At 49.1% G+C, this 288,358-nt stretch overlaps 1 protein-coding gene across 6 annotated transcripts; it reads right to left on the bottom strand.

The window, feature by feature from the left end:
- Positions 1-52,643: 52,643 nt before the first annotated feature.
- On the bottom strand, positions 52,644-242,090 carry Med27 (mediator complex subunit 27). 6 transcript variants are annotated; one of them, XM_070014885.1, is made up of 8 exons: positions 241,865-242,090; positions 238,938-239,082; positions 169,435-169,565; positions 112,438-112,531; positions 78,363-78,470; positions 69,762-69,803; positions 54,653-54,730; positions 52,644-53,059 (listed from the first exon to the last, which is right to left on the bottom strand). In XM_070014885.1, exons 1-8 carry the CDS (start codon positions 242,065-242,067, stop codon positions 52,925-52,927), a joined length of 936 nt encoding a protein of 311 aa, XP_069870986.1. In that variant the 5' UTR covers positions 242,068-242,090; the 3' UTR covers positions 52,644-52,924. The 6 variants fall into 6 exon arrangements, with proteins under 6 accessions (XP_069870986.1, XP_069870991.1, XP_069870990.1 ...); XM_070014890.1 differs by lacking the exon at positions 241,865-242,090 and adding an exon at positions 241,560-241,816; XM_070014889.1 differs by lacking the exon at positions 241,865-242,090 and adding an exon at positions 239,267-239,337.
- Between the last annotated feature and the right edge of the window lie 46,268 nt (positions 242,091-288,358).

The raw sequence follows: 288,358 nt of genomic DNA on the forward strand, positions 1-288,358 counted from the left end.
AGGAAGCTGAGATCTGAGGATTGAGGTTCGAAGCCAGCCCAGGCAGAAAAGTCTGTGAGACTCTTCCCTCCAATGAACCAGCAAAACTTGCTGGAAGTGGAAGTGGGACTCAAGTGGTAGAGCAGCAGCCTTGAGCAGAAAAAGCTGGAGGCCAGCGTCCAGGCCCTGGGTTCCAGTTCCAGTACTAGCAAAAAAGAAAAAAAAGGGGAGTGGGGAGAAGAAAAAGTGCATTGTGGATAAATCCATACTCTCCCCACTATTATCTCCTGGGCTGTGTTCCAGCTTCTCTTTTGAATGCAGACATCTTTGTATTCCCTTCTTATTTTAATAAATTCCATGTTTTGAGCAGTTTTCAAAGTATATTAGAAAGAGGGTGAAATGTGACCCCCGCATTCCCGAAAGCATACTAAGTAGAACCTGTTCTGCTGGGATGAATCCTGCCTCAGCTGGCTCTCAGGAGAGCTCGCTGGATGCAGCCATCTCTTCCCCCCAGGGGACCCAGTGCCCCCTTCCCTTGGATTTTTCTGCAGGGGCTGGTTTCAAACCACAATCCTCAGCTCTATCTCAGCCTTGTGAATAGCTAGGGGTATAGGTGTGAGCCATCAGATCTGGCATATATAATTAATAATGAAGAATTTTTTTTCTTAAAGGTTTTTGGTGGTTAACCAGAGATAAGAGTCTCATGGGCTTTTATGCCTGGGCTGGTTTCGAACTGTGATCTTCAGATCACAACTTCCTGAATCGCCACCAGCACCTGGCTAAAAAATGAGAATTAAAAAAACAACAAACAGGGCTGGGAAGGGGCTCAGTGGTAGAGCGCTTGCCTTGCAGGCATGAGGCCCTGGGTTCGATTCCTCAGCACCACATAAGCAAAAAGAAAAAAAAAGCCAGAAGTGACACTGTGGCTCAAGTGGTAGAGTGCTAGCCTTGAGCTGAAGAGCTGAGGGACAGTATCCAGGCCCAGAGTTCAGGCCCCATGACCGGACCCAAAAACTAAAAAGAGTCTCAGGGACTTTCCTGCCCAGGCTGGCTTTAAACCACGATCCTCAGATCTCAGCCTCCTGAGTAGCTAGGATGACAGGCTTGAGCCACTGGTGCTTGGCTGAAAAGGCTGCAGTTCAAGGCCCTGGGTTCTAGCCCCACTACTGGTACACACACACACACACACACACACACACACACACACACACACACACACACACACACACACACACACACACACACACACACACACACACACACACACACACACACACACACACACACACACACACTGGACAAAGCTGGCTGCTAGAGAGGCAGGTGGGCAGGAGGGCTCTGGGGGCTGAAGCTCCATGGATAGGGAGCCTGTGGCCCTTTAGTGCTCCGACTTCCTGGCTTCTGGCTCTTGTTCCAGGGCAATTACTCCTGGCTCTGGGTCCCCGCTGAGTGCCGTGGCTCTGAGCTTGGGGGGCGGCTGAGTAGTTTTGTCTCTGCCCGCATGCAGGTCTAAGACACCCGAATTATCTTCCTGTGAATTCGATTCTTAGAACTCAGACACCAAATTTAGTTTTTTTCCCCCTAGATTTAAATATTCATTTTGTTGATTGTATTCTTTAGATCAAAACTTGAAGTGGTCCGTCTCCTAGGAACGAGGGAAGCCCATGAATTATGAACTGGAAGTGCTCTCCAGGGGGGCCGTCATGGGAAGCAGTTAGCAGCTGTGGTGCCCGGGACCTGCTCAGCCAGCAAGAACTCCGAGCCCGGATGTAAAAGATGCTTTTGATTTATAGGATCTTCTTAAAAATTAACATTTGTTGCTTCTAAAAAATTGATCACCTGGTTTGTGCCAGACCTTGTGAAGCTTCACATTTAATTTTTTCGAAAGTCATCTTCATGGCATATTTTTTTTTTAATCAAAGAGAGCCCATAGGGCTTGGGGGAGGAATTGAGTAAGTTGGGATTTTTCAACCTGGCTTAAAGGACCAGAGACCAATGGGGATGGTGGCTCACGCCTGTCATCCTGTCTACTCAGGAGGCTGCAATCTGAGGATCATGACTTGAAGCCAGCTGGGCAGCAAAGTCCGTGAAACTCTTATCCTCAACCAGCAAAAAGCCAGAAGTAGAGCTGTGGCTCAAGTAGTAGAGCACCACCCTTGAGCATAAAGAAGGGCAGTGCTCAGGCCTGAGTTCCAGCCCACCCAAGACCACATTCCCAGGGACTATGTCCTGTGCACTCTGGGGTCCCCAGGCCGGCCAGCATTGGGTCTCTCCCTGCCCCCAATGTGCTAGCCCCCTTAGTGACGGCTTAGGGCATGTGAGCCTGACCCCGGGGTGCTGGAACAGCAGCGTGAGGGACAGACCCAGACCCTTCGGCCGTGGGGGGGGGGGGGGTGGAGAGGGCAGCAAGTCCACAAGGCCTTCCTGGAGGAGGTGACATCCAGAGGCAGGACAGAGTAGCAGCTGAGTCAAGAGAGGCAAGGAGAGCATTGTATACAAGCCTGGGGAGTGAGAAGCCAGGGAAGCTTCCATAAACAGGTGGACAAGAATGAGAGTCACTGGGGAAAAGGCTAGAGAGGTTAATTGAATAGTCTGACAGTTGGGGCTGGGAAGGTGGCTCGGTGGTAGAGCGCTTGCCTGGCATGCATGAGATCCTGGATTCGATTCCTCAGCACCACATAAGCAGAAAAGGCCGGAAGTGGCGCTGTGGCTCAAGTGATAGAGCTCTAACCTTGAGCTGGAGAGCTGAGGGACAGTGCCCAGGCCCAGAGTTTAGGCCCCACGACCACCACCACCAACAACAAAAAAGTCTGACCCTTGGCCCTTTATAACGCTCTCCCCCTCCTGCAGCCATGGGAAAGCATGGCCACCCCCCCCCCCCCACTTCACCGGTGTGGCCCAGGGTGGAGCGGCGCCAGGGCTGCCTGGCTCTGGGTGTCAGTGTCCTGTCGGCTCATGAGCGGTGGTGTCCTGCCTGGGTCGTGACTGCTGCTGCATGGCCTGTGGCATTGGGGACTCCCCCGAACTTCCACCTTCCCGGTGGGGTGCAGAGTGGAGCTTTGCAGAAGCCTTGGGGAACCCCCCCACTCCCTCCCCTCCCCCACGCTCAGCCTGGGGGCAGGGCTGTGGCTGCGTGGGAAGCAAGCCCTCCATGGATTGGGGACTCTGGGCATCCACGTGCCTCTCCGGCATCCGTGTGAATTCTCTATCCAAGGGCATCGGCAATGGAGCAGGGCCCCTGAGCAGGCCACGAGAGCCACACAAGCCACCAAGCCAAAGCTGAGCCCTAAACGCCTTTTTCTTTCCCCCTTGTCTTTTGGAGGCTAGCACTGGGGCTTGAACTAGTGCCTCCTGCCCTCGATTGGCTTTCTTTTTGCTCAAGGCTGGTGCTCTACCACTGGAGCCACAGCTCTACTTCTGGCTTTTGGTTGGTTCATTAGAGATAAGCGTCTTGCGGACTTTTCCTACAGAGGCTGGCTTCAAACCTGGGACCTCAGATCTCAGCCTCCGGAGTGGCTCAGATGACAGGCGTGACACACTGGTGGCTCCCACCACTGCCTTGGCACCAGCCTCCTGCTCTTGTCTACCCTGGGCCAGTAAGAGACAACTAGGGACCAGTTAGGAACCATCTTAAGGGAGAAAAAAAGCAAACAAACCTGTGCCCTTAACAAGCTATCCATTACAAGTACAGCACACATTTTCTTTTCTCTCCCCATCTCTGTAGCTCTCAAGAGCTCTGCCAACATTACAGGGCTAGAACATCCACAGACCAGAGTCTCCCTGAGCGAGCCAATGCCGGTAGTGCTTAGAAGGCCACACGAATGACCTGTAATTACCCCAAACCCTTCAGGATTAAGGAATGAGCAAAGACAGGAGAAATGGCTACCGAGGACACACCGCACCCCCAGAAAATGCCCACATAGGCCCCCAAAATCCACCCACAATGTCAGGCAGCAAAACTCACTGTTTTTGCTCTTAGGTGATTGAAAAGTCACTGTGGGTTGTTTTTGTTTGTTTATTGCTGTTGTTTCTTGTTTTAGCTTGAACTCGGGGTTTGGGCCTTGTCCCTTAGCTCTTTTTTTTTTTTTTTCTGTCTCTATCCTTGAGCCCTAACTCCACTTCTTTTTGGTAATTAATTGGAAGTAAGAGTCCCATGAACTTTCCTGACCAGACGGACTTCAATCCTTGGTCCTCAGATCTCAGCCTCCTGAGTAGCCAGGATTACAGGCGTGAGCCACTGGTACCCAGTCGCTGTATTTGGAGCTCACAGAGCCAGGGGATCCACAGTTAGCTTGGGGTACAGAGGCCTCTGTCTTGTGGGTGATGATAGGGATTGCCCGGGTTGCTTGGCAGGAAGTGAAGACAAATGTACGCTCAGTGGCTGAAGTGGAATAAAGGCCTCAGCAGCTGTTTTCCTGTTCCAGTGGTCCCTGTGGTTGTCCTGACGAGAACCCGGGTTAGGACCCTACTCAAGTCCGCATGTGGATGTGTGGATTATATTAAGGATGCTTTCTTGGGCCTGGGAAGGTGGCTCAGTGGTAGAGTGCTTGCCTTGCATGCATGAGGCCCTGGGTTCGATTCCTCAGGACCACCTAAGCAGAAAAGGCTGGAAGTGGCGCTATGGCTCAAGTGGTAGAGCGCTAGCCTTGAGTTGAAGAGCTGAGGAACAGCCCAGGCCCAGAGTTCAAGCCCCATGATCAACAACAAAAAACTGCTTTCTCCATAATCTAATGGAAGTTAACTTGTCTTGGTGCATGTAGGAGCTGGTCTGAGTTCTTCCTGCCCTGCCCTGTGCTTTGTGCACACACAATTCCTTCAGACTTATCACACACACAATTCCTCCAGACTTATCATCAGCCCTGGAGGAGGGGACATTCATCCCTGACAAGCAACTGCTCAGCCGTCTCTGGGTGAAGGGAACTCTGCATGCACCTGCGAACCTCAGAGCTGAGGAATTCACTTTGTGAAATCATGCCTATGGCTACTGTACGTGATCAGATTTGCCCAGTCCAGCCCTTCCTTTGTCCACTGCAGCCTGGCAGTCTCTTCATTCAGCTTGGGAGAGACGTCACCACCCCCCCCCAGCCTTCCTGCTTGTTCAGAACACTTGGCTCAGTCTCATTTCCTGTTCCCACCCTGAAAGAGCCTATTCCATTATCACAGGGACACCCCGAAGTTACTCACGTGAGCCAGGCCCAAGCCTGCTCACTCCGCTTCACCTGCTCCTGCCCAGGAAAGCACCACAAAGGCTCCAGTCCATGTTCCCACCTCCCCTGTCCACGTCCCCGCCTTCCCTGTCCATGTTCCCGCCTTCCCTGTCCATGTTCCCACCTCCCCTGTCCACGTCCCCGCTCCCCTGTCCACGTCCCCGCTCCCCTGTCCTGTGTCTGCCTCCTCCTCACTGTCTCCTGACTGACCCTGGGCCTGTGTGTGGCTGTGATGGGCATGGAATGGCTCCTTGAGTCTGTGGGTACAGCTAACTGTGTATTTTTATGATTTTTTTTTTTGTTTTGCCAGAGCCCGGGCACTGTCCCTGAGCTTCTTTTTGCTCAAGGCTAGCGCTCTACCACTTGAGTCACAGCGCCACTTCCAGCCTTTTCTGCTTAGGTGGTCCTGAGGAATCGAACCCAGGGCCTCATGCATGCAAGGCAAGCACTCTACCACTTGAGCCACCTTCCCAGCCTGTGTTTTTAAAATTCCTTCCCCTTCCTTTTCTTTTTCTTTTTCTCCCCTTTCCTTCTCTTTCTCTCCTCTTTCCTCCTTCTTCTCTTCCATTCTTTCCCCTTCCCTCCCCTTCCCTCCCCTTCCCTCCCCTTCCCTCGCTCCCTCCCTCCTTCCCTCCTCTCTCTGGACCCCAGGGCTGTTGGGCCTCTGAGCCCCGCACAGCATAGCACACTGTCTTTCCCATGACGGAGGCGGGCATCTCGGGATCCGCTGGTCTCCCCACATCTGGTAATAATAAAAGCAACATAGTGAAGCATCCTCATACTCGAGTGCCTATCCGCCCAGACCTCCAAGAGGCCGGGCCAGGAGTCTGCTGGGGTCGAGGGAGCCCTGGACAAAGCCCGATGTCTGAGGGTTCGAGTCCCACTTCTGGCTCTATAATGCCCCTCACCCCTCACTCTTCACTTGGGGGTGGGGGTGGGCAGGGCAGTGAGGCCAGCATCAGCACCCCCTTTTTGCCACGGTAACTGGGTGCCCTGTCCATGGTGCTGAACTGGGCTGACTGGCTCCCCTCCACCCACTTACCCAACCCCTTGTCCTGTGCTCCTGGACAAGGCCTCCCTCACCCAAGGCTGAGTGAACCAATGGTGGCCATAGGTGACTGAAAGAGGTAGACATGTGACCCAAGCGAACCAATCCAGTTCTCTGGACCCAGGAGGAGGGTTCTACATGGGCCTAGTGGGTGACCACATGTCTCCTAGGGTTTGGTGAGCACAGAAGGGGGGGCGGCCTCTCCCGGGAGGGATCTGAAGGCCTCTCTGAGCCTCCTCCTGCCCTTCGTCCCGTGAGACACCCCAATAGTACATGAGCCCTACCCTGCCCACACAGCGTCTTTCTCTGCACCCCACTGCGTCACCATCTTTTCTGCAGCTCTGTGGAGACCTCATCTTTACAGATGGTTCCATCTCCTGAGGTGAGTGGGGCGGTTGTCCCCAAGCCTGTAGGCCTCTGAGCGGCTGGGGTGAGGATGGGGCATGGTGGGGGGGGCGGTGGCTGCTTCTTGTCTACCCTAACTGATTGCTCTGAACTCAAGCTTGCTGAAACAGCATTCTAGAAGCCCTGTGTGTGTGTGGGGGGGGGCGGGTATGAGGTCCTGGGGGACTCTCAGAGGAGAGAGCTGGCCGCTCCCACATTCTTTGCCCTAGGCCCTGCCTGCTGTGTCACTGCAGTTACCAGGGCTCCCTGGGGACAGAGGGACAGAGGAGGAGGGACAGCAGGAGGTAGGATCCAGGTTCTGGGGTGGGCTTAGGAGATCTCCAGCCTGCTTGGAATGAGGTCTTCTTTGAGCAAACCTTCTAGAATGGTGAACGGTGAGCTGGGCCTCAGACCTGAGGAGCCACACTGCTTGTCCATGCGCCTCACGCCACACTGCAGGGGCCGGGACACCTCCCCCCAGCCCCTCCTCCACCCCCCTCCCCCACCCCCCTCCCCCCAGCCCCTCCTCCCCCACCCTCCCCCACCCCCCTCCCCCCAGCCCCTCCTCCCCCACCCTCCCCCACCCCCCTCCCCCCAGCCCCTCCTCCACCACCCTCCCCCACCCCCCTCCCCCCAGCCCCTCCTCCACCACCCTCCCCCACCCCCCTCCCCCCAGCCCCTCCTCCACCACCCTCCCCCACCCCCCTCCCCCCAGCCCCTCCTTCACCACCCTCCCCCACCCCCCTCCCCCCAGCCCCTCCTCCACCACCCTCCCCCACCCCCCTCCCCCCAGCCCCTCCTCCACCACCCTCCCCCACCACCCTCCCCCCAGCCCCTCCTCCACCACCCTTCCCCACCCCCCTCCCCCCAGCCCCTCCTCCACCCCCCTCCCCCACCCCCCTCCCCCCAGCCCCTCCTCCACCCCCCTCCCCCACCCCCCTCCCCCCAGCCCCTCCTCCACCCCCCTCCCCCACCCCCCTCCCCCCAGCCCCTCCTCCACCCCCCTCCCCCACCCCCCTCCCCCCAGCCCCTCCTCCACCCCCCTCCCCCACCCCCCTCCCCCCAGCCCCTCCTCCACCACCCTCCCCCACCCCCCTCCCCCCAGCCCCTCCTCCACCACCCTCCCCCACCCCCCTGGCCTTCCCATGATGCTTTGTGGAAGCAAATGCCTTTCAAAGGAGGATCAATGTGGGGAAAGGAATGTTTTCAAAAGTAACCTCTCTTCTAATTGATAGCCCATAAGCCTTTAAATCCAGAGAGCTTAACCCGCGTCCCTGCCAGACAGGCCCAGCTCTGACCTTGAGGGAGGATGACCTCTGACCCAGGGGAAAGGGTGACCTCCGTCTTTCCTGGGGTGTGAACTCTGGGCCTTGTGCTTGCCAGGAAGGCACCCTATCACCTGAGTGCACCCCTAGTCCTGGCTAGCCACTATTCATTTGTTGAGCACTTACCCTCTGTGAAGTACTCTGCCAGCTCTATAAGCTTATTCCCCCCACAGTAACTGTGGATGCAATGTTGCTCTGTGTGTGTGAGAAACCTTATGCATTGCCCAAGGTCACAGAGAGAAAGAGAGAGAGAGCGCGCGCACACTGGGTGTGAACGCCAGGTGTTAGATTCCCAGATGCAGCCCCTTGCCAAGGGCTGCTCCTGTGCCAGTTCTCTCTGCTCCCAGAGAACAGACCTCCAGGTTGGGGGTCTCTTGCCAATCCAGTAGAGGTGCCGTCCCTTTGAACCCCAAGCCAGCCCCCACCCTCTGCTGTCCTGGGCAAGGACGGAGTGCCCGCGATGCCCCGCAGAGTGGCAGGATGGCACCACCCCGGGGGGAGCCTGCAGCCTTGGGCCTCAGCCACGGGGTCAGTGCCAGCTCCACCACAGGCCTCGGTGGAAAATGCCAGCAAAACCCTGGCACCCCGCTGCAGGCCACCGCGCCAATGTTCTTGTGGGAGAGCCACCCAGTGCCTGGCTCTGCATTTCCTGCCAACCCTTGACCTCACGGTGTCTGCAGTCGGGCCCAGGAAGGAGAGTGAGGCCCTCTGGAGCCATGGGGGGGGGGGTACGGGGCGTGGACAGGGCGGAGGAGCAGGGCCCCCGAGGCCACAGGACCATCCCCACCACTTTTCCAATGAGGACCGGTCCAGCATCACCGTCCAGCATGGGACAGGCTAGGGACGTGGGCCCTGGGTGGCATCTGGTCCGGTGGCTTCCAGGGGACAGTGTGCAGGCGTGGAACCGCGGCCATCGCCCCGGAGAGGGGATCACGGACACTCAGAGCCGCGAGAGACACAGCTCATCCAAGACGGTCGTCTTTTTTTTTTTTTTTTTTTTTTTTTTTTTTGCTGGTTTTCTTTTCTCTTTGTCTTGTTTGCTCATTTATCTACCTTTGGGATGGTAAGGGGAGGCACAGAAATGGAGGGACAAAGGGTGAGCAAATGCAGCAGTGGTCTCACTGGACACTGTGTGAAAATGAACTCTACAACTTGTGGGTGGGGATGGGGTGGGGGGGAACTGGGGGAGAAAGGGAGAAAGGTATTCATCACCTGACTTAGATGACTATATCCCGTCTGTACATCACCTTTATTATTAACAATTTAAACAAGAGAAAAAAGAGAGAGAGTTCCAGACAAGAGATGGAGCTGGCACAGGCTCATGCCTGTCAGGAGGCTGAGGTCTGAGGATCACATTCAAAGCCAGCCCAGACAGAAAAGCCCCTTGAGACTCTTCTTTCCAATTAACCAGCAATAAGCCAAAAGTGAAGCTGTGGCTCGAGGGGCAGAGTTCCCAGCCCACTCCAGGACCACGAAGGCAGACTCAGAGGCCTGCCGGCTTCCCACGCCCAGCCCAGCCCAGTGGACCGTCCACACTGGACTGTCCACTCCCGGGGTGGACCTGTGGGTTGGCTGCGGAGAAACAGTGAAAATGGGACCCTGACACTGGGTCCCACTCCAGGGAGGGAGGTGCTATCTTTTTCTCTCTCCTCTCTCTCTCTCTCTCTCTCTCTCTCTCTCTCTCTCTCTCTCTCTTCCCACCAAAGACTCAAACTAGCCATTGACATTTTATGCCCACTGGCAGGTGCCCTATCACCTGAGCCATGCCTCCAAGCCTGGGAGGAATTTGCCCTTTATAGGGGCTTCTTATAGCCTCTCCCAAAGTCCAAGATTTCTGTGTGTGTGTGTGCGTGCATGTGTGTGCGCACATGCACACACACACACACATGCTGGTACTGGGCTTGAACTCAGGGCATTGTCCTTTAGCTCTACCACTTAAGCCACAACTCTACCTCCAGCGCTCCAGTGGTTCATTGGAGATAAGAGTCTCATGGACTTTCCTGCCTGGGCTGGCTTTGAACCATGATCCTCATATCTGAGCCTCCTGAGTGGCTAGAATTACAGACGTGAGCCATTGCACCCAGCTTAAGGACTGTCTTAAATGTGAGCAAAGTTGGATTTGCTTACGTCCAGTCTAACTCCTTTGCCAAACCAGATGCCCATGATGCGTGGCCCCAGGCAGCTGAGCAGCCCCTCTGCGGCCCTGTGATGCGCCGTCTACCTACCCCTTCTTTGCCTGGCTGGTTTGTCTAGTTGGGCTATTTGCAGTCTTGTGTCTGCACTGCCACCCCATGCCCTGCCCCCCTCCAAGGGTCACCATTTCCAACCAGCTAGTTTTCTGGACCCAGGAACACAAATTTGTGTGTGTGTGGTGTGTGTGTTTGTATGTGTGTGTGTGTGTGTGTGTGTGTGTATGAGATACTGAGGTTTTAACATTGGACTTTTGTTGGCCAGGCAGGCACTGTGCCACTTGAGCCATGCCCCAGGCCCAAGAGCAAAACTTCAGTGTGATCATTTTGCACCCTTGGAATGGGTCTGTCAGATGATTTTTTTTTTTTTTTTTTTGGCAATCGAATTCATTATTTATTTATTTATTTTTGTTGTCCGTGGGACTTCAACTCTGGGCCTGAGCACTGTCCCTCAGCTCTTCAGCTCAAGTCTTGTGCTCTACCACTCGAGTCACAGTGCCACTTCTGGCCTTTTCTGCTTATGTGGTACTGAGGAATCGAACCCAGGGCCTCATGCATGAAAGGCAAGCGCTCTACCACTGAGCCACCTTCCCAGCCCCTCCATGATATTCTTACCTCCAATTTGCCAGCAAATAGTCAGCTGTGGCTCAAGTGGTAGAACATGAGCTTTGAGCAAAGAAGTTAAGAGACAGTGCCTAGGCTCTGAGTTCAAGTCTAGTCCAGTATTGGCGCACACACACTCACAATCTTTTGAGAGACTGAAGCAGAGAGCAGAGCTCTGACGCCTGCCTCTACACCAAGTTGTAGAATAGAAAAGGGAAGAGAGGGAAACTGAAGCCAGGTTCTGGCTGCTCACGCCTGTCATCCTAGCTACTCAGGAGGCTGAGATCTGAGGATTGTGATTCAAAGCCAGCCTGGCAGGAAAGTTCAGGAGACTCTTATCTCCAATAAACTACCAAAAAGCTAGAAATGGAGCTGTGGCTAAAGTGGTAGAGCCCTAGTTGTAAGCAAAAGAAGCTCAGGACAGCTCTCAGGCCCTGAATTCAAGCCGAAGACCAGCACATTAAAAAGGGAAACTGAATTCCATCTAAGGGAGAATCAGGAACAATTGTGAGCCCCAGCGCTTGCTCTGTCTGGGTCTCTGTCCCTGCTCCAGCCCCACATAGGTCTCTCTCTTGCTTCTGAAAATGAGGCAGGCAGAGTGGAGCTTTGGGCTGGCATGGGCTGGGGGAGAAGGGGGGTTGCCAGCCCTGGGGAGGGAAAACAGGCGCCTGTGCCTTTAAGGCAGATTAGCGGCTCTCTCAAGTGCTGTCTTCCTTAAAAAGAGAGCTCATCAAGATTGCCATCAATAATAGATAACGCTCCGCAGCGGCAGGTTCCAGCCGGAGGCTGTTTTGATATTTTCTAGAGAATTTGTCAGCAGTGGTGTAGTCCGAGGAGGGTGGGGGAGGGGGCTGGGGGGACCGCCTCCATTAATTTGTCCTCATTTGCATTCTTGCTGTTAAATAATGCATCCATCCCTCTGTAATCTTTAGCCCTCCCTCCCCGTCCTGCCCTGGCCTGCTCAGCCCCTCCATGAGGGATGAGGTGGTGCTGGGCTGGTGACAGCTGGGGTGGGGGCAGGGCTGACCCCCCCAGACCCCAGCCCAGCCAAGCCTGTCCCCAGGATCCTCTAGAACCGGGGCTCCTGGCCTGGGCGCTATCCCTGAGCCTTTTCTGCACAAATCGAGTGCTCTACCACTTGAGCAACAGCTCCACTTCCAGCTTGTGCTGGGTCATTGGAGGTAAGAGTCTCACAGACTTTCCTGCCCAGGCTATCTTTGAACCGTGATCCTCAGATCTCAGCCTCCTGAGTAGCTGGGATGACAGGCGCGAGCCACCGGCTCCCAGCTAAGAGCTCTTGATTTCTATGGCTGTCAGGCTCCCCTCTGCCCGCCTGGCCCTAAGCAGGCTCGGGGCCATCTGTCACCAAACGCCCCTCAGAGAAGCTGCTAGGGTCACCTGCTTCCAGTGGAGAGTTAGTGACTCAACTAGAATCCTTGCCTACCTACAGTGGATTGCTACACAGCCAGTAAAAATAACGTGGGGAGTGCATTGTTATTGATGGAAAATAAATGCCCATGATGCGGGGCAGAGACCTAGAGTGGAGTCTGTCCCTGTCATATAAACTTGTATTCCGAAAGAATGTGTGGACCGAAGGCCGGCGTGGGGTGAAGGGCAGTGCGCACAGCTCCCATTCTTCTGTGCATCATCCACTTTCTCCGGAGCCGCATCTCTTGTATGGTTCCCAGGCAACAGATCTGCTCTAGGGGAGGACTGCCCAGAGCCAGCGGGAGCCAAGGCCTCCGGGCATCGCATCGGCCTCTGCGGTGCTGTGCTCTAATGCTGAAATCACCTAGGCAACCTCTCCTCTCCCCCCCCTTCTCCTCCCCTCTTTCCCTCCCCTCCTCCTCCCCTTCTCTTCTCTCCCCTCTCCTCTCCTCTCCTCTCCTCTGTTCTGTTCTCCTCCCCTTCCCTCCCCTCCTTTTTTTTTACTCAGGTCCTGGGCCTCAGCTCTTTTGCTCAGGGCTAGAACTTGACCACTTCAACCACAGCTCCACTTCTAGTCTTCTGCTGGTTTCATTGGAGATACGAGTCTCATGGACTTTCCTGCCCAGGCTGGCTTTGAACCTTGATCCTCAGATCTCAGCCTCCTGAGGCGCTAGGATGACCAGCGGGAGCCAGGGCACCTGGCGCCCCTCCCCCCATCTGGAAACTTTGTGTTTGTTCTGCGGTGCCCTTGGCTGGCAGGTGTGAATTTGGTGAATTTGCTCCTGCTTTGATCTCCTCTGTGTCTGCTCCCCTGGCCCCCCAGACCCGGTGACCCTCCCTGGTCCAGCCACAGAAAGGCCTGGCAGAGGACCCTGCCCCGGGCACCCGTGAACTGTGCTCATCTGGGCCACCATGTGCATGGTGTTCCGAGGTGGGTGTACGTGTTATGTGCATGAATCTCTGTGGGGTTTCCAGGAAGAGGAGGCCTCCAGCCCCGTCTGACTCTACAGCAGCTCTGAAGGGGCGCAGTGCCAGCCTGTGGCCACCAGAGGCGCTACACACAGGTGAAGTGCAGGCACGAGGAGGGCCAGTCTCAGGACCTCAGGTGTCTATGTGGCCACTCCCAGCCAGGCACTGACCCCTACAGTGCCCTGTAGCCGTCCCCTCCTCACCCCGTAAGCCAGGAGCCGCTCTGCCCATACCAGGGTCTCCCTTAAATATGCATGGCGTGTTTCTCTGGGGCGTCGCGCTGCTGCCTGTAGCTGGCTCGCTTCCCAGCTGGGCTGTGCCTCACACAGGGCGGTCATCCATGGTCAGTGACCTCGCTGGGTCTGGCCATCCTCCGTGGAGCTGCTGGAACCTTCCAGAGTGAGGCGTTCTGTGAACGCTGTTTCCACTTCTCCTAACAACCCAGGAGTGGAATTCCTGGGCCGGGGACAGCGGGGTACCTGGGTGTGTCATGGGTACCCCCACCCCCCTCAGTGGTCCCCCAGTCTCCCCCGACCCCTTGGAAGTGTTGAAGTTCCAGTTGCTCCACAACCTTGTCAACATTTGGTGCTGTCAGTCCTGTAAAAGTACCCTAGGCCGGGAGGCAGTGGCTCAGGCCTGTACTCCTAGCTACTCAGGAGGCGAGATCAAAAGACTGGTTCGAAGCCAGCCTGGGCAGGAAGTCTACAAGAAAAAGTCTACCAGAAAAAGATTAGATTCGAGGCGTGGCTCAAGTTTCAGAGTGTCAATCATGAGCAGAAAAGCTGAGTGAGAGCATGAGGCTCTGAGTTCAGGTCCACACACCGGCACACGCCCATGAGCTTGCACACTCACAGATCCAGAGAGGAGACCCCAAAGCAGAGCAGGGCTGTGTCTCTTGGGGGTCGCCGAGCTGAGGGCCTGGGGACCGTGGGTGTTCCCGGAGATGGGGAGTCGGAAGCCCAGCTGCGGTTCTCAGGAGCCCTGTGTCACCCCAGACGTGTGTGTGTTGGGGGGGAGGGGGTCTGTGGCCCAGAGACAGGACGGCAGGGAGGCCTGCCAGCGGTGGCCAGGGATGAGAAGGCCGCAGGGCCTGTGGGACGGTGCCTGCCAGTGAGGTCCGGCTGCTGCGGGGTGCGCGGTGGGCGGTGCTTGGCGGGCCGTGGGCGGTGCTCCGTGCTGGGTGCACAGGACCAAGAGAACAGAGCAGGAGACTCAGACCAAGGAGCCAGCACTGTGTTCCCTCCAGGAGCCGCCCTGCCCAAGACTCCACCTGCTGTGGTTCTGAAACTTCAGGAGAGACGAGGAGAGAGAGCAGAGACAGAGAGATGGGGAGACAGAGACAGAGACAGGCAGAAAGAGGGAGAGAGACAGAGGAGAGAAGAAAGGCAGTCTGAGCCAGGCAGAGAGAGGAAGACAGAGACAATCAGAGACAGAAGAGACAGACAGGGCTGGGAGGGTGGCTCAGTGGTAGAGCGCTTGCCTTGCATGCATGAGGCCCTGGGTTCAATTCCTTAGCACCACAGAAGCAGAAAAAGCCGGAAATGGTGCTGTGGCTCAAGCGGTAGAGCGCTCGCCTTGAGCTGAAGAGCCCAGGGACAGCGCCCAGGCCCAGAGTTCAAGCCCCAGGACTGGCAAAAACAAACAAAACCAAGAGAGACAGTGATAGAGATAGTCGGAAACAGAGACACAGATAGAGACAGAGGTAGTCAGGGAGGGAGGGGGAGGCTGGGGGAGCAGAGGCCCCTCTGGCTAATGAGAGGCAGGCAGAGAACAGGGAAAGGGCAGAGAAGACGCGAGGCCCGGATGAAACGCCACAGAGCCGCACTAATGGATGTACTAAGCGTTTCATTTTTCGCAGCTAATGAGGCTCCTCTGTGTGGGGAGGGGCGGAGGAGAAAGCACCGTGCTGAATGACTGAAGGCACTGGAGCTAATGAAGTCACCCGAGACCTGGAGTTCCTCGGGCCCGGCTGACACGCTCCGTGGCGATGCTATTTTAGTTCAGCGTGACGATGACCAAAGGAGAGAAAGCCAGCTGCTAATATGAGGGGCGGAGAGACAGGAATGGGGGTGGGGGTGGAACTTGGTGAGGTGGAGCGACACCCCAGATGGATGCTTCTGGGGACGGAGGGGGGACTCAGTTGTCTCGAGAGGTAGCCAGCACCACACATGGTACTCCCCAAACATACGGATGGCAAAATCCATCACCTGACATCCGCCCAGCCCCGTCATGTCTGAGACACCAATTCAGTACCCTGGGGCTGGGGTCTGCCCCCTCACACCTGGCTCTTCTTCCTCCCAGTGTGCCAGCCTTCCAGGGCCTTCCTCCTGCCTCAGGGCCTTTGCACCTGCTGCTTCCTCTCCAGAATGTTCTCTGTTGCCAACTCCTGAACAACCCGAAGGTTTCAGCTTTCTGACCAAATGTCCCTTCCTGAAGGCTTTCCCCAAGTCCCTGTGCCAAGATGGAGACTGAGATGCTGAATTTCTCCTAAGAAGACATGGCTACAAACCAGGTGTCCTTAAAGTTGCAGTCATGTCTCAGTCCTAGCAGGCGGCAGTTGGTGGGAATCTTCTGGGCCTCCCTCAGGGCTTCTGGAGGGCTCGGCCATCCCTTGCTGTCTCCGGACTTGAGCCACAGCAGCTCCATGTTTAGCTTTTTACTGGCTAGAGATGAGAGTCTCTCAGATTTGTCTGTCCATGCTTTGACTTTTTATTTTTGTCAGTTGTGGGGCTTGAACTCTGGGCCTGGGCGTTGTCCCTGCACTCTTCAGCTCAAGGCGAGGGCTCTACTGCTTGAGCCACAGCACCACTTCTGGTTTTCTGGTTCATTGGAGATAAGAGTCTCACGGGGTGCTGGGAAGGTGGCTCAGTGGTAGAGTGCTTGCCTTGAATGCCTGAGTCCCTGGGTTCGATTCTTCAGCACCTCATAAGCAAAAAGAAAAAAGCCAGAAGTGGCGCTGTGGCTCAAGTGGTAGAGTGCTAGCCTTGAGCTGAAGAGCTGAGGGACAGCGCCCAGGCCCAGAGTTCAGGGTCCACAACCAGAACCTCCCCCCCCCAAAAAAAAGAGTCTCACAGACTTTCCTGCCTGGCTGGCTTTGGGGGGGGGTCCGGTCATGGGGCCTGAACTCTGGGCCTGGGCGCTGTCCCTCAGTTCTTCAGCTCAAGGCTAGCACTCTACCACTTGAGCCACAGCGCCACTTCTGGCTTTTTTCTTTTTGCTTATGTGGTGCTGAGGAATCGAACCCAGGGCCTCATGCATGCAAGGCAAGTGCTCTACCATTGAGCCACCTTCCCAGCCCCTGCCTGGCTGGCTTTGAACCGCGATCCTCAGATTTCAGCCTCCTGAGTAGTTAGGATTACAGATGTGAGCCATGGCGTCCAGCACCATACTTTGACTTTGAACCTCAAACCTCAGCTCTCAGTCTCCTGGGTCGCTAGGATGACAGGTGTGAGCCACTAGTGCCTGCCTCAAAATATCTTTGGAACTCAGCCCATGAAGGTATAGCCCAATGTCTGCTGCTACTGTACCTGCCCCAGGGCCCAGGGCCTGTCCCAGGGCCCGGCACCCAGGGGTGGGGGGATGTGGGGGGAGGGGACACGACAGACCCTGCTGGGTGGGATAAGTGGGCGACTTCTTTGGCCCTGCACAGGTGGATGGGTTACGAGACCCAGCCTGGTGGCCTTCACCAGCCTCCGGCTGTGCTCTGACCACTGCTAGTCCCAGAATCCTTAGTGGGGCTGACTACTTACTGCCATGGCCCGTTCCCTGCCTCCCACCACGTGGGCTCTGATTGGCCCCTTCCCTGCTCCCCTCCCACCACACAGAGAAGGGGTTGATGGTCACACTCGAAGGCTGGGATCCTGGAGCCAGCAGAGGCTTACCGGGAGAGGAAATGAGGTGAAACCCTGCCATGCTGTGACACACACAGCCACTTGCTGACCCACTCCTATGGAGAGGGGGACAGGAAGGGAGGGGAGAAGAGGGGATAGGGGAGGGAGGGGGAGGGGTTCTGGATTCCAAACCCATGCTTGGGTCCTGCTCGGCTCCCTGTCAGCTGTGTGTCTCCGGCGCCACCACCTCACCTCTCTGGGCCTCTCTGTCCAGTGCAGGCGTCCAGGGAGGGTTGTGGTTTGGCACAATGGTGTCTTGGCTGCCCCCCCCCCCCCCCGCCTGCACTCACCTTCCAAGGAGGATGCATTCGCAGGACGCAGGGAGGGTGGGCTGGTGATGCACACCTGTAATCCTGGCTACTTCCAAGGCTGAGATCAGGAGGATCACAGCTCAAGACCAGCAGGGCAGGAAAGTCAGCCAGGCAGTGGTGCTTCCCTGTGTCTCTGGCTTGTTGTGGCCAGGGCTGACCGCACCCCTCCCAGGTGCTGTCCAGGGTGCTGAATCACCATGGCTGGCAGGGGCTCAGCCAACATCTGCCCGCCTCAGATCAAGAATCCTGGGCAGGGAGGGGGGGGGGGGAGCAGGGCAGGGACTGGAAGGGAGAAGAGACTCTGGGGAGGGGGGATTTTGTTTCCACATTATTGTCCTCGTTCTTCCATCCTGTGGAGCCGCCTCTCTCCCTTGCACTACTCTACTGGCCCTAGCCTCCAGGCAAAAGTCGAGCTAAGTCAGGTACAGTGGCCCATGCTTGTAATCCCAGATATTCAGGATGTTGAAATAGGGAGAATCAGGGTTCAAGGCTACAAGTTGACAAGTCCTCCTCTCAGCCATAAAAAGCCGGGCAGGATGGTGACACACCTGTCACCTTAGCTGCTTGAGAGGTATACAAATAGGAGGATCACAGTCCAGACAAGCCTGGGCATAAAAGCAAGACCCCCGTAGTGGAGTCTTTTTGTAGTAAAAATAACATAGAAAGACAGGGGAGCAGGGCTCAAGTGGTAAAGTACCTGCTTCACTTGTGCAAGGCCCTCAGTTCAAACCCCAGTACCTCCAAAAAAGGGGGGGCAAGCCAATCTCATGTCACCAAACCCACAATCTGAGCACTCTTCCCACTTGCTCGAATGTACCTTGAAGACCACTGCCCAGGAGCTGTTCCTTCCTGCCCCAGGCCCTTCGTACATGCCCTACCTTACCCTCAGACTCACCGTCCAAGCCCCTCCCCCAACCTTCTTCCTCCAGGAAGCCTCTGGGCCAATCCAGCCCAGGCTGCCTTCTTGCTCCTCTGACCTCGAGTTCAGCCAGTGGCGAGTCTTGAGTCTTCTCTCTGATCTCCCCTTCCCTCCACCTTCCAGCCTGCTTGTCCCCCTCCCTGCAGTGTGTGGCCCTCCCTGTGTGAGCACTGACACCCCCAGTGCCTTTCACGCCCTCAGTTCAGGGAACTCTGTGGTGGCGTGGCTTCTGTTTTGTCACTCTGATGATACCCGGAGGCTGGGGAGACCGAGTCGGTCACCTGCTCAAGGTGGCCCCGTCTCCAGCACCGGTCAGACCCTCTGACTCAGAGACCCCATCCTGCTGGAAGCTGCGTGGTTTCTGCGAGCACTTAGTGGCCACCTTCTACATATTCCACGCTGTGCGTGAACACTGCTGGCCTAGTCAGCCCATGACTGAAGCCTTTGAGAGAGAGTTAGATGACCGCTTCCAGTCTCTGCCCCGGCCTAGGGGCCCCTCCAGCAGCTGGCACCAGCTTCCAGACTTTCAGAAGGACCCTGAAGGGGGTTGAAAAATCGTACAAACTCCCCAAGAGATGGAGGAACATTTGGGGCTGGGGCCCTGGAGTTTTCAAAGATGAAGATGGTATCTTTTTTGGTGGCAATACCAGGATTTGAATTCAGGGCTTTGCCCTTGCTACACTGAGGCAATACTGCTGAGCCTGTAGTGGGGAGGGGCAGTGAGACCACGCAGTCCGAGGTGAAATGTAAAAGATTTTATTGAGCGAAAAGTACTGATGTGCCAGGACCGCAACTGGAGTTGGGATCCTAGGAAATGGCTCCAAGTGCTGGCCCATATGGGCTTTTAAGCATTTGGGGCTAGGGCGGGGAAAGGGGGAGACTGGGTGTTGGTTTTAGCCAATGATTGTTACAAGAAATGCACATCTTAAGTTTAAATTTCCCGCCAAGGTTTTGCTTGTGGGAAGCAGGGGAATAGAACAAAGGGTGGTGATGGCCCGCTGGGTTAGGGCTCCCATTGCTCAGAAAACAGCAGAAGCAGAGTTACAGAGTTATGGGATTATGGAGTTACAGAGTTACAATTACAGTTACTAGCTAAAGTAACTAGCTAAAGTAACTAGCTAAAGTAACGAGTTAGCAGGGAAGTCTTACCACAGCACACTTACATTTATATCTTAAAAATCATTCATTATCCATTTTACACAATGCAAGTCAAATATCATATTCCATCTTTACGTCCTCCACCATCAAGCCATACCTCCAGCCCTGTTTTTCACTGGTTACTGCTACTACTACCACTATTACTACCACCACTACTACTACCTGTTGTTATTTTGGGTCCTCATCTCCTGCCTAGGCCTGTGCCTGGACTCACAGTTCCACGGTCCCAGGCTTCCTGTCCTAGCTGGGATGGTAGGTGGGTGCCACCACACCAAACTTCTTCTGTTGAGATGGAGACAAACAAACTTGTCTGCCAGGGTGGGCCTGGAACTGTGACCTCCCCCACCCAGCCTCCTGGGCACCAGGGGGAAATAAATGAAAATCAATTCTCCCTTGGGGAGAATTGATTTTGTGTGTGTGTGTGTGTGTGTGTGTGTGTGTGTGTGTGTGTGTGTGTGTGTGCATGCACACACACAAAACTCCAGCCAGGGACACAAGGCTGCCTCCTCTGAACACCTGCTGGCAGCTCTGTCTCAAGGCTGGGGGTGGACAGTAGGGGGCTCTGTGGGGGGCCAGGCCATGCTTCTCCCCCCTCTCCCTAGGGCTCCCTTCTTCACCATGGTCTGGCTTTTCTCCCCTGGGCCAGCCTGGACTGTGATCCTCCCATGTGAGCTTCCCAGTAAAGCTGGGATGACAGGTATGGCCCACCAGGCTAGCTTTTTCTCTTGAGATGGGATCTGGTGGATTTTTTCTGTTCCTTTGGAAGATTGAGTTTGAACTGTGATCCTCTGGATCTCAGCGTCCTGATTAGCTAGGATTACTGGTGTGAGTCACCATGGCTGGCAGAATTGTGATCACTGTTTTAGCAGTTGCTCCCCATCCCTGCAGCAGAGGCAACGCCTCGTGGGCTTTCTGAGGACTTCTTGCTCTCAGTTGCTCCAAAGTGGATCCATTCCCTCTGTTCAACAAACCCTGGCTTCTGCCACATGCCAGATACCCTTTCAGTTGAGATCTTTAAACAAAGGCTTGGCCTGTGTGGGGCTTGTGACCTAGTAGAGTGTGAGAGGCAAATCCTGGCCTTGTCATTTTACTTGTTCTAAAACCTTGAGCAAAGTACTCACCACCTCTGGCCTTGGTTTTCCATCTTTAAGACGGAGACAACCTGACTGTATCAGCTACCTATTGCTACAATAATGCTGCGTGACAAACATTCCCCAAATCCCAGAGGCATGAGACAAACACTCATTTACTGTGCATCTGGAATCAGCTAGGAGGGGGCCTTGCCTGCTAGGCCTGGGCCCCTCCTCTGTCTGGAATGACAGGTGACCTGGCCCTGTTCCACGTGTCTTTCCTCGTTTATCATCAGTGACAGAGGTGTGAGACTGAGAGCCAGCCCAGCCCAGCAATGCAATGGACGCTCGCTGGCCATCAGCCACAGGAAGCCTCCTGGCAGACTCCAGGGTCACGTGAGGACAGATCGAGGAGTCCTCAGCTCAGCAAGAGAGGGCACTGCGTCCATAAAAACTGAGATTGTGGGTGGATGAGGACAGGGCTGGGGGTGGGGGACAAGGCCCCGGGCAGGGCTTGTGTGCAGTTGTGCCCCAGATACAGCTGCACAGAACCCATTCCAGTCCTTGGCTTAGTCCACCTGCTGGAGGCAGATGGTGGTCCCTGGAGAGCCCTGGATGGAGCTGCTACTCTGTCCCTAACAGCCCTCCTGGGACTGTTCAGCCTAGAGGAACAGCTCCAGGAATGTGCTGGAAAAATATTCTTGGTGTCAAAGCTTCTAGGAAGCCTCCTGTCTGGGAATGACTGAGGCAGGCAGAAAAGCGACTACTAAAAACCTTTTCTAACTTGCTTCTCCTGGACACACAGGAGAACTACATTTCCCAGCCTCCCTTGCAGTGGTCACTGAGTTCTGGCCTAGGGGATGTGGTGGGTGTGAGCTAAGCCCCTTCCAGGCCCCACCCCCTCGGCTTGCTTTTGTAAATAAAGATGTATTGGAACACGGTCCTGCCCGATCTTCTTGGCGTTGTCTTTGGTGACGTTCGGGCCATTGTGCTGGAAACATGGCTGATGCCACCTGGCCTGTGAAAGGTTGGACATTTCTTGTTTGGAGCTTTCTAGAAAGCTGACTGGCTCTTGCTCTGGGGGACGTGGCACCCCTGAATGGAGGGAACATGAGGTCCTGGCTGGCTGCGTGAAGCAGGGCTCCAGTTCCCAGAGGCCTGCCCAGGACTGTGGCGAGGGCCCGGGGAGACTCCTCTGGGTTGGGCGGCAGTGATCTGGCCCGCCCTGGTCAGGAAGCCTCCACGACTCCTTTGTCACCCTGTACATGGGTGGGAACCAGCCTGGATCTTCCCCGTCACCCAGAACTCATGACCTTGAAGCGGCCGTGTATGTGATGGCATGAGAGCGTAGTGGGGCCTTCCCCCCCCAGAGGAGGGGCAGGCAGGAAGGACACGGGAGGGGCTGGCAGCCCCGCCCCTGCCAGCCGCTCTGGTGCCAGCCTGCTGCCCTTATTAGAGAGGCGCCAGACTCCCAGGACATCAGGGTTAGCAACTTGAGCTCCACAGCCTGTCAGTTCCCAGCACAGCAATCTAGGTAAATCACTTAGCAATCTGCTACCTGAGAAATGTGTCCAGAGTGGCCGGTGTCCTGTGTCCAGGGTGGCCGGTGTCCTGGGGCTGCTGGGAACAGCAAAGGCCCAGCTCCATCCCGGAGCACCATCTCTACAGCTGCGTTGGGTGCTGGGTCCCAGCCCTGGCGTTGCTCTCAGAAGCTCAGCCTGGGTGGGAGACACCTGGATGGATGCTGACCGGTGCAGAAGAGATGAACTTGAACTTCTCTGATCTGCAATACATGTTCATTAATTAATTTTTTTTGTACCAGTCCTGGGGCTTGAACTCAGGGCCTGTCTACTGTCCCTTGGGTTTTTTCCCTTTTTTTTTTTTTACTTTTTCCTTTAAGGCTAAACCAATCACTGGAGCCACACCTCCATTTCTAGCTGTTTGCTGTTTCACTGGAGATGAATCTCACAAATGTTCCTGCCTGAGCTAGTTTTGAACTTTGATCCCCAGATGTCAGTAGCGAGAATGGCGGGTGTGAGCCACCGGTGTCCTGCTCTGTGTAGACCTTTTCTTAGAGATTCCCTTGAGCAGGGAGGGGGAGTCTCCTTGGTGTGACCTTGGGCGTCCAGTCTGCTGCCCGGGCTCTCTGAGGATGAAGGGGTCAGAGCAGTGGCGTTGGGGTTTTTGTTTTGGTGTCTATCCTGGGCTTGAACTCAGGGTGCTGACCCTGAGCTCCTTCGCAGAGCAGCAGCGTGGAGGCCCCTGTGGTTGGGAGGTTTTGTTGAGCTGTCTTGCCAGCAGGTAGCAGCAGCCAGGGAGGAGGGAGGAGGGAGGAGGGAGGGAGGAGGAGGGAGGAGGGAGGAGGGAGGAGGGAGGAGGGGGGAGGGAGGAGGGAGGAGAGAGGAGGGAGGAGGGAGGAGGGAGGAGGGAGGAGGGAGGAGGGAGGAGGGAGGAGGGCTCTGGCTCTCATCCACCTCAACTTGCCCTGAGGTTCCCTGCACCTCAAATTCATTAACAGCTGCAGCTCTGAGCATTGATTAAAAAGATGTCACCCTCCTCCCGCTTGGTTCTTTCCCAGAGCCGCGCTTTCAGTGTGCAGTCTGCCCTTCGGGCGAAGGCAGGGCGGGGTGCAGGCGTGGGCTCCCCTCCTCCCTGCCTGGGTCTCCCCTCCTCCTCCCCACTCTCTTCCCTTGCCCCCCCCCCACTCCTCCTCTACTGTCTGGTCTCGGGCCAGGACCGGATGCACCTGCAGTGCACATTGATTGCTGATTAAGGCCAGATTGATTGGTCCCAGCTCTCATTAGCATATAGTTAGCAGTGACCCCTCAGCTGGCCCGCGGCCTGCGCTGACCTGAGCGGATCTGGCTCCCCGCAGGTGGGCGCTCAGAACGGAAACTCCACCTCCACGTAGGGGCAGCCCGGCTTCCCTGCCAGGCTGGGCCCCTGCCCGTGGGGCCGAGGGCTCCCTCCTGCCTGGCCCAGGACCTTCATGGGTACAGCTAGAGACACAGAGATGCAGAGACTGGATGAATGTCTCCTGAGGGCTTTGGGGAGGGAGGAGAGGGCGTCCCCTATCTTTCTGTCCTGCCCCTCACCACCCCAGCCCTGCCCCTCACCCCGGCCCCACCCCCCCACCCGGGCCCTGCCCCACACCCTAGCCCTGCCCCCTACCCCAGCCCTGCCCCCCACCCCAGCCCCGCCCCTCCACCCCGTTCCCGCCCCCCCACCCCGGCCCCTGACCCCGGTCCTGCCCCTCCACCCCGGCCCCGCCCCCCCACCCCGGCCCCGCCGCCCTACACCCTAGCCCTGCCCCCCACCCTAGCCCTGCCCCTACCCCGGCCCTGCCCCCCACCCCGGCCCTTGACCACAGGGACTAAAAGCCAGCCACCTCTCAGTTAACTCATTGTCTTGCTATATGGAGAGAAAATGAAGAAGCCACATTTTGACAGGTTGGATCTTTTCAGTCATGGGGCTTGAACTCTGGACCTGGGCGCTGTCCTTCAGCTCATCAGCTCAAGGCGAGCGCTCTACCACTTGAGCCACTGCACCACTTCCAGTTTTCTAGTGGTTAATTGGAGATAAGAGTCTCAGACTTTCCTGCCAGGGCTGGCTTTGAACCGTGGTCCTAGGATCTCAGCTTTGTGAGTAGCTAGGATGACAGGCGTGAGCCACCGGCACCCGGCGACAGGTTGGATCTTGGGTGACGGCATGGTAGACTCCTGTCTCAAAGACCAGCAGCCAGAAAATATACTTCACACTGTTAGGAAACTGAGCCATGAAGACCAGGGAGGAAAGAAAGAGCAAAACAACACACTAAGCTGCAACAGAGAGCTGCATGGGCTGCCATGGTGACAGGAGAGAAGCCAGGAGCCAGGACAAGAATGTGGAGACGCAGGGCACGGCGCAACCGAACCTGAGGCTGATTCGGGCCTAAACAGGGTCAGGGCGGGTCACAGGAAGCTGGAGTCCCAGGCACTGGAGTGACAGGTTCAGTAACCTATCATCCAAGTCACCGCCCCTGCTTCCAGGGATTCAGACACACCCACCACACCTGGGAGGCCGGGGCTTCACCTTCCTCCACCGTGAAGACCAGATGCCAGACCCCCACCAACCGCTATGTGGCCAAGATGGTGCCGGCCAGACCTGATCTCTCCCTCCTTCACTCCTCAGTGCCCTTATGTACATGAAATCAAAAAGTTTACACCTTACCCTTCTGTGGGGGCAGCAGCAGGGACTTGGGATGTGTGTGCATGTGCACATGTATGTATGGATGTGTGTATATGTATGCATGTGTGTGTATGTATGTGTATGTGCCGTCCTGGCACTTGGATTCAGAGCTTGAGCACTATCCTTAGATTTTTCACTCAAGGTTGGTGTTCTATTGCTTGAGCCATAGCTTCACTTCCAGCTTTTTGGCAGTTGATTGGAGGTAAAGGTCTCTCAGATTCGTGTGGCCAGGCCGGCTTCCACCTGTGATCCTCAGCTCTCAGCCTTCGGAGTCGCCAGGATTGCAGGGGTGAGCCACCAGCACCCACCTGGGACTTTTTGTTGGATGAACATCTCCCACACAGAGTGCCAGAGGCCCCGGACCCTGCTTCATCCTCTGTGGCCCAGCACGAATACAGAAATAGAGGGCTGCGTGTGCCATGTCAAACCCCACAGGAAAACAATTTTAAAAGAGTACAAAACGTCAGTTTGCACACAGTGAAAAGAAACCATGGTCTGTCTTTTGGTGCAAACATTTCACATTACACCAAAGGCAGCAATGCCACCCGGGAACTGGAGAGGGCGCCACACCTGGGTGCTTGGAGTGGGAACCTCAGAGCCTCGCTCAGTCCTGCTCACCTTCCGCAAGCTCACCACCTCTCTTCATCCCTGAGGAGGGAGGGCCATCCACGGAGGAGCCCGAGGCAGGAGCGGCTGAGGAGGGCTGAGGAATGTTGGTGACCAATGTCCAGTCAGCAAATGGTACCCAGGAGGAGGAAGGCTGACTCGGACAGTGGTGCCCCGGCGTGGGGTTGGACTATGTTTGCTTACCGACGCAGGCATGGTGTTTACAACACAGAAAGGAGTGGCACGGGCCGCGCTGTGCAGTCTCTGAAGGCGCGGCTCAGCTCGGGGCCTGGGACAAGGCAATGCGGAGTCCTGGGGCAATGGATGATCTTTGGATTCAGGGGGAGCCGGAGGTGGTGCAGGGGCCCTGGAGCTTTGGTCTAGGCTTTTAGGAAATGGTATGATGGGACTGGGTGTGGTGGCTCATGCCTGTAATCCTGGAAAGCTGAGATCTGAAGGATTGGGGTTCAATGCCAGCCCAGGTAGACGAATCTGAGAGACTCTTATCTCCAATTATCCAGCAATAGGCCAAAATGGAGGTGTGGCTCAAGTGGTAGAGTGCCAGCCTTAAGCAAAGAAGCTAAGCAAGAGTTTAAGGTTCTGAGATCAAGTACCAGTACTGGCACACACACACACACACACACACACACACACACACACACACACACACACAGATATGATGGCGGCAAGGTACATGCCTACAACCCCAGCTACTTGATACTGAAGTCAGCCTAGACAAAGTTAGTAGAGGATCCTACTTGAAACACAAGCTAAGAACAAAAAAGGACTAGGGTTGTGGCAGAAGTGGTGGACTGCCTGCCCTCGCTTGTGCCAAGTCCTGAGTTTAAACCACACTTCTGACACACCAAACCAAACCGACCAGCCAGCCGGCCCGCCAGCCGGAAGATGGGGCAAAGTGAAGGCCACAGGGCCCACAGAGGAGGGACGTGTGGATGACACTGAGTCCACGGAGGAGCCTGGCAGGGAGAGGAGGCCTGGAGACGCAGCCTCCCGAGTATACGGCACACCCAAGCCGGGGGCCTGGCGGAGGAAGTGGCAAGGCCCCGTCCGGCCTGCAGCAAGGTAGACAGGAAACCACTGGGGTCTTAAAGGCATCAGGACTTGGATAGAAGGATGGGGCTGGTGGAGCTGTGAGGCCGGGAATACAGGAGCCAGCGGCTAAGCCGGCTGTGCCAGTCCGGGCGGGGGCGGTGCCTGCTGGCTGGCTCTGGAGACGTTCCCACCCTTGGAAACATCGGCGGATAAGCCGCTTCTCCAGCCCAGCGAATCAGTCCATGCAGGTCCCATCTGTCCGCTCCATCCACGACAGTCGGCTTCCAGGCCTTGGGCCAACAAAAAGCCCCAAGTCTCTTTGTCTGGCTGTGCGCAGCGGCGCGTCCTGGTGGCTGTTCTGCTCTGCCCCAGTGGAGGGGAGGCCTCTGGCTGCCCGGACCCGATGCCAGGAGCCTGGAGCTGGCCACCAGGGGACATTTCCCCAAGTTAGTCAAGATCAAAAGGGGCACTTTGGACAGCTTTAGTGCCAGGATTTGGCCTATCATGAGACTCTCAGGCCCCTCAAGTTCTCTCTCTCTCTGTATGTGTGCATATATTGGGTGCTGCCCCTTAGCTATTTTACTCAAAGCCATTGCTCTACCACTTAAACCGTAGCTCCACTTCCTGCTTTCGGATGGTTAATTGGACATAAGGGTCTCTCAGAATCCTCTGTCCCAGCCAGCTTGTAACTGTGATCCTCAGATCTCAGCCTCCTGAGTAGCCAGTGGCTCAGGTGTGAGCTCCTGGTGCCTGGCCCCCTTGAGTGTTTCAAGACCAATGCGGGCAGTGGCGGGGGTCGGGCGTGCGTGCGGGCAGTGGCAGGGGTCGGGCGTGCGTGGGGGCAGTGGCGGGGGTCGGGCGTGCGTGGGGCAGGCCTTCTCGCCAGGAGCCGTTCACTGCAGGTTGTCTCCTCTGCCTGGTGCTGGCGGCTGCTGGCCCGGGCGCTGCCCTGGGACTGCCCAAGGCTGAACAAGCTGCTGGAGGCCTGGTGGCTGGGGGTGGGGGTGGGGCGCTCTAGGCGGCTGGAGTTTGGCTTTGCCGGCTGTGACCTTCTGTGTAGCTGTGGTGCATGCAGGCATCCCCGGCTCCACAGGGAACCCCTTGGGGTGAGGAACTCCCCAGATACAAGAACTTGGCTCAGAGGAGGGGGGAGGGGCGCCCACAGGGAGCAGAGGAGCTGTTGGAGGGGTCCCCACATGGCAGAGGCCACCGCTGTCCATCAAAACAAGTATCACACCACGCCTTTGGGGGGACACTTAGGGCAAGGGAACTCTGAGAAGGATATCTAACTACTAAAGCAATGCGTTTAGGACGGGCGCTGGTGGCTTGAGCCTGTCATCCCAGCTACTCAGGAGGCTGAGATCTGAGGTTCAAGGTTGGAAGCCAGCCCAGGCAGGAAAGTCCATGAGATTTATTTCCAATCAACCACCATAAAGCTGGAAGTGGAGCTGTGGCTCAAATGGAAGAGCACTAGCCTTGAATGAAAAATCTAAAGGACAGCGCCCAGGCCCTGAGTTCAAGCCCCAGGACTCGCTAATAAACAAACAAGCAAATAATGGGTCAATGTTCCCATCCTGTCCCCCTGTTCCCAGTGTGGCTGAGTCGAGGGTCATTGTACTGTCTCTGTCACCCTTAGCCTCCGGCCACTCCAGCCTCCAATCCTAGGAAGCCTCCACATCCAACCCCCTCACCCCAGGGCCTTTGCACATAGCATTGCTCTACCCCAGGGCTCCTCCTTCCATCTCCCGCAGCTACTGCCCCTCACGGAGGGTGCTGCGCCCCAGGCCTGCCCCAGGCTCAGGCAGGGCGTTCAGTGCAGCCGCAGAGCTGGCAGGGCGGCCGAGGCCGGCGGGGACCTGGGCTGCAGGCACAGCTGGTGGTGACAGAGGCCAGGCTCTGGGGTGGGGACCTCTCAAGGGCCCTGGGCCTCCCCAGAGTCAGGAGGAGGAGGAGACGGTGTCCTTGTGTCCTGACCCGCAGGGCCCCCCAAAGCCCACCCTCGCCCCTCCTCAGACATGGAGGTGCTCACAGGCATGGACCCACCACACAGTCTCAAGCAGCAGACGCGGGCCTGGAGACTCAGTTTCCCCCTGTGTAAAGGGAGTAGCAGCCCTGGCTGCGGCAGTGGGAGACCTTTGTGAACCGCCAGGAGGCTCGTTATGGTCTGCGAGGCGAGCCTGGGAGGCCGAGCCCCTCCGGCGTAGTAGGACAGAACCCCATTCCTTCTTGCTGAAGAGAAGCAGCCGCCAGCGCTCCCCAATCCGGGGAGTGTTCATATAATGGAGGCCCAGGACGAGAGCGCATCTCGGGTAGAAGGTTCATGATACCCTCCCCTCCAAGCTCATCGCTAGGCTTCGTGTCACACGCCTGTCACAGGAGGCTGAGACTGAGAGGATCAAGGTTCTAGACCAGCCCAGGGAAGAAAAGTCCAAGGGACCCCATCTCCACAGAAAGGAGACTGGCAGTAGTGTCCACACCTGTGATCCCAGAGACCACGGAGAAGCTAAAAGGAGGAGGAGGGTCACGGCTCAGGAATACACCTGGCAGGCTGGAAGTAAGACCATCCTAAAATTAACCAGTAGAAACAGGATTAGAGGCATGCTCAGCTGTAATGGGCCATCCCAGCTGGTTTGAGGCCCAGGGTTCAATCCTCCAGTATCAAGAGACTGAGACAGAGCATCTAGATCTCTAGATACAAAGATGGATATTTGTGTGGATGCAAGGATAGATAATCTAGATAGGTCATCTATATACATAGATAATCTAGATAGAGGGATGGATAAGCTAGATGGAAAGAAGGATAATATAAACAGGTAATCTAGTTAGATAGGTAATCTAGATATTTTAAATACTTAGATGGATAATCTAGATAGATCAATAGATAATTTAGACACAGCTGATGAATAATCTAGGTATGTAAATAATGTAGGTGGATGGGTAGTTGGATGGATACGTAAATTGATAGATAGGCAATCTAGATAATAGATTAGATAAATAAAATAAAATGGCCAACATTGGTGCTTCAGCCACAGTGATATTTCAGGCGTGGTACTTGCTGCAGGAGGCTTCGAGGCTGGGGCTGCTCTGCCCACGCGTAAGCCAGTGGCTTTGGACAATGAATACAGGGGTGGGAGGAGGGAGATATGGGAGGAGCCAGCTTCTCCCCAAAATACTGCAGCTTCTCCACTCCCTGGCTCTGTGACCCTGGCCAAGCCTCTTGACCTCTCTGAGCTTCCTGCCATGGGCTGATTCCTGGCTCTGGGAAAGGCTGAGGATCTCAGGCCCTGTATTAGAACCGAAGCTCAGTGCAGGCTGCAGAAGCTCTGTGCACGGGGGGCCTGAACCCCTGTCTCCCAGCAGTGTGGGTGGACTGACATGGCCCCCAGGCCTGGGAGGGAGGGGTTTCTAGACAGCTGTCCTCCGGATTTTTTGAAGGACACTTGGACCCTTTCCCCATGGGCTGACTGCGCTGGACGGGTGAGCAAGGCCCAGTAAGGCCCAGGGACTGGTCCAGACCCCGCTGCCCCCGGTCACCTTTGCTGCCTCTGCCCAAGGCCTCCCGGAGGTCCTGGGCCTGGCCGGTGAGGACAGTACATCCAGGTGATGGGAATGGGTTGCTTTGGGTTGGGAGCCCTCTGCACACCCAGAAACCTAGGACTGTGGGAGGAGTGGAATTTTCCAAGCCCTGCAGGAGCCATGACCCTGGCCAATCTGTCACTCTGCAGGACACCCTTGCGCTGGCCCAACGGCGGCCTCTACACGGTCTTGGGCAGAGGCCCCGGTGCCAGCGGGGCTCCCCGGCCTCTGAGCTCCAGCCTCCCCACTCCGGCCTCCCTTCAGGGAAGTGGGTACGCCTGGCAGCCCCGACAAGGAGTAGGGGGCTCAGGGCCCCCCAAAGCCACCAGAACCCCGCAAGGCAGAGCCTGGCCTCGTGGCTGCAGGGGACGGGGAGGGGAGAAGCAGAGATGGAGAGAGAAACAGAGACACAGAGACAGATTCCGGAATAGAGACTGAGGGACACAGAGGCAGAGAGACAGAAACAGAGACTGACACAAAAAGAGACGAGACCAAGAGCCAGCTCGTGCTGCCCTGGCCAGGCTGAGGCTTTGTCCCCTGACGTTCACCATGTGCCACCATGACCCCGGGAAGACGCTTTCCCCGGGAAGCCTGGGCCTCCTCTCACTCCCTCAGCATCTCCCCTCCTCCCAGCCCTTCTTGGTGATTTGCTCCCTGACACTGATGACCGGGCAGGGAGGGGGCGGGCGGGATGAGGCCCAGATTCTCCCCTCCTCCCCAGCAGCCTATTACAAAGGTACCTCTCTCTGTGTGCCAGAGAGTTTGTGACCCAAGTTAGAACGGAGCCTGCGCTCCCCCCATTTACACACAGAAACGAGTTCAGAGCGAGCTCAACAACCCCAAGGAGCCATGGGTAATCAGGGGCAGAGCTGGGCCTGGAGCCCAGTGTGTGCTGGGAAATCCAGGGTTCCTCTGCCAGCCCAGGAGCCAGCTCCCACCAGTGGGTCTGCTGCCTGGAGCTCAGGGCTAGGAAGGATTTGGAAGTGGCACTGGGGCTCAGGGGAAGGAGCGGGATTGATTAGCAATGTCTGCCCAGGGTGCAGGCAGGGAGCATCAGTGTCCCTCCATGTCTTGCTATCCTGCCCAACTGACTGAGGTTTCCTTCCAGAATCAAGGGTCTGACAGCCAATCCACCCAACACCAAGAATAATGCCCCCTCCGCCCCAGCCTGTCTCCATATGATGGGGCTCAGGCTGAGAGAAGCAGAGGATGCTGGGATTTTAATAAGCTTTCCCAGAGACCCTCGAGGAGCTTGTCCACCTTATCCTGGGAGTTGTGGGAATGCACCGAGGCCTGACAGCAGGTGTCGGGACACTTTCCAGCGCCCTTGTCCCAAGAGCCACGTGGCCCGTCGCCTCAGGCCGGGGCGCCAGCGTCCCTGCCCTGTGGTGTCCATGAGAGTACTGCAGTCAGCCGTGGGAGGGACCGCGGCTCACCTTCAGAAACACCTTAAGAAAAAAAACCAAAGCTCGGGCTGGGAAGGTGGCTCAGTGGTAGAGCGCCTGCCTTGCATGCATGAGGCCCTAGGTTCGATTCCTCAGCACCACATAAGACAGAAAAAGCCGAAAATGGTGCTGTGGCTCAAGCGCTAGAGCACTAGCCTTGAGCTGAAGAGCTGAGGGACAGCGCCCAGCAGTGCCCAGGCCCAGGATGCAGGCTGGCATGGCACTGCCTCAGCCCTCAGCGATGGCCAGGTCAGAAGAGAGGCAGAGGCAGGGAGAGAACGCAGGCAAGGCCCAGCCCCGCCCCCGCCACCAGATTTACATTTTCTGTTATTCAAATACAACTGTGACTAACAAGACCTATAAGAATTTGGGGCCTGGTGCTGGTGGCTCACACCTGGAGGCCTGCTGTCCTCTGAGATCTGAGGATCAGGGTTCAAAGCCAGCCAGGGCAGACAACTGGGGAGACATCTCCAAAGCTGGAAGCAGGGTGTGGCTCCAGAGGTAGAGCAGCAGCTGTGAGCAAAAAACTCCAAGTGAGAGTGCAAGGCCTCCAGTTCAAGTCCCCTGCTTTGGACGCAACCCGTCTAGTCTAAACCCTTGTGGTTTGGGGGCAGGAGACCTGTAGTTAGTGACCTGGATTTCACCGAGGCCCTGAGCCCCGTGGGGAGCCCAGGGCTGGGGAGCCCCTTCCTGGCGCTGATGGGGTGGCTGGGCCGGCTGCCATCAGTCCCGGGGTGGGGGTGGGGGTGGGGGGCAGGTTGAGGGCAGCAGGTTAATCAGGCCTTGTTAGGCCTGAGCCGGTCGGCCTGGCCTGGGTGCATGGGGCACGGGGATGGGGGAGGGGACAGGGGTGTGTGTGGGGGGGAAGGTGGCATGCTGGACCGACAGGAACCAGGACCAGGAAGTGGGAGCTGGAGAGGGAGCGGAAGGACAGGAGGGGTGAAGGGGAGCACAGGGGACGGGTGGCGCGTGGGGAGGTGGGGGGACGGGGGCGCGGGGGGGGGCGGGGGCGCGGGGGTGACGGGGGCGCGGGGGGAAGGGGGGCGCGGGGGGGGGACGGGGGCGCGGGGGGGGGGACGGGGGCGCCAAGGGGACGGGGGCGCCGAGGGGACGGGGGCGCGGAGGGGACGGGAGCGCGGGGGAACGGGAGGGGACGGGGGCGCGGGGGGGGGGGGACGGGGGCGCGGGGGACGGGGGCGCAGGGGGGAAGGGGGCGCGGGGGAAGGGGGCGCGGGGGACGGGGGGCGCGGGGGACGGGGGGCGCGGGGGACGGGGGCGCGGGGGTACGGGGGCGCGGGGGGGCGGGGGTACGGGGGCGCGGGGGGGGCGGGGGCGCGGGGGGGCGGGGGGGACGGGGGCGCGGGGGCGCGGGGGGGATGGGGGCGCGGGGGGGACGGGGGCGCGGGGGGGCGGGGGGGACGGGAGCGCGGGGGGGGACGGGGGACGCGGGGGGGGACGGGGGCGCGGGGGGGAAGGGGGGCGCGGGGGTGACGGGAGCGCGGGGGTGACAGGGGGCGCGGGGGGGGGACGGGGGCGCGGGGGGAGGGACGGGGGCGCGGAGGGGACGGGGGCGCGGAGGGGACGGGGGCGCCGAGGGGACGGGGGCGCGGAGGGGACGGGGGCGCCGAGGGGACGGGGGCGCGGGGGGACGGGAGGGGACGGGGGCGCGGGGGGACGGGAGGGGACGGGGGCGCGGGGGGACGGGAGGGGACGGGGGCGCGGAGGGGGGACGGGGTCGCGGGGGAAGGGGGCGCGGGGGACGGGGGCGCGGGGGACGGGAGGGGACGGGGGCGCGGGGGGACGGGAGGGGACGGGGGCGCGGGGGGGACGGGGGCGCGGGGGACGGGGGCGCAGGAGGAAGGGGGCGCGGGGGACGGGGGCGCGGGGGACGGGGGCGCGGGGGGGACGGGAGGGGACGGGGGGAAGGACCCGCGGGGACGGGGGCGCGGGGGGGGGACGGGGAGGGACCCGCGGGGCGCGGGGGGGGGCGCGGGGGGGGACGGGGAGGGACCCGCGGGGACGGGGGTGCGGGAGGGGGACGGGGGTGCGGGGGGGCGCGGGGGGACGGACCTGCGGGGACGGGGGCGCGGGGGGGGGACGGGGAGGGACCCGCGGGGCGCGGGGGGGGCGCGGGGGGGGACGGGGAGGGACCCGCGGGGACGGGGGTGCGGGGGGGGACGGGGACGGACCCGCGGGGACGGGGGTGCGGGGGGGGCGCGGGGGGACGGACCCGCGGGGACGGGGGTGCGGGGGGCGGGGGGGCGCGGGGGGGGTCGGACCCGCGGGGAGGGGCGCGCGCGGTCTCACCTCTGCCCTGGGCCTGGGGAGGGCGGGTCGAGGGGCGGGAGGCGGTGATTGGAGGGGGAGGCGGTGACGTCACAGGGCCGGCCCCTGCCCTTGGTCCCGCTGGCGCCTGGCCGGAGGCCCCAGGCCGTGGCCGAGGCGGCGTCGCCGGTGACCCGCGTCAGGGCGACGGGAGCCGGTGCTGAGCGGAGGCCTGAGGACGGGGAGGATGGGGGCTCGGCGTTGGCCGGCGCACAAGGCCTCGGGTTCGAGCCCCAGCGCCGTAAATATAGGGGGATCAGAGCAAGGAGCGAAAAGCGGCTGGGCGCTTCGGGCGCAGCAGGGCTCCCGCGGGGATGGGGCCGGGTGTGTGAACCGGCCGCCCCCCCCCCCCCCCCCCCCCCCCCCCGCTGCCCGCTTCCCCAGTACCCTGGGAACGGTCCTTCCTGGAGTGTCGGCAGCCACACCACCACCACGTTACACACCCCACACCCCACACCCCACACCCCAGCACTGGGACAGTACTGGGACACACACGCACACACGTCAGTGCTGGGACACACACACAAGTACTGGGCACACATACACACACATCAGTGCTGGGACTTGAACTCAGGGCCTACGCACTGTCCCTTAGCATTTTTGCTCATGGCTGGTGCTCTACCGTCTGAGCCATAGTCCCACTTCAGGCTTTTTACTGTTTAACTAGAGATGAATGTCTGACAGACTTTCCTGCCTGGGCTGGCTACAAACCATGGTCCTCAGGTTTCAGCCTCCTGAGCAGCTGGGATTACAGGCGTGAGCCACCAGCACCCATCTTATACATGTTTTTAAATGTTGAAAACATTCATATAGAGCAAAGCATGGGAACTAAGAAAACCTTGATATATGTATTACTTTCGCAATTTGACAAAAATCTATACTATGAAGGAAAAAAAAAATCAATGTTCCAAGCCAAACAGAAATGTTGGAAAAAAGGAACAACCTAATTATTTGCAAAAATGCCTCCAGCTGTGCTGTAGTTGGAAAAGCCCACAAATGGCGGCCTCCTGCCCCCCTCAGGACTGGATGGACCCCTGGCCCACATAGACCCCCAAATGCAAATTCTTGGGGAGCCCCAGGTGATGTCATTTTAAAGCTGTGGTTGGCAGGGTGCCACGCATTACCCTGTAATCCCAGCTGTGTGGGAGACTGAGGTAGGATTGCTCACACCCAAGGTTGAAGACTAGTTTGGACAATATAGTGAGATGTTGACTTAAAACAAACATGAAAAACAGAAGAAGCCAAGGGGCAGTGGTTCACCCTATAATCCTAGGAACATGGGAGGCTGAAAATGGAGGGATTTGTTTGAAGCCAGTCTGCATCAGAAAAATGTGAGAGACCTGGTCTCAACCCATGGCTGGCACAGCAACAGAGCCCACGCATTCCACGCTTTGTGTGAGGCTGAGATTGGGAGCTTCGTGGGCCGGGCTGGCCCTGGCAGAAAGGTCCAGGGACGCTGGATGTCCTACAATGGTAGTGACAGAGGGAAGCCTGGCTAGGCGGATGGTGCTCAGGTGCCCATTTGAGAAACCTCACCCTAAAAATAACCCGTGAAAAACAGGGCTGGAGGTGCAGCTAGAGTTACCATGCCGCACACAAACAGAGGGCATCAAGTTCAAATTGCAGTACTGCCAAGAAATAAAAAATAAAAGAAAGCCAATGAGGGAGGGATGGAGGAGGGAAGGGAAAGGAAAGAGGAAGGAAAGGGAAAAGGAAAGGAAAGAAGTATGAAGGAAGAAAGAACTTGTTTTTATGTTTGCTTTAAATATGATAACATGCTGGGGTCAGGGTGATTTGATTTCCTAATTGACAGCTCTCAGATCCTTTTTGGATAAACAGGTTTTCTTTTTGATGCCAGTCCTAGGGTTTGAACTCAGGGCCAGAGCTCGACCACTTGAGCCACACTCCACTTCCGGCTTTTTTGGTGGTTAATTGGCAATAAGAGTCTCATGGACTTTCCTGCTTGGCCTGGCTTCAAACCATGATCCTTAGATACCAGTCTCCTGAGTAGCTGGGATTACAGGCATGAGCCACCAGGGCCTGGCTCTGGGTAAACTCTCAGGACCCTACAGCCATGTGCCCCTCAGCCGGTTTTCCTCTGGCAATGTAGTGGAAGCCTGAGATTGAAGATTGGTGAGGTCAGCCTGGCCACACCCCTCTCCAGCTAGGTCAGCAATGGCGGCTTGGCTCTGTCTGTAGTCAGCTGGGCGCCGCCCTCTAGCGCTGCTCCCCACCCCTGTGTTGTAACACTAGGCCGAAAGCCTTCTCCCAGGCAGTCTTTTCTTGCCTACTTTTGATCTTTATCATTCGTAGTGAGGCTGGGCTGGTTCCCAAAGAGGAGGGAGAGGCAGCAGAGACGCCTAGAGAGTGTCTGGGGCAGGGCGAAGAGCAGCAGAGAAGAGCTGAAGGTGAGGAACTGGGCCTGTCAGCACGGGAGTTACCAGGAGCTGCCAAGCCTCAAGGGCTGAGCATCTTGGAGCCCCAAGAGCCATAACACCAGGGGCTACAGGGAGCTGAGGGTTCTGCTGACTCAGGCTGGTACAGGAGGTGTCAGCTGCCGCCGCCGCCCATCTTCACCGCTGCTGTGGTGCGGGACGCTGCCCAGTACCGAGGCTGCCGCCGGTTAGAGCCAGGACCAGCCAGCTTGTGACCCCAGTTCCTACAGCTATGTGCTCCTGGCTTCTGAAGCCAGGAGCAGTAGGTTCCTTGCTCTCAGTGGTGGGAGCTGTAAGTCTGCCCGACCTCTGGCCTTGGGCACCCGAAGGCTTGGACTTTCTAGCACTGGGTGGATGAGGAGACTTCCCTTTGCCTAGCTGTGATTTCTATCCAGGCAGAGCAGAAAGCCCCCATCAGCTGCTGTGTAGCCGAGAGCGGGCTTGGAGAGCCCAGGTGCCAGGCTGTCCTTACGCTCTGCTGTTCTTGTTGGTCGCCCTGGGTCAGCCAGGGTTAGTGGGATGCAAGCAACAGAAAGTGACTCGGGCTCACTTCAGGACTCGGAAGAAAAGCCTGGGCCTGCCAGCCGCGGGCCTGGCTCCAGGTTCTGGAGTCTAGCATCAGCCGCACACGAGGCTCAGCGTCAATGTTGGTCCAAGTTGGGGAACATGAGCAACCCCTGGTTACCATGGCAACAGTGCCAGGGCTGCACATGGGCTGAGGACTTACCGGTGCTCTAGACAGGAAGTTACAAGGGAAGATGGCGGACTGTGGTGGTCCCGGGGTGTGGTGAGGTGCGCCCAGCTTACTGAGAGCGTAGAGGGCCTCAGGGTCCACTGGCTGGGATGACCCAGCCTTGAGTTCCCACTGGCTGCTTTTGATGATCCCAGCTCATCACGCTAAGTGACATTGGCCTCCATACACGGCGATGGCTCTCCAGCCAAGCCATCCATCATCGCAGGCACGCGGCCAGCCTCTTAAAGGCCACGTTATGAGGAGATGTCGATACCTGCATCTACATCTGCCTGTCGCCCTGGCCGCCACTCCTGAGCAAGCTGCTGAACCCAGACTTTGTCCCCTACCCCCCCCCCCACGTCCACTCCTCCGCCCGTCCTCCATGCTTTCTCCTCGCTGGCACTCAGGCCAGCTTTGGGAGCTAGTCACTGGTGGGTATTTTTCCTAATTTTCTGTATCAGGTTTAATTAACCCAAGGTATGCATGACCCCTGTCAAATCACATCAAAATCGGCCTCTCTCCTGCATGAGGATACACGTCGGCATACATTATTGATTCGTCTTCATTCAGACTAATCTATCAATGACTTTGCCTGGCTGGGGGACGGGGGGAGCTTAGAGGCTTCGGTGCAAACAGCATTTCAAAGCTGTGCTTCCAAGTGAAGTGAGAGCCTTCAAAGGCATTCAGCAGCCAGTATGGGGCTGGACCTGAATCCTGAAAGCTTTCCTCTTTTCTCTAGCCACAGCCTCACAGGGCCTACTCTGTGTCCTGTCTGGGTAGCAAGTTCCATCTGATCTCTACTTCTGGGGTCTATACAACTCAAGGCAGGGAGTAACAAAGATACAAACAGACACACAGACACAGATGGACAGGCAGACACACACACACACACACAGGACATGCAGAGATGAGTTAGTGAGGGCTGTGGTGCAGGTTCTGTAGAGAGAGTATTCCTGTAGTCATGGACTCCTCAGAATCATGCAGAGGTGTAAGGTTTAGGGGAATGAGAGAAGATGGCAGCAGCAGCTTTAAACTGATCAACTTGAGAATTAGCTGGAAAAAGATGAAGTATCTTGAAAGAATATTTCATACAAAGCAGTCTATCTATAAAAGGAATTGAATCCCAAATCACAAAGTATATGACAAAGAGAGTTTCAGGTGTGTGGTGTCACTGGTGAACCCTGCTGCGCTGTGAGGAAGGAATCACCCCATTTGTGTGCTGCCTTTCCAGAGGTTACAGAAAGCAGACACTCCCAGAGCATTTTATGAGGTCAGTATGACCAGATGAAGAAGACCACGGGTCTACTGTTCTTGCAAGAGCAGATGTGAAAATTTGTAGCAAAACATTAGCAAATCAAATGAAGCAACATTACAACCAGGTAGGGTTATTACAGGAATGCAAGGATGGTTTCATGTTCAGAAGCAATCAACCTAAAAGAGAAAAATGTGATTGTCTCCATTGATGCAGAAAAATGACTGGATAGAATTCAACACCATTCATGAAAAGATGACCTTAGGAAACCAGAAGTAGTGGGGGCTTTCTAAATGTGATAAGCAATATTGACTGGAGGTGTAGCTCAAGTGGTAGAGCAACCTGCCTAGTAAGTTAAAGGTCCTGGATTCAATTCCCCAGTACTGCTCCCACAAAAATGCATTTTCTCACAGTCCTAGAGGCTGAAGTCTGAGGTTCAAGGTGGGAGCAGGCTGGTGTCCTCTGATGCTTCTCTCCTGAGTTTGCAGAGACCCATATTCTCCCTGCATCCTTGCTGACCTATGTATTTATGTACCTGTCTACCCACCTGACTATCTATCTATCTATCTATCTATCTATCTATCTATCTATCTATCTATCTATCTATCTATCTATCTATCTATCTATCTATCTGTCATCTTCATCTATCTATGCATCTACTCTCTAGTCTCTCTGTATATTTATGTATCTATTATCTATGTATCTATCATATCTATGTGTCCATGTAGCTATATATGCATCTATACACTTATATATCTATGTATCTACTTATGTAAGTTTATACGTACATATGAATGTATGTATTTATTGATCTATCTATAGACATACCCCGTTTTTTTTAAATAAGTGAATCTGTAGCTGTGCCAGGAAGGATTTGAATCATGATAATGTTTGTGCTTATCTTTGGGTGCTGTGATACTGAGGAATTTTTATTTTTTCCCTGTGTTATTCTTTATCTCTTGCTTTTTTTAAAATCGTGAACATGTATTATTGATGCAGTGATTTTTCATGAAAACCTATTAAAAGAAATTTTCAAGCACATTTTATAGCCCTGGGAATTCACTGGCGAACGCCACGATGAGCAGTTCCAGCCTCTGTCCTGACTCCTTATTTGTACATAGTGTGGCGCTTCCAGCTGACTTCAGCAGAAAAGGAGTTCGTTCCAAGGATGTTGGGGTGACCAGAGACCTGAGGCCCAGGGTCCAGCTCAAAGTGTGAGGCCCTGAGGCTGGAGGGAAGGGCCCAGACTGACAGGTGCTTTGCTGAGGTCACACCTTTGCTCCTGGACACTGCCACTGTCACTGCCGTGCCCGGCACTGGGTGGTCATCCTGTGGGTGTGTAGGACTGAGGTTTGAACTCCAGGCCCGGAGCTTGTTAGATTGGCCCTCTGCCTCTTCAGTCACACTCCAACCCCTTCTATGCCTCCATTAGTTTTTAGTTATTGCCCAAATTTGCCCAGGGCTGACTTCACACCAAATTCCTTCTAATGCTACCTTCTGTGTAGCTGGGATCATGGGCGTGTGACTCCATACCTGGCATGTTGTTGATTGAGATGGGGTCGTGTTCACTTTTTACCTATAATGGCCTGGAACTTCCATCCTCCTGATTTTGCTTCCTGAGTGGCTGGAATTACAAGTGTGACCCACTGTGCTCAGCCCCTATTTTTTTTTTTTTTTTTTTTTTTGTCAGTCGTGGGGCTTGAACTCTGGGCTTGGGCACTGTCCCTGACCTCTTCAGCTCTACCACTGAAGCCACAGCACCACTTCTGGTTTTCTGGTGGTTTATTGGAGATAAGAGTCTCACAGACTTTCCTGCCTGGGTTGGCTCCAGGGGAAGCAGGGAGGAACCCCAGGGAGGCTTGAAAAGCCACCTCCCGACACCTCCCTACCCGTGGGCCGCTGCCCCCCTGAGCTGCTGGAATGGGAGCCAGCCAGGCTTTGTGTTCCCAGGCACTGCAGCCTTGCTCACTTGCCAATGTGTAAAAGAACTTTCTGGGGGAACAGCTGTGCCCTGGCCGGGGGCTGACTCAGGGTTCCCCAGGCCCTTCTCCCAGACTCCAGGCCTCCTCCCTCTCCCTCTTAGCCTTGCCCCTCCCCACTTTTCCTGCCTCGGTGTGTGTGTGTATGTGTGTGTGTGTGGTGTGTGTTGTGTGTGCCAGTACTGGGGCTTGAACTCAGGGTGGGCGCTGTTCCTTCATCTCTTTTGCTCAAGGCTGGTGCTTGAGCCGCCCCTCCACTTTTAGTGTTTTGGTGGTTAATTAAAGATAAGAGTCCCATGGACGTTCTTACCTGGGCTGGCTTTGAACCCCGATCTTCAGATCTCAGACTCTGGAGTAGCTAGGATTACAGATGTGAGCCACTGACATCTTTTTGGGGGGAGAGGGTGCAGTACTGGGATTTGAACTCAGGGACTTGTGCTTGCGAAGCAGCACTTGGCCACTTGGACCACACGCTTTGTGTGGTGCTTATTTTCAAGATAGAGTCTGGCTGTGTCTCTGGCCTGGAAGGTGCTGTGATTCTCCATCTGTGTTTCTCTTTCTCACCAGGATGATGGACGGGCCTGGGGCCACTGATTCTAGCCACTGATTGAGATGGGCTCCTCCTAGTTTTATTTCTGGGCTGGCCTTGAGCCACAGTCTCCCGATCTCTACCTCCCAAGTTAAATATCTAGAATTACAGGTATGCGCCACCTTGCCCAGCTCCTGTCTTTGGTTTTTGAGGCAGAGTCTCACTGTGCAGCCCAGGCTGGTTCCGGAGTTCAATCCTCCTGCCTCTGCTTCTTGAGTGCTGGGATCACAGGTGAGTGCCACCACGCTGGCTTGAACATTTTTTTTTTTAATTTTTTTAATTTTTATTTTTTTTTATTTCCGGTTGTGGGGCCTGAACTCTGGGCCTGGGCGCTGTCCCTCAGCTCTTCAGCTCAAGGCTAGAGCTCTACCACTTGAGTCACAGCTCCACTTCCGGCTTTTTTCATTTTGCTTATGTGGTGCTGAGGAATCGAACCCAGGGCCTCAGGCATGCAAGGCAAGCGCTCTACCACTGAGCCACCTTCCCAGCCCTTGAACACTTTTTTGTTGTTGTTGGTGGTGGTCATGGGGCCTGAACTCTGGGCCTGGGCACTATTCCTCAGCTTTTTAGCTCAAGGATAGCGCTCTACCACTTGAGCCACGGCACCACTTCCAGATTTTTCTGCTTATGTGGTGCTGAGGAATGGAACCCAGGGCCTCATGCATGCGAGGCAAGCACTCTACCACTGAGCCACCTTCCCAGCCCCTGGCTGAACACTTTTGATGGAGCTCTGGAACCTCCCATCAGTACCACCCATGTTTGGTCATGAAGGTGGAACTGGGGGAGGCCCTTCCAGCCCGTGATTTCATTCCTACAGCCTCCCTGGGAGATAACGGCAGGTTATTTAACTCATTTGCTGAATCTTAGCAAAGGGGGAGGGCATGCCCCTTTTTTGGGGGGGGTCCGGTCGTGGGCCTGAACTCTGGGCCTGGGCGCTGTCCCTCAGCTCTTCAGCTCAAGGCTAGTGCTCTACCACTTGAGTCAAAGTGCCACTTCTGGCTTTTTTTTTCCCTCTGCTTATGTGGTGCTGAGGAATTGAACCCAGGGCCTCATGCATGCAAGGCAAGTGCTCTACCACTGAGCCACCTTCCCAGCCCAGGGCATGCCCTTTTTGTCTTAACTAACAGAGAGCTCACCTGGCCAGCACCTTCCTGGGGGCCCAATCAGGGCTACCAGGGCCCCAGCCCCCTCCACCCCTGGCTCTGGCATCTTATGTGGAAAAGCGGGGAGTGGAGGTACGCAGGAAGAGCTTGGAATCTTTAGGAGAGGATGGCGGTGCCCAGGCTTGGCAGGGAAGCTGGGGTCACAGCCAGGCCTCCCCAGGAACCGTGGGGCATCTTGGGCTGGTGCTGTGGCTCCTGATCGTGTCAACTTGCTGGGGATCCCAAAGCCAGGTGGGGGTCCCCGACTGGTGGAGTCAGGAGTGGGCCCGGGTAGGGAGGCTGCTGAGGTTAGGGGGCGGAAGGAGGGCTGGGAGCCCTGTCCGGGTGTGCTCAGATCCAGGCCACGTCCACACTGGCGACTGCTCGCCATGGTCCGGGCCAGCGGCCAACGTGGCCGAGTTTCCCACACACCCTCTCCCATCTCCAGAGCAACCGGCATCCCATGGCGAGCAGCGGGCGTTCTGCGGCGGTGGGAAAGCCGGGGCAGGGAGAGGCCTTTGCTAGTGCCGCCCCTCCATCATGGACTTCCAGTCTCAGGAGCCACAGACTTTGGCCGATCGTAAGCGACGCGGTCCGTGCTGCTGTTACAACAGCACCAAAGGACTGTGGCACCTCTGGACTTGGGCTCTGGGAGGACGGCGCTGTGTGGGCGCTTGGCCTGCCCAGCCTGGGCAGCGTCCGTCAGCCTTGACCATCACCCCGCTGGCCCCCTGCCCGTCCCCGCGCACCGTCATCGGGCTGGAAGGCCAGATCAAGGGGACAGGCTTGGAACCCGGTCCGCAGGCCTGTCGTGAGGACTGGGGGTCATCTCTCTCCGAGGCTGAACCTCCAAACGGGCCAGACTCACGGCGTGTGAGGCGCTGGCATCCAGGGAGCCAAGAAAAGCAAGAGTCACGGTTCCCACGTTCACGGCTCCAGCTCAGCACGGGGGGGGGGGGCGCAGGGGACATTTGTGATGCTCACATGCCAGCTTCTTGCCTGGCACGTGTGTCCATGTCCCCTCCCAGCTCCCGGGGGACAGGGTTTGGCCCCCGCCTGAGTCAGGGCTGGCGGGAGGAGTCAGGCTGGGAGCAGAAGATCTTGGTATTTGGGTGCGATGGGGAAAGAAGAAGAGTTTGCAGCTAAAAGCCTGGCGAATGCTATTTAAAGGGGAGCAGTGGGAGGGCATGTGGGGGTAAAGTCTGCCCCGCGCCCCGTGAACCCCTTCAAATGGGCCTGGAAACCTTGCTGGGCGATGATCGGAGCACACTGGCCCGTGTCTCGGGAGCAGGGAGGGCGGGGCTCAGGGAATGTGTTCAGATGGGAACCGTGGTCCTGGGGTGACCCTGGGGGTGTGGGGGGGTCACCTGCGGGGGCTGATTTCCAGCTGTCTGGGGGGGCCGGCCGGGCGTGTCCCCCTCGGTGTGAGCAGAGGCCTGCAGCCGGGCGCTGCCCCGCCATGCTAGCGAGTGGACGGCGGTCATCGAGAGCCGCTGGGCGACAGAAGGCAGGGCCACTGGGAGAGGACAGGGCAGCGACCTCCTGGCAGAAGCCGGAAGTGCTGGGCCTGCTGTGGCTCCTCATCTCCTCCCGAGAGGGGCTGGCCCCGCCCACAGACGCAAGCATCCCACGGCCTAGGGCACTTCCCTCCTGCCAGGCCCTGGAGGCTCCCATGGGTCCCCTGGAACCCCCTTTTTCTGCCCTCTACTGTCTCCCCAGAGCCCGCAGGAGAGGGGGCTAGGCCGGACTCTGTCGAGTGTCTGTTCCTCTCCATGTTCCGTCCAGAGACATTTCTGACTAGAGGCCTCTGTCTGAGCCAGAGGTCTCTAGTTCTCACACTGCGACGGTTCCGAGTTTCTCACACCTGTGTGGGGACCCGCTCTCACTCTCCTGCACCCCAACACTGGAAGGGAGTTGGGGATGTCATACCCCTGCCACCCAGTGCCCGCCTGCCTCTCATTTATTACACCGAGGACAAGGCCCTCATCACGTGATCTGATGCAGGGCTCTCCAGCACCTGCCCCCTCTCCCCCCAACACCCAGGGGCTGCTCCTCTTCTCCTCCCCTACAGACACCCGCTGGGGCTTTCCGCCTGCTAAGGCCTGATCTGTCCTCACAGGACATACAGAGCCTGACAAGCCAGGCCCTGCCTCCACCCCGCCCCCTGCAGAGAAGCACTGGAGTCATTCAGGGGATTGTGGGCAGTGAGCTAAGCCGTGTTCTTACACACACACACACACACACACACACACACACTCACACACACACACACTCACACACACACACACACACACGCTACCACGTTCAAGAGTGACATATAGCTGGTGGCTCACACCTGTCATCCTAGCTATTCAGGAGGCTGAGATCTGAGGATCGCAGCTCAAAGCCAGCCCAAGCAGGAAAGTCCATGACACTCTTATCTCCAGTAAACTACTAGAAAACCAGAAGTGGCACTGTGGCTCAAGCGGTAAAGCACTAGACTTGAGCTGAAGAGCTGAGGGACAGCGCCCAGGCCCAGAGTTCAAGCCCCACGACTGACAAAAAAAAAAAAAAAGCCAGAAGCGGTGCTGTGACTCGGGTGGTACAGCGCTAGCTTTGAGCAAAAAGAAGCGTAAGGACAGCGCCCAGGTCCTGAGTTCAAGCCACTGGACTGCAAAACAAAAAATAGTGATATATATATATATATATATATATATATATGTATGTACGTTAATATATATCCACTCACACTTATGCATATACACACCACACACACGCATATCCATTCAGCGCTCATGGGGTACTTGGTTAATGTGGAGTGGTGTGGTGGGGATAGGAAGGCTGACTTTCCGTCTTCTGATTCCTCCACACTGACTTCCACAGTGCATTCCCGTCAGCAGCGTGCGAGCTTCCATTTCCTGGGCCTGGCCAGTGTTCGGGGGGCAGGAGGGGGTGTGGGGGGGTGGCGAAGGTGGGGGGGTGGTTTCATCAGTGGCTTCCATTCTGACTGGGGTGGGGTGAAATGCTTGTGTGGTGTCGACTTGCGTTTCCGTTATGGCTCAGGTGTTGACCTCACGTGTGTTAGCCGTTTGCTTTCATTGGGCTTTCTTCTCTTGCTGTTTAATGTTTTGGAGCTCCGGGCATGTTCTCAATTCGAATCCTCATCTGTTGAACAGCTGGCGGGGATCCCTCCTATTCTCTGGGTTGTCTTTGGTTCTGGAGACTGGTTCTTTCATCATGAAGATTATTTAATTTGACGTAGTCCCATTGTCTTTTTTTCTTTTTTCTTTTTGTCAGTCCCGGGGCTTGAACTCAGGGCCTGGGCACTGTCCCTGAGCTTCTTTTGCTCAAGGCTAGCACTCTACCACTTGAGCACAGTGCCACCTCCGGCTTTTTCTGTTCATGTGGTACTGAGGACTCGAACCCAGGGTTTCAAGCATGCTAGGCAAGCACTCTACCTCGAAGCCACCTTCCCAGCCTTCATTTATCAGTGTTTGCTTGCACCCTCTGAGTATCTGGAGTCCTACACAGAAGAATTCACCCGTGCCAATGAGCTCTGAGGGTCCCCACTGTTTCCTGCAGTAGACTGAGTTCTTACTTTTGAGTTCTTTGATTGAGGTGGAGCTGACTTTTGAACAAGGAGCGATCGAACCCACTTTAGCCTCCTGCAGGGAGAAACTCAGTTTCCCCAGCATCATTTGTTGAAGAAGCTGACTTTTCTTTAGTGTATATTTTTGACTCATTTGTCAACGATTAACTGGCTGTTACTGTGTGGTTTTATTCTAGCATCTTCCATACTGTTCCATTGGTCATCGGGTCTACTTTCGAGCTGGTACCACACTGTTTTATTACTATGGTTTTGTATTTTAACTTGAAGTTTGATATTCAGAAACCTCCACCGTTGCTCTTTTTACTTGCTTTTGCTGATCAGGTCTTTTATGCTTCTGTGTGAAGTTTCGGATTGATTTTCCTATTTCTGTGAAGAATGACACTGGGACTGTGATGGGTATTTGCTTTTGGCCATTTCCCTGCTATTAATGAGATGCACATTTGGTGGTGGCCACGTAGGTGCCATTTAAGATGAGGTCCTGTGGCCAGTGAGATTTGGATGATTCAAGTGACATCTGACAAGGACTCTGTGAGAGACTGAGGCCCCGAGCACCCCCCCTCCCCCCCCAGGACACACGGAACCCTGTCAGCTTGTTGTGGTAGAGTGCTAAGTGCTGGCTGACTTGTTATGCAGCCACAGAGAACAAATCCTGAGTTTGATTTCATTCAGGTCTTTCAAAGAAGGGAAATTCTTGAAGTTTGATGTAGAAAGAAAACAAAACAAGAAGCCCCAGGGCGTCCTTCCTCGTCTGAGCCTGGCGGACAGCATGGAAATCAAGGACGCTGTTTCTCACCTTCTGATTTCCCAAACATTCGCAGGACAGGAGGGTGGGTGGAGAGGTTCGTGAGGGATTGTGGGAAACTCCCCTGCAGGCTGCAGCGCAAGCCAGGGAGCCGGCTCACGCAGAGGAGGGGAACGAGGACCCGTTCGCTGGGAGTTGGTGCTTTAATCAGCAGGTCAATAGTGTGCCATGGGCAGGCATGGTGGAGTGGTGATTGGAGATAAAAAACACAGGTGGGGGCAGGAAGACCTGGGAGGAGAAAGGAGAAAGCCGGATCTGCTATCTGCCCCGCCCCAGCACCAGATGAGAAGGGGAGCCCAGAGCTGATAGCACAGGCCACGGCGCAGCCACTTTCTCTCCATGAGGCAGAAACGCACTCATGTCATTGCTTTCCTTGACTAAAGACGCATTCACTAACCTTCAGGAGGAACTGAAGTTCTGTGACTCTCAAAGGAGCTGGTGGGATTGGGGTGCTCCTGGCTGGGGAAGGCAGTTAGTGTGGCACAAGTAGTGGGGAGCTCCCAGCACTGGCTGGGCCTGGGGTGTAACAGGCAGAAGAATGAAACCAGGCACGGTGGTGCATGCCTGTAATCTCAGCTCTGGGGGGACTGAGACAGGAGGATCGCAGGTTCAAGGCCAGCCTGGGTTACATACGGAGGGTGAGGCCAGAGCCTGGGACTCAAATGGAGGGGATCCCCAGCCCCAAGCAAGCAGCCCCTTAGCTGATGCCCATGGCAGAGGTGCCAGCGTCGTCCCTGGGCAGTCCTGCCGCACTGGAAGTTGGTGAGCAAAATACACGTGTGCTGCGATTTTCAGCCACGAAGTTCAACACGCATGTACACACACACACACACACACACACACACACACACACACACACACACACACACACACACACACACCATTTTTATTTATTTTATTTAATTTTTTGGTCAGCCGTGGGGCTTGAACTCTGGGCCTGGGCGCTGTCCCTCAGCTCTTCAGCTCAAGGCGAGCGCTCTACCACTTGAGCTACAGCGCCACTTCCGGTTTTCTGGTGGTTTATTGGAGATAGGAGTCTCACGGTCTCTCCTGCCTGGGCTGGCTTTGAACCGTGATCCTCAGATCTCAGCCTCCTGAGTAGCTAGGATTACAGGCGTGAGCCACCAGCGCCCGGCCACACACCATTTTTAAATTTAGGAGTCTTTTAGATTTACTAAAAAATGGGGCAAAGATATTACCTAGACTTTCCATACAATATTGTGTCATTGTGTCTTGTAACGATCGTGATACATTTACTTTAGTTAAGATAGCTCAGGGTGTGGTTTTCAAGAAACATTTATTAAAAGCAAGATATTAGAAGGGCAAAAGTCAAATAAGAAAAATAAAAATTAAAAAAAGAACACCAGCAGAAAGAAATGAGAAGTGCCACATTGCTATTAACTAGACTGGTGACTGATGGAACTTCTGTTTCTTCCGGTGGCTGTTTTCTGCTCCAGGCCCCTTGCAGGGCCTAGGGCCCCGCTGGGTGGCGTCCTTGGTCCTCTCCACTCATCTGTGTCCTCCCTGGACCTGGGCACTTGGTGTGTTGTCCTGCAGGCATGCGCACATATTCTCCAGCCCAGATGGGGTACAGATGTGGCAGGAGGTTCCCGTGCATCCCCGGCCACTTAGGTAAGGTGCAGGCAAGCAAGGTGGTGTCGCTGTCAGTGACTGTCTCCCCGTCCACTTTCTCCAGCTGCAGGTAATGCAATGCCGACTGTGGCCAAAATCAGGGGCTCCAGGATAGGGGACTGGAGACAGCTTAGCCACCCAGCCCACACTGGACCTGGACAGCAGTCACGCGGGCTTCTTTTTTTTTTTTTGTTGGTTTTTTTTTTTTTTTTTTTTGGACAGTTATGGGGCCTGAACTCTGGGCGCTGTCCCTCAGCTCTTCAGCTCAAGGCTAGCGCTCTACCACTGAGCCACAGCACCACTTCTGGCTTTATTCTGCTTATGTGGTGCTGAGGAATCGAACCCAGGGCCTCATGCTTGCGAGGCAAGCACTCTACCACTGAGCCAAGTTCCTGGCCCTCACGCGGGCTTCTTGTGCCGGTATACTCCTACATCTCCGGATTATGGCTCCAGCTCTTTCAAGAAAGCTGGGACGTTCCTGCCTGCCTCCTCTTTTATGCTCCGGAGTTTTCTTGAACTTTGCAGGTTAGCAAATGAGTGGAAAGAAACAGGAACGAGAACAAATTAACTGTGGCCTTTTGGCGATCATTAATTTGACCAACTACCCTTTGGAAATGAAAGGCCACAGCCAAGTCAAATACCAAATGCTTCAGCCCAAGGCAGTGGTGCTAATCAAGGCAGGAAGTCCCAGTTTGCTGGAAGGAGGAGCGGGAGTGAGGCTGTGACCATCATCCTCAGGGCACGTCCTAACACCCCACTTTCTTTTGTACTGGTACTGGGCTTTGCACTCAGGGCTTCACACCCTTTCTCGGCTTTTTCATGTAAGCTTGGTGCTCTGCCACTTGAGCCACAGCTCCACCTCCAGCTTTTTTTTTTTTTTTTGCTGGTTCATGAAGATAAGAGTGTCATGGACTTCCCTGTGATCCTCAGGTCTCTGCCCCCTGAGCAGCGAGGCTGGCAGTACCAGCAGTGGTACGTGCGGTGCAATGTCATGTTCTGGACAATGGCTGACACCAAACTGGCTCATAATGATCTCCAGCTTCTGAGAACTACAGTCGGGATTTGCTCTGTCTTGCTTATTTACATGACCAAATTTTCTACAAAAAGGAAGATATGGGTCCCCTGCCCTGCCTCCAATTTCCCCTGAGACACAGCACGATGGGGCCGCCCCGCCTGGGAGAGGCAGGGTGCAGATGAAGGCCCAACTCACCGGCCCTGAGTAGCCAAATGCAGCCTGTGTGGCTGGGGCGGTCTGTCCTGGCTGGAGCTCCCAGCCCACCTGGCCGAGGCCCCTGGGCCGGTTCCCAGGCAATGAATGGAAGGAAGGCTCCGAGACCCAGCTCTGCCCGGGAGATGCCTGTGAACTTGAAGCCACTGCAATTTATTTTTATTTTTTAAAAATTTGTTGGTCGTGGGGCTTGAACTCTGGGCCTGGGCGCTGTCCCTCAGCTCTTCAGCTCAAGGCGAGTGCTCTACCACTTCTGGCTTTTTCTGCTTCTGTAGTACTGAGGAATCGAACCCAGGGCCTCATGCATGCAAGGCAGGCACTCTACCACTGAGCCATCTTCCCAGCCCCAACCTGCAATTTAAAATTGGACTGGATGGGGGTTTCTGGGTGCTGGGGGGGGGTGAGGACATGGGGGGAGGGGACGATGGCAGAGGCTGGGCCGTGTCCTTCCGGGTCCTGACGGCCGACCCCGCTCCGGAGGTGTCGACAGAGACCTGCTGGCTGGAGCCGTCCTTACTTTCCTCACCAGCGATGACCTTCAAAGCGTCCCGATTTAGCACCAGGCCCACTCCCTGACACCCGAAACGCCAGGGCGCGTGTGCACATTCACACCCAAAGATCAGCATCCTGTGCCGTCCGAGGTGTGAAGTGTGGAAACATCACTCGATAACCAAAAGGCCAGTTCCCCATTTAGTTCAGGAAAAAAAAAAAAATCCAGACAACCTTTCCCGGGCGCGCGGCCCCATCCTGTCAGCTCCTCACAGTGACAAGGCCCTGGCGAGCTGGAAGCCCGGGGTGCAGACCAGGCCACAGGAGCCGGCAGAGCCGCCCTCCACAGCCCTCCATGGCGCCCCTCCCCCGGTCCTCATCTGCAAACACGGGGGGGGGGGGCCCACACCCCCACATGGGTGCAGTCAGATGACACATGACAACACTTGGCAGGGTGCTGATGCCCAGCCCTGCAGCCCCCCCTGGGGCTGTGGATAGAAGACCCTTGGTCGGCCATGCCATGCTCTGAACAGACGCCACCCCCACAGGGCCAAGTTCCTTAGTGACAGGCACCAAAAAATGGCAACTGTCCAAAATCCACCCCCTTAGCACACTGATCCCTCCCCACCCCCACAGCCACAGCCACAGCCACAGCCACACACACACACACATCAGACTTTCACAGGCTGTCCTTAGGCACAAGCAGCCAGGGGTTTTGGTGAGCAAGCCTGGCACAATCTGCGACTTCACTTCCTCCCAGTGATGCCTTGAAGTCTCCTTACACTCCCCTCCCTTCTCTCCCCCTTTTTTTCTTTGCCAGTCCTAGGGCTTCAACTCTGGGCCTAGGCACTGTCCTTGAGCGTCTTTTGCTCAAGACTAGTGCTCTACCACTTGAGCCGTAGTGCCTTTTCTGGTGGTTTATTGGAGATAACAGTCTCCAAATTTCCCTGCCTGGGCTGACTTGGAACCACGATCTTCAGATCTCAGCCTCTGACTAGCCAGGATTACAGGCGTGAGCCACCCGCACCTGGCATCTTTACTCCCTTTTATTTTAATGTTTACTTATTTTTACTTTTGCCAGTCCTGGGGCTTGAACTCAGGTCTGGGCACTGTCCCTGAGCTGCTTTTGCTCAAGGCTACTCTACCACTTGAGCCACAGCACCACTTCCAGCTTTTTCTGTGTATGCGGTGCTGAGGAATGGAACCCAGGGCTTCCTGCATGCTAGGTGAGCACTCTACCACTGAGCCACATCCCCAGTCCTCACTCCCTTTTAAAATAGGGAACATTAGTCAGGTGCTGGTGGCTCCTGCCTGTAGCTCCTCAAGGATAGAGTACCAGCCTTAAGTGAAAAAGATAAGGCTCAGACCCTGGCTCTGAGTTCAAGCCTCAGTATTGGCACAAGAAAATAGAAAAAAAAAGGGAAATGTTAAAAGACAGAGAAAAACAGGCATCACGTGTCTCCATCGTGGGCAGCTCCTCTCTGTCTCAAGTCACGTCTGCGGGCCCCCCCTCCCTCCCCGGGGAGCCTCAGCCCCGCCCCTCCCCCAAGATGTCTAAGCCCCCCTCACTGTCAGCAGATGGCTGGAGGGCAGGTCTTGGCTGTCACGCAGGGTACTGAGCCCCCTCTCTCTACCTGTGCTATTCTGTCTGTGATGCCAAAGAAACCTGTTTCACAGGACTTTCCTAGCACGTTGTAGATGAGAACCAGGCGGCACGTGCATCAACAGAAGGCATCTTGAAAAATGACTCAGAAACATCTCCATTAATTCTATGTAGGAAGTGAGGCCTGCCGCGGCCCCTGCCTGCTGGCTCTCTCTCACCCCTGCCGGGGCCCCTCGCCCTCTGTGGGGTGGTGGCGGTAGAGCTTCAGCCCTGCTGGTCGTGTTGGACTCGCTGCATTGCGGGGAGTCCAGCGGCTGAGACCCCCCCCCCCCCCCCGGCAGTGCTCTCGAGCGCCGGCTGCCCGGCTGGTCCAGTGTGAGCGCGTCTGAAGTCACCTTGTGCTGGTGGCAGTCAAGAAGTGCTTGTCATTCTTGGCACGTGCTCCACTGTCACCCTTCCTCAGTGTGTCGTGTGAGCCACTGGCACCGTGCGTCAGCCTGCACGCCATTTAAATGTCTTTGCAAAGCTGCGTGGCCCTCACAGCAAATGTGAGCCCAGCCCCGCGGCCTCCGCCGGGCAGCTTGCAACGCAACCCACAGGCTCTCAGGGGAAGCCAAGAAAGGCGTGCACGTGTGCGCGCGCGCGCGCGGGGTGGTCAATGGGGCTGTGTCAGTCTGTGACCAGAAGTCGGGGCCAGGGTCCCTTACCACAGGCTGAACAAGACTTAGAACAGGAGAATCATCCACACCCCACCCTGAACGGAGGGCACAGTGCTCAAAGCAGGGTGGGCTGTAGTGACACTGGCAGTGGATGCTGTTCTCTTCTGGGCTCACTAATGACGGTGTGCACCTGTAGGTGAGGACCGACAGTGCAAAACAGGAAATGTCCCGCTCGGGGCAGGGGCTGGAGCCCGCCTCACCGCTTCCTGGTCTGTTGGTGGCCAGTGGACTCCCAGGGCTGAAGATGTCGGAGGCCATGTGGAGTAGCGTCCTGTGACCCCCCCACCCCTTTCACTGTGAAGGGGGTGGGCAGGACCAGGGAGGCACCCTGCCCACCCATCCTCACCACAGTGAGAACTGGGTGGATGGGAACGCCCCTCTTCCAGCCCTTCATAGAAGGCTGGTGGCTTTAGAAGCCGTTGGGGGTTGGGGGGAGGGGGAGGGGGAAGGTCTAGGCACCACTAGACCCAGCAGATGGGGCTGGAGGGGACTCAGCACACACCCAGGACCCTGACATGGCCAATAGCTGCTGTGGGCTCCTGGTTTAGTGCAGAGACCCCTGCGTGCCTTTTCCCTCAGAACAAGCCAGTCCTCCTGTGACCAACACCTCTGAAGCCTGGAGTCCCGCTCAGAGACGCCACCCTCCCCTCCCCGAGGGAAGGTGTCCTTAGGAAGAACGCTTCAAGCCCAGTCCCTGCTTGTATGGCCACGGAGCGGAGGGCAGGAGGTGAGGCTGTGGCCTGGGTAGAAAAGGTTTATTGCTTACAAAAATAAGTTACAAAAACAAACACATGAACACAAGGGGAATTTTAGCCACAGTGCACAACCATCCAATCCTTCCTTCCTTCCTTCCTTCCTTCCATCCTTCCTTTCCTCCCTCCCTCCCTCCCTCCCGCTCTGTCAAATGCCTGGTGCCGCTCCAGAGTGGAGAGCCAGAGCAGCAGCTGCAGACACCCGTGCGGGACTGGAGGTGCTGGCTGCGCATGCGTGCTGGGTGGGGGCGCGGGCTGGCTGGGCTGGTCACTGCCGGCAGGTGTCGTGAAAGGCTTCCAGGGTCCGGAAGTCCCTCCACGTGGGGGGAAGGCCGTCTTGCAGAAACTTCCCACAGCGCTGGCACGGGGCCTGGAACAGCTTTATGTAGCTCCTCAACCAGGTCTGAAGGGAAGCGTAGAGACATGAGAATGGGACAAGGGCACTTCCAAAATCGCCCCAAAGACAGTGCTCCCCACGACCCCCGAGCATCTCAAGAGGCTGCCGAGCCTACGTGGCTCCCCGACTTCCGCGGACGCGGCGGAGGTCATCTCCCAGAGCCTGTCCCAGGCCAGGCGGCGAGGCGCCCGCGCTCGGGCGGCTGGGGACGGCCGTGTCACCCACTAACCAAATAAGCAGCACTCGCTCGCTCGCCAGGGTCAGAGGGCAGCGCGCTGCGGATCATCCATAAGGATGAGGCTCGGGTAACTCAATTCTCAAAGTCAAGGAGGTTCGGTCGGCGGTGGCGGAGGGAGGGAGCCCGCGGGGCGCTGCGCGGTTCCGCGCCCTGCCGCCTTCACCCACGGCTCCGCCGCGAGCGGGGCGCGGCCCCCAGCGGGACCCCCCAGGGCGGGCCGGGGTGCGGCCACCAGCTCGGCCCAGGCCTTGGGTGCCAAGCAAACGTCCACCCTCTTCCAGCTCCGCAGGCAGGAGCAAACGGAGGCGACAGGGAGGAAACACCGCGGCGGCCTCCCCGGGCACGAGGCAGCACCCCCAGAACAGCTAAGCCACCCGCCTGGCGTGGCGTGGAGTGGCTGACTCTCCCAACACCACAGCCCATCACTGAGCTGGGCCTCCATCTTCTGAGAACCACTGGCCAAGCTCCTCTGAGGGCGGGCTGGCCAGGCGACTGCGCATGCGAGCAGGTGGGCAGGCGCGCCGGCGGGTGACTGCGCATGCGAGCAGGTGGGCAGGCGTGCCGGCGGGTGACTGCTCATGCGAGCAGGTGGGCAGGCGCGCCGGCGGGTGACTGCGCATGCGAGCAGGTGGGCCGGGGTACCGGCAGGTGACTGCGCATGCGGGCAGGCGTGCCGGGGTACCGGCAGGTGACTGCGCATGCGGGCAGGCGTGCCGGCGGGTGAGCCTGCAGCAGGGTTCCTCATGGCGGCCAGCTGGCTGCCTTCCTAGCACGAAGCTGAAAGCTTTGCTGCCAGTGGAGGATGGCGCCCGGTGACGCCACAGCAGGCAGCTGTCGGACCGAGGTCAGACGGCTAGCGGGCGTGTCCGGGAGGCCGCAGCACGCAGGGGCCGGGGCAGAGGTCCTGACGCAGAGCGCATGCCGATTTCCGCGGTGCAGACACCCCTGCTAGGTTCCGCTTCAAGCTACCCATGGCTGAGCAACCTGCGAACAGCTCCCAAGAGCTGGCAGGTGCCGGGCCGCGCACCACTGAACAGCGGCGCGATGCCCCCACCTTGCGCTCAATCTGGGAATCTAAAGAAACATCTTGGGGAACTGCAAGCCGTTTCTTCAATTGCAAGATGACTTCTAGCTCTACACGACACAGGATTCACGATGGCAAGCTCGGCTAAGTATCTGCTCAATGCCAGGAACTTCTGGAGGATCTCCATCTCTGAATTCTTCCCATCCCCCCCCCCCAACCCCAGGGAAGCCCCGAAGCTGGACGCACAGAGCTGCGCTGCCGACGTGCTCCCTGCCGACGTGCTCGCGTAATGCGCGCTGCAGCTTGGACGGGAGGCCTGGCTCCTGAAACCACTTACCATGAAGGATCTGACCACGACATCTGGCATCTGGGGCAGCTGGTAGTGCAGCAGGGCCGTGGTGGCATGGTCTGTCACCTGGGGATGAAGGACAGTGACAGTGATCCAGGAAAGCCAGCAGGAAGAACACATGTCACTGTCAACAGCTCTGCTGTGGGCCCCGCCCTGCTGCCCGTCTCCGAGGAAAGGACATCTGAAATCAAATCTCAAGTAGAAAAATTAGTAGAGTTGGGGCCAGGAGGGGAGGAGGCATGCAGTAGCTGGGAAGGACAGAGGCAAGTGGAGTGCGGGAACATTCCAGCAACTGACTACCGCTCCCTCCCTCCCTTCCTTGGCTGGAGCCCTGTGGGAGAGGAGGGAACGGAGGAGGGCACACCCCCAAGGGCTTCCAGGCCTGAGCAGGGGTGGATGTGTGTGTGTGTGTGTGTGCTGAAAAGGGTCTCCCACCTGTAATCCACCTCGGTGGTGGCCAGAACCATTCATTCTCCCAGCTGCAGAGTGGGTCCCCTCCTGCTTCTAACTCTCACTTCTGTCTCCTACTTTGTAGCTCCTGGCTTCATCAGGAGCTGGTCTTTCTATTTCACAGCTGCTACAATGGCCTCTCTGAGAAGCCCCCTCCAGAAGGACCACCCTGTGACCAGCCCCCTCCAGAAGGACCACCCTGTGACCAGCCCCCTCCAGAAGGACCACCCTGTGACCAGCCCCCTCCAGAAGGACCACCCTGTGACCAGCCCCCTCCAGAAGGACCAACCCATGACCAGCTCTTGGGAGCACCATCGTCTATCACTCTGGCAGGCCACACCTGACTCCATGGGAGATCAGCCTCCCTGAGGCTTGAGGGCAGCTAGGCGACAGTGGCCCTAGGCTCAAGCCAGTGCTGTCCCCTGCCTCAGATTTGCTAGATCCCTGCAGTTCTGAAATGTGATGACACGAGACCCATTGATGCCTGCCATCCATCAGCAAATTAATAGATTATACTAATTTGATAGCTGTGTTCAAACTAATGGTTTATTTGATTGCACTCATTAGGGATTCTTGGCATTACAAATGTGGTGGTTTAAAAACAAAATAGAACACTCCAGATAAAATCATTAACTTGAGGACAGGAATCTGCACAGGTCTGACTTGTTCAGACTTGTTGGTGTTCTAGCCCCTACCAGCCCGCAGCGTGACATGCTGAACAGGCCGCTGTGTGCGGGCTGCAGCTGCGTCAGAGGCTGTGTCACCCTGGAGGGCAGGCTCCACGGCCAGGGAAGCTGGTCCTGGCCCTAGCTGGATCCTCAGTTTCCCCTGGGCCAAATGGAGGCCGGAGTCATACCTACTGCTTCCTGAGGCTGCAATGGGATGGGCTGAAGGCAGGCCCTCCGTGCAGTTCTGGCTCTCCAGCCCAGCTGCCTGCCCCATCTGCTGGAAACCCCGTTACCACAGCTCTGCGGGGCGGGTGGTCAGGCTCAGCTGTGTCCGGAGGCCTAGCCTTGGTGTGTGTTTAGCTGAGAGCAACTCATCAAAGGTGCATGCGGGAGCATGGCGAGGCTCTCCTGCAGAGGCACCCACAGTGCACGGATCCCACACGGCTGAGGAATTCTTACTCGGGTGACTTTCAAGATAAACGGCACTTCTCTAAGCGCCAAGCGAGACTGCGTATATTTTAAGCATTTTGACAGATAGCTTTCTAAAATGAGCAATGAATTTCTTTTTTTTTTTTTTTTTAAACAGTAGTAATGCTAACTTTGCATCATGGCTGGTGTTGTGGGCTGGGGTGAGGAACAGGGGCTGCCACTTTTCAAATGCCCGCTGGGCAGCTGCGTGTTCAGTATCTGCTGTTTTTCAGTTTTGGCAAACCCTCATTCTTAAAACAGGCACCGCCCACCTGCACACCTGCCCTGGGAGGAGGATGGGAGGGGTCGGGCAGGTGCGGTCTAGAGGCCGGGGCGGGGATACATGGCGGACGTTGTAGCTGGTGCACGGGAAAGCGGACCTGGTATGTGCTGTCCAACACTAAGGAGGTGGCACTGGAGGCCCAGCCTGGGCGCCTGAGCTCTCCCAGTGACACTGGGCATGCATGTGTAGGGCGTCGTGTGCAGTCAGCATGGCACTTCACAGCAGTGCCTGGTCACCTAAGAATTCGCTTGTAATCTGCCTTGTTGGCCCTCAGGGTGGGCTGGACTCCAGCTAGCTTCTTTTTTTTTGTCTGTCATGGGGGGCTTGAACTCTGGGCCTAGACACTGTCCTTGAGCTCTTCAGCTCAAGGTCAACGCTCTACCACTTGAGCTACAGCGCCACTTCTGTTTTTTTGGTAGTGAACTGGAGATTTTCTTTTCTTTTTCTTGTTTTTTTTTTTTTGGGTCCGGTCGTGGGGCCTGAACTCTGGGCCTGGGCGCTGTCCCTCAGCTCTTCAGCTCAAGGCTAGCACTCTACCACTTGAGCTACAGCGCCACTTCCAGCTTTTTTTTTCTTTTTTGCTTATGTGGTGCTGAGGAATCGAACCCAGGGTCTCATGTATGCAAGGCAAGCGCTCTACCACTGAGCCACCTTCCCAGCCCCTCTCACAGATTTTCTTGCCTGGGCTGGCTTTGAACCATGATCCTCAGATCTCAGCCTCCTGAGTAGCTAGGATGACAGGCTTGAGCCACCAGCACCTGGCTTCAGCTAGCCTCTTCTTCGGGGCCTGCTAGCAACAATAAGAGAATGTGGTGAAGGACTCAGGGATGGGCTCAAGGCCCCAGCGGTGAGCATCAAGGCTGGAGCACCTTCCGGGCCTGATAGACAAGGGCAGACACCTGATTCTGGGGCACAAAACCAGGGAGTCTAAACCAGGCAGTTTGTCTTTCTCGTGAATTCAAACACATGGAAGCCCCAGGATTTCAACTGGGTGCTGGGAGTGGTGGGGTCTTCAGTGTTGTGAGAGGCTGGAAGATGCAGACAGTGGCTGGGAGCAGCGGTGGCGGTGCCCGCATCCTGGAAGATAGCTTCTTCCATCCAGGTACACACAGGGGCCCGGGGCAGCATCTGCCCAGCCTCCAGAGTGCTGAGCTCGGTCTCTGGAAAGCTGGAGAGTGTGCCAGGCACTGAGCAGAACTGTGAGCACGGGTGCCTAGGGTGGAACCGGCTTAGATAACTAGAAATTGTCCTCTGGAGCATCACCGTGCCAGGCCCCCCAATTTGGCACCCGGCTCTCAGCCGTCTCTAATTAGTCTTTCCATTGCCGAGCAATCTGGTCAGATCCGGCTCCCTTTCCACGGGGCTCGGTAGAAAGCATTTCCTTTACTTGGCAAATCCCTAGCACTGAGGTAATCATTTAGCTTCTCCAATTCTCCACCTCCAATCCCAGGAATCTTAACAGAAGACAACCAGCTAGCAGACGTGCTGATGGCTCTCCTTTCTTCTTACTTCCTCCACGGCTGGCTTTTGGACTGCCAGGCTAAATCCCAAGCATCAGGCAAGATGAGGCCATTGAGCACGGGAGACATTTACCTACAATGATCTTCCTTTTTTTTTGTCAAAGCATTCCACCTTCAATACTTTTTGTTTTATACCTTGCAACAACAAAGTTGCTTTATGCTCAGCATCTAAGATGTGGCAAAAACAGACCTGGGGCAAAGAAAGACTGCTATTAACTAATTGAGTGGCAGCCCAGGTTCGGGTGCCATTGTGCAGTAAGCTAATGAGGCTCTGCTGGGAGATGAAAGCAGCCCTCCCGGGCACAGGAGGCCAGGGAAGGGCACTAATGCTCCCGAGAGAGGGGCTACAGGCAGGGGCAGCCACTAGTCGAGTGCTGGTGGGAAACAAAGCTTGTAAAAAGATCAAAGTGGACAGGGAGTCCGTGGGGGTAATGGGAGGAGGTGATACAAGTAGGGGCACCGAGATGGGGGAGCAAAGGGGTTCATCTCACAGCGGAGGAGTGCTCAGGTGCCGGTCCAGCCCGGGATAGAGGGGGCATCAGTGCGGGCCGTAGCTCACATGAGGTGGCACCGCCTGCACCGTGGTGACAGAGCCCCGTGGCACAGGACCGCACCAAGCTGGCCATACCCAGGCTCCTGACCTTCAGCTCCGCACACTCCCAACCACTCAGGAAGGAGGGACCTTTCAGGAGACCTTGAAGCAGCTGCCAGTCAAGGCTGGAGAAGGAGCTGCCAGTCACAACAGTCTCCCCAGCGCAGATGGGCTCTGGAGCTATTTTCACTGCATCAGAAGTGAGAGCAGCGCTCTGTACCGGGCCACATGGCCCGGGGCTGGGGACCCTGGCTGAGGGTTACGCAGGCCGGAGGAGCCACAGAACCTGACAAAAGGCGCACGTCACCCAGGAGCCACTGAGGCTTACCTCACCAGCCACACCCACCTGGCGATGGAGGGCCAGGACGGCCACCTGCCCAAGCCAAGGAGATGCTGCAGGGTGGGGCGAGGCCCGCCGTGACCCCAGACCTGGGGTTCGGGACTCATCTGTCCCGGGAACAGCAGGGTCTCACCCCTTGGCCCTGCCCTGTTTTCCCTCGGTTGATGTGAAAGTGCACGCCCCCAGCCAATGCCTCATTTGAATGAATGCATTGAGCTCCTGCCAGGGCTTTGTGCACAGGGTCCCTGCTTGTGCGAGCCACACTGGGCTCCTCAGACCCCAGAGCTGTTGGCACCACTGTGTCAGAACTGTCTCCCAATGTCTAGAAGGCCCGTCTAGACGTGTTGTGCAAAAGCTCCCTGAGGCGGTTCTGATGTGCAGCCAGCTTGTTAGGAACCACAGACCACCGTGCTCCACTGCCTGCTTCCTACCACCAGGGGGCAGGACTGCAGCTGAGCTGGACCAAGGGCTCTAGCAATTGTGCGATGTTCTTCCTGGTGTAATATGTACTGGCTGTGTTATCTGCCACCACACTGTCCACGGGGCCCGCGGCCCCCGCAGTTAATCCAGGAGAGCTAGGCCCTGACTATTAAAATAATTCCCCCACAAGACCAACAGATAGCCAACGCTAAGTATCCAGTGTTTACCAGTTGCTTGTTTAAGAGAAGCCAGGTAGAGACCCAGCTTCTGGCTAGCTTCCTTGCAAGAGGAAGAGGAGGATGCCCTCAGGTGCCTTGAGGAGGACAAGGGTACTGGAATGGTGAGTGTGTGTGTGTGTGTTCAGTCCTGGGATCACTACCACTGGGAGACTTGGCCACATCACTGCCTCTGGCCCTCAGCGACGGGGGCGGGTGGGGGTGGCAGGACCAGGTCCCGCTGGACCTAAGTGCCACAGCCGCCCCTATCACACCAGTCGGCAGTGGAGGTAAATCTGGGACAAGCTCTACCCTCGGTTCTCTGGGATGAAACAAGGGCCTTCCATCCTCTAGAAAGGAGAGTCCAGGTGAGGGCAGAGGTGCCAGGCTCCTTGCTGTATAGCTGTGATGCTACCTTTATAAGGTCCTCCAGTGTGGGCTGAGAGGAAAGAACTTGGAGAGTCAGGCCCAGGAGCAAGGAGGGGTCCGCAGTGCACTGCTCTCCAGGATGGAAATCTGCATGGCTCGGCAGGGACACGCAGCCCGTGGGTGCTAGTTGTGTGCAGGAGTAAGCCCTTCCAGGGAGTCCACTGTGTTAAATATTTAAAGAGACAGCAATCCTTGCCAGCAACACTGGTCCAAGGATGCCTGGAAGAACATGTAACCAGCCCCAGGAGCCCTGGGTCCACGGAAAGAGGAGCCATTGTGATTTCAAAACCAGAACACTACGAAGTCAGTCCTGAAAGTGGTATTGGGGGTGTATGATGGGGAGTGATGCTAAGAAGCTTCTAAAATGGAGATCAAAGTAGAGGGAGGGGCAGACTAGTCTCTATCTACTTAATCTGCACTGGACTTATATGCCACAGGCTCAGCAGGTCTGGAGGCCTGAAGAGGAAGGCCTGCAACCCACAGGGAGTGGGGCTTACCCAGGCAAGATCGACCTTCTTCTGCTCGATGAGGAGGTCATGTACCAGCCTCTGCAGGATCATCCCTGTCCTAGGCCAGGCCATGAGCACGGGGGGCCATGCCGGCGGGTGGGAAAGGAGAGGGGAGATGGGCAATGTGCACCTCCCAAGGCCACCTTCTGTGTTGGAGAAGGACGAGCCAAGTGTGTGCAGCATTGAGCTTGGTCTCTAATGGAAGGCAGGGGTGGAGTCATCCCTGTCTGCTCTTCTCCCCTGTGCTGTTCCAAGCCTTGGGGCACAGCCTACCCCCTTGAAAGGGGTGGAGGGCCTCTTGCGTGCCCTCTCTGCAGGACCTCCAGACACCTCACTGAGAAAGTCAGACCTGTGCCCGTCCTGGGCTGCACTCTGAGCGTGAGGCCAGTCTGTAGTGTATCTCTTTCCTGGGCTGGGCTCTCCCAGTAGGACACAGAGTGAGGGAGACAAGGCAGGCAGGAATAGATTCAATTTTAGCTAGTGAGAGGGCGTGGCAGGAGAGGGTGGGAGGAGGCAGGCCTGGGGAGCAGGGAAAGCCCTCTAAGCCAGGGAACTCTCCAGGGTGCTGATCGCCCTTCCACTCGGGCTAAAGGCCTTGTGCAGGCAGGGTGGTGAGGAGATAAGCGTGAAGGGTCCTTGACATTTCTCAGGATTAGGGAATTAAGGCTCTTCATTTAGATAAAAAGAAAAAAGAGTTTTGGCTTTTGCTGCTGGTAACTTGCCAGATTCGGTTCCAGGAAAGTCCTAGCCAGAGGCACCTGCTTGAGTGACAAGCCAACCTACAGGAACGGAGAACAAAGCCTGCAAAGACATCGGGGCTCTGGGACCATAGACACCACAGACCTGCCTTGGAGGGAGCAGCTCACTTACACTTCCCACCGAGGACCCTGGCTCACCTCCTGGTATGGTCTTGTAGCTTTTATTTTACAGATGAGGAAAGCAAGGCAAGTTAGACCATGTAGGGAATAAGTGGTGGAGCTGAGTGTCTGGCTCTGGGCCTGTGCTGAAGTGGCCTCCTTTGGGGATAGTCACCATGGGGAGCATGGTGCCCATGGCCTACACCCTAGGTCTGTGCTCCAGAGCGATGGGCTGAGGGCTGGGAAGGGGAGGGGTGGGTCTTCCCAGAAGCAGTTGCTCTGCCCTGGTGTGTACCATGTCCTATGCAGCCCTTCAGGAAGAGACAGTTGTGGAAATGACAAATGGACAGCCTGGGATTCCTCTAATGGCAGGAAACCACAGGACCATTTCTCGGGCAACTTAACATGTGTGGAGACCGAGGTGGCCAGCCGGGCCTCTTGGGCCATTTTCTCTACACACTGGGTGGGCATGAGTCCTGGGGCACTGGCTATGCTGGCTGCAGCTCAGTGCCTTTGGAGAGAACAGACTAAGGTTTACACAATCGAGTCTTTAAGCCAGTCTTGTGTGTAGAGTACATGTGCATGCCGGCCCTGTAGGGACAATGGTGGGAGGGGCTTTTGGATGCTGGGTGGGCCCTTCCTTGCCACTCTGTGTCCATTCTGCCCAGAGAAGCTGCCACATAAGTATCCTTTCTACGTCCTCCCTGCAGGATGTCTGGGGACTGCTCACTCTCCTCCCGAGGCTGGTGCATGGCTGGCTTCTAGGCAGTAGAGGGGGCCACCGGCCTCCCTGGGGCTGCCCATCTGCCCTGGCACCGTGAAAGCCATCTCCTTTAGCTCCCTGGCACATGCATACGTGGCAGTGTCAGCAGGAAAATGACACCAGCTCTCCTCATTGGCAAACGTTCATCAGCAGGGGACCGGCCCAATTTGGGTTCCTCGGGGGAAGCATTCTGGGCACAGAGCACTGCATGTGTGCAGCGTAAGCTCTGGCTACGGTCTTGTGACCCCTTGGCCTCTCCAGGCCTCCAACTGGTGGAGGGGTTTTGCTAACATTTTTGAGGAGGGAGTTTTGGAAGGAAATGTGAAAGGCTGGCAGGAAGAGATTTACAGTGACCTGGTGATCACTTCCTGAGTCTCCTGGGTGGCATGAGATGCTCTAGCAAGCACATGAGCTCAGGCGGCCCGCAGAGAGCGCAACTCCAGGAGAAAGAGGGCTCTGGTCCTTTGGGACTCTGCTGTGTAGGGTCAGTTTCCTTTCAAGGACACAGGCAGTGGATCGGTGTGTGGTGCACGACCTGGGATTTGATTTAGGCAAGGTACTCGCGTGCTCTGCCTCATGGATGGGAACCGTGAGTCTGGGGCTGACAGCTTTGTCCAACAGGAGCCGTTAGGGGCCATTCAGCAGTTGTCTTCAGATAGGGCCCTGCACACTGACAGGAATGCAGGGGCGGTGGCACCCTGTGGGCAACCTACCCGTCTACAGCCACGTGGGGAGAGCCAACGCTGACAGGTTACCTCCCTCTGCAGTGGGCCAGGCGACGAGGTGTCCCCGTTCTGTCCACTCCCTCCACTTGGAGATGCTGTAGAGCGTGTACTGTCTGTCCCTCCGCACCTCTGCCTCCTTCTCCACCTGCCCACCTGGGGCTGTGCGTGCACCCGCCTCCCCCAGCCAGCCTGCCAGGGCTGAACGCAGGCGACAGCTGCACACTGGCGCTTACTCCTCCCAAGTTAATGGATGAAAATGCACTGCTTTGAAACGAGGGGGTTAAAGATCAAAACAGTGACTGCCCTGCAGAGTTTAAATGTCAGAAGAATAAGAACGCGCTTGAAACCTTTCCTGGCTCTTTGTGATTCTGCCCTTTCAGAGGGTCCCCCTATTTCTAAGTCCCATTCTCTGAATCCCCTCGGCTGGAGGCTTGCTGGCTATAAAAAGCCGCTTCGCCCTGGGATGGAGTGGAAGGCGCCCCCAGGGGAGAGTGGTAAATGACAGGCACCTGTTAGCAGCCAAGGACCCACAGCAAGCTATCCCCGGCGGCCCGCCGCCACAACCTCACACTTGGGTATGGGGTCTAATGAGCAAGACAGAAAAGGGCTTGCCTACAGTCAGCATCTGCAGACAAAAGGAAGGCCAAATCTCATTTCCTGCAGCCAGATTTGTTGCAGAACCTCAGGTGCTGTGGCTTTTACCCCAGGAGTTAGGCGTGGGCCCCAGCAGTTGATAGGGGCCTGCTTCCATGCTCCTGCCTTGACATTTTCAGAGGTAAAAAAGAGAGAGTGAGCTTGGTTTGGCTTTGCAAGGCACTGCCAAAGGACCTGCATAAACTGGATCCTTTCCAGGCTGTACTCCATACACGTAAGCCTTCTGTACAACTATTTAAGGATTAAAAATACTTCTGCCCGAGCTGACCTTGAACTTTGATTCTCAGATCTCAGCCTCCAGAATAACTAGGATTTTATGCATGAGCCATCAGCACCCAACTTCTTACTCTTTTCTTTTCTTTTTTTTGTCAGTTGTGGGGCTTGAACTCTAGGCCTGGGCACTGTCCCTGACCACTTCAGCTCAAGGCGAGTGCTCTACCACTTGAGCCACAGTGCCACTTCCGGCCTTTTCTGTGTATGTGGTGCTGAGGAATCGAACCCAGGGCCTCATGCATGTGAGGCAAGCACTCTACCACTGAGCCACCTGTCCAGCCCCATCTCTGTTGCTTCTTGGCACCAGAAAACAGGTCCCATACACAGTGACTGAAACCACAGAGCAAACATCAGCCAGGGAGTCCTCAGCGTTCCCTCCAGGGTAGCCAGGGGAGGAGCTTCCGACAGGAGCAGTGCCGGGCTAGGAACTCCCACGACGCAAGTGGGCCCTCAGGTGTGTGAGGACCCAGACCTATGCCTCCTTTGCCATGAATCATGGCCCTTAGCATCGGGCTGATGCCTGACCCTGCCTGGCCGGGCTACCTGTGGGAGAAGCTGGTGAGTGAGGGACGCCGGGAGGGAAGATTACCTCATGCTCCAACAGTGTCTTTCAGGAAAGACCACACCACAGCATCAATATGGACGTCCCACATACAAATGGGCAGATAGGAGGGAAAGAGGTTGTGGAGAGAGAGCTGATCCTAGAGAGCAGGGTTTAGACTTGTCACCAACTCAGTCCTCCTTTGGTATTTTGAGTATCCAGCGCTAGTCTCCACTGGAGGTGGCCTACAGAATCTGCCAGGGACAAAGTACACCCCCCCCCCCCCATCTAGGTTTCACATGGGGTCTGGCCCATGTGACCACATAGGTCCCTCTCAGTGTGTTCTGCCCTCAGGCGGACTGCCTGCTCTCCACCAGCACCTCTGCACAAAGGGTGTGGGCTTAGACAAAATGTCACACCCCTCCCACATGGAGCTTTATTGAGAAAGAATTAAGTGTAATGCTCTACGTTATTTTCTTTTTTTGGGTCCGGTCGTGGGGCCTGAACTCTGGGCCTGGGTGCTGTCCCTCAGCTCTTCAGCTCAAGGCTAGCGCTCTATCACTTGAGCCACAGGGCCACTTCCACCTTTTTTTTTTTTCTGCTTCTGTGGTGCTGAGGAATCGAACCCAGGGCCTCATGCATGCAAGGTAAGCGCTCTACCACTGAGCCACCTTCTCAGCCCCTCTACATTATTTTCTAATGTGTCCTTTCATTTGGGAGCAAACAGACAAGGTTCTAGTAGAAGAGAGAGACCTTGTGAGTCTTCCCATTCTCACCTGCCCCTTCCTGCCCTTATTCTGAGAAAGCACACTGACATCTGTCTCCTTGTGGCTCCTGCACAGAGCGTAGGCCGGCGGCAGTGGTTAGACGTGGGAAGGTAGGGAGGAGAAGGGATGGTAGGAGGGCACTAGTAAATACAGAGGTGTCGCCCTGCGGGGGCCAATCCTCATCACTCAGAATTCATCCATTTTTTTTTTCTTGCTTCAAACATGCTACAAAAACTACAAGGGAAAAAACTGGCAGGTGCTCTTAAATCTCTCCAACTAGACTAATATCAAATTTAAACACTGTTTCTGTGTGTTTGTAGTTTGAAACAAATAAGGAGTGCTTGGCAGGTGATTTCCAGGGGAGGCAGGATAAAAGCATAGCACTGCCTTTCACATATTTCCCAAGTTCATGATAAACTTCTGTATGCATTCAAAAACACTACATGCCACATGGCGTGTGCCAGCCCCTGCCCCTGGCTCCAGCCTGGGAAGTCTGGGCATTGTCCCAGGCCTTTTGCCAGGGGCAGAGAAATCACTCACACTACAACAAAGGGCACAAGAGAAGGAAACACCAACACCAGCCTCAAAGCTTCCCACTATTCCAGCAGAGCCAGACCCCCTTCCTCCCTGAATGTACTTGGGCTAATGGCCAGGGGGAAATGACAAGAACAGGCAGGAAGAAGTTAGCGTCTGAGGCTGCCATGTGCAGTGGGCATGCTGACCCTGTGAGCACTCCTAGCTGGATAAGAACACCTAGAGGGCAGATGTCCCAGCCCAGGCTGGGCAGGGCGACCATGGCCTCTTTTTGACTTTTGATTGGGAAGGAGGTGGAGTCTGTTTCCAGGGAGTGCTAGGGGTTGGGGCATGTTTAAATAACCTTTTTATTCTGAAACAGTTTTAGATTAGAAAGAATTCCAAGGATGGTACAGCCAGCCCCGCTGGAACACCTGCAGCTGCGGCCACCACACGTGGTATACTTGGTCAGAACACCTGAGGCCTTAGCCCTCACCACTGAGGCTGCACGCTGTTCTTGTAGGCCTCTCGCCCGGCCCCCAGTGCCCTGCCCCCACCCCTGCCCCCACCTGAATTGTCACCGAGCCTCTGTCATAAGGAAAGGACCACACTGGATGCTACGTCCAGCTGGATGTGGATTTCACTGGTTTTTCCATTTTCCTTCTTTAGAGTGAACCAGAGTAGCATGTTGCATTTGTGACAGATTCTAGTTTTTATTTTTTTTAAGTACTGAGGTTTAAGCTCAAGAACTCAGCCATGCTAGGCTAGTGCTCTACCACTTGAGCCACAGCCTTTATGTCGGTATTTTTTTTTGAGATGGGGTCTCAGTGTTAACTTTGCCCAAGCTGGCCTCAAACTCTTGAATCTCCTGACACAGACTTTCCAGTAGCTAGGATTACAAGTGTGTGCTACCATGTCTAGCTAAGATCATACATTTTTTTTGTTATTGTTGTCGTTCGTGGGGCTTGAACTCTGGGCCTGGGGGTTCTCCTTGAGAACCAGCTCTTTAGCTCAAGGAGAGTGCTCTACTACCTGAGCCACAGTGCCACTTCCAAAGATCATAAACTTTAATACTAAGGCTTTCAGAACGTTCTCGTACTATTCTGACCTGTCCTTTGCTGACCTATCATCACAAAAGGACCACAGGTCAAGATGAATTGATGCAGCATGAACACCACTTGAAGTTTTTGCAAGGCCTCTGATCACCATGTCACTGACACTCTGATCACCATGTTACAGACCCTCTGATCACCATGTCACACTCTGATCACCATGTCATAGGCCTCTGATCACCATGTTACAGACCCTCTGATCACCATGTCACAGACACTCTAATCACCATGTCACAGGCCTCTGATCACCATGTCACAGACCCTCTGATCACCATGTCACAAGTCTCTGATCACCATGTCACAGACCCCCTGATCACTATGTCACAGACACTCTGATCACCATGTCAGACACTCTGATCACCATGTTATAGACCCTCTGATCACCATGTCAGACACTCTGATCACCATGTTATAGACCCTCTGATCACCATGTCACAGACCCCCTGATCACCATGTCACAGGCCTCTGATCACCATGTCACAGACACTCTGATCACCATGTCATAGGTCTCTGATCACCATGTCATAGACACTGATCACATGTCACAGTCCTCTGATCACCATCCCACAGGCCTCTGATCACCATGTCACAGACACTCTGATCACCATGTCACAGACATTCTGATCACCATGTCACAGACACTCTGATCACCACGTCACAGACATTCTGATCACCATGTCACAGACATTCTGATCACCATCTCACAGACCCCCTAATCACCATGTCACAGACACTCTGATCACCATGTCACAGACCCTCTGATCGCTATGTCACAGACACCCTGATCACCATGTCACAGACCCCCTGATCACCATGTCACAGGCCATCTGATCACCATGTCACAGACACCGTGATCACCATGTCACAGGCCATCTGATCACCATGTCACAGACCCTCTGATCACCATGTCACAGGCCATCTGATCACCATGTCACAGACCCTCTGATCACCATGTCACAGACATTCTGATCACCATGTCACAGACCCTCTGATCACCATGTCACAGATACCGTGATCACCATGTCACAGACACTCTGATCACCATCTCACAGACACCCTGATCACCATGTCACAGACACTGATCACCATCTCACAGACCCCCTAATCACCATGTCACAGACACCCTGATCACCATGTCACAGACCCCCTGATCACCATGTCACAGGCCATCTGATTATCATGTCACAGACCCTCTGATCACCATGTCACAGACATTCTGATCACCATGTCACAGACCCTCTGATCACCATGTCACAGTCCTCTGATCACCATGTCACAGATATCCTGATCACCATGTCACAGATACCCTGATCACCATGTCAATCCTCTGATCACCATGTCACAGACACTCTGATCACCATGTCACAGACACTGTGATCACCATGTCACACTCTGATCACTATGTCACAGACACTCTAATCACCATGTCATAGACACTGTGATCATGATCACCATGTCACAGACACTCTGATCACCATGTCACAGACACCCTGATCACTATGTCACAGACACTCTAACCACCATGTCACGGACACTCTGATCACATCACAGGCCTCTGATCATGTCACAGGCCTCTGATCACTATGTCACAGACACTCTGATCACCATGTCACAGACACTCTGATAACCATGTCACAGACACTCTGATCCCTATGTCATACTCTGATCTCCATGTCATAGACACTCTGATCACCATGTCACAGGCCTCTGATCATCACATCACAGACACTGATCACCATGTCATAGGCTCTGACCACCATGTCACAAGCCTCTGACCATAATGTCACAGACCCTCTGATCACGGTGTTACCATGTTACAGACCCTCTGATCACCACATCACAGGCCTGGGCTTTCTCTTGGGGAGATGAAATGTAAAACAAGACAGAGGTAGTGGCTGCACCACCAATAGTAAATGGACTAAATGCAGAGTAAATCTTCACTTTCAAATAGTAATGTTATGCTGTATGAATTTCACCCTCTGCCCCTTGCACACCTAGAGTCCTCTGTGCCAATCTCCCAGGGTTTCTCACTGAACTGGAACACAAGCCAAATTCTGCACCATGCACGCCTCCCGACACCTGCCTGACCAGGGCCCGTGCCAATCCCCACTGTCCCCCCTCCCCCCCCCCCCCCGCCCACCACAGCGCTCTCCCTCCACTGGCTCCTCCCATTCTTGGGTCATGCCTGCCTCGGTTTACATCTCCCCACAGCGGCCTCCTTGACTTCCCTTAAGCTGAGAGTTGTGCCTTTGTGGCCCTTGGGCACAGACTCCCTTGTCTTACCCCCGGTACCTCTGGACTCGGTACAGTGCCTGGTCAACAGCAGAAGGTGCCAGAGAACGGCTGTTGAGTTTGATGGGGGAATGAAGGAAACAGTGGCCACTCCCCATGGGGTGGCCAGTCCAGCGCTACGGGAGCCACAGGACTTGGAGTGGTGTCTCCAGTCCTGTGCACGTTTCTAGCACTCCCTCCCTTCTGGGTTTTCATGGGCAAGTCTCACATCTGCAAAGGTTGTCTAGAGAGCAGGAAATGGCACTGGGTAGGTGGGGCAAGTGCTGGCTTCCTTCACACATTCTGAAGGGACCTGCTCAGACCACAGGGTAGAGCTTGGAACAACTCAAAAGCCTCTGGTTTTAGTCTAAGCCCCATAGAGTTATCTCCATGTCCTGTAGACCGAACCCATGTACCAAGTCCACACTGCCACCACTTAAGACAGAATACCTCCATCACTCAACACATTGGCACCTGTTCCTATGGGCTGGTCCCCTGCCCTCAAAGGGCCAAATCCTCTGCTCTGCCCATGGGGCCCAATCCCGGTTGTCCCCTCCCCCCCAGGTAACCAGCAATCTGTCTGTCCCTAAGGTGCCCCACTTCAGAATGTCATACAAGGAATCATACAGGGAACACTGGTTATGTCTGGCTCTTTGTCACTCTGATTAGAGACCAATGTACTGTACTCTTCTAAGGCCCTCAAGCAGACACAGAAAGTGAGACTTACCTTTTGGAACACCTGGAAGCTGGACTTGGACCATATATCAAGCTGGAAGGAGAGAGAATGATAACATCAGTTTTTACCATTCTGGTCAAGAGACCATACTGCAATGATTGCTATTCTTATTATAAACTCGGATCCAGGACAGGATCCTGGGGTTGCAAAGAATCTTACACATCCTGCTCAAGTTTCTTCTTTCTCCATCTGTGGTTGGCTCCAGGAAATGAAGTGAAGGCACACCGGGAAGTAACCAGAGGCCCTGCTCCAGCCCTTGACTGACCTTGGCTCCTGACCTTGACTCCTCTCATGACTCCCTTCATGCCAGCCCTGTCTCAGCCTCTGTACCCAGGGCTTCTCCTATACCTCCTCTAGGCCCAATGCTATTCAATCAGAGTTTTTTTTTTTCCCAGTTACCTATCATATTAGTTCTACATCTTGATTCTCCTTGCCTTTTCAAAATTAAGTTGTCTTAACAACTGGCCAGAAGCACCAGTATCTCAGTTTGCTTGTTTTCTGTCTAATTCGCCTATACAGAACGGAGGCGCAGTGAGGGCAGGAGGCCTCTGCCCTCCCCACCGGATCCGCTCTCCAGGTCCTGAAGGAGGGAGATGCAGGGGACACATCAGGTCTTTGTGAGTGCAGGAAACCCAGCAGTGTCCAGCTGAGCACCGCTCCTGCCCGCACGGCCCAGGCCCCTTTCTCTCTGCACTCAGCCCCAGAGTGACACTCACTCCTCAAGACGACTATGACGACGACAATGACAGTTCAGAGCCCTTCACAGCCCAAGCACACTAATGAGGTCTCTCAGGCATCTCACCAGGTTGTACTCAAGCTTAACTGTGCATCAGAAGCTCCGGTTTTGTTTTTTTTTTGGTTGGTCGTGGGGCTTGAACTCTGGGCACTGTCCCTCAAGGCTCGCACTCTACCACTTGAGCCACAGCACCATTTCCGGTTTTCTGAGTGGTTTATTGGAGATAAAGAGTCTTACGGACTTTCCTGCCCAGGCTGGCTTTGAACCATGATCCTCAGATCTCAGCCTACTGAGTAACTAGGATTATGGGCGTAAACCACTGACACCCAGCGCTCTTGGGGGTTAAAAAAAATTATTTTTAAATGGACAGATTCCTTGTTCCCTGCCCTGAGTGTCTCAGCTAGGAGGCCTGGAGCAGGCTCCGGATCCTGGTCCTGTCTGACGTTAGCAGCGACTGTCTCTGATGCCAGGCTGGTCAGGAGCTCTGGTCTAGGGGCCTCACTTGACAAACAAGTAAGCTGAGGCCCCGCTGCGATGTGGGTGGGCCTGTCGCAAACCAGTCCTCCAGACACACTGGGACACTCACAGCACCTCACTAACTTGTTCTTATCGTTCTGGGTTCCCCAGGTGCCACAATACACCAAGTTTTGAAGTGTGTCGGGAGCCGTTCTGGCTTGGTGCCCGCATGCGGCTCATGGAGGGTGTAAGGCCAGGGAGCCCTGTGTGTCCGCTTTAATATAGGAGGTCAGGAGCTGAGCAAATTGAAGGGCCTGTGAATGGGCCTCTTGGGGCGGCCTCTGGGGTTGGCCAGTGGTCAAGGTAGAAAGCGGACCACGGTCACTCAGTGTGTGGTGCCATTATTGACTCGGCATAACGGGAGCGGGAGGGCAGTCCCCGCGTGGCTGTGACATACCACAGGAACAGAAGTGTCCCACCTGACCCAGCCACCTCATAGCTCTGCTTCTATTCTGAGGAAAATACCCACACATGGCTTTCAGGAGAGATCTTGGGAAAAGAGGCGGCGCTGTGTCCGGGTTCATGGTCAGTTTGGCTCCTTCCGCTCCCGCCCCCCTGGCTGGACAGCAGAGCAGGCCAGGGTGGGGGAGAAGGCCGGGTGCAGGGCTTCCAGCCCTATGCCAGGGCTGATGATGCTAGAGTTTCATTTGCCTGGCACACCTTCACCCCCACCCACCGCCTATACCAGCTCTTTCCTGGATACCCCCAGGGCTCCTGGCAGACCCCTCCTCCCATTTTTGCTGAGCTGCCCATGAGAGCGAGAGGCGGCATGCATTTTCAAGTCCCTTAAGCCAATGGGCGGGAGGAAGAACCGAAAGAGACTCCAGGCTTTAGAGTTCTAACTTGACAGGTTAACAACTGACAGGGGGAAAAGTGACAGAGCGAACTCCGAGGGAAGCCTGGGGAGAAATAACACAACATTCACTCTCCCGATGATCAGTTCTGCTGAAGAAAATCAGTGTCGGGCAGCCGGTGGTGTTGGGAGAAGCCAGGCTCGCGTTTCTTCTTGGTGAGCAGTCTGGCCCAGAGTATAACAAATGCAGCATTTAAAGGCCGTGCAAGGAATGCAGGGTGAATAAGAATGACTCCCTGCATCTTGCAGTTCTATCAAAATCACTGCCAAGATGACAGGGAGGGAGATGCCAAGGACTCTTAACAGCAATGTCTGGACTTGGAACGCATCTCGTTCTGCTCACATTCTGAGCTCACAGCTGCTGCTTCTGAAGTTCTTTACTGTTTATCCTTCCTGCCTGTTCCTGTCACACGTAAACGGAGCAAGACGTAAACACAGAGGCACAAAAAAGAGAAGGAAGAATCTGCAGAGATGAAAAGTGGTAGCTATGAGAGAAAATGATCTTAAAAAAACGTGCAGTCTCTACCCAACCTTTTAATAACAAAATCATCTGGAGAGAAACACACGCGCAGGTTTAATTAAGCGCCGGAAACTGTGGTCTAATTGTGGGCTCTCAAAGCCCATGGAGCCTACTGGGAGGGCGGGCGCTTTCTCAAAGGAGGCTGTGCGCATTCTTCGGGACCCTGGGCAGCGGTTCCACCATCTGGGACAGAAGGACCTTGGACAATGAAGTCTGTTCACAGGGTGCACAAGGCTGAAAAAGGCTCCCCAGGACAATGAGCTCCCCTTTTGCTGGGAACACACAGCAGGTGGCCTAGACTTGATTTTCTGCTAGATTTATGCTGAAGAAAGCCGTTGAAGTGAGTGTTCTGGAGTCAGCACTGTGACTCTCTTTGGGGCCAAGGAGATCTCAGGAATTCATTTCAGGAAGGCAGAGCTGATGCGAGTGAATATTTATTAGTGCTAGCTTATCTGCTGCACCGACTAGTATGATTACCAATTTCTTTTACTAGCTGGAATATTCAAATCAAGGAACATCCTGGCAACTCCAAGTCTTCAGGCTGGTGAACAAGACATCTCTCCAAACTGTGGTGTCAGGAAATGAGTGATGCTTCCCTCAGAAGGCTGGGTAAGCGCAAGACCTGAAAGGGTGAAGTCAGCCTGTGACTGGTGGCTGACCCTATGGCCGCTCAGCCCACCTTTGGGGACTGGAGAAGGCGTGGCGGGGTAGGAACGGGGCCTGCTCCTGCCTCGCACAGGACCAACCCCGAGATGTGAAAAGGCCTCGATGTACAAGGACAAGTAGCGAAAATCCTGACAAATCAGATTTATTCATGGAAAAGCAGACTCAGAATGACCTGACACCAGTGGGCAAGGTTATGCTGACACTGACCACGGCCATCACCTGTCACATCAGGAGGTCGGGAAGGTACGATGACTGCCCTCAGCCCACTCTATCTGCGCCATCCGCTCAATCCCTGCATGGTGAAGATGATCAAATCAAGTCCGGCTGCCAAGGAAATGGGTGTGGAGACGGCAAGCCACCAGGGTGACTCCCCAGAGTGAACTGATGGGCGGGGCATGTGGGCGCAGGTCTGGGCCCAGCGGCCTAGCTCTCCACGGACTGTCGCCTGCCAGCTCTTCTGGGGTTGTTCCTGGCGGGCTCAGCCTCACAGATCCGCACCAGGCTGCTGTGTGACAGTGATGGCCGCTAAATTCACTCAGCAGTGTGTGAAGACGCTGGCAGCTTATCAGAACGTTATCAATTCTTTATTTCACTTCAAAAGGCAGCACATACAGAGCATTTTAAATGATGTGAAATGGATCCGCCTAAATAAAACTTGGAAGCCACGCAGGAGCCTCTGCTGTCAAAGCCTTTCTTTAGGAACTTTGTTGGGCAAGGTCAAAAGGTGAAAGACGTGCCCTTTGGGGTGAAGGCAATGGTGACTCATCTCTCTTTGGCTCCCCAAGTTTTCAGAGCTATTGTGCTGTCTCTGTGGTCATCTTCCCGGCCTGCCTCCCTGGAGGAATGGGGAGCGAAGGAGCCCCGAGAGGAATGCAGCGCTGCGGGTCTATTAGTCTTCAACTTTTCACTTTCAATCAGGACATGCATTTGTTACTGAAAATCTGCTGTAAGCACAATTCCAGGGCATCGTCTGCCTAGGACTTAAACTGGGCTCCCCTTTCCCGGCTCTCACCCTTCTTCCCAGAAGTAACGGAGGCCATTTTTCTGAAGGTCGTCTGAACAATTTCAAAGGCTATAACAAATCAAAATGTTCCCTGCATCTAATATCAAACGGGGCTGATGCCAACACTTATTAGAGAAATCAGATTCAAGCTTCCCCCAGCCCTCGCGACCCCAACACACACACACACACCCAACTTTGAAGTGGGAAGAACACTGGATCAGAAATGACCCTGGAGACAGCTCGGCTGTCTTTGAAGGCTCCCTTTGATAGCTCCACTCTTTCCCTCTCTTCCGCTTGGAGGCTAAAAGCTGCCTTTCTTATTGATATGGGGTAATTAATGAAGCTATAGCATTAACATAACCTAAATCCCCTAATAAGATAGATTCAACTGAGGCCCTTCTGTTTCCTCACTGCAGTCCGACTGGTATAGAATCAGGACAACGGCCAGGTCTTTCTCTGAACCCTGCCTTTTAGCATGCTGAGTCACGGCTCTCTCTGATTACAATGAGTAGTGCTCGGTAAGTCTGAACAGCATTTTCATTCTTTATTTGAGGAATCAGTGCTTGGGACCCAAAGCCGGCATCCCAGGTAACCATCCGGGCATAGTGCATTACTGCTACTGCCCGCGCAGCCTTGCTGGCTGGCATGGCTTCTGAGGGGAAAACCCTGCAGCGGCTGGGAACGAGGGGGAGTGGGGGTGGAGGGATAGGAATGGGGGGGGGTGGGCCACCCCACAGCTCTAAGGATAATAAGTCCTTTCAGAGAGTCTGGCTTCATGGCAGTGTTTGGTGGACAGAGGTGAAGGCCGAGGACAACTTTCAGAGCCACACCCAGTGTCCCAGCTGTGCTCCACAAACTTAGCAAACTACAGAACTGTGACTTTGCAACAGCCAAACTGCCAATGACAATTTGTTCTGGTTGACCACACCTTCAGCTGCCACAGCACCTTCCAAAGGCTAGCTTGATGGGATGTGTGACACTGTAAGCCACAGAGTGCACTAATGGCCCCTGCATGCAAATGCCCCAAGGGCCCAAGGGCGGGGGGGGGGGGGAGGGGGGGGCCAGCACTTAGCCACCCTCCACATCTTCTTCTGGTGACTTGTCAAGGGCCAACTGGAGTAAGCCAGTTTGCTTCCCTGAATGTGACCACGTTCCCTGGGAATGTAAAGGGGCCCGCCTCCTCAGTCTTGCTCTGGCCAGTTGGGAGGACCCTGTGTGGCCCAGTGCATGTGGCTACAAAAGGGACCAAGAGGCTGCCTGTCCCACCACACTTCCAACCAGGTTCCGGGCTCACAATCTGAGAGGCCACACCCACCTCTCACCAGAAGCCAGCATGGGCGCTCCTGTGTGCTGCCTTCAGCCTTGCTCACGACTTCCATTCCTGCTGCTGCTTTTAGTCCCATTTCTCATTTTTTGAGTCCAGCTAAACATTTTCACATCCTAAGCAGGCTATTTCAGCATCCTCTCCCGCACACAACTAGGCTTCTGTTCTGGGACACAGAGTGACAGGAGAGGGTCTGGGCCTGGAGAAGCTCCAGCAGCCCACCCAGCCTTGGGCTGGCCCTGCGTGGCTGTGGGCGGGACACTTCCTCACCAGGGCACGAGTGACAGCAGCAGCATCCAGTTACCATTTATTTCTGAGGACTCGCTGATGCTGTAGTAAGTGTGAGCCGCACACCTGCTGTGGCCATAAATGTCTTATCCTTAGTGTTTTTGTTAATTGCAAGACAGAAGTGTACACAAACACCCATGATGTGCTAATCGTAGTGCTGGTAAAAACTTTACAACTCACTGGCTGTGTCCCAAGTGAAGATGACTTCTGTTGTAAGTAGAGGCAAAGGGGCGGTGGCCCCCTCCAGAGCCCATGATCCCAAGCACAGGGCGTGGCTGCAGAGGCCCAGGGAAGCAAGGAAAGGCAGAAGAGAGAGAGTGGGTGAGGGCATGTTGGGTAGACTGGCAGGGCAGCTCCCACAGGGGGAGGCAGTGTGCTAGTGGGTGCCAAGGTGCTACCCGAGACCAGAAAGCAAGGCCAATAATTAGGCGTTTGCACACTGGAAAGGAGCTAGGGTTCTCAGATGTGTTCTGCAAGGTGCCAGTGTCCTAATATATTCTAAGAAAAAAGGGGAAAACCCAACCAACTCAGTGACCTTGAAGAACAATACCACATGCTCACTCCTTTAGTAACTAAAGGCTCTGAGACGTACTCCAGTAAAGATACTGAACTTGAACTTGGGGCTGGAGATAAAGCTGTCTAAGTATGTGTGAGGCCTTGGGATTTGATCTCCAGCACTGCCTAAAAACAAAAACAAATAGGAGCTTGCTGCCTTTTTTTTTTTTTTTTCACTCAAGGCTAGCCCTGTACTACTTGAGCCATGCCTCCAATTGCAAACTGAGCTTTCTGTAATTCATTGTTGCTCAACCTTTGACAAGTTCCACACCTGACCCTTCCTCCTTGGAAAGGCAAGGGGACAGTCCTGTGGCTATGTATTTTAGGGGGCAGCCTGGGGAGCCAAGTGTGGAGCAAGTTAAGACTGAAGACCAGAGTGAAGTGGTAAGAACAGAGATTCTGTCAGAGTTCAAGTGAGGATGTGGACAGGAGGGGCTGAATGGGAGGGCTTCAGGAGGGGAGAGCCAGCACCTGCGGACAGACTAGCTACAAGGGGCGATGAGAAAAGAGCCCAGTACTTTGGTAGAGAGATGGATAACAGGAAAAGGAATACGGAAGAGACGGTGCAGGGGCAGAGCTGCATCTGGGCAAGGCCTGCAGGAGAGGCAGGGACTAGTGATCTCTGTGTGGTTGTCAGATGAGGATGGGGTGAAAGTCTCTGAAGCAGCTGGGAGAGGGCACACAGACATTTTCCACTCCCCTAGTTCTAGCTGCACAATGAAAGATAGTGCTAGCTAGCGAGTACTCCTCAGGTAGTTAAGTGCCTATGTCACTTATTTTGGAGATTTTCAGTATGGGGAACTTCCAGTAACGGGATGTTAAAGGTAACTGCAAAGTAGGCAGTCTCCACTCCTTAATAAATCGAGGGTGCTTCATTTGCATCCTGACTTTGTGTATTTGTTGTGATTTACCCTCTCCCAGCTACTTGCAAACAGGCCAGGGCTGTTTCCTCCAGGTGTGACTGCGGCATGGAACCCTTTGAGGTGAAGGCACACAGCAACCCCGTGTGGGGACCATTCTGGAAACCGGAGCTCCTTAGAGTCACGGGAGGCCATGCTGCCTCATCTCCCACTGGGCTCTCCTGGCTTGTTCTAGGGATAGTTTGGTTCCTGAAGGTGAGACCAAAGGCAGACTCTCCCTATTCACACTTGGCCATCACTAAGGAAACTTGGGGAAAGCAGGACGAAGTTCCTGGTCTGAAGCTTCCCCCGGAGCCAGCATTCTGGAGGCTGTGGACTGCTGGCTGGCTGACCGCTCTCATGCCGGTGAGTGGCGGCAGGACCTCTCTGCGCAGCACCGCTCGGTGCCTAGCCGCACTCATCACCTGTTTTTGAAGAACACTATTCTCACTGTAGTGAGGCCATGGATGCTAAGTACTAGTACTAACAGACTTCAAACACTTTTAATTGGAAACGAGGGTGAAGGGAAAGTTCCTGAGGCAGGGAGGAGGCCCAGGCGGGGAGGTGGTGGGCAGAAGCCGGGTGGGTCTCCCAGGCAGGGTGCTCATTACACTAGGGAGCAGACACAAATGAAGGCTGTCAGATCCCATTAGCATCCCCCGATGCTCTTCACAGAGCCATATGGAGTGTGTGGCCTGAAGAAATTAGGGGTCCACCTGGGTGAACTTCCCAAGAAACAGATCTCCCAGGAGAAGGAGTCTTTCAGTAGCAGAAGTGACTTCCTGAGGGTGACTTGTGAGTTTCGCAGAAAAAAAAAAAAGAAAAAAAAGAAAAAAAGAAATGTCATTGGGTTGTGACAAACCAACTTGAATTTTCCTCATGGTTCTGGGAAAGCAAAGTGCTGAACCCTGGGCTATTGATGTGCCAGTTGACTTGGAAAATAAAATATCCATTTCCTCAGAAGACACATTTAATGAGGCAACCAGGGTCTAAGGTGATAAATTAGAAATTCAAGTAAGGGCATCAGGTTTAGAGCAAGCAGCAGAAGCTTGATGAAAACGGCGAGCAGAGAGGATGAGATGCTGTTTGTACAGTGTTCATCTTCACACTGACAAATGTTTGTGGATGATGTCAGCTACGATTGCTAGTATTTAACGTCATTCACCATGGACTTGGTTTGGGATACTGAAAATTAATAATAATAATAATACCCCAGGCTCCAGGATGCTTACCTTGCCGCCCTCGGTGTAGACGTTCTCATTGTAACCCTTCACTATGGTTCGATCAATGAACAGGCTCCTCATGACGACGATCACTTTCAACACCTTCCCCAAGGTCACCTGTCAAAACACGAGCACACATGACAGCTCCCACCTGAACAGCCAGCTCCCACGAAGTTGGGTGGGCCTGAGGGGAGTAGAGGTGGCCACCTCTCTGTCTCCTGGGGGAAGGCTTGCTCCCTTTCCTCGAAGCACCTGAGAACAGCCTCACCAGCAGATGCTCTGCCTGTACTCTCTGAAGGACGCTGAGGGGGCCCGACTCATCTGACCACCATTCACTTTGCCTTAGAAACTCTCAGGATCGGTTTCACGTGCCTTTACTATCTGCTGGGTCAAGGACCCCTCCTGCAGTTAGGTTTTCCAAAGGCTACGACCCTGTAATTCTGGCATCTGGGATTTTGAGCAGTTGTTTTTCACACTGTACAGTGAGTAAGAGTATCTCCAGTAGCCCCTGGCTGAACTACCTATTTATAGGGACTGATGAAAAGTGGGAGAAAATAATACCAAAATAAAGTCTGAAGGTAAAAGCAAAATAGCTGAATTTTCTTTCCAGAAAAGAAACATGATCCTGGAAATGCATTTAAGTGCTTTTATTCTCTTAGAACCAAAGCATGTATTATAGATTAAAAATCACCTGAAAAAAAAAGTACAGTTTCCCAGATGCCAGGCAAAAAGAAGAAAGAAGCCCGTTGTGCACACAGAACAGACTCCGCCCAGCAACAGAAGCGCACCTTTCTTCTTCTTTTTTTTTTTTTTTTTTGGTCAGTCGTGGGGCTTGAATTCTGGCCCTGGGCGCTGTCCCTCAGCAACTCAGCTTAAGGCGAGTGCTCTCCAGTCTTTTCTGTGTATGTGGTGCTGAGGAATGGAACCCAAGGGCCTCATGCATGTGAGGCAAGTAGTAGTACTGAGCCACCTTCCCAGCCCCCAGAAGTGTGCCTTTCTATAGGGGTTCCCATGTGATGCTCAGGAGGCAGACCTGCCCTGGGACCCACCCGAGGCCCACAGTGTGTCTGGGCTGCTTGGCTGGGGCTGGGCCTCACAGAATCTGCCAGAATGAAGTCTATCTGATAACAGCCCCAGAACATCTAATCCTTTGATTTCCAGCCAACCTACTGCCTGTCTCTGGAGACGCCACCTTTGGCCATCTCTTCCTTTACTTCCCTATCCTTGTTTCCTGACTACCTTCAACAATCAGCACCCCCTTTCCTTATTAGTCCTTGGCACCAACGACATCCCGACATTAATTCTGAGCACTGGAGAGTGTCTCTAAATTGGGGGAGAATATAAACTGGGTAAAGAATCAGCAACACAAGATTTGTCTACATTTAAGGAAACGCTAATAAATAGATCTTGCTTTTGTACTTTTAAATACTATCACACCAGGCTTCATTCAGTGGGTCTGTCTGTGTAACTGGAACCATTACTTAAGGATGCCAAGAAACCACCAAGGTTGGATCAGCAACTCTGCCTTCAGCGAAGAGAAGCCTGCTAGAAGCGATGTCAGCCGAACAACTTGTAATGACAAGCCCTGAATCAATCAATGGCCTCTTACATAATATGGAGGCGGGCCCGAGAAGACTCCTACAAAAGGGGCCCACTGCACTTAACTCTCCTTGCTAGGAAGCTTGGGCCACTAAGCAAGTATTTTTGAAAAAATACCAACATCTAGCTCACTTTATTATTACTTGATAACCTGCCTCAGTAAAGTGATTATTTAAATTTCTGAAGATGGATGTCAGAAATATATACTAAAGACATCACAAATTGTTTAATTAATTAATGCTGCAGAACTGGATTTGAACTACAGGCCTTATGTTTGATTGGCAGATGTTCTACTGCTAGTTACACCTCCATCTGTTTTTGCTTTGTTTGGTTTTTGTTTTTGGTTGTGTACTTGAACTCAGGGCCTAAGTGCTCTCTCCCTAAGCTCTTTTGCTCAAGGCTAGAGCTTTACCACTTTGAGCCATTGCACTACTTCCAGTTTTCAGGTAGTTAACTGGAGATAAGAGTCCCGTGGACTTTTTGGCATGAGACGGCTTTTATCTGTGATCCTCAGATCTCAGCTTTCCGAGCAGCGAAGATTGCAGGTGTCAGATCTCACTCTCCAGAGTAGCTAGGATTGCAGGTGTGAACCACCAGAGGCTTTGTTTTCCTTATCTTTTTTTTTTTTTTTTAAAGGATAGGGCCTCACTTTCTGCCTGGGAGTGTGTAGTTGAACTCTGACCTGCCTGTTTGAAGCTTTCCTTCAGAGTTGGGGTGACAGACATGCACCACCACACTCAACTTCCCACTGTTGAGATCGAGTTTCAAGCTATGCAATACTCTCAATTTCAATGTCACTCTCCTAAACAGCTAGGATGACATGTATAAGCCACCAGTATCTAGTTAGTCTTCTTGTTTTACTAGTTAACTTTGGTATTTCAAACTTAATACTAAAATGTTAAAAATACATGTTCAAGCCGGGCGCCCAGTGGCTCACGCCTAAAATCCTAGCTACTCAGGAGGCTGAGATCTGAGGATCATGGTTCAAAGCCATCCCGGGCAAGAAAGTCTGTGAGATGCTTATCTCCAATAAACCACTAGAAAACCTGAAGTGGCCCTGTGGCGCAAGTGGTAGAATGCTCGCCTTGAGCTGAAGAGCGCAGGGACAGCGTCCAGGCCCAGAGCTCAAGCCCCACAACCAACCAAAAAACAACAACAACAAAAGATGCTCATTATACAAAAATCATTCCATCCAAAGATAATGACCATCCATTCTTGGAGATTTCCTTTAAATATTTTTATTACTCAAGATTTGTGTTTTCTGGGCTGGTGTGACTCAGTGGTACTGTACTTGCCTATCAAAGTGTTAGGCAAGCCCCATACCACCAAAAAATATAAATAAAAAGGTGTGCATCTTATGAATTCCTAAAATAGCAACAAATAAAATACAGGTATATCAAGTCCCGGATATACAGGTATATCAAGTCCCAAATAAAATTTTTACCCCAAATGATGACATAATAGTTGCATGTGCTATGTAGTCTTCAAAAATAGTGCTAGGGGCGACAGGATATGGTACGCGATATACTATTGTTTCTTTGGCTAGACTCCTATTCTTAAGATATTTATAGAGCTTTCTAGCTTCCCCTAATACTACTATGTACACCTCTGCCAACAGAGCTTTCAGAGTTAGGGGTTATTTCTTACTTTAGGACAGATTTACAGAACTGCTAATCACTGCTAATTCTACAAGTACTCCAGGTTTGGGTATGACCTGCCATACCCAGCTAATTTCACTTTGCATGTCAGCAACCGAGCTGTGACTCAAATGAAAATAAAACAAAACCAAACCCAACAACCTTCCAATGCCAGCTTACTTTAAACTCTTTTTCTTTTTCTTTTTTTTTTTTGACAGTCATGGGGCTTGAACACTGGGCCTGGGTGCTGTCCCTGAGCAACTTTTTCTCAAGGCTAACACTCTACCACTTGAGTCACAGCACCACATCTGGCTTTTTCTGTATATGTGGTGCTGAGGAATTGAACTCAGGGCTTCATGCAAGCTAGGCAAGCACTCTACCACTAAGCCATGTTCCCAACCCCACTTTAAAACTTTATTAGCATAAATTAACTGTACAAAGGAGTACTAGCTTACCTTTTAGAAACCTTTTATTATGGAAGACTCACACAAAGGAACCTGAGCCAGCACGAAGGAGCCCCAAGGCCTGCCCCCCCCCCCCCCCCCCCCCCCCCGCTGCAATGGCCTGCCGGGCTAGCCAGTGTCCTCTCCCCGCCCATGCGTGGCTCTGGCACAGTAAGAGTCAGGGTGGCATGGCTCTGCAGTTTCAGCGCATGTCTCTGATAAGGGCTCTAAAAACAGCTCCAAACTTGTGATACGATCCCATATTGAAACAACAGTAATTCTCAGTATCACCAAGCATCCAGTGTGGTCATTGCTCAAGTCTCATAAGGCCACTTCTGGAACCGTTTTTCACAGTCCAGTCCACAGAAGCAACCATTCGTTCCCATGACAGCCAACTCCCTTCCTACCATGCCGTACTCTCTGGACATCTCGGAGGTTGGGGTTGCCCCAAATTAGTAGACGATGAGATTCACGGTGTTTTAAGAGTTTTTTTGGTAAGACCTGTGGGGCTGTAGCGGTGTGTGGAGTCAAGTTGAATGGCTTTCAGATCCCTGAGGCTCTTTGAACTTTGTCATTTCTTATTTTTCACAAAGCCACAAAGGACCTGGTGCTTGTATAAGTTGGCTGAGAGGGATTCATGGCCTTCTGAATTTTTACCACAGTCAAGAAGGCACTATGTAAGCGGGGGGGGGGGGGGGGGGGGGGAAGGGTCACAGAAATGGAGGGACAAAGAGTGAGCAAATGCAGCAGTGGTACTCACTGGACACTATGTTGAAAATGAATCATTACAATTTGTAGCCGGGTGCAGGTGGCTCATGCCTGTAATCCTAGCTACTCAGGAGGCTGAGATCTGAGGATCAAGGTTCAAAGCCAGCCTGGGCAGGAAAAATCTGTGAGACTCTTATCTCCAATAAACCACTAGAATCCAGAAGTGGCGCTGTGGCTACAGGGGGTAGAGCACTCGCCTTGAGACGAAGAGCACACAGACAGCGCCCAAGCCCAGAGTTCCAGCCCCATGATGGACAAAAAAACCCAAAAAACAAAACAAAAAAAACAAACAAACAAACTTGTGAGTGGGGATGGGAGGGAAAAACCAGGAGAGAGTGAGGGAAAGGTGATAAAAAGAAATGTACTCACTGCTTGACTAATATGACTGTAACCCCCGTGTACATCACCTTTATAATAACAATAAAAATAAAAAATAAAGAGCCGGGCGCTGGTGGCTCACGCCTGTAATCCTAGCTACTCAGGAGGCTGAGATCTGAGGATCGTGGTTCAAAGCCAGCCTGGGCAGGAGAGACCGTGAGACTCCTATCTCCAATAAACCACCAGAAAACCGGAAGTGGCGCTGTAGCTCAAGTGGTAGAGCGCTCGCCTTGAGCTGAAGAGCTGAGGGACAGCGCCCAGGCCCAGAGTTCAAGCCCCACGACCGACAAAAAAAAAATAAAAATAAAAAAAAAATAAATAAAGAAAGAAGGCACTATGTCCCCAATTTCCAAGGCTTCTGAATCAGGAGCAGGAGGAATCATGGCTTGGCATCGCTGCTGGGAAGACCCTGTTCCTATGTCTCTGAATGTGCCCCTCACGCCTTCCGCTCTAGGTTGAGACAATGCTACCTCTGATGCAGGCGGGCACAGGGCCCACACAGAGGAAGCTCTTGGTGGCACTCAGCTGCTCCTCAGCTGAACAATGTTGAGTTTGCCAGGGTGGAATGATCTGAAGCCAGTTAGCATCGAAGCTGGTACCTGAGCTGCTACTCTTCCCAGGCCCTGAGCTTGAATCCTGCTGCCACACCCGAGGCTATAGGAAAGCTACAGTGGATGACAGTGGGCCTCGGCCCAGAGAGGTGGACATATCAGGATCACCGGTGGCTCCCACCTGTAACCCTAGCTACTCAGGAGGCTGAGAGCTGAGCATCTGGTTCAAAGCCACCCTGGATGGGAAAGTTTGTGAGACTCTTATCTTCAATTAACTGTTAAAAAGCTGGAAGTGGAGCTGTGGCTCAAGTGGTAGAGTGTCAGCCTTGGGCAAAAAAGCTTAGGGATAGTGCACAGGTCCTGAGTTCAAGCCCTAGAACAGGTACAAAACAACAAATAGAAAGGGCTGGAGTGTGTCTAATTGGAGAGTGCCTTCTTTTTTTCTTTTTTTTAAATTAAGTTTTTTTATTGCAAAAATATGTTACAATTACATGAGCAAGGTAATAAGTACATTTCTTTTTTTTTTTTGTCGGTCGTGGGGCTTGAACTCTGGGCCTGGGCGCTGTCCCTCAGCTCTTCAGCTCAAGGCGAGCACTCTACCACTTGAGCTACAGCGCCACTTCCGGTTTTCTGGTGGTTTATTGGAGATAGGAGTCTCACGGTCTCTCCTGCCCGGGCTGGCTTTGAACTGCGATCCTCAGATCTCAGCCTCCTGAGTAGCTAGGATTACAGGCGTGAGCCACCGGCGCCCGGCTAATAAGTACATTTCTTATCAAGCATGGTTGCCTCCTCCTTTGTTTTTCCCCTACCACCCTGCCCTTGGAGAGTAAGCTTTCTTAGCAAGTACAAAACTGATGTATCACCACAATAACAACAACAACAAAAAGAAGATCCACCTTGAGGTGGGACAATCTCCCCGTCCTCCCCCCCCCCACACCCCTGGGATTCTCAATAAGATTTTATTACTTAAGCTGGAGAACAAAAGAGAATGCACAGACGACACAGTGTACAACACAGCTTCTGAGCATGGCTGGCAGAGCCTGGCCATTCTCTGTTCTGAGTGGTGCTAGGCTACCCCCACCCCGCCCTCCATCATGATGAAGCTTGGTGCTCATCCCACTCCACCACTCCAGGCACTCTGGATCCTCACATATCCAGGGTGTGACAGTCTGTAGCAGATCTGCACGTACCAGGTTGTAGTAACCTTGGGCTTTTGATAGACAGATCTGTCCATGCATCACAGATGGGCCATGAGCCTCCTTACACAAACTAGCCCATGTCGCCATGGTCACAAGCAAGATGCCCACTGACAGGGTTTATGGGTTGGTTCTTGGCAATGGCTATGGGATGCCACAGATAAAAGCCAATGCCATCTGGTAGTGGAGTGTGCTTGTTGCCAGGGTAACACTTTTCTATACTGAACAGCGCAGTTCCTAAGAGCTCACTCGCCACTCTTCCTGTGCGTTGGCCTGTGAGCGTCACGTGGCACACAGCACAAGGTCAAGGCTAGCAGGCTACATCCTGAGCAGGGGCAGGCTCGGGGAGAGGCAGCGGGAGGGCTTGCGCTGCAGGGAGTGAGTGGGTGCGGACTCGGCCAGCCCCCGCTGCAGCACCGCGCTCGGGGCTGGTGGTGGCATTCTCTGCATGCTCCCTAGCTGCTAAGCTGCAGTCTCCTAAGAGTTTTAGCCCACTGTGGCAAGGTGGGCTAAAGGTGGGACAAGAAAGGAAGGGGAGGAAAGTCAAGGAGAACTGCTACCAGTGAGAACCTTAACAGATCAGGTGGTTGGAATTTTCCCCTGCTGGAAGGCCAGCAGCTGAGAGGAGCTGTCACTCCAACTCTCTGTCCTCGGGGCTGTGTGGCTAACGCACTTCGGAGCACATTTGCAGCTAGGACCCTGAGATAGGCATTGACCAAACCCCAAGGAGCCAGGCCAGAAGACAACCCTGCCGGCACAGGGCACGGTGCAGGGGTGAAGGGTACGACAGGACCTGCCAGCCGCACGGCCAAGCCCTGCTTTGGGGAGGGGGCATTTTATTTGAAAAAAGAAGCCAATGAGTCATAAAAGGCCACTTGTAAGTGTTCTTTTCTACATATATAAGGCACAAGCTGAACATGCAGGCATCCTCACTCTTCCATATGGGGGTGGGAAAGGCTGGCAGGCTTACCGAGGGGTAGGAGCTGCAAGACAGCACTGAGAAGGTGAGGCTGCCGGTGAGCACTCACCGTGGAGTGGTGAGTGCATGACATGCGACACTGCTCCAGAGGAGCGTGGAACCCAGGCTACCAGAGCTATCTATAGTGAGTATTGTGCTGAGAGCCAGTGGCTCAAACCTGTAATCCTCGCTACTCAGGAGGCTGAGATCCCAGGGCTGTGATTCAAAGCCAGCCTGGTCAGAAAGGTCAATGAGACTTTTATCCCTATTTACCCAGCCAAGAGCTGAAAGTACAGGTGTGGCTCAAGTGGTCGAGTGCTATAGCCTTGTGTGAAAAAAACTCAGTTCAAGCCCAATATGGGCATAAAACCAGGACTTAAACAATCATTTTCTCCAACTTTCCCATTTTAAATAAGGGTTTTGTAAACTAAGGCCCGTGGAGTTGGTTGGAGTGACATACACCTGCCACTAACTGAGGACACCTAAGAGCCCTGCCACGTGAACTGTCCTGGGCACCTGAGCTTCGGGGAAGGACAGTGCTGCAACCCAAGCATCTCGTGCAATCAAAAACACTCAGGGTGGAGGGAAGGGCTCAACCATGAGCGGTCCCTGGGAGTGTCACGGATGGTCCTCCAGAATGTTCTTAGTACAGCCTGAGCAAAGGGCCACCCAGGCTCTCCCCACTCCCGGTCCTCCCCCAATCGTGTGCTTTCTGTCTCTGTGTTCCTAGGGATGGGTATACTCTCCGGGCTGCAGGTGAGGATGGGGTGTCTCCTGTCACCACTGGGTACAGCCCAGGTGTGTCTTAGTTCTTAACAAGCAGGAGGTCCAAACCTCCAAAGACTTGAGTCCAAGTCACCGCTTTTCTGGGCAGGGCCAGAAGCTTCCTCTTGCTGCTTCCCTAGCTCCTGCCTGGCCCCATCTTCCCAAACACCAGCAAAAATGCCCATTAATCTCAGTGCTTTGCTAAAATGACTCAAACTCCTACTCTGTAGGATACCTGGCTCCCTCACCAATGGCTCTCTATACACTCCTGACCTCAGCACTCGATGTGCTAAGAATGCACCTGCTTCATCTGTTTAGTGGCTCTTTAAAGAGCGAGCGCTCTGAATCCCACACAGCTGCGCCAAGGGCAGCCCTGCCGGAACCATGCTGGCTGGAATTGTCCTCAGAATGGTGGCCTCAGGCAGCTGCAGCAGCAAGGGCCCTGAGCACGAGAGCCCGGAGGGAACTGCCCGGCTTCTTTCTAGGAAAGCTGGAGACTGGTTGAGATGGACTCGCTGTGAAACTCTGAGAGGCCAAAGCCCTGGCAGGACTCGGGCTGGGAGCGCTGGGAAGAGGGCTCCCCCCCCCCCCCCGGGAACTGCAGGGCAGGGCAGTGAGCACCACAGAGGGAAAATGGGCCGTGTACGTGGGAAGCCATGCAAGTGTGTGGAGGGCTGGTCGGGGAAACTCAAGTTGTTCCACTCACTTAGGCTGCTTTTGCTCCCCAGAGGGGTGAGTGAGCTTCAGACAGCAAGAGGCAGGTGACAACACACGACATGACGGGCCTGGCCTGAGACAGGAAGTTTTCATAGCCCTCAGGGGTGAAGTCTATTTTTCCTTTTGAGGCAAGGCAGAAAAAACAAGGCAGACAGGCAGGCTGGCTTTGGGTTCTGTCTACCAAGTCAGAAAATGCACTGGCCAGTGAGGCAGAGGGAGGGGTCTGGCCACGGCCCCTCTGGCTAGACAGGCTGCGCAAGCCCCCAGCCTCTCCACTGTCCTCCTCGCTTGCACCTGGGAGTGGAGAGTGCTCACCTCAAACGCAGCCAGGGCTCTGCCTGCCTTCCTGCAGGGCCACTGCCCTGGGTCCCTATCACAGGTCGGGGGTGGGGGAAGACCGGGACAAGCTTCCTCATATCCCAGGGAGCCCTCTCTCAGGCCGCCGCCTGGCTGGTGCCAGCAGCATCACGAGGCCCTCGCTGCATGGTAGCGATTATTAATATCACTGTTGTCATTACTTTAACAATTACTAAACACCCTGCCTAATAAGGTTTATTTTTCATTAGGTGGCTTATTCCACTGATGAGTAAATTGGAGCCATTTGCTAATGAGCAATTTGGGCTCATTCCTCTTCTAAGTTCCTAAGTGCTCTGGTGGCAGGGAATTCGATCACAGGGGACTCGCCCACTTGCCAAGTTGCACTAAAAGGTTTCATGAGATAATCTTCCATTTGGAAGTATATAGAATCTCACCATCTTGTCTGCTTCCTCCTCCTCAACAATGAAAACCCACTGAGTGGAGAATCTGCCTCCTAAGCTTGGGTCCTGCTGCCTCTGGACTGCCCTCTCAGGGTCTGACAGCCCACCCAGACTGCTCAGCTAAGACTCCACCTACCTTCACACACACACACATGTGTATGCGTGTGCAAGCGTACTATAAGGCCCTCATAGACAGAAGTAGAGTACAGAGCTGAAGCCAATATCTGCATACAGTGAGAAGAGCAGTCTCCAAAGCTCTATGAATGAGATAGGATAGGGCTGATGGAATGAGGGCTGCCTGTTTTTTTTTTTTTTGGTCAGTCCTGGGGCTTGAACTCTCGGCCTGGGCGCGTTCTCTGTGCTCAAGGCGAGTGCTCTACCGCTTGAACCACAGAGCCACCTCCGGTTTTCTAGTGGCTTATTGGAGATAAGGGTCTCATGGACTTTCCTGCCCGGGCTGGCTTTGAACCACAATCCTCAGATCTCAGGCTCCTGAGTAGCTAGGATGACAGGCGTGAGCCACCGATGCCTGGTTTTTTTGTTTTCTTTGGGGTCCGGTCGTGGGACCTGAACTCTGGGCCTAGGCGCTGTCCCTCAGCTCTTCAGCTCAAGGCTAGCGCTCTACCACTTGAGCCACAGTGCCACTTCCAGCTTTTTTCTTCTTGCTTATGTGGTGTTGAGGAATCGAACCCAGGGCCTCAGGCATGCAAGGCAAGTGCTCTACCACCGAGCCACCGTCCCAACCCCAAGAATTTCTTGTTTATTTTTATTTTTTGATCACTCATGGGGTTTGAACTCTGGGCTTGGGTGCTGTCCCCGCACTCTTCAGCTCAAGGTGAGCACTCTACTGCTTGAGCCACAGCACCACTTCCTTTTTTTTTTTTTTTTTTTAACCATACTGAATATCCTGAGTTTCTCCTAATAGATTTGAAGAGGAATCTACACTACAGACATGTCACACACTGTCACTTGATGTCCTCTTCTGGCTGTTCTGTCCAGGAAAGCTGCTCCCTTCTGTGCTAGGGCAGAGGCAACCGAACCAGGGGTAGATACTGGGCCCAGGGCTGACTACACACAGTGGCCTGGTGGAAAAGGCTCTGTCCCTATGGGTTAGGTCCATTAATCTGCCTCTTCCCGGCATCTGGACAGGAAAGCATGGGGTAAATACAGCACAGAGAGCGAGGAGGCCATCTAGCAAGACAGGAAAGAAGGGATGGGGGAAGGAGGAAGGGAGACAGACAGAAGCACACCAGAACCTACAGCTGCCTGAATGCAAATGGCTTGCCCTTCCAGGTTCTCATTCCTTCCATCTACCCAACAAAAGACTAAATTCCAAAGTGCAGGCTAGGCCTTAGGCACTCAGAGATAAATGAAGAGATATTCATAGAGCAAACAGGAGAGAGGCCAACAGCAAATGCAAAAACCAGGATCACAGAGGAAATGAGCAACAGGAGAGACCTTTAAAGAGATTACTCAGGTGACAACTGCGTGCGAAAGCACATCACTCAGGATTTGCTTGTTCATCTCCCTCCCCCCCCCCCCCCCCCCCCGTTATTTACTGAACACTCCCTGTTGTGTCAAGCACTGATTTGAGGATAGGAGTCAGAACAGTGAATGATGAAGTGCACTCCTGTGCTTCGACAGTCTTGAGGAAGGATGGGGTCTAAGTTTGGGTGAACCCTCTGCATGAGGCTGGCCAGGTCACATGAAGGAGAAACAGGTGTGAGGGGCAAGGAAAGGAGGCTCCACTGTCCCAGAAGCAGGCACCAGGGGCCAAGGTGGACCGGCTGGTGCAGAAGGGCTCTGAGGCTCGGAGGCTCTGAGGCCGTCTCTTTTGTCTGGTGTCATGGTGGCACTGTGGGGATTGGTAAAGCCAGGACATGCCTGAGGTGCTTCAAGAGAGCTCTGGCTACTTCATGGAGAGAGGAACAGAACCAAAGGGGCAGGTGCGCAGGTGTGAGGTTGAGGTGCTTCCAGAGAGCTCTGGCTACTCATGGAGAGACGACAGAGCCCACGGGGAGGCACGCAAGGGTGAGGGAGCTGCAGGAGAGCCGGCCGCAGGGGGAGGAGAAGTGGCAAGATTGCTGATGGCTTGAATACTAGGGTGAAGAAGGGCTAAGGATTCTTCCGGGCTTCCAGTAAATGGTTCTGACATTTAGTGAGATGAGGAAGAAAAAGAGAAAAACCAGCCGGGTGCTGGTGGCTCACGCCTGTAATCCTAGCTACTCAGGAGGCTGAGATCTGAGGATCGCGGTTCAAAGCCAGCCCGGGCAGGAGAGACCGTGAGACTCCTATCTCCAATAAACCACCAGAAAACCGGAAGTGGCGCTGTAGCTCAAGTGGTAGAGCGCTCGCCTTGAGCTGAAGAGCTGAGGGACAGTGCACAGGCCCAGAGTTCAAGCCCCACAACCGACAAAAAAAAAAAAAAAAAAAAAAAAAAAAGAAAAAGAGAAAAACCAGGGCTGGGCAAAACAACTTGCTTTTGACTAGGATTAAGATATGTTTGGAACATCCAAGTTGAGGAGATGCGAGGTGGAGCTCAGGCTATGGAGAGTTCCAGTTAATGAAGGCCCCTTTCCCAGGGTGGCTGCCATTGGACTCAGTGGAGATGAAGGCTCATTTTAAGTCCGTCTGGGATGGGAAGGTTCAAGGATGCTTTTCCCTGAGAGAGTCAGCCAGCTGTCTCTGTGATGGGACAAAGTCAGATTCAGGCAAAGGTGTTCTCACACAGACCTGCCGCTTGGGTTAGTAAGGTGGCACGACACCGTTGGGGCACGCATGGCCTGTTAAATCTTTATTTCTTCTGTCAATACCCTGTTAGGCAGCACTTGGCTTTTTAATATTTTGTCTGTAGGATGTATGCCAACTTGACCTTGATGTAGGAAATTTTAATTCGAATCAATACATGGACAAGGTCACTTTAAAATCCAATTAATATGAATGGAAAAATATGCCCCACAGTCCTGTGTGCTGAAAATGGAAGTGTTGCAAGTCAACAACTACAAAAGAGACGTCCACACAGCCCTGTGCGGCTCTGCCGTGTGATAATGTAGCTCTGTGTCCTTAAGTGCAAGTGGTAGTTACAATCTTGGAAAACTTGCTTTGCTTCTATTTAGGGGAGTTTAAAATTAAACTGAGTTTGTTTGAAGAAAAACATAAAATGTACTGAAAACTGTGAATTCCTATAACCTGATTTTAAATGAATTAAACCCTGGACTTCACCTCACCCAGAAATCCCAAGAGAAATCTAAGGTTTTAATATAGTTTGAGCACAAGGGATTTGCATTTATATAGAATGCAGTAACAAAACAGTCTGCAATACTAACCACAGCATAAGAGAAACTGAGGTACTGTATTTTAGGTTTCTGTTTATTCCTATAACCTTCTCCAATGTATCCTTTTACCCCTATGTTTAAAATCAGGTTCTGCCTCCCTCCCTCCCTCCCTCCCTTTCTCCCTCCCTCCCTCCCCTCTCCTCCAAGCCAGGAGCGATGGAGATTTTGCAAATATGAGGAGTCACACCCCCATTCTTAAAGCTAATCAGTGATAGAATTTTACTTTATCACCACTGTTTTGGTGCAAGAGATTAAAACTAGGTGTTAGTGTGTGTCCTGACCCTCAGCTATGCCCCTGGCACTAGAAGATGTTCTTTTACACTAGGGACCAGAAATGATGTAACAAATGATGGGATGAGCTGTCATTACTGGGTTCCAGGTTACACTGATATTCCATTTGGAATCTTAGCCTGTGTGCTAAATCAGATTACAACAGAAGGATGAAGCATCACCTAAAGACCACAATGCTGCCCGTAGCTTCAAGGAACAACTGGGAAGTATGTATGGAATTTGTCATTAGGGATGCTGGTAAAATGTCATGAACCTATTTCTCAGTGTATCTTATACTTAGATTTTTTCAAAAGGCTGCAAAGGGCCTGGAACTGCACTTTAGCGCACAATGAGAACCCCTTGTTTCGTAAGGTATGGGTGTGGTCCTTTGTAAGGTGGGCCAGCATTCGGGCGCTCCCACCTGAGAATGGCTGGCAATAGTCACAGGATAACTGCTCAAGCTGCTGGATCACCTCTACAGATCACACTGCTGTAACCAATTAGAAGCAGCCCAACTCTTTGCAGCCAAAGGATGACCTGATGCCTCGCACAATGCCTGCGCTACCGTCCCTCCCTCCCGGCTTAGACCAGTCTGCATTTGAAGATAATACAAACAGCCTTCCCACGGCCCGCCCCCATGCCAACTACCTCATCTGCTGCTAGCATTAGTGCTCTTCATGCACTCATTATTCTTTAATGATGCCTGTTTGTAAATAGCAAGACGGGATGCAATTAAGCCATGAGAGGCTAAATAAACACACATTCTAATTAGGATCTTTACAAGATTTTTTTCCCCATGTATAGACTGGAATTTACCTTTCATTAATCTAACTTAATTGCAATAGTGCACCGATAAAGAGGCAACCCAAATTAAGTGATCTAAATGATTTCCCCATGTTCAGGGTGAGCAAGCGATCCTGCCTCTGGATAACAAGCCATAGTCGGCAGAAGGGGACTGACGGGAGAGCAGCCTGAGCATTTGAGGAAGGGCTCCGGCGATGATGACACAGGGACGGTGCCATTATCGAGCCGCTGTGCTTCAGATGGCTGAAGTTAACGAGGTCGAGGCCAGAGGTGGAAGCTGTGTGAGTCAACCAGCTTTGCTTGTTCCCTTCCAGGGCAGCAGATGTCACTTCTTACAGCTGGCAGCCCTGCCACCATTTCCTGGACAGAGAGGGTCGGGGTCCAATCCCTCTCCTCTCCTAGAATAACAGTGCCCGGGAAGGAGTGCTCTGCAGTGAGGCACTAGCTGGTTGGTGGGAAGAGGACATCTGCCATTTTCAGGACAAGAAAGTTCTGGCATTTTAATGTTTGATTCCAGAGGTGTAAAGGAGAATACACACATGGGCAACGAACTCGACACAGACTACAATGGCAGATCAATATTGGCCAGGGGTAGTCTCTCACCGAAGACCTCAGAGCCCCAGGATCCTCCCAGGTGGCAGGTATCCTGTCTAGGTCGCCATTTCCACACTTCCATGTCTGTCCCTAATCTCTGGGAATCATCTTCCATGCTCCTGTCTGTCCCCCAGCTGAGCGGTGACAACACACTGTGTGGATGCCAGCAGCTCCCGTATGCAGGTGTCACAGGTCCTGAGGAAGTAGGCTGCTCGGAGCCACTGAACCTCCACAGTGCTGGAGTGCCCAGGAAGCACCACGTGCTGTGACCCCTGACTTCAAAGTGTCTGGGGTGTTCTCCTCGCACGCCTGGAGCACACTCCACGGAAAGGGCCTTGAGATGCGTGGGGAGACCGCGTAGAAGGCACTCTCCCCTCGAAGGCTGTCTGAGCTGGCGTACCGAAGGCGCTGAGGGCAGCTGCAGTCAGGAAGCAGGCTGTCATGAGGCAGCAGGCCGCCTCTGTGCCACCTTCTCAGGCAGGAGGACTGCAGACGTCCACTTTGGGAAGCACTGCTGTTTTCATCCGATGAAGAAGTCACCACCAGCTCCAGCCCTGTTTTCATTACCTGATCCATACCTGACCTCAGTCTGTCCCCCATCTCACACTCTGGCCGATGCTGCACCCCTTTCCCTTCCTCCAGGGTCTGGATCCCACTGAGCCTGAATTCCCTGTGCAACAGACCAACCAGGGCTCCAAGAACAGATCCTTGGATCTGTCAGGCTGCTCTCTGACAGACTGGATGAAAGTCTCAACTCTTAAGATGTTTAACTGCTCCCAGCTCAAGAACTTGCAAAGATTAGCTCTTAGGTTCATTTTTATGGGTACATTACGAGTCTCTTGTAGCAGCATTATCGGCAGTTCTCAATCACTCTGGTAGATCATACATAAAAACAAAACAGCTAAAAAAAAATCCTTCCATGTTAGCGAGCAGATGTTGCCCATTTGCAATTAATACGACCTACTTCCATACAATCAGACTGCTTAAAATTCCTGGAACAAGATGGAAAAGTTAAGATGCAAATGTTCTGATTTTAATGAGAATGAATGGAAACTATAAAATATTCTCTCCTCAGAGGGTAGGTACAATCTACATGTGAGTCCCAACTGCACACTAAATTTATCAACAACACAATCACTTGATAAGCCTGTGTGGAAGAGAAAAATCGAACTGGGAAAGTCTCAAGTATTTTCAGAAAGCCCTTCCTACCAATATCTTCCCAGTCACCTACATGTTGTGAGAGCTTCTTTTTTTTTTTTTTTTTGGGTCTGGTTGTGGGGCCTGAACTCTGGGCCTGGGCGCTGTCCCTCAGCTCTTCAGCTCAAGGCTAGCACTCTACCACTTGAGCCACAGTGCCACTTCTGGCTTTTTTCTTATGTGGTGCTGAGGAATCGAACCCAGGGCCTCGAGCATGCAAGGCAAGTGCTCTACCACTGAGCCACCTTCCCAGCCCCATGTGAGAGCTTCTTGTTTGTGTATTTGAATCCACGTGGTCTTCTCATGAATGGAGGCAGAGGCTAGTGTTCATGGAACCCATTTGTGCAACCTTGAGGCCGGTGAATGCAGGAGTCTCAGTGTTCTCATCTATAAAGTGGTGGTAAATCTCTTGTTGAGGGTTGGAGTGAAATGAAACAAAGCAGCACACAGTCGAGGCCAGATGGAGTTCAGGGCTCAGAGCAGATGTGTAAGTGGCAGGGATCGCTGTGGGACACCCATGGGAGCAAGCTACACTCTAGGACAGAAAGGCAAAGCTCAGGGCCCATTTTGCTTCTCCCTGCATGTGAGGCTCTTCTTTCATCTTGCTCAACGGTGCTGTGAGGTCTCTCCCAGGTCGGTCTGCTCTAGGTGGCGTGTCTTTCTCAGGGTGTAGGCCCCAGCCCAGCCTCATCTGAATGGAATTCTCCAACATACCCTTTCCCCCGACTAGCTCTGAGGTCAAACCAATGCTTCTAACAGGCACCATGACTGGGGGTATAGCTTAGTGACAGAATGCTTACCTAGTGTGTGCAAGAAATTATCTTTTTTTTGGGAGAGTTCCCAGTTGGGCTCTCAGTTGGGGAGGTAGAAAAAAAGACGTGGTCAAAGATGAAGAACAGAGGCCCCCTAAAAGGGCTGGGACCAGGGACTATCACTGCCTTTTATTGTTTATGGCTGGTTCAAGTCCTGGACAAATCAGACACTCAGTAAGTATTTTAAGTTGCTCTCCACTACACACACACATGGTCTAGACCTTGGGATGACTGCTGAGCCAGATCACCCAGCCCTGTGGTGCTCACAGTATTTGATGAAACATGTAAAAATGAAGACGGGGACTGGGAGGTGGTTCAGCAGTAAAGTGCTTGCCTAGCCATTGCAACGTCCTGGGTTTGATCACTAGTACAAAAAGAAAAAAGACAAAAAAAAAAAAAAGACAAAAAATACAGTTAAAATATCCCCCCACCCCCCATCAAGATGGTAAGGCTCCAAAATTCTTAAGAGACTTGCATTGTTCTCAGACATCCCAAGTGGGAGCCATGCATTGGAGCAGAAGCACAGCGCCTTCCCTACCCTGACTGAGGCTGCACTGCCACTGTGCTGAGCCGTTCCCAGCCCGAAGGCCACTGTGAGACGGCACTGTGGAATCGCATGTGCTTTCGCCTGCTAGATGCAGCAGGGCCAGGCTGCCCATTCCAGTGGGGGACCACGAGCTGAGAAGCAGGTGGCATGGGAGGGGTGGGTCAGGTGGGGTCTTAAGAGAACACAGCAAGGCTATTTCTCTGTGCAACGGGATATTGGTGTACTCTGGGCAGAACAATGACACTTCCAAAGCAGCACTCCAAGCCAGGTGCGGTGACTCACGCCTGTAATCTTAGCTACTCAGGAAGTTGAGATCTTAGGATCTAGGTTTGAAGCAAGCCTGGGTAGGAACACCAAGTTCAAGCCCCAGTATGGAAACCAAAAAAAGAAAGACAAAATAAGTCAGTGTTCCAGTGGCAGTGTAGATTTCAGGAATGTGCAGGCAGAGGCCAAAAGATCAGAGGAGTTTGGAGTTGGTGGGAACTGAATGGATTCTAGAGATTTCCAGAGAAGAACCCAGAGAATATAGAATGGGTTGACTGCTTAGTGTGAAAAAAAGAGGCAGAGGAGACTCCCACAATTCTGGCCCTGGCAACAGGACAAATGTTTGGACAGCAAGTGTGAGTTGGCAGTGATACCAAGCCAGGCAGGTGGACCTGGTCAGCAGCCCAGGGAGAGACCTGGACTAAGGATGTAAATGCGTTGCCCGCAAACAGAAGGCATTGAAGGCCTCAAGATCAATGACATCACCCAGGGAGGGCAAGCATGAGCTGAGCCTCTGGATATATCAATGTTTTGGCGGCATGCAGAGGTACCTGTAAGGGAGTCACCAGGAATAACCAGCAAAGAGAGGAGAGCTGATATCATAATATCACAGCTGATATTATGATAGTTAGCTGGGAGGGCAAATCCAAAGCTCTGAGATGAGCCTCACATGCCTCTAGCGGAAAGAACCTGCAGGTCAAGCACGAGCCACGGGGGAGGCAGATGCAGGCTGTTACCAGGTGATTTTCACTACACATATAACTGAAGGATGGGCAAGAAGAAAAGAACTTTCATTCTGTGCTTGATAAAAGTTAGAGCCGGGTGCCGGTGGCTCACGCCTGTAATCCTAGCTACTCAGAAGGCTGAGATCTGACAATCACAGTTCAAAGCCAGTCCAGGCAGGAAAGTCTGTGAGACACTTATCTCCAATAAACCACCAAAAAAACTGGAAGTGGTGCTGTGGCTCAAGCGGTAGAGCACTCGCCTTGAGCTGAAGAGCGCAGGGAAAGTGCCCAGGCTCAGAGTTGAAGCCTCATGATTGGAGAAAAAAAAAAAAAGTTACTGTATTAGTTGGCTGCTGGTGGCTCACACTGTATAAAACCTTAGCTACAGGAGGCTGAGGTCTGAGGCTTGAGGTTCAAAGCCAGCCCTGGCAGACTGGAGAGATGCTTACCTTCACTCAACAAGCAAAATGCCAGAAGTGGCAGTGTGGTGCAAGTGGTATAGCACCAGTTTTGAGCAAAGAAGCAAGAGTATAAGGTCCTGAGTTGAAGCCCCAGTACTGGCAAACACATGCACAAATATACACAAAGTGTATTTGAAAAGAAGCAAAGGAACTTTTTTTTTTTTTGGTAGGGCTTGAACTCTGGGCCTCAGCTCTTCAGCACAAGGCTAGTGCGCTACCACTTGAGCCACAGCACCACTTCTGGTTTTCTGGTGGTTTTACTGGAGATAAAAGTCTCACAAACTTTCCTGCCTGGGCTGGCTTTGAACTGTGATCCTGAGATCTTAGCCTCCTGACTAGCTAGGATTACAGGCATGAGCCACTGGTGCCTGGCTGCAACGGAACTTTTTTTGTACATGGTATCTGAGTTTGGCGTGACAATTAAGTGCACGAGGCCGACACAACATCAGCATCTTCAGAAGGGGCCATCTGAGTGCATCCCACCCCCATGACGCAGCCCACAGCAGCCCTCTGCAGCACCACTCCCTGTTCCCAGACACACCAGCGGCCTGCTAGGCTGTGAGTATATTACCTAGTTAGCCAGGCAGCTGCCAAAACAAGACAGAGAGGGAGGAAGGAGCTCAGCTCCACCTCAAAGAGGACTGATGGCACTGAGAGTAAGCGACCAGGGTCACATGACAAGAAAGGACAAGCACGAATTCAAACCCAGGTGGTCCGGCTCCCCAGAGCTGGCATGCTTTTTACTACAGTCTGCTTACGAGTCAGGTTAATTATGATGAGGAGGAGAATGATGACAACTGCTACTCCCATAACTACACAGAGCACAATTAGCGTGATTAATTTTAATTAAAATTCAATATGATGTCCTTTATATAATTACTAACACCACAGACCATATCAGTATAAACTCATACTCAGCTTTTAATTCAATTGCCAACAGAAATAGACTGTGTGTCGCTTCTATTAAAATCGAGCAACCGTTTTATCTCAATCCACAGATACAATGAAGATTAAACATAGGAAAAATCAACTGTGTAGATTGGGATTAAGGAATGAAGTAAAACATCGAGATAAACTATAGATTTAACATAGCTCTGGAAGGTCTCGATTATTTACGCTTGGTCTACAGAGTGTAAATCCATGCTAATGAGATTCAATTGCTGTGTATAAATCTGAGTCAGGACAAGCCAAATGTCTAAAGACAAGAGCTGCTCTGGTTCCTGTTAGTCACTCTACACAGGAAAGCTTATGATTCAGGGGTCTTTTGCACAGCACATTACTAACTGCAGTGAGCTGAGATGTGGCTCCACTGGTCTAATACAAACCCTGAGACAGACAGTTGCAAGGGACCGAGTCTACTGATGAATGCCACTCACTGTTCCTCCACTAAGACGGTTGATGACACCACCTTACACCGTCTCTTTGTTCTGTGGAGATGATGGTGTCCCAAGAAAACTCTTCTTTGTAGTCTTCCACGCAGGCCAGGCTAAGTACAGATGCTACTGGCTGGCAGACTCCAGCATTTCCCTTTAGGATCAACATGAAGGCTTTGGGCACATCAGTATGTTATATTGTAGATATAATTTTTTTTGTTTATTAGCTTGTATTAGTATTGGGGGGGTGGATGTCATTGTCAGATGGCACTTTTGAGGGAGGCAATCTGTTCACGATCTGTGACACTCTTGTACACAGTATATATACTCTGTTGCTTCAGGCATAAACAGGGCTTTCAGATCACAAGGGAAGGAGGGTCCTCCCCGGCCTGAGGAGGAAATGTGGGCCTCGGGAAAGGCTGCAAGAGTGCTCCACCTGAAAGGGTGCACCGCAGCTCTGCGGGAAGAGGCAGCAGGTGGAAGAGGGAGCCATGGGCGGGAGGATCCGGGCATGAAGCTCACAAGCAGGCAGAAACAGAGCATGGGAGAAATCTTGAGGTGCTCAAGAAACCTCTGGGAGTGAGGTATTCCTGCTTGCTGCTGGGGCCAGGGATGTTAAACCTGCAAGACATGGCTGGTTCAACAAGCAGAAACAGCCCTGTTTGAAATGCAGTAGCACTTCCAGAGCACTAGGGATGGGCAGGCAAAGGAGAGGGGTAGGAGGAGATGAATATGGAGCAGTAAACCAAGGCAGGTTGTAATGACCACATGAGCTTCCCCAAGGAGGGAGCCTTCTGCAAACAGGGGCCAGCAAAGGAGTGATTACTCTAGTGGAAGATGAAGAGAAGGCAGTGTCTAGAGCAAGGACAGCAGGAGACAAAGGTGAGGGCAGAGGTGAGAGTTCACATACTCTGCGTGTGTGTGTGTGTGTGTGTGTGTGTGTATGCATTTGGGTGGTGTGGCTCATGCCCAGCTACTCAGGAGGCTGAGATCTGAGGATCCTGGTTTGAAACCAGCCCCAGGCAGACAAATCTCATCTTCAAGTAATCAGCAAAAAGCTGTAAGTGGAGGTATAGCTTAAGTGGTAAGCATCAGCCTTGAGTGAGAAAGAGCTTAGTAAGAGAGGCCCTAAGTTTAAGCTCTAGTGCTTGCATGCACAGGCACACACACAAATAAAATAAAAATTTAGGAGATGAGAGCAGGCCTGGGCAGGAGAGCACAGCAGTGCACTGGGGAGTGGCTGGGCTTGCGGACTGGGACGGGAGGCCCGGTCCCCAGTGAGGGCCATCCTTCACAAGGCTTTTAATCAGCAGCATTTGTTACAGGCATGAAGATAAATACTGGAACAGAGAGAGGTCAAATGGGGGGTAGAGTGTTAGACGAGTAGTCTGGCCTCGGAACAGACCCCTCATGGATCAAAGCAGCCAGGCGTGTCCCCGTGTGTCCATCAGTCCACCTTTCTGAAGATGAAACCCAGGCAACGGCCCATTCCTGCCAGACACCAACTGCATGTAACGGACCCAAAATGTGAAAGCAAAACCCAGAACACGAGGCGAGGCCTGTGGGGAGCCAGGCGTCGGCCACCCAGGGACCCGACAGGCGTCCTTCGAGGGCACCGCTGTGCTCAGGGCTGGCACAGAGGAAAGGATAGTGTTTTGAAGAACAATGCATGATTATAGTAAAAGAAATAACATGCGAGCTAAGTGTCTGGAGGAAGAAGGCCCCCCACAGAAGGCTTGCCGGCAGTTCACACACGTGTCCTCCCTGAGGCACGTGTTAGCTACCCTGGTCTTCACTCCAGCCTTGCAAGTAACAGTGCTTCATTCCCTAATCAGTCATCTAAGTACTTAAGAAAGTAATTTCAAGTGGTTTTGTGTGTGTCCATGTGGTTTAAGGTACTAGGATAGGAACTCAGGGGCTCACACGTGCTAGGTAGGCATTCTAATGTTTAAACCATGTTCTCCAGCCCTTCTTTTTGCTTGTAGTTATTTTTCAGATAGGGTCTAACATGTTTTTGCCTAGGTTGGCCTCTACCACAATACTCCTTCTTACCCATGCTTCCCTGTAGCTGGTATCACAGGTGGGCACCACCCTGTCTGGCTTGTTGGCTGAACTGGAGGAGGGGGAAGTATCTCACTGTCTTAAACCACATCCTTCCAATCTCCACTGCGGGAGGAGCTGGGATTATAGGAACAAGCCACTAATTTTGGCCTTAATTTTAGTTACATTCATGAATATTAATTATCTGTCTTCAAAAGATAAAACCAATTACTCAACAAATAATTACCTAGCACCTAATAAGCTTCAGGCACCAGGGACTTATCAATGAACAGCAGTCTTGGGATGTGGAACTTAGGATCTTTCTGGAGGACTCAGACACAAAGCAATATAGGTTAACAGATAAGAAAATCACATACAGGGGGCTGGGAACGTGGCTTAGTGGTACAGTGTTGCCTACCTTGCATGAGGCCCTAGGTTCGATTCCTCACTACCACATACACAGAAAAAGCCGGAAGTGGTGCTGTGGCTCAAGTGGTAGAGTACTAGCCTTGAGCAAAAGAAGCTCAGGGACAGTGCTCAGGCCCTGAGTCCAAGCCCAAGAATGGCAAAAAAAAAAAAGAAAAAAAGAAAAAAAGAAAATCACATACCATATTAGACTGTGGTAAGCACTGGTTTTTGCTTTTTGTTTTGGTGCTAGTCCTGGAGCCTGAAGTCAGGGCCTGGGTGCTATCCATGAGCTTTCTTTCTCAAGGCTAGCATTCTACTACTTGAGCCACAGCTCTACTTCTGTATTTTTGGTAATAACTGGAGATAAGTCTCACATGATTCTCAAATCTCAGCCTCCTGGGTAGCTAGGATTACAATGGTTAACCAACAGTGCCCAGCAAGGACTTTTTTTTAAAGGCCACTCAAGGAGATGTGTGTGTGCATGTGTGTTCACACACATATGGGAGTAAGTGGGCTCTTTATGATCTTAAGGACAAGGGGAGGGGGGAAATCCAAGAGCCAAAGCTGCTGTGGGTAGCAGGGCTTGCCAGTGAAGGGAGGTGGAGGAGAGGGGAGGTGGAGGGGTGGAGTCAGAGGGGCAGAGGGGAGGTGAGGGGTGGAGTCAGAGGGGCAGAGGGGAGGTGAGGGGTGGAGTCAGAGGGGCAGAGGGGAGGTGGAGGGGTGGAGTCAAAGGGGCAGAGGGGAGGGGAGGGGTGGAGTCAAAGGGGCAGAGAGGAGGGGAGGGGTGGAGTCAAAGGGGCAGAGGGGAGGTGGAGGGGTGGAGTCAAAGGGGCAGAGGGGAGGGGAGGGGTGGAGTCAAAGGGGCAGAGGGGAGGTGGAGGAGTGGAGTCAGAGGGGCAGAGGGGAGGGGAGGGGTGGAGTCAGAGGGGCAGAGGGGAGGTGGAGGGGTGGAGTCAGAGGGGCAGAGGGGAGGTGGAGGAGTGGAGTCAGAGGGGCAGAAGGGAGGTGGAGGGGTGGAGTCAAAGGGGCAGAGGGGAGGTGGAGGAGTGGAGTCAAAGGGGCAGAGGGGGGGGAGGGGTGGAGTCAGAGGGGCAGAGGGGAGGTGGAGGAGTGGAGTCAGAGGGGCAGAAGGGAGATGGGAGGTGAGGCCATTACCTGCAGGAGCCACTGCAGGTTCTGAGTAGAGCAGATACATGAGTTGCCTTCCCTTTGAAGGCTGGCTGTGTGTGTGGAGAACAGACTGCTCAGGAGGCTGTTAGCGTAACCAGTGGGGAGGTGACAGGCTGGGACAGGGTGGTGGCAGTGGCCAGACTCTGGACTGAGAGTACACAATTTCACCTAAGGTTTACACCTAAACATGCTTAACAATGGTTTGAAAAGGTGAGCCTCACATCTTGAAATTATTTTGAACACTTTCAGAAGTACAGAAAAGTTGAAACAACAGTGCAAAGAATTCCTTTGCACCTGTCACCTGGACGCCCTCCGGCGTCACACTGCACGAGCTGTGAGCTGCCTCTGCTCACACCTGAGCACACCTGGCCCTCCCTACCCCCCCCCCCCCACCTCCTCCGTCACATTTTTACCCTTACACCTTCATACCCATGAATGAGCCTTGATTCATGTCTGAACAAAATGATGACAAGAGGCACTGTCTCCCTGTAGCTACTGTTTGGTTATGCACCTCCCTGCCCAGGTTATCATTTGAATAGGCTGGCCACCCAGGAAGCCTTCCAGCGGGTCCATCCTCTGACTGGCCTGCATCGTTCTCTGGCTGGGCTAGAAGGCACAGCCCTGCTGTCTGTCAGCCTCTTCCCCAATGAATTCCTGCAGCACGAATGATAACTCAGACCCTGAGACGTGGGCAGCCGAGGCGCTCACTGCTCCTGGGTCTCACTGCCTTGACACGTTCTCAACAGATGGAGTTGGGACATGTACACATGCATGTGCAGACACACTTAGTCTACATCTCCATAGCCAAACACTTAATTCAGAGATAGTTCCATTTGCAATCCAATACAAAGTTTATTTCAGCAATCCTCCTCCAAAATGAAGAAACCTAGTTCCACTACCTACGCCTGATTCCTATGACACACAAACTACTTTTGGAATCAGCAACCAAAGCTCTTAACAGCTCACTTATTGTAGTCCTTAGCCTACAGGTCTCAAGTCAATATGCCAGGTTCAGAGGTCACCTGGGTTAGTTTCCCTCTGTCCACCTCTTCTAAGGTTCTTTAATGGACACAGAGTTAGGTTCACTTGGATTCCTGTAATGCTGTTTGCATTTGTGTTGGGGGAGGGGGACCCTTCTGGTCAGTTTTCTTTGCTTTTTGGGTCTGAAACATTAACATGTTTCTAGAAGGCAGTTACCCGGCCACCTCGGCACCCCATCTCCGCTAGTTTCAACGCCTCAGTTTCAGGTTTCTCTTTCTTGTGTGCTTCCCCCTTGCAAATGCACAGGTAACGGACGGCTTCTGTCTCAAGAGGAACCGGATTAGGCACACTCTTGCACTTTTTAATATGCCCCGGAGGTGACTTCACAGGAGTCACAGAGGCCTTTCCCCTATCTTACAAGATGAAATGGGATGATTCCATCGTCTGGCTGTTCCATAATTTATTCAATCATTCTCTACTGCAGACTTAGGTCATCTCAATGTTTTGCAGTTACAAACAAGCTGCAATTGATAATCGTGCATATTATACTTTCCTATTGTTGGAAGGGAACTGCTGGCCAAAGGCAAATGGCCTTTTTAAGACATTGCCAAAGCCCTTCCGAAACAGCTGGGCCCTTTGGATTGCATTAGCAGTGTGAAAGGCCCATTTCTCATCGCCACACTGACAGGATGTGGTGTGCCATATATATATTTAACGTTTGCCAATCTGGTAGGTGAGAATGGTGCCTCACTGTGGTTTTAATTTGCATTTCTCAAATTATGGGTGAGAATGAACATCTTACCATTTTTAAATACTTAGTGAACTGCTTCTTTTCCTCATTTCCTATTTGATTGTACCCCTTTAAAGATTAAAATATGATTTTAAGGATACTAGCTCTGTATCTATAATATATTACACGTATTTTCCCCTGGCACACCAAGTGTCATTCGTTTATCCATCCATTCCTTCATTTATTTATCGGACAATACTGGGACTGAACTTAGGGTCTCATCCTTGCTAGGTAAGTACTCCACCACATTGGCTCTCAGGTGTTTTTTGGCTTATAGGTTTTCAGATAGGGTCTTATGCTTTTGGCCAACTGTACTTAAGAGTACAATTCTCCTATCTCTGCCTTTCAGGTAGCTGGAATTATGAGTGTGTACCATCACATGTGGCTAACTTATCCAGGGTGGCCTTGAACCATAACCCTCCCATCTCTCTGTGCCTCCCAGGTAGCCAGTATAATAGATGTGGACCACAACAGTTGGTCCTATTTTTTGATTTTTTGAATGATCATTTTGATCATCTAAAAGTATTCTCCTTTTCACGACTGTGGCCTTATTGACTCGATATGGATACCACCTATATCAGCTAGATTTGGGTTTATTTCCAGTCTATTTTATTCCTCCTTCATTCTACCTATGTATGGCCAGGGCCATATGGTGTGAAACCTGGAGGCCTTCAAGTATGTGTGGATGGCTTTACTCCCCCAGTAGGTTTCTTTTTTGCCATTCTCCTATCCATTCATATTCTTCTTTTTTCACATGAACTTCTATGGCACATGTTAGAAAAATCTTTGAATATCTACATCAAGTTAATGCATGTTTACTGATACATGACTGGAATGGTATGGGTTTAATTTGATCACATAATTTCATAGTTCTATAATTACAATAAACACACTATTTTGTGCTGTTCTAGGCACAACCCCCCTCTACCCCCCCAAACCCCCAAAAAACAATATCTCTGGGCTTTGGTGCTGTCCCTGATCTCTTGTGCTCATAGTTAGCAATCTACCAGTTGGGCCACAAATTCACTTCTGGCTTTTTGTTTACTGGAGAAAATTCACAGACTTTTCTTGCCTGGGCTTTGAACTACAGTCCTCAGATCTCAGCCTCCCAAGTAGCTGGGATTACAGCTACTTGCCACCAGCACCCAGCTCCAGTGCTCTTTAGTAAAATTCATTTTCATTTCCTTGAACATCTTGAATGTTAAGTCTTAAATTTGAGTAAATTTCTTAAATTTACCCAGTCTTCAATTTCTGAGTAAATTTCTTCTGGAGTATAATAATGTTCCATTTTCATACTTTGTCTATGTGTTCTATTTCCTGACTTTATGACCCAAGAACCTGGTCCTTTTCTTAGTGCTTGGAGACATGAAAGCTAATGTGGAGTGCTGTGTTAGAGCTGTCTTTGTGGAGTTTGCTTTCTGTGAGGATGGAGGAGTTTCCTCAGCAGAAGCTTTTATCTTTAGTATGAAAAATTTCAAGCATCTAAAAAAAAAGTTAAGAGAACTGTAGAGTGGACACTTACGTTTCCAGGGGCTAAGTGTCCTACCTGCCTTAACACACACACACACACACACACACACACACACACACACACACACACGTGCGCGCACAAACATGCACACGCGTGCGCGCGCGCGCGTGCGCGCGCACACACACACACACACACACACACACACACACACACACACCTGCCATCTACCACAGGTCCATCTTACATGCAGGCACATTCTCAATTTTTACTTTCAGGCAGCATAATGCTAAATAGATTTCAATGTTTTGTTTTTAAACTGTTTTATTTATTTATTTATTTGTTTTTGTCTTCTCTTTTGTGGTACTGGGGATTGGGTACTCGTCAGAGTATATGCCTGTGTGTTTGACATATGGTCTAGTTCAGTTGCTCAGGCAGAACTCTTGGGCTCAAGAAATCCTCCTGCCTCGGAAATCTGGGTAGCTGGGCAGATGGTATGTGCCACCGTGCCTGGTGAGGAAACAGCTGAGCGCATCTCTCCTGAAAGCAGTAGTTCTCAGACTATACACCCCAGGCCCACTGTACTATCTTGAAAATTATTGAGGACCCTGAGGAGCCTTGCTTCTATGGAATATAGCTATCAGTGTTTATTGTATTAAAAAGAACTAAGACATGTTTAAGCATAACAATACATAGGCCTGTAGGAGCTGGTGTGATGTCGTCATCTCATATAGCCTCTGGAAAATTCCACCAACAATTAATGAGAACGGGAAGAAGGTGGGGCCTCCGTACAGCCATGCTAGGTGGTTTTGTCTCCGGGACCCCTTGAGAGGACCTCTGAGACCCCGTGTCCCCAGACACGGCTGAGTTTTTAGAAACAAATGTCTTCCAAGCTGGACTTGACAAACTCAGCTTTGAGTGTCAAAAGAGAGAACTATACAGACCAATTTGTCTTATGAAGACGTTGCAAAATGACTTTTTTTTTTTTTTTTGGTGGTTGTGGGGCTTGAACTCTGGGCCTGGGCGTTGTCCCTCAGCTCTTCAGCTCAAGGCGAGCGCTCTACCACTTGAGCTACAGCGCCACTTCCGGTTTTCTAGTGGTTTATTGGAGATAGGAGTCTCACGGTTTCTCCTGCCCGGGCTGGCTTTGAACCGCGATCCTCAGATCTCAGCGTCCTGAGTAGCTAGGATTACAGGCGTGAGCCACTGGCGCCCAGCACAAAATGACACTTTTTGAAAACATTTAACAAAAAATTTTGGTAATATTCCATACAGTGACCAAATTGTTCCCACCGATTCCCAAGGTGACCGCTGTTGCATCGCCAAGCTTTAGCACAGGGCAGCTTTTAGAAAGGTGTGAGTGAAGTTACTGTCTAACTTTTTGCATGCTTGGAGAAAACTGCTTTTCAAAACAGCTGGTGGTGTAAACTAGCACGACTGCTTAGGAACTATGCCAACAGCATCATGGGAAGTCGAGTGTTTCTCAACATGGCATTCCATTTTGGGCTGGATTCTTCACTGGGTGAGGTCCCCTGTTCATCATCACACATGGGGCAGACCTCTGGTCTCTACCCACCGCATGCTAGTAGTTTTCCTCCAAGCAGAGACAATAAATGTCTCTTAGCCTTGCCACAAGCCCAGTGGGAGGCAACCATCACCCCCAGACCAACACTGCCTGACCGCCTTTCTCCCATGTCTTGACTCCCGGTGTGCCGCTCTGATCCCGCAAGCAGCCCTGTCCCGCTCAGCTCTTCTGCCTAGTTCTGCCTCCTCCATCAGCCGACACAGGCAGCAGGGCTGGTCTCATCTCCTTTCCACACCCCAGTGAAGCCGCAGGAGCGCAGGGACCATGTTCCGTCCTTCCTGGGAAATGCGTAGGCCTGCACTCTCCTCCACAGTGCTTCACAAGAGATACTTACGAATGGGAAAAATGCTCCAGCGGGTTAGCTCACACGCCAGTTCCACCCTAGTGCTGGGACTTGGCAGGAGGCCAGCCTCCGGCAGAATCCGAAGAGCACCATGGGTTTAACTCATGTTCCTTCAGATACACCCCACAGATTGCCTGTGCTCCCCCAGGATACCGGGCACTGCGGCTCAGGGCTCTTTAGAGCCGGCTCTTGGTTTCTGGGCACCCACTAGGCGAGGCACTTCCCACTGTTAAGCCACAGCAAGTAGGAGAACTACTGAGTCCAGTGCAGGTCACAAACAGTGAATGAAAAGTCCTCCCCGCTTCAAGCAACTTGAAAGAGAGTAAGTTGGGATAAAGCACCCGACCGACCGCGTGAGGAAAGGCCTGGCATCAGGCAAGCCATGGGTGTGTTAAAGAAAACAAGGGCTAGTTAAAAGGTGGCATTAGGGAGATGGGCAAATGAACTTTGCTCTTTTTGCAAATTACATAACATCTCAACACAGGTTATAAAACAGCAAGGTATGCTTCAGACACCACGGAAGCTCCTTTTTCTTCTTTTCCCCCACTTTTATACCTAGTGGATCAGTAAAAGTTTGTAGATCAGTGTTTTAAATGCTGAGAGAAGCCAGCAGCTTGTTCCAGTCTCTGACTCAGATAAGCTCTTACAATATTTTGACTGTTGGAAGAAAATTAATAATGGGATGCTAGGCGGTTAGATTAACTGAAACTAAATATCAACATGGCTAGATTTATTTTTGGATGACTGAGCTCATCCCTTCAAAGAACAGAAACAGGACTCATAATATCATGAGTTATTAACTTATACAACACCAGAACAGCCCCGAAAGCAGCAGAGAGAACCACATGCATTTCACGATTACGTAAGAGATGGAAGTTGAGATGTCCCATTAGTGAAGATTTAGAGTGTGGGGCTAGCTGATTCCCAAGGCCACAGACACCAGAGGACACTAAGCCAGGAGCTTGGCCTGCTGGTTTCAGCATCCAATTGGTTCCAGATGCCTCAGTCCTTCCCTCCTGCAGAGCCCGAGGGCTCCCTCCCGATTCTAGCCAGTGTGGACAAGTCAAGACGCTTTTCCTTCTGCCAGTCAGCTAACACTTACTGTGTCACTGTCTGTCCTTGTAGCCTACCTCCCTTCTACGCATGTGCTACTTGTGGGTCTCTGATCACAAGAAAACTTGACTGTGTCAGATATGACCAGGGCCGACAGTGACAGCTCCTACTGAGGAGGGACCTGAAGCCCCGGGCTTCTATGACCCACAAGGAAGCACTGGTTTGGTTTAAATGAACCAAACTGACCTTAATTGCTGAAAATAGAAGCCTCAAAAACTGTCAAGCCCTTTATTCTCCTTACCCCTTCTGCAGGGTGGGGAGACTGCTGAGAGCAGACTGGCTCCCCTGGGCCATTGATTGGTGAATGGGGACACCCACACCAACACGGGATCCCTGAAACCTGCCTTCTGTCCATGGGCTGCCTGCAGCTTTTCTAGGCAGACGCACGTGCAATCCAAAGAAGCCATCTACATTCACATACCAAAGGCTGAAGACATTCCTGACAGGAAAACCTGAGGAACCAGAGCCACCTTCAGGAGCCCTTTCTGGACCCCTCTGCATAGTGGTCACTGTGTGGAAGACACCACCGCTCCCCCAGCCCCCACCCCAGGGAGGGCCTGAACTCTTCTGAGGCCTGGACAGAGTTTAAAATTTTATCCTGGTGTGTGTGTGTGTGTGTGTGTGTGTGTGTGTGTGTGTGTGTGTGTGTGTGTGTGTGTGTGTGTGTACACGTGTGTGTACGTGTGTGTACATACATTATTTAAAATACAAGTGTGGAAGTCACAGAACGACCATAACATAACGAGAGGTGTGTGTGTGTGTGTGTGTGTGTGTACACGTGTGTGTACATGTGTGTACATACATTATTTAAAATACAAGTGTGGAAGTCACAGAACGACCATAACATAACGAGATGATGACAGAATGACCAGACAGGCTGTAAGACCCATCTCAGAGCAGCCCGCACAGTAGGATATTGTTTTTATAATGCTCAAGACATCATATCATGTAGGTATATATGAAGGTAGCAGACTAAGCTTTAAAAGGACAGGAAGTGCAGGGTGGAGGGGTTCTGGGCGCGCACTGGCTCTGTGTACTTCTCTCATCTTTGTGAGCTCCAGGGTTTATCACTGCTTTACCACTTACATGTATATTACTTATTTTTTGTATCTATCAAATTACACGGAGAAGTTTTTTAAAATAAAAATTACCGCATTAGTGAGGCACTGGTGGCCCATGCCTATAATCCTAGCTACTTAGGAAGCTGAGATCTGAGGATCAAGTTTGAAACCAGCCAGGCATGAAAAGTCTGTGGGACTTAGCTCCAATTAACCACCAAAAAGCTGGAAGTAGAGCTGTGGCACTCAGTGAGCACAAAAAGCTCAAGGGACTACCATCCCAATGCCTGCCACCAGGAGGACTGCACGCTGGGGGGGGAGGAGGGGGTTGGAACACAGCTGGAGTGCCACCTCAAGGGCTACTGGGAGGGCAGATGAGGGCCAGAGAAGCCACAACCCGGTTCAGGCTGCTGTTCGTCTTGCAGTCTGCTGCTTTCTCCATCTCTGCCTCTTCCTTTTGGGAAATACTCCTTTCCCCTCCATGCACTCTGGGTGCAGCTGAGGCCTGACCCCCTTGGCACCCAACAGGGGGCTGGAGAGGACGCAACATCAGGGTAGGCAGGATGCCACCCTGGCAGAGCAGCTTCCATAAAACAGCACTAGGTACAACAAAGCCAGCCCGCCCTTCCTCAGTGGAGCACAGGGGTCCCTGTCGGCTGCTTCAGGAGGAACACAGGCCCAGCTCCGCTCTAGCAAGGAGGGAAGGGGAGCTGGCTCAAGCCTGTTCTGCCCTGCTTCAGCAGCCGCCTAGCTGCCTCTCCCTGTCCATCCCACTTGCTCCCAAGCTTTCGAGAACTCACTTCCAGACTCATCTCCAGGGGACACTTCCACCTCTGGTCTGTGCTCCTGTGGCGGTACCGCCCCTTCAGACTCTAGCCTCTGCTGCTGAAGCAGAGGAACAGGCAGCTAGCAAAGCGTGGCCCCAGGAGTTGACCTGATCTCCCTCCCAGGTAACAATCCTCTCCCACTCCCATCACAGGAGATGGTGCAAAAGACCTAGAGGGTTACAACTTCATAGTGTGCATGCGTGTGTGCCTGTGTGTACCTGTGTGTGCATGTGCTCTGGTACTGGGGCTTGGCTTAAACTCAGAGCCTGGCACTTTTGCTTAGTTTGTTTGCTCCAGGCTGGTACTCTACCACATCAGCCACATCCTCACTTCAAGCTTTTTGCTGGTTAGTTAGACATAAAGAGTTTTTCAGACTTTTCTTTGTGGGCTGGCTTTGAACCAGAATCCTCAGATCTCAGCCTCCTAAGTAGCTAGGATTATAGATCTGAGACACCAGATGGTCAATAAAGACCATCTTTGAAAGTCAACTAAAGCAATTATGTTACCAGTGTGATTACCCACCTGACCATGAGCTGTAACTCCTCTAGCCACCTTTCCTCCTATAGGCAAGCACATTGGCTGTGAATTTCCGTGCCAATGCACACAGTAACCACCAGCCAGATGTGAATTAGCCATGTGCAGAGATAAAGCGGGGTAGGTAACACGGACTCTTCATTTTGTGGCGCCCCCACATTCTCATGAGCTCGTTAGAGCAGAAGTTTCAAGAGAAGGTGGCCGAGGCCGACAAGTCAGTGGGACACAGAGCCTGCTTCTGCTTCCTCAGGTGCAGGTGCATGGGACGGGTCTGAGGCCTGCCTGCCTGAACGCCTGCACTCTCTGCTCGCTCCCGTCAATGCCAAGTCCCTACCTTCCTCACGAAATGGAAGCTCAATGACCCAGAAATAATTGAACAAACCTATTTCACTCGGGACATTTTCATTTTTATCTTCATTAACTCTTTGGCTCCTGCCAAGCAGACTGAGAGGAGGATTTATGTTTCCACAGTGGCCTTGGAGGATCTTTACATGGACAATTTGTACATTGAACAGAGACAGAAAACACTGCATATCTTGCAGACAGTCACCTCTTAAACAAAGAAAATGGCTTTCTTTTTCTATCAAAAGAATACTGTGTTATCTCATTATCTTTATGTTTTAGCTGAAAGAATTTTGCAAAAAAGTAGCCTGTTACCCAAATGAACTTCACTAATGTTTTTCTCAAAAATGAAATATTACACACTTAAGAAACCCACGTCCTTTCTGTTGTTAGGAAAAACAAATGTGCGCACACAGCCAGCCTATTCTCCTAGAATGAATGAAGAGTAGCCTACCTGCGTGGCTGGCTATTTGCAGGGTTTACACAAGGAAAATGCAAAAGTAGGGGCGTTCACACTAAGTGCCCAGACAGGGCAGCAGCTACAGACTAGACAGATGCAGAGTGCCCTGCCTCCCTGACACCATCCTGATGGTATCCTTCTTGCTCTATAAACTATGTGGCTTTGGCATGTGTGTCCGGGGCCCTTGCACTGGGCCCTATCCAGACATTAGGACACTTTTCTTATGGCCAAAGCCATCTCTCTTTAAGGAGTAACATGATCTTACATCCTTAGCTCACTGGATTTCCAAAACATAGTATCTTTGGTGAATTCATAAAAATACTAACATCAGAGGTGAGATTACAAGGCTGACTTTCTGAGAGCAACAAAACTAGGAATAAAAAAACAAGCAACTAGGAATCCTGGTGACGAGGGCTCAGATACTTTCCCCCAACACATTAGGATCTCATATATGATTCCTATGAAGCTGGTTCTGTGTTAAAAGAGGGTTCTCTTTAGCTGAGCACTAGCTTGCCAAATATACTTTGGATAATTTTAAAAAGAGATTTGTAAAAATGATGCTAGGGAGGCTTGTACAAGACCTGACTTGTTTGAAATGACCTTAGCTTTCCTCTCTTGTTAACTCTCATGGGAGATTGCAATTTGCTCAAAAGAAAGGGTTCGGGTACAGAATTTTTAATGTCAGTAAAGAAACATGTTTGTCACCATAGAACTGGGATTTAATCTCCAGTCTATAGAACCCAGCACAGGGCCAAGAAAGGTAACTCTGAAGACAACTTCCTTCTGTGTCCCCAAAAGGTAAGTAGATCTTACCAGAAGCATTGCTGACGTCCCATTAGGTCTGGATAAGTGGATGGACATTTCAGGAAACATCCTGTCGATGCGGCTGATGACATCATCCACATATCTAGGCGGAAAGGAATACACACGTATGAATGTGAGCAGCACAAAGGCACAGCTGTAGTCAAAGGGCTGCCAATTGACAGTGAAGCATACTAAGGCTTCGGTTTTACTTTCTTCATTGTTGTGCTCCATTTTTAAGAATACGCTCAAAACATCTCCTCTCTTGCCTTCTCACAGTAAAAAGAAGTGATTTCTTTTGGTATTTACTTCCACATTCTAAAGAAGAGTATTTTAGATGCTACTTAAGTTTTCACTTCAATTATGTAGGCTCCTGTAAGTAATTTCTTTTTCTTTTTTTTTTTTTTTTTGGGTCCGGTTGTGGGGTCCGAACTCTGGGCCTGGGCGCTGTCCCTCAGCTCTTCAGCTCAATTCTCGCGCCCTACCACTTGAGCCACAGTGCCACTTCCAGCTTTTTTCTGTTTATGTGGTGCTGATGAATTGAACCCAGGGCCTCATGCATGCGAGGCAAGCACTCTACCATTGAGTCACCTTCCCAGCCCTCCTGTAAGTAATTTCTATGGAAACTGGCTTTGGTGTGTGTGGGGGGGGGGGGTGGGGAGGGAGAGCACTGAAGTTTAAACTTAAGGACCTCCTGTCTTGCTAGACTGGGCCTCTACCACTTAAGCCTTACCTCAAGCACTGTGTGGTAAAGAGGCTTGAACTTAAGGGGTCATGTTTTTTGCTAAGCTTTGTTTTCCTCAAGGCAAGCTCGGTTTTTGTTGCTTATTTTCAAGATAAGAGTCTCTCAAACTTTTCTGTGTGGGCTGGCCTTGAACTGTGACACTTCTGTTTTCAGTTCCCCCAGTAGGTAGGATTATAGGTGTGAGCCACAGGCGCCCAGTCATTGTTCCTTTCTTCCCCTTTGTTTGTTGTGGGGTTTGAACTCAGGGCCTGGGTTGCTGTCCGTAAGCTTTTTTGCTCAACGTTAGCACTCTACCACTTTGAGCAACAGCACCACTTCCGGTTTTCTGGTTGTTAATTGGAAATAAGAGTCTTATGGACTGTCTTGCCCAGGCTGGGGCGCGCGGGGGCGGGCACACACATGCACACACAGGCGCACGTGCGCGCACACACAGGCGCACGTGCGCGCACGCGCGCGCGCGCGCGCGCGCACACACACACACACACACACACACACACACACACACACACCATTTGTTTTAAGTAGGACCTCATAGCTCTGAGTTGTCTTCTGGGAATTGTTTTTCCTTAGTCCTTTGATTTTTATTTGGTTGTCTTCTGGGAATTGTTTTTCCTTAGTCCCTTGATTTTTATTTGATTAGCTGCCCTTGATTTTAATTTTTATTAGCCTTCTCTTTTCTCTCCTCCTCCTCCTCCGGTCTTCCTTTACAGCCCAGGCTGGCCTTGAACTCATAACACTCCTATGTCAGCAACCCCCCCATGCTGGGATTATAGGTATGTACCTATAATGTTCCCAGTGCTTACCCAATTGGTTTTCTGGAAGTCTATTATGACTTTATTCCTATGCTCTAACTCTAGAGATTCTTTACTACAATTAATGTATCAAGTGAGCTAGCAAGGACATTTTTATGCTTCCAAAAGTGGGTGTTCTCTGTTTTCCCGGCCCCAGTGGAACCTCTAGCTCTTAACATTTAATCGTCACTGAGGCCACTGTCATTAGCACTTGGCACAATGTCTGGCACGTACTGAAGATGGCAAGGTTACACGCTGCTTATGGGTAGTCCTAACACTCCATAGGACAGTCTGCCAAAGTGCCCTCTCTCAGCGGATGTGCCTTTCCTGCAATGAAGGCCCACTGTGTAGATATCAGCCCACAGCGAGGAGAGCTGGGTCTGCCTCGGCTCCCTGGAGAAGAAATTATAAGAGTATTTGTGCTCACCAACCAATCGCACTGGACACAAAGGGATATACAATGTAATAGCCAAGATGCAAAACTATCTATTAAAGGTCTTACATTGGATTTTGTATCTGTTGGATATGACAAATTGCATTACATGTCCATTAAACCAGACACACATCCTCTCTGGAGGATGGAGGGACATAAGCACTTGGTTCACAGCATGGGAAGATTTCAGTTGGAAACATGGGGCTCCCGAGAGACAGCAGGCAGCAGCACCAACACAGCCACCCTGAAAGTCAGAAGGTAATCCTACAGATGAACTCAGGAGGATCTCCTTAGAGAATGCTAAGGACAGTTTCAAGCTTTGTGTTGGAAAAGATGCCACAGCAGGCCTGGTGCAACCAGGAGGACAGGAAGCAGATAGGAGAGGGCTGAGGTGGAGGTGCTGAGGAGAATCAGCCAGCACTGACACCATCTTCCCCTCTCCAAAGGACTATAGGTGGGAAGACAGCACTGGAAGGTGAACTGGCTCAGCAGGAACACACTGTTTCTTAAAGGCAAGGCTTCATCCTCTTAAGATTCTAATAGTTGCTCATGAAGAGCTAAGAAACAGATTGACCAAGACATGGCCTTCTGTGGTCCTCTTCTCGATCTCTGGGTTGAATTTTCTACAGTCTAGGATTTAAGCTTAAATGCTATCATTTCCTCCTTTACCTGGTGTCTCGGAGATGGCAGAAGACACTTTACACCAGGAGTTTACACCCCAGTCCTGGAGAGCTTTCTACATTTACATATTTCTCTTCTAAATCTATGTTGTGTGGTTTTAAACCCAGTTTCTTCAGAATCAGCAGGATGCAAAACCTGGCATCCTGTGTGATTGGAGGTCACCACTAAGTATATGCTAATAGGGAGGGGGCAGGCAGTCTTCTGCATGGATCCCCAATCAATAGCATCACAGTGCTGGCAGCTCAGAGTGAATGAATATGCAGGGCCTCAGAACAAAGGTAACACCATAATTTGCTCTCCCTTGTATCTTTCACCTCAAAGCCTTCAAAGTACCTTCTGGAAACCTAGCGTCATCAGTAGGTTAGGAAAGCAAGGGAGTAAGTAGGTTATATGATGGCCCCAGGTCACAAAAAGGTAGAAGCAAGTACAGAGAGCAACTCCCCAGAACTGCATGCTAGGTACCTGATCTTGCTTGCTTTCAGTGAGTGAGGGTTCTAAATATTCAGAGAACACGTGTTCCTGGACGTTGCTGATTTCTTTCTTTATGAGACCTTTATTTAAAGTGAAGACCTTTTCGACAGTGGAGCAGAAAAGCAGTTCCTAGGAAGGACGCCTACTGCTGCTACACAAGCCAAGAGATCTGGGGTAACTGTGCTTTGTTGGTGTTTTTTCCACACCGACTGAGCTTAACTAAAGCTCAGCAAACTCAATTCAGTTATTTTATGAAACAAGAGAATCTTAAGGAAGACTGTTTTCCATTCACATGCCTACCATAAAGGAGATGCAAATTTCTTTGTTCCAGATGACATTATGTATTTGCCAAAAAAAGAAAAGGGAGAAAGTCAGCTGCACCTTTGGTTGAGGAAAACAATGTCTCAATTCTAGAAGCAAAAATCAAAACACTTCATCTTTAGACAGTCTCAGCCTTGGACCCCAAATCAACTGCCAGTGACGGCGACTTGACAGAGGAGAGCTTGGATGGGCAAACTCCAGGTGTGGCAGCTTTGCTTTGCTGGGGTAGGGCTGGTGTGGAGGTGGTCTCGCCAGGCTTGGTGCTGGTATGAGGAGGTGGTCTCGCCAGGCTTGGTGCTGGTATGAGGAGGTCGTTTTGCCAGGCTTGGTGCTGGTACAGGAGGTGGTCTCGCCAGGCTTGGTGCTGGTATAGGAGGTGGTCTTGCCAGGCTTGGTGCTTGTATGAGGAGGTGGTCTCGCCAGGCTTGGTGCTGGTGTGGAGGTGGTCTCGGCAGGCTTGGTGCTGGTATAGGAGGTGGTCTCGCCAGGCTTGGTGCTGGTATAGGAGGTGGTCTCGGCAGGCTTGGTGCTGGTACAGGAGGTGGTCTCGCCAGGCTTGGTACTGGTATAGGAGGTGGTCTTGCCAGGCTTGGTGCTGGTATAGGAGGTGGTCTTGCCAGGCTTGGTGCTGGTACAGGAGGTGGTCTCGCCAGGCTAGGTACTGGTATAGGAGGTGGTCTCGCCAGGCTTGGTGCTGGTATAGGAGGTGGTCTTGCCAGGCTTGGTGCTTGTATGAGGAGGTGGTCTCGGCAGGCTTGGTGCTGGTATAGGAGGTGGTCTCGCCAGGCTTGGTGCTGGTATAGGAGGTGGTCTCGGCAGGCTTGGTGCTGGTACAGGAGGTGGTCTCGCCAGGCTTGGTACTGGTATAGGAGGTGGTCTTGCCAGGCTTGGTGCTGGTATAGGAGGTGGTCTTGCCAGGCTTGGTGCTGGTACAGGAGGTGGTCTCGCCAGGCTAGGTACTGGTATAGGAGGTGGTCTCGCCAGGCTTGGTGCTGGTATAGGAGGTGGTCTTGCCAGGCTTGGTGCTTGTATGAGGAGGTGGTCTCGGCAGGCTTGGTGCTGGTATAGGAGGTGGTCTCGCCAGGCTTGGTGCTGGTACAGGAGGTGGTCTCGCCAGGCTTGGTGCTGGTATAGGAGGTGGTCTTGCCAGGCTTGGTGCTTGTATGAGGAGGTGGTCTCGCCAGGCTTGGTGCTGGTACAGGAGGTGGTCTCGCCAGGCTTGGTGCTGGTATAGGCGGTGGTCTCGGCAGGCTTGGTGCTGGTATAGGAGGTGGTCTCGCCAGGCTTGGTGCTGGTATAGGAGGTGGTCTCGCCAGGCTTGGTGCTTGTATGAGGAGGTGGTCTCGGCAGGCTTGGTGCTGGTATAGGAGGTGGTCTCGCCAGGCTTGGTGCTTGTATGAGGAGGTGGTTTTGCCAGGCCCACCCGCAGGTAGGCCGGCCAAGGACAGGTAGGAACGGCCTGCTCAACTCCCACACACGTTACCATATGTTACTCTACCTTTAATTACTTTAATTTTTACCTTTGGAATATAGGCAAACAAGCAGCAGCGCAGCAGTGGTGACTAGTTTACACTGGAGCAGACGCGAGGCGGAAAGACATTAATTGAGTGCCAAATTGAGCAGTGAGTCACCATTTGCACATATCTGTCAACCTGCTAACAGGGTAATAACTTGGAAAGATCGCAGTTCCTATTTACATTACCAGAGCCTTTCGAAAACTGAGGTTCTGCATGGTTCTCCTTTATTCAAGCACTCGGCTGATAAGCCATCTTGATAGTCCAAGAAGCCATCTAGAAACACAAACTTCTAGAAATCTCAGGTTCTGATTAAGGCAGGAATCATAACTTCAGTGTTTCCAGGCAGAACGCTAACTTTCAAGTCAGCAGGGAGTTGCGTTTCCCTGTCCTGCTCCTAATGAGAGTCACATGCTCAATGGTGTCTGACCCTATCTTGTCCAGGACAAAGCAAGTTAACTCATCACTCTACTATGGGGCTTCACATGCCACCTCAGCATCTGCAGCATCAGGAAGACGCACTCCATTCTCAGATGTGTGTGTGTGGATACATGCACACGCGCGTGCACGTGAGCATGCATGCTAGGCTCGAACACTGAGCCTGGTCACTGTCTCTTAGCCTTTTCTGCTCAAGGCTGGTGTTCTACTTGAGCCACAGCTTCACTTCTGGCTTTTTGGTGGTTAACTGGAGATAAAAGCCTCACAGACATTCCTGCCTAGGCTGGCTTTGAGCCTGAATCCTCAGATCTCAGCCTCCTGGGTGGCTATGATGGCAGGCACCAGTGCCCAGGCCTGCCTTTTGTTTTTCTTCAAGAAGCTCATTTGCTTCTTTAAACGGCCTTAATAGGGGGTCCAAAGCACAGCGGCACTCCAGAGTCCCCTCCAATCAACATCCCTGGGGATCCAGAGCTCCCACGGTGCCTGCACCAGGTGGTCTGCAAGGACACCCCAAGCCCAGGCTTGGGCCGCTCCCCGTTTTGTTGGCAATCCACTCACAACCCCCAAAGGCATCTTGTAAATATGTAGATTATTGGATTTTCCTGTTTCTTTCACTGGTGCTTTTTAATCTTTCTTGGGTAACACATCACTTGGAGAAGGTATTAAAAACTAAAAATCATGCTTACACAGCATTTTACATACATTTTCCAGCAATTTGTATTCTCCTAAAGTCCATTTGTGGGCCTCAAGTCAAGTATCCCTGTCTAGACTCCGGAACTTTCTCCCTCTGTCTTGGTTGCAGTGTAGAAGGAAAAAGCCTGAAGTGGTGCAGGGCACAGCAAAGCCCTGTTGATCTTAAGATCATGATTCCAAGACCGAGCCCTAAGGTTAGTTTTTGTTTACTTACTGCTTAATTGACAAATAAAATTAGCATGTATTTATCTAGTACAACATGTGTTTTGAAATCTGTATAGATGTTGAGGTGGCTAAATCAAGCTAATTAGCACGTGCTTTATCTCATTACCATTTTTTCCTGTGGTGAGAACAATTAGAACCTACTCTCTCAGCAATTTAAGGATGTGACACTCTGTTATTTACTACAACTACCATGTTGTACAATAGGCTTCATAAACTGACTGTTGGTACCATCCACAAGCCTGCTCCCTTTCCCACCCTGGTAACCAACCACTGTCTGACTTTATACTTCCATGACTTCAGTTGTTTTTAGAGTCTTCACAGAAGGGAGAGTGCCTGGCTTATTTTACTTAACATCATATCCACCAGCTCCGTCCATGCGCCCTGAATGACAGTGCTTCTTCTTAAACACATATCACGCTTTGTTTACCCATTAGTCTACCGATGGACACTTGGGCTGATTTTCTGCCTTGACAACTGTGGCAGTTACACTCTCTTGAACATATGGATATCGACTCCTGTGACTATTCCCTGTAGTGTGAAGGAAATCACATGGTCTATTTGAGCTTTCTGAGGAATCTCCACATTGTTCTCCATACTGCCTGCATTGTTAGCTTTTTTGTCTCCAGGTTGGCACTCTACCACTTAACCCAGATTTTTTTAGCTGGAGATAAAAGTCTCACAGAGGGGCTGGGAAGGTGGTAGAGCGCTTGCCTTGCATGTGTGAGGTCCTGGGTTCGATTCCTCAGCACCACATAAGCAAAAAGAAAAAAGCCGGAAGTGGTGCTGTGGCTCAAGTGGTAGAGCGCTAGCCTTGAGCTGAAGAGCTGAGGGACAGCGCCCAGGCCCAGAGTTCAGGCCCCACGACCAGACCCCCCCCCCAAAAAAAAAAAGGCTCACAGACTTTCCTGCTTGGGCTGGCTTTGAACCTCGATCCTCAGAGCTCAGTCTCCCGAGGAGCTAGGATTACAGGCGTGAGCCATCAGCACCCGGCTGAAGGGCTGATGAGAGAGATGACAACTAGTGGAGATAACACCCCTTGCTCTATCTTGCAACCCTGGAAAACCAAGGTAAGCCCCAATGGAACAATGCCCCTGCTGACCCTGGAGCCCTGAGTCGACCTTTACAGGGGACAGCACCCCTCCTTTTGGGGTGAGGTAGACAGTGACCCAACCCGATGTCACACAGCTGACACGCATCCAAAGGGACACAAAAGGGAGACCACTAATTCCAGGCCCCACTTCTTGCTCATCACTGTCATCCTTCTCCCCACGCAGCTCCAGGAAGCAGGTAGACAAGACTGCACCCCTTGAGCAGCTCTCCCAGATGAGAGTTCTGGTTGGGGATTTGTATAAACCCGCTAGTAGCCAAAAGGTTTTCTTCACTTTGCCCTGGCACCTTACTCTCACTTTCAAATAAACTCTGCCCCTGCTCCCAATCTCCCTGCCTCCTAATTCTTTATTTGGTGGGGAAAAAGGACCCGAGACCTCTAGATGGTATCACCCCTGCTTTCCATGATAAACTCAAGTCTAATTCTTAGGCAGCCATAAACACGCTTCAGTCCAACTGCTGCTATATCCCAGCCTCATCAGGCCTTCTGCTCACATCACAGGCCTACCTAGAAGACCGCCATCCCATCCCTGTGCTGTGAAAACCTCCCCTCCTCAGGAAAGCTTCCCAGCACCCTACATCCCATTCATCAGCACACCTTACCTAGTATGACACTTATACAAACTCTGACATTCCCACACATTTGTCCTTCCCCAATCTTTGAAGGATTCTTTAATGTCCGAGATTACGTGACGCAGAATCCCGGCACTAGCCACAGTGCCTGGTGCTCCACAGTTCACGGAGCCCCAAGTGAGGCCACTCTGAACTCAGTGCAATGCAAAGTTCTCTTCAGTGAAGGAAGACTCGGCTGCGGGAGCGCTCATTACAACAGCCGTCATAAGTCAGGACAACAGCAGCCAGGAAGCTTCAAAGCAGGCGGCAGAGACCCTTTAAAGTCAAGGCTTACGATGCATCCGCAGACTGCCCGCATCTGTTCTAGTAGAAGCTCAGTGCCTCTGAAAGCAAGCGCCTTCAAAAAAAGTGCACTGAATTGACACGCCAGTTTTAAAATGCTGCTTCGAATGAACTAATTAATTCTGCAAAACATTAGTACAAAGCTGTGGGCTTCCAAATTGGGATTACAATACCAAAGTGATAACAACATGGAAGTAGAAGACATCTCCAAAGATAGGGGCTTTGCAAAACATTCATTTTCTATCTATGTGGTAAGATACATTGCAAGCTATTTGTTATTAAAGCCTTAAAATAATTGATGGACAGATGGCTTAGTTCTCTAAATTCTGACCCTTCCTCAATAGAAAACAACAAAAAATAAGCCCTACAACAAATCTGGCCCTGGGCCAGAGCTCTCAAGTGCTGCCATGCTTAGCCACTCCAGCCAGATTGAAATAGCATTCACCCCACACAGTGTGTACCATACAGGCTGTTCATTTTTGCCACCCATACCAGGTTGAAGAGTTAGGGATGCATATATTAATAAACCCCATTTTGGGGGAGAGAGAAATACCCAGTAGCCACCATGAAGGCAATTATTTGCATGATCTGAAGGTGATTTAAGACATTCCACTGCACCTGTCCACAATGATGAGCTGGCAAGGCCTAGGCCTGGCTAGGAACAGATGGGGGTGTGTTTAATTACTCCATGTGAATGAAGCTGGCTGAAACGACAACCACTAGCCTCATGTGATTGAAGAAGGAGACTGGAAACAGGTCAAACATTCACAGGCAGATTTGTAAAAAGGCTCCACTTCCCCTCCCTCTCCCTTCCCTTTTCTTCTTCCCTCCTTCTGGTGGGGAACACCCACCTACTGGGTATTCTCTTTCAATGAAAGTTACTTGAGAACTTCAAAAATCTCCTTGTGAAACTCCACACCTAGACAGGCACCAGGGCTGGAAAGTTTAAGAGTGAAGGGGGCCCACATTCCCAGCCCTGTTGTGTCTATTAATAATAGTCCTCAACAAACCAGTAGCATGTTTCAGGCAGCAGCTGACCCCTGACCCTCCCTCCCACCACAGTACACCTCGCAGGCTGGGGAACCCCAGGGAGAGGGCAGTTCCCCAGACTTCTCACTGACAGTGGGAACACGTGTGGTAGCATAGAAGCAACATGAAATCAACGATAATATTCTCTCAGGAAAGATCCGCTCGGTGCCTGAGCCAGCCAGGGACTAAGTGACGTTTATGGAGTCTCTGCCCTCATAGGCTGCAGCTCATTTGCTAATAAACCATCCAGGCTTGACTGCAGAGCCATGGGACAACCAAGTGAAATTACCGTAGGTGCTCCTGCTGGGTTTTTGCTTTTGCAAGGCTCAATTAGCGTGCAGAGTTGGTAGGCAATGGTAAGGGGTGAAATAGTGACCGCTTGCTTTGCATCTCATTTTGTATTAATAACTCAAATGCACAGGTTTTTCTAAAGTTCTGTTCTTGCCTTCAGGTATGCAACTCAGTTTTCTCTAAACACTTAGATGTATTAAGCTTGGGAATTGTAATTTCACTACCTTATTCTGAGAGATAGAAAGAGAGAGAGAAAGAGATAGAGGGATAGACAGAGACAGACAGAAACAGAGAGAGACAGAGAGAGATAGAGAGAGAGAGACAGAGAGAGAGAGAGAGAGAGAGACAGAGAGAGAGAGAGAGGAGAATCAGGAGGGCTGCGGCCACCCAGCAGGGCCTCACACCAAGGCCTCTAAGTATGGTATGCAGGATGAGGGTTAGCTTTCTCTCACTATGCAGCAGGGGTGCAGGGCAAGGGCCATGACGGTTTAGAGAAGAAGGGATGATGATTACTGACTGGGGCTTTGTCATCAGCTGCAGCAGGGGCAGTAGCTACGTTTCAAGTTTGACACCACTGTATACAGTACACTGGGTGGAGGAACACATGCCTTCCCCAAACAACCCTCTCCTCTAGTAACTGCCCTGAGATGGACCCACATGGATGGAGCACAGCCCGGGCTCCTGTGCCACTGCTTCTGGATGACACGTGGGAGGTGGAAGGAGCGAGGTCAGGTATTTATGCAGGAAGTGGTATCAATGGTATCCATCCTTCTCCACAGAGTGCTGTCTGCCTCCCCCAGGCTTTCACCTCCCAGATCCTCCTCACTCTGGGGAGGGCAGAAAAGACTCTGCCCACTGGATCTTGCAGGGGTACTGATGAGGCCCTGGGGGATCCCCATAATTTGCCCATACTATTGAGATAGCCCCTTACCAAAGTCTCCACTGTCTATAGAGTCAGGACCTGGTCAAAGTTAACTTCCAGAAAAACACTCCTTTCAAGTAAAACTACTACATTAAAACAACACTGAGATTCCATCTGCTAGAATAAAAAATACAGGGAACTGGAAAATGTGTAAATTGATGGACACTGGGATGTGAGTATTCCTGATTGGCAATGGAAGAAAAATTTATGATACACACCACTTACTTAGCTGAACAGCATTGGTTTAACAATTTTTTTCCTAGAGAATTTTAACTGTGGATGTGAATTGTTTAGAAATTCATGTCATTCAAACAGACTAACAGAATTATAATGAGAGGATCTGCCTTACTGAGAATAAATAGCATCTCGATCTGGTTTGGTTTCCTTTCTTATCCCCACCCCCCTGTTTATTTGTGGCACTGGGGACTGAACCTGGGGCTTTGTGCTTGCCAAGTGTCCTGGCACCTCCAAACTATAGTACAAGGAAATCTCTCAAATCAATGCCAAGAGCTGGCTTGCTCTCCTTCTAAGTTCACTGTCAAGCTCACGTTTGCCCTGGACTATCAGACCTCAAAATGTGACACCTGTCCATGAAGTGGCACAGGAAGTGATTTTAGGTGGTTTGGAGTGGAAAATTTTAATTTGCATACATGCGTGTATAGAAAAATATATCACTTGTAAATAAATAGTAAATAAATGTGTGATTTCATAAATACCAGTGTGGCTCCCTGAGCCTGAGACAGCCTTTCAGCTCTTTCCTGATTGATGATACTGTGCTCCTGAATTTTATCACAATCTCATGTGTTTAGACATTTTCCTTAAAACATTATCTAAATAAAAATCCTTCCTATGTTGATAGGAAACCAGGAACAAATTGTAAAGTCATTGTGGAAGGTCATGAGATCCCAGCAGTGTCACGTGAGACAAGCCACTGGGCCTCAGCTTGCTCTGAAAGTTCTCACGCTGCAATGAGAGCAACAGTAATATCTCCTTCCAAAGGGCAGTTCTGAAGACTAGATAATATATTCAACGGACCTACCACCTCACTGTCTCTTGGTCTCTGTCTGTCTCTTTTACACACACACACACACACACACACATACACACACACACGCACACACGCACGCACGGACACACGCACACATTACTTGGTTGTGAGATGATAATGAGCCGGTGCATTAAATTACCTAGAATCCAAGCATCAAGTGTTTTGCTTTATTCTCTCCATCACTCATTAACTCAAAGCACAGGGCAATGTGTCCTGCTGAGAAATCCCAGAGTAGGGCTGGGAAGGTGGCTCAGTGGTAGAGTGCTTGCCTTGCATGCATGAGGCCCTGGGTTTGATTCCTCAGCACCACATAAAGAAAAATGTCAGAAGTGGCACTGTGGCTCAAGTGGTAGAGCACTAGCCTTGAGCTGAAGAGCTGAGGGACAGCGCCCAGGCCCAGAGTTCAGGCCCCATGACCGGACCCCCCCCCCCCCAAAAAAAATCCCAGAGTAGCTGTGGAAAATCTGGGTTCCACCCCAATGTTCTATGCTCATGGCTACAGTGGGCTTTGGTCTCCTCTTCTCTGAGTCCTTCTAGTCCTTGCTGACTCAATACTGTGAGTTTACTATATTCACCAAGAAGCAATTACACAATTCTAAAGACTGCCCATCATATGGTAATTATTCTAGAAAATCCAATTAATCAAAACATCCCCTGCCTGAACTTTTGGGAATAGCTGGAATCTATTATACTTGATGGATTTTAGTCAAATCAATCAGTATTTTTAACAGTAGCATTATTCCAAGTACAGATAGGCATAAAATGCACTGCCTTTGCCTTTGCTTTTATCTAAGGGGCCCATGACTAGAAGTGTCTGAAGAAACTTGTTGCAAGAACACACTATGGCAATCAAGCCTAGGGACTAAAGATGAGCACCTTAACTGGAACCCCAGAAATAGAAGTTTGGCAATTACAGAAACTTCCAAGAGGGTTCTGTTCACCGGAGGGCATGAATGCACATCGAGTGCAGGTGTGTAGGCTGCCCTAATGAGCCCGAGTAGGATGCTGGGAGGGTGCATGTGGTTAAATAGCACCGGCCTAATGCATCTTTCATGTCACAGAATGAAGACATAAATAGTATTATTTACTTAAATGTCAAGGGTGTTACACAGAAGTCAGGAATACAATAGCCCGGTCTAACACCCCCCACACACCCGATTCAGTTGTGTCCCATCAACCATTTCATCCATCACTCCAAACATCCCACAGGCCCCAGGGCCAGGAGGGTTAAGGCCGGCGCTGTGACCTGTGAAGTGCAGCGGGCACACAGTGGGCGGAGAGGGCTCTGTGGAGTTAGGGGTGCTGCTCACAGTGACGGAGCACAGCCAACCCGGATCCCACAGTCGTCCTGACAGGGATCACAGTGACTCACAGCGAGTGAGTCAGTAAGTCAACCACATGGAACTGTGTTAACATGGACAGTTACACAAACAACGGAGATAACAATTCCAAATAAACAGGAGCTGTAGCGAGGTGACCGTGATAAGGGGATGACAAATGGGGGATGCAAGCAGCAATCCCTTCAACTATGTATCACGAAGCTTTCCTTCTCTATGTGTGAGAGGCTGTCTACAACAGGATGGGTTCTGGCAGCTATTCCAAAATGTGTGACAGACACAGATCAATTATTCCTGGCTGATGAGAATAAGAAGAGAGAGTGACAATGGGGAACACTAAGGTTAAACGCTAGGCAAACTTTTATAACCAGAAGATGGGTGGCCGAGTGGAAAGGCTGCCAAGAGGTCCCAGGAATTTGCACCTGCAGAGGTGACTGGACTTCACGTCCACACCTGTCCACACGTGCACGGAAACACTTGCGCTGCAGTCAGGGGAAGGGAAGTGTGCCATTAGAGAGGTTTCTGTCTGTCAAGATGAGCGCAGAAGCACAGAGGTTATCAACTCCTGCTTCTTACGGTTTTAACCCTGCCGCACAAGTGAGGCTTTTGCCCACCGGGCCAAACTTGACATTTAAACTCTATCATGTGCCTGTGGCAGCGGGGAGGTGCTAGGCCCACAGAATGGAAACACGAGGCTGTCTGGGCGTGGCTGTGGAGGAGCTCATCGCCCACAGAACAGTATTTCTTCCCTGCCTGAGACATTCTCTGATGTTCCAGCCTTAATTTAAAGGTTTCTTTCTCCATGGGGTTCTGACCAGTAGGGCAGATTACTTGTTGATTAAAAAAAAAAAAAATGTAAGGCATTTATTCTTGATGAGCATGACTCCAACTTTTCATCCTTTCCAAGAAGTTCTAAAGGCCCGATGGCTCTGGGAAATAGGGCTTCTTCCAGATCTCCACTGTAAATCATTATGGATCACTTCAAGGCCCAATGAAAGTGGCAGGGTACATGACAGCACTTCCACTTTCATTAACTAGCTACAGTGTCTCGTGCTGAGGAAGCTGTGCTTGCTGTAGTCCGCACACAACCTAAGCCAGCAAAGCCCTTTCACAACCACTGGGGCCCACACGTGCTCCACAAAAGGTCTGCTTTCTCTGAAAGACGGCAGGAAGCGGTGTGCCGCCACCTTTAGCACCTTCCTCCATGAGGCCAGGCACTTGAGTGAATCACTCTCAGAAATACATTCCAAGAGTTGACAGACTTAAGAATTTTAACTCTAGTCCCAAGGAATCATACAGTTCCAGATCTGGGAGGCGGCAGAGCGGCTCTCTGGCCCCACAGCCTTCACTCTGTGGGGAGCCTGGCTGACCTGTGTAAAGCTTTCTAGCTGGTTGCAGGGTCGCAGGGGGATTGGAACCCAGTCCCTTCTGAATACATCAGTCTGAAACACAGACCTTTAAAGCATGGCTACCATAAGCATTATAAACCAATAAACTCTTCCTAAGGATAGGTTTAAGAGCCATTGCTACAAACATGTACAAGGTTTCTACTGTCATTTTTTAAAAAAGAAAACAGTAGTGCTATGTTCTTATCTACTTTATCTTTCACCAATAAATTCTGGCCATAGTTTAAGTGTTGCTGAAATTATACCAGAGTTTTGAGAAAGAGGGATCTATTTTCAAGCACCTACCTCTAGGGAAGTGATGAGTTTGTATTTAAAGCACATGCTTGGACATACTCAAATCAACCCATGCTTGGGCGGGGGTGGGGGGGGGTGGGGGTAGGGGTGAGGGGGGTGGGTGAGGGTGGGGGTGCGGGGGGGGGGGGAGGGAGGGGGCGATAGTCCACACTCAATTATTATCTGCTTTGGTGTTTTCTGAAAAACTTTTAAGAATAAATAGATCTTGTTAAATGATTTATAAAGGCTCTCACCATTTTTACAGAGAAGGGGAAAAGCTGGATGAAGTTCATAGTTAGAGGGTTTTATTTTATCTAGATTCAAGTTAACTAATGATTTTTATTCTGTAGATGTGCGTGACATTTCAGCATTGATCCAAACACACTTGATTCATCTATTTTGGTTTACAAGGAAGTTTCCAATCCAAAAATAAACTTCAAAAAAGCCAAAGCTTGATTTCTAAAACCTGTGCCACAACGACCAGTACAATACTGAAGCACAATGTTCAAGCAAACCATTTCCAAGCCATACATCATTTTCTGTTTGGGTCCGACCCAACTGTTTCAAAGTTCATTTTTACAGTGTTCAGGGATAATAGCAACCGTATCATTCACAGGAACCATGGCCAGTCAATTTCTACAGAGAGTAAATGGAATTTTTCCAAATAGATTAAGTTTTAGTATAGAGAACAAACACCCCCTGAGGTTAGTATTTCTGAAACAAAATGGCCAGAAATTAAGTTCGGATAATTTCAAGGGATACTTTTCAAGTGTGACTGGCTCAAAATGGGAGGCCCACTATCTTAAACGTGAAATTGTTTAAAGTCCCCAAAAGCAGAAAGTAGAGAAAGAAGATGGGAACACTGGAGATTCCTACGTCACCATAAAGGTTTTTATAACACCACTAGCCTGCAGGAGCGACCATCCCCATTGCCCCCCATCCCTCACTCCCCCCCTCCACTGGAGAATGCACCTCTCTTTAACTAAGGGCTCAGATACCACCGCCTGGCTTTGTGGATGACTCCCCGTTTACTTTTATCCACTCAAATGCATGTCTTTTAAAAGACAGATAGACTTGCGTTTATTCCTAACAAGAAGACAACTTCATTCTGTTTAGAAATGCTCAGAACACCCCCTCAAGCCCAGGGCTCTGCATTCACAGCTCCTTCTCTTGTGTTGTTATGTAAGCACTGGCTGCTGGCTGTTGTTGGTATGTGTGTGGCATGTTTCCCAGTGCGTCACCCTGACAACCCGGAGAAAAGGGGCTGTGAGTGAGGCTTTGGCAGTCTGGGAAACCGACAGCGACAGTTTCGGTGGGCCTGCCAGCGAACTTCCTGCTTCTTGACTGTGTACCACTTTGTTATGGGGGTCAAAGATGGATAGTGGGTGAGTGTGTCGTCCTAACACCATGTGGATAGCCCACCAGCTAGGTACTTGGTGTTGGAGGCAGGAATGTGAAGGCGGCATGGGTGCTGAAGGAGTTATGGGGTGTGGGGGCGGGACTTGGGCTCCGCTGTACAATGAAGAACGTGCCGAGTCCACCTTGGATTGTTTACAGAAGCTAAACAAGGACTGAGTAAGGCATTCTGTGTTCAGTGTTACAGGAGGGCCTGACGGAGGACTCCATAACCAAGTTACTGCTGTGCGACGGCTGGGAAGCAGCATCCTCGCTCCTCTGTGCTTCTGTTAATTCTTACAAGGTCAAGAAGGTCAAACAAAGTGGCATCCACAGGGGCAAATCACTGCAGCCCACCTCAGACAGGACCACAGATACAGAAATGTGTCTTTCCAGGGCCTAAGAACAGGAAAGAGAAGCGATGGGCTAGGTAGTTTGGCATTGGGATCTGATACTGAACGCCCACTAAACTCCCGTTTAAACCTTGAAGCAAGGACGTGCAATTCTTACAAGACGGTGGTCCGTTTAGAAAGAGGAAAGCATAATGTTGAAGCACAAGGGATCAAACTGGTCTGCTTTGATGGAGTCCTTTTCGATACAAGGACACATTACCCATACTTCAAGCTTTCCCATGGCACTATGCTAATGTATGTTCAATGTTACATCTAAAACCCCGCAACCCTTCCAGCAATTCAGTACCCAGCTCTTATTTTCAACTCTTATTTACATGCCTATCCCTTTCTCAATCAAGGTTTTTAAAAAGTGAAATATAGAAAGATGCACATCCTGAGTTTTGTTTATCTGGGTCCAGAGCATTTGTAGGTATTTCCACTTAATTCAAAAAGGTTTGGGAAAGTGAAAAGTTCAGATCCCTTAATCTTTTTCTTTTGACAATAAATTATTCATGAAGCTCTCCCCCTCATTCCCAAATGGTGAGGTTTAAACAATTGCTTAAAGTGCTGTTTTTAACTGCAGCACACATTATTCATGAAGCCTCCAGCCCAGGAAGCACTCACTTGCTAACTGGTCATTTTCACCTGATCAATGACTCCTCGTGCGGAGTACCCCCCACGTTGGGCCGTGGTACCGCAGAGGGTCAGGGGCACTAAGTGCCGGCTCTCACACATAAAGCAGGGTGGTTAATGGTCATTTTAAGGTCCACATATCACCCTGAAAATCTATTAGTGTGTGGCCTAGTCAAAGTCATCCGAGATGATCTGGGGGAGGCGGGCACAGTGGGAACCTTCCTGTTACAGGTTGAGGGATCAATTTATTTATTTCAGATTTGTTCTTTTCCAGTTGAAAAACCACTAAAGACTTTGCAAGCCATCAGCTCAATAGCCACAAGGTACAGCAGTGGTGAGTGGCTGACCCTGTGCAGCCCGGGCCGCCTCTGTCCCAGGTGGACTCTGAGGCAGTACTGCTGGCTGCTGATTGGCTGTGGAATGGCGAAGTCAAGAAGACGCACAGCCCAGGGGTCTACATGGCCCAGACTACCTCAGCCAAAGATGTTACCTCACTTTTTCCTAAATACAAGCCTGAAGGTAAGAGGCCGCTGAGTAACAAAAATTAAAGAATTCCATTTAAGTACCAAGTCCTCAGGCCACTCCTACAAACACTACTCACAGCCCTGTGCCCCATGCTGCCCCTGGAGGTCTCTTTAAATGAAGGCCTTCCCAAGGTACACTTTGGCAAACCACAAAGCACAGTACCCAGTGCTCAGAAAGTCATCAGAGCTAGAGGACTCTAGAGTTCCTTGGGGGCCAGGGTTCCCGGAGCAAATATCTGCTGACAGATAGAGTTGGGACACTTGAAATCGGGAGGGCATTCCCACAAATGGAAATTCCAGATTCCCCAAATTTTCGTGATCTAAACAAGAAGAAATTTTATTTTGCTGTATTTCAGGTCACATGCAGCATATAACCAAAAGTTTAATGTTTTCCCTAATGAACAGAAGAATGAGTTTACAGTTATTTTTTCTTTACCTGGATCCTGTTTACTCCTCTGATGTTACTGCTAGTAAAATGTTTCAGAGAACTCTGGGTACTCTGGTCAGCTATGATTCTGATACCGGGCCACATAATATAGTAGAAAAGAATTTGGACTCAGATACCATCTTTCCAAGTTCAAATCTCTGCTCTCACAGGATTTGAACTACATAGATCACATACATACTCTGTCCCTTTTAAAAGGCAAGCACCTGCCAGGGCTTATCCCCACTATATGGGGACTCTGTCCTTAGAAAATACAGAGTCCTCAGTGAAAACAATCTGAGGGCCACCAGGGCTGGGTATCTTTGTGTGGGATACTGTTCAACTTTCTTGCATCTCAGTTTCTCCATCTGTGCACCAGGAATAAATGACAATATTGTCACCATCACGTGAAGTATGTGAGGTGCTTTAGCACATGGTAAGTACTCGATATGGGGTAGCTCTCATCATTATTGTATTGGTAATGAAATACTTTCTCACGTAGCTCTTTTACTCTGTACAGCAATCACCGTGCTTGCATATACAATATGCCAAAAGCTTATTCAAAGTACAAACCCTGGGCCATTCTAATTTGTGGGTGTTAATTCAAAATTTTCAGAAATACATGGTACTATTTTCAGAGCCATACTTCTCCAAGAAATTTCTCAAGTGTAACCCTCATGACACTACTGCTGTGAATCAACCACAAAGCGCTCAATGGCGACTTGTAAATAGATAATTGTAAATTAAACCGAAGTGTATGATTTAAAGTATTACTTCTGCTTTCATTATCACATTGAATTTATACCAGACTCCATCTCAAAAAAATTCTTGTCTCAAAACTCTTGTACCTGGATTAGAATTTGTCTTAAGCTAGCAGATGTTTTTATGCTTTACAAGAATCCTAGTACTTTGAGCCAAAAGGGACCAACCTCCTTATTTTACCAATGGGAAGAAGCCCAGTGCACCAAGTGGCAGCTTAGGGTGGGACAACTACTAAAGGGCAGAGACAGGGCAAGGAGTGTGTTTTGTTTTTAGCTCCAAGCCCGCCTTTCTCTCTACAACCCCAGAGGGCTCCTAAATGGAAACACTGTGTTTGTGACTCTAGAGATCATAATGTCTTGGATACAGGTACTATTCTGTCTTTAACCACAGTATATGTATGCATGTGCACACATGTGTGCAAGTGCATGTGCACACAATTTACGTGGTGTGTACTAGTGTGTGTGCACATGCGCGTGTGTGTGCGCGCGCACACACACACACACACACACACACACACACACACACACACAAAATGAAGGCCTCCATGACAGAAAGAGATCAAGACATGCCATTTTGTAGGAACAAGTACTCAGAAGTGAAAGGATATGATGTCAGGGATTTTCTTTGAAACATTATAGCCAACAACACAAGTAATAAAAAGGCAATGAAAGGCAGAGAAAGAAGACATGGCCAAATGTTGGTCTGTGATCTGAGAGTCTGTCTCTGGGAAATGTTCACTATTCCACTGTGGCTGCCATTTGAAAGGTTAATGGTGGGATGGGGAGCATCTCTGACATGGAGACTGGGGAAGGCCCAGTAGACAGGCCAAGGACAGGCAGTACTTAGGGCTAGAGAAGGGGTAGGCTGAGAAAGTTCCAGAAAATAGAGAAAGCCCTCTAGCTAGAACAGAGGAAGGACTGGCAGATATGGAGCAGGAGCCAGGAGGGGCCAGAAATCTGTAGAACTTTGTGAGAGGCTTGGGATGCACCCTAAACTGAAGGGAAGCTTCCGGACTTGTGCTTAATCACGAGGGGCAAAGTAAACGCATGCTGTGGAGGGCTCTGGCTGCCGTGCGTGAGGCAGAGAGAAAGCAGAGCCCGGCGAGGGTCAGGGTGCAGAGGAGACCTGGGCGGCCGGGCAGTGGATGCAGTGCGTCCTGGGAGTCTCCACGGTGAGTGAGGTGACTGAGTGGGCCACTCGGCATGTGGGGACCGGGCAGATGAAAAAGGGAGACCTTCACTCTTGGATTTTGGTCATGTCATAATTACCTGTCTGAACTTACTCTTTTTCCCAGAAATGAGAGGAAAACTTGACAGTTCTCTGTGGTTCGCCTCTATGGTGCCTGAAGGAAAGGAGTGAGGCTCAAAAAGAACACTTAATAAGCATTCTCCACACAGGGAACAAAGCTGACAGATGAGTGGTATGGTCTGTGCAGCTAACCTTCTGAAGAGATTATACTGCACGGCTAACAAGAAATGGAAGAAATGTGGAAGATGAAATTTCAGAAGGGGGGGGGGAGGAAGAGGAGGACAGTGGGACTCAAGTTCCAACATGGCAGTCTCCCGATTTGTTTCCAATATGAAAGGTTGAACCAATAAACATTTCTGATATGTTTGGAGAGAGAAATACTAGTACTGTCTGTCCCTTCTCCTGGTATGGAAAGGGAGGTCAAATTTCATGTCCTAACTTACAAGAGGAGCACATCCTCATTGCCTAATGCTATCTTTCATATTTACCAAACTTTACTGAGGAGACTTTGTCCAGTTATCCCTATACTAACTGCTAGTTTCTGAGGTACTGCACTGCAAATAGAGACTGTTAAGAAATGTATATTTTAATACATAAAACAAATACCCTGAGGTGCCAAAGAGCACCCCAGTCTGGGGTGTTGGGGTCCCAGTGCCCTGGCTTCTAACCCTGGGTGGTAGTGCACAGATCTAGGTTTAGTAAACGACACCAAAGGAATGCCAGGCCGCTGAATGCAGCATCTTGCTTCCCCTGAAAGTTTCCAGGCTCTAGGGCTCACTGCTAGGTCTCTAGGAGGGGTAACACTCTTAGGGGACAAGGTCAAGAAGACTAAATCGTCTGCAGGAAGAACTGCTGTTGGGCAAAGGTCCAGCATGCCCTCAGTTTGCCCCTCCAGATCTTTCAGGAAAACCTTCCAGAGGGAGGGCCAGGAAATACAGAACTAAGTGGGAGAAGCTTTCTGGGGGCTGGGGGAAGTCCCGGAGCTCCCTGGGAAGGAAGAGAAGCCCTACGTGAAATTCAGGGGAGCGCTGGGCTAGGTGAGCACCTCACTACCCAGGAGCAAGTTGATTCTCCCAGATCTTCATCAGAAACTGGGTAAGCAGGAAAAAAAGTGGGAACACTGAGAACACGGACTTCCTTTGTGGTGAAGCATTTAAAAATTAAAAGATTAAGTTTAAATATATGCAGGGAGAAAGATACGCAATGTTCAAACACCACTTATCTAGAGCCACTCTTGCAGGAATTTTAAGAACATCACGACAAATATATAATCAATCAGCTAGCACTCAGAATGAAATGCAAGGCTAAAAAAAATTGCGATTTCTTTTTCAAAACTGAAAGTAGTATTACAGAATTTATCAACAAGGGAAATAATTTAATACAGCAATAAAATGTCAAACAAATGCTCAGAGTAAGAAGACAAGTGAAATGATTCCCACACCATCTTCCTGTCACTGGTTCCACCCTAGGAAGTTCTAAACTCTCCCGGTGTTTTCTTGCTTAGCAGTCATGCACCCATTGTGAACGAACAAGGCCTTCCTGTGAACCAGCTCCCAGTGGGACAGGTACCCCACTGGGGTATCCCACTGAGGTATCCCACTGAGGGAGGAGCCTCACCTCCAGCTGGAGGACAGTCCTGCCTGGTCTCAGGATAGCTCCGGAGGTCGGAGGTCAACTCCAGGTCCCTTGGCAACCACTGAGATGCCAGTGGGCCAGTGAGACGTGGGGAGATGGACTGCTAGCCTTCACAAAGGTGAACGGAAGGCACCAGAAGAGGCAGTGCTGACGAGATCAGCTTGACTTGCCATGAGTGGACAGGCTACTGCCAGCTTGCAACACTGGGGAGCGACCCCGAGGCAGACTGAATGGCTGCTTCACTGGGGCCTAACATACATTTACTCATTGCTGAAATCACGTGTTTGATTAAATACAGTAAAAAGCTCCACCACAGAACTCGTGTTACAAGTGAATTGTTTCAGTTCAGTTAATTTAAATTTGCTCATCACAGAAGTTAGATGCTAAGCTCAAGACAGGTGAAGAAACTGGACTAACCAAGGCTTCTGCGTCCTGCTGACCACATTCCTGTAGCCATTCTTAATGCACACTGTAACGTCAGTGGGTGGAGCTGGCAATGGCCCCAGACTCTGGAGATTTGTGCGTGGTCCTATCCAAACCATGTAGATAGCTTTTACAGAGAAGAGACCTGGGAGATGGAAGGCGGTGGCCCACTTAAAGTTGAGGACTGAGCCGTGATGGAGGCAGGACAGAATTCAGGACCCCTAACTCCCACATCTGGGCATCTGTCAAATTACTGGGTAAGTCCGGAAGAGAAGATGTGATTAAAAGGAGGGCTAAACCAACATCTTACTGCTGAGTCTCACATTTCCCCTCTTAGGCACTGTTCAGCTGAGCTAAGTCCACGAACTTCACCATAGTTCCTTTCATGGGTTACGCATCTGCAAACACTGCCTCTCCCTCATTGCCCTTTAGATCTTAAGACTGTACAGCTTTTCTCAGGAGCAGCAAACCTAAAGGTGTTGGGAGACAGTTGCAGGTGCTAAGATGCGGTGGCAGTAGGTGTTCAATGGAACCTCGGTGATTTTCTATCTGCTGTGCCTGATGCTAAGCTTAGTCTCATTTATTTTCATGCTGACCTTTAAGACAATGTAAAAAAGAACTTAATTACTTTGCAGTCATTTGTGAAACTTGTTTTGGTTATTTCTATGTATTTTTTCCCTCTCAATATGTGATTCAGAGAAGGTATGTGGAGTAATACTCAAGTGTTTAGGATATTGCAGATCTAATTTCCAAAGGAATGCATCTCCAATTTTATCACCTAGTAAGTGGCAGCTCGGTACTGTGCCTCTACCAGGAATCTGGTGAGTGGGCTTCCCAGAGCATGCCCCTTCCCATAATCCTGCTGGCCTTTCCCACTGCTAATTAATTATCTCCAGCAGTTGGCAGGATGGAGCAGACAGTGGTGCTGCTACCTACAGGAAAAAAGGAGAGAATTAACCACAAGGAGAGGAGGCCAAAATCAGTTGTTACAGGGAAGCACTTTGATAAAGTCCTGTGGTCTGTTTTGGTTTCTACTTCTAAATAAACAAGTTTCACAGCTGAACAAGTATTATCGCTCCAACTTTCAATTTCCTTGGTTTAAGTGGAAAAGAAAGAGGTGTTGGCAGAAGTCTGGCTATTTAATCTTTCTTTGCAGGTACTGGGGTTTGAACTCAGGCTTTGCACTTGCTTGCTCAGCTAGTGCTCTGTCAGTTAAGCCACACCTCCAAACCTTTTCTCCCCTGTTGATTATGTTGGAGATAAGTCTTGTAGACTTACGTGTCCGGGCAAACTTCAAGCCTCAATCCTCTGGATCTCAGCTAGGATTACAGGTATCTAGTCTACTCATTCTTTTAACTACAGTCTTGTCACAGATACTGGGCAAGCAAAGTCAACCAAGATATAATCCTTCTCTTCAAACAATTCTCAGCAGAGGCAGGTAGGGCAGGAAACTTGAGCATATAATAACCAGCAAGGTGAGGAACATAGCTGTTAGAAACACATGGGCACTGTGAGAATAGAGATGTTTTGGGGGATCACTTGTCTATACAAACAGGAAGCCATGAAAGCTACACTGAAGAAAAAAAACTGGGAGTTCATTGGCAGAATACTCAGGTATCTCTCCAAGACCCCTGAACAGGGAAATTTCCAGCCATATAAGGGGCTCTCTCTCCAACTCCCTCTTGGCCAGCTCTGGGGAAGCAGGGCCCTTACACGATCTCCTCTGGTGCATCCTGGTCTAACTGCATTTCCAAGCCAGCCTGGGCAGGAAAGTCTGTGAAACTCTCACCTCCAGAAAACTACTCAAAGCCAGAGGTGGAGTTGTGGCTCAAGCGGCAGAGCCTTGAGCAAAATGCAGTGTAGGATTAGCGTCGAGGCCCAGGATGGGAGTGCAGAGATGAACCTACGTGTACTGCACCCAGAATCCAGCCATCGGTGTCTCTCTATCCTGAAATCCAAGATGTTCACTCTAGCTCTGAAATGCTGTAATGCTAGAGACCAAATTGTCCTTCCATTAGTTGACAGTAAGTTTCACTCTTTTGTTCTCTATTTTATTTTTAATTAGTTGTACGAAGGGGTTTTGGCAGATCATGCTAGTTTAAGAGTACAAAGCAGCTTGATCAATGTCAGCCTCTTCCATCATTTCCCCGCCCTGTCCCAGTCCCACCCAGCCCCAGTCAAGTTAGCTAGTTACATTCTTAAGAACATAGGCCAGGAGAAAAAGAGAGACCCAGAGTGTCTTATTACTGAGATGCATAATAAGATTATTCTTAGTTCTGAGCATTAGTCCCCCAGGAAAATGAAGAACAAATGTTAGCAGTAATCTAACCTTCCATTACAAGTGAACAGGCCCTGCTGAAAAATTAAAACCAATCCTGACCAGAGTCAGGCAAAATAGGGAAGTTAGCAAAGAACTAGCAGCAAAGACCTTTTCCTTCTTTGCCAAGCTAAACTTTGCACCATTTGCTTCATATTTGCTTTTACTTTTTTTAAGATCTGTAAATATAAACTGTTTACAGAGATTAGGAGTGAGCTACCAAAAGACCTTCAAGCAAAATAACCACTGAGCACAGTATCAACCAAGCTGGCTCTGCCTCTAACCTACAATGCTATTATCTAATCAGAAAAGACTGAAAACCAGATCATTATGCTTGAGGAACACATAATTATAAGAGGAGGCCTCACCCCTTCCTGCTCTCCCAAACCCTGATCACAACAGTTGCGTTGAGACCACACTTGCAGGAAAAGCACTAATTGGGACTCTAGTAGCAGCTGTAGTGCTTTGATGTCAGCTACAAGATGAACTTGAGCAGAATTTCTATGGCCTAGCCAAGCGGGCCTGTCCTCAAGGTCCACCCTCTAGCCACTCGCTATTCCCTGGAACCTCACTCAGAAGTTGCCACTTACAAGCTACTGTCACAGAGCAGTCAAGGGCAGCTGTAAGCCAAGCAGGGAAGTAGCAACTTCCTTTTGGTGCAACTGGCAGATGGAGCCCAGGCGGGGTCGCGGGCAATAGCACTAGCCCACAAGTTAGGAATTTAAAGTTCCACTTAACCCTTACTCTGAAACACTGGACAATCTTGGTGGTCTCATTTTCTTTAAAGTAAGTTGGTCTAGATGATTGTGAAGCAGCAATGTTGCCTAGCATGCATGAAGCCCTGGGTTCAAGTCCTCAGTACCAAATAGACAGAAAAAGCTGGAAGTGGTGCTGTGGCTCAAGTGGTAGAGTGCTAGCCTTGAGCAAAAGAAGCCCAGAGACAGTGCCCACGCCCTGAATTCAAGCCCCAGGACTGGCAAAAAAAAGAAAAAGAAATATTCTCACTCCTTGAAAACCAGGGTTAAGGAAACTGGATTTATCCAATTCAGCCTCAGGCCCTCATCAGCTCCCAGGGGGCAGTGTGGACCATTTCTGCTTGCTGACTAGCCTTGAATGAGAGCTTTGTCCCAATCAGTGTTTGTCTCTCTTTCTCTCAGGTTCTGGGACACAGTACACAAGCAGGGATGCTCTAGTCCAAGTCATTGCAAAAATGAATGTTCTCTAAAATAATAACAGAAATTTCATTTTCACAACACTTAGGAATAAAAGGCACACTAGTCATGTTGAAAGATACCAGAGTCCCAGCTAGTTTGAAAGCCAGTGCTCCAAGGGAAGAGTGCAGTGTTTGCGCTCCTGTCCTATGGAGCTTTCACAGGGAAGTTTCTCCTTACAGAGGCATTCCAGCTGCTAGATGAGCGGGAGGTGGCATTTATCACCTCTGTGCCCGAAGGAATCCAGATATAGCTGCCATCACCATCAAACAGAGAGGAGCAGACATCCTGATAGCACAAACTACCACTGATGAAATAACCATGTGCAAATGTGACCAGTGGGCTTCTTGAACCAACCACCCATTCACAGCACACACCAGTTCATGTATGGTACACGGAGAACAGCCTTCTGTGTTCAATGACATGATGGGGGAGGGGCTGGTGACATCCAGCCTGCAGCAAACAACGTGACTTCTTTAACCACAAAATCTCAAGGCAAAGAACAAAGGGAAAAGGAGGGACAGAGGGAAGGGAGGACGGAAGGGAGGACTGAAGAAACAAAAATGTCATATTGATGTAGATTTTATTTGGAAACCACTTCAAACTGTTAAAACTTATGACACCTATGAGACAAGTGAAAATTTGAAACTGACAAGAAAACTGATGTTATGAAATTATTATTAGCTTTATTTTAGGTGAGATACTATATTGTAGTCAGGCTTCCTTAGAAGGTCTTTATAGCTGCTGGGCATAGTGGTTCACACCTGTAGTCCTAGCTACTCAGAAGACAGTCTGAAGCCAGCACAGGCATAGAGCTTGAGGACCCTCATCTCAACCAATGAGAATCTGGACATGGTGACACATGCCTGTGGTCTCAGCTATGAGGAAGCCAGCACAGGCATAGAGCTTGAGACCCTCATCTCAACCAATGAGAATCTGGACATGGTGACACATGCCTGTGGTCTCAGCTATGAGTGTAGCATCACTAAAAGGATCAAATCCCAGGCTGAATGGGACACACATGCAAGACTATCCAAAACATAACTAAAACAAAAGGGATGGAGCATGGCTCAAATAGCAGGAGCCTGCCTACTGCGTACAAGGTCCCGAGTTCAAATCACATTACTGTCTGCCCCCCAAAAGAATTTATACTTTATATATTTTTAACATTTTATATACTTTTACACCTTAGAGAGCCAGAGTGAAAGACCTCTGTACTAAACAATTATGATGTCTCAGATTTGCTTCAAAATAAGTGACAAGGCCACTGGTTAGTGGAGCTCACTACAATATTGTCTACTTTTGTCTCTATTCAAGGTTCTCTATTTTAATGATTAAAAGCCCATTTAAGAACGAGGAGGAGGCCTGGTTAAGGGACTGGCACAGAGGAGGCGAACTCGTCCGAAGGACACTGCACTCACAACACAGAACTTACTTAGCACACCAAAACTCTCTTGTGCGATCGATGTATGTTAACAAAAAAGTGTTTTAAAAGTATCCCATGCTCAAAGGGTGGACAAACGCAGCAGTGATGCTCACCAGACACTAGGTTGAAATGAACTATACAGCTTGTGGGGGAATAGGTCAGGAGGGAAAAACGGAGAAAATGAGGGAAGAGGTGATGCTGTTCAAAAAAAAATGTACTCATTAGCTGACTTTCATAATTCTAACCCCTCCATGTACCACTTTTACAATGACAATTAATTCTTTTTTCGAGTGTTGCATGCAGGGTACAGTGTTAGACACGGCATATATACCACTCTGCACTGGAGGCACGCAGGCTCAGACACACGGCTTCTAAGCAACGGCCAGGTCTGGAAGAGACCCGCCCCATGTCTGTATGACTTTTAGCAAAGAAATATTTCTTGCTAGATCCTCTCTAACCTGCTTTTCACAATCGCTCACTCTTCTTTTTCATTATAAGACCCTAAAAATAAAGCCAGAGAGGAGTCTTTATAGAGAGACAAGCTAGCACTGCATGCTGTCCAGTGTGAGGTCTGTAATGAGTTAGCATTGTGATGTCAAGAAGAGTGCTTTATAGAGAGATGTAGCATCGTACACTGCTAAGCAAGCTCCAGCTCTGGCCCGCCATGTGGTGACAATCCGGAGCTCAGGCTTCCACGGCCGAGACGAAGGCTGTCACTGCATCCCATGCCCACTTCCTCTGCCTCCACCCAGGCCTCAGACCTTGGGAGCTTCCTCCACTGACTGGCTCTCCTGAAACAGGACTGGAGGCTGTGGATACTCAATCTTGGCCAAATATGGGACTTAGTACCTTCTTGGCCTCACCATTTAAAAAACCCCCCAAAACACACAGCTGGCTAACCAACGAACTTTAACAGGTAAGAGACAAGAGTGTTTTAGTGATTTCATCTTAAGAAGATTAGAGAACTTAACCTGAATGAGAAACTTATGAAAAATGATGACACAATTAGTTTTTCCAACTAAGTTGTATTACTTACTTGCTACTAAATATTACAAACTACTTAAAAAAAAATCTGCTTTTCAGTACTGAAACCAGAGCACAGAGGAACCCGGTCCTACCGCCCACACCATGCCCCTGCAGTGTCCGCTCAGTGGGGATGTGGAAGGGTGGCAGGACTGAACATCCCTGCTCTGAAATGGGGACTGCATACAATGCCTCCACGGAGACCCCTGCTCAGCAGCAAAGCCACTCACTACAATATTCCTTACCGTGGAGTGGGCCCTTCTCACTAGATTACACTAACTCCTTATAGAGTAGCACCTGGAACCAGATGGATGATGGGATGCTAAGTGGGAGGAAAGAAGAGGGGAAGGGAAGGAAAAGGGGAGAGATACACAAGACTTTTTTCTTCTCAAGATTTTAGTCTACTTTTGGGCTGGGAAGGTGGCTCAGTGGTAGAGCACTTGCCTTGCATGCCTGAGGCCCTGGGTTCGATTCCTCAGCACCACATAAGAAAAAAGAAAAAAGCCGGAAGTGGAGCTGTGGCTCAAGTGGTAGAGCGCTAGCCTTGAGCTGAAGAGCTGAGGGATAGCACCCAGGCCCAGAGTTCAGGCCCCACGACCCGACCCCCCCCAAAAATTTTTAGGCTACTTGGTCTGTCCAAACTACCATTTTAATCTTCTGCTTAAAATATAACATAACCAGCCATGAGAGTGCACACCTGTAATCTCAATACTCTGGAGGTAGAGGCAGAGGATCATGAGTTGAAGGCCAGCCTGGACAAAGTTAATGAGACTGACCCAAGAACAAGACAAAAGGACTGGGAATGTAGTTCCTGTGGTGGTGTCTGCCTACCATGTAAAAGGACCAGGCTTCAATCCTGAGTACCACACACAAAATACAACAACAACAAAGCAAAAGTCAACTCAAACCCACACAACCTAATGTAACTGTACACATTTTCAATACCGAACTACAACCTCAAACCTTAACTCTTTCTTAAATGGCTTTTAGTCTGTGATTTGCCAAAAACTACAAATACATTGTTAACAAGAAAATAGCTGTTTGATAGGAGAGAATGTATACACACATACATACGTGTGTGCACGTGTTTGTGCACGTGCCGTGTGTGCATGCACACACACACACATCACAGAAGCCCACGGTATGAAAATGGCCTTTAAAGAGGGAGGTGGGTGGAAGGGAGATGAGAGAAAACGAGGGTCGATTAACACAAAGTGCTTCAGAAGGAGACCAGCCACCCAGTTCATTAGACAGCCACTGCTGGCCCCGGCATGTTCTTCCTACTTTGTGCACACCTAGTTCTGACCCCAAACCTGAATTACTGCGATCAGCAGAAGGTTCCTGCAATTAAGAGATTCTTGTGTGCAGGAGGGCTGCAGAGGCCGGCATGCACTCAGCCTGCTGCTTCATGTGTCTGCACTTTGTCTTCCCATAAAACAAACAGGACCTTAGGGCAAAAGGGCGAGGGGGACGAGAGCACACCTCACTCTCCGCACATCACTGACAGTCAGCGGGGCCTGCTTCCCCATTAGTTCCCAGTCTGTTTGTGAACGGGTGCTCTTCTTGGAAGTCTGTCGTAAATCGGGCTTTGACTGTGAAAAGCTGGGGAGAAACATTAGCCTGCTTGATCCCCTTTAAACACAAAAGGCACAGAACATGGAGCTTTAACCTCTTCACTGCCACAGAGTGCCTTCTCCGTTCAGGGATAGCAGACACAGGGAATATCTTATTAGAAGAAATGCTCCAGTGGGGCAGATTAGGGAATGAAACCTGGAGGGAGTTTCAATCACCCCAAATATTTGACAGCCTTAAAAAGTAAGGATGAAGGAAGCTCCAGGTCCTTACGAGGACTCAGCCTGGTTCTCTCTACCCCAAGCTCCAACTGGATGAGGGCATCGCGCCTCTACGCAGCAGGACTCCTAATTGCAACAAAGCACGCTGCTGAAATTGTTACCCAAAATATAAATATGATTTCAGAGCTGCTGGCTACGACTCACATTCTGTGACTGTATGAAACTTAATTTCACACCTTCCATAAACATTTGCTCATTCACAGCAATTGTTGCACGGTTGAAGGAAAACCACTATTTGTCTTGGCTAAATTACAATAAATCATATTCTCCTGATTTGTGCACAGGACAATGGCTAAAGATGTTTTCCTTCAGAACTGGCATGGAACCCAGGCCCCTGTGCTGCAGTGAAACTACGCCACCGTATCTGTAACAAAGAAGTCAAACCACACTAGAGACTGCACAGAAGACCCCAAGGGCCTCTCCTGGGCTTATCTGACAAGGTGGCCTCTGCGAGCACCGCCCTTGCGGGCACAGCTACACAGCTCTGCTTCCTTCACTGCCCCCAGGAGAAGGAAGCACGGGAGGGGCTCCATCTAACAGGCTGAGGGGCTGTAGCTCACCTGTTTCCTTCCACAGTGGGAGAAGGTAGCTGACCAGACAGACATAATGATGGAGCATAGGAAGAAAAGGAAGCCAGGCCCGGTCAGCTCTGTGGGCCCCAGGCATCAGGTTAGCACAAATGGCAGTCAGAGATACAGAGCAGGGTTCAATGCCAGGTAAGGGACTCGTGCTTTCTAGCAAAGATTTCTAACCAAATTAAACTGACCCCATTTTCTTTCTACTTGATTTTGATGTGGTAGAGAGAGTGAGGACAGGGATTCAAATCAGGAGGAAAGCATCTGGGCACAGGCTCCACCTACCCAGAGCCCGCACCCCACGCGTGTATGTACACATGGATCTGTCGGTGGAGGCACTCGTGGCCCGTTCTCCCACGGCTCCTGACAGGACACTTCTCCACCCCCATTCCCACTCTGGGATGATTGCAGGATCTCAAACAGGTACCAGTTCCAGGCCTGACCATTGAAATTAGGCTTGGAAGTTCTTCCCGCTCTTGGAAGCCTGAACTGTGAAAGTGTAGCTTCACAGCCCACAAGCATGTGCACAGCCACAAAGGGTAGGAAAGAAGACACAGAAAGAGCAGCAAGATACAGAAAAAGAGACTTCAACCGCAACCAACCACCCCATCAACAGTGGCTCTTTAAGTGACCAGAGGCAAGTCCAGCAAAAGAAGTGTCCAGCTGCACTCAGACCAGGCTGAAAAATATGTTGTTCTGAATCACACATTTTGGATCTCCTATTTTTTTTTTGGGGGGGGGGGTCCAGTCGTGGGGCCTGAACTCTGGGCCTGGGCGCTGTCCCTCAGCTCTTCAGCTCAAGGCTAGCGCTCTACCACATGAGCCACAGCGCCACTTCTGGCTTTTTTCTTTTTTTGCTTATGTGGTGCTGAGGAATCGAATCCAGGGCCTCATGCATGCAAAGCAAGCACTCTACCACTGAGCCACCTTCCCAGCCCCCTGAATCACACATTTTGGTATGGTTTGTAATGAAGAAAAAGTGATTCAATATGTGCTATTTCAATGATTACAACAGCTCATGGATGACAGAGCGGATATAAGGACTTCATCTACAGATGTTGAAGGAGAGATCTAGTGCCAGATCTAGGTGAGGTCAGGTGTCAGATCCAGTGTGAGATCTAGGGGAGGTCTCATGTGAGATCTAGGGGATGCTAGTGTAAAATCTAAGGGAGATCTGGTGTGAGATGTAGGGGAGGTCTGATGCGAGGTCTAGAGGAGGGTCTAGGGAAGGTCTTGTGTGAGACCTAGAAGAGGTCTAGTATGAGATCTAGGGGAGGTCTAGGAGAGGTCTGGTGTGAGATCTAGGGGAGGTCTAGGAGAAGTCTGGTGTGAGATCTAGGGGAGGTGTAGGGGTGATCTAGTGTGAGATTTAGGGGAGGTCTAGGAGAGGTCTGGTGTGAGATCTAGGGGAGGTCTAGGGGAGATCTGGTATGAGATCTAGGGGAGTTCTAGGGGAGATCTAGTGTGAGATCTAGGGGAGGTCTAGCAGAGGTCTGGTGTGAAATCTAGGGGAGGTCTGGTGGGAGGTCATCTGGATTTGAAGCCCAACGGATTTTTTCTTATAGGTCCACAAAGTAAGCACTTGGGCTTTGCCAGCCATGTTGTGCCTGTGGCAGCAGCGGGCCTTTTTGCCCTAGAGGTGGAGTGCCAGGGCAGTCATAGATGATGCGTAAATAAATAAATAAAATAAATAAATAAATGGTCAGGCTCAGATAAAATTTTGTTTACAGAATTAGGGAGCCCATGCTCCTTAGTGTGTGCCAATTCCTCCCCTCTCCCCAATTTTGAAGTTCATAATAAATACCTGGGTCTCATTTGGGGGATCGGAGTTCCTGGCATCTAGTAAATTGCCAAGAGATGGCAGAACTGATCCAGTGCACAGGCTGCCTGGTGGGCATTGAGGCTTCACAGGAGTGAGTGCTTCTGTGGCCCAGGTGTGAAGCCCATCCCTGTGCACTCTCTTGCTCTAAATTTAACAGCCCTATGAGGAAAAGGCAGAAAGGATGAAAGAACCCAGGTCAGTTCTTTCCATACACCACCGTCTGCACAGATTTCTTCCTCCTACATCTCTAGAACAGCAAACTTGAAGGAGAATTTCAAGACATGTAGCTAAGACCCAGATAAATAATGACCAACTCTGTCAAACAAACTTTCTCAAGAGTTCTCTGTCATTCTGCAAACTTTCCTCTCACAAAATAGGTACTGTTAATTGCTTGGAGGAGAATCTCCTTTTATTTTCAGCAGTAGTCTCTATTTCAAAGGCTGCCTGCAAATCTTTACCAAATTGGCTTTGACTTTGGTGTGAGACAAATATGTGGAAGTTTATTACTACATTAAACCTAGCCTTCCCTTCCAGTCATTAACAATGAATATTTTTAGCATCTAAAAATATGCATCTCAGACAGATATGTAAATATTTAGCACCATCCTTTTGAGACTGTTAAGCTTTCAGTTTCAATCACACAGAGGTATGTAAGCGTTTTCATTAATAGTCTAATTATATCATATATTTCCATTCCACACAATATTTTGCTTCTATATTTGAAATAACTGAACTCATTTGTGCTAATAAATGTTCTAAATGGACATTTTAATAATTGAAATTAGCACAGATTGTACCTCTCAAAACAATTTATAAAACAAGAACTAGTGTTTATATTATGCCAAGGCAAAACTGTCCGTGATCAGACTATGGCTCAAGGTCACTTACCAGATGAAATTCTCCCTGATGCTCTGGCTAGTTCAACTACACTGACCAGGGCCAACTCGTGACCCTCCCTCTTCAGGAACAAGCCTGGCTTGATGTTCAAGCATTGGTACCTCTGTATACCATTCTACTAACTCTCCTCTTCATGTTCCTCTGTCTGCGATACCTTACCCTGGGCACCTTTGTGGCCAGCACCCTGTTTGTTCTACCTTAACTACTCAAGGATCTCTCCTGCCTGCCTGCCTGCCTTTTCTTTTTCTTTCTTTTTGTGCCAATCCTGAAGCTTCAACTCAAGGCCTTAGTGCTGTCCCTGAGCTTCTATGCTCAGGGCTAGCCATCTACCACTCAGGTCACAGCCTCACTTGCAGTTGCAGAGTAGCTGGGATTACAGGAGTGGGCCACTGGCACCCAGCTTCCTCTGGCTATTCTTGTCCCATATGCAGCCCAGGCCTCCCAGCCCTTGACGGAGTGCCCCGTTTCTCATGGCACTACCCTCCCTCCTGCACAGTGCTTCTCCTTCTGTTAGGATGTGTGAGCTCACGGGTAGGGGTCAGGCTTGCCCCAGGCATGAACTCTGAGATCCCAGAGCCGTACCTGGCACTCAGCAAGTATCTGCTAAGGGACTGTGGCTACAGTGGTGAGACAAACAAGGTTCCTATTTTGCAAGAGCACTGTAGAACAGAGGACTCCAGAGCGCCTGGGGAGACTACTTCAGGCTGGTTAGTCAGGGAGGCTTCTCTGAGGAGGTGACATTTCAGCTGTGAACTGGAATGAAGCAGGAGACAATCCTTAAATCTTCCTTCTTCTGTGATTCTGTGCTTCGTCGAGTGCTGTGGGCTCCTACAGTGAATCCCAAACTGTTTCCCTGGCACTTCCTAAGGATGGCACCACAAGGTGTCTTCGCCCCATTCACCTGTTTACGGCCTCCACAACAGCTCCCACTCCACCCTGATAGTCTCCCTTTGCAGCTTCAGACATCGGTTGCCTGGTTTTCTTAGTTAGAAATATAGTATCTGTCTTTATCCAAGATCCCTGTAATGTTTACATCATAAGGTCTTACCTTGAGGAAAATCTGAGGTTCTGTCATAGGTATTTATTCCATTGGTATTTACTGGTATTACACATGTGTGGCTTATTTTGGGTCATCTTACTTTTATATTTTTTGCTGTGTGGATTGTCTTTACTATTGTCTTGGGAATCAGATTATATCTCTGTAATTCTTTCTACTTGTATGTAATATACTAAAAGCCTTATTTATTGATGTTTAGACATAATCTCTTGCTCTTCAAAAAGATGATGAACCTTACCAAGTCAATGTCCTGGTCTGATGTGTTCTGTGAGCAGTTTTATAGCCTCTTGTTTTATTGTATTTACCTTTTTTTTTGGTGGGGGAGGGAGGTTGCTCTTGGTGCTTGAACTCAGAGCCTGAGAGCTGACCCTGACCTGCTTTGTGCTGAAGGCTAGCATTCTATCACTTGAGCCATAGTACCACTTAGGACTTTTTCTGAGTAGTTTATTGAAGATAAGTCTCACAGACTTTCCTGCCTGGGCTGGCTTTGAACCACGATCTCAGCTCTCTGCCTGCTGAACTAGGATTACAGGCATGAGCTACTGGCACCCAGCCATATTTATCTTTTGAAATATTACTTCTGACAAGTATTTGGCCTTGGTCATGTATTTAAACATACTGACGACTTCACCATTTCTCACCAGAATGTAGACTAATGAACTGTTACATTCCCACTGCCTCTCACAAGCCTTGTGGCTTTGAATGAGTGAATGAGTTGGTCCCTTGACTTTGTCATTGAGTAGTTTTCTCTAAAAAGTCTCGCAGACCTTTTCTGGCGTTCATGTTTTTTTTGTTATTTTGTTAACGTTGTTTTGAGTAGGGTTTGGCTATGCAGTCTAGACTAGTCTCAATCCTGTCTCAGCTTCCCTAGTGCTGGGATTACAGGCTCATGTCACCATGCTCAGCTGAGTCTGTGAGCTTACAAAAACACTACATAATAAAAATTGTCTAAACACACCATTCTTGGATCAACTCCTCCCCGACCCCCACAGCCCATGCACTGCTCCAGTCTCCGGCATTAAATGAGTGCCATGGAGAGAACCAGAGGCGATACCCTGTGATCTTCCATGTCGCCGTTCCTAGCTGCCACTTTCAGACAGTGCTGCACTGCATGGGTACATCTTCCACTGGTTTGTTAGTGATCCCGGGAGTTGAATCCGGGATGAGCATTCTAAGCAGACCCTCTATCACAAGTCATACTCAGCCATTTTTGTTCTGTATATTGTTTTTGAGATAGGGTCACTCTAACTTGGCCCAGGATGGCCTTGAACCTGAGATTCTTCTGTCTTCTCCCACATAGCTGTGATTACAGGTGTGCACCACCGGGCCTGGTTGATTTTTGTTTCTTTATGAAGTGTTTGAGCAGAGGAAGTCTAAGGTGTTGGAAAAAGCATCCAGGATGTCTGTATTTTTTAAATGCTACATAGGGCAAGTCTGCTGCTTGGTCAGCTATATGAATCAGAGGCCTAAACAGAAAACCAAATTTTCAGTGAGTTTCTTGAACAGAAGAGAGGCGTGGAGTTGAGGATGGGCAGAGGAAGTGGGGATGTGTCAGTCGGAGTCTAGGATGTGACTGTTCTCCACGCAGCAGAGGCCTGTGCTCAGGGCACACGGATGCGTGGATTGGGAGCTCTCTCCAAGGCTGCCTTACACTCAGCGTGTCACTGCGTCACTGCGTCACCGCAAACAGGTTCTGCCTTAAAAAACAAATCACTGCCACCTCCGAAAGATCATGCCTGACAGTGCAACGTGTCAAAGTGCTTTCCTGATGGTATGGGGCCAGCCTTTTAGGAATTCTTATTTTCTTGCAAATTTACTCAATTTTCTCCCTCCTCTTGTTTTCTGTTTATATTACCCCAACTGTCAGGAGGACAATGTTTTGATGCAATAACAAGCAATTAAAATGAGACCAGCAGTCATGGCCAATTCTGTGTAGAATTGGGCCTCTTCTACTGGACCTGGTGTAAGGACACCACAGGAGATGCTCTGGCTCCTGCCCAAGTCTCAAGCTCTCCAAGGTCCTGTGCAACAAAAAAGCTGTCTGTAAAGGGCGGAGGTTGAGCCAAGGATTGGTGACTTCCAGGGTTGTGATCTTTAAAAATTAAACTAGAGGGCTGGGAAGGTGGCTCAGTGGTAGAGTGCTTGCCTCACATGCACAAGGCCCTGGGTTTGATTCCTCAGCACTACATAAGCAGAAAAAAGCCAGAAGTGGCACTGTGGCTCAAGTGGTAAGGTGCTTAGCTTTGAGCTGAAGAACAGCGCCCAGGCCCAGAGTTCAGCTCCCACAACCAACCAAAAAAAAAAAAAAAAAAACCCAAAACTTAAAACTAGAAAAATTATTTCTGCAAATACAGCAGTAAAAACCACAATGTTTAAAACAAAAAAGTCTAATTATGCTGGGAGTATTGGCATCTACCTGGAATCCCATCTCTGAGGAGGCTGAGGCAGGACGACCTGGAGATTGAGGGTACGGCTACAAGAAGTTTAAGGCCAACTTGGGGAAATAGGGAGATCTTGCCTCAAAACAAAAGCAAGAGAGCAGGAGAGGGGGAAAGGAGGGTGGAAAAGGAGGGCAGGGAAGGAGAGAAGAGAGAGAGGAAAAAAGGGGGGAGAGGAGATTGGGATGATTATAGTGTGAAGCCACCTCAGGCAAAAAGTTAGTGAGACCCCAGCTCAATCAAAAGCTGGGTGTGGTGGTATTAATCTGTCATTGAGCTACATAGCAGAAGGTTTAGCTCCAAGGCAGCTCAAGCAAAAAGCATCGAATCCTACCAGAAAAATAACTAAACACTGCACTAATAACTGGCACTGTGATAAATGGAGCACATGCCCAGCAAGCATGAGGTTCTGAGTTCAAACCCCAGTACCACACAAAGGGAAAGGTGTTAAATTATGAGATGTTTTGCTTCTTAATAAATATTTTTCCAGCATTGCAGTTATGCCTTTTTGGTTGCAGGAACTGACAGAGAGCAGACACTGAGAAATAGTCTTTGTTGGCTACTTAATAGGAATAATGATTGACATGCCACTGTTACCAGTGTACTAAAGATACAATCTGCTCATCAGGTCCAGTTCTGAATGGAGACATTCTGAAGTGTGGCAATGGAAACAGAGCTAGAAAACCAAGACGTAAAGCAGGGCCTTCGGTTCTGCTGGAACTTGCTCTCAGGATGGAGCATGGGCTCCCCTCTGACCTTCGCCAACTCCAAAACCACTCCAAAACCAGCATGGAGGTTCTGGGGGGCCAGTCTCATGCTGCCCCTCTGTAGCTAAGACAGATGCAAAGTAAAACTTACCCTTCTGACCATTTTTTAAAATCACAGTTAAAAACCCCACATCAAATCCTCCTCCTCCTCCTCACCCTTTTACATGTATTGTTCAGCAGCACTGAGTCCCTTCATATCATATGGTGTTTTAAATTATTATGTTCAAGCATACCCATGAGGAAAGAGAACTGTGTAATAAACTCAACAGTCACGGCTAACAATTATCCACATCGTGACATCTATTTCATTCATCCTTCCCCCATGTAACATACTTAAAAAAACTAAACTAAAACCCTCAACTCCCAGACATCATTACTAACTCACCTTCAATGTACTTGAGTAGGACACTGTGGTGTTCTAACATCTGCCACAGTGACTGAACTGGCAGAGCCTTGCAACTTACTATACTGCTGACTACTTATTGGTGAAGATCAACCACAGTCTACCACCAGAGCCCTCCAAATGAGGGCACTGTCCCACCTATGCACACACTGGCTCTACCCCCACCCCCCACTACACACACACTGGATCTACCCCCACCCCCCACTACATACACACTGGATCTACCCGCACCCTTCACTGTGTACACACTGGATCTACCCTCACCCCCCCACTGTGCACACACTGGATCTACCCCCACCCCCACTACACTCACACTGGATCTACCCCCACCCCCCACTGTGCACACACTGGATCTACCCCCACCCCCCACTGTACACACACTGGATCTACCCCCACCCCCACTACACTCACACTGGATCTACCCCCACCCCCCACTGTGCACACACTGGGTCTACCCCCACCCCCCACTGTACACACACTGGATCTACCCCTACCCCCCACTACACACACACTGGATCTACCCCCACTGTGCACACACTGGATCTACCCCCACTGTGCACACACTGGATCTACCCCCACTGTGCACACACTGGATCTACCCCCACTGTGCACACACTGGATCTACCCCCACTGTGCACACACTGGATCTACCCCTCACTGTGCACACAGTGGATATTCTCCCACCCCCCACTGTGCACACACTGGATCTACCCCCACTCCCCACTACACACACACTGGATCTACCCCCACCCCCCACTGTGCACACACTGGCTCTACCCCCACCCCCCACTACATACACACTGGATCTACCCCTACCCCCCACTGTGCACACACTGGATCTACCCCCACTGTGCACACAGTGGATATTCTCCCACCCCACACTGTGCACACACTGGATCTACCCCCACCCCTCACTGTGCACACACTGGATCTATCCTCCCCCTCCCACTATGATCCATACCCATTGGATCATTCTTTGTCTTTCTTTTCTTACACAGAAGGAGGCCCACCTCTGATCTCCCTCAGACTGTTCTTCCAGTCCAGCCTAACATTCCTTTCCTGCACCTACTTTTTCACAAGAAGGTGTGGTTTCCTTCTAGTCCAACTCCTCTTGTCTATGAAGGTCTGGGGTCCTTAACAATGCTGAGCCCACAGATACCTTGTAATGCAATACCTATAAACTCACTGATGCTCGAAGTCCACCATTCTAGAATCTTCCTGTACCTTATTTTGTTCATGAGCCTCTGCAGGGCCAACCTAAGACCTGACTGGGTCCTGAAGGGGCATGTGTCTTATTTTGTGATGTACCCCCTATCCCTAGTACATGCATATTACTCTGCACATTCACTCCACAATCATGCCATCAATGTTCATTAAGCTTCCTGCTAATTGTCCAAAGGGGAAGGAAGTCTATGTTCTACACTCTGCTCACATGGCCCACATGGCTACTCATCTCAGCATTGCTGAGAAGGGAGAGTATCATCTTGGTTCACCCTGGCTCCCAGCCCTGCTCGAGGCATGTGGATGTCCACCAGAGCAGGAACGCCGGCCACTGTCCCTCTCAGAGGACTTCAGCTCCCAAGAATCTCGGCACTGGTAGTCTGTGCACATCATCAGAAATTGATATTCTCTTTCCTGCCTCTGAACACAATTTTGCCCTTCAATTGGATTACAATTCCTTATAGTCAAGGGCACATAACCATGTGCTAATCAGACATGGATGGGAAATCCATAAACACTTGTGGTCAATTCATTAATCAGCGTAATTGCCAGTGCAGTGCAGTGGCGGGGCACAGGAGGAGTGGGTGTGAGGTACGGGCGAGTGAAGGAGCCCTGCAGTTTACATCATGGTCCAGATCACGGCAGGAAGAGCCTGTTTTGCCTTCCACGGCAACCAACTTGTGACAGTTTCTCCTAACTGCTACTTGTACCCAAATATCTTAGAGGCAGCCACACAAAATAACAGATGCCTGCTATGTTAAAGTACAGCTGTGCTTCAAAAAAGACAGGTGCCATTAGAGACCTAACTCTGCACCTGTTGATGGAGAACCCCCCCACCTCGCCCCCCACCATCCCCTCCCGCTACAACCATGCACAGCTGACATTTCAAAGCAGAGATGTTACTTCCACATTCACTAACCTAGCCAGGAACATCTTAGAAAACAGAGAGAACATGTTACGGCAGAAATTCTCAGAGGACTATTTTCTAACTTAATATTGGAAGCACACACCTTTCACAATGATCTCTGCCCACACTGTGTGAAGACCTGAATGAAGCACAGTAAAGGCAACCAATCTCACGAGAGCAGGCCAGTGACCTGGCCTCACCGAACACATGCACACACAAATCATTTCAAAATTAAATTTAAGATATACTTAACATCAAAATATAAAAAATGGAATGTAGCTTTTTCTTCACTGTTCAATATCTGTGACATTATTTGGAAAGGGATAATCCTCCCATGTGTGTGCATTAAATGTGCGAATCCAGTTGAAAACACACAGGTGCTGAGGAGCCGCAGCTCTACCTGACTGACAGAGGGTGAGAAGGGAAAGCATTGTTACCACTGTCATTTGCATTAACACATCCTTATATGTGTGTGTGTGTGTGTGTGTGTGTGTGTGTAAATATATATATATATATATACAGTCAGGGGGCTGGGAAGGTGGCTCAGTGGTAGAGCACTTTTCTTGCATGCATGAGGCCCTGGGTTCGATTCCTCAGCATCACATAAGAAAAGAGAAAAGCTGGAATTGTGCTGTGGCTCAAGTGGTAGAGCACTAGACTTGAGCTGAAGAGCTGAGGGACAGCGCCCAGGCCCAGAGTTCAGGCCCCACACCGGACCCCCCCCCCCAAAAAATATATTATATATACATACAGTCAGTACCACATCTCTTTTCATACCTACTTGCAAAAGGAAATTCACATATTAATAAAAAATATAAAAGATAGCCCAGAAGAGCCTGCTGCCTCCACTGGGACAACCTGCATGGGGTAGCCTCCACTGGGACAGCCTCCATGGGGTAGCCTCCACAGGGGCAGCTTCCCCGCCTGCATCCCCCTCGCTGCCCCTTGCTGGAATCCTAAGAAACTCACTGCCCACAGGACTCATCTGGGACCTGCTACTGTCACCTAAGTAGCAGAAGTGTGACATCCGAGTGGCTAACCCTTCCTAAGTAACTGCCTTGCGGTAGATAGGCTCTACTGCTCCATTACTGTTAGCCCTGTTCGACAAATGAGGAGACCACGATGGAGAGGGGTTGAATAACACACCCACGGTCACACACAGTAATGGGAGACCCCAGCTCAAACCCACACAGTCTCTTGCTCCAGAACTGTAAGTTTAGCCTGAACTTGTTTATTTTCCTGTCTACTAGCTGGATGATGAATTCACAAGAACAAGGGCTTTTCCCATTCTGAGGTGTCATCCTAAGCTGGCTGATGATAATACAACAGTTAAACATCAGTAGGTATTCACATTTAAAGAATTATAAAAAGGGCTGGGAAGGTGGCTCAGTGGTAGAGCGCTTGCCTTGCATGCTCGAGGCCCTGGGTTCGATTCCTCAGCACCACATAAGCAAAAAAAAAAAAAAAAAAAAAAAAGCCAGAAGTGGCACTGTGGCTCAAGTGGTAGAGTGCTAGCCTTGAGCTGAAGAGCTGAGGGACAGTGCCCAGGCCCAGAGTTCAGACCCCACGACCGGATAAAATTAAAAAAAAAATAATAATAAAGAATTATAAAAAGATTTTTCCATTATAAATCCTTGTTTGCTATGTTTAACGGTTATACAAAAAAAACAAATAAACAATCAACAAAACCTATTCCCAGGGAAGGGAAGAATTAACACCAATGCTGTGAACAAGGACAGGTATGGACAGCACACAGCCTCCTGCTGTCAGCTCATTCTGGGTCCAGGAGTTCACCTTTGAGTTGACATTGGTTGTCAAGAGACCCAAAGCATCATCATGTTCTTTGTTAAGAGTAGGGGCCGCCAGGCGCTGGTGGCTCATGCCTCTAATCCTAGCTACTTAGGAGGCTGAGATCTGAGGATCCTGGTTCAAAGTTAGCCTGGGCAGGGGAGTACATGAGACTTTTATCTCCAATAAACCACCAGAAAACCAGAAGTGGCACTGTGGCTCAAGTGGTAGAGAGCTAGCCTTGAGCTGAAGAGCTGAAGGGACAGTGCCCAGGCCCAGAGTTCAAGCCCCACCACCGACCAAAAGAGAGGGGAGGAGGGCGGGGGGTATGAGTGACTTGGGAGACAGAGATAGGAGGATCATAATCCAATCCCAGACCAAAATCAAAAACAAAAAACTTAGTGAGACTCTCAAAGGATAAGCTAGCTGTGGTGGCATTCATCTGTAACCCCAACTACATGGGAGACATAGGTAAGAGTATCATCAAATCTTGAGGCTGGCCCTGGGCAAAAGGCACACCACCACAGCAAATCAAAGAACCCACTTTACATCTTGGCCCAAGACCTTGGGATCTGATCACATTAAACTTGCTGGTGGCACAGTCAGCGAAAACAGTGTGCTATCCACTTGGATACAAGTGCATGCATCCTATCAGAGACCTCTATATGGAGTTGGGCTCTGGGGAGAAAGAATGCATGGGTCTAGGAGCCAAGGGGAGGAAGATCTTCTATTTTCTAACTCCCCAAGACCTACAGGGGACTTTGGGCACCTCTTTTCTCCAACTTTGGGCTCTGAAGTCAGCCATCTTGGTCTCCAAAGGGAACACAAACTTTACCAGGGGATATAAGAATCCCACTGATTATTGGGCATGGCTCCTCCTGGTACTTGCACACACGAGCAAACAGAAGAGGTACCCTCTTGCCAGAGCAACTGGCTCTGACCTAAGAGGCAGAGCTGCTATTGTTACACGGGGAAGACAGGAATCCATGCAAAGTCTCCTGATCTGCCCCATTCCCCCTGGGTACACCCCAGCTCACTTGTGAATGTCAGTGGGGACATGGCAACCAGGACTGAAGATGAGCCTGATGCTTAGGGAGCCAGGCCTGGTAGAGATGAGGCTCTGTGTTTCCTCACTAGGAGATCTGCAGGGTGAGCAGAATCCAGGGTGAGCAGGTTGCTAAGGGTGAGCAGAATCCAGAATGGATATCAAGGAGAAAGGAAGTGACTAGCAACAGCGGCTCCTGGAGCAATGGCAGCAGTCGGGCGACCATGGGTGCCTCTTAGAAAGGAAAGCCCTCAAAGCCTGTGGGAGCAGATCCCTAGAAGCACAAAGGGAGGCTGAGCGGGGCCCCATGGTGGGAGATGCACCACACAATCACCTGTTGGCAGAACAAAACACAGCAATTTAACCTCAGTTGGTATTCACTGTGTATGTGGAAAGTTGTACAAGTGTGCCACTTCTAGAAAAAAATAAGCAACTCCAAGTCTGGAACATAGGCACACAGTAATAGTGTCACAGCTGATGAAGATAAGAAGAACTCATTGCCTGACTATGTAGCCATCAGCACGTGGCCCCCAGCGGCTCAGCCCACTCAGGGTTAGCTCAGCTGCAGTGCTGCCTCCTGGCCAGCCACCAGCGGCTCACACCTATAATCCTACCCACTCAAGAGGCTGAGACCTAAGGACTGAGGATCAAAGCCAGCCTGGGCAGACAAATCCCAGAGACTCTTATCTCTAATTAACCAGCAAAAAGCCAGAAATGGAAGCAGAGCTCAGTGCCAGCCTTAAGCAACAACATTCAAGCCCTAGTACTGGCACACATGCAGGATGTATGTGCTCGCGTGCATGCACACACACACACACACACACAAGTAATAATAAAGTGCAGCCTCTTGTAACTAAGGCCTCTCTGGAGCTACCTACATCTGTGACAGAGTGAGGAGGCAGGCGTATAAAGGCCTGCTTTTGTACTCTGGTCAACACAGGACACTTCTCACTGGTTGTTTTGGCTTAGAGATTTCCCATGAGACCAAAAGGCTCTGTGAGGCCCACACACTATAGTCTGCCTCCCTCTTGTCTGTTTCCTCCCCTCCCCCTCATAGGTGCTGAACCCTAATAAACACACAACACCCCAACTCTACCTCAGCACCACTGCCTGTACAGCAGTGCCCAGGTCTGTATCCCTGGCCCACCTCCTCTGGGCTGGGAGACTCTGCACAAGATGTAGGCCAAGGTGGACCTATGTGAGAGCTGGAGGGACACGGGGCCTGCGGGAGGGTTTTCATGGTGAACCGGCCCTGCTGTGGTTCTTCCCGGTGGCTCTTCCCTCGCTTGAAGACTTGCTTTGGCTGGTGATCTCGCATCTCATTTCTTTGAACTCTCGTAAATCTGGGCTCATTTGTAACATAGAAGTATCTGTTCCCACTGGCTGATGAAGTATTGCTTCTGCCAAAAAGCAGTGTTCAAGGGCAGAGTTCCAGGCCACCAGGAGCACGCAGGCAGAAAGCTCTGAGTCTTAACTCACATTTCTGAAACAACGCCCTCTACCTGCAAGTAACCAGAAGCAATGGGCTTGGGGGTTCCTGCTAGGTTTGTAGGGACATCTCAAAAAAAAAGACCACGTACAAACATCACCCAAGCGAAGACAGATTTAGGAGAGTTCCATATCCTGGATGTTTTGCCCTTTTCCTGTTCATCTGACAGAAAGGAGAAAGGGCATCAGTAGAAGTATTAGGGGACAGAAGAAGAGGTTCCAGCCCTGACGCTCTTGGTTCCTCAAAAATCTTAAAATTCCTCCACTCTTAGCTTTCTTAACCATGAGATAGGGGTTCGGAGGAAATGCTCCCTGGCTCCTCCAGGTCTGGGATTTTATGGTAGCCTGGATATGGTACCTTCAACAATATCAGAAGGTGCTGTGGGGTGAGGACAATTCAACATGTGAACATGTGAATATGTGGTTTACATGTCTCCTCACTGACTGTGTTGAATTAATTGGTCATAGGGGATCTTTAACTTCTAAGTGCTCCTCTGTTAAAAAAAAATGTGCCCCCCCCCAAAAAGGAGGGAAGGTTAATTTGCAAGAACCTATGTACCACATGTGAGGTGTGGTCAGGGCTGGATAGACCTGCGTGGGGGGAAGGGTCCATTCTCACTGCCAGGAAGGTTGGAAGAGGAGGAAAAGGAAATTGGTAGCTTTAATGTACTTAATGTTAATGAATTTTTAAATTCTAATTGCTTTATTTTTGCAAAACTGCCCAAGTCCCCCTCCCAATCAAAATGTATCTTGATTGGGGGCTGGGAAGTTGGCTCAGTGGTAGAGCGCTTGCCTTGCATGCCTGAGGCCCTGGGTTCGATTCCTCAGCACCACATAAGAAAAAAGAAAAAAGCTGGAAGTGGCGCTGTGGCTCAAGTGGTAGAGCGCTAGCCTTGAGCTGAAGAGCTGAGAGACAGCACCCAGGCCCAGAGTTCAGGCCCCATGACCAGACCAAAAAAAAAAAAAAAAAAAATGTATCTTGATTTATGTCAGGCAGGAAGAGAAGAGCTTTCCCTGTGCTTGAGATTCGTGCTGGCTTAATGATATGATAAAATGAGATGGGAAAGTTTTACAAGTCTGGGAAAGGCTTACAAGTTTGTCTTGTTGGAGCACATGATGCTCTCTGGTTTTCTTCTCTGGGGACAGAGAGGCTGTGAAGAGCTGGAGATGCCTGAACCCAAAGTCCCTGGAGCCATTCCTTTAGGATACACCTGGAAATGCCTTTACTGGAGCCCCAAAACATGGCAGGTAAGAGAGATGGAGGGACATGCAAGGTTCACGCAACAATTCCCAATGGAGCCTTGGGCTGGGCCACAGGAAATGCCACATCTGTCCTGTCCTATTATGATATGTCTTCTGAAGGTGGAGACAAAGCTGTCCTTAAATTTGATCTGAGACCCAAGAATGGTTAGTGAAGGGTTAAAAAGGAGGTTCCTAAGACACCAAGATGAGGAGGGGAAGGGCATCTCCCAGGGGTGGATTCAGCACCTCTCTACCAGCCTCTAGGCACACAGGTAGCTAGCTCCCCATGGAAAGCTGACTCACTGCCAAATAACCAGAACCTAGCAGTGTGGAATCAGATTTTATCTGCTGAGCCATAAATGTGAATAAAAAACAGGGTACAATGCAAATAAGAGCGAATAGCATCCATTTCCACCCAATGGTCCCTAGATGAATACTTCTACCATTTTCTTCAGTCAAAACAGATAACCACCTTTAGACTCGCAGCAATCACATATGTATCACACAAGGTACATGATAACCACACTGAAAAAACACCATAAAACATTCAGGCAAGACCACAATTTCCTCTGAATTTTTCATGGTAGATAACTGCTGGAGTGCTGAGCACATAGTAGGCACTTCACAGACAATCCAATCATCAATACAGAGCCACTGATTTATGCCAGTCCTACATTAAGGCATCTGTAAGGAGAACCTGAAAACCTACATTTTTCAAACATAATTTCTCATTTTGTCGGCTGCAACCTTTTTATTTTCTGCATTTCAACAAACAAAATTTAGGGATGGTCAATCAGCACACACAAGACACATGCCAAGCACATTTTGGAGGTGCTATAAAAGCCAGCCGAGTGCTGGTGGCTCACACTTGTAATCTTAGCTACTCAGGAGTTTGAGATCTGAGGATCGCCGTTCAAAGCCAGTCTGGACAGGAAAGGCCATGAGACTCTTATCTCCAATTAACCACCAGAAAACCAGAAGTGGCTCCATGGCTCAAGTGGTAGAGCGCTTGCCTTGAGCTGAAGAGGTGAGAGACAATGCCCAGGCCCAGAGTTCAAGCCCCACAACCAACAAAAAATAAAATAACATAAAAGCCAGCATGAACCTCCGCACCTACCTGCTAGGACACCTGACCATACCAAGAGTTGATAGGGACGTGGAACAGATAAGACACTGCTGGCTCCCCTGGGGGAGTGGAGAACACATGCTCTTTGGCAATTTTTTTCTTTTTTAAAGAAATTTTATTTTATAGGAAAGACGATGTACTGAGAGATTAGTTACATAAATAATGAGTACACTTCTTTGTCAAACATTGTTACCCTCCCCCTCCCTCTTTTTCCTATCCTCCCTCCCTCATGCTCCCCTCCCCAAGTTGTAAAGTTAACTTCCAACATAGTGTCTTGTGAGAATCGCTGTTGTACTGGTTCACCCTTCGTCCATTGTCTCACCATTTTGTTATTCCTGTTCTCTTCCCCAAATCAGATAAATAAATGTATATACAAGACACAGGGTGCCAAAATAAAAAACAGTAACAACAGGGATAAAGCAAAGGGGAAAAAAATAAAAGAAGGAAGAAATAACTTCACAAAGTACATTAAAAAGAAAAACCAAAACCAAAACATAAACACAAAAAATTTCTTAGAAGAGGATCTAGATCTGTACTCCTCAAAGAGAGCAATGGGAACCCATGTCCACACACAGACACCTGCATTTGTATTCACACTAACTTCACTGACAATAGCCAAGCAACTCAAATGTCTACCCACAGATGCAGGGATAAACAAAATGTGGGGTATCTAGTCAGTGGAATCCTACAAAGCAGTAAAAGAAATAATCTACCGATACATAAACATATATGATGAATCTCAAAATGAATGTGCTGAGTATAAAGGCTAGTTTTGTTTTTGCTTTTGTTTTTTAAAGGGAGGTATAGCTGGGCACCAGTGGCCCAAGCCTGTAATCCTAGCTACTCAAGAAGCTGAGATCTGAGGATGGTAGTGCAAAGCCAGCCCAGGCAGGAAAGTACATGACACTCTTATCTCCAATTAACCACTAGAAAATCAGAAATGGTGCTGTGGCTCAAGTGGTAGAGTGTTCATCTTGAGCTGAAGAGTTGAGGAATAGTGCCCAGGCCCAGAGTTCAAGTACCACGTACTTGAACCAAGTACCAAAATAAATAAATAAACAAACAAATAAAATAGAAATAAAAAGGGGGGTAGATGCCACATTATTCCACTTATATAAACTTCTACAGCGACAAAAACCAGACCAGTGGTTGTCTGGGATGGGGTGAGGAGGACAACAAAGGGGCAAGAGACAACACTGGGGTGATGAAAGTGCTCCTGTCTTGGTTATGGTGAATGAGGCTTGTTTCGCAGGTATGCATGCATGCCACTTTAAATACATGCAATTGATTCTAGTCTCATAACCTCCAATGAAGCTGGTAAACTTACAGCTTTGAAAAAAAACGAATGCACATCAGATCTGCAATAAACTCTTTCCTTTGGTACATAAATACATTTTAAAGTAGCCATGTGACAACTCAAATTGCTTAGTTACAGCTTCTAATTCAACTAGAGGGACCTAGCCATAAATATATGTATTGGAAGAGAAAGAGGCCCACCAGATTTTTCCTGTGGTCATGAAACCTAACACTAACCAGAAAGATGACAGTCAGGGATGGGGGTTACAGGAGGCTGATAAGTTCTTAAGTTCTAACAGGTTCCCATCTGCAGTCTTGAACCAACAAGCTCTGCCAAGTTTTCCCAACCATCATGTCCCTGAATGGATGTTCTGACCACAGTTTTTCCAAAGCATTCATCTCTGCAGCCCCTGTAGAGCAATGCTTCTGAATCTCAGGTGAAGATAGCTCCTGCTACCCAGGAACTGCTACACAATATGGCCTGCTTCTGGGCCTCTCCCTCAAACAGCTCCCCATGTGGTTCCCGGGTGTAGTTAGAGCTAGGACTCCAAAGATGTGCTCCCTTATCTGGCCAGTCCCTCTATGCAGAAGAACTCTCTGTGGGCCTCAGCTGAGAGTCCCTTACAGTGAAGACGGGCCCTGTCTGCTCACCCTAAGGACCAATGGGCCCTGAACTCGGGGCTGCAGCTCTGTTTAGCCATGCCATGACCCTCACCCCTGCTTCCAGACGAAAGGAAAAGGACCAGTTTTCTCCACACTAACCAAAACTGAAGAGATTTAATGCCCTAGCAAGCTAGAAGTACAATCTAGGCTGAAAATAGGTTTCTTCTATTTTATTAAGCACTCCTGTGTAGGGGCTGGGAAGGTGCTTAAGTGGTAGAGCGCTTGCCCTGCATGCATGAGGCCCTGGGTTCGATTCCTCAGCACCACATAAGCAGCAAAAAAAGACCGGAAGTAGCACTGTGGCTCAAATGGTAGAGCGCTAGCCTTGAGCTGAAGAGCTGAGGGACAGTGCCCAGGCCCAGAGTTCAGGCCCCACGACCGGACCAAAAAAAAAGAAAAAAAGAAAAAAAAAGAACTCCTGTGTATTTACTAGAAATGAGTGCTATAAATGACTGGTACCACCAGACCAACATCTACTCTGCCCCAAAATACTTGAGCTAAGAGCCAAGTCACTTCCTGCTATGCTGTTCTCACATTACTGAGGTCACAGAGCTGCCGGAGCTTCTGGAATCTGTACCGCAAGAGAACAGAGACCCTGGTTCATGACTTCTTGATCACTTATAACACTAAATGAGGGCTTTCTGGGTGACTAAGAGTCTACAAAGCAGAGGAAGAGAGAGAACACATTATCAGGAGACTCCATGATTTTCCATTCCAGCAAAGAACAGAAAGATTAAAAGAGTTTTGCTTGCAATCAGCGGAGGCTGAGGATGTCATGATGTGAAATATGAACAGTCTTGAAGCTCCGACTCTTTGTTATGCAAAAAGAGATTTTCAAAAAAGATCCAGCTTCTAGTTGATGGGCTGCACTACACAAACACCCAGCTTTCTTCCTTTGCCCAGTAATGGCCAGAGTGATGTAATAACCACACCAGGCAGCTGCCTTCCTGGACAAAATCACCTTGTAAAGGAGAAAGGCAATTATGAGGTGCGATGGAATATCATTTTTAAACTGATTCTTCAGGCTGCCACACTCAACTCAGTACCAAATAGTTGGGGTTCTTTATTATACTTTTTTACTTTATGTAACTTCTCTTTGAATCAGTAACTACAGAAAGCACTGACTTTTAAGTTTCAGTCTGTGTCACACTGGGTCGGAGATCAATATAAGTCAGGGTAGCTGAGAGCAAGGTTAGGACCAGAGCCAGATGCTGAGCGCTGCAGGTGTGAGGTAGGTAAGCCAGGGCACAGAGGCAGGGCAGCTGACCGGTCACCAGAGCCTCCTCTGTCTTGCTCTGGATCCCTGGCACAATTAACTATATACGGGACTTCTAGAAACACTACACGGCTGATTAACAAAGTCTGAGTTCTTCAACTATAACCTGAGCTCCATTTTACCATGAAAGTGTTCTGAGGATTTTACCCTGCCCCGACTTGTGGTTTTGCATTCTGCTGGGTCAGTCACAGGCGGTCAGTGTTGGTGGATGACTGTTGTGGTATCTCAGGGCTTGTGTTTAAGCTACCTTATTTTATTAACTAATGGCCCCAACATGCACACTGAGGCTGACAATTCAGATGCACCAGAGGCTTAAAGTGCTTCCTTCAAGAGGAATCACGAGGTTTTCAACTTAATAAGAAAAAAAAAAAAGTAAGCTGAGGTTGCTAACACCCATGGCAAGAACATATCTTCTGTGAAACCAAAGGAAAAACAAAGTCATGCTAATCTTGTTGTTCATCCATTGTTAGTCTATTACTGTGGGTAACTTATGAATTAAGCTTTATCACAGATGTGTAGATACAGTAAAAGCATGGTACATATAAGATTTGGTGCTATTTGTGGTTTCAGCCATTCACATTTCCACAGACAGAGAAATAATACATACACAAACATAAACACTGTATTACTATATATCCATATTAGTACCACAGTACAGCCCCACCAAGAGTATAACATCCTCATTACCCAACTCCAACAATTAACGACTATTTTAACCAGACCCCACCTTGCACACAGGAAGGAAAGATCGAGTATTTCTTTGGTGAATCTGGTCTGCACACATACACTCTCTCTCTCTCTCTCTCTCTCTCTCTCTCTCTCTCTCTCTCTCTCTCTCTCTCTCTCTCTCTCTCAGAGATGCAACTAGGAAGCCTAAGGATCAAATGACTTCTGGCTTCCTGCCACAGGCCAGCAGCTCTAAGCAAGGGAGAAGGCAGGAGCCCCCAGGCTGAAGGAGGGAAGCAACATTCTGCTGTCCATCTGAAGGATTACAACCCCAATAAGCTACAGATTTTTGTCTGTAGCTATTAGCTGAACAGAACATGTTTCTCTCAAGGGGAGAAAAGTAGTGTTCACAACATATATGCTAATGAAGCACACGATATAGAGCATTTAAAACAAAATGTCCCTATATTTATTCTCCATAGACAGATTTTTGCATTAATATTGATGAGGGATTCCTCGTTTATTTCTCTCAGAGACTTTCCTCCTGCCCAAAGAAAGGGGATAAAGGATAAGTAACATGAACCAATTATCTTTTAAACAGCTACAAAACGCCATCTTATTTATCTGCAACTGCGACTGATTAATCTTCCTAATATACCACCTTCCACACTGCAGACCCGCTCACGAGCCCCCCGGGCCTGCTCTCCCTACAGCAGTTCACTGCCAGGGCTCGGCCTGCCTTCCAGGCCCTGCCTCTGTGAGGGCCCCACAGCCGACTCTCCATTCCCACTGGGCAGGTAGGCGGACCAGCAAGGAGATGCCGGCAGCCACAAGTCTCATCAGTTGCTCACTTCAGCTACTTAAAAACCCGATGCTAATACTCCGCAGCCACTATGTGCCCTCAGCCCGTGAACACCTGTCTAGAACATCTTGTGAAAAGATGCTCTGGGCCTTGTCAGCCAGGGAAGCACACAGAAAGGAGCTGACCTTCTAGACTTGCTTGTTCAACCACCAGCAGTAAAGGTGCTGCAGAACCCCGACACTTGCAGAAAGGGGCAAATGTAACAGCAGGATAAGAGCGAAGCCTTGCACGAGTGGGGGTGAGGAGCCAGAAGGAAGCATTCCTTCTGCCCGGGCCCAAGCACAGTTTTCCTCCTTCATCAATGACAGGCTCAGACAGTCTCTCTTCCTCTACCTGCCAACGCCATGAGGACATAAACACATAAAACAGGACATTTCAGCCAGTATTATAGGTATGTCTTCTGCAGGCCCTCAAATAAGAAGCAAAAGAGCAATGCAGAGAAAGCAGCACTGGAAAAAGGTGGGTCACAGAAGGTCTGTTTCAGATGCTTGGCCTTAAATGCTTTTCAAGTCCATTTCATGGCCAGTGAGAAACGAGCCAGCATCCACAGCAACCAAAAGCAGAGAGGAAAGGTATGAGCAGTTAAACTTTTACAACTCAATCAGGCCGGGCCCTGGACTCTTCCTGTCTGGCAGGAGGCTGGGCGCCCAGGCTGGCTTCAAGCTCAGGCTGCCGAATGCTGACCTCACAGGTTTGTCCAGAGGGCCCTTTACCAGCCACAACTGAAAGCTCAAAAGAGTTGGGTATGGTGTACGTCTTACCAGTCTTTTAACTTTTTCACACATGTGCACTGACACTGATACACTGAAAATGACTAGCCAAAAGAGAGGCTAATAGGAAACAGCAGGGTTTAAGGCCCTGTCCAGGTAAGCTCTTGCCACTGAACTTCCCTGTACAAACTCCAGACACCATGTAGGTAAGGACAAGTTGTTTTGGGATCCAGCTGGTGTTCCTCCAGTCCTGGAGACAATGTCAGTCTTGGGAGAAGAAAGGTAAAGAAGCACTGAGTCAGAAGCTTGCACGTGACACTATTAATAATGAGGTGCGCAGGGCCAGTTATTGGAAACTGATCTCCTCCTTATTAATGTGGTCCCGCAATGCAGAGGAAAGATTTCTCCATGTTCTAGAATGCAAACAATGTTTTAATCTTTAATTATATTCTCAATTTCGGCTCTTCTAGAGAGCTACAGCCACCTAGGCTGAGGATTATTTCTTTATTACATAGCCTCTCTGTGGTATTTAATGAATATTGTTACTTAATACTTGCCAGTAGGGGAAAGAAAGAAAGAGTCAGTGAATTTCCACCCAAAGTCTGGATGACTTTTTCCAAAACTCAGGAAGCGTGGAGCCACACAGTTCATCTCTTGTGTGGGACAGGGGGAGAGGAGAAGCACATGTTCAGAGTCAGCCACGGTGCTTGTCCTCATGAGCTCACAGACCTGCATTCCTACCCAAGAAACCTGGCTTACGCCGAACTCAGCTCCAGTCAATGGAGCTGACATTCAGACTTCCTACCATTATATGCATTAACAACTGTATAATCAAATTCTGCTCTCAGCGAAAGATCAACAATTCCAGAGGCAAAAAAGCAAGGCCCAAGTCACCAAGAAAACCAAGGCCGTGCCGAGGCTGTGTGTACACAGTTATGCAAATGAGTTTTTGCAGTAAAACTGCAAAAACCTGGAGTTTCACATCTGGCTGGTTTGGGGGACAGGGTAAGGGCTCAAAAATGAGCAACAAAGGAAGAGGTGATGATGTCATGGCCGGCTGGGAAGCTAAGGGAGGGGCCTCTCAGCTCCCTGAGCACTGGCAGGCAAGCATCTGCCTCACCTGGTGAGACATCAACGGCAGGCCCCACTCATTGGCCACTTCACAAAGGATGGAGGTGTGGCTGCCTTGCTCCTGTGATTCCTGGGGGTCCGTACTTCAAGTCAAAGATAATAGGAGCCTCTGCCTTTCAAGCGGCATTCGCCCACATCTTAGGAAGGAGCCAGCTGTCCAGACAATTGCCGCGAGCCCAGTGAGCTTGTGAGGACCAGCACCACGAGCCCTGTGAGTTCACGGCTTCTCAGGAGCCAGCGTGCAGGGCAGTGGCAGAAACAAAACCTCTTTCAGAAACCCCCAAATCAAGTCAGTGGCCCTGCTGACTTGTCATCCAGATCCCAAAACCCCAGAGGAGTGAGTGCAACAGGAAGTGTGGTTCCCCCTCGTGGAAAGGCCACAGTGAGTGACTGTCTTTGACACATCTCCCTCAAAACAGAGTTCATCCCTCTGTGCCATGGAAACTCATCTCAAAGAACACAAGGGGTGAATGAAGCCCTGTGGCTTTTTGTTCTGGCTTGGCTGTTTGGCAGTACTGGGGATTGAATTCAGGACCTCTGGCTTACTAGGCAGGCACTCTACCACTAGCCCCACGCCACCAGTCCTTTTCTATATTGATTATTCTCAAGATAGGGTCTCATTTGATCCCCAGACTAGCCTGGACTTGGAACCTCCTATTTGTGCTTCCCCTTGTCACTGGGATGGCAGGCACGTGCCACTGTACCAATCATTGTGCATCCCCCCCTTAACTTACAATACAGATATGTACCATCACACTCAGACATTAGTTGAGATCAAATTTCATAAACTTTTAGGCCCCGACTGGCCTCAAACCACAGTTCTGGATCTCTACTTCTCAAATACCTAGGATTACAGGCGTGAGTCACAGTGCCGGGCTGGGATACTTTTCTCAGGGTAGGTCATAAAGAGCAAAGCTTCCACCTGGCTCTCATTCTCTTAGCTCACCAGCTACCATGTACTGAGGATACTCGTGCTCATGTAGCCTGTAAAGAGACCAGTGGGAGGAGGACCCACAGCCCCCTGCCGACAGCTCCACCAGCTGACCTGCAGGCCAGTGAGTGGCCTAGCAGCAAGTGTGGCTTCCGAGCCCAGACAAACCTTCAGCTGATCCATGACCCTGGACAGTCACTGAAGCCTCACGAGAGACACTGAGGCAGAACGGTCCACACAAGCCACTCCCAGACGCCATGGGAGAAGGATAATACTTGCTGCTGCAAAAACACTAAGTTTGGGGATCATTATTATGCAGTAATAGCTCATTAACACAGCAACCTAGAGGATCTGGGTGTTTCAGTAGGAACGCCAAAGGATTTCCTTATGACAGAGTTAACCATGGTCATGTGCTTATAATAAAGATTGTATAGTTAGGAATCTTCAGGAGCATACAACCATAGCATCGGTATTAAAACACAAGATCAATATTCCATAGATCAAATTATGCTGCCTTACATTATGAGCTATATTCAATAATACATTAGGACAGAACATAAAACAACATTACAATACAATGTGGAAATACTTTGTGGAAAGTCTGGTTGTTAAAAATTACATATTAATGGGAAAAGGTGTAGAACAATATCCAACAATGTGTTCATAGTAACTTTCTCAGGATTATTTATCTTTTAAAATTTTTTAAATCTACGTTATACATACATTACCAGTGTTCCATTTCCTTACCTAAAAAAATAATAACCTAAGTAGACTTGCAGTTCTGTCATAACCATTATCAAATCCAGTGTGATACATACTGGAGCTCAAAAAAACACGCCCTGGTAGGCTTCTGGCTACAGACCCTGTACACTAAGGAGTGCCCCGAAGGCTCAGTGAGTTAAGAAAGCAGCAGTCAATGGTCTGCTAGGTATAGGAAGTGATCTCATTAGTGTATTCTGCAGATACAGTGTCCACTTTTCTCTTTGAAAGACTTTAAGTGCTCTCAGTGATCTATATAAATTTCTAATGACAGTTGTGAACACCTCTCTCTCTCTCAGAACAGTGATTGTTGTTTGTATGGTGCTTAAAATAGTTTCTAAATGTCCTCGTAATAGCATGTCACCTGTAAACAGGTTTCAAGCCAATGCAAATTAACAAATGGTGAACAGATGGACTGAGAACTGACTTTTGTCAAGAGAGAGTTAGCAACAAACACTTTTGGCTCCAGTCTTATGGGACTGTTCGAAAGTCTTTCTCTTCTCGCCAAACATCGACTCAGAAGACAACCCATGCAGGGAAAATGACAGGTTACAAGGCCTGCCAGGCTTCAGAGAGCTGAGCGCTGATGTGCAGAAGCACCAGATCAACATGTAAGCCTAAGCCACGACAGAGCGTAAGGCCTCATGAAGCTCTGTGCCCCTCACCTCAGCTTCAATAACATAAAATATAGCCCCTGGGCATGCACACGGAGGATGAGTCCACCAGTGGGCGGGCAGCCTGTTCAGGAAGCAAACACAAAATGCGCAAGAAGTGTAAGAACCACAGAAAGGGTGGCAGATGAGTGGCCACCAGCTGGAGAAGGGGCCCTGCTCTTCCCCTCTTCTCCCTCCCCAACTTTCTGCTCAGAGAGGCGTTCTTTGGCCATGCTTCTTAAACAGGATGCCTTCCCACACTGTATTCCTATGATTCCCTTCCTGGCATTAATACTAACTGGAAGTTATGGTACTAGGGACCATGTCCATCTAGCTCATGTCCCACAACCATGCCTGACACACAGTAGGTACCATAAGTATTTGTCAACCAAAAAAGCTAAAAGAGATCTGGAAGGAAGGCCATCAAATCTTATATGCAGATAATCCCTTGGACCAAAGATTTTTAAACCCAATTTGTAACTACGAACATGAGCAAAAGGAAATACAAGAAGAAAACAGGACAGCCTAGGAATATGTCCAAAGTCCAAGCCCAGCCTTTAGAGTATGTGGTCTCTCTGGGAAGTATGGATGCTGACAGAAAAACTACCAGCAAGAAGTGACTACACTGTAATGAAAAGGAAGAATTAGACTAGATGAATCTAATAGATACTCTGTTGAGTTAACAAATTAAAAAGCTGCTATGCTGGTCTAGAAGTATAGCTCCATGGTATAGTGTGAGCTTAGCAGGAACAAAGCCCTGAGCTGTACTCAACCCCAAGTATATGTATACACACGTACACATGTGCACACACTCAGGTATAAAAGATGACGCATGTTGTCATTTTTATGAAGTTCAAGGATAGGCAAAATTAATTTTGTGGTCTCACTATGTAGCCCAAGACTTGACCTCTCAATGCTAGGGTTACAGGCACGCACCCTCATGCCTAGCAAAAATGAACTGCTTACAGAAGGATGGCAGGGTTGAATGTGGGGAGAGACTGGGTATGTGAGGACGTGTTTCGGGGTTCTGGAAATGAGGGCAGCGTGATGCGCACACCTGTGAGAGGTCAGCAAGCAGCTGGACCTCACTGTATCTGCTGTCCCAGCCATGCAGAAGAGAAGGGCTCCCTGATTCTCCTTGGAGGCGGCCCCAGCCCCAGTCAATCCTTAGAGGCTCTGCAGCCACATCCTTGGTAACAAAGGACAAGCTAGGGACTAGTACAAAAACTGCCCCGGACAATAAATCAACCATGAACTGCAGCTCCCTAAGTTATGTTTTCCAAAAGAAACAAACATTTTTGTAAAATGTTTTGACAGGCCTAAAACAAGTGTAAACAGAGTTCATCAGGACCAAGACCCCTTCTGAAGCCCCTCACTCACTGTGGTGGGAGGACCAGCGTGGTGGGCTGAGACTTTGGTCGGCGCTTGGCAGACACACCCATCTGATTGGCAGAACGCTTCAAGGACTGCTGATTCAGGAGGCCGGATGCTAGACCTGCGTGGTACTGCAACTACGGGGAAGAAAAAGGAGGATAAGAGCGGGACAGAGACAGGATTGGTCAATACTTGATGGCCTTGCCCCCTTACCACACTCCAGGTTATTTCAAATGGCTCACATGCCATTTGAATTTCTTCTTAAAGAGCTACCTGATGATGAAGATAAATGAGGTGTACATCACAGCATCACAGATGAGGTGTGCATCTCATCACAACTTATGAGAACTGGACACAATCATAACACCTAACCATGAACCTGGCAAATGGCTAAAACAGCAAAAGAACCTTACAACAGCACATGGTTAACAACAAAAGAAGCTGTGCTATAAGCAGACAGACTAAAAAAAGACACTCCAGAGAACACTGACAGTGTATTTCTAAATACTAGTTCAAATTTGGGTGTTTTTTTTCTTTCTTCTTTACTTTTCACTCTTATTCACGTAGGTCTTACACTAATGTTTTTAAAGCCTATGCCATTTTGTTAGTAAGATCCAGAAGCTTTCCTTGGAGATAGAGATGATTCGGGGGACTCCTGTTATTACTATGTCTTACTTATAATAAAACTGTGGAACTCACAGTCCACTACTGTACACCAGGACACCTCAACGCACCGTGAGTGAGCACCTAAACCCTTCTGCAGGGCTGAATTACTGAATTACCATAAGGTGCAATGCAAGTTCAGTCACAGGAAGGAGCTCATGAATATACCTGACAACAAAGTACAATGGCTTATGGGCTCACTGGAGAGTGTGATGGAGGAGTCCACTTGGTTTCCACTTCATGTGGCTAGACAGAGGCACCAGGCGGGAAGAAGCCGCATCCTTTCACAGGCTCAGTGCCAGCATCCTTCCCTTTATTCCTAGACAGACTGCTGAGCACGGAGTTTACTCGGGACACATCATTCAACTCTGTAGCATTTCCACTTCTCCACTGGAGAAGTTCTAAACCAAACTAGCCTTTAAAAGATACACTAGGGTTGGGAAGGTGGCTCAGTGGTAGAGCGCTTGCCTTGCAGGCATGAGGTCCTGGGTTCCATTCCTCAGCACCACATAAGCAAAAAGAAAAAAAGCCGGAAGTGGTGCTGTGGCTCAAGTGGTAGAGCGCTAGCCTTGAGCTGAAGAGCTGAGGGACAGCGCCCAGGCCCAGAGTTTAGGCCCACGACCGGACCCAAAAACAAACAAACAAAATAAAAGATACACTATATTGACATAGTTTGTATAAAATATAACACATATTTTATGTACAGTTTGAAAAGAGTTTTGACAAAGGGAGGTGTCTGTGTGAGCAAGACCTTAATAAAGATCTAGAAATTTTCTATCACCCTTGTGTCCCAACCCCTACCATAGGGATCTTTTGATTTTAAAAACAGCTATTTTTACTCATTGTCAAACAAGGCATCTATCTAATTTGATATGTGACAATGACTTTTACCTTCTTTTTTCAAACTCATGCTTTTGTATTTCAGGTCCTAAAAGTTGCCATCAATCTCTCTAAAATAAAATTAGCTTTGAAAGGTATCCCAAGTTTGAACAGATGTAAATAAAACATTCAAACATGCAAATGCCAAGCTAAGAATTTGGATTGAGACCATTTGTAACATCCAATATGTTTCCTCTTCTCTTCTCAAATTAAGTAAGGTCTTTCAAACACATATTTAGAATTAACTAAATATACAAACAGTAATTCATTCTCAAGCTCTGAGTCAATTTCTTCTCAAAATGCTCTTCCAAGGCATACATTTTCTTTGCCGAGTCAGCTACATTACAGCTCATGGCAATGAAAGTGGTGACCACCATATATAAAGGGCCGAGCCCTGAATGCAAAGGGTAATAACAATCTGAAAAACAAATGGTCTCACTCAAAGCCATGGAGCTGCACACGAATGGAGAGTGAGAAAACAAAGCCAATCGAAATGATGCGCTCCTTGCAAGTGGCTATAAAAATGAAGCTACTCAGTGACCCAGCAAGACTCGAATGGCTGTGTCTGGAGCATCCATATTGCTTCTGAGCAGGCTCCTGATTTACTTGGCTGGTTATTGTGGGAGCCTATGGCTGTATAATACAAGACAGAGATGTATCACCTTCAAAATAAAAACAGAGGACTTCTTGTGGGGGGAAAAAGGGGGGCATAATCTGGTTCTAACAACTCATCTTAGACCAATGAATTTTGCTCAAATTTGGTTTTCTTGTACAGATTCCTCAAATGGGAAATCAATGGAAGCAAGGGACAGTACAAGTTTGAAAGACAATGTTTCAAAATGTCAGCGGCTTGGTTTCGATCTCCCCCCAGAATGTGCAATGAGTGCAATATGCACAGGGCTTTCTGGAATTAAAGGGAAAGACAGCTTGGCAGGACCCTCCTGCTCGAGCTACCCCCTCTCCCTTCGGCTCTCCTCCTTCCTTGTCCATGCAAGCTCAGCCCTTCCAGTCCTGCTGACTGAGAGGTGGAGTCTGCTAACGATGCAAGGGAGGGAGGTTGCCCACCTGGCATCACATGGATCTCTGCTCAAACAAAAACACAGCAGCAGCAGTGTGCACTGACTGGCGTCCATCCCTCTCACGGGGGTCCTCAGAAGCTCTGCCACACTGCTCCAAGAGTACATGTGGTGGGAGAGCTCCTCTTCCCCCAACAGTCTGCCTTTGCATGCTGACTCATAATGATTAAGTGGCATTTGTTAATCATATATACGGATCCCAGCTTCCAGGAACAGGGCTCCGACTGTCAAGATCTATAAGGGGCCCATTAAATATTAACAGAACCACCTTTGTAATGGGAGAAGAGGTCAAAGTTAATAAAACTGACAGGCAGCTCCTGTCTAACTAGATTTCTACGTTATTTAAGCACCAAATACTCCAACTCATGCAATACCATTTAGAGCTGAAAAGACTTTTGGAAAATGTTCCTTCAGCCAATGGTTCGAAAACAGCAGAAGGGAGTTCAGCGCAAATCCACAAATTAACATTAAGAACACATCACGCCACAGAACTCTGCCATAAGCTTTCAATTACAGGTTCTGTAATATTTTCTATAAAAGTGTATTTCAATAAACACACTCCTCGCCAAATGTCTGTGCCATAGAAACAACTCCATTTCAAAAAAAGCAACGTATCAAAGCTCCAATGTGATTTTTCTCTCCAACAGCATTTTCCCCACTAACCAGCGAGAAGAAGCAAGTGGGAGAGGAAGAAGGCAAGTGCTTTTTTTGGCTTTCACATCCTACCACCCTGGTGGTGGGTGCACCTGTGGGGCGGGGGTCTTCATTTGCCTGGAGCTCCCTGCGCACTGGAAAAGCCATTCAGGGAGGGGCTCAGTCTTCTCTGAGTGAACAGAACTGTTTATTTCAGCCCTCTATCTAATTTAATGAGTGGCCCAAGATTTGTCTATCAGTTTTCAACATAAGACAATAATCAATTCTACCTGCTAATCTCTATATCTGGGGAGATACAACAACTCATGATGATCCGAAGCAAAGACCAATGAGTACTGGTCTAATATTTTTAAAGTAATGCTCAGTGACACACTCAACATGTTTGGGGTAGGGTCCTGACAAGCTAATGTGCAGCTGAAGTCTCTGGAAGCTTCCTCTTGGGAAATGGGTTCTGGGCTTTGTTACTAATGAGAGCTATGTGATTTCACACATGCCACCTTTGGTTCTAGAAAATACACACAAAGCCGGGCGCCAGTGGCTCAAGCCTGTCATCCTAGCTGCTCCGGAGGCTGAGATCTGAGGATCATGGTTCAAAGCCAACTCAGGCAGGAAAGGCCGTGAGACTCTTATCTCCCATAAACCACTAGAAAACCGGAAGTGATGCTGTGGCTCACGTGGTAGAGCACTCGCCTTTAGCTGAAGAGCACAGGGACAGAACCCAAGCCCAGAGTTCAAGCCCCACAACCGAGGGAAAAAAAAAAGAGAAAAAAATGCACAAGTTCTAGGATTGGATTCCGTCATGTTCTAAAGATTAGAGGGCACAAAGAAAGCTCTGTGGTAAAGAGGAGATGTAATGGGGCTAGGAATGTGGCTCAGTGGTAGAGCACTTGCCTCGCATGCATGAGGCCCTGGGTTCAATTCCTCAGCACCACATAAACAGAAAAAGCCGGAAGTGGCGCCGTGGCTCAAGTGGTAGAGCGCTAGCCTTGAGCTGAAGAGCTGAGGGACAGCGCCCAGGCCCAGAGTTCAAGCCCCACGATCAACAACAGAGAGAGAGAGAGAGAAAGAGAGAGAGAGAGAGAGAGAGAGAGAGAGAGAGAGAAGTAATGGCTTCACAGTATTCAAACTGTCTCCCTTGGAAAGCCTTAAGTTTTTATGGAATCTCCAAAGAGTTGAAATTACTGAGGTCAAAATTTGTTTTAACATGGTTTGAATTACAAATAATGCCATATAAGGGAAGAAAACTACATGAAAGTAATAAAATCTGGATTCAAACGCAGAAAATCAAATGAGCCACCATTCCCCAGCTATGAGAGGTCTCTGCTTGCTTCATGCTTCCACACTTGCTCCAAAACAGACATTTAAGGAAATGTGCCATAATGGACCAAAGCAGGGCCTGCTGGAAACTGCCTACCCTTCCCATGTCCATGCACTGATTAGGCCGGTGAAACAGGCTTGTCAAAGCTGCAGATATGCACCAGCTTCCTGGGGTCCGTGTCAGCATCTCACCACACGCAAACTCTTTCTACCCATGCCATATGGCTTGAATCACACTTTAAGATAATCTGACATTCAAAATTCTCAAAACTTACAAGCAAAATCAATCAAGATTTGCTTCCTCCTACAGTAAAAATCCTTCCAAAGAATTCATCAAAGTTGTCTTTTTGTTTGGGATGGAGGAAGCCCTCCTAACCCTAAGGTATGATTCGCTTCATTTTTAAAATCACTTTACATGTAAGTTTCTAAGAACACTGGCAGAACACGCTGGCACCACTAATGAGCAAAGCCTACGCACAAACAACAGCATACAGCTTAAAACAGAGGGCAGGGGACAAGCAACAGAGGGCAGGAGGGCAGGGAGCCTGTCCTCTAGGAATTCCCACGTTACTGTACTGGTTCTTGGTCAGAGTCCCAGGAGGCTCATCTCACAGGTGGAGACCTAGTTATCAATTCTCTGTGTCCTTCAACATCCAGGACAACACACTGTGCACAGAGACTTCTAACCGTGTCAACTGGCAGACATACTGGCTGGTCAGTGCAGCTGCAGGCCCTGGCCTGGCACAGACACCAACCTAGAGCGCAAACTGGCTCTGTTCAGCAGTCCTATAAGCTAGCTTCTTTCGAAAGAAAACACACTGCTCATCAGAATCTCACTGCTGTGACAAAGCCATGACGAAATCATTTTCCCTATTCCAATTGTTCAAACATGGCAAGGTAAGGCAGTATGGAGTTTAGGACAGGACGGCCCTGCCACTACATTGGAACTACTTCAGCAGTTCAGATTGCAAGCTTCTAACATCAGAAAGGTCTTAAGGGATGGCACTGGAGAATTCAGACATGGAGGATTACAGTTCAAAGCTAGCCTATGTGGAAAAGTCCATGAGACTTCATCTCCACCAGCAAAATGCCAGACTGGAAGTGTGGCTCATGTGGTAGCACACCAGCCATAAGCAAAAGAGCTGAGTGAGTACTGGCTTTAGAGACACCCCACCTCCATATTACATGAGGAATCTTTGGCCCTTAAGAGGTCTCGGACCCAAGGTCACACGTGTGGTGAGAGGGAGCTGGGGACCCAGGGTCCACCTCCCATAAGAGGAACGGGCCACTGGGTATGTCTGCTGCGGCAGTAAAACATGGTGCTGTCCTGGACAGGGACGCAGGCCACATTTCCATCTGGTCTGAACATCACCGGCACTTGCAGCTCCTTTCTGCCCGCCATCAGACCTCTTTCAGGCCTAGAAATGCCACATGCTCTCCCTCTTGCTGACCCCAGGGCTGCGTGAGGTGGTGAACTAAGAGAAGGTTTAAACCTCATCATTTTGAGGTTTTAATATGAAGCATTAAAGACCTTAGAGAAAAGAAGTCATGAAACCACAGAAACTTCAATATTGCCCCCAAATCTAAATTCTGTGCTTAGCTGTGCAACATATTTAACCTTTTGAACAGGTCAGAAGCTGCTTCCTAGCTATTGTCTTAAGATGGGTAATCATAGCCTGCCTAAAAGATAATGTGGATTTTACTGAAGAATTCCCTTTGAAATTTTGCACTAGACATGATGACAGCCACGGCAAGGACCCCGGGGCCACTTTCTCCTCCGGATCGCTGAGCCACCCTCACAAGGCCCACAGACCATGTCAGGATGCACCGCCACGATCTGGAGACATGGGACACCCAGACTGCCCCAGGCCACACCCTCATACCCTGGGCTATGTCTACACAGCACTGGGGAACAGGACATGGTGCTCAGCTCAGCTTCTCACACAGTCAATAGTTCCCCAAATCATTATAGATTTCAGTTGGAACCAAGACTTGTGCAAAACCAGGAACATTTTGTCACCACTTTGAGGCACAGAGACCTTTGCCCCTCATTATTGAAATGTGTTTTGTTTCCAACTAATGAGAAAGGGCAACATATTACAATGAAGCTCTAGTTCTTTTTCTGAGCATAAATCTGAGTTTAAAAAAAAAAAAAAAAACAACAACAAGCAAGCCTGTCCAGGATTATCTGTGTTAAGGAAAACAGTTACAGAAAAACACCATAAACCTAATTGTTTTGCTTGGGTTTTAATCTAAATATCAGGCAACGATATTAGCTTTTTTCCTTCTTTTATCTCTTAACATTTCTTTCCAATAGCCAACTTCTTTAAAAGCAAAACAAAACGCCTTAGATGTGAGCTTTTATGGTAAGTAATCTTTTTACTTGGTCAAAGCAGCATCAATAAACCATAAGAAGGAAGGTCCAATTTATTTGCCTATTTGTTCTCTACTGGGAAGCTGAGTTTCAGGCCCTTCAATTACCATGAAAGCAGGACCCAAATCAGGGCTGAGCTTCCTGCTCGACTGAGGCAGTGTTTACATGTGAAATGCCATTTGGGCTTCTTTGCTATCTACTTAGGAATCCTCCAATGTCCAGACTTCAAAAGCTATCAAAGAAGTAAACAGACAGGAAGACAGCATCAGTTTTCCTTCTAAGTAGGTGAAATGTTTGGGGCTGAATAGAATTGTCTCACTGAACTTCCCAGAGTTCACACCTTTATTAACAGGCCTTCCTCCACAACTGCTCCTAGTTACACTACAGCTGTATGCAGGCTGTCAGACTTCAAAAATGCCAATCAGCAAGAAGACATATCACTCATGTATCTGAACAAATTCACAGACAAAGCAAACTGTGAAGGTGGCTAAAAATGGAGGCACAACCATTCTAGGGCCATTTGCAAAGGGAGAAAGAAAGAAGACCAAAGAAAGCAAAGGAAGGGATGAGCAGCAATCAGGAAACGAAGACAGAACAGCCCCCAAGGACTCACACCAAAGACTCAGAGCCCCAAAGAAAGATCACTGGGCAGTCAGGTCACACACTGCTGCAGGCTGAACATTTTGTCTCTCTGAATTCCTCCCCGAAGGCCCTAGTCTCAATGCCACAGTATTTGGAGGTAGGGTCTTTGGGGGAGAAACTAGGCTTAGATGAGGTCACAAGGGTAACCCCCCATCCTTAAAGAGTCACTGCCATTATGAGAGGAGAAAGAGAGCCAGGAGTCACCCCCACTCCTCCCCACAGGGTGAGGACACAGCAGAATGGCAGCCTGCTGCAAATGTGGAAGAAGGCCTCGGCAGACACCAGATCTGCTGGGACCTTGATCTTGAACTTCTCAGCCTCTAAAATCTTGAGAAATAAATGTCTGTGGTGGAAGCCATTCATTCTGCTAATTATAGCAGCCCCAACCAAGACACCTGGCCATTCACTTAACACAACACAGGCAAAGCCGGTTGCTGGTGGCTCATGCCTGCAATCCTTGCCACTCAGGAGGATGAGATCTGAAGACTGTGGTTCAAATCCATTCTGGGCAGAAAAGTCTGTGAGAGTCTCGTTGTTTTTGTTTTTTGGGTTTTTTTGGGTTTGTTTTTTTTTTTTTTTTGCCATTCTTGGGGCTTGAACTCAAGATCTGGGCACTGTCCCTGAGCCTCTTTTTGTTCAAGGCTAGTACCCTACCACTTGAGCCACAGCGCCACTTCCTACTTTTTCAATTTATGTGGTACTGAGGAATTGGACCCAGGGCTCCAAGCATGCCAGGAAAGCATTCTACCACTGAGCCACGTTCCTAGCCCCTGTGAGACTCTTATCTTCAATTAATAAGCAAAAAGCCCAAAGTGCATAAAGGTACAATGCTTATGTGCTTCTGATCACATAAATTAAAATTTATCAAAATGAACTCCAGGAAGTGGAAATAGGCTTTTTCTTTGTTGTTGTTGTTGTTGTTGTTGTTTCCTTTGTTCATTTATCTGTCTTTGAAAGAGTAAGGGGGGCACAGAAATAGAGGGACAAAAGGTGGACAAATCAGCAATGGTACTCACCAGACACTATGTTGAAAACAAACTACACAGCTTGTGGGTGGGAACAGAAGGATAAAACTGGGAGAGAGTGAGGGAAGGGGTGACATTGTCCAAAAAGAAATGTACTCTTTACCTGATTTATGTAACTGTAACCCCTCAGTCCATCACCTTTATAATAACAATTTTTTTTAAAGCCCAAAGTGGAAGTGTGGTTCAAGTGTTAAGTATCAGCCTTGAGCGAAAAAACTAAGGGATAGCACTCAGGCCTTGAGTTGAAGCCCTAAATAAAAAATTTTAAAAAGCCCTAAATAAAAAACAAAGATATATGGAGAAACATAGAGAGGACCAAGGCAAAATTTAACAATGCAGAAATGAGGAAGCATCAAAAGAGACACCCATGCCGTTGCCTGAGTTAGAATGCACACTCCCAAGAAGAGCAACACGGTGGGCCGTCTGGGTGTGCTAAGAGGAAAAGGCCCAGTTTCTTGCTCTGATCACCAGCTACAACTGGTAACTATGCACTGACACCAGACATCCCTGTACCTAGAATGCAGTGTGTACCTGAATTTTCTCTGTCAGCCAATGACAGGAGCTGCAGGAAGAGGAAGCATCCAGAATTGCCTGGACACTATTATCCAGGCAATAGAGTACTATTTTCAAAATGAATACTTACAAAGTCTGGGTCAACTGTCTACAAAGCAAGGCTAGAATTATGTCTGAGGTCCCTCCAACACTGAAATGCTGTAATACAATAAAGATTGCATAACACAGATTGGGCTTGACTTCCTGCTGTAAAAAATCAACAAGGAAAACTTTTTTATTTTTTATTTTTTGGTCATCTGTCATGGGGCCTGAACTCTGGGCCTGGGCACTGTCCCTGAGTGCTTCAACTCAAGGCTAGCACTCTATCACTTGAGCCATAGCACCACTTCCGGTTTTTTCTGCTTATGTGGTGCTGAGGAATCAAATCCAGGGCCTCATGCATGCAAAATAAGCACTCTACCGCTGAGCCACCTTCCCAGCCCTGAAAGGCAAACTTTTTTCTGCTCACCAAAGCCCCCAGTTAAAGGCCATTGGTTGGGGCTCTGGCAAGAGCTCCTTGTAACACCTTGGGCGTAATGTTAGAACCAAACACTCTTCTAGCACCCTGGCCCATGCTCAAATGCTGACTGACACCTAGAACCTCATTCATATTCTCACCCAATACTCAAGGGAGGGCTGGGGGGAGACTAAGATTCCCATACAACACAGTGTCCCTGGGTACCTTTTCCCCCAGAGAAAACAGAGGTTCTCAATGAGAAATGATTACAACACAGACACTTCCACATCTTGACTGCAGACAGTCCAAACACTGGTCAGTTGCAAAGTCACATAAACTAGTAAAAGATTTTCTAAAAATTATCAGCCTAATGAAACTAAAATTATGGTTGGGTTATTACCATAACCTACAGACAGTGTAAAGAAGGGGTGGAGCCTCTCTGCCTCACATAGGTGTAGACTGGGTGAGGAACTTACTGAACCCCTCCTCCTCCCTGGGCATGAAAAGCCCTTTGCTGCTTGATGCGCTGCCTTAGCCGCCTTCAGATCGGTCCCACTGGCTTCCTGCCTTTCCTCAGAAGACAACAGTCTACTAGACAAATGGCTGCAAAGCAGGGACTTGATCCACCTTCTTCAATCCTTGCTTACCAGGAAGAAGAAAAGACAGCCCAGAGAAAACTTGGATGGAAGGCCGAAGCCACACAACCACTGACTTGCAAAACCACCTCACTCTGGTGTCAGGAACAAAGAGACGCAGGCGTCAGGGTACATACGGCTGCTCAGTTAGTTCAGGCCAGCAACTGGGCACGGGAGCATTAGACAGCATTCTTGTACTCTGTTCTATCTCCTTGGGAAGGGGGAGAATGAGGCGCTGGCTGAGGACTACCAGGAGGCAAAGGTCAAGGCAGCCACTGCTTTCCTCTGCCCTCTGCCACAGAGCAGCAAAGGCTTAACTCTGCAGTATGGCCTTGTGGGCAGGAGGGTGAGCTTTGTAGCCAGGTGCCTAATCCCACCAGGGATTCTGGGCTTCGTCTCCCTTCTGAACATGGCTCTTCCTCAGCCCACACTCATCCAGAAGCGTCGTTTTTTACGTTTACCAAGCACACTTGGTAAACGATGGCAGGCTGGAATTTCGAGGGTCTTATCACAATGCAGTTTCCAGGAGGGAGGCACTGTCAGTCTGTGCTACAAGGCAGAGAGCCAAGAACCTTGCTGAAATGAAATGATACACTATGCACAAAGCCTCAGAGCCAGCACAACTGCAGCTGCCCTGGTTCTCAGAAGCGACTCTACCCAGAAATCCCTCTTCTTACAAAGCTGATTAGAGTAATCAAATATTGTCACCCTAAGCATGTCAGATAACAAATTGATTAAGGGTAATGGAAAAAGGGGGGGAAAATGCAGCTCTGCCCTATTCTAAAGAAATGGCTATAGTGGGAAGAAAGACTTGGAATAGTTCTCCAACAACTAAGACAATTCATCGCACAATTCATCACAGCTGCCTCTCAGCTGATCCTGAGTGAACCTTCAATATACTAAGGACAACTGCACGGGGCTCAGAGGCCTGGTGAGCACACTAAAGGAGAGGCAACCTGAGGATCTGCCAGGAAACACATGGTTTGTGTTTCAATTGACATGAACCCAAACACCCAGAAAGTTGGCTCAATCTTTTGGTGCCAGTGCTGGGGATTAACTCAGGGCCAGGTGTTGTCCCTGAGCTTTTGGACTCAACACTATTGCTTTATCACTTGAGGTACAGCTCTACTTCCAGTTTTTTGGTAGTTTATTGGAGATAAGAATCTCACAGACTTTCCTGCCCAAGTTGGCTTGAATCACAGATCTCAACCTCCTAAGAAGTTAGGATTACAAGCATGAGCCACCAGCACTCAGCAAGAGTCCTTCTTAAGCTCCTAACATTGGAAGACCAAGGTCTCTAGACAGCTAGGACAGTGCCTTTGTAGGACTACTGAAGGCTTCACTTGTGTGGTAGGTTACATAGACCAAGGCAGGCCAATGGGACAGGTTTGGGAAAATTGTGTGAATACAGTAATGGCCAATGTGCCCATGTAACTTGAGGGGATGGGCAAAGTCGAGATAGATGGGCGAGAGAATGATCTCAGAGATGATATTAAGATGCATTATACTCATAAATTAGTATGGAAATCCCTTTGTACAACTACTAAGAGATAATTAAAAATAAAAGTAACAAATAAACAACAGATTGGAGCCAATGTCCTACTGATCAATCACTCTGACCCAGGCAGAGCAAGACTTCTATTCTTGACTAAGAACACAGCTGTGCAGGCAGCAGCCTGGATACAAACCAGAGGCCTCTCCTGAGCAACAGTGTGACCTTGGGGTGGTTATTCACCATCCCAAAGCTTCAGTTGTCTTGTGGGGCTAGCACTGCTACTTAATACCAAAAAGATCTAAAGAGCACTGAGCAAAGTATCCACCACAAAAGCTAAACCCTTGATTCAAGGGCCACCTCCCCACCCTCTTCCCACAGTGCTAGGGGAACCCAGGACCTCCTGCATGCAAGGTAAGGGCTCTGCCACTGAGCCACAGCCCAGCTCGGAGAGTTACCCAGTGATGCTTTAAAGCCCTACTCAACTTTACTAAACTCTGCTGATGGAACCAACCAAGCAAACAAAATCGGCCATCGCTGCTGCCACTGCTACCACCACCACCACCACCAGTAAGGAATGTCCCAAGGGGAGTATCACCAAATGTCAATTGCCAACCACATCCATCTGGAGAAGGATCTCTACTGTCAGAGGAAGGAGTAGCCATAGGTACCCGATGATACCCAAAGAAGTTTAGGACCTGTCACCATGGGGAGCTGAGAAGACCTGAAGCTTGCTCAAGCGAGTCCCAGTCTGGCCTTTTGGAGACACCTCTCACAGGGCTGATCATTGCTCATGACAGCATGGGTGAGGGTGGAAGGGGTTGTATATAGATTTACCCTTCTAAACTGTAGACCACAAGAACACCACTGGTCCACAGGCCTGGCACAAAGGCTACGTGGGTGCTCAATAACTCTTGCTGAGAATGGAATGGCTTGATGAATATGGAACACAGTGCTACGTGTAGATGATACATGAAGAAATGTCTCCTGCTTTGAGAAGAGAAGATCCCAGAGCAGATATTTCCCCTAGTCTTCAGTGCTGTATCTCTCCCCAGTGTCTAGAACAGGGCTCAGCCTAATAATAAAAATAATAACACTGGCTGGTGCACACATGAGGCTATGTTGGATTTTTCATGGCCATGACAAATACCTGGGAAAATAACTCAGGGGAGGATTTATTGTGGCACAGGTTCCAGAGATTCCAGTCCAGATGACTGAAAGCGATCATTACTGTGGGCCCAAGGCTGGCAGAATAACCCCATGGGCGCATGTGAAGGAGGAGGCTGTGTACCTCATGGCAGCCAGGAAGCAAAGAGCAAGGGAGGAAGGGAAGGAGACAAGACACAGCTCTTGAGAACACACTCCTGGGAACCTTCTTCACCTAGGCCCATCCTCACTGTGCCCACCTCCATTAATGCCATCATGGTAATAAACCCACCATTAGGTCAGACCCCTTCAGCTGGTCAGAGCATTCAAGTCCTATCACTTCCCAAAAGCACACCAAAACCACATTACACAAGCCTGTGAGGAACAATTCTTTTTTTGGAGGGTGGGGGGAGGGGGTCAGTCGTGGGGCCTGAACTCTGGGCCTGGACGCTGTCCTTCTACTCTTCAGCTCAAGTAACATTCTACCACTTGAGCCACAGCTCTACTTCCAGCTTTTCCTACTTATGTGGTGCTTAGTAATCAAACCCAGGGCCTCATGCATGCAAAGCAAGCGCTCTACCACTGAGCCACCTTCCCAGTCCTGTGAGAAACAATTCTAAAACCACAACAAGAGCACTACTGTTATCTCTTTGCAGCTAAGGAAACTGAGGCACGGGGTCAGGGTCTAGACAGCCTGACTACAGGGGTCCCTTCTCTCTAACCACTACACTAAAGCAGCTACCCAAGAACTTCGTATCTTTCAATAAGCACATTTTAAATAATGAATAAGTTGGTGGGAAACAGCCACAAAAGGTGTGACAGCTTTAACGTACAGTAGGAACTTGAACGTTGAATCACCTTGAGAGTAAGGAAAAAGGCGAGGGAGTGGGGACCTGCTGCCGCCTTGAGAGGCACTGCGCTTACCCAGCAAGGATTTGTCAGGACACTCCATGGAAGAGGAAACAGGCCACTTGGCAATGACAACATGGCTTACTGCAACCCAGCCAACAGCTCCCAGGGTCCCATCTATCATCCCCACTCAGCTCCTGGACCCCAAACCCCTCTCCATTGGCTGCCTTAAACTTGCAGCACAGACCCTGCTGTGCTGCTGGGTGACTGTACGACTGCACACACACACCTTTTCACCCACTCACTGCCTTCTGGTGTCTCGCACCCAGAACAGAGGGCGGAATGTGATCTGCCAGTACAAAGTCAGAATCTTTTCAGCACATAAAAATGCAAAAGAGTTCTGAAAGTCAAAAGCTTTCTCATCGATGTAAGCACCAGGACTCATGTGGCAACAAAACCTGACACAAACTGACGTAAGTCTATTTAAATCTTAATTTAATCTCAGTGTGAAGAACCAGACTTCTTCTTCCTTTCTCCTCTTCTTCTTCTTCTTCCTCCTTCTCCTCCTCCTCCTTTTCCTTCTTCTTCTTCCTTCTCTTCCTCTTCCTCCTCCTCCTCCTCCTCCTCCTCCTCCTCCCCCTCCTCCTCCTCTTTTCCTTCTTCTTCTTCTCTTCCTCCTCCTCCTTCTTTGCAGCACTACATTTGATTACAGGGTACCACCCCAGACCCTACTGGGGAAATTAACATAAAATGAGGTGATGAACCTGCTACCATTCTCTAATCTGAAACAGTCTAAAATCCAAACGCATTCCCCTTTGCAAAGCTTTGGTAAGGGAGCTGTAAAACTCCCTCACATTGTGCGGGGCGGGTGAGCTGGGCACAGCGCCCGGGCTGGCTGGGTGTCATCAGAATCATCTACAGTGTGCTCACCGAAAAGGCAGATCTTGGTCTCACCTCCACATCTGGACCCTGGGAATCGGCAGATTAACAAGTTCTGCCATGTCTCTTAGACACACTGAAATCTGAGCAGCAGCATAATACAATCTCAGGCAATATTTGCTGACTCACTGACTGGTTCAGGAAGTCAGTGCCTCCCTGGAAGACATCAAAAAGACTTAACAGAGGGACACCTTGGACCATGGAAACTGGCGATTTTGAAGACATAGCTCCTACTGGCCCACCAACTGGATTCAGGGTTCAAGCGTGGATGCAGCGCTCTTCCAGCATGGAGAGGCTTCCAACTTTCAACCTCTACCAGAAACCTGACCTTTTCATGCATTCCGCATCCAAGAGTGCTGGGGGCGGGACAGGAACAAATAAGAGGCTGCAAGAGCTTTTGAATTTCTGATACCCTGCACCAGCTAAGCTGCACCTGATTAAGCAAATACAGGACATGCATTGCAAGAGTCTTTAAATAGTTAAATTTTCAATCTTTATAAAAAAGAAAATCCATCAGATGTGATTGATAAGTGTACTTTTTTAAACTAAGGGTAGAAAAAGGGAAGATTGGCAACATTTTTCGCCATATAATTTGCTTTCTTTGCCTTTTTCTACTGCACTGCACATAAATCAAAGAAATGTTAAAGAGACCCATATATCACCAACTGGCATTTCAAAACTATTTACAAAGTCTTTAACAGACACAGGACAGAATCTGGAAAACCATGAGCAAGGAGGCTGAAATTAAAGGGAGAAAATTAACTCAAACACTGACAGAGAGTTAATTAAGTTTACAAATAATTCTCCAATGAGCAAATTATGATATTTAATAAGTCCTGCCTCAGTGAAGCTGGGTTACAGAATATGGAGTGTGGAGGGGGTGGGAAGGGAGACAAGCCAACAGAGTTTTCCAAACAAGAATAATGTATATTTGAACAAGCTGCCTTTCTATGATTAAGCACAGAAATCTGGGAACAAGGCAGGGGAAATGATGTTTTAATAAGGTCTGAAATAGGCTGTGAGCTGCATTTTACATTACCCTTGCAGAGGGAGGGAGACCTGAGAGCCCAGGTACACAGGTCAGTACGTGTGAGCCACTGCCCAGGTAGCAGAGCGGGAGGGGCAGCAAAAAGCAAACTGGTGTGGACCACATTTCTCCACACAGACAATGGAAGGATTTCCCAAACGCAAAGGCAGACAACTCAAACTGGTGGCTAATGCCCTGGTTCTTACAGACAGGGAGACAGCAAGCTGGCCAGTGGGTGCAGGGGGAGCACCCCACCACCACCTCTACAGCCATACTCTACCCTGCCCAGGAGAGGAGTGGCATCTGTGCTTCTTTGTGGAGCTCAGCTTGTAAAATGGTTGTTGCCCACCAGGTGCTCCTTCCCTCAACTACCCGCAAAGAGAAAACTGCAACAGCCAGGGCTGCAGATAGATAACTAAGCGAGGGCTCACCCAGTGTGGGGAGAGGGAAAGGCTGGGCCTGTCTTCCCAGGAACTCAGGATGGTTTCAACTCTCCCACCTGCTGCCTAAACAAACGAGACGTCACGGAAGCACTCTCAGGATCCAGAGACAGGACTCTATGACAAGTCAGAGACATGGAAGGCCCACGAACTTCTTAGAATCATGTGGAAAGGGGATCCTTCATGAAAAACAGAGCGTCATAACATCAAAATCTGCTCTTCAAAATACAAAGTCAAGACTGGATCAACTGTGTGCAAAACAAAGCAAAATGTATCCAAACAAGAGCCCCAAACCCCCCTGTTGAATGTGGCAGAATGAGGACATATTCAACTGTACCCCTCCTCCAACGTGCAAGGCCAAGTGGAGAAAAGGCACATTAGAAACAAGAGTGTGCCAATTGGCTACAAGAAGTCTGGAGAGAAACTGCCTCAAAGGCTTAAATATTTTAGCTCAGTCCATGGCTGGCTCCATTACCATGTACCAAAGACACAGGAGAAAATCACTCCAGTGGGAGCGTGGGCAGAAGAGGGTGCTCATCTCATGCCAGCCATGAGAAGAGGGCCCACCCCTGCCCCCCACCCAAGAACCCAGTCCCCTCAAGGAGATCCCACCTCAATGTCTCTGGGGCCTCTCAACAGCCCTTCCAAGTATAAGCCTACCAACGAACGGACACACTGGTGGACCGGTGGTCAGTCCTCCCACTTCACCTCTACACACTGTCACCCCATTGACAGCCTGGGGCCAGGAGCCCTGGGGACATGTCAGATCCAACCACAGCGAGGTCCCATTTTAGGAAAGGGGAAATTGTGGACCAGCATCACCTACCCAGAAAACTTGCCTGGCACAAAGGGAGAGCTGGGCTGGGAGGGTGAACAAAGTCCATGACCAGCAAGCTGAACTGCACTGCAGAATTGCCAAAGACTGAGGGGGCGGAGGCACCAGGAAGACTGTGATCAGGGCATGGATAGTGGCGGGTGGATTGCTTCGATCTTTCATCAACATGCAGATCCCTAATCCCATCAGATACCAGATGTGGTTGTCTCCAGAGATGCTCAGGGTCCAAGGACAACTGAAAAAAACAGGGTGGCATCTGCACACTAGATGGTGAGATATCCCTGCACACCCAGATGTCACTCAAAGAACAGCAACCATAGCACACTACATGGCTTGGCTACAAACAACATCCACTAGTCCCAACCTTGTAAAAGGTGAGCACTAAATCAAGCCAAGCCATGGGAAGAAGGCGGTGTGTAAAAATTAAATCTCTACCTTCCGCAGCAGAGCCAACAGAGAACATCTACAACAACAGTCTAGGCAAGTTTTTTTTTTTTTTTAAAGGCAGGCAAGAACCCAAAAGTAAACAGATAAAAGAATTGAAGGAGTTGCCTCTGAGAAGTGGCATAGGACAGTCAGGCAAGGGACCTATGCTTCTGTGTCAATCTTGTAGTATTTACTTGCCTTTTAAACTATGTGCTTTTATTCCCTGATGAGGGAAACAAAACTCCTCAAAGCTAACCAACCAGGTCCTGACCATGTACGGCCCCTGCCCACCACAAAATGGGCTTTATCACCTGGGGACCATTCATTTACTATAGTAACACTTAATTTTATTTCAAGCTTTACTGCCACCGTTAAAGGTTTTTACAATAGCAGATGCCTCCCCTCCTACACATCAATTAAATTTGCAAATCCGCTCAGGTTGTAGAGATAATGAAGTGCCGAGTTTTTTCCACCAGCCTGGTGAGTGCCGAGTGCCACCTTTATGGAAAGGTAGCCATGGTGGGCGAGCACTAAACCCGGCTGCTGCCAGCAGGGCAGGCACAGCCCAAGTGTTCTCACAAGCCACTAGCCCAGGCCCTCTTCTGGCTGATGGCGAAGGCGATGGAACCACAAGGGAAATGGAACAACAATGGAAAATTCTGGAGACACATTGTGATGGTCTATATCTCAGAGAATAAAATCATGGCTTTTAAGTTCTTTTTATAAAATATACTTTTATTATTATTATAATTAGTATCATTATCAAGGTGCTGTACATGGGGGTTACTATTTCATAAGTCAGGTAATAAGTACATTGCTTGTTTGAACTATGTCACCCTTCCTTCACTTCCCCCTAGCTTCCCCGCCCCCATCCCTGCCAACAAGTTACATAGTTCATTTTCCACATAATAAATAGGTTCACATTCAGTGTTTACTGAGAAAGTAAACTTTTCAGAAAGAAATGATGTGGCATCCAAATTCAACTTTGGTCTGTAATTTGGCAAACCATTTATCAAGCCCACACACTTGAGATTTTTTTTTCCTTCCATCTCAAAGAGCTGAACCGAAGTAACCAACGTTGTTTCAAAACACAGGAGTTGAAAATAGTTGTGCCATGTCTGCCCTGCCAAAGAACTGTCTTTTCTCCTTTCTACTTACATCTTTTTCTATGGCCTAAATTATAAGATGAGCAAGAAGACATATGTTATGCTCACCTATGCAATCTGGTAATGACGTGCTAGTAGCTACACACCTTAAGTACCTGAGGAGTCACCAAGACTCAGAGAGAATGGCCACCACCCATAAGCAGGACAGGTCATCCCTTGGGCTCTCTTGCCTGCTTCCACACTCCCCCACCCAACACCCTCACCGCCCCCCCCAACCCTGCAGGCAGGCCGCCCTCTCCAAGGTAGCAGGCACAGTGCTCCATCAATGCCCTTTCCTCAGGCTGTAATAAATTGTCTGGGTGTGAGTAAGCATTTCAAAAGGCCTCCTGCTTTGAGAATTTGCCTTCCCAACAAATTAAATCGGCATCTCCAACAGCCTTGCCAGGGAGCAACAACTTATTTTCTTCCTTACAGCCAGTCCTGACTAGAAGTAAAATCTCACTTAAATATTTCCACTCCCCACCAACCTAAAGCAGGCTCACACGTGGGGCTGTGTGTGTCTCCCAAATACATCACTCTATTAGGAACGTCTGTCACAGTCCCTGAATTTAGAAGACAACCATTTTCTTTACATGATTATGAAAGCAATCCCAAGTCCTCTAACATTTTCTGACCCTATATTGTCTGTGAAGGGCACAGGTTAACAATGTTTAAGAAAAGATCACACACAATATATAAATCATGAAGATCCCTGGGACACTGTTTGGTCCAAGGCCTTGGATTCAATATCACATCACCAAGAAAATAAACGGCCTTTCTTTTCACTTGTGCTCCATCCCAGGCTTACAAAACACCATTAAAATGTCAACAAAGGCATTCTGGGATCTGCAATCATTTGACATTTTTTTTTCCCTCTAAGAAAATTCAAATCCAAAAAACTTTGGTAAATTTAGAGTCTTGTGAAGTTACCACCCGCCTTCCTGTCTACTCCCCTAAAAAGGGCAAGAATATTCATCATCAAAGGTTGCCCCCAATGAATGTCATCAGAGTGTGGTATTTCAGTGCGTCTACTGTGCACACAAGCTTCCAACTGCGCTGAGCTCCCGCCGTGGCCACCAACGCTGCCACCACGGGCACACATTGGGGATTAACAGTGCAACCGCTGCCTTTCTCAGCACCACTTTCTTCCTGTTCTGCCCACGTAACTTAGGTCCCTGGTGTTCTAGATACCCTCTGGATCAATCTGGTATAGGTAAGTGAACGGCACTTCCCTTCCTCCACCCTCCCCCCAACCCAAATCCAAGGACATTCAAATTTGGTGATTAAAAATACACTACTTTTATTTCAAACATTAAACCATAACACATTCCCTTCTTTAAAAATTTTATAGCACCCACACTTTCAATTTGAGATTTTTCATTCATGCTAGGTGAGCCTCTTATGTTCTATATTAAATGCAAGGCATGTGTGATCAGTACTATTAATAATATAACAGTGCCAATCTCAGAGGCGGCAATACAGCACCGGTGCGCAGCCCACGTGAATAGATGTGGAGTCGGAGGCAGCACAACAATCTTTATTAAATATATGGGAAGAGAAGACACGGCTCACTGCCCTGCCCATCCTGGGCTCAAGAATCAGGAGGAATGTTTCCTTTCTTCCCTAAAGACATACATATTATTAGTTCTCATAAATATAAACAGATTTGAAGCAGAAAACAAGTGATTATCTTTATTAGATTCAAGAGAAAAAGGAAAGAAAAGTTTACGTGTTCACGGACACGTTAAGAGTGTCGGTTCACCCAAGCGCATCACACTCAAGGGTTTGAGGTCACAGACTGCACCGATGAAGACAGTGAAACCAACCCTGGTTGGTACTTTTCCAGGAACTACTTTCCTAAGGAAGCCTCTCCTTGTCTCCGATGCCATCGCAAATGCCCAAGGACAAAGGGCAACTTGGGAAACATTCTCTAAAAGGTGTCTGCAGAAAAGTCACAAGGTCTAAAGATGGCTAAAAATGGGGCATTTGATGGGGAACTGAATCTCAGAGTGACAGCTTAGGTTTCTGACATGTTACATAAAGCCACTTAACTGTACCCTCCCTGTGTCCTCAATAATCTCATGTACTAGTTAACTTCGAGAAGCTTCCTCCTTTGTCAAGCAGATTCAGGCAGAGGGTCTAACTACACACTGTCTGGCAGGCTGCACACACACAGGCCAACAAGGAAGAGGCTCAAGGTAGGAAGATGTGACATGTTGGTATTTGCCATAAAATACCAAATGGTCATGAGTAAGAAGGGGGCACTGATGGTTGTGAGACTTCAGCTCTTAAAGCTGTGACAATGGCTCAGTTTGTTCAGAGATAGTCAGTTCACCACAGCACATACACATCCAAATTTATTCACTCACTTCAAATGGGTAATGTATAAATGGATGAATCAAGACTTCTAGTCTGCATAACACTACCATGCTACAGTATCAACAATACCTGCCCATGTCTACTGCATGTTCCAGTCCAAGGAAAGGTGTCCTCATAATCCCACCTTACCCACAAAGGAAGCTTAACGGGGTTGTCACTTCCCAAAGTCACACAGCTAGTCCCAGGGCCAAATGAGCGCATCGCTTGCAAAGATCTATGTTGCCTACCACATAGAATTTCACTCCTTCCATAACAAATGGTAATAGTAATACATACTATTAAGCTTGATAATAAATATGTACTTAATAACAAATAAATATGTACTTAATGATGCTCAATAATAAATAGGTACTATGAGTCTAATGTGCCTTGCCCTGCTCATCCTAGAGAAAGAACATTCCAGAAGAGGACTGGGACAGACGACAAACAAAGGAGGAGGAAAACGTGAAGATGCCAACAGTTATGGAGAAAGTAATGCAGGGAAGCCAATGGGGGGCGGTGGTGAGGTGAGGGCTACCATGTTAAACAGGGTGGCAGGGGCTCCATATAGGATGCAAACACATCTTAGAGATAACCAAGAAAATGGACTCAAAGGAGGAGATGCAAATGAAGAAAATACTGACACCTGTCAGCATACCTCATTGGCAAAGCCCAGCCAGAGCATGGAGCCCTTGTGTGGGACAGCTGCATGCTCTCCCTGACTGCGTTTCTTCCTCCCAGCCCCGCTGAGTGGGGTACACAATGGGTGACCCTGGCCGGTTCTAAGCATGAACCTCTGCTTCTCCAATTCTGTTTACTAAATCCATTCCACTGAGCACGGCTCCTTTGCACATGCTCCTTCCATATACTCTCCTTTTCCTGATCACACACAGGAGACAAACACGGTGATGTGTCTTTTTTAGATTAGCAAAGATCTAAAGAGCAGGTAATAAACAATATAAGGTAAATAAAAGAAGGCGTTCAATCTCTCCTAGTGGCACAGCTGGAAGGCAAACGGATGCTACACCTCAAAATGTTATGTGCAAGTACCCTGGGGCAACAATTCTTCCTATAAAATGTGTATCTGGTATCTGGGAAAGAGTGGCATACCAAGAGTTTCATGTTTATAATTATGAGAGACTAGAAACAACCTAAACTCACTCTACAGAACTGGTCATGGAACTACCAAAAGCTGCTTAAAAAGCAGTGAGTTGGACTGGGGCATAGCTTAGTGATGGAGTGCTTGCCTCACACACTCAACACCCTGGGTTCTGTTCCCAGCACTGCCAAGTCGATCAAGAATGAGTTTAGAGAAGGGGGGACCAAGATGGCGACGGGGCAGTAGGGAAATGCCACAGCTCTCTCCAACCAAAAAGAGAGTTCGAGCTCCAACGCTTAATCTCCCCAAGAGACCGACAACAACAAAAAGACGAACACTCAGAGAAAAACCAGAGGCGGAGAATAACAAAAAAGAAACAGAGGAAAAGAAGAATTTCAGAAGAAAAGCGAAGACCCCTCCCCCAACCTTTACTGGCCGCGCGGCAGTGCGCCAAGCCGCCGGCCAGCCGGCCCGGCGGGGGCTGCGGGAGCCCCAAGCGACACAGCAGAGACACAGGGGGCCGCTTTCAGATCACCAGGTACTGGTTTACAGAACAGCGGATCGCCAGGAACAGAGAAGCCTACCAGCCGGGAGTCTCCACGAGGATCCCACCCCCACCCCTCACTCTCCACCTGAGCAGAGAGGCTCCATCCCGCCAAAGCCGCTCGGCACCAGCAGCGCGCCCGCCCGATCGCGATCGCAACGACCCGGCACTCTCCACCCGAGCAGAGAGGTTCCATCCCGCCAAAACCGCCAGCAGCGCGCAAAGGGAACTGTCTGCAGACCACCCACCCGCCCACCCGATCACGATCGCAACGACCCGGCGGGGCCACTCGGGCCCCAGAGGTACCGCGAAGAAGCTGTCTGAGCAGGGACACTCTTGACCCGACAGCTTCGACAGAGGCAGAGACAGAAAAGAATCACACAGAGCCACCACCGCCCAACCCAGCCCGGATTGCAACAACAACTGACGACCTACACCACACAGAAACAACCAGCTCCAGGGTGAGTACCCCACAGGGGAAGTGTATCCCTCAAGGGAGACCAGAGCTGGAGGGAATCCCCAGACCCTGACCTAGACTCCCTACCCCAACACCCGGACCACAGGACCCACTAAAACTGGGAACTGTTTGAGAGCTCCACCAGCCCGTGGAGCACACTCAGCTGGCCAGGCTAGAGCAAGAGCACCCCTGGAAGGGAGCTTAAATGCCCAAGCCAGGAACAGCGCCCCTGGGTCAAGACTACCAACAGTAGAAGAAATTTGAACTGTGTCCCCCAGGCTGTATAACCTAGGTGGTATACACATCAGCACAGGCCTAACGAGTGCGCTCCAGGCTGCATAACCTAGGTGGTATACACATCAGCACAGGCCTAACAAGCGCGCTCCAGGCTGGGGCCGGAACCAGGCCCGGGGATCCGGCGCCTGAACAACACAACCAACTCCTCCCAATTGAAGTAAAAAGCTGAGCATACGCCTCAACAGAGGGGAGAAAACCAGGAAACAACACTCCCCCGGGAAGCACGCCTGTGACAACAAAAGACCTGGAGGCCCAGGACAAGAGAAGCCCAAACCCCACCAAAACTCCACCCATATACCCTAGACTGGGAATTGGGCAACACAGGCTGCCAGCACCTGATAGTAAGCAGGAGCTCAGACTGTTAAGGCGGCTCAGCAATAGAGTGATAGTCTTGGATGTATGAGGCCCTGGATCTGATTCCTCAGCATCACAAAAGCAAAAAGGGTCAGAAGTGGTGCTGTGGCTCAAACGGTAGGGTGCCAGCCTTGAGCTGAAAAGCTGAGGGACAGCACCCAAACCTAGAGTTCAAGCCCACAACCAGCCCAAAACAAATAAACAAAAACACATCAGGAGCCCATAGCAGACTCCAGCATTTGGGAGAGTGCATCCAGAGCATCTGTTCTTCACAAGAGCACCCGTAGGAGCAAACACAAGCAGTCTAGGCTGCTCAACCCTTCCAAAGGCGGGAACTGTCAGCAATCTACAGCAGAGAGCTGAGAATCCTAAGTAAGTCAGAATAGCAGCTGGAAATAGGCTCCCAACAGAACCCAGATCAGGCACAGACTCTCTCTACCAATACAGAATCAGCAACCAAGCAAAGACAGACACACCAAAACAAAATTGAAGAGCAGTCTCCTGAACCTCCATGCGAAAATCACAGAGAAAAATCACAAGGTTTACTACCACCCAGGACAGCAAGCTCACCTCAAAAGCCAGCAGCCACACAGGGGAGAGCCCCAGTGGGAGCAAAGCAGGAATGGAAGACAAAGGCTACTTCCAAGGGTTGCTGGAGGCAATGACTCAAGAAATAAAGCGAGAAATTTATCAGAAATTGAAAGAGCACAAGGATGAACTATCCAAAGAGATACAGGGTATCAAACAAGAGATGCATGCAAAAATAGAAGCTGCACAAACCTCAATAAGAAGTGAGATAAACGCCAAATTAGAGGTAATGCATACCTCATTGAGAGGTGAGATCAGTACTCTGAGAACCAACATTGAATCCATAAAGGGATCCATTTCCTCCATGCAAACCACAATAGAAGCCACTGTCAACAGAGTGAATGAAATGGAAGGTCGAGTGTCAGATACAGAAGACAGAATACACCAACTGGACCAAAAAGTGACAGATATGGAAAAATTACTCAAATTAAACCAAAGGGATATTCAAGAGCAAGCAGATAATGCTAAAAAATTTAACCTTCGCATAATTGGAGTGGACGAAGGTGAGGAATTCCAGAGCAAGGGAATGCAACACCTATTTAACAAGATAATCAATGAAAATTTTCCCCACCTCAAAAACGACCATCTTAACTACATCACAAAAGCTTATCGAACACCCAACAAGCAAGACCCCAGGAGAAACACTTCTAGACACATTATAGTAAAAATGATAGATCTGAATAATAAGGAAACAATCCTGCATGCAGCAAAAATGAAGAAGGAGCTATACTACAATGGGAAAAAAATAAGAATTACTGCAGATCTCTCCACACAAACAATGAATGCAAGAAAAGCCTGGGAAAGCACCATACGAGCCCTGAGAGCCAATAACTGCCAACCCAGACTGATCTACCCGGCAAAGCTAGCATTCACATTTGATGGAGAACTGAAAACTTTTAATAGCAAAGAAAAACTAAATGAATACATAAACATTAAGCCAGCATTACAAAGAATTCTAAGAGGGGGGACACAACCTGAAGAAAGCAGCCAGGAACTGGGGCCCGCCCCAAACAGGCGTTACTCAAAGTCTAACTGAGCAAGCACAGGAGGAAAGGAAAAAAGAAAAACTTAGGAAAACGGAATGGCAGGGACAACAATGCATCTCTCTATACTTTCTCTTAATATAAATGGGCTGAATTCGCCAATTAAAAGAAAACGAACTGAGGACTGGATAAGAAAACAAGACCCATCCATCTGTTGCCTTCAGGAGACCCACCTCTCAGCCAAACATACAAACAAACTCAGAGTGAAGGGGTGGAAAAGGATCTACCAATCAAACGCCCCCAGTAAGAAAGCAGGTGTAGCTATCCTGATATCTGACAAAATAAACTTTTCATTAAAATCAGTACAGAAAGACAAGGACGGACACTACATATTAATAAAGGGAACAATCCAAGAAGAGGATATAACCATCATCAACTTATATGCCCCAAATATTGGTGCACCCAGATATGTCAAACAAATGCTCTCAAACTTACAGAATAAAATAGATCCCAATACGATAATACTAGGAGACTTTAACACACCACTCTCACCAAAGGACAGGTCTACCAACCAGAGGATTGGCAAAGAAGCTACCGAATTAAGAGAGGCCATACTTCAAGCGGAATTAACTGACATCTACCGAGTATTTCACCCTAAAACAACACAGTACACATTCTTCTCAGCAGCTCACGGAACTTTCTCCAAAATAGACCATATCATAGTTCATGCAAGGAACTTAAGCAAATACAAAGGGATCGACATAATCCCCTGTATCCTATCTGACCACAGTGGAATCAAGCTAGCTCTCAATAACAAAGCATACCGCAGAAATTTCTCCAATACATGGAAATTGAACAGCACACTCCTTAACAATGCCTGGATAACAGAAGAGATCAGAGAAGAAATAAAGCACTTCCTACAACTCAATGAAAATGAAAACACCTCACAAAGAAACTTGTGGGACACAGCAAAAGCAGTCCTGAGGGGCAAATTTATTGCCCTCAGTGCCCACATCAAGAGAATGGAGACAGACCAAGTAAATAACCTCATGTTGCAATTAAAACAGCTAGAAAAACAGGAAAAAATGGAACCTAAAGCTACTAGAAGAAGCCAGATAACCAAATTAAAAGCAGAGATTAACCAATTAGAAAATCAGAAAACCATAACCAAAATAAACCAAACAAAAAGCTGGTTCTTTGAAAAAATAAACAAAATTGATGGCCCATTGGCTAGATTAATTAAAAAAAGAAGAGAGGAAACCCATATTAATAGGATTAGGGATGCCACGGGAAACATCACCACACGTACCCAAGATATCCAAACAATTCTAACAGACTACTTTCAAAAGCTATACTCTCTAAAGGAAGAAAATCGGGCAGAAATGGATGCATTTTTAGAGAAATACAAGTTGCCCAAACTGAGCAAAGAAGAAGTTAACCAATTAAATAAGCCAATATCCTATAATGAGATACAGGAAGCTATCAAAAGTCTTCCAACAAAAAAAAGCCCAGGACCAGATGGATTCACAGCAGAATTCTATAAGACCTTTAAACAAGAACTAATACCCATACTCCTCAAGCTCTTCAGAGAAACAGAGAAGGAAGGAGCTATCCCAAACTCATTCTACGAAGCCAATATCACACTCATCCCCAAACCAGGCAAAGACCCAACCAAAAAGGAGAATTACAGGCCAATCTCCTTGATGAACACAGATGCAAAGATCCTTAACAAGATTCTAGCTAACAGAATCCAGAAACACATAAAAAAAATAATTCACTATGACCAGGTAGGCTTCATCCCAGAGACACAGGGATGGTTTAACATACGTAAGTCAATAAATGTAATCCAACATATCAACAGAGCCAAGGTCAAGAATCACATGATTATCGCTACAGATGCAGAAAAGGCCTTTGACAAAATTCAACATTCATTCATGCTAAAAGCTCTGGAGAAAATAGGAATAGAAGGAACATTTCTAAAAACAATAAAAGCCATTTATGACAGACCAATAGCCAATATTATACTTAATGGGGAAAAGCTACAACCAATTCTCCTAAAATCAGGAACAAGGCAAGGATGCCCACTGTCTCCACTCCTCTTCAATATAGTCCTAGAACCCTTAGCCAGGGCAATAAGGCAAGAAAAAGATATTAAAGGGATCCTCATAGGAAAAGAAGAAGTTAAACTATCCCTTTTTGCAGACGACATGATACTATACCTCCACGATCCCAAAAACTCCATCCCCAAACTCTTAGAAATCATAAATCACTTTGGCAAAATAGCAGGATACAAAATAAACCCACAAAAATCAGTTGCCTTCCTATACACTGATAATGTACAGGAAGAGAGGGAAATAAAGGGAGCAACCCCATTCACAATAACCTCCCGAAAAATAAAATATTTAGGAATTAACCTAACCAAAGATGTAAAAGAACTATTTAATGAGAACTATAAAAAGTTAAAGAAAGAAATTGCAGAAGACACTAGGAAATGGAAAGACCTCCCATGCTCCTGGATAGGCCGACTTAATATAGTAAAGATGGTAATACTTCCAAAACTAATATACAAATTCAACGCAATTCCTATTAAAATCCCAATGACGTACATCACTGAAATACAGAAAACAGTCCAAAAATTCATATGGAACAACAAAAGACCTAGAATAGCCAAAACAATTCTAGGGGATAAAGACAATATGGGAGGGCTATCCATGCCGAACTTCAAACTCTACTACAGAGCTATAATAACAAAGACAGCATGGTACTGGCACAAAAACAGACCCGAAGACCAATGGAACAGAATAGAAGATCCAGAAATAAACCCACAGGCCTACAGCCAGCTGATATTCGACAAAGGAGCCAAAGACATACAATGGAAGAAACACAGCCTCTTCAACCACTGGTGCTGGGAAAACTGGGCAGCCACATGCAGAAAACTAAAAGTGGACCCCAGCCTATCACCATGCACCAACATCAACTCAAAATGGATTAAAGACCTTAACATTAAACCTGAATCTCTGAAACTACTGCAGGACAGAGTAGGAGAGACACTTGAACTAATAGGCACAGGAAGGAACTTCCTGAACAGAGTCCCAGGGTCACAACAAATTGGAGAGAGACTCGACAAATGGGACTACCTTAAAATAAAAAGCTTCTGCACAGATAAAGCTATCGCAACCAAGCTAGAAAGACAACCAACTAATTGGGAAAAAATATTTACCAGCAATATATCAGACAAGGGGTTAACATCCTGTATATACAGGGAACTCAAGAAACTAATCCCTCCCAAACCCAACACACCAATTACTAAATGGGCAAGGGAACTAAAGAGGGACTTCTCAAATGAAGAAATAAAAATGGCAAAGAAACACATGAGGAAATGTTCATCATCCCTGGTGGTGAAGGAAATGCAAATAAAGACAACCCTGAGATACCACCTTACCCCAGTCAGAATGTCCCACATCCACAAATCAGCCAACGACAAATGCTGGAGGGGATGTGGAGAACGAGGAACGCTATTACACTGCTGGTGGGAATGTACACTCATACAACCACTTTGGAAAGCAGTCTGGAGGATCCTTAGAAAGCTAAAGATTGACCTCCCTTACGACCCAGTCATACCACTTCTAGGCATCTACCCTGAACAACAGGAACCAATATACAAGGACACGTGCACCTCCATGTTTATTGCAGCACTGTTCGCAATAGCTAGGATATGGAAACAACCTAGATGCCCCACCACAGATGAATGGATCCAAAAATTGTGGTATCTATACACAATGGAATATTATGCAGCCATTAGAAATGACAAAATAATGGCATTTGCAGGGAAATGGATGGAGCTAGAAGGAATCATGTTGAGCGAGGTAAGCCAAGAACGAAGAGACAAACAGTACATGGTCTCCCTGATAAGTGGATGATGAATCCAAAAGGTTAGGTGATATGACAAAACTAACAGGACTTAAGAAACAAAGAACTCCCACTCATCTGGTTGAACCACTACTAAATATCCCCATGCTGCTGATCACATATATGGTATATAACATATGAGCACCGTTATATATTACAGACTGTGATAGACAATTTGCTCCAGGAAAGTTAGAATGAACTTGTGACTTTAAATGAGCATCATTATTCCACAATACCGTGAATTTCCGGAAATTAAGTAATCACTTAATCACGATCAAAAAAAAAAAAAAAAAAAAAAAAGAACCTTGGGGAAGGGAGGGAGGGAGGGGATGGTAGGGGGAAAACAATGGAGGGGGTAACAATGTTCAAGAGGAAGTGGAAGTGTACTCATTACCTCACTCATGTAACTGTAACCCTCTGTATAGTATCTCTACAATAAAAAAAATTAAAAAAAAAAAAAAAAAAAAAAAAGAATTAGAGGAAAGCCGGGCGCTGGTGGCTCACGCCTGTAATCCTAGCTACTCAGGAGGCTGAGATCTGAGGATCGCGGTTCAAAGCCAGCCCGGGCAGGAGAGACCGTGAGACTCCTATCTCCAATAAACCACCAGAAAACCAGAAGTGGCGCTGTAGCTCAAGTGGTAGAGCGCTCGCCTTGAGCTGAAGAGCTGAGGGACAGCGCCCAGGCCCAGAGTTCAAGCCCCACAACCGACAAAAAAAAAAAAAAAAAAAAAGAATTAGAGGAAGTCATGGGCCAGTGGCTCACACCTACTAATCCTAGATACTCAGGAGGTTGAGATCTGAGGATTGCCATACAAAGCTAGCCTGGGCAGGAAAGCCCGTGAGACTCTTTATCTCCAATTAACAGGAAGTGGCACTGTGGCCCAAGTGGTAGAGCGCTTGCTTTGAGATGAAGAACTGAGGGATGGCGCCCAGGCCCAGAGTTCAAGCCCCATGACCAATAACAACAACAACAAAAAGACTGAGGAAAACAACATTGGCTATCAGAGCAACCCCATCTACACTAACCTGAACATCATCAAAGACTCTGTTCTCATGAATGCCTACAACTAGGAATTTCCTTTACATCAAAGAAGCAAAGGCTGACAGCCATCTAATTGTGGTTTTGAACACCTGCCATATTGCCCAAGTTCAAGTACTGACTCTGAACAAAAGAGGAGAATCAGTCGTAAGAGGGGTCAGGTAGATTCCGCTAATCAGAGCTCTGCCTGTGGAGACTACATCATGTTGGGCATACTATAAACAGCATCCTGAATCAGCAGATGTTGTCCTGGGAGGAAGGTGAAGTATGTAAGATCACTTGTGACAGCTGTTCTGCCCTCAGGACTGATAGAAACATTAACCTTTGGACTAAGTAAAATTTAATCATATATGGAAAAGTCACTGGGGGTTCTTGGAGGGATTAGGCTGGAGGTAGTCTGCAAAGTTAACAAAATATTAAAGTTTTGAAATTAAAAAAAAAAAAAAAAGAATGAGTTTAGAGAAGGACAGACAGCACTGTTCTGTGGCTCTGGGTGAGCATGCTTTAGTTCCTCGAGCAAGAACGACCAGGACGCAGGACGCAGGCTTCTGACTTCCCCAGTGGCTCGGGAGCATGAGCATGAGGACAAGAGGAAGCAAATGCACTATTCTTGTCACATTTCTGAATGCTGGAAATATCTTCAAAATAAGAAGTTTAAGGAAACTGTGAAGACTACAGTGAGTCCCCAAGAAAGCAGTTTCATCATACTCAGTCAAGACCCAGCATTCTGCAGCGTTGGTAACCAGTGAGGAAGCAGAAGTGAACTCCTGCATGAGCGATGCCTAATCCAAAGATTTAGTGGGCCAAAACTAAATTTAGTAAGCCGGCCTCACCTGAGCAGCAGGCTCTGCCACAGGACCATGTCTGTTCCATCCACCCTACCACCTGACCACCTATCTTCCCAGGCCAGCCTCATGAGCTGCCTCTGAGTGATAACTGTGGATTCCTCAAAAGAAACAAGAAAAGAAAAAAAAAAAAAAACTACACTGCATTTATATGAGGGTTTATTTACAGTAAAGTAACAGACATTTTGCAAAACATCTGAAAGAGCTAAAAAATAAAAATATCCTCTGGCTAATGTTTAATAAGGAAGAGCATCTCATTTTCTTAAGCTGGCTGATACACTCAGAAGACAGACTTTTGTGATATGTGTTAGTTTTTCAACTGTCTTAGTAATTAGTACATTACTAACCAAGATTTTATGCTTTTTAAGAAATAGCACAGCTGGATGCTCACAGCTCACTCTGATAATCCTACTACTTAGAAGACTGACATCTAAGGATCAAGGTTTGAAGCCAGCCCAGGCAGAAAAGTCTGTAAGACTACTGCCAATTAACCAGCAAAAAGACTGGGCTGAAGGAGTGGCTCAAGTGACAGAGGGCTGCTGTAAGCAGGAAAGCCAAGCACTAAGAGAGCAAAGCCCTCAGTTAAAGCCCCGGTCCAGGGGTTAAATCCAGGCTGTCATGCTTGCTGGGCAGGTATTCTACCACCTTGAGCTATGCCGCCAACCCTTTTGTTGTTAAGATAGGCTCTCACTAAGTTTGCATCAAACCCCAATCCTCCTGCTCCACCCAGGTGGATGGGATTCCATGTGCGAATACAGCTCAAAAGTAAGTGCAATGACAATCCCCACGCTTGCTGCACACAGGAACTTCTGGCTTGGCATCCTGTTGGATGGAAACCTAAGCAGTGGGTTTCAAGCCCATGGTGGAGTTGGATACCTGGGTACCACCACCACTGCCCAGAGTGCTTACACAAAACAAGTGGAAACAAGACTTCTCGAACAAACCGTGGTTCTAACAGTTGAAAGATGAGTCTCTGGCACGCAAAACAAACAGTAAGCCACTGAAACCCCAGAGTGGTTGGCAACCCATCTTTCAAAATCTAAAGCTTGGATGGTAAAGAGAACAGATGGCTAAGCAATATGCAAACAAATCCACAGCAACAATGGGCTAGGGCTGGTTTAGGTGGCACTGAGAGGGAGAGGAGCTGCCATGCTAGCAGTGGAAAATGACAACTATATGGCAGTCTCCAAAAACAGCACCAAATGAAAATGGGCAAAATAGGCAGGGCCTCCAGAGCGCAGCTACACTCAGGCAGAAGTGGTGGGATCCTTATACAGAAGCTCTGGCTACCACTGAGCCTGCTCCAGCCTGCTCCGTTCCCAGAAACAAGATGAAAACACTGAGCTCTGGATCTAGCACCAGATCTAACTAGACATGTCACCTGCCTCAGCCATACCAGCTCCCTCCTGCCTGTCCCAAGAATCCCGAGTCTCTGGGAGGTGGACAGCATACAAACACATCTAAGATGTAGAGAATCAACACAAGTTACAGGTTGGGGAAATGGCACTCCTCTAGTACAAGCTGCTATTTTATTTAAAAGTTTCAAAAGGCACAAAAAGAAAGTGGTTTCACCATCCATCTATCCATCACTTAGGGAGCACTCCAGAAAATGCCCGGTGCCATTCCAAGCACTTGGGAAACATCAGTGAAATAAAAAAAGAACACTTTCCAGTAGAAGACGACAGACAAAAGGCTCTAGTTTCTCAAACAACGTTTATGTGCCTGAGAAAATGAAGCATGGATGGTTTTGAAAGCGTGGGGCTGCAGCTGCGGAGTAGAGGTGATGCAACATCAAACCATGCTCATGGACAAGATGAGGCGCAAACCTGAAGGTAAGGACACAGATCTGCCGGCCAGCAGAGAGCCAAGGGTAGAGATGGGCGTGGCCACAGCAACAAGCCCAACTGCTGGCAAATCCTCAGGCACTGTTAGTGGAAGCAGAGAGACCACACAGAGAAGCAAAGAGCTAAGACGTGGGGGTGGCCACTACTGCTGGTTTAGCTCTAGGCAAGGCAGAGCGGGGCTGAGGCAGAGGAATGGAGAGATTCACCTGTCCTTGCCAAAGGACACTACCTGCTGGCCAAAACTAGGTGGCAGAGCAGAGAGCCAGCAAGTCCATGCCAGGTACAGGACAAGAATGTGGAGGACAATCTGTTTAGTAAAATCTTCAAATGTGATTAAGTTGGATGACTCTGGAGTCTTTGCCTTCAACTTGGATATCCAATTTGCAAGGAATATCATGCACCAGAATGAGTTCTGAGGGAATAGTTAACCAGGTCTGGGTGGGGCCAGACTCCAAGCTTTACGACATCACCTGCCCTCCAGACTTTCCAAGGGAGTGCCTTGTGTCCAGTGCTTTGTGGAAACAGTGGGGCTCAGAGGAAGGTGCTGGACCCAGCCCGCATCTTGAGCCTCCTCACCTTTAAACTGTGAACCATTGTAACTCTAGCGCACACCTCCATGCTGGCAGAGGCCACATGTACTGCATTGCGCAAAGCCCTGGCACTGCCCAGTAAGCAGCACATGCCCAGCGAACATCAGCGCTGCCATTTCTGGCTTCAGCCATGCAGTTCTCATACTGACCCCATCCAAGAGTACAGAGAGAAGAAAATTGAGCCAGGTGACACAGTATGTGGATGCTGAGCTGAATTCACCTCGATCAGTTTGATGTCAGAAGCTGCCTTTCAAAAGAGTCCACACAGGAGCTAACAGAGATGCCCATGTGCACCAGACAGCAGGTGGCAGGAATGACCTGCTCAATGATCTCACTGGTGCAGACCTCAGGCTGCACCCATGCCGACCAAGGGAGGAAAAGAGACACCCTTCCTCACAGTGACCTCCTTTAGAAAGACAGAGCCTCCGTGGCCTCTCTCCTGGCTCTGGAGTTTCATGGTTCCATTTTTTATTTGTTTTGTTTCTAAGACCTAAGAAGGGTGAGAAGTGTCCATAAAGAATTAGGACATTTTGATAAAAAGAAAATATACAATGGTTCCTTTCACACAGACGTTGTGATACAATAAATCTTACTCATACTACCACACCAACATCAACCACTTACACACAGCTTTTCAAAATGCTGTCAAGCTACAAATTGATTGCTGGTGGGTTTCATCTGGTTTGTTCAGCATCTGTCCCACAAGTGGGCCAAGCAAGAGCAAACACAGCCCGGGCCTTTCAAGCCACTAGAAGCCTCAGTCTCTTCTCTATGGTGGGGAAATGAATTATTAACAGGTGAAAAAACAAATGCCACCACCTTTTTGCTTTATTTCCCAGTGGGAGAATGATTTAAGCCAAAACCAGTGAGAAACTGCACGGCAGGTTACTTAAGAACACTTGTTTATAAGATATACAAATCCAGCTGCCAGGACTGGAAGGATTGGGAGCTATGAAGGGGCCAGCTGGGACAAGGCATCACCAACAGGAAGAGAGCCTGCCATACAAACGCCACGAGAAGGCTATAAATAGGGCTGGAGATCTGTACACAGGGCAAGGGTGGTGCAGAAGACAAATCCTAAAGCGTGCGGCACTGCAGGAGCAGACTCGGAGCTTACAACAAGCCTACCTTTCAGCCCATCATCTGGAATCTGCGCCAAGTACACGGAGCACCCAATAAGGAGCCTTAGAGGTGACCAACTGCTATGCTCACTCAGCACATCTTTGGTTCTTCTGCCGGCAAACCCCACACATGTGCACATGCGCTCCTCACTCACACACAAGTCTCACAGCTCCCCCCACCCCCTTCACTAATTTCAGACAAGTAGAGGTTTTCTGTGACTTTCTCACGTTGAGGTTAGGAGATGGGAGAACCTAGAGAATTAAGCTGGTACCCAGCCAGAAGAATGAAAGTGAAGAAAGAAGAAAGAAAGCAGAAGAGGAGGGGGGAAAGAGGGAACAGGATTCTTTTAAAGGTCACAGAGAACTTTGCCCTTGCTCTAAGAAGCTAAGCTGGGCTACAGGCAAGAGAGGAGCACTGCAGGCAGGAAAGGAGAGGAGCACTGCAGGCAGCCAAAGTGGGATTTGGGAGGAGGGCAGTGCTCCAGCCCTGGCCTTTGGAAGGAACACCGCAAGAAGCACTGTGCACACTGACCTACAGCTCTGCTAACTGGACAGCAGTGGCATGAGCTCACTTGCTGCCTCTTACTATGTGTGGTTGGTTTCCATGAGAGCTCAGCTTAGTCATGGGCAGGGCAATGCGGGAACCTAATAGAGATCCTACTACAAGGTGGGGTCTAGTAGGAGGGCTTCAGAAGCACTGACCTCAGGAAGGATTAAGGCTGGCCTCCCAGAGAGGGCTGTTAGGAAGAAGCAGCCTGGCCACCCCCTAGACGTATGTCTGCTACTGCGGTGCCATCTTCAGGAGCAACGCAGTCAAGGGCCCTTGCCAGAGCTGGCATAAAACTGTTTTTTGACTTTCAATCTTCAAAACTACAAACTAAACCATTGTCATTTTTTAATAATATTTTCATTATCTTTAAGTAGTTAAACTTGTATTTTTTTTGGGGGGTGAGGGGTGGTTGCTGATCCTGGAGCTTGAACTCAGGGCCTGGACACTGTTCCTAAGCTGCTTTTGGCTAAAGGCTAGTGCTCTACCTTTTGAGCTTCAGTGCCACTTTTCACTTTTTCTGAGCCATTTATTGAGTTAAGAGACTCAAGGACTTTTTTGCCTTGGCACTGGCTTCAAACCACAATCCTCACATCGCGGCCTCCTTGTGGATAAGACTATAGGGTGAGCCACCAGCACCCAGCTTCAACTTCTATTCTTGATAAGTACTCAACCTCAGGTATTTTATTATGGTAACAAGAACAAAAAGACCACACCTCCTGCCAACACAGTAGGCATGAGTGGGAGGAGTCAGTAGGCCTGCAGGGTCCGGGGCGAAAGCTTCCCCAAAGGGTGCGCAGCCAAAGGATTTGTGGACAAAAAAGAAAAGAGATTACTTTAAATTTTTTTTAACTATTCAAAAATATTCTGCATGGCTTGAAAACTTGTTCTTTTGGACCTAAGTCCAAATTAGTGCTGTGTGGAAGACAAGAAAAGGGGCCGTTGAGTCTGAAGCAATTACAAGCAGGCACAATCCAGAGGCCTGGGCTACGCTGGCAGCTGCCACTGACTTTCTTCTTCTCAAGAATGCAAATGATTAAGATAGATTAAATACCTACTCTGCTTAAATACTCTTGATAATGAGTTTCTTTCCTTCTTTTAAGGGTGTTTGATGTTGGCAGTTGATGGATCTTGAGTTAAATTGTTTTAATTCAAAACAGCACCATCTGTTGTTAGGCTCTGCCGGCACTGTGGAGAACCAGAGGGGTGATGGGTACGTGATCAGGAGAAGTGTGGAGACAGGCAGGTGGTGGGGTGCAAAGAGCGCGGGGCAGGAAGTCTGGAGTCTGGCATTGTTGTCCTGCCTGACCACTAAGTGGTGGGACTGTTTCTCCCTCTACAAAATGAGGAGGCTGATTTAATGACGATGCAGATGATAACGACAACAGTGATCTTTTTTTTTTCTTTTTTTTGGTTAGTCGTGGGGCTTGAACTCTGGGCCTGGGCGCTGTCCCTCAGCTCTTCAGCTCAAGGTTAGCACCCTACCACTTGAGGCACAGCACCACTTCCAGTTTTCTGGTGGTTTATTGGAGATAAGAGTCTTACAGACTTTCCTGCCAGGGCTGGCTTTGAACTGTGATCCTCAGATCTCAGTCTCCTGAGTAGCTAGGATTACAGGCCTGAGCCACCAGTGCCTGGCTCTGGCGATCTTTATTAACAGTTATCATCATTAATGCACACTGAGTGCCAGACACTGAGGTAAGGGCTTTGTAGAAATCATCTCCTTTATCCGATTATGCCTTATTTAATGTCATGGACAAGCCTGTGCATACTAATGCTGGCCCCATTTTACAGGTGAGAAGGCACACTCCAAAGGCAGTCACTCACCCCAGGTCACACAACTAGCCAAGGCCTATGTGGCTCCACAACACCATGCTGCCCAGCGGCATCGGGGGCTGTGCCTGTCCAGGATCCACATAGTACAGAGATGGCAATCTGCAGTCATTGGGAGAATCACTAATGACCGAGGCAGGCCGAGCACAGCACGGCTGCACAACAAGCCTTCTTTCACTGAGATCTACTTTTAGGCTGCAATGGGAACGCAGATGTTGAGTTGTAAAAAGTAGCAAAGGCTGAACTGGATCCAGAAGAAAACCCCCAGCATTTGACTCCTTGAGAAAGGCTGGCTATCTCTGAAGATGTTTATTCACTTGGAACCACGGTATTGATTGTATAAGAGGAATGATCCTGTTCCCATTAAACCTTTACTGGCTCTAGCTATGCAACAAATTAGGAGGACTAACACACAGCCTTTCTGTACATCATCAGTCAGTTCCCACCCCCTCCCCCCCCCGACTCCGGGGTGGGGAGCAAGGAAGTTTTCTATAACGTGTGGTATAATCAAAAGTAATGAAAAGCATTGCTTCCAAACAACTTAAGTTTACCCTGTAGAAACAGTCATAGCCAAAATTAGGAGAGCAAGGTCCGGGAAGACACCCTTGCACCCTAGTATGGAACAGGTGGTGATAGGCCAAGAGCAAGGGGCCAGTAGGACCGCTGTTTTCTAAATTGCTAGACCATGAGCAACTCAAGCCCATCTCCAAGGCCTTAATTTTCCCACTAAAACAAAAACAAAAACAAGGAATACAGACGTCAGTAAACTGAGAAAAATCATAAGTCTGGCGGGTACATGGAAGGGAGTAGAGTAAAGGCTCTGGGGAAAAGCCACAGCAGCTAGAGCAATGGGGGACAGTTACCTGGAGGCTGGCTTTACTGTTCTTCTACATGTCATGTGTGAGATATGAGGCTCCATATATGAAGTGTTCCATAGTTAAAACAACCCAGTTCCCCTCTATACAGACCTAATGAAAGAAATGCTATACGGGAAGAGTAACAGAAAGAAACAATGTATTAAAATTGACAGATGTAAAAAGCAATTCTATTGGTCATCCATAGAAAGATCCCTGGGTGAGGAATGCAACAGTACAGGCACATGGATGTGGAAGGGAGGCAGGTCTTCACAAGTACCATGATTAACAGCCAGCTGAGAAAAGTGAAAACTCTGAGGTGGTGATACGCAAAGAGGGCATGCACATACCATTTTTCTGCTGGCGACCTGGCAAGAACAGCTTCTTCCTCTGATACCCACAGCTGACCAAAGGTAAGGGGAAGTGGAACTACACACTGCCAAGATTATCAACTGAAAAGCTGTATGCCAGCAGCTCACCCCATAATCCTAGCTGTGTTCCGGAGGATTGAAGTTTGAGTCCAGCCTAGGGTGATACATCTCTGAGATTCTAGATCCAAAACAATTAGCAAAAGGCCAGGCTGAAGACATAGCTCAAGTAGTAGAGCACCAGCCAGGCAAGCAAGCTGAGCAGAGGAAGTATTCATGAGGCCCTGAGTTCAAATCCCAGTACTGACCAAAAAAAAGTGTCAACTGAGATTATCAGTGCTTTCTCATTCTCCAAAATTTCTATAATAAACTTGTCACTTTGATCATTTAGAATGCTATTTTTAAAGTGATTCATGGTGTAACTAAAATGAGAAAAGTCAACGACAAAGGAGAATGGGAGAGGGGGAAGGAGGGAGGGAGGAAAGGAAAGGGAGAAAGAGAGAGGAAAAAAGGGAAGGAGGGAGGATGGCTAGGACAGGTTAGAAATGGACAAAAGCCTAGGTCCCCTGCTTGAAGTGCAGGGTCCTGGGCAGGTCATCTAGCTCTAGGTTTGGCTTCTCCTCAGGGAAAAAGAGACAGCCCAACCCCCGGTGCGGAGCTACTTCCAGGTTTAGGAATAACAGAGAGCCAGGGCGCTGTGTTGCTAGTTCATCAATGCACCACAAAGGCTACATTGTCTGTTGTTCCAATTCTTAATCCTCCTGCATCCCCAGTTCCCTGGGGCAAGGTGCCTACCAAGCAGTCTGTCCTGAGTGGCCAGGGAAACAGAGGGTCGATGGAGCAGTGCAGGCCCCTCCTTGCTGTGCTCCACAGGACAGGGGGTGGGGGGACCCTCCCCAATCTACTAACTTGCAGTCCTATCTGCTGACTTCACATCTCAAGGACCCCCAAGACTGTCTGAATGACCAAAAGCAGTGCCTGCTTCCCACAAACTCCATAGCCCCAGACTCACCTGCAGAAGACAACTTTTTTCAACTTTAGTCAGTTTCATTTAATATGTCTACTATTATAAAGGCAAAGGAAAGTTTACTTAATCCAATGGTAATGTGTTTAAAAGCAAGAAAAAGATTTGATCTGGAAAACTCCCTCATATTACATGCTGAAAGTAACTTTAGGCACTATGGAGTTAACACAAGCAACCAAATCTCAGAATACATGGAAGGAAAAGTAATTGTGTCTCTTTACAAGTATGACACAAGCAACTAGAGTAGTTATGTCTCACAACTACTTCAAAGATTAAAGGAGACAAAGAAGGCCAAAAAATTTGACTAAATAAAATCATAAAAAAGGAGGATACTCTTAGGAAGTAGGCAAAATGCCTCTGAATATGAAACAATATTTATAAAAATATGAAACAACATTTACTAAAATTCCAGAGGAAAAAAAACATAAAATTTGTATATGGCCTAAAAAAGGAAAATATAGTCTGAGGCAGACAACAAATTAGGAAGACAAATACAGACTGAAAAACCCTCTAAAGTTAATAGTTTCAAAGAAAACAATGACAAATATTTACACCAAGTAAGCCAAAATATATATTCAAGAATGTTCCAGGCTGGAAAGGTGGTGTCTAAGTGGTAGAGTGCTTGCTTTGCATGCATGAGGCCCTTGGTTCGATTCCTCAGTACCACATACACAGAAAAAGCTGTAAGTGTCGCTGTGGCTCAAGCTGAAGAGCTCAGGGACAGCGCCCAGGCCCAGAGTTCAAGCCCCACGACTGATGAAAGGAAGGAAGGAAGGAAGGAAGGAAGGAAGGAAGGAAGGAAGGAAGGAAGGAAGGAAGGAAGGAAGGAAGGAAAGGAGGGAGGGAGGGAGGGAAGGGAGGGAAAAAGAAAGAAAGAAAAAGAGAGGGGGAGGGGGAGAGGGAAAGGGAAGGAGGGAGGGAGGGAGGGAGGGAGGGAGGGAGGGAGGGAGGGAGGGAGGAAGGGAGGGAGAGAGAAAGGAAGGAAGGAAGGAAAGAAGTCCATAGAAGACTGATCTGTGTTTGCAAGCTGAACCCCAACAGGTTCTGCTAAAACAAAAATACCCGTTTTCTACATAGAATTCAGAGTTCAGATCTTTAACACTATGTTAAAATGCCTATGATATTATCCAATATTACTTGGTATATGAGGATCAGAAACAACTCAATCCACATGGATAAAGATGCTACCACATGATGGGAAAAGTGTTGGGATTTTCTGACACATTCAAAGACTATTATAAAAATATCTCCAAACTCATATGGGGGCAAACACTGTTCAAATTATTTTAAAAATAGAAAATCTCAATGAAGAGAAGATAGAAAGAGGATCCAAATTGAGTTTTTGGAAGATGGCGACAACTAAACAAATGTTTTCAATCTCCCTTGATGAGCTCAACAGAATGGAGATGGCAGAGAAACAATCAGTAACCTTCTAGGCAAAAATTACCAGTCAGAGTTACCAAGAGAAAGAAAAATGTCTGGAAGGAAGTGAGCAGGGATCTGTGAACACGTGGGTATCAGAAGAAGACTCACATTTGTTCCCCTGAAGTTCCTGAGACAGAATGAGCAAAACTCCAGAAAAATTCTGGGTGAAATCATGAATGCAATTTCCTAAATTTCATGAAGATAAGCCTAAAAGTTATATAGAAATGCCAAGGACCAAGAACAGCAAAAGCAGTTTTATAAAGAACAATTTAAAAATAGTCTATAAAGCTAGAATAACTAAGACGACCTGATCCTGGCATGAAGAAGACAGATCAATGGAAGAGATCTGCCTGGGATGGAATGGAGAATCCAGAAACATACCCTTCCACATAGGGTTCAACAGAGGTGACAAGGCAAGGCAATGGGGGAAAAGACAATCTTCTCAACAAATGAGGCAGGGACAACTGGACTGGCTTATGTTAAAAGATGAATTTAGATCTTTTCTCATATACAGAACAAGAACTCAAAATGGATCTCAGATCTAAATGTAAAATGAGTACTATAAAACTTATAGATGAAAACAAGAGAATTATCTTTGTGAGTAGGCAGAGATTTCTTAGACATGATACAAAAAAAACATAATCCCAGGCTGGGAAGGTGGCTCAGTGGTAGAGTGCATGCCTTGCATGCATGAGGCCCTGGGTTCCAGCAGAAAAAGCTGGAAGTGGTGCTGTGGCTCATGTGGTAGAGCGCTAACCTTGAGCTGAAGAGCTAAGGGACAGCACCCAGGCCCAGAGTTCAGGCACCATAACTGACTATCATCATCATCATCATCATCATCATCATCATCATCATCATCATCATCATCATCCCACCAAAACTCAAATAACTGTTCATAATATTACTATTTAGGATTGTGAAACACCTGGAAACAACCCAAGTGTCCTTCAATGGGTAATGGATAAACCCCCTGTGGCACATACATACAACAGAATACTACTGCTGGCTAAAAAACGAAGGATCCATGGACCAACACCACCTGGGTGAATCTCAAGGGCCTGGTGCTGAGTGAAGGAAGCCGGGGGCAAAGGTCAAGTGCTGGAATGATTCCACCCAGACAACATTTGCAAAGGTAACACTGCTCTGAGGAAGAGACCAAGGTTTCGGGAGTTGACTACCCAAGGAGAACAGGAAGGAATTTTCTAAGGTGGCAGAACTGTTTGTTCTGGATCCTGCCGTAGTGATGGTGGTTACATGAATCTATTCTTGTGCTCAAATCCACAGAACTGCACAAGGAAAGAAACGCCAAAGCAACTGTGTGTCAGCTTACTGAGTGGTAGCCACAGCCGTGTGGTGTGGAGCAGGTATGTGTGTGACAGTGAGAAGACAGGCGGCGGCCCCAGGGTTGCTGGTCCCCAGTGAAGGAGCAGCATCACCTGAGCTTCCTGCAATCTCCCCAACAAGATCCATACTCCCCATTGATGCCTGGAAAGTGCCCAGGAAAAACCATTCCATCCACCCACCCCACTCTGGACACGGTTTTCATGTAGCTGAATCATTAAGAGACCAAACGCCACCTCCAAATATCATTTCAGAGCATTCTTTTGAATGCATCAAGATTAAAATTACCACAAATAATAAGTGTGTTTCCTCGTAATATACTTGTTGGGGGTGCCTGTGCCTCACAGCTTTGTACTCTGTCAGCAATCCCCAGAGAAAATGAAGGAAACCACTGTGTTGTGTGCATAAACATCAAGCTACCACAAGGCTGAGCACAGAATGTGGAGAGAAGTAGCCAGAAAAGGGCATGAGGAGGAAGAGCACCAACACAGTGACAGAAGACAACCATTATACACAGGCGGCTTTATAGCTAAGGCCACACTGCTTGAACACGTGACAATGCTTGAGTTTATACATTTCAGCACACCACTACACCTAGATGTACTTGGCGACTCTGCCATGGGTTAAGCAACATCTATGATTCTGTAATGAAGCTTATTTAAATCCTTTGGCCCAATAATTATCCTGGAATTCTATCTTGGGGAAATTCTCCTAAACAAAGACGTTTATCATATCAATATTTGTAACAGCAGTAAATAAAATTCCCAACAATGTATGAGAAATTATGGAACATGCTCTGAATGGAATATTATGAAATGTCTTAATTTTAAATTTTCTAGATACTATAAACTACCATATAATATAAATGAGATGAGGGTAAATTTCATTGTATATAAAGAATGAACACAGCAAAGCTAAACACAACTACACTTACTTAGGAAAAAAAGGCTAGAAGGAAAGTATAAAAATGTTAGCAGTTTGGCCGGGCGCTGGTGGCTCACACCTGTAATCCTAGCTACTCAGGAGACTGAGATCTGAGGATCACAGTTCAAAGCCAGCCCAGGCAGGAAAGTCCGTGAGACCATAATCTCCAATTAACCACCAGAAAACTGGAAGTGGCACTGTAGCTCAAGTAGTAGAGTGCTCGCCTTGAGCTGAAGAGCTGAGGGACAGCGCCCAGGCCGAGTTCAAGCTCTACAACTGACCAAAAAAAAAAAAATGTTAGCAGTGTTTAAGTGCTAAAAGTATAGATGACTTTCTTCTTTCCACCTTTCAGGTTGGGATAATGAGCACAGATTACTTTATAAGCACTAGTTAGACTCTACGGCAAAAGAAATCATTTTTCTACCATGTAGATATTTTCAACATTATTTCTCAGGGTTCTAAGTAATGTTCTAGATTTTCCAATCAAAGTTTTCCTTGGGAATGGGAAAACAACAAGTCTCCTGCATACAGAAACTGCCATGACACTTGCTTCTAGTCTTCTAGCCAGCCCTACAGCAAAGCAAGATACTCCCACAGCTGACAACAAATAAATAATGGGAAATTATTCTCAACTATTCAAACCAGACTATTCCTACTTACTAGGGGGGGAAATTAATCGGACACATTGGCAAAAGCACCATTCCAAAGTAGCTTGGTCTCTGTGGACAATTACAGAACGTCAAGCTGTCACCCAAAACACCACTAATAACTACACTGTTCTTTTGATTCCTCGTAACTTAGAAGTCCCCGCCTCCACACTGTCAAGGAGGCCTCCTCTCCTCCATCTGTTCCACAGCAGCACGCAACGCGGAAGGCCAACGGGAGAACCCTCTAGACCTGTCAGCCTGGTGCATGGAGCGCTCAGATGAGCCGGCTCACTCTGGACTCCTGTCCGTCCTTCTCTAGCACGTGTGCCACAGGGTGGAGAGCAGAGCTTTGGCAACATGCTGGGATGTCATCCCATTCATGCTAAGATTGCCAGGAACGAACCAGACTATTTCTAAACCACAGCAGACTAGCTGTGACTCATTTTCAGGATAAAAAATGCACACTGGGCTTTTGCCCTTTAAGCACAGGTCTAACCGCTTAGTGAATTGGAGATGTGCCGTTAAAAGCAAATAGCAGCAAAGGAGAGCACAAAGTCAACTGCGGAGCCTGGGCAATTTGGTATCTTCTTCAATCTTCCTGAAGTGTGATTAAGCCTGACCTTTACGAGCAGTGGCTCAGCCAATCAATTTTGGGGAGGCTGCCTTGCACGTGCTGGGGGAGTGGACCATGTAGACAGAGGAGCTCACTGTGGCAGTGGGGCCTACCCCTCTCACGGTGCAGGAAAAGTTACTGAGCTTTATCTCCATTGATTTTACTTGCAAGAAAAACACATCAGAAAACTGCAACCTCAGCAGGACACTAAAGGTCGGTCTTGGCTTCTTGAGGGATGAACTTGATATCAATAGTTATTAGGACACATTCATACAAGATACACAAGAGAGACGGAGGGAAGATACTGATAATCTCACTTAATCCTGGTGCGGCCCTAAATCAGGCTCTGCAGACTGTGGGAAAAATCAAGGAAAAACTTCAATATTCCTGAGGTAAGATTCTGTGCGCATGTGCTCACATTTGGAAGTAGATGTGGAGCAAGAGCACAGGATGACCCTGAGCCCTGAAGGGAGGCAGTGAGGGGAGAATCAGCCCACTCTGTGCTACCAGCCCCACACAGGACTAAGGACAAGTGCTCAGGTCTAGCTGAACACCTAGCAAAGCACAAGGTCAGCAGCCTAGAATGTCAAACCCTGTCATTACCTTCCGAGCAAAAAGGGCTGGGGAAGAAGCCAAGACTCTGTGACCCCTCTTGGCAGCATGTCTCATCTCTGGCCCTCCCACATCAAGACCGGTTCCCAGCACCCCACTCCCACCTCACCCTCCCCACAGGTCTCAGTCCAAGTAGAAAATTGAAAACACCGTCAGAGAGAAATAGAGGCAATCCAAAAAAAACCAAGAGAGGTAAATTTTCAATCTAGAGTTGAGATGAGATATTGCATGTTTTACACACTTTACAGTAAAGTCTTTTTTCCCCCAATCTTAACTTTACAAAGAGTCCCAAGAAACTAGAGGAAGAAGACATCTCTTACACTGTAGAAGAAGCCAGGGTATTATCTGTGACATAACACAAACACTGTCAACTAAGAATCAGAAAATGTAAGTTCCAGTCACTAGGTGACATAGGACAGGGCCCCAGAACAGGTGGGGGCAAATAGACCTTTAAGGATGGAAGGATCAGGAAAGGAGAGGGAGGAGTTTGGGGAGAGGCACAATATCAGCAAAGGGGAATTGGCCAAGTCCAAGCTATGCTTCAGCACGGAAAATGGAACGCTTTGACTAGAATAGTCTCCGTTAAGAGATCAGCTGGGTGAGGAGAGGCTGGCAGAGTGCCAGGGTAAGCGGGGAGCTGCCAGTGGAGTCTCCGCTGATGTCCACACAGCTGACAGGAAGAAGGCCCCTGCAGGGGGCATGGGCCGCCTGATTTTGGCAGAAGATGCTCTCACCAAGCACGCTATTCTTTAGGAGAAGGGATCCAGCCCTAGTGAGTCACAAGCAAACAACAGTAGAAGTCAGCCTAGCCAAGACATAAAGATACTAGCCGCTACAACTCCCGCAGAATGTCTGCAAAACAGACCCCAAAGATGCTGCTACAGCTCCTGGTGGCCCCCATGGGATGCGGCCTCTGCTCCTCAGCCAGGCGCACCCTCACCCCATCTAAACAACCCTCCCAGCCTCTCCCTAGCCTTTCAGCTCACATGGTTTTGTCTTCACTATACTCTTCATGACCTGATGTTACTTCCACATTTTTGTCCCCACTAGCTGAATACAGGCTCCATGAGGGAGGGCAAGGACTCCAAGCCACTGATGTTTCATTACTATGTTGCTAACAGCTGAGAGACAACAACAGCCTTCATCAGTGTTTCTTCAATCATTACTGGTCCTTCGAAACTCTCAGCTTAACACACACATATATACAACCACACATATTCACACTCACACACACACATATATAACACAAGATGCATCCTGTAAATAATCTAATTGATCTTTTCAGCAGAATTGTCAAAACATAGTGATTTTTATAATCAATTGTGAGGTACGTCCCAAATAACATGTTCCTGGTAACAGTTAAAGTACATGAGATTGTCGATTACTTACTAATAAATTAAATCTGATTCAAGGTTATCCCTAATAACATTTCTACTGCTCATTTGCATTTTAGTAAAACTGTCTGGAAGAGGAAAGAAGAGGGAAGAATTACAGCTAGCTAGTACATGGATCTCTGGATTAACTCAAAGGCCAAATGTACTTTGTTCTAAAACTGTGTTTGGGAGAAAAGGGCTGTCTTAGCCAGAGGTGTCCAGACGCCTCTAGTAAAGGGTCTGCTTCCTTTCTCATCCTATTTCCTACAGCCAACACTCTCCTAAGGCCTATCTCATGCCCTGCTTCCATCCAAGCCAGATATAAGGACCATGGGACATTTGCCTGGCATGCATATATGTATAATAAGGGAATGGAAGGTTGGTACTAATCTAGATCTAATAATTCTGGAATTCTTTCCAGCTTTCCAGGTCATTGGCTACATGTGGCTATTTAGAACAATTAAAATTAAGTTGTTGTTTTTTTTTTAAAAAAAAAAAAAAACTATTTCCTCTATGGCCACATTCCTTGTGATCTAAGATTCATTCAGCTAATGGCTGCCATACTGGACAAAGCAGACACAGAACAAAAGCCCCACTGGGCAGGAAATACGTATGTCACACCAAGGCCAGGAAGATCACAATGAAGAGGACTAGGGTGTCAAAGCAAGGTCCTTTCCTTTGCCATTTTGATTACAATTAGAGCATCTAATGATCGATTACACAGAAAACAGCAATAAAACAAACTGAGCCAGGGAAAAGGGCAGGAAAAAATGGCACGGATGCCCTCCCAATTTATTCCACACAGCCCAAGCCCAGCCTTGTGTGACACGGGCTAGCTACTGCACAGCCTCACAAGCGGAGATGGACCGGCCACATGGAAGTGGACAGGGAGGAGAGCCCTCCAGACCTCGTGCCTCACAGCCCTGAGAGGACAGCCCTCAGACAATCTTATTCTTTGTGCTTCCTGGGAAAGAGGTCAGTTATTTATCCACACTTCAGTTTCAGAAGCAACAACAGAACACCTGGGGAAAGCACTGCCATCTAATCTGCAAAAAGAACCTACTTTAAGGTTTAATAATAAAGGAGATTCCACTCAGTGGTAGTAATACACTATGTACATTTTGAAATATACAACGGCTCTCAGCATAAAGCCTACTAAGTCCTATAAAAGTCACATTCTGAAGATAAGATGTAAATATACACCTATAGGGAGACAAGAATCACTCTACACACAAGCCCAGTGTGTAGATCCCCATGTGTAGACAGTAAGATCTCCTACACATTTCCCAGGCCCGCTGCCATGACCAGTCTGTTCTACCCCTCCCATGTGCCCCTTACACCTTCTACACAGAGAACCATGTAAGGACAGCAAAGGGACTGGATGGGGTACGGTTTGATCTGGTCTCATTCCATTTTTGGTACTAGGGTGTGAACTAGGGCCCTGTGCTTGATAGATGACATTTGAGCCACGCCCCTGCCCTGAAGGTGCTTATTACTTTAAGTTGAGCACCAAAGATCTGAATTTAATACACCAGACAAAGAGGCATTAGAGCATCTGGGGGAAATGCTCACTTCTTTAAAAGAAAATGTATTGAAGACTTACTATGTGTGGAACCCAGTAGTGAAATATTGCCTCAGTCCCCACAGCCACACTGCATGTGAGACAGTGTTTCTAACCTCACCTTACTAGAGACAATGGAAGCACAGAGACGTCAGCACACCTGAAGTCACACAGCTAGGAAATAAGATCCAGCTGTTAACTCCAGGCCACACTCTCTACCTTCCTACTGTTCTGTTCTCCCACTTCTGCCTCTATTAAGTACCTGGATTTTGAAGGCCAAGTAAGTGAGTCTCAATGGCTGAATACCAAGGTCACCAACGCAGGAGAGTGGTACCACCACAGTATAGGGGGGACGTCTTGGGGGGGAGGGAGGTACCATATTCTTCTTAATAACTATGCATTTATTATAACATCTATTAGGGAAAAAGTAACTGACAGACTAAATGGCAAAGTGTCTGTTGATATGCAAATGTATCCAAAAAAGTTATTTTTTTTCTTTTTTGTCAGTCATGGGGCTTGAACTCTGGGCCTGAGCACTGTCCCTCAGCTCTTCAGCTCAAGGCTAGCACTCTACCACTTGAGCTACAGCGCCACTTCCGGTTTTCTGATGGTTTATTGGAGGTAAGAGTTTCACAAGCCAGGCGTCGGTGGCTCATGTCTATAATCCTAGCTACTCAGGAGGCTGAGATCTGAGGAAAGTCCATGAGACTCTAATCTCCAATAAAAACCACTGAAAAACCGGAAGTGGCACTGTGGCTCAAGTGGTAGAGCACTCACCTTGAGTGATGAGCTGAGGGACAGCGCCCAGGCCCAGAGTTCAGGCCCCATGACCAAAAACAACAAGAAAAAAGATTCTATAGAAGTATTGGAGGGGCGGGACAAAAAAAAAAAAAACAACATCAAGAATATAGCAAATATAGCATGACACTGGGCACTTGGGCTCACACCTGTAATCCTAGCTACTCAGGAGGCCAAGATCTGAGGATCACAGTTTGAAGCAAGGCTGAGCAGGAAAGTCCATGAGATTCTTATCTCTAATTAACCACCAGAAAACCAAAAGTGGATTGGGGCTTAAGTGGTAGAGCACTCGCCTTGAGCAAAAAACCTCAGAGACAGCATGCAGCTCTGAGTCCAAGCCCCAGGACCAATGTTAAAAAAAAAAAAAAAAAAAAAAAAAGGTAGCATATGAGTCTAATTTCTCAGATGGAGAAGTTTAAGAATCTAGCATTTTCTTAAAGCTCTGCTCAAAACTTCCTCTCCACCTGGAATGTTCTCCCCACTTCTTCCTTATCCTCCACACTACCTGTCAGAGGCATATATGCTCTGGGCTGCCAATTCCTCCCTGGTCTTGTTTAGAGTATGCACACCAGGGCTGTCTCCCATAAAACAGCCCTTCCTGTGACCTTCCCCGTGTCCTTCTACCTCCACCCTGTACCACACAGACCTGCCTTCCTCTCACTGTCTTGGAAGCAATGTGAGGAAAGATTCGAGCACACAGCCATGCAGAGTAGAGTCCCAAATGACTCTGCCCGGGCAGCCTCAAGAACCAAGAGCAGGCATCCCTTGCTTCTGCCAACCAATGGGAAAAGGTACAAAATTAAGGACTGAGGATCTGAAGCAGGAATTTTGTTAGCCAAGTCTCTAAGGAAATAGAAATTCTTTTTACATCAATGCTCACCAAGTTGTGCTGCCAGTCTGCAGGCCTAAATGGTAGAAGAGCTTCTGTAAGTCCTCCACAATGTGCCCAGCCTCCTGTGAGCACTTTACAAACAAAATACAGTAATTAACCTTGGGACCATTGAAAACCACATGTACAAACAGACTAAATTAATATTTACAAGATCAAACAGGATAGCAAAGACGATTAGATCAAGAAGGATTTAGATGTGGGTCAACTCATACTCCAAACCACAAATGAAATCTGCTATTAAGATGCCTTACACTCACTCCAAGCACTGATAAGCTGCTTCCAAGACAGAATCTTAGAAGGGTAAAGCATTTGGACTAATACCAATGAGGTACAGGCTCCCACCATCCACCCACCCCTCTGGAGCCAGCAGAGCAACCAAGACAGTTAGAGCCACAGAGAGTGCAAATACTTCATTTTCCTCAAACCTTCACCACCGTCCAATTGTAATGACAAGTACTGCTGTCTACTGACACCAGTCCAAGTTCTCTAGGTCAACCCAAGGAGGCACTGCCACAGTTTGGCCCATGTTTCAGATGAGAACGCACAGAGACTAAGTCATTTAGGCCAGAACACCAGGAAGGAGCATGTAGAAGCAGTGTTTGAACCTGGCTTCAGAGTCCAATTGCTTAACCGCTGTGCACATGCATGTGCAATTTTACTCAACAATATAACAAACAGACATCTGCTCATATTCCCACCATTCTAACTGTGGCATACTGTCTATTCTGTGCCTTTGTTATGGCAATCTCATTAACAAGAACAAATATGACATTTTTCACATCTTATTTTGTGCAAAGGAGAGACTGCTCAGGTAGGAACAAAAAGATGAATCTTTCTACATCTGTACAGATTCCCAGTCGGTACAGGGAAATGAAAGAGCAGACCTCAAATGTGTAAGGTTGATGCTGGCAAACAATTAAACACAAAAAAACAAAAACAAAAAAATTTTAAAAATTTAAAAAAAAAATTTAAAAAACAATTAAACAGTAAACAGTAACCAATCTCCCATCCCAACAATGAGATAAGGATGGCCACCAACTCCCAAGCAGTTAGAAGTCATTCAAGAAAAGCAATCTGTGACTTTCACAGAGAGGGGAGATGCCAGCTCCTAAGGAGGCCTCTTGAGCTTGTGGAGGAAGCCACAGATAACTTGGCATGGAGCTGAGAACAGCCGCCCCAACTCCTACACACGTGGAGTGGCCAGAACCCACAGCTGGCTCCAGAGTCCCTCTTGAGAAACACTGGGCCATACTGCTCACCTTCACCTTGGTGACACTCAAAGCCGAGGAAGCCACCTTGTGCCACCAAGTACACCATCTGCAGTCAGAAAAGCCAATGGAGACGCAGGAGGAGGCAGGACAAGGGATCATGGCAGGGCCCTCAAGTGCCAAGTCTCCTGGAAATCCTGGCTACATTGTTTGCCCTTTGGTTCCATAAAAGGTCCAATAAACGCGTTCTATTTGCTAACATGCACTCAAGTGAGTGTCTTCCTTACATCCTAAAGAGCCTAGACAAAGGCCTTAGACTACATCACTCTAGGTAATCCTCAGCCAACTCTCTCAACAGGAAGAAAGGACTGGAGCTCATTAGGGTCTCCTCAATCTCTTCTGGGAGAGTGAAGGAATGTACTGAAAAGAAAGCAGAGAGCTCTTTGGGTTCAAGCAATTCACTGACTTCTCTGAGCCTTCTTCCCATCTTCATCTGGCAAACAACAAAGACCACAATGTTCACATGACTTGACTGGCAAGCCACTGGGGGAGCAGAAAAGATAACGGATGGGGAGGCTAGGCTGTGACGTGCGGTGAGCAGTTATTTCTGTGGGGGGCCCACACGTGTGAAAATGCTCAGTGCACCTTCAAGAAGGGCCCACAGCTGGACAGCACAGACCACAGACACACCCAGTGTGCACTGAAATAGTCTCCTATCTCTAGCCAGCTTCCTCCCATCTGAAATAGCCAGGAATAACTTGCAGGGGGCCTCATGATGGCATAAAAATAAGCCCATGAGTGGGCAAAACTTCCATTTCCCAGATACTCACTAAGCTAGTGACTAGAAAATTATGACTGTACCTAGGGATTTCTAGCAGGTGCCCTAAGCATCTTTCATGAAAGTAAACAGATTTCCTAAATTTGTCGTTCCTTGAAACTCTCAAATTGTGAATGTTCCCCTCTACTTTCTCAGCCCCTCCTTGATGATGTCATGGCTGTGACTCAAATGAAGTACAACAAACACTACAGAATGTTCTATCCCCAAGGAAAAAATTGCCCAACGGAAATCCTATTTTTCTTTTTTCTTTTTTTCCAAACTGGGATCCTCAGATTTCTACCTCCCAAGTAGCTAAGATTACAGGCATGAGCCACTAATGCCTGGTTACATTATGCTATTTGTAAATCTTTTTTTTTTTTTTTTTTTTGGTCAGTCATGGGGCTTGAACTTGGAGCCTGGGTACTGTTCCAGAGCTTTCTGTGCTCAAGGTTAATGTGCTACTTTGAGCCATAGCTTATGGTTTTCTGGCGATTAGTTGGAGACAAGAGTCTCATGGACTGTCTCCTGTCCAGGCTGACTTCAAACCACAATCCTCAGATCTCAGCCTCCTAAGTAGCTAGGATTACAGGTATGAGCCACTGACACCCAGTAAAATCCTATTTTTTTTTCTGTTAAGAATTAATTATATGAAACTAGGTGACAGTGGCTCTACCTCCAAAATAACCAGCAACAAGCAGGGCAGGAGATGTGGCACAAGTGATGGAAGTGTCAACCTAGGCCACAAAGCCTTGTGTTAAAACCCTTGTACTGCAAAATAAATAAATAAATAGGGACTTGGTCATCCATTTCAAAAGTAAAAGCATCATGTTAAAGACAAGCAAAAATATATTGAATATAGTCATTTGAAAGGCCAACATCAAAAATTCATGAGGTAAGCTGGGCACCAGTGATTCATGCCTGTAATCCTAGCTACTCAGGGGACTGAGATCTGAGGATCATGTGTGAAGCCAGCTCCAGCATAAAAGTCCCCATGAGATTCTTATCTTCAATTAATCACTCAAATGGCGTTGTGGCTCAAAGTGGTAGAGTATTAGCCTTAAGCAAAAAGAGTTTAGGTACAGCACCCAGGCCCTGAGTTCAAACCCCCACAACCAACAAAATAAATAAATTTAATGATACAATAGGAGCCTCCCACAATCTCCAATTTTTTTTCTCAGCCCTCTTCTTCATACTCACAGAGGGATGAGGTACACTAACTACTTTTTGGTAACTTGGAAGGCCATATGAAGGTCACTGGATGACAAAAAAAAAAAAAAAAAAAAAAAAAAAAGCAATTCACATCTCTACAGCTTCAGTGAAACTGTCTGAAAAGCTCAGGATTTTATAGTCAAGCCTCATTATCAAAATATCATATTTCACTTACTTAAATCCTTAAGTCATGATGCATCTTATAACCCTAGTAGGACAATTACCTTGACAGTGCCCTTGTTTCCTTGATGGTTTCCCAGGGGTACCTGGGTGCCTGACAATCTGTAGTATGTTAACGTTCAATAAAATAGAAGCAATTCTGTGTGTCTGCTCCCCTACCCATTCCACACACCTCCTTCCCATAGCTCTAAGAACTCAGGTGCCCATCCCAGCCCCATTCTGAAAATCCCACTTGACTAGAAAGAATGAAGCGGCGGCAGAAGCAGCTACAGGCACTCACAGCTTAGAGAAAATGAAATTTAACTCAAGGCAAAGATAAAAGAGGCCAGTTCTCCACCCAGGAGATGTGACAGACAGCTAAGAAGCCACGCCAGTGCTCTGCCTTTCTTAAAAGCTTTTAACTCAAACTCCTGCATTCACTCTGGAGCTCCGGTGTCTCAGGGACCGTGAGAGGGAAAGAATAACTCTGAGAAAGACAGCGGTGCAGAGCTGCGGACCAGCCCAGGGAATCATGAAAAGGGGAACATTGCAAGTTTAAACAGTAATTTGTGCATAATTATCCTCGCAGGTTGATACAAGATAGTTAGATTAAATAAATTAATCAAAGTACAAATTGTGCTGGCAAGCTCCAGTGCCGCCCTTCTCCTACAGCAAACCTGCCAGCCACTCCAAGGCTCACAGACACCAAATGGGAGCTGGCAGGTGATGGCTGAAGAGAGGCAGCAAGCTGCGGGGCAGGTCCAGGGAGGGCTCGGCTGAGCAGTAACAAGGGAAGCCTTAAACACAAGATCCATTATAGCCTGAATACCCAGCCATTTGCACATCACCACTAGAAATAAATCCTTGGGAGAGCAGTCATTAATGTGCTTTGCCCAGCACGGCTGGAGAGCCTTGTCTGCTGAGCGGTGCTGCTGGGGACACAGGTCTCCACACCGGACTGCTGCTTCTGGTCCTGTGGGGAGGAGCAGCCGCTCTGGACATGGCCAGTACGGTGGGCACAGGTGCTCACTAGCACACCTCACTACCACACCCCAAGAGCTGGCAGGTGTCCAGCCACATCATCACAAAATCCCTGGAAGGTACCATCTCTTTCCAACATCATTTTTTTTTGGGGGGGGGGTCCGGTGGTGGGGCCTGAACTCTGGGCCTGGGCGCTGTCCCTCAGCTCTTCAGTTCAAGGCTAGCGCTCTACCACTTGAGCCACCTTCCCAGTCTCCTCTCCAACATCATTTAAAGATACGGAAAGTGACACTCAAAAGAGGCCAAGTGACCTGCCTAAGGTCACACAGGAAACAGACTAGCAGAGCCTGAATTTGATTTAGTGGCTCCCCTGCAGAGGGAGAGGGAAGAAAGTTTGTTTCAAGCTGGAAAAAAAAAAAAAAGATTTAACTTCCATTTCTTGTGAAAAGAATTGATTATCATAAATATGTGCCCAGTGCAGAGGTTCATGGCAGAATGAGTAAGCAGGTCTCTGCCATGAGGAAACACAAAAGTGACAATGACAATCCTGTCCCACTATAAACACAGCACCACTGGCACAGGCACTGGAAGGGGCGGGGCCTCTCCAGCACATGTTGGGGAAGGGCGGCATGGGTCAAAGGAATAAGTAAGAGCTGACAAGAACAGCTGTCGACACAACACACCCCACATACAGATCCACCCATCACACAGCAAACTGGAGGCAGGCCAGCTCATAAAGCCTTTCCACAGTGCAGCTGGCTGGTGAGCGAGCATACACAGTGACTGTCACTGTCCAGTGACAGGGACCACTGCACAGCCCAAGTTGATGGAACCTTCATTCCGGTGTCACCCCTTCCCAGTTTATACCTACCACCAATCAATCACTCTGTATTACTCAACTGCAAAATTCAACATTCCCCTTTATCTTCCCAGTAGATGTCCACAAGTGTTACCCTCCACCCCACCAATAATCACAAATCACCAATGGAAGGAAGGATGGATGGCTACAAGATGCTTTCTTCAAAGATAACCATTTCCTCCAAGCTAAGGACACTAGAAACACAGGCAGAGGGAGATGGGTGAAGCCTTGAGGGATGAGAACTGAACCTCATGCTCAAGGGGAAAGCAAGTCAGAGCCAAGTCCCCTTACCCAGGGCACACCCTTCCTGAAGGTCCTGCCCAGGGCTACGACAGGTTCTCCAATCAAACCCAGTTAGAACTAGAGGTGATGCTGTGGCATAAAAATAACCATAGCCAACCGAGAACTGGTGGCTCACACCTGTAATCCTAGCTACTCAGGAGGCTAAGATCTGAGGCTCATGGTTCGAAGCCAGTTCAGGCAGAAAAGTCCATGAGACTCATCTCCAATCAACTACCAGAAAATTGGAAGTGGAGTTGTGGTTCAAAGTGGCAGAGCACTAGCCTTGAGCACAAAAGCTCAGGGACAGTGCCTAAGCCCTGAGTTCAAGCCCCATGACTAACAAAAGTAAAAATAAAAATAAAAAATAACCACAGTTGACACCTATAGATTTTGCTTGTAAAACTTTTCCTTTTATTTTATTTTTATTTTACTTTTTTTTTTTTTTGGGGGGGGGTCCAGTCGTGGGACATGAACTCTGGGTCTGGGCAATGTCCCTCGGCTCTTCAGCTCAAAGCTAGAGCTCTACCACCTGAGCCACAGCGCCACTTCCAGCTAATTTTTTCTTTTTGCTTATGTGGTGCTGGGGAATCGAACCTAGGGCCTCAGGTATGCAAGGCAAGCACCCTACCACTGAGCCACCTTCCCAGCCCCCAAAACTTTTCCTTTTATACTTGAGCTACCAGAAGTTTGCACATGAAAATGATTTGGCATACTTTAAAAACTACATTGTTTTGGCTTATATATTCTATAATAAACATTTTGGTGAGTGTGCCAGTCCAGGGCTTGAACTCAGGACTTCAGGCTCTTCTTTCTTGTTCAGGACTGGCAAGCTACTACCACTTGGGCCACACACCTAGTCCACCATTTTGCTGGTTAATTGGAGATGGAGTCTTACAGACTTTTCTTCCTGGGCAGGCTTCAAACTTTAATCCTCCAGGTTTCAGCCTGTGGTGCCCAACTTCTCCAGTGAATTTCCACACAGTCTAACATGTTAATCACTGGGAAATGCGTTCCTAAGGTCTTGATGCACACGACAACCCTGAGGCAGCTGTTGTCATCATCAGAGGAAGTTGTCTGAGGTCACAAGCCAGCAAAGGAAAGAATTTGAACCAAAGCACAGAGCAGCAGTCCAAGCCCCTGACTTAACTGCACATGACATCACCTGTCCCCGGGCTGGGTGATGGCAGCACTCCATACTTTAGAAACTGCACCGTGCCGTAAGTATAACTTCCACTGCATCCTTGCTCAAGATAATCAAGATAACTTGCCTTCTTTTTGAATCCCCAAACTAGTTTTTAAAAAATCTTACTATGTATTGATCAAGCTAAACCCCGAGCAGAATGCCTAACGGAAAAGCAGCTCTTCCTGCAGCTGCGCACGCACTGAGTGAGGGGCCAACTCCTCCCCACCTGTGGCAATCCTACCGCTGCTCTCTATTCCACTTCTCAAAACAGCACACTGATTTCCATAGCAATACGGACTTGGAGCCAGTATTTCAAAGCACTGAAAGCACTTTGTTGGCTGCTTTCTTCTGGCGAACCATGCTAGCCACTGGAAATGCAATGATGGAGAGGCTGGCATATCCTGGGTCCAGGCAATCTGCACTTAGGCTTCAGTGTGACTCATGCCAAGATGCAGGCAACAGGAGATGGGAAGGGAGGAGGAGGACAGGGAAGGGAGGGGAAAAAGGGGAAACTGGCAGCAGCACACAGAAGGGCTACTGCACCTTGGCTTGGGAGAGTTCAAGAAGACTTCCCCAAGTGTGTGACCATAAGCCAACATATGAAGTGAAGAAGCATCGGCCACACAAAAGGGAGGTGAGGCCCATGAGGCAGGACAGCACCTTTGGTAGGGGCAAGAGGCACAGGGCTATAAGACATGTCAAGGTGATCAGGTGCCAGGGTGGCACTCAGGCACAGCCCATGGAGTTGGTCCTAACACTGAGTATGAGAAAGAGTCCTGAACACATTTTGGCAGGAGTTTCATGATCGAGCTTATGTTTTAAAAGGTCAGTCCGAGGCTGTCTGGGCAAAAGAACCAAGCAGGTAAGACAGGGAATCCACCCAGGCCGGCCAGAGGAGGTAGCTCCCTCCTGGAGTGACAAACACAACTTGTATTCTGAGGGAGGGGCTGGAGAAGAGGCCTGCTGTCACCGGAAGTGGCCTTCTGACCACACCAGGCTGCAGGCAGGGTTAAGGTTCCTCTGGGACCAAAGCAGCTTGCCCAGGCATTCACATCAGCCAACCAAGAGCTTTGAAAACTTTCCTCGAAAGCAAGATATACCCATCACTCTGTGACTGAGAAGACAACGCTTTGGGAAGAAGTCTGAACAGGAAAAGTGACATTCCCCACAAGACATCTTGCTAGGAAATTGCTATGTTCCGGCTTTATAAGCTCAAGTCCCCAAGTACACTGTTTTGGCTGAGGATTGCAACAAACTGCCAGCGGGATAACGTGGCTGCGCTGTCTGAGCTACTGCGAGAATGCATTAAGATCCCAGGGTTTGAGCGCATCCAAGCAATTAAGATCAACATGGGCTGCTCTGCTTGAGACTGGGGAGAACAAGGGAACGGGGAGTGAGTGATGGCCTCTGTAATCCGATGCTGGGGGTTTTGAAAAACATTTTAGAGGCAATTAGAGCCGGCATTTTTGCTATCCATTCAAGCTTCAGGTAACCTGGTGAAGCAGGATGTCTCCACTGGACGGATCAAGTGTCTGCGGGAAGAGGCACAGGTTGGGAACATGGGGCAAGGACAGGCGAGTAAAGCCTTACCGAGGGCCTACCACATGCAGGTGAGGGCACCGGCCACTGGGAAAGAGAAGTCTTCAGACCCGTTTTGCAGGTAAAGAGGGCAAAGCCCATAGGGGAGCTACAGCACAAACACAACCGTGGTGACGTTATCAGGAAGATGCACTTCCACTGTCACTACCAAACACTCTCCAATGGTCATGTCACCACTATTCATAAAAGAGTCAAGCATTCTATCTTGAATTTAGGTCATTCTCTTACCTCACACACCATGATGGTGTACTAAAATGAATGCATTCAGTCTAGGGAAACATACAGTGTGGTGTTACACGGTGAGGCAGAAACATATAACCATGGCTGGATAACTGGCAGGCAGCCAGACCTCAACTCAGCTCCACGCAAGGTGCATAAGACACTCACACAAACAGGCAGTCTCTACTGGAAATGTAGCCACTGTTTTATCCGTGATTTCACTTTCCAGTCTACAGCAATACTAAGTATTACATAGAAAGTTCCAGAAATAAACAAGCTGAAATCAGATGCTGACTGAACAGCATGATAAAATCCCTGCCACCGGGCGCCGGTAGCTCACGCCTGTAATCCTAGTTACTCAGGAGGCTGAGATCTGAGGATTGCAGTTCAAAGCCAGCCTTTGCAGGAAAGTCTGTGAGACTCTTATCTCCAATAAATCACTAGAAAACCAGAAGTGGCACTGTGGCTCAAGTGGTAGAGCGCTAGCCTTGAGCTGAAGAGCTGAGGGACAGTGCTCAGGCCCAGAGTTCATGCCCCATGACCAACAACAACAACAAAAAAATCCCAGCCAGCCCACTCCACCCTACCTAGGATGTTAACATCCCTCCATCTGATTACCCACACTGCATATGCTCCCCTCCCATGAGACAGACACAATACTTGTCCTGGGTATCAGTTCAATCAACCATCACAATATCTCCATGCTTAAGTTTAAGCCACCCTTATTTTACGTAAAAATAAATCAATACACCAAAGTTGGGTTGCTGGCAATTTGGATATGAGCTATAAAAGGAGAAACACTCTTGGGCTAATAAGAAAAAAAAAATCTCATGCAGCAGTTACTAAAGTCCAGAGTAAGAAAAAATTCTACCCATGAAACCAGAGAGGAGCAAGAGCCCCATGCTAGCTTTGCTGTTGCACCCCAGACCACAAAAGCTTGGGCCACAGTACAAAGTAAAAGTAAGTTAACACAGGGGAAAAAAAAAAACCCAGCTAATTAGAGGGTTCCAGGAACCAGGGAATACACCCCAGGGATAAGCAGTGGCCACTAGAAAAAGAGTAACAAATACGAAGTTGGTGTCATTAATCTGTACCACAAAAAAGATGCACCATGTTCTCCTGCAGCAGAAACAGACCAAGCAAGTAGGGTCTGGGGTGCTAGCACCATGAAAGTCAGTACCCTAAAGCTCATCCAGTGATTAGTTTTCCCCTCTGGACCCAAATATAAAATATATATTTATATGTATTCTCTTGAAATAAAACAATTACAGCATTCAGCTGGTACAGCAGTGACATGCCAGGCCCAAATTAAAGTGGGACACCATATATCACTAGCAAGATATGTACATTTGCATTAAGCATTGATGGAGTTAAAAATGCAGATAAACAGGACAGTCTTTGGCATACCCAGACAACAGGACACCATTGCCAGTTACTCGCCAGCCCTCTGAGAGTCCAAGGAATAGTAAGATGAGGCATTGAAGGCCAGAAAGTATTAAAACCAGGTACATGGGCACAGTACTCTTGACTAAGTTAGAAAAGTGAGGCCCAGCAAAGAGGGTACTTGCTGGCTTCATTAACTGCATCTAGAACAGTTCCTACACACAGTAGGTACCTGCACAGAGTGCTAATACAGACACACGGAGTGTGTCTATGCCTCCCAAAACCAGTTTGGAAATGATTATAACTGAGCATCTAATAACCAGTACCACCGGTGTCTCATGTGGGAACACACAAACACAAAGCGTGCACACTCACACCCTTCCAATTCTAACACACAGAGGCGTGAGGAGGCAGCTTAGCTTGCAGTGCAGAGGGCTAGCCATTTTTGACATGTGACTAATGATCAGAGACGCCCAATGACTGAAACTAACAAATGGCACAATGTAATTTCCTAGTCCTAAAAACACATAGGCATGCACAGATGGGGGAAAAAAGAAGCAACTGATAGCTCAGGACACCAATAGAGCACTAAGTATGATTCCTAGTGAAAGGAAAAGCAAAGGGAGGTGATACTTATCTGACCCAGCATGCACTACTCGTGCTCCAGGAGCAGATGGGAGCCTCTGAGCAGTTTTTCTTTCATGAGACACCCAGCAAAGATGCTAACTCGTTACTTGCTAAGACACCCGCCTTAAGCAAGCAAGGGCACCCCCCTCTCCAGAGCTGAGGAATATGGCTTTGCTCATGAAGGTCAGGGCAGTTCCCCCGCGCCACGTCCACGTCTAAGCTGGGCCCATGTGGTGGCTGATGTGGATCCACCTGTCCCCAAGGATTCTCCTTGCTCTATATGTGCACGGATCACTGCTCTGGCCGACTGACAGGGGCTCACCCAGGGGAAAGGGTAGGATTTTAACAGGCCTCAACCTGGGCTTGAAGTTTCGACAGAAGAAACCTCTGCTTTTCTGGACATCAGTTAGCATCCTTGTTTCCAGCTGCCAAGATACCACCAGTCTCACTAAAAGGGCTAGCGGTGTGGCCACAGGCAGTCACTCTCCAGAGAGTAAGGTGTGATCACTATCTGGCCAGTGAGGTACAATCCCTGAGTTGGTCTGGAAATAGGATGGGGTCATGCTCAGTTCCAGTTCCTAGCATGTAGCAGATGCCAGGGAAGGGAAGATGACCCCACAGTCCCAGCCCTGGAGAAAGGGGACACAGCTAGACAGCACACAGCACAACATGGGCAGAGCATCACCAGAAGCTGAGGAGCTCAGCTCTGTTTGCTCTTCCACCAGAGCAAGCAGAAGAGGACGCCCCGTGAAGGTGCAGGGCCTCCCAGGCAGAGGGCTGGCTGGCAGGCAGCAGGGCACAGCTCAGCAGGGTGACCACCAAGGGGGTTGAAGAAGATTCCTGTTCACAGGGTCCAAATAGGCTTGGCTACAAGAGAGCAGGATGAGAAGGGGCAACACAAGTTGCAGACACACAGAGACAACCAAACTGTCCCCAGGGCCAAGAGAAGGTCTTGGGGAGTTCCATTCACTTGTCAAATCAGCAAGGAAAGCAGAAGCTGAGCCAAGGCCCTGACTGGCGGGGACTGGCCCCAGCAACAAGCTTCACCAAGCCCAGAAACTGCAGCCTGGGAGCTGTGCTTCCCAAAACCAATAAATGGCTGCAGCAGACAAACACCCACACCAAGGGGAACAAGAGCGTAGGCTCCAAAGCCCAAGGACAGTGCAGAGAACGGGAGCAAATCAAATGCCCAGCTTCACCTCCCTAGAGCAGGTAGAAACCCTGACCCCAGCACAGAGGAGCCTTGGGAACAAGCCACGGAGTAAAACTCCTTGGCACCCACACCCACGCCTCCCTCCCTCCTAGCTCTCCTCACTTAACGAGCACCACAAGGAAATCTGACAAAGGTCAAGGTGAAGCAAAATGGAGCAGACTCAGAAGAAAAAAAACACAAACAATTGAAAAAAGAAAGAGGAAGGGATTGGGGGCTTCAACTGGACTTGGTTCAAATACTGTGTCACCACACATGCAGAAACAGCTCATCGCAATAATTACTGTTCACTAAGTGCTGCTACATGTCTACTCTGAACTAGAAACTTAGCAGCACCCCTGAGATTCTATCCTGCCCACTGATCATCTAGTGCACTGGGCACCAAGGTGCTGATCATGTCCGAAGTCTCAGTCCTCACACAGGGCCAGGCTGAATCTTGTGAGGAAGACGGGCCAGCAGGCAGGCAGAGGGAGAAGGTGAGCAGCAATCGAGGTGAAATCTGGGGACACTTCATTCGGACACATCTCATTCTTCCTAGAGGCTTCCCAGGAGAGAACACGGTGGTTTTCCATGAAGGAAGGAGATGGAAGGATGTGTGCAAAGGCCCAGAGCAAAAAGGTTATGACCTTCATGGTGACAAGTCTTCATTCTGAGATCTAGATTAGTGACTGGCAGGGTCATCCTGCATGGCTGTATGCAATGGTCCAGAGAAGGCTGAGCAATGGAGAGAAGCACTAATCTAAATGCTCTTTTCCCAGCCAATCACCACAAAGAAGACAAGCAAATGGGGTATGGCTGCAGTTCTTCCTGCTGTGCACAATGGACATACTTCCTCCTACCACCCTTGTGCAAACTCTCATGAGGAAAATTACTTGGGAACACTTCCCTTCTACTCAACACTCCTGGGAGAAAAGAGAAAGTACATTTCTTGCAATCTACCACAAACCTCATTGGTCTAGAGAAGCCTAACAGAAGACAGCCAAAGGAGGACTTGAGATGAGCTGCCCAGCCTGGGGGGACTCCTGCCGGGGCCAGCAGCCTTGCTACAGCCAGCCTAGGCCAGGCCAGGCTTGGCTTAGCTTGCCAACAAAGCTGCTGTTCCTCTCAGAGAAAGGAGTGGTCATAAACCTGATTAGAGCAACAACAAAGTGACAATGCTCACAAACCACAACTAATAAGCAGAACATCCTGACTGGACTGGCCTAAAGCCTCAGGGTAGAAACCAAGTAAATCACTTGGCGTTCAGTAGCATTTAGGCTGGGGCACTGGCAGAGCCAGTACTGTCCGAAGAACCTTTGCAAGGTAATTTTCCACTCAGGCTCCAGGCTGCTGTCTGTGCTGCTGGGGCTTAAGGCTCCAGAGCACCAGGGACAGCTCAGACATTTGAGATGCTACAAGAAGAGACACACAAAGAGCCTCTCGATCCCAGGTAGGCACAAAGAAAGGCCTTCCACATGAGAGCAGAAGGGCCTGGAGGGGTCACCCCGGCCAACCCTTCCATCTGTCCCCACCCCACAGACACTGGAACCCAGAGGACAGCCACTGGCAAGAGGCAATGGGCAGTGAGGCAGTGGGCAGCCAAGACTAAATACCACTGTCTGGAGGGCTACAGGCAGGCACCTGAGGAAAGCTGCACTGAGTACTAAATACACAGAAGAACTAAGACCTAGTACACAGTCACCACACATGGGGACCTACCCTCATGGCAACCTGCCAGCCAGGAGCCATTAACCACCATGGCTGTCAGGGAGGTGGGGCTATAACCTAACCAAGTCATCCAGCTGGCAGAGGAGCAGGGACTCAAGCCCAGGAGGGTCCAACTGCACAGCTCTGATGGGAGCAGGAGCCCAACCAGCAAACTGGACATCCCCCACAGGCTTATATGATTTCAAACTGGCCTTTGTGTGCAAACCTTTTTCTAAAGAAACAATGCTGAGAGTCCCAGACGTGCCCATAACACTTTCTCATTAGGTCAGAGAAGCGATGAGCACTCCAAGTCCTGGAAGAAAGCTCTGTCTTCCTCAGTGTGGACCCGTGGTCCATCTCAGGCAGAACGGACCCTTCCTACATCCTTTTCTGCATGCCTGCTCATCCCTCCCTGCAGTTTCTCCCCTAAATCCTCCCCTGCCTTTACTGCTCATTAATTTCCAACCCTTCCATCAAATTTCCAACTCCTCACCTCCACCAACAGGCAAACTGATTCATACTAACATGTGATGTGTTACCACCCGTGTTCAGGCTTCCCAGGGGGACGAGTAGGAAATTGAAGAAAACAGCAAAGGCAAGGAAGGCAGGTCTGGAATGGAGTGGAGGTCACAGGGAGACTTCCCTTCCTATCATCTTCTTAAGGAACATGAGTTCCCTGTACACCTGTCAGCGCTGCACAAAGGAGTCTGGGAGGGGCCAGTGGCAAGGAAGAGACTAGGAATAGCAATGATTGACAATTTACCAAATGGGATAAATCCCCAGGAGGCTGGCAGAGGTGACTCTGCTCTTCCCAGCATTTCCCCACCGTTGTCAAGTGCCAGCAGCCACAGAACTCCTGACCCTGGGTGCAGAGTTCAAATGAGTGCAACTTGGTCAACTCAAAGAGACTTCCAAAGTCCCACCCTGTTCCCTCACAAGGGCATGCTGGTGGCCAACAACACGGATGCAATCTGCTCTCCTCGGCCCTCACAGAGCTTCGTTATCGTCAGTTCAGCAACTGACCTCACTCTGTCCTTCCTAATTACCCTTGGGAATCCAGCCCTGGCCGGCAACACAGGCAAGACTGCAGAACTCTCCCTCTCATCTCTAAGGAGCACACCTACATTTCTCAGCGATGGCTGGAAATGGATATGCCCTCATTGGACCTCATCAAAAAGACAAGCAAGCAAACCATGAAGGGGGCTGGGAATTAAAATTCAACTCAAAAAGCTTTTAGTTACTCCTCTATTCATTCAGTGAATTTTACTTACAGATGCCCCACAGGGTGTGGGGATGTCCAGCCAAGACAAGGTGGACATGGGACCTGTCCTCTAGGGCTTCCCCACAGGGAAGGCTGGGCTGGAAAGCAGTTCCAGCCCAGGATGCAGTTTTCAGCTCCAGGACACAAAGCAGAACAGGCACCTTCAAAGATGAACATGGCAGACAAATGCCATGCAGTGACCAGATGAGAATCGAGAAAATGTCTTCACTCTTCAAGTGTTATTGGAATAAAACCTTGCTTTTTAAAACATTTAACTTTGGTTTGGTTGTTTTACCAGTAGTAAGAGCTTGAGCTCAGTGCCTCATCCTCAGCCTTTCTACTCACAGCTGGTGCTCTACCCCTTGAGCCATGCCTCCAGTCCTAAACATGTCTTTAAAAAAAAAAAAGCAGCTGGGCGCTGGTGGCTCACGCCTGTAATCCTAGCTACTCAGGAGGCTGAGATCTGAGGATCGCGGTTCAAAGCCAGCCCGGGCAGGAGAGACCTTGAGACTCCTATCTCCAATAAACCACTAGAAAACCGGAAGTGGCGCTGTAGCTCAAGTGGTAGAGCGCTCGCCTTGAGCTGAAGAGCTGAGGGACAAGCGCCCAGGCCCAGAGTTCAAGCCCCACAACCACCAAAAAAAAAAAAAAAAAAAAAGCAGCAACATCTGCTCTACTCCAATGGAAAGACCCTCTGGAGTCTGCGATTCCTCCAACATCCCCAAGGAAACAAAGTCCTTGGCAGGCACGGGTGGCTCACGCCTGTAATGCTAGCTCCTCAGGAAGCTGAGATCTGAGAATCACAGTTCAAAGCAAAGTCAATGAGATTCTTATCTCCAATTAACCACCAGAAAACCAACAAAGTGGCACTGTAGCTCAAGTGGTAGGATGCTTGCCTTGAGCTGAAGAGCTAGGGATGGCGCCCAGGCCCAGAATTCAAGCACCACAATAGACAAAAAAAAAAAAAAATTCTAGTCTGCTTCTCCAGTCAGCCCTCCATATCTGCGGCGTGAACATCCACAAATTCAACAACACTGCCTGGAAAGAGAGTATCCACACTCAACACAGATTTTTCCTTGTACCCTAAATAACATTTTGTACAACAAACTACTTATATAGTGTTTTCATTGTATTAGGTATTGTTAAGTTATCTAGAGACGTAAAAAGTATAAAGAAGGAGAGCTGAGCAAAATAGTATGCCTGTAGTCTCAGCTACATAGGAGACTAAGGTGGAAGGATCACTGAGGCTCACAAGTTGGAGACCAGCCCAGACAACACAATGAGACACTATCTCAAAATGAAAGGCGGGGAGGGGTGGTATGTGTGTACATGCAAATACTGCACCATTTGGATTCCTACAGGACTGGGGGCTCCAGGAACCAGTCCTCCAGGGGAACTGAGGGATAACTTCACACAAAGTAGCCTTCTGCCACAAATGAAGAGAGTCAAAGGCGGAAATGAAAGCCTGGTGACAGGACGCTGGAACCTTCTAAAGGGACCTTCAGGATGAATTCGGTCTAGCTCACAGCATGTGAGAACATGACAAGTGACAAAGTCTGCAATATTTCACAGAAGGACAGCGTTGATGCCAATTATTTTTGCTCTCATCAAGAGGGCCTGCCATTCTTCCACAGAACAATTATCTATAGGTGCAAAATAGTTAAAAGCTCAATTCTTTCTCTGTATCAGCACAGGAAAAGCGCTGCTCACAGCAATTTGACATCATTTCATTAAATTAGATTAATTTTCAAATGTGTAATTCTACCAATTATACCAACTACCATGTAATTAATATTCCAACTGACTTTACAAAAATTGCAAAAATCCCCTCAAGACAGTAATTAGTCATTAGCATGTCCAAGACTTTCCTACGGCCAACAGCACATTGCATGGAAAGTTCAACACATAATGGGCAGTGGTGAAGCCCTCCCCACACTTCTCCATTCTTAGCCAATAGTGTGGAAAGCTGACATTGGCAAGTTACCCCAAACTTCACTTCACATATTAATGCACTTGCCGGTTTAAACTCTCAGGGTGAAATGATGAATGGTGAGAGCACCACAATTAAAAGGCTCTTTTCATTTGCAGGAGAAGTAAACGGGCACAATTAATGGCTTGCTTTGTCCATACTGCCAGCTGGAAATTGTAATACTGGCTTATTACTTCTCAAGGCTGCTCTTGAGTTTTACTAAAGAAATATATAGAGGGCACTTTTTTTTTTTGGTTGGTCGTGGGGCTTGAACTCTGTCCCTGAGCTCTTCAGCTCAAGGTGAGCACTTTACTGCTTGAGCCACAGCGCCACTTCCGGTTTACTAGTGGTTTATTGGAGGTAAAAGTCTCAAGGACTTTTCTGCCCAGGCTGGCTTTGAACCGCGATCCTCAGATCTCAGCCTCCTGAGTAGCTAGGATGACAGGCATGAGCCACCGGCGCCTGGCAGAGGGCACTCTTTTGTGTGAGCTGGTGCTAGTGTTTGAACTCAAGGCCTTATGCTCTTGCTTAGGTTTTTGTTTTTTGCTTTTGTGTTTTTTGTTTTTTGTGTGTTTTTTTGTTTTGATTTTTGCTATGCTTAGCTTAGCTTAGCTTTTTAAAATTGGAAATAATATACTTTTCTGCCTGGGCTGGCTTCAAACTACAATCCTCAACTCTCAGCCCCTGAGTAGCTAGGGTTACAAGTGTGAGATACTGGTACCTACATCCTAACCCTGATTTTCTTCTTTCCTCTCTGGATTTTAAGAATCATTATAATCGACCTTAAATCCTTCCCACAGTAAGGTAAGGTAAAAACAAGAGTCACACAGGACATTACCCACTGTAACAAAAAATACAAACATACTTTCCCTACATTCCTCTCTGTGTAACTGGCAGTGGCTTCCTGGCTTTAGAACTGAAAAGATACGAACGAAGAGCTCAGTTCCCTGGGCCTGTTTGTTTGGCTCTAACACAGGAGGTTGAGTCTCTTCTGCTAGTGGCACAAGACAACCAGTCAGAGAACACAGTGATGCCTAAAACCTGCCATCTCCTCACTCTGACTTATGGGATTTATAATCAGTGATCGATTTCTGGCACATATCTTCAAGCTGTAGCATCTCCAAGGCAAAACAAGTTTCATACACATACCAGTTCTTTTCCTTAATACAATTTCTTTCCTATCTTGGAGCCTAGGCCTTCTACTTTAATAGTTGAACAATTAAGTTCAGTGAGCAATTAAACTAGTTCCATTCAAATGTCATTCACTCCACTGTCAGACCACACACTTCTCTTAAGAGTCCTCATCACTCATGGTTCTGAAATCAGCCTGAATCTTCCCACCTGAAAAGCCGTCACTTGTAACTGTAGTGTGTTTCAAGAACAATTTTATCCATGTGACAAGCACATGATTTCCTTGTCTAAACACTAAAGAAAAAGAAAAAGAAAGTGAGACAAGTGTCTGTGGCTCACATCTATAATTGCAGCTACTCAGGAGGCTAAGATCTGGAGGATGATGGTTAAAGCAAGGCTGGGCAGAAAAGTTTGCAGGACTCCATTCCCAAGTGACTAGAAAAGACCAGACGAAAGGCATAGCTGAAGCAGAAGAGCACCAGCAAAACAAGCTGAGCAAGTCCAGCAGCAAGAGGTCCTGAGTTCAAATTCCTTAACCCCAACACCCAGCCTTTAGCATTTTTTGCCAGTCATGGGGCTTGAACTCAGGGTCTGAGAACTGTCCCTGAGCTGCTTTCTGCTCAAGGCTAGCACTCTACCAGCCACAGCACCACTTCCAACTTTTCCTGTTTATGTGGTGCTGAAAAATTGAACCCAGGGCTTTGTGAGTGCTAGGCAAGCACTCTACCACTAAGCTACATTCCCAGCCCACGTTTTTTTTATTTTTGTATTTTATTTTTTGCTTAATCTAGACCAAACTGAGTTTCTGTAACCAGTAGCCCAGAAATTGGGGAAAAGGCCTTACAGGCTAAATGTATGAACGCAAGGTTTAAGTTCTTTCTTTCAGACCCAGTGACAAATCTCCATCTTCTCTGAGTCTCAGATTCAGCTCTGAGACTCTACTTCAACTCCAAGCCTGATAAAATACCCCCCACAGAGAAAGTCAAAGAAAAAAATCTGCATACCAGAAATATGGTCAAGGCTCATTCAGCATCTAAGACCTAAGGGGTAAAGGAGCAGAGACAAGAGGATGGCTGGAGGCAGCAGAATAGAAGACAGTCAGTAACAGCAAGAACAGTATCTCTAGGGAAGTAGCAGCGTCCACTGGTAAATGCTTTCAAAAGTGTGTCTAAAGTATGTTCTAGTTCCCTTCAGTATGAAAATACAGAACCATCATAGGCTCATGCCTGTAATCCTAGCTACTCACGAGGCAGGCAGCCTCAGCCCAGGCAGGAGAATCCATGAGACTCTTATCTCCAATAAACCACCAGAAAACTGAAGTGGAGCTGTGGCTCAAAGTGGTAGAACACTAGTCTTGAATGAAAAAGCTCAAGAAAAGTGCCTAAGCCCTGAGTTCAAGCCCCACGACAAAAAAAGAAAGAAAAGAAAATGAATATATACAGCACAGAACACACAGCAGACAAACGAAAGGTACTCATTCCAGGCTTGAGTCTAAATGTTCCTGTTTTTTATAACTACCATTTAGTTTCCTTTCATCACTGTGTTAAGGTCTATGCCACAGGCCTGCCTACTGGCGGAAGCCATGAATGTCAAATTCTATAGAGCACATTGAGAGCACTCTCCCTGCTGGGCCTGTAGTTCCTCAGTACAGCCCCTGCCTAATAGGTACAAAGCAATAAGGACTAATCTAACAGAAAGCACCATAGTGACACTTCCACCAATAGCAGGGAAGAGACAATACAAGAACAAACAATGTGAATGGCTGAACACTCAGACTACCAGCTTTTAACCTCCTAGGCATCATGAACTGCTCTGAGTCCGATGAGGTCACTTTGCCCTGGCAAAAGTGCACATACCACAACATACTGCTCCCTGCACCCCACCTAGGTCAGGTTCAAGTGCAATAAACCCTGACTTAGAATTCTTTTTTTTTTTTTTTTCCCAGTTCTGGGGTTTGAACTCAGGGCCTGGGCAGTGTCCCTGATCTAGTGTTCTCCTACTTGAGCCACAGCTCTACTTCTGGCTTTTTTGGTAGTTTACTGGACATATGGGTCTCATGGACTTTCTTGCCCAAGGATTAAAGGTGTGACCCACCAGAGCCTGGCTTACAATTCTTTTTAAATGTAATTACCTGAGGATAATTACTAATCCTCAAAGAACTTAAAGAACTATAAAAATAACATAAAGGGAAATTCTAGAATTTACAGTTCTATAACCCAATGCCAAATCTAAACTAAAAACTAAATGCTTATCCTCATCTTCTAAATATGGAAGAGCCTCTGCCCTCTTACCTCCATGTGACGGCTCCCTTACCTTGTTGGACCATTTGTAGGCCTGCAGGAGTTGACTATAGAGTGGAGTTTTGTCCTGCACAGGATCCAGGCTCAACAGACCGCTGTTATGAAGGGGGTGGTTCTCAGAGGGCTTGCCGACCAAGTTGCTCAGACGTTCTAGCTCACTGAAAAGAAAGAAGGCAAATAAACTTCAGTGAACTTAAAACTCTAGCAAAGCCAACCACATTGGTCAAAGGCTAGGTGCCATCAGATATCCCGTAAACAGAAAATACTTTTTGGAAAGTAAAAAAGATTAGAGACAACCAAGAAAACCCCTGGTTGGGAGATCATCTTTCTTTAGAACAGAACCTGATCTCTGATGCTGTTCAGAAGGAGAGAAAAGGAGTGCAGTAGCAGTAAGGCTCCTAAAACGAGAATTTAACAACTTGGATTAGTCTCTGTAGGGGGCGGAGACTTTCTGGAATTTTTGCAATATGGTGTAACACTGCCTCTCACTAAGGGCTTTCAGACCCACGTGCAGATCACTACATTTGGCAGAACAGCAAGTACCTGAATAAATGATTATTTATCATTCACATAGGGCTAGACTTGTACATGATGCTTCACAGATGGTAAAACTTAGCAAAACAAAGAAGAGATAAAATAAACAAATGGAATGGGAAGACACCACCGAGGGGGCTGTGTCAAACAAACAGGCTTCAGTCTAGCAGGAAAACTCTGGAAAAGCTAAGGAAAGTGAGCCAACAGCAAAAGCACATTCCGGGAGTGTATGCTGAGGGGCCAGTCCCCCAACTGCCAGCACAAGACTGCGAACAGCTTCTCACGCTACATTCATTCCAGAATCTTCAGCCACCTTCTCCCTGGCACCACTGTTCAAAGATTTAAGGAGCCAAAGAGTGCTGAGACCAGTGGCTCATGCTGTAATCCTAGCTACTCAGAAGGCTGAGATCTGAGGATCCCAGTACAAAGCCAGCCTGGAAGGAAAGACTGTGAGAGGCTTACCTCCAATTCACCAATAAAAAAAAATTTTTAAGCCAGAAATAGAACTATGGCTCACAGTGATAAGACTGCCAGCTTTGAGCAAAAAAGCTAAAAGACAGCAACCAGGCCCTAAGTTCAAGACCTAGTAGTAGCACAAAAAAACAGAAAGCCAAAGCAATCATATTGACACACTGAGTTTGTAAAGTGTGAAGGGTTTCAACAGCTTGAACACTAGGAAGAGAAATAAGAGAGAAAATGGAAAAGGAACGACCACCCATGCATCCCCTCAACCAGGTGACTGCTGCCTGTCTCTGGGCACTCACCCAAAAGCATCAAAAGGTGTAAGAATTGAGAAGAGGTGTGGGAGTCTCAGCAACTAGAAGGGGAGGGGAAATCCATCAGTTGGCTATGATCTCTTCCATCCTAACTCCTCTGATTACTCCTCTCATTACCTGGTTACTAAGAAGACCAAGATTTTTTTTTTTAATTAAGAAAAATAAAGCTGAGATATAGCTCAGCAGTGGAGCACTTGCTTGGCATGTCCAAGGCCTGGGTTCAAACCTCAGCACTGCTAAGAGGAGGCAGGGATCCAACCAGTCCATCAGAGAATGACAAGCTACCAAGGCCACTTCTGAGATGATTTTAAAAAAAAAATCTTGGCATTCTAACTTTCCTGGAGAGGCCCGACTGTCTTAAGGAAGAGCAGGCCAAGTTCAGGACCATGAAATCACAAGTGCCTACTATGTGCTAGGCATTCAACAATCGTCCTCTCATTTAATCCTTTTTTTTTTTTTTTTTTTTTTTTGGTGCTGGTCCTGGGCTTGAACTCAGAGCCTGGGTGCTGTCCCTGAGCTTTCATTCTCAATGAGGCTAATGCTCTATCACTTGAGCTACAGCTCCAATTCTGGCTTTTGGTGGTTACTGGAGGTAAAGTCTCATAGGCATTCCTGAACTGGCTGGCTTTAAACTGCAATCCTCAGATCTCAGCCTCCTAAGTAGCTAGGATTACAGGTGTGAGCCACTGACACCAGGCTCATTTAATGCTTACAATACTTACCAAGTAAAAGAAGATGACTTGTAAGAAAGAAGGAAATACACGATCTTTAACCCTAAAGGACTACAAATTAAGAATTGTTGGGAGCCAGGCGCCAATGGATCACACCTATAATCCTAGCTATTCCGGAGGTGAGGATCGAAGTTCAAAGCCAGCCCGGGTAGGAAAGTCCATGAGACTTTTACCTCCAACAAACCACCAGAAAACCGGAAGTAGTGCTCTGGTTCAAGCGGTAGAGCACTGGCCTTGAGCTGAAGAGCTGAGGGACAGCGCTCAGGCAGAGTTCAAGATCCATGACTGACCAAAAAAAAAAAAGAAGAATTGTTAGGGTTGAGGGTGGAGATGGACCTAAGTTGTGAGCCTAGTTAACAACTTAGAAGTTGGGTCTCTAGTGAGGAAAAACTGAGCGAAATGATAGTTCTGAGCAGGTAACTTTGAAGGGGGTGGGAGACAAGGGAAAATCCGGACCTATTTGGTTGTGTCTGGGAGGGAGGGGAGCGAGCGCAGTTGAATTCCAGGGTGGGGGCGGCGGCTGGCCTCTCCCACTAGGGCAGGAGGTGGTCTGAGCAGACGCGGCGGGGCACAGAGGGCCTACAGGTGACAGACCTGCTAAGCTCCAAGGCGACGACGTCGTGGGAGGGGCCGGCCTCCTCGCCGAGAATGGCGAAGGCCAGCGAGGACGAGGCCCGAGGGCGGTGAAGGCCAGACGGAACGAGGCCGGGAAACCGAGGGGAGCAGGCGGGGACGGGGATGCGTGCTCCCGAGGAGGCCCGTGGGACCCTGGAGAGGCCGGAACGCCGGTGGGGGACGAGGAAAGATGGAGACCAGCCCCTGGCCGGGAAGACTGGCCCGGCTCGAGGCAAGGAGCGACAGGCAGGTCCTCGAACCCGGCCCCTTTAGCCGGTACCTACTTGAGGTCCCGGTTGACCGAATGCAGGTTGTCCTGGAACTGCGCAATGAAGGCCTTCTCCCGGCCCTCCAGAGTCTCCTTGTTCCTCATGCCGTCCTTCAGGCAGTCGAAAACTCTGCTTACGCTGGAACGCAACGCCTGGATAGCATTGATAGCCTGGGCAAAGGCCTCCAGGTTCACGCCGACACTCAATACGTCCGCCATATTGCTGCCGCCAACTGCCGGCTCTCCCCAGCCGCTCTCCCGAGCGGCGCGGCGCGCTCTTTAATGACGTAGTTCCTAGGGGCTTCTGGGAAATGTAGTTTTGGCGCGAGCGTTTGCGCTCTGAGTATTGGGAAAGCGCTTTCTTTATCTGGGCAAGTCGGGCAGCAATCTCTATTTGTTTTGTGATGACCAAAAAAGAAATAAGCAGTTCCTGTTGGGGTTGCATGGAAAAAGAACTGCTCAGAGTAATAAAGCATCCCTGGAATGAAGAATTATCACCCATTGAATAAAATTAGTGCACTTTTGTAAATAAAAGACGGGAAGGAAATCTTTCCCCTACAGTATGATGCCAGCTAATAAATGCAGAAGGATGATACTAGAAAGCTTGCACTTGCCAATTAGTAGAAGATATGAAGTAATGGATATTTAAACTAGCATAAGGAGAAGAGTAGAATATTTACATAATCTTAAAGTGCTCTCCCCTAAAATACTTGGTAAAAAGGAGAACATAACGTTTCCACAATTTCGTTTCTGGGTATAAGCCCAAAAAAGACAGAAATCAGTCTCAGGCTGGGAATGTGGCTTAGTAGTAAAGTGCTTGCTTAGCACAAACCAAGCCCTAGGTTCTATTCCTCAGTACTACATAAACAGAAAAGGCAGAAAGTGGTGCCGTGGCTCAAGTGGTAGAGTGCTAGCCTTGAGCAAAAGAAGCTCAGGGACAGTGCCATGGCCCTGAGTTCAAGCCTGAGGACTGGCAAAATAAATTAATAAATAAATAAACTTCCTTTGGCTGGAAATGTGGCTTAGTGGTAGAGTACTTGCCTAGCATGCATGAAGCCCTGGGTTCCATTCCTCAGTATCACATAAACAGAAAAAGCCAGAAGTGGCACTGTGGCTCAAGTGGTACAGTGCTAGCCTTTAGCAAAAGAAGCTCAGAGAGAGTGACCAGGCCCCAAGGTTCAAGCCCCAGAACTGGAGAAAGGAAGGAAGGAAGGAAGGAAGGAAGGAAGGAAGGAAGGAAGGAAGGAAGGAAGGAAGGAAGGAAGGAAGAAAGGGATGGAGGGAGAAAGGAAGGAAGGAAGGAAGGAAGGAAAGAAAGAAGGGGGAAGGAAGGGAGGAAGGGAAGAAAGGAGAGAGAAAGAGGAAAGAAAGGAAGAGGGAGGGGAGGGGAGGGAAAGGAGGGGAGAAAGAAAGAAAGAAAGAGAAAGAAAGAAAGAAAGAAAGAAAGAAAGAAAGAAAGAAAGAAAGAAAGAAAGAAAGAAAGAAAGAAAGAAAGAAAGAAAGGGAAATCAGTCTCTAAATGATGCAATAGGCAAGAGGTGGGGTTAATGTGGGTACCATAACAGAGGAACAAAATGCAGTGTATACATCCAATACAAGTGTGTGTTCTTTCTTTTCAAGCAAGGATATTCTGACATGTTGCTGCTCAGTGAACATCTGAGTAAGATCTGAAGATTAGTTAATCCTGTCTTACCAGTGATCATTTCCCAGGTGAAACTGAAGGATATTATGGCAGGTGAAAAACACACATTCATAAAAAGAGAAATAATGTGGGATTCCATTTCCATAAAGTATGTAGAGCAGTCATAATCATATTGACAGTAAATTAATGGTAGCTGATGGGTTTATTTCCAGTAAATTTCACACTGTAGTGGGGGTGGGGAGGGAACAGATCTAACTTAAAATGAGAGAAGGCTTGGGATTTAAACAAAACCAGCACAATATTGGCTGAATCTGGCACGGTAAAGGTTCAAGATACCTTCTCCTGTTTCTCTGTCCTGTCCACTACGGACAGGTTTCTGAGGATTTTATTATCTTTGTTAGTGACAAACACCTGCCAGGTCTTCATGTTCTTTCCCTTGGAACAGAGAAAATTGCAACTGGAGGAAGATCATAAGAATGATCTTCAATTTACCTCCATATCAATCAGAGAGAAGAGTCCTTCTGGGTTTTCTATGGGCAATAACAAGAAACAGTTGTAGATGAAGATTTCACCTACCATTTCAAAACACTTTAATAGGTATAGAGACATTCTGTGGATGGATGGTGGTGTGACTGCACAGCAATGTGAGTGTCATTAATCCCATAGAACTAGCATCTGCTTACAATGGTAAAGTTTACACATGTGTATGACCACAGTTTTTTTAGTTTGGCAATGTAGAAATCAGTGGGGGGATGAAAGAGAGACAATAATATCCTCACAGTGGAAAAACCTGGTAGGCATCAGCTGACCCAAGAGGTCACAGTCAACATCACCCATGTTGGACACATTGTGTACCTCCTGAGCAAGAAGAACACAATATGATGCAGTGATATTACTGGCAAAAATATGAAATTAGGGCACAAACTCAAATGGAAAGACACTGAATAAAATAACTGACCTGTTGTTTTTTTCTTTAATCTGTAATCATAAAAGTCAAAGGAGGCTGAGGAACTGTTTCCCAATAAAAGAGACTCAAGAGACAAAACAAGCAAGCAATCTGGGATTTTATTTTGCTGATCTGATTGAGACAATGAATGAAATCTGAGTAGGGCATGTCCGTTATTTATAGTGCTTTATCAGTGATAATTTCATTATTTTATCCTCTGCTTTGTGGTTATGGAAGAAGACATCTCTGCTTTGAGGAAATAAATACACCCTGATGTGGTAAAAGAGCATCATTGTGTCTGCATAAAAATGTAACAATATTATTGTGTTTATTCATAGAGAGAAAGAGAAGCAAGTGTGGTTTAAAAAGATGTGACCAGATATGGAATCTGGGTGGTGCTTATACAGGAATTCTTTGTACTATTTTTGCCACTGTAAATTCGAAATAATGTGACAATAGTTCTTTCAGGTTAACTTAATATTTTAACAAGCAGAGGAAGTAAAAAAACAGTCCAGATGGTTAGGAAAAACCTTCAATTCAGCTGGGCTAGACTGACCAGGATTTAGAAATTGAGTAATTCTCTTCTTAATCCCACTCCTTAATAATCCCTTACCCAGGATACCATCTCAATTCAAATCTATTGGTTCTGGAACCACAAAGATAAATTGTGCACAAAAATCTAGGTCCTGATTTTACTTTCTATAAGACAAACAATTCTTAAACCATGTTTAAAGTAACACATAGTTCTTGAGGAAGAAAGCTGTGGTGTTGACTTTGTTTTATCCAATGGCTTTTGTTTCCTGGCAGACCTCACCTTTATAGCCTGCTATTTATAGGTTTTTTTAAGGGAAGGGAGTGGAGATTACAGAAAACTTGTGGCTATGGAGCTCCCCCCCAACTCCTGCTCCAGTTGTGGGGCCTGAACTCTAGGCCTGGGCACTGTCCCTCAGCTTTTCAACTTAAGGCTAGCGCTCTACCACTTGAGCCACAGCGCCATTTCTGGCTTTTTTCTGCTTATGTGGTGCTGAGTAATTGAACCCAGGACCACATGCATGCAAAGCAAGCACTCTACCACTGAGCCACCTTCCCAGACCGGCTATGGAGCTTTAGCTAAGCTATCCTTCTTCCCTAAGCCTCCCACATTCCTTATTTGTAAAACACAACTAGTAACAAGACCAGGCTTCATAAAATAACCATGACCTTTAACAACACCTTGCATGTAAAGCCTCTGAAATGATGCTAGTACCTCATAAACACCAGGAGAAGGTGCCCATGCCTTATCCACTAGAAGATTCTTTATACAGAATCAAACAAGGGTTCGTAATGGATCTATTCATCTGCTTCTCGCTAATGGCATGACCCTATGGCTAAAAGCTTGTCAATTAACTGTGTCCTTTAATTCTCTCTTTTGGGTAGACTTTTTTTTTTTAAATCACTTTTTGGATGTCAGGTGCTTTATAGGGTTTTTTTAAAATATATTTTCAACTTCACAAAGGTAGAAGAAAAGGAAAATATTCAGAAATGGAGCTGTGACTCAAGTGGTAGAGCACTAGACTTGAACAACAACAAAAAAAGATCTAAGGGAGAAAACCCAGGACCTCAGTTCTTTAACTGTATTTACCCAATACTGGTTAAAAAAAAAATTCCAATTCATCACCTTTGGTTATGGGTTTGGTTGACTCATTCTTTCTCAGAAAAAGACTAGAGAAAGCAAATTCTATTATTGTGTGTATTGATCTTTTGGAAGTCCTTGAAGTATTAGAAAATGTGGTTCCCATTGTGTAATTACCAATCCTGGGGTTGCCAAGGTGGAGAGGAGGTGGGGAGAAAGGAACGTACCCGTAAGGTTTGCCAAAAAGAGACCACCACATGGTTCAGGCAGAAAAGTTTATTGGGGGGAGAACAAATCCCAGCCTGAATGAGATGGAGGTGTGCAGAGAAAGAAGAGAAGAAAAAAAGAGGGTGGGAACTTGTGGTTGAGAGGGATTATACTGGGAGAAATGGGGAGGTGTGACCACTGGGGATGCGGAAGTGATCTTAAGAGCTTGGGCTCTCATTGTCCGATGGAGGCGTGACCAGGGCTGTTCAGTAAATGACCTCAGTGGATGAGGAAGTGATCTCAGCGTCTTTACTGACTTACAGACAGGTGATTGACTGGTTTCAGGAAGGTGATTTTTGGTGAGTCTACATGCTATCTTTCACAAAGGGGTGGATTCTCTTGGGCAGACCTAACAGTACCAATCTGTTTCTTCCCTCATGCACCCCAAAACATGATATTTTGGCATGTAGTTTCAGGGCATTTACAGATTCTGTAAAACCCAAGCATGGTTTAACCTATTAAAGACCTACTATGGGCCCACTGAATCCCCAATGCCTGAGACGTGATAGATGTTCAGTGTAAATTGGTAGAAGCAATGAATTAATTCAATATGGTATATTTGTGTCTTGGAGGCTCTCTCCAAATTATTCCATCTCTTTGTATCCTCAGAGCTCATCAATTCCATCCCACTCGGTTCCCCCTCCTGCCCACACTCCTCCCCACACACATTTTCCTTTGTCTCATTCTCTGATACAGTGGTTTCGACTTTGATTGGTGCAATAAAGTACAAATAGACTCAGCTCCTACAGTCATTAGTTTTCAGAATTTCTCTGTGGCTCCCCTCTTCTGGGAAACTCAGAAATTGATCAGTGGCAATACACATTTCCCCTGAACCTAGTAAGGAGTCTTTTATCACGTCAACAGAAAACTTTTCATTTTGGAAAGGAATGGACAGGGGGATCTCTGAGGTGCTGTAAATTCTTGAGATGGTTGGCACACACAGGCCTGCATCTGTGTGTGAGTGTTTGTGGGATATAAATTATTTTAAAGGAGTTCATTTTGAGCAGTATCAGATTTTAATTATTATGATCTTATGTTCGGGTAAAAGGCACCACCCTGCTGCTAACATCTTCCGAAATGAGTAAACCATTAGCTTGATGCTTTCAGCTCAGGAGTATTAGAACAAACAATCAGAATTAAAGTTGTCAGTATTTAATTAAAATATGCTGCAACTCCCATCATATTAGAGATCATGTGGTTTAAGCATTCAGGCTGAGAAAGCATCCTCATCAATTAGTAATTACTAAGGATTCACTCTAGATGCAGAACAATGTGCTGGATGGTTGGACAGAATGTCACCAGACAGATTTAACCAAATCTGTCTTGGATAAACCACTGTTGGATAGCTAGATACCGAGTAGCTCACACCTGTAATCCTAGCTTCTGGGGAGGCTGAGATCTAACCATCATAGCTAGAAGCCAACCTGGACAGGAAAATCTGTAAGACTCTTATCTCCACTAAACTAACAAAAAAACTGGAAGTGGAGCTGTAGCTCAAGTGGTAGAGTGCCAGTCTTTAGGGAGAAAAAAAAAAGGCTATATGAGAGTGTAAGACCCTGAATTTAAGCCTCAGTTCTGGGACAAAAACAAAAACACTACAGAACTAAGCTACCAGTCCTAATCTGCACACCACAATACTTAAGACATTGTGAGTTGGACTGAGGGTTAATTGACACAATGTAGGATCTGGACCTAGAAAGCGTTCATATGAGTCATTCAGTAAAATTGGCTCTGAATGGGGTCCAGTGTTTTGCAACAGCTGAGGGTCAAATCCAATAAATCTACCCAAAAATATCTGAGGTAGACCAGATGTTTCTCTACCCTTACCTGGTTAAGACTCAAAGCACTGGTCATGTTTAGAATGTTTGGAGTCAGGTTTGTCATAATGCAAAGCTTCCTCTTTTGCTCTTTCCTGAATCTTTTCCTCTTGCTTCCTACCAATCGTGAAGTTGACAGTGATGATCATGACACAAAGAGCTAATTGATCCCAAAGGCAAAGGAAGGTCCTAGAAATAAGGAAATTAGCCTAAACAGGGGACTTCTGTCCCTCACCGTTCCAAAACTATAGTATCTAGAACATAAGAAAGTAGACTCCTTGCACAGCTTACAATCCCAGAGTGTAAGATTAAGAGAAATTCATTAGACCAAGAAAGATAAAAGGAAGAGACTTGTCAACCATTAACAGTGATCATAACCACTGAGCCAGGATTCTTCTACTCTCAAATTTGTCCTCCAACATCTACCCCCAAAAAAGGATTCACTATAGATCTTAACAGTATATGTTCACACACAGCTCAACAAGGGAGACAACAGAACTGAACTGAAAAATAAAATTCAAGTACAAGATAAGAGACATGCATGGAGAGGTCTTGAGCACCTAGAGAGAGTAGTAGAGCTCCCCCTAAAGAGGAGTAGCCTGGTAGGCACTGGTGGCTCACGCCTGTACTCCTAGCTATTCATAAGGCTAAGATCTGAGGATTGCAAAGCCAGCCTAGGCAAGACAGTCCATGGGACTTTTATCTCTAATTAACTACCAGAAAACCCGAAGTGGAGCTGTGGCTGAAAGCACAAAAAGCCCAGGAACAGTGCCCAGGTCCTGAGTTGACACCCTATGACCTACAAAGAAACAAAAAGAGAGACCTGAGTCAGGCTCTGGTGACCCATGCCTATATTCCTAGCTATTCAGGAAGTTGAGATTGGAGGATCGCAGTTCAAAGCCAGCCTCACAGGAAAGTCTGTAAGACTCTTTATTTTTGATTAATCACCAGAAAGCTAGAAGTGAGCTAGAAGTGGAGCTGTGGCTCAAGTCATAGAGTGCTATCCTTGGGCAAAAAAGCTATAGTGTCCAGGCCCTGAGTTCAAGCCCCAAAACCAACACACACACACACACACACACACGCACACACACACACACACACAGAGGCCTGAGTATCAACCACCAAGGTAAGCAGGAGTTATGACCAGGTGAAGGGGAAGGGAGGACTTAAGGACACAAGCAGTCCCCAAGATAGAAGCAGCATGGCAGACCAAGCATCAGACCTGGAGAAGAGACGCCAGAAGGACCTAGACAGAGTTTGTGCTGGTCAGCTTTTCATCCCTCTGATCAAAGACCTGAGAAAACCAACTTTAAAAAGGGAAAAGTTTATTTTGGCTCATGGCTTCATAGGTTCTGGTCCATGGAGGGAGCGCGGCGGAGCAGCTGCTCACCTCATGGCGCCTGAGAAGCCGCGAGCGCAAAGGAGCCAATACCTCATGAAAGGACACGCCCCCAGTGACCTCACTTCCTCCCACTGGGCCCTGTTCCCCCAATGACCTCACTTCCTCTCCCCAAGTCCCAGCCCCAGGATTCTACCTCCTCCTCAGGAGCAGCGCAGGCTGGAGTGCTAACACAGGAGCCCTTGAGGAACATTCCAGATCCAAGCTACAGAGGCATTAAACCAGCCTGTGGTGTCTGTCCTGTGGCCTGGAGTGGGAGTGGATGGGGCGAGCGGGGAGAGAGTGGGCGCGTGCGGCCGGAGCGGACGCCGGGAGGCGGGGAGGTGCGCCCGGCCAGGCGGGCCGCCCAGGGCCCGGCCGGGCCGCGCTCCAGCCCAGGAAGCCGGGAGGGTTTCAATATTTTAGTAATTATTGATCGCCCGCTTGGATGCTCACTTAATCACCCCGCGTGCGTGGGAGCCCCGCGCCGCCCCGCGCCTTGCCGGGCGTAATTAAGTACACAGCCACTCCGGACCCTTTTACCAACACATTAGGCTGAAACGGAGTGGAACAAAACACAGTTTGAGCAGCTTCGACCACAGCCCATTTGAGGGAGGAGCTGCCCTCTAATTCTATTACTGAGCTACGTGGATGGTGCATTTTAATCAACGGGAACCCTGAGCTGTCAGCCTCAGAAACTAGAACGCTGAAGGGCTCGCCCAGAGCTGGGAGCCCAGGACCAATGAAGGCCCGGCTTCCTAGTGCCCAGGGGACGCCCGGGGACGTGGGGCAGCAGTGCTCTGGACTCAGGAACTCCTTCCCGTTCAGCAGCACCTCCTCCTCCAACCATTCGTGGAGATTCCCCAGCCCAACTCTCACTAAAAGAAAAAGAAATAAAAAAGCACAAAAGATTTTCAGCACAGAAATGAACCACTCACCTTAAAGCTGAAGTCTTATTGTTTTGAATGTGCACTTCTATTCTTGCTAATTAAAAAAATACATGCTTATTTTGAAATTTTGGAAACTAGAGAAAAAGCTTACGTAAGGAAACAAAGTCACGCAAAATGCTACCGCTCAGCATTTGGGTTATTAACACACATTTTCCCCCCACAAAATGGGACTTGTACTATTTTCTTTCTTTTTTTCATTATATAGCCTAAAAACTTTTCCCTATTATAAAAGAACCTTTTGGATGTCGGGGTGCTGGTCCTGGGGGTTGAAATCAGGGCCTAGTGCTGTCCCTTGGCTTCTACTCAAGGCTGGTGCCCTACACTTGAGCCATCGCTCCACTTCCCGCTTTTGCGTCTGGTTCCTTGAAGATAAAAGTCCCATAGACTCTTTCTTACTCCTGCTTAGAACCACAGTCCTCAGATCTTAGTCTCCTGTAGCTAGGGTATAGGCACCAGGCCTGGATGGCCTGTGAACTTCCTGATAGACAGGTTTCAGGATAAGAAGTCCCTCACTCATTACAATGGCTACTAAAAAAAAATCTTGACATGGCAGCTTTTCTGTGCCTATTATCCTAGCTACCCAGGAAATATAAATAAGAGGGTCAAGGTTCAAGCTAACCTGGGCATTAAAAAACACAAGATGGGGCTGGGAAGGTGGCTCAGTGGTAGAGTGCTTGCCTTGCATGCCTGAGGCCCTGGGTTCCATTCCTCAGCACCACATAAGCAGAAAAACCAGAAGTGGCACTGTAGCTCAAGTGGTAGAGTGCTAGCCTTGAGCTGAAGAGCTGAGGGACAGTGTCCAGGCCCACAGTTCAGGCCCCACGACCAACAAAAACAAAAAAAACAACACAAGACACTATTCCCAGCTGGGCACCAATGCCTCACATCTATAATTCTAGCTACACAGGAGGCTGAGATCTTAAGAGCACAGTTCAAAGCTAGCCTGGCAAGAAAGTCAGGCATTGATCCTTTTACCAACACATTAGGCTGAAACAAAGTGGAACAAAACCCAAATTGTTTGTGCAGCTTCGACCACCAATTATCTTCAATTAACCACCAAAAAAACAAAAGACAGTGGTAGAGCACCAGCCTTACACACAAAAAATGTAGAGACAGTGCCTAGGCCCTGAATTCAAGTTCAGGACTGGCACCAAGAAAAATAAAAAGGACACTATTTAAAACATAACAAAAGCAAAATTTACTGGAGACATGACTTGATTAGTAGAGCACCTTCTTGGCAGCATTGGATTGAGTTCAAACCCCAGCACCGCCAAAAACAAAAGCACCAGTGGTTACTTCCAGAAGATATTTTATGTAATTCAATATAGCCAAAATGTGATCATTTCCACATGCAATCACTATAAAAACCCTCAATGAGATAAGATAGCCTATGTTTTTATAGCACATTGTCCAGGCTGGGCATGGTAGCTTATGCCTGATTTCCTCCTTACTTGGGAAGTGCAGAGTAGGAGGACTGTAGATTGAGGCCAACCTGAGAAAAGTTTCTGAGACCCCCATCTTAACTAATAAAAGCTAGATATGAATGTCTGTCATTCCAAGTATTCAGAAAGCAAAAACAGGAGGATTGTGACTCAGCCCACCCCAGACATAAATGCAAAAACCTACTCAAAAAATAACCCAAGGAAAGGGCCAGAGGTGTGCCTCAAATGGTAGAGCATGAGGCCCTGAATTCAAATCTCAGCAGTGCCAAAGATAAGTAGATTATGCAAGCTTAACAAAACAAAGTTTAAAAATGGGACAGAAATGGAAATTTGAATTTATCTGTGGGTTTTTAACAGTATATATTGAGATCTTTGTTGCTGGACAAAATAATACCGGACAGGTACAGGGTAGGTACGGGAAAGGTAAAGTAAGACTAGCTTCTTTTTTTTGTCAGTCATGGGGCCTGACCTTTAGGCCTGGGCACTGTTCCTCAGCTCTTCAGCTCAAGGCCAGCGCTCTACCACTTGAGCCACAGAGCCACTTCAGGCTTTTTCTTCTTATGTGGTGCTGAGGAATAGAACCCAGGGCCTCATGCATGCAAGGCAAGCATTCTACCACTGAGCCACCTACTTAGGCCAGTAGCTTCTTAGCCCATAACTGGAAACTAATTATAACATTCATTCCACATATTCAATATTCACATATTCAATAATTCACATATTCATTCCACATATTCAATGTTCCACATATTCAATAACTCCAAGTTTACTATCTTTTTTTTTTTTTTTTTGTCAATCATGGTGCTTGAACTCAGGGCCTAGGCACCCGGTCCTTGAGCTTTTTTGCTCAAGGCCATTGCTCTACCACTTTGAGATACAGCTCTATTTGCTGTTTTAGGGTGTTTAATTGGAGATAAGAATCTCACAGACTTTCCTGCCTGGGCTGGCTTTGAACCATGATCTGGAGATCTCAGCCTCCTGAGTAGCTAGGATTACAGGCGTGAGCCACCAGCACCTGGCTTCAGTAATACTTTTTTATTTAAGAATATTATGTGGATATTCAATATTAGGTTCTGTTAATAAAAGAGAGATGAACCAGCTTTAAGTCTCCAGATTCCAGGTTATTAATCAGGAAATTAGTTGGTATCAGGTGACTATGGCCACAGCCTGAACCATGTGAATTCCGATTTTCAACTCAGATATGTAAGAGCTGACTATGGATATCTCTTCATATTTTTTTTTTTACTGGCTCTGAGATTTGAAGTCAGGACCTCATGCTTTTGCTTGGCTTTTTTTACTCAAGTCTGGTACTCTACCACCTGAGCCACAGCTCCACTTCTGGCTTTTTGCTAGTTAATTGGTAGATAAGAGTCTCACACACTTTGTTGCCTGGGCTGGCTTTGAACTTTGATCCTTAGATCTCAGTTTCCTGAGTAGCTAGGATTCCAGGCATGAGCCATTATACCCAGCCTTTTATTAAGTGTTTAATCATTTGAGGATAAGGATTGTTTGATTTTTTAAATAAAAATAACCATGTTGAGATATAATTCCCAACCATAAAATTCACCTCTTAAAAAGTATACAAGTCAGTGCTTTAGATACAGTTGGCTTTCTCCATGGCTTCAAGCTCCAGGGATTTTATTCTAGAACATTTTCTCCTTTCAGTCCCTGGAAACCACTACTTTCTGCCTTGTTGTGCAGATTTCATGTAAATGGAGTCATACAATCTGTGATCTTGGTGTAAAAGCAGTGATGTACGACATGTTTTTCCATGCTCAATGGCTGGCAGACCTCGGATGAATTCCAGTTTTTTGGCTATTATGAGTAATATTGTTATAGACATTTCTGTACAAGTTAGTTTGTGGGCAGATATCCTCGATTCTTTCAAATATGTATCTAGAAGCAGAATTGCTGAGTCAGATGGCAACTCTGCATTTTTGAGAACCTCCCTGACTGAGTTCCACAGAGCCTGTACCATTTACATTTCCACCAGCAACACATGAGGTGACTTTCCTCCATCCTTGCCAAGGCATTTTGTCGTCTAGTTTTATTCTGATTAGAGCCATGCTAGTGGGTATGAGCTGAAAGCTCATTGTGGTTCCAGTTTGCCTTTCTGTAATGACTAGAGATGCTTAGCAGCTTTTCTTGTGTTTATAGCTGCTTTCTTGACATGGCTTCTTTGGAGACATGCCTTTTGCATGGTAGCGCACACCTCTAATCCCAGCACTCCTCAGGAGGCTGAGATAGGAAAATCATGAGCTGGGGGCCAGCAGCCTGAGCAAGACCTCATCTCAAAGACCCAAAATAGATACTCAACTAGACCCTTTGTCTACTTTCAATTAGATTTTTTTTTGTTCTTTACTGTTGCATTCCAAAGGGATTTCTTCTCTTATGAGCTTTAATTGACACCCAATGTTCTTATGAGTCTAATTGAGGAGATGGTAAAGTTGTCTGAGTCATTAATTGTGTTTCACCTCACTAACTGCTCACCGGTACTGCAAATTGTACTAGACAGGAAGCTTTGCATCAGGACAACGAGCTTTTCAAGTCGAGTGTCTCCAACCTTCCTCCCAGCACCTGCGGGGAGCTGGTTCCTAACAGGAGAGAAAGAGATGACTGCAAGTCAACTCGGATGCTGACTACTGTGCCTCAGGGTGGTTGGATGGGTGACCAGGCTGCTGTGCCACCAGGGTGGTTGGAAAGGTGACTGTCTGGGTGGAGACCAGCTGGAAGGGAGGGGTGGCTCACACAAGGGCCTCAGACAACTGCTGGACGGAGTCACGTGACCTCCAGGCCAGTCATTCTCAAGTCTGTCCACAGCACAGCCAAAGGATCCACAGAGTGAATCGGATAATGACTGACTCACTGAATTCCCAATGCCAGGCCCGAGCCAGGCCCAGGGACTCAGCAGGTACCTCACCAGATCAACAAGCCAGCAGGGAGCGAGGGGCAGCAGATGACCCCCCGTGTGTCAGATGCATGTCAGGAGATGCATCAGGAGGAGGAGAAGCCGGGACGGATGGGAGAGGAGAAGGGACCTGCCATTCTGCTGAGTCAATCCCCTCTGCTAAGTCAGGGGATGCGTGAGGGAAGGGCATTCTGGGCAGAGGAACGGCAGCGTGTGAGCAGAGGGAGGAGAGCAGGCTCTGGAACCCAGGAGGGAGAAGGCGGATGGACGCTGAGGTCAGGGGCGAGGATGGCCAGGACCTGGGGAACTTTCACGCTGACCTCCACCTCAGGACCAAACAGCCCGGATGCAGCCACGTATCAATGTATTCTGCATCCCATGAAGTCACCACGGGACATCAGCACAGAAGGCCACTGCCCATGAATGTGTCCATTTGCCTTACCCCAGTGGCGAGGGAGACGGCGCAGCAGGGGGTGTGCAGGCTTGCTGGGGTGGGTGGGGTGGGGTGGAGTGGGGGCATGGGGGGTGAGGGTGGGGGGATGGAGAGGCCTGCCTGCTGTTCAAAACTCTCCACCCGTTTGAATCTGATTCCAACCCAATCCTTACCACTGAGGGGTGCACAGCATGTTGGGGAAGAAAGAGAAGACTTGAGAGTGAAACAAAACCAGCCAACACTGGCTGAATCTGGCTTTATGGAGGCTCAAGCCATTTCCTCTCTCATCCCCTGGTCCTTCACCATGGACAGGCTTTAATGGTGTGTGTGTGTGTGTGTGTGTGTGTGTGTGTGTGTGTGTGTCTATCTGTATGTACATATATGTATATATATATGTGTGTGTACATACCTACCTACTTATTCATTTCTCCATCCATCCACCTATCATCTATATTCTATTATCTATCATCCATCCATCTATCATGTGCCTATCAATTCATCTATCTACTATTGGTTATCTATCATCTACATTCTGTCTATCATCTATCTATTTACATATCTACCATCTATCCATCTATCCATTAATCATCTATTTATCATCTATGTATCATCTTCTATCTACCTGTCCATTCGTCACTTATCTACCTGCTAATCTATCCATCATCTATCATGTATGTATGTGTCTATCTAGCTATCATGTATGTATATATCTATCATCTGTGCATGCATATGTGTATCTATGTATGCATGTATCTATCTATATATCCATTTATCATCTATGTCTTCTAGCTACTATCTGCTCTCTATCATCTGTTTATCTTCTATCATCTATCAATATCTTCTATCAGTCTATCTCTATTTCTATCTAACATCTATCTGTCTATCTTATTGGATAGATCTATCTTATCTATCTTATTGGAGCACACCTGCTGAGGTCCCTATACTCCTTAGAGGAATTGAGCATACAAGCTAGGAGTAGAGAAGATGAGAAAGAAAAAAGCCACAGTGATGACCTTCAACTCACCTTGACATCAGCCAGACTCCGTTCCCTGGATTAGCTAGCGGCTACAACAATAGCAAGAACTGGCTGCAGGGAAGCTAAAGGGAGAAGGCTGGGGTTGTAAAGGGCCGACGGCCACAGGGGTAGTGAGTGCCCCAGCACTGCAGGCATCCAAGTGGAAGAGGCATGAATATGCATCTCTGCAGAAGTGCACTGCACTGTCTGCAAGGTTGGCCAGGGCCCTCTCTGAGATTCTATAATCATCTTGCACTGTCTTTCTTCTAGGTAAAAACCAAGATCGTTTGCCATGAGAACCTAGTAGAACAACTTGAAGGTTATTTTCAGTACACCCTGAGTCTTTTTCCTCGAGTTGATGCAGTTAAGGGGGCTTTAATTAAGCTTTCCCCTCCGGGCACAACCAGCTTGTTTTTGGTGAGTGCAATATGCCATCCCAGAATATGTCAAACTTCATTTGCAAAATATCAGACTGCTGTTTTTCTCCCAGCGCCAGTCTGCAGAGTAATACGTTCAATAACTTTTGCTCTTTTTTGCTCTCAAAGATAGGTCTCTTTTTAGAGTCGATAGCGTAAGAAATGCGGAATCTGGTGCAAATTCCAATGGAAAGAAAAGATATTGTTATTTAAAGCCCAAATAACGGCTTAAAATTAGAGTTGTGAAAGCATTGAAAACACCAGACTCCCCAGATGGCTGGGAGATAATTCATTTGCACTCCGTCCACTTGCACACTAAAAAAAAATCTTTCTGACTCTGTTTCTCCCCAGATTGAAAGTTGGGGCCCGCTTGCAACATATGTGATTCTCTCTATAAATTTAGCTCTGAGTCATGTTGTATTACATTAGAGATTCAGAAGGCAGGCACTTGGAAAATGTACATCAATGCATTTATTTTTAAATTATATAAAAATAAAAATATATATATGTATGTTTAAATATATTAGGCTGTATTTTTTCCCCTAATTTCAAAATGGCTCTTCTGGAGAAGATTAGATAAACCAATAATCATGATGCTACACGATGATTCTGGAATGCAGCCCACTTTTGAGGATCCCTCCCAGAGACTTGGCAAACCCCATACTCGTAGCCCCCAGCCTAGCTAAGCCTCCGCCTCCACGGGGGACCAGGCAGCTCCCCTGACAGCTGTGCGGCAGGCCTAATTAAGATCTGCCTGTCCTCCAGAGGGTCAGGTCTCAGGGCAGAAGTCACCAAGATCCAGGGACAGGCAGGCAGGCAGAGGCCAGAGGCAGACAGCCTGGAGAGCCATCTTTAGCTTAGTGGCTGGCATAGTTGCTATATAAGAGGATCACCAAGAGTGGGAAATGCAGCAAGAACAGAGAAGTATTCTCTCCCATTTCTGGAGGCTGAGAAGTCTGAGATCTAAGGGCTAGCATGTGGTGAGTCTTGTCGCATGCTCTCAAGGTAGAAGGCAGAAGGGCAACAGAGTGTGTGTGTATGTGTGTGAGAGACAGACAGACAGACAGACAGAACACATAGATAAGATCAAAGTCCTCTTTTTCCTTTATTAATTTGTGTAGGTACTAAGTCTTGAACACAGGGCCTGAGTGCTGTTCCTTAGTTGTTTTGTTTTGTTTTTGTTTTGCTCAAAGCTAGCACTTGAGCCACAACTCCACCTCCAACTTTCTGCTGGTTAACTGGGGATAAAAGTCTCACAGGCCAGTGGGTGGCTCACGCCTGTAATCCTAGCTACTCAGGAGGCTGAGATCTGAGGATTATGGTTCAAAGCCAGCCCAGACAGGAAATCTGTGAGACTCTTATCTCCAATAAGCCACTAAAAAATGAGAAGTGGCGCTGTGGCTCAAGCAGTAGAGCGCACGCCTTGAGCTGAAGAGTGCAGGGACAGCGCCCAGGCCCAGAGTTCAAGCCCCCAACCAGCAAAAAAAAAAAAAAAAAGTCTCACAGACTTTCCTGCCCAGGCTAGCTTTGAACCATGATCCTCAGATCTCAGCCTCCCGAGTAGCCAGGATTACAAGTGTGGACCATGGGTACCCAGTTCAAACTCACTTTTTAGATAAATCAGCTCTTTCAGTAATGACATTAACTCAGTCATGAGATTAGAACCCTCAAGATTCGAGCACATCCTTGATGGGGCTGCACTGAGGATTAACTTTATCACACGTGGCTTTGGTTTCTTTTTTTTTTTTTTTTTGGGGGGGGGGTCTGGTGGTGGGGCCTGAACTCTGGGCCTGGGCACTGTCCCTCAGCTCTTCAGCTCAAGGATAGTGCTCTACCACTTGAGCCACAGCGTCACTTCCGGCGTTTTTTCTTTTTGTTTATGTGGTGCTGAGGAATCGAACCCAGGCCTCATGCATGCAAAGCAAGCGCTCTACCACTGAGCCACCTTCCCAGCCCCACACGTGAGCTTTGGGAGACATGTTCAGACCACAGCAGAGGCTAAACTCGTGAGGGCTTTAAGGCCCAGCCACATACTGCTGGCTTGGGTGGTGCTGGCTCTGCCCCTTTGAATCCACGTGCTCTATGTGACGGGGTCTCCTTTGTACTTTAGTTCCTGTCCTAGCTATTTTGCAGGGTTGCTGGGTGGACTGTCCAGGAGAGCTCGTTCCATCCAGGCCCTCACTCAACACAGGTCATTTACACGCAGGACCGCACCAAGCCTGGACAATCCCAGCCCTTATGGAGGCTGCAGTTGGGTGCACAGAGAGACAGGAATGAAGACTTAAGCAGAGTGGCGGAAAACGCAGCAAGGGAGAAAGTTCACAAGGTAGGGCCCTCGGTCCACAAGGCTCAGAAGATCCTCAGCAAAGATGCTCACAAACACGTGCCCTGGACAGTGCCTGGCACTTAGGAGGTGCTTGTTACACGCCTATGCATTTTTCTCTGGCCACTGCTACACCCTTAGAGACTTAAAAGTCACCCACAAACACATACAAGGCCATATACATATACACCAACAGATTGACGCATGATATGTGCAGGGGTGAATACAGCTGGGTAACGCCTTTGAACAACTACAAAATGAATACCAGGAAGCTGGAACGTGTGTTGTCAGGATGGAGGGAGGTGGCAGAGGGGGAGAGGAGGGAGGGAGAGACAGATACGCAGAGGAAGGGTAGATGAATGCAGACATCTTATTCCATGTACATATGTGAACATGGAACCAGGTAACTTGCAGGGATGGGTAGGGTGGGGAGAAATGGGGGAGAAGGATGCAAGAGGTGACATTGTTCAAGATGCATTTGCACTCACAAACTGAGAAGTTGAGGGGCTGGGAGGGTGGCTCAGTGGTAGAGCGCTTGCCTTGCATGCCTGAGGCCCTGGGTTCGATTCCTCAGCACCACCTAAGCAAAAAGAAAAAAGCCAGAAGTGGCGCTGTGGCTCAAGTGGTAGTGTGCTAGCCTTGAGCTGAAGAGCTGAGGGACAGCGCCCAGGCCCAGAGTTCAGTCCCACGACCGGACCCAAAAAAACCCAAAAAACAAAAAACTGAGAAGTTGAATTGAAACCCCTTTGTACAACTACTTTTAAAAGTTAATTAAAATATTTTTCAAGAAATAAATAAATAAAATCCCACACATTTACCATCTTACAGTTCCAGATGCCATATGTCTGAAATAAGACCCATTGGGTTAAAAGCAAGAGCCTGGCAGAGCTGTGCTCCTTTTGGAGGCTCTAGGCAAGACTCTACTCCCTGCCTTTCCCAGGCCACCTACAATTCCTTGGCTCGTGGCCCCTTCCCCATCTTCAGATTGGCCACTCCCAGTTCTTCTGCTTCCCTTGTCACACCTCCTTTCTCTGACTTTGTCAGCCCTACCTCATTCTCACCAAGGATCCCAGTGAGTCCGTTGGGCCTGCCCAGCTCATCTGTGATAGGATGTCAGAATTGTTCATGTAATCTCTTCTGGGAAATCTCAGTTCCCAGGCCAGACAACTTGTCCATGGGGGATGGGCTGTGGAGCTCTACGAGGCCATTTTCCTACCACAATCCAGGAATATCCAAAAACAAAAACACTGACAACAGAAATTCCAGAGGAAATTCTAAAAGACATCATACATGACATTTTCCCCAAACTGTAGAAAACTGCAAGAGTTTTCTGAATACTTAAAGGCACAGAGGCGTACCAAAAGTTTTCCATGGAGAGAATGGCAAACACAAAGGACCAGGGATCAGGCACTGGTGCTTGGCCTCAGAAGCCATGGCGTGGTATCTTCACACTCCCAAGGGAAAATAACTCCAACCTAGAACTCGTGGGTGATTTTACTCACCTGGTGTGAGTGTGGACTGCATGTTTTTCAGACATGCTGTGAGTTCACCACCACACTTCCTTCCCCAGCATCCTCCCTCCAGAAACCCCCGGAGGATGTGCTCAGCAAAATGAGGAAGTCAGTCAAGAAAGGGGAAAGCTGAGACTCCAGGGGACAGGATAGCACCCTGCAGAGGCAAACGTTACCTTGGAAGCTGGGACCTCAGGTGGGCCTCAGGCCTGGGCACAGACCTCAGGCCTCACTGGGCTCGGGGAGGACTCAGAGCAAAGCACAGGAGCAATATGTTCTCCTTGTATTAACATGGACTTCACAACTCTGACAGAGCTTGAAGATAATTAGAGAGAGCTGAATAGAAAACAAAGAACATCCAAAAATTACTGAGAATTGTGCCAACAAATGTAATTGTAGTGCATTGAGTGGCTAGAAGCAAACATTATATGCAGAAGGCACATGATGGCAAACACTGACTATTGATTTAGCTACACTCTGAGACAGTGGGAAGGTGACTACTGGAGAAATCTAGTGCTGTTCATGTGTTTTTATGAGTTCAATCTCCATTTCCTTTTTCTCTTTTATTTTTTATTTATTTTTTGGTTATGGGGCTTGAACTCTGGGCCTGGGCGCTGTCCCTCAGCTCCTTCCGTTCAAGGCTAGCACTCTACCATTTGAGCCACAGCACCACTTAATGGGAAGTCTCAAGGACTTTCCTACTTGGACTGGTTTTGAACTGTGATCCTCAGATCTCAGCCTTCAGAGTAGCTAGGATTACAGGCAAGAGCCACCAGCACCTGGATTCCTTTTTCTCTTATATCCTTCCTTCCATCCTTCCTTCCTTCCTTCCTTCCTTCCTTCCTTTCCTTTCTTCCTGCCTTCCTTTCCTTTCTTTCTGCCTTCCTTTCCTTTCTTTCTTCCTTTCTTCCTTCCTTCCTTCCTTCCTTTCCTTTCCTTTCCTTTCTTCCTTCCTTCATTCCTTCCATTCTTCCTTCTCTCCTTTCCTTCCTTCCTTCCTTCCTCTCTCCCTCCCTTCCTTCCTTCCTCCCTTCCTTCTTTCCTCCCTTCCTTCCTTCCTCCTTGTGTGTGCCAGTACTAGGGCTTGAACTCAGGGCCTTATATTCTTGATTGTCTTTTTCACTCAGGACTGGTACTCACTTGAGCCACATCTTCACTTCTGGCTTTTGGATGGCTAATTGGAGATAAAAGTCACACAGATAGCTACTCAGGAGGCTGAGATCTGAGGATCGAGGTTCAAAGCCAGCCCGGGCAGGAAAGACCGTGAGACTCCTATCTCCAATAAAACCACCAGAAAACCGGAAGTGGCGCTGTAGCTCAAGTGGTAGAGCGCTCGCCTTGAGCTGAAGAGCTGAGGGACAGCGCCCAGGCCCAGAGTCCAAGCCCCACAACCGACAAAAAAAAAAAAAAAAAAAAAAAAAAGTCACACAGACGTTCCTGCCTGGGTTGGCTTTGAACCATGATCCTCAGATCTCAGCCTCCTGAGGAGCCAGGATTACAGGCATGAGCCACCAGCACCTAGCCCTCTGACTTTTAAAACCATGTGCATGTATCGCTTTAACCAGATTTTTCTTTTTTAAATTTCAGGGAGAAGGAATGGAAGGATGCTGCTAGCATTCCCGGGGAAAGAAGGCAGGTGGTGGCTTCTGGGAAGAGGCTGCCCCGCCAGCGTCTGCAGACTTTTCTCTGCCTTCAGCCTCATTAAATCACAGGAGGGAGCTGACACCAGCAAAGGCCAGCAAACCTGTGGCTGCTCCTGTGGCCGGTCCTGAGGGGCTGCACAGCAATGGCAGCGATGCTGTGGGAGAGCAGGCCGGCGGCCTCAGGGCCCCCGCGGGCAGCGTCATCTGTCACTGAGGCCTTCTAGCAGGCCTGGAGGCTCTGGGAGGAAGGAGGGGGGGACAGAGCTTCCTGGGACAGGCCTCTGTGGAAGAAGGGGAGAGGGAGAGGCCATTTTCTTGCATGTGGACCAGAGTTACTCCACCTTGATGACATATCCGAAGACACCCCCGCCCCCTCCCCCACTCTCCACTCCAGCCTCCGAAGGTCTCAAGAGCTCAGCTCCTGGTAGAGAGGTGTGAGGGATGGGGCAAAAAGAAACTTTCCCATTGATAGCAAGGTCTAAGAAGGCTAGCGCTGCCGGGCGCTGGTGGCTCACGCCTGTCATCCTAGCTACTCAGGAGGCTGAGATCTGAGGATCGCGGTTCAAAGCCAGCCCGGGCAGGAGAGACCGTGAGACTCCTATCTCCAATAAACCACCAGAAAACCGGAAGTGGCGCTGTAGCTCAAGTGGTAGAGCGCTTGCCTTGAGCTGAAGAGCTGAGGGACAGCGCCCAGGCCCAGATTTCAAGCCCCACGGCCGACAAAAAAAAAAAAAAAAAAGAAGGCTAGCGCTGGCACACCACTGCATCCGGTGTAATGAGCTGAAAGAGCCTGGTCACTCTTGAACTGGGGATGGCAGAAGAGCAGGTGGCCCTAGATGGCTTCCTTTATCCCTCTTTTATTATGGGGGGGGGCACGCTGGGACTTGAACTCAGAGCCTGGCACTGTCCCTGAGCTTCATGTCTTCAAGGTTAGTGCTCTATCAATTTGAGCCATAGTTCTACTTCCCTGTTTTTTGTTTTGTTTTTTGTTTTTTGTTTTTTTGCGGGGGGCGGTTCATCCTGGGGCTTGAACTCCAGGCCTGGGCACTGCCTCTGAGCTTCATTTTGCTCAAGGCTAGTGCTCTACCACTTGAGCCACAGTGGCCACTTCTGGCTTTTTCTGTTTAGTGGTGCTGAGGAATTGAATCCAGGGCTTCATGAATGTTAGGCAAGCACTCTACCACTAAATCACATTCCCAGCCCCTACTTCCTGCATTTTTTTTTTTTTTGGTAGTATATTGGAGATAAGAGTCTCAGGGACTTTCCTGCCTAGACTGGCCTCAAACCATGATCCTCAGATCTCAGCCTCCTGCATAGCTAGGATTACAGATATGAGCTGCTACTACCTCACAGGTTTCACTAACTTTTTGCATGCTAGCCACAAACTCACAGTCCTCAGCTGATTGTAGTTGGAATTCACCTGAGTAGCTAGAATTACAGGTGTGGCCCATCATGCCCAGCTTCTTCTGGTTTTTGTTTGTGTGGGGTTTTTTTTTATTGCTTGAATTTATCTTCAGCTCTCCAAAAACATAAGTTCCTGAGAACTTTGGGGCCATTCTGCCCTAGAAATAAGAGTGGTGTCTAAGCCTTTATGCCAAGAGCCATTTGTCATATCTTTCTCTTTTCTTTTTTTTTTTTTTTTCTTGTTGGTCATGGGGCTTGAACTCGGGGCCTGGGCACTGTCCCTGAGTTCTTTTGGTCTTTTCCTCTACCACTTTGAATCACAGCTCTACTTCCAGTTTCCTAGTGCTTAATTGGAGATAAGAATGTCATGGACTTTCCCATCCAGGCTTAGCATATCTTCAATGATTTATTTATTAAGAAAAGCCTTAAGACAAGAGCTTCAGCTAAAGCCCTTTCACCTTTGTAAAAGGTTTAGTTCCAGGGTCCACATGCAGCAGGGCTTTTCTCATGGTCTCTGTCTTCATGGTAGGAGAAGCTGCAGGTAACAAGGGGAATCTCATAAGCACCGCCCCCCCCCCATTCTGCATACCCATTGGCTGTGCACACCCAGGCCTGTGAGTCCTTCATTTGTCCCCTCCTCCTTCACTTAATTCATCAGCTGAGTCAGGCATGGAGCTAGACATTTAGATGCGGTGGTGATCAGGACAGATGCCACCTCTGTCCTTATGGAGGTGACACTTCAACATCACACCTGATCATAAGTGACCGCTGGCCACCAGGCCCTCAGGACCGTCACTGGACACGGGCTGAAACCCACCTCAGGCCATTCAACAAATGTCTTAGTCTATTAGCACCGCTCTGTAACAACATCCCGTGAGCTGGGAGGCTTAGAAGTAGCAGAAGTTTCTATTCTAACCCTTCCGGAGGCTGAGGAGTCTGACGGAGGCACAGGCCGGCTCTGGGTCAGGTGAGGGCTGCTTCTGCTTCTTCTGCTTCTGCTTCCAATGTCTGACCACAGGGAAGCCTGGGGGGGGGGGGGGCGGGGAGGAGCCTCCAAGCCTCCTCACATCTTTTCTTTTTCCCTTTTTTTTTCTTGTGCCATTCCTGGGGTTTGAACGCTGTCCCTTCCTTAGTTTTTTCACTCAAGGCTGGTGCTCTACCACGTAGCCACAGCTCCACATCCAGGTTTTTGCTGGTTAATTGAAGAGTCTCACAGCGTTTCCTACTGGGGCTGGCTTTGATCCACAATCCTCAGATCCCAGCCTCCTAAGTAGCTAGGATTCCAGGCTCTCATTGCCTCTTAGAGGACCTACTTGTTACTAACACCACACTGCAGCATCTGCCTGTGGGAGCAGGTAGAGCCAAACCACAAGGCCCAGTCCAAGAAGGTAGTGCGGGCTGCATTGCCTGGGAGGGGCGGGCCCCGCACCCCGGCATGGCACACAAGGCCGGCTGGCAGCAGTCTTTGCTTCCTGGGTCTCCAAGTGCCCACACTGAGCTGAACACTGGGTAGAGCCAGGGAAAGCCACTTGCAGAGGAGGGATGGCAGCCATTGGCTCCCCCCAGCTTTGTAAATCAGCAGTGCCCCTCCCCCGTGCCTGCCCCCCCACCAACTGCCAGTCCACCTGAAATCGCCAGGGACGGGCTGGTGCCAAGGAGCACAGATGCAGAGGCAGAAGGTGGTGCCATGTCCCCCACTTGCAACACGTCCTCACTCTAGCGGTGGCGGATGGGATTGCGGCGTGCAGTGACATTTACAAAATCTCTGTGGCTGGGGGGCGTGGCTCAAGTGGTAGAGAGCCTACCTAGCAAGCACAAGGTCATGAGTTCAAATCCAGTATCCCCAGAAAGCAAGGGATGGAGGGAGGGAAGGAAGGAGGAAGGAGAAATGAATCTTTTTTATTTCAAGGTAAGTGTTTAGTCTGAGATGAATCCATGTGTAAACTCTGACTCAAGGCTTCTCAAATTTTAATATGCAAATGAAACACCTAGATACCCACTCAAACGTCCACCATAAACCTAAGGGGCAAGGAGGGCCAAGCAAGGCCACTTCAGCTGCAGGAATGGAAACCCTGTGCTGTGGAACTGGCCACACCTGCGTAAGACCCCGCCGGCCCCCACTCACTCTGTGTGGCCTGGGGTAAGCCCCGCCCCTTTGTTTTCCCTTTAGTTTCTGACAAACAGAAACAAATACCCACCTCTGGACAGTGTCATTCACAGTCGGTGAGTTCTGAAACCTTGTGCAGCCTTAGTATTTTTCCTCTGCCTTTTTTTTTTTAAAGAAAGAAATTAGGAAGAAGGAGAAAAATTAGGTAGAACCTCAGTTGTTCCTGGCTCACGCCTATCATCCCAGCTACTCAGGAGGCTGAGATCTAGAGGATGATTGTTCAGCCCGCCAGAAGAGTCCATGAGACCTTTTCTTTTTCTTTGTTCATAGTTGTACAAAGGGATTTCAGCCCACAGTCAGGAGGGCAGTACATCTTGACCAGTGCCACCTCTTCTATCATTTCCCCATTTCCATCTCTACCCTCAAGTTATATAGTTAAACTTTTGCATTATGTATGTGGAATGCAATAACAGGTGTGTCCATCCTCCTCCCTCCATTCATGGTCCCCAATCTTTTTGCCCCTCTGCCAACAAAATGCATTTCAGCTTCCTGGTATTCATTTTGTTAAATGGTTCATTGACATACTTTTTCTAGGTCCATCCATTTCCCTGAAAATGACATACTATTATTTTTTTCTAATAGACAAGTAAAATTCCATTGTATATATCTGCCATATTTTCCTGCTCCACTCACCCACTGTAGGGCATCTGAGCTGTTTCCACAGCTTGGCTTCCATCAGCCTTTTTTCTCTCCAATTAACCAGCAGAAAGCTGAAAGTGCAGCTATGGCTCAAGTGGTAGACTCTAGCCTTGAGCAAAATGCCAAGTGAGAGCACCCAGGCCCTGAGTTCAAGCCCCGGGACACACACGCACTCTTGTTATTTGCCTGGCTTTTCTTCCAACTCTAACCCGCAGGGCTCAGGCGCGGGGGGTGAGGGCTGTGGCCGAGCCCACGCGTGGCCCCAGCTCCACCAGTGGCTGAATGAACAGGCAAGGGAGGCGGTGATAGAAAGGAAATGAGGAAATCTCTCTGGAAGATGCTGGTATCTCCCCTGGGGACTGGGGGAGGGGCCCTCCCTCCTTCCCACTAGGAATCAGTAGTCCAGAGAAACTTCCAGAAAATTCTATCCTGTCCTCGGAAGTCACCCAGCATTCAGTCTTCCCGCCTCATGTGTGTCCTTAGAGAGGAAGAGCACAGATGGCCCAGGAGCCATTGTGCTTGGTGCTAGCGGGTCCCTCTCTGGGTCCCCACACTTGCAGGGCCCGCCATGGCAGGGACACTGTCCCCCTGGCAGGGCCTGAGCAAGGACTCACAAGCTGTCACCAGCTCAGTCTGTCACCACCATGAGAGTCAGGCTGGCTGTGGCCCTGCCTAGCACAGTGCCCGGCCCCTCTACCCTGGTCTAGAGCCTGCCCAGCCTCCTCTGCCCATCTCCCCGCCAAAGGGAGGTGCGGGCCCCGTCTCTCCCCAAAACCATCACTGCTCGATCTCTAATGGGATAGGGCTGGAGTTCTTATTTTGTCTATTTTCTTCTTTTTTTTTCTAATGATAAGAATTATAGTTACTTCTTAAAGAAAAATTAGAAAATACAACAGCTGAACATTGCAGCACATACTTATAATCCCAGCTACTTGGGAGGGGATTAAGGAAAACTTCAATCTGAGGCCAATGTTGGGAAAAAAAATAGTGAAACTCTATCTCAGAAACAAGCTGGGTGGGCCAAGTATGGTGGTTCGGGTCTATAATCCAAGCTACTTTGGAAGGTAGAAATTGAGAGGATCATGATTCAAAGCCAGCCTGGGCAAAAAGTTCACTAGACTTCATCTCAATCAATCAACAGCTCAGTGTGGTGGCACATGCCTGTCATCCCAGCTAAGAGGTAAGTGTAAATATGAGTACCCCAGGCCAGACTGGGAAAGAATGCAAGAAACTACTTGAAAAATAATGAAAGTGGCTGGGAAAGTGGCTCAGTGGTAGAGTGCTTGCCTTGCATGCATGAGGCCCTGGGTTCAATTCCTCAGCACCACATAAGCAGAAAAAGCCAGAAGTGGTGCTGTGGCTCAAGTGGTAGAGTGGTAGCCTTAAGCTGAAAAGCTGAGGGACAGCGCCCAGGCCCAGAGTTCAGGCCCCACTACTGGCAAAAACAAGTGAAAGGCCTGGATGTATGGCTTCAATGGTAGAGCGCCTACCTAACAAACACAAGATCCTGAGTTCACACCTAGTATTGCAATAATAAGGAGGAGGAGAAGGCTAGGAGGAGGAAGGAGGGAGGGGGAGTAGTCAGGCATAGAGGTGCATGCCACAGCTGCAGCTGCTCAGGAGGCAGAGGCAGAAGGATCCACATATGAGGACAACCAGGAGCATGCACATGGCCCAATTTGAAAAACCCAAAATCAACTGGACATTGGTGGCTCATACCTGTAATCCTAGCTACTCAGGAAGCTGAGAGCAGAGGAGCAAGGTTCAAAGCCAGCCTGAGCAGGCAAGTCCATGAGACTCTGATCTCCAATTAATCCCCAAAAAGCCCAAGTGGAGTTATGGCGCATGTAGTAGAGCACCAACCTTGAATGAAAAAGCCTGGGAGAAAGACAACGAAGCCAAAGGCTTTAGATTTTTCTAGTTATATTTTCATTGATTTTCTTTAAACAATTATGAAAGAGAAAGAGAAAATGTACATTAAATATGCATTGTATTCACAAATTGCTTTTTTAATGGCAACTCCTTTCTACAACTACTTAAAGACAATAAAATAAAATTTAAAAAATAAAAAAAAAAGAAAAAGCGTGGGAAGAGCACCCAGGCTCTGAGTTCAAGCCCCAGAATTGGCCACAAAAAATAAAAAAATAAAAGCAAAAGTCCTGAGGTGTGATTCAAGTGGTAGTGTGCTTGCCTAAGAAGTGCAAAGCCCCGAGTTCACTCCCCATTACTGGGAAGAAGGAGAATAGGAAGGAAGAGAAGGAGGAGCACAAGGAGCAGGAGGAGGAGAAGGAGGAGCAGGAGGAGCAGGAGGAGCAAGAGGTGCAGGAGGAGAAAGAAGGGAGAAGGAAAAGAGGAAGATGAGCAGGAGAAAGAAGAGCGGGAGGAGGAAGAGGAAGAAGGGGAGAAAGAAAAAGAGATAGCTAAGACCATCAGGTTCAGAACTACAGTCTCTGTTTGGGTGCCGTGGCTCACACCTGTTATCCTAGCTACTCAGGAGGATGAGATCTGGTTCAAAGCCAGCCAGGGTGGGCAATTCTGTGACTCTTACCTCCAATGAACCACCAAAGAACTGTAAGTGGAGCTGTGGTTCAAATGGTAGAACACTAGCCTTGAGAACAAGAGCTAAGGGACAATGCCCAGGCCCTGTGTTCAAGCCCCAGGACTGGAATGCACATATGCACACACACACACACACACACACACACACACACACACACACACACACACACGTCAGCATTCATCGAAGGCTGAATCTCAACTGGATGCTGGTGGCTTGTAATCCTAACTACTTCTCAGGAGGCTGGGATTTGGAGGACTGAAGTTCAAAGCCAGTCTGAGCAGGAAAGTCTCAAACCAGCAAAATGTCTGACTGGAGGCATGGCTCAAGTGGTAGAGCCCAGCTTAGGAAGCACATGACCCTGAGGTCCAGCCCCAGTACTGAATAAGGAAATGAGAAAAGAGTCAAAGTGAATGGTGCGGAATACTGTGCACAGGTGTTGGTCTACTTCCGGCCATGCAGCTTCCACACCCAGGAGGACGGTGCCCAACCCGCACGGCCCTCAGCACCGTGGCCAGCGGCCAGCAGAGCGCTGGAGGATGGAGCTGAGGCCAGGCAGCCAGCACCATAGGAAGCTGACCAGGTGGGTTAGAAATACCTAGAATGAGCCCAAGGGAAGAGAATATTCCAAGCACAAACTCAATATCTGGGCAGACAATGGCCAGTCAGGAGCTCTGGGATCTGGATTTTACCCCAGTGAAGAAGTTGATAAGGCACAATGACTATTTCTTTGTCAGTACTGAGACTTGAACGCAGGACCTCACGCTCTTGCTCAACTTCTTGCTCACACTGAGCCATGCCTCCAGCCCAGCTTTTTGCTAGTTAATTGAAAATAAGAGTCTTCCAGGCTTTTCTGCCCAGGCTGCCTTTGAACTCTGATCCTCCAGATCTCAGCCTCCTGAGTGACTTGGACTACAGTCCTGAGCCTCAGCACCCAGCTGAGCAATGATTCTTAGTAATACCCACTTTCAAAAGTCTTCCACTTTAGCAATATCAATGTGCTACATGAACATTTTTGGAGTTTTTATCATTTTTATTAGCTTGCATTAGCTAGATAGAGGGAGATTTCATCGTTACATTTGCACACACATTGACAATGGATCTTTATTTTACTTTTTAATAGGCGATGCTTTTATGTGGTTTAAAATCGAAAGGAGCCAATGCAAAACCCATCTCTCCTGCTATCTTTCCTTGAAGCCCTCAGGGAATTCATTCGTAATTTCATGTTCATATGTCCCTGGGGTCTGTACTTATAAACCAAATGCCTATCTAGTCTTATATATGTTTGTATATTATGTAAGCTTATAGGAAAACATTTTACACCCTTTTTGTTAAAGATAAAGAACACAACTGGGTATGGTAGTGCACGCCTGCCATCCCAGCACTTGGGAGACTGGGACAGGAGGATCTTAGTCCAAGGCAGGACTAGGCTAGACAGCAACACTCTGTCTTCAAAAAATAGAAATAAAAATAAAGAACACAAACTTTGCACCATCTTCCACGCCTAGATTTTTTTAATCTAATAAGATATGTCTGGGGGAATTTTTTTTATAATGGCTATTTTCAGTTATCATTTAAGACATCTCTCCAAAACCATGTCCTGCTATTTCTCATTTCTTTTTTTTTCCTGTGAGGCCAATTCTTACATGCAGTATAAATCTTTAGGGCATTTTTTTTCTAAATTATCATCTTGACAGACATTTCTCTTCTCACTTGCATGAGTCAGGGTTTTCCAGAAAGACAGAACCAATAGAGTAGATGATACATTTGATTGCTAGATAGATAGATAGATAGATTCATTCATACATACATACATACATACATACATACATACATACATACATATATAATAGATACATACATGATTGATAAATGGGTAAGTAGGTAATAGGTAATAGATGATTGATAAATAATAGTAGGTAGATAGGTGAAGGGTGGATAGGTATGTAGATGATAGATAGATAGATAAGAGGTAGATAAATAGTAGCTAAGTAGATAGGTGGTGAATAGATAGTAGGTAGATGATAATTAGCTAGCTGGATGATAGACAATAGGTAGACAAGAGATAGATGAACAGATAGGTAGATAGATAATAGATAATAAGTAGGTGGATAAACAGACAATAGGTAAGTGATAGATGAACAAGTAGGTAGATAATAGATGACAGATATACCTAAACATAGATGATAGATAGATAGACAGATAGAAAAGTTGATTGATTGATAGACAATAGGTAGGTAGAAAATAGGTAGGTGATGAATAGATAGGTAAATAGATTATAGATAATAAATAGATAATATAGATAATAAATAGATAAGTATTGGATAGATGAATTGATAGGTAGATAATAGGTAAGTAGGTAGATAGACAGACAGACAGACAGATAGATGGATGGATGGATGGTGGATATAGGTAGGCAGATAGACAGATGATAGGTAGGAAGGTAGATAGGCAATAGATCAATAGGTAGATAGATAGTAGATAGATGCCAGATGGGAGGGGAGAAAGAGAGAGAGAAAGAGAGAGAGAGAGAGAGAGAGAGAGAGGATAGATATAGATAAGTCTATAGATATAGAGATGATAGATAGATGGATAGGCAGGCATACCACTGCCAGGCAGGAAGGTAGATTGGTGATGGACAGGTGAGGAGGTGGGCAGATGGGCAGATGGCCTCAGCTTGCTGCCCCATGCTGGCAGTCTGTAAGCTGGAGACCCCAGGAAGCCCACGGTCCAAGTCTGAAGACCTGGAAAACAAGAATGCTGGTGGGGTCCAGTGCCAAATGCCCCTCACCTAAAATCCCAGGCCCCAAACCTCCAGTGCTGATGCCCAGCCACAAGAGCAGACTCTCCCAGCTCCCCAGGCGAGAATCCTCATTGTGCTTGTTGTCCTGTCTGGGGCCCAGCTCACCCTCCGCCTCCTGTGGAGATAGAGACACCCAGAAGTGACCCCTATCCCCGCCCTCCAGGCCAGGCTTAACCAGTCTAGTTGACATCAACAATTAACCAGCACCCCTCATCCTTGTCTGAGTTCAGGGCGTCCACTTAGATTTCAGGAACGCGGTGTGCCAGATTTCCCCTAGGCTTGGCAGGCAAATGCACTCTGAGGGGAGCCGGAAACGCATTGCTTTGGCCGGTAAGCCTCCCTTGGGGAGGACTTGATGAAGACTGACCAGCTCCTGCTATCCAGCCCCTGTCATTCATGCATCATGCTGACCAACACTTTTCTGTGAATAGTTCCTCCCCAGCCAGGCTAGAGCACCATCAGTCAGGAGACCAGGCCTGGCCCCTCCCCAGGCTAGACCTGGCTCACCTTGGTCGGATGGGAGGTTCTCCCAAGCCAGCAGGGCCTGAGGCCCGAGCCAGGCTGAACAAGCAAATGTCTGAGTTCCCCAGCTTACTTGTGATTAGGTCTGCATTGTGGGAGGGGCCTCTGCCTAGGCCCCCAAGGACAGACGGAGACGCAGGGGGCTTTGAACCCCCCTCCTGTGCCCTCTGTGTCCTCAGCTCCTGCCGCATGCCCCGTCCCCATGTCCCGTCCCCATGCCCGACCCTGTGGGCGTTACGCTGACCACCAGCCTCCTCTCCAGCTTTGATGCAAAATCTCTCAAGGTAGAAACTGAGTTTCCTTCTTTATCAACCCCCTCCCCTCCCCATGGGCTCATGAGCTATTTTTAAAATAACTATGGGAAAGGACAGGTATTCTTCCCCATGCCCACCCCCCCGCCCCCCACCCCCACCCCACCCCTGCTCTCACTCAATGGCAGGTTTGCAAACCAGCGTGCCCATGGGTGGAGGTGTGCTGCCTCTGCACCTGGCACCTGGCACCTGGCAGGCAGCAGGCACCTAATGAGTGCAGTTTGCCCATCTATATTTGAACATTTACAGACCAATGAAGATCAAAGCTGTGGTCCCCCCAGATCATAGACTCTGTCCCTTGCCTCCATGCTACATACGAGAAAGCTATTAGGCTCACTTCAGGTCACCAAGAGCTGGGACTGGAGCTGGTTTGCTACCATGCTAAGTAGAGTTAATGAGCAGGTACCATGGCTCATGCCTGTAATCCTAGCTACCCAGGAGGCTGGGATCTGAGGATTGCAGTTCAAAGCCAGCCCAGGTGGGAAAGTCTGTGAGACTCTTATCTCCAATTAACCACCAGAAAACCAGAAGTGGGTTTATGGCTCAAAGTGGTAGAGCACTCACCTTGAGCAGAAGAGTTCAGGGACAGCTCCCAGGCCCCAAGTTCAAGCCCAGTGACTGATAACAACAACAATTAAAGACAGTATTTGTTGACTCAAGGCAAAAACTGAGTTCCTGTGTGACTTCAGTAAAATGAGAGTCAAAATTTCCCCCTGCCTTGATTTCCCCTTTTGGCTCCCTTTGCTTGGTCAGAGAAAGATGATACAGGAAGGCTTGATGGATGGACTCATTAGGTCTTGGAAAGGGCCTCTGGTCCTCAGAGCCAACCACTGTTATTTAAAGAACGCTGATGGAGAGTGAACTTAGATATTCAAATCGTCCTCGGCGGACCAAAAGGCAACCAGTCAGGGCAGGCACGGAGAGCTAATTCCTTGCTTCAGTATTTAAGGCTTCCAGAAAAGCTACATCCATCTTCTACAAAGAAAAAAAAATGTTCTTGCCTCTTCCTGCTATCTAGAGATTATTTAGTGCTCTGATATTGACACCACTTCTGGAGGAAGATTTAAAGATGAAAACGCAGCGTGTTCAAGTGCTGGTCATTTTTCTTTGTCATTGAGTGGCAGAGAAGCCTGAAGTCCACAGCAGCGGGCTGGTCTTCTGCGATATTGATTGTTGGGATCTGCACAGATATTTGCAAATACCTGGCTCCGTCTACCAGGAACAGGGTGAGGGCGGCAGTGGGCCAAGATGGGGGGGCCAGGGGCTCCCCACTCTATGTCCTGTTCCAGCAGAGGGTCTGGGTGGCCACTGCTGGGAAAGCCAGGCCAGCGCCTTCATACAAGAATGAGCATGAAATTTGCAGGGAAATGGATGGAGCTAGAAAGAATCATGTTGAGCGAGGTAAGTCAAGAACGAAGAGACAAACAGTACATGGTCTCCCTGATAAGTGGATGCTAAATCCAAAATGTTAGGTGATATGACAAAACTAACAGAACTTAAGAAACAAAGAACTCCCACTCATCTGGTTGAACCACTACCAAATATCCCCATGCTGCTGATCACATATATGGTATATAACATGTGAGCACCGTTATATATTACAGACTGTGATAGACAATTTGCTCCAGGAAAGTTAGAATGAACTTGTGACTTTAAATGAGCATCATTATTCCACAATACTGTGAATTTCCGGAAATTATGTAATCACTTAATCACAATCAAAAAAAAAAGAAAAAAGAAAAAAGAACCTCGGGGAAGGGAGGGAGGGAGGGGATGGTAGGGGGAAAACAATGGAGGGGGTAACAATGTTCAAGAGGAAGTGTACTCATTACCTCACTCATGTAACTGTAACCCTCTGTATAGTATCTTTACAATAAAAAAATTAAAAAAAAAAAGAATGAGCATGAAGAGTTCAGTATCCCAAGTTGGGGCAGCAAGTTGTCCACAGTCTTCTGCATACCGAGGTTTATTAAAAATCTACACAAGCCGGGTCATCCTAGCTACTCAGGATCGCAGTTCAAAGCCAGCCCTGACAGGCAAGTTCGTGAGACTCATCTCCAATAGACCACCAGAAAACCAAAAGTGGCGCTGTGGCTCAAGTGGTAGAGCATTAGCCTTGATCTGAAGAGCTGAGGAACAGCACCCAGAACCAGAGTTCAAGCCCCACAAGCCCCCCCCACACACACACAAATCTGCACAAGCTGGGGGGCCCATGGCTCATGACTATAATCCCAGCTACTCAGAAGGCTAAGATCTGAGGATTGAGAATCAAAGCCAGCCCAGGCAGGAAAGTCTATGAGACTCTTTTCTCCAATTACCCACCAAAATGTTGGAAACACAGCTATGGATCAAGTGGTAGAACACTAGCTGTAAGCAAGCAAGCTCAGGGACAGTTCAAGAGCCTGAGTTCAAGCCCCCAGGACCAACACACCACACACACACACACACACACACACACACACACACACACACACACACACACACACACACACACACACACACACACACACACACACACACACACACACACACACACACACACACACACACACACCCACAAATGTCAACTGGTTTGATTGTTCTGTTTTCCTATGTATCACTTCTACCATACACATGCTCTCCACTGCCCCTCCTCCACCTGCTACTACTACCCCCACCAGCTCAGCCTGTTTTATTCTTCTGTCATTCATTTTTTTAGCGCATACTATTATTTTGTATAATTAATGCATATTCACAAATATAAAGCCCTATCCCTTTATTCATTCATGTAATTAACACACATTGGAGCGGGAGGAGAGTATATAGATATATTTCACACGGCAGTGGGGAGCTCTGGGCGTCAGAGATAGAACACCGGGGTTTGATCTCACCACATCTCAGGAAGGCATTGAACTCCAGGCTCCCACCTCCTTATCTGTGCCCTTGGGGTGGTCACCTCTGCCCCACAGGGCAGGATCTGGGTACAAAGAGGGTGAGCAGCCCAAGAGGGCTTACGTTAGAAATACAACCAGTACCAGAGGGACTCAAAAGAGCTTTGTCACAAGTTCATGGTGCTGGCTCTCTGTCTGCCAATGCTTAGCCACCTGCTGATAGAAGCAGAACTTTCCAAGTACTCCCTTTCCCCAATCCCTACCCACCACAAAAGCTGTCATGGACTTTCAGTACCATGGGCCACAGAAGGCAGGGTGGCTGAGCGTCCTGGTTGTAAATGCTAAGAATTTCTAAGAAGGCCCATCTCTCACTGTCTGGCAGCCTCCTTGGCATTTAGTCTCCAGCCACGATGCCTACGTTCCATCAATCAAACCTCCCAGCCCAGATAAGTCATCCCTCCCCTCCTCCCCCTGCCTCACGCCTGCCTCCACCCCCCACGACCCTTTTCAACTCTGTCTGATTCTCTCCATATCACACTCAACTAAACACCGCAAATACATTCAGGAAAAACAGGGTGCCATTCCCTATCCCACCCCGTCCGCAGATAGCCCTAGCAAGAGAGGGCCTCGGAGCTGATTGCGTCTCCTGTCATCTTGTTTAACAAATCAGAAAAATGAGGTCTGGAGAGGGCATGGCCTCAGCTAGGTCAACCAAGGTTAGGTTTTGGAGTGAGTTTAGCCTTTTTGGAAACAAGGAAATTTAAAAGTAAACAGCAAGCTGGGTGCCAGTGGCTCACGCCTGTAATCCTAGCTCCTGAGGAGGCTGAGATCTGAGGATCTTATCTCCAACTAACCACCAGAAAACCAGAAGTGGCACTGTGATTCAAGTAGTAGAGCGCTAGCCTTGAGCTGAAGAGCTGAGGGAGAGCGCCCAGGCCCAGAGTTCAAGCCCCACGACCGACAAAAATAAAAAGTAAACAGCATAAATGAAGGCTTTGGTGTCCCTGTCACGGTTAAGGGCACTTGCCTAGCACTGTTAGCTTAGTGGTGGTTCAGTGCTGTCTGGTGAGCACTTCCCAGGGCAGGAAGCAGGTTCCCCCTGGCAGAAGGTACCTCCGTCTTTGCCGCGATCCTTGATGGCAGGCACTGTCATTTTCCAGCCAGGAAGACTGGGGCTCAGAAAAGCAAAGGATCAGCTCAGTGGTCTCAGAGCCAAGCTTCAAATCTAGCTCCAAATCCTCCCTCTCGATGACTGTCAGGAAAATGGCAATAAAGTGCTAAGAAGGTCCAGTTCCCAAGCCGGGGCCAAGAAAGCTAAAGTGCTGTCTTTAGGAATCAAGTCCATGCACCCAGGTGCCAGGAAATAAAGCACATTGTTCTCTCTGGGCAGAAGGAAGGGAAGGGAAGGGAAAGGAAGGGAAGGGAGGAGAGGAGAGGGGAAGAGAAGGGAGGGGAATGGAGGGAATCAAGCACAAGCCTCTCTGCTATTACAAAACCATGAACATTCTTGACCTCACCTCAGACAAATGGCTGGCTGAAATGCTACCCCAAGATATCCAGAAAACACTCGGGGGAAAAAAAAAACAAAGAGAAACTCAGATAAACCCTCTAGAACACACACATTTCATCTGCTTTGCCGAACTCAACGTCTCTTCCCACCTAAGCCCGTGACTATCTCGGCAAGCCCACCCTGGGGAAGGTGGACTGGAGCCTGGGCCTCGGGTATCTTCAGGCTGGGCTGCCTCCTGAGTCAGTAAGTCTTGTGGCTTCAGACATTGGCATACGTGTGGGTCTGGTTCAGAATCCCTGGTGGTCCCAAGTGCCACGCTGGGGTGTGGCTTAGTGGTGGATTTAGACCAATCACTGTGCTGAGACATGGCTCAGAGGTGGATGTAGACCAATCACTGTACTGGGGCATGGCACAGAGGTGGACACAGACCAATCACTGCACTGGGGCATGCCTCAGTGGTAGACATAGACCAATCACCACACTGGGGCATGGCTCAGTGGTGAACACAGACCAATCACTGCACTGGGGCATGGCTAAAAGTTTTCAACTAGTTTTCCATCTTTTGCCTAACAGCAGACTTAGGTCCCCACACGGCTGTCACCTGGGAGACACCACTTGAAAAATGTTGTCTAGCTTCCGTAAGTGTGTCAGGGCATCACAGGCCCCGTGCAAGGTTCATGTGTGTAAACTGCAGGCACAGGTGGCTTGTGAGCTCTAGGGGCTCCTCACAAAGTATCTGTTGAGTAAATCCATTTCCTGAGGAGCAAAGCATTTCCTGTGCGACAGCAGCTCCAAGCCAGGCAAAACACCTTTTGGTTTTTGCAGCTCAGGGAACCCCCGCTCCCTACCTTCTCGCCTCCGAGAACCATTGCCGAGGGCTGCTGCTTCTCTTTCTTGGGTCCAGAAAACCATAAAGATCCTCCTGATTGGGCGACCCCACTGGCCTCAGTCCAGGGCTTCTCAGGGACATTCTGTCCTGGCCACGGGCTCTTCCCCAGGACACAGTTTCTGGGAACTGGACATCCAACCTCTTAAGGGGCCAAGATGAGCTCACAAAGGAAATCCCCGCCATAGAAAATTTCCAGGCAGAAGCTCCGGTGGCCCTAGTGGCCCAAGGTGGAGTCTCTGTGGCTTCCCATGGGGGCCTGGGGGTGGGGGGGGTGGGGGGTCCTCACATTGGCCTTCTCCCCCCGCTTGGCCTGTTCCCTTCATCAGACCTCCAACTAAGATCATTCTCTGCCTGAACCTCTTTTAGCATTATTTGTGCATCCGTCTTCTCTGCAGGGAATAGCCTGTTTTAGACTTTCCTCCTGATTGAATCTGCCTTTCTTCTGAGCCAAAACCATTGGTTTGTGACTTTCCAGCTACGTCTTGAACCCCCTTTAAGGCATTTACGTAACCCCCTCTGGCCCTTCTTGGCCACCACAGCAGCACCTTCTTGTTAAGAATCTTATGCAAATTTCATTAGTGCATTGTTGACTGATCTTCTAGCTTGTCATTAATGATGTTAAATGAGAGCGGTACCCACGCTGGTTCCAGGGATCTTAGGTAGAGCCTTGCTCTGTCCTCTGTCTACAGTGTGTGCCGTGCCTTTCCACTAGCAAAAAAAAAAAAAAATGTACTTGTCCATCCTGGTCTGAAGTGGTTTCATAAGGAAAGTTGCATAATGCAAAATGGTAAATGTCTTAATGAAATCTAATCTTATCACTGTCCACACCACCCCTGCATATGAAGTCTCAGCAGAATGCGTAAGTAGAAACTGGAGAGTCCACAGTCTTTAGGATACTGTAAGAATTTCCATGGGTAGTTCCATATTCTTTGGTTGACCCACCTAAAATGTATATTAACTCTCTCCTGGCTTCAGACTTTAGTTGTGTCAGGAATGGATGCCAAGATGGAAAAATGCAGTTGTAATAGTCCATGTTCCATTACAATGACACATTTTTCAGGGTGAGATACTTTATACAGAGAAGGGATTCTGTAGCTCCCGTGTTGGAAGATGAGAAGCCATGACAGGCAGGCTGGGACAGCCTCGTGGGAGATAGCATCATGGCGGGAACGTGGACAAGTGGACAGGCAGGAGCCACAAGGTGAGTCAGGGGTCAGGCTTCATGGGAACTAACCAAGGATCCATGAGAAAGACCTCCATCCCTTCTGAGACCCAGGAACCAGTGAGCCAGCCCCTCCCACGTGACCCCTCCTCCTACAGTCTCCAGCACCTCAGTCCGGCTAGGCTGGAGACCAAGCCTTCCATCGTCCATCCACAGTAGTGATTCCGGTCCTCATTGATCTTACAATCCAACAGGCTTGGCAGCGCACCATGCTAATCTCAGCGACTAGAGAGGTGGAGACAGGAAAATCTCCACTCAAGGCCAGTCCTACAACCATGATCAAAGTTAGCATAAGACTACCTGAATAAACAAAGCTAAAGCACATTGGGGTTGGAGTACAGCTCAAATGATTGGACACTGAAGCAAGCCCTGTGTTCAATTCCCACTAGTGCCAAAACCAAAACAATTTACAGTCCAACCAAGCAGAGAAAGCATTCCCACCTGCCTTCCTGCTGCACAGAGGAGGAGCAGAGGAGGAGATGCCAGCCAGTCAGGTTTAGACTAGAGCTTTGAGTTCACAAGTGTGGCAAGCACTCAAAACCATTAACTTTTGGTTTTGTTATTATAAAGGTGATGTACCAAGAGGTTACAGTTACATCCGTCAGGTAAAGATACATTTCTTTTTGGACCGTGACACCCTGTCCCTAGTATTCAGTTTTTCCCTCCCATCCCCCCCATCCCCACCTACAAGTTGTAGAGTTCATTTCCAACATAGTGTCAAGTGAGTACCATTGCTGCATTAACTTCTTTTTTTTTTCTTTCTTTCTTTCTTTCTTTTTTTTTTGCCAGCCTTGGGGCTTGAACTCAAGGCCTGGGTACTGTCCCTTCGCTCAAATTTAGCACTCTACCACTTGAGCCACAGCACCACCTCTGGCTTTTTCTGTGTATGTGGTACTGAGGAATGGAACCCAGGGCTTCATGCATGCTAGGCAAGCACTCCACCACTGAGCCACCTTCCCAGCCGGCATTAACTTTTATTATGGAAAGTTTCTAACACACACACACACACACACACACACACACACACACACACAGAAATGAGTCTCCCTGCCTCTGTTCTCAGGACCCATTGCTTCTCCTGCCTCCCCACACCCCCCTTCTCCCATACCTCCCCCTCCCCCACACCTCCCCTCCCCCACACCTCCCCTCCCCCACACCTCCCCTCCCCCACACCTCCCCCTCCCCCACACCTGGACTTTGCTGTGACACCAGTACAAAGCCCAGCCACTGCACCCTGCCCTACTTCAGAACGCACCCTAACCAACAGAGACATCCTTTCTTAACATAACCACACTGCTATCAATACACCTAACACAATTAAAAAGAACTCTTTACTATCAGGTAAGTTAAAGGTAGCCGATGCACGAGAGCACCACATGGAATTCAGACAGGAGAGACATTTTATTTCCGAACAGCTTGCCCCACCAAGCATGGTGGAGGCGCACAAGGCCAAAAAAGGTGGCTGCCCCCGGGCCAGGACTTATGGGGGGGCAGGGATAAAGTGTGGCCTAGGAACCCCCACAGTCCCATGAGAGGCCTGACCAGGGCCGTCCAAGATGTGGCCTGGGAAGAGGGGGAGGGGACTGCTTCCAGGTGTGCCAGTTACCTCGGTGACACAGGTACTGGAGGAGACTTGGCCAAGAGGAGCGAGGAGTCTGCCCGCTTTTCCCGTGGACCTTACACTTACCACAGCGCCTGTTAACTAGTCCGTGTTTAACTTTCCCCCAGTTGTGTTTTGTTTCATCAAAAAATTTAAATTAGGAAAAGAAAGAGAGAGATATCCTGTTTCCATATGTTGGAGTTTGTTTATATATATATATATATATATATATGAAATGATATATATATGTATATATATGTATATATATGTGAAATATATATGAAATATATATGAAAAGGCTTGGTGTACTGGGTGACTTTCCTTCTTTAGTCTTTAACGTGTAGCACCTCCTTTTGAAAATGGCATTAAGTCACTTACCCTGTAGAGTCCATATTAAAAAGAATTTGTTCTATTCATCAGGATCACGGAAAGATGACAGAGGAGGTAAGGATCAGCTAAGAATGTCCAGATGTCCAAACCACAGCACCGGAGAGTGGGAGGACAGGCTAGAAGTTACTCTATAAACCCCAGCTTTGGGCTGGGAAGGTGGCTCAGTGGTAGAGCGCTTGCTTTGCATGCATGAGGCCCTGGGTTCAATTCCTCAGCACCACATAAGCAGAAAATAAAAAAGCCAGAAGTGGTGCTGTGGCTCAAGTGGTAGAGCGCTAGCCTTAAGCTGAAGAGCTGAGGGACAGCGCCCAGGCCCAGAGTTCAGGGCCCACGACCAGACCCAAAAAAACCCAAAAAACCAAAAAAGAATAAAGCCGGAAGTGGCGCTGTGGCTCAAGTGGTACAGCGCTAGCCTTGAGCTGAAGAGCTGAGGGACAGCGCCCAGGCCCAGAGTTCAGGCCCCACGACCAGAACCGCCCCCCAAAAAGAGTATTTTTCCAGCTTAGTGACAATTATAAAATATATTCATATAGGCCAGGTGTCGGTGGCTCACGCCTGTCATCCTAGCTACTCAGGAGGCTGAGATCTGAGGATCATGGTTCAAAGCCAGCCCAGGCAGGAAAGTCCATGAGACTCATCTCCAATAAACCACCAGAAAACCAGAAATGGCGCTGTGGCTCAAGTGGTAGAGCTCTCACCTTGAGCTGAAGAGCGCAGGGACAGCGCCCAAGCCCCGAGTTCAAGCCCTGCGACCAACTGTGTGTGTGTGTGTGTGTGTGTGTGTGTGTGTGTGTGTGTGTGTGTGTGTATTCATACAAACACATAGCAAGAAGTCCTGAGTTTGTTAGGCCAGTAAAGAGCCCTAAGGTTGGAAAGAGAAGAGAAAAAGAAAAGGAAGGGGCAGGGAAAGGGAGGAGCAGAGGAGGGGAAGGAAGGAAGGAGAGCCTGGCTAGACAGAACAGCTCCATCAGCATCAGATGCATCTGGTGTTTGGGGCCCAGGTCTTCTTTCCCAGTGCCCCGGGATGGTGGTCTTACCGCCAGGGTGCCCATGCTGTCGGCTGGCACGGCGGGACGACAGGCTGCCCGGCGTGGCCCATGGGTACAAGCCCAGGCAGCATGGGCAAGGGAGCCTGTTAGTCTGGTCCATATCAGCTGACCCCTGTCTACAACGTGTCAGACAGACAACCAGTTAGATCCTGCCACACAATAGATCCCTGAGACAGGAAAATCCATCGAATTGGTTGGCTCCTGTCTCAGGTTGATCAGGAATAGGAGACCCAAAGCATTTGAGTCAGCAGAAGGGGTCACGCCAGGCTGTCACCCCGCGGGAAGGTGGTCTCACAGCTGGCTCTCCAGGTCTGGGGGAGGGAATTCAAGAATAACACTTCTGGGGCTGGGAAGGTGGCTCAGTGGTAGAGCACTTGCCTTGCATGCCTGAGGCCCTGGGTTTGATTCCTCAGCACCACATAAGCAAAAAGTAAAAAGCTAGAAGTGGTGCCGTGGCTTAAGTGGTAGAGTGCTAGCCTTGAGCTGAAGAGCTGAGGGACAGCGCCCAGGCCCAGAGTTCAGGCCCCACGACCAGACCCCCCCCCCAAAAAAAAAAAAGAATAATGCTTCTGCTCTTTGGAAGATATTTGCACCCTTCTTGGATCATTTTACATTTCTGGTCTTAGCTTTATCCCTTATAATTTTCCCAAAATACTAAGTAGGTTAGGTAACTCCTCCAGGGCCTGGGAAACTTCACCCTGATGTGCTGATGTTGCATCTGTTTACCCAGAGGGATCTAGAGGGGGGCCAGGGTGGGTCCTGTCCCTCCTCGGCCAGCCCAAGCTCCCAGCATCCCCTGGGATACCATGTACCTCCTTCTACTTAGGGTACACCAAGTCCAGAGAGAGAGACCCTAACTCGCTCCATGGGTCCGGAGGCCCCTCCCCAGTAGACCTCGAGCATGCCCTAGAAAGCTGAGAAAGGATTTGGATCTCAAGAGGAACACAAGCTATTACTGGCATAGTCACAGAATTAAGCAGAGTTCATAGCTACTTAAATCTTCAGGGGCTCTTTTTCTTTGTGTATTGTTTTTTAACTTGTGCCAGTACTGGGATTTGAACTCAGCCCCCACACCCCCCCATGCACACACATTCACTTGGCTTTTTTTTCTGAAGCCTGATGCTCTATCACTTGGGTCACACTTCCATTTCTATTTTTTTGCTGGTTAATTAGAAATAAGAGTCCCACAGGGGGCTGGGAAGGTGGGTCAGTGGTAGAGTGCTTGCCTTGCATGCATGAGGCCTTGGGTTCAATTCCTCAACACCACATAAGCAGAAAAAGCTGGAAGTGGTGCTATGGCTCAAGTGGTAGAGCACTAGCCTTGAGGTGAAGAGTTGAGGGACAGCGTTCAGGCCCAGAGTTCAAGCCCCCAGGACTGACAAAAAAAAAAAAAGAGTCTCACAGATTTTTCTGCCTGAGCTGCTTTCAAACCATGATCTTCAGATCTCAGCCTCCAGAATTACCTAGGATGACCGGCCTGAGTCATCAGCACTGGGCTAATTCTTGGTGGGGGGGGAGGAGGGGTTGGTTGGTTGGTTGTGTGTGTGTGAGTGTGTATGTGTGTGTGTGTGTGTGTGCACGCACCAGTCCTTGGGCTTATTAACTCAAGGCCTGAGCACTGTCCCTGAGCTGTTTTGTTTAAGATTAGTGCCACAACTCCACTTCCAGCTTTTTTTTTTTTTTTGAGTACTTTATTAGAGATGAAGCCTGCTGCCCTGGCTGGCCTCAATCTCCATCCTCAGATCTCCGCCTCCTCAGTAGCTAGTCCCGTCTTTCAGGTAGCTCGCACGGGGGCTTCCTGCTGAGATGAGGCGGCTGCCGGTTCACCTCCACCTGGGATTCTTCAGTCTCCATTGTCAGATGCCCAACCCCTCCAGTCTTCTCTCCTCCACTGTTTTCAGAGACAAAGCTTTTCCAAGGCCATTAGAAGCCCATTATTTAGGGCCGCCATCCCCACTTCCTCCTGACCACAAAGATCCTTCATTAGGAAAGTTGGGGTTAGGGTTCCGAGGGGAGAGGGCCCCTCGATACACAGAACACACCTCCGTTCCATCAGACGAGGGGATGCGGCCTTCCTGTCCGGGTGCTGGAAAGCGAGATCACCCGAGCCTCCGTGGAGGCTGTCACCTGTTTGAAGAGAGCGCTTCCAAATCCTGGCAGGGGAAGAAAGGAGAAAGGAAGCGATTCAGAGGCCTTCCAAGCCAGGGTTCAGACAGAGCTCTTTACTGCTATTGATTTCCAGCAATCAATATCTGCTTTTCAATAAACAAGCCTCATATTTCACCCTCCTCTCTACAAGCCCCCAAAATAAACTCAGCCAGGCATTGTGTTCCTCTTCACCTGCACACACATGTGCATGCACACGCATGTGCGCACGTACACACGTATACGTATCCCACCTTCACGGTGTATATCCTCTCAAAACTGACCCGGTTTCTTTTTCCAAACGTAGATTCCCTCCATTCTTGCTGGTGCCACTGAACGCAGGGCAGCAGGCAGTGATGGAGAGCCCATGTCTTTCCATGAATGCAAGCTGAGGGGAGGGGCAGGGAGGGGTGGCTGGGGTCCACTGACCTCTTCCTAGCCTCCAGGAGGACTCTTGGGTTTCTCCTGTCACAGTTATTTTATTGATCATTTTGCCATGGGTGGAGCTGTTTCTGCTGGTCACTGGCTTTGTGGTCATCAAAATACTTCCAATTTATTGGCCCTCACCGATGAAATGTCAGAATTTTCTGCAAGTTGCATGGGAGGTGGACCCATCCCAACAGAGGAAATGTTGGCCAGATAGGAATCTGTTTGTGTGTGTGTGTGTGTGTGTGTGTGTGTGTGTGTGTGTGTGTGTGTGTGTGTGTGTAGATCAACTCTTGGAAAAACTGAAGATCATAAGTTAATTTATCCCTTCTCCCCACAGCTCATTTCTCATCCAGGTGGGGGGGGGAGAAGAGTCATGTAGGACATTTATGCTACATAAACACACACACACACACACACACACACACACACACACACACACACACACACACACACACACACACACACACACACACACACACACACACACACACACACACACACACACACACACACACACACACACACACACCCCTGTCTGGCACTCTTCTTGCAGTCTTCTGATCTCAAAAACTCACTTCCTTTCAAGGAGCAGCAATGATTGCTCCATAAGTGGTCATGCGATTCAAGCTGGACCAATAGAAATCCTTCTCTGGGAGTTTTCAACTGAATCTAGAAAACAGTATTGGTTTTCCCCATAGCAAGGAATGAATGATAAGCCTGTCCTTGGTCCCATAGCTTTTGTGGCTGAGAGAACAGAACCCACCTCCTTAGGAGAGTTGAGGTAACAGAATGAGAGGCAGGAAGAGAAGTCTCTCTGGTCCTTTTCCAGTTTCTGGGCTCCGGGACTTTCCATGATCTGCTCATCTAAACTCACCTCTTGGCTGTTGTTGCTCCTATCTGAATGAGCTTTGGATAAACAAACACATCAAAAGATGATCAACAGGGCTGGGAAAGTGGCTCAGTGGTAGAGCGCTTGCCTTGCATTCATGAGGGCCTGGGTTCGATTCCTCAGTACCACATAAGCAGAAAAAAAAAAGCTGGAAGTGGTGCTGTGGCTCAAGTGGTAGAGCGCTAGCCTTGAGCTGAAGAGCTGAGGAACAGCGCCCAGGCCCAGAGTTCAGGCCCCATGACCGGACCCCCCCCTCAACAAAAAGATGATCAACATTGTTAGTCACCAGGGAAATGCGTGGAACCCCCCATGAGAGACCATTGCGACCCCCACCAGGAGGACGAGTCAAAACTGCAGACACCAGCAAGTGTTGGCAAGACTTCGAGGCACTAGAATCTTCACGCTGCCGAAGGGGATGTAAAATGGTATAGCTATTTTGTAAAACAATCTGGCAGTTTCACAAAATGTAAAACACAGTGATCATCAGATCCAACAATTCTCAATATATGCCCAAGAGAAATGAAAACATAGACAAAAATGTGTACGTTCATGATGGTATTATGTGGAATATCCAAAACCAACCCAAACGGGCCTATCCGTTGAGTAGGTAACACAGGGTGCTATGTGGAGGACAGAATCCCTTTCGGAGATAAAAAGGGATGAAGAACTGATGTATGCTACGTGGGTGAACTGGAAAAATTATGTCGTAGGGGAGGTAGGTTTGTCGCAGAAAGCTTCTACTGCGCAGTTCCATGTCTTGTCAGGAATAGGTAAATCTGTAGAGACAGGAAGTAGACTAATGGCTGCCAGAGATAATGGGGGGTTCGTTTGAGAGTGGCGGGGGGGGGGGTGGCAGTGATCTTCTTTTTAGTATAATGAAAATGTTCTCAAATTGATGAACGACCGACACTGGGGATCTGCTAAAAGCGATGGCGTGCCACGATTTGAATGGATGAATTGCCCAGCTTGTGAATTATGTTGCTACAAAAGAGCTTTGACTAATAGAGTGGGCGTGGGTGTTTTAGAAGAAGCTTCAGGAAAAAACAAAACAAAACAGTGTTGTCTGGAAGTGTATTAAATGTGTGCTACACTAGCCGGGTACCAGTGCCTCTGCCTGTAACCCTAGCTACTCAGGAGGCTGAGATCTGAGTAACACAATTCAAAGTCAGCCAGGGCAGTCCATGAGACTCTTATCTCTAACTAACCACCAGAATACCAGAAGTGGCGCTGTGGCTCAAGTGGTAGAGTGCTCACCTTGAGCTGAAGAGCTGAGGGACAGTGCCCAGGCCCAGAGTTCAGGCCCCATGACCAACAAAAAAAATTAACTCGGGCTGGACTCGGGCCCCTGAGCAGTGGCTGGCCATGCAGTCTTTCTGAAGAGCATCATGCGTCCTCCTGTCCTTAGGCACTCCTTCTCTCTCACCCCAGCTACTCCTCCCCACAAACAGCCACTCCTGGAACATGAGCTGCACATCCTGCCTCTGGTCTTTGCCTGTCTGTTCCCTGCCTTGGAGCCCTTCTCGCCCTTCCTCCTAACCTAGGAGACCAAAGAGAAGATCCAGGCCACATAGAAGACATAGGCCCAAGGGTGGCAGCCACCAAATCCACCCCTATAAAACATGGCCTGTGGTCTCTGGGGTCCATGGAAGTGGAGCAGAGCCTGAGGTACACCCCAGTCCAGACAGCAGCAACACACTACTTACTTTTCTTTTTCTCCCTTCCTCCCTCCCTTCCGTCCTCCCTTCCTTCCTTCCTTCCTCCTTCCCTTCCTTCCTTCCTTCATTCTTCCTTCCTTCTTCCTTCCTTCCTTCTTCCTTTCTTCTTTTCTTCCCTTCTCCCTTTCTCCCTCCCTCCTCTCTTTCTTTCTTTCTTTCTTCCTTCCTTTCTTTCTCTCTCTCTTTCTCTCTCTTTCTTTCTCTCTTTCTTTCTTTCTCTCTTTCTTTCTTTCTCTCTTTCTTTCTCTCTTTCTTTCTTTCTTTCTCTCTTTCTTTCTTTCTTTCTTTTTTTCTTTCTTTCTTTCTGCCAGTTCTGGGCCTTGAACTTGGCCTAGGTGCTGTTCCTAAACCCCTTTTGCTCAAGGCTAGCACACTATCACTTGCGCTACAGCACTACTTCCAGATCTTTCTGTGATTTATTGGAGATAAGTCTTACGGACTTTCCTGCCCAGTCTGGCTTCGAACTGCAATCCTCAGACCTTAGCCTCCTGAGTAGTTAGGATGACAGGTGAGAGCCACTGGAGCCCAGCTTGGTTTGCTTTGCTTTATGTTGGCTTTTCTTCTTGCTTGGCTTTTTGGCTCAAGGTTGGTGCTCTACCACTTGAGCCACACTAACACTTTCCCAACCTGAGGGTAATGTTTTCTTCTACGACTTTTGGATAAATGGAACTTAGTTGGCTGTCTCATGAATGACGCCAGTGATCACTGGAAACACTTTTTGGTGCTTTACCAGGTACAGGCCTTCCCTTGGGGCCCCTGGCAGTGGCCCACTGTATAGCATGTAAAGCGACTCGTCCATTGCTGAGGTGTTGCCTGATCCATTTTTCCCAGGTGGTCTGCCTATGAGCCACTTGCAGGCAGATTAAATCAAATACTGGTGATTGCCACCATTCATTGCCAGATCTCTGCGTCTCGTGAAAAATGGCAAGTGAACCATACTCATGTCCCCCACTGCCTGCTCTGCCCGTGGGACACCAACTCCCCACACCCCCTGCTCCAGGCCCCTCCTTTCATTCTACTCTGTGTCTCCTGAGCCTCACGCCTGCCTGCAGGAATCGCACACTAGTGGAACCCCGCCGCGTGCGTCTTTTGATGT

Source organism: Dipodomys merriami, unplaced genomic scaffold (genome assembly GCF_024711535.1).
Source record: "Dipodomys merriami isolate MVZ:Mamm:240054 unplaced genomic scaffold, mDipMer1.0.p SCAF_11, whole genome shotgun sequence".
NCBI classification, from domain to species: domain Eukaryota; kingdom Metazoa; phylum Chordata; class Mammalia; order Rodentia; family Heteromyidae; genus Dipodomys; species Dipodomys merriami.

Excerpts from the sequence above, each read along its gene's own strand:
- Med27 (XM_070014885.1), bottom strand. The coding sequence starts at position 242,067 with ATGGCGGACGTATTGAGTGTCGGCGTGAACCTGGAGGCCTTTGCCCAG. Across the intron at positions 69,804-78,362 it reads TCTACACCGAGGGCGGCAAG|CTTGATATATGGTCCAAGTC; the intron begins GTAAGCATCCTG and ends CTCTCCTTCCAG. Across the intron at positions 53,060-54,652 it reads TCGTGGTCAGATCCTTCATG|ACCTGGTTGAGGAGCTACAT; the intron begins GTAAGTGGTTTC and ends GCTTCCCTTCAG.